Source organism: Symphalangus syndactylus, chromosome 6 (assembly GCF_028878055.3).
Source record: "Symphalangus syndactylus isolate Jambi chromosome 6, NHGRI_mSymSyn1-v2.1_pri, whole genome shotgun sequence".
Lineage (NCBI taxonomy): Eukaryota > Metazoa > Chordata > Mammalia > Primates > Hylobatidae > Symphalangus > Symphalangus syndactylus.
In genome coordinates this window covers 126,771,514-127,059,871 of record NC_072428.2, presented here as the reverse complement: position 1 = coordinate 127,059,871, position 288,358 = coordinate 126,771,514, and the positions used below count along the sequence as shown (strand labels likewise).

General features: G+C 36.7%; 1 protein-coding gene and 1 non-coding gene across 2 annotated transcripts; one reads left to right on the top strand and one right to left on the bottom strand.

Annotated features, from left to right (window-relative positions):
• Positions 1-55,573: 55,573 nt before the first annotated feature.
• CHRM2 (cholinergic receptor muscarinic 2) lies at positions 55,574-211,112 on the bottom strand. The gene is made up of 3 exons (XM_055284141.2): positions 210,784-211,112; positions 210,367-210,524; positions 55,574-61,000 (listed from the first exon to the last, which is right to left on the bottom strand). Exon 3 carries the CDS (start codon positions 60,952-60,954, stop codon positions 59,554-59,556), a length of 1,401 nt encoding a protein of 466 aa, XP_055140116.1. The 5' UTR covers positions 60,955-61,000; positions 210,367-210,524; positions 210,784-211,112; the 3' UTR covers positions 55,574-59,553.
• Positions 211,113-240,187: 29,075 nt separating this feature from the next.
• On the top strand, positions 240,188-240,291 carry LOC129485609 (small nucleolar RNA U13). Its single transcript, XR_008658744.1, has one exon. It is a non-coding gene; the product is annotated as a small nucleolar RNA U13 (small nucleolar RNA).
• The last annotated feature ends 48,067 nt before the right edge of the window (positions 240,292-288,358 follow it).

Here is a 288,358-nt window from a genome sequence, read left to right as displayed (position 1 = left end):
TAAATATTAAAGAATAAAGTTCGATGATTTTACATATTCCCCAAAGTAGTAATTTCCTTTGGACACACTATACCACTTTGCTTCAAAGGGTTGCACAGAAGGATAAAAAACAGAGTATGTGAGTTTGTAGAGCTATAATTTTCCACACTAAGCTAAGTGTGTGAAGCAGGTTCACTGTGCACTAGTTACCAATTTGTCTGAATCTGGTGAGACCGAACACCCATGCCTACAACAAGTTACATGAAGCGGGCATGTTACTTACAGATATGCAGCAAGGAACAACTGAAGCCTAGGATTAACTGCCAGCTAATCCCCTAAGGCTCAGAAAAACTGCCCAGGATGGATGGAGTCACAGCTACCCATGCCTCCCTTGCACCTACTGAGGGACCCACAAAAGCAGCCCATTCTGGGTTTTATATCTCGGGGTCACATGACATGTTGGACTGAAGCCTCAAAGGACATCTTGTTTCCAGAAGGAACTGGAACAGGGCCTAGGCTGTTTCAGCCAACCCCCTCTCCCAATCCCATTTCAGGTTGTTGCATTCCCAGCACATTCTAGAATTATTCTTGAGAACTATAAGCAGGCAAAGGTGAGAGACCTAGGTCGGTGCCAGGCCACCTAGAGAATAGTCTGCAAAATGAAAGTTACTTAGTAGAAAAGCTTAGAGCACCTTTCAATTGTCCTTCAGTGGGAAGCTCATCTTATCTCAGTGGCTACTTTTGCAATCTGAACTCTAAGTCAATTGTGAAATGTTTGACATTATCACAACCAGGCTACTAAATCATCTCTGCCTGGAAACTCCTCCAGAAACACAGCAGGATGGAGCCACTTGGGACCTCAAAACTAATCTAGACCAGATCTGCACTCTACCTGGGCAGGTCAACTTTAACGCTAGTTTGCTCAAGGAGCAACCAAACAACGGGGTTGTTTGCAGCTTTGCCCTTGTGGATCTCCTCTGTTTTTATCACAAATCTGTGTGTGAGGTAAGGTACCGATACAGAAAATGTAATGGAAAACATACCACTTGTCACAGCAAAAAAATTTTATAAAATGCCTGTAAATTAACTTGGCAAAAATTTGAGAATTCATTTATACATCAATACTCAAAATAGTACAAAATACAAAAGATGACTTATTTGCATGTAATAAAATAAATATCTCTGAATGAGAAAACTCAATATTCTAAAGATAAAATTTAGACTCGGATTTATATATACATACATGCAATCCTAATCAAAATATACATAGGCTTTGGGGGAGAGTACCTGTTGCAAAATGATACTAAATATTATGATTAGGTGTAAATAAATAAAAAGAACCAAGAAAAATCTGAACAAGAAGAATGAAGTGGTACGTGCCATGCTAAGCATTAACATATGTTATGTTGGCAGAATAAATAAAATCACATGGTGTAAGAGAGGTTAGGTTAATGGAGCAAATATAGAGGAAAATCAATGTGTATTATTCCAGGTCCTTTTCATCTAGAAATACATTTTTCAACCCAGGGGAATTTTCTCGAATTATTTTGTTAATAATTTTATCTCCTCCATTTTTTTTTCTACTGAGTTTGGAAGCCCGTTTAGTAATGCGTTAGATCTTATGGACTCTTTATTTAACTTTCTTATATTTTCTCTCTTGTTTTCCTACACAGTTGTTTTCTCCTTCTGCTATCTGGGTGATCACCTTAACTTTGTTTTTCACACTTTCTACTGCTATGATGCATTTACATTCAAGAGTTATTATCTACTATTATGCCTTTCATTCAAGAGTAATTATCTAATCTTTTTCAAGAATCCTTAATGTTTATAAAAATATTCTCTCTTTATTTCACAGTTACAAAGTCTTTTCTTATCTCTTTGATGTTGCTAATAATAGCTTCTTTTCTTAATGTTTCCCCTCTTATATCTCATGCATAAAACCTTAACCAAGTGACCAAATTGAGCATCATTAATTATTCTTAAGGGTGGGCCAATCGAAACGTATGTGTCCTTTTAATGTGATATAATAAGAATAAAAATAGCATCATCTATTGAGTAGATCTATGTTGAGAAATATGGAAATAAGTTAAATGACATCACGATCAAACAGTCGGTCAAATCCAGAATGTAGGATGTTATATCTACAAGACAACTTGACTGGGCTCCTTAAAATACAAATGTCATGAAAACAAAACGCAGAAGGACTGCTTTATGTTAAAGGGTCTAAAGAGACAGAGAAACAAAATGCAATTCATAAAATCTAATTGTATTATATAATAAAAATGAAGCATTAATAAAAATCACTTGTGGGAAAATTAAGTATGTAAGGGAAATGATATTATAGAATTATTAATTTTATTAGAAATGAAAATGACATTATATAGAAAAATCCCTTATTAGGAGATAAATGCTGAATTATATAGCAGTGATGTTTCATGATTCAGCACTTCAGAAAGAGAGAACACACAAATGTGGTAGGTAAAATGTTCTCTGCACTATTCATTCATCTTTAAGATTGACACTTTTCAAAATAAAAGTTGAGAAAAGAGGTTCTCTTCCTTAAGAATCTGTTTCTTTTAAGTTACCTCTTTTTTATGTCTTTTTTTTTTTTACGTTCATGTTTACAGGATATCCTCAGATGGCAAGGTAATCTCGGTTGTTATCTGGAGGGTTTAAGGCTGAGTGCTTGGGTGATAGTAGGAAGAGAAAGTCAGGAATTTGGAATTTCAACATTCATTTTATAAACCTACGCTTAGTTCTCCATTTTCACTTTAGCTCGCTCCCCAACTGCAGCTATTCCTCCAGCCCCCTAGTGTAGAGACTCTATAATTTATCCTACTGTAAGCATCAACTTCAAGTAAGAAAGAGACAGTTAAGTAGTTAGGTAATGGAGGATGAAGATCAAGAGGGTATAACAGACTTTGATGTGAGCCTCTGCCTTTTGTTCCACCGTCACTTCTACTCAGAGGTACCTGGCACTGTCAATCCCTGTGGCTATTTGGGATTCCCCACGGCCACCTAGGATTCAGCTTTCTTGTTTTTGCTAAATCAGTTACAACTCATCCACTTGCTTTCATCTTCTGAAAGTCTGCTATATTTGTCTCTTTCTCAGCTATTTTAGTTCTTATAGATTTCTGACTGCTGCTTTTAAAAAATCCCTTCACTCTTAACTTAGTAGAATTTCAGAGATAAGCAAGGATATATATCTGTCTATAGTTCATCATATATAACCAACTTTCCCAGGACAATAGATGAATAAAGAAAACATTGAAGATATGTTGCTAAAAAGCACAATATATCTTTTTCTTTTTAAAAGCTAATATTCAATAATCCTAGTTTTATAATTTTATTATTCTGTTATCATGCTGCTAATAAAAACATACCAGAAACTGGGTAATTTACAAAGGAAAGAAGTTTAATGGACTCACAGGTCCACATGGCTGGGGAGGCCTCACAATCATGGTGGAAGGTGAAGGAAGAGCAACGGCACGTCTTACATGGCGGCAGGCAAAAGGGCTTGTGCAGGGGAACTTCCATTTATAAAACCATCAGATCTCGTGAGACTTACCCTCTACCACCACAAGAACAGTATGGGGGAATCTACCCTTATGATTCAGTTATCTCCACCTGGCCTCGACCTTGACACATGGGGATTATTAAAATTCAAGGTGAGATTTGGGTGGGGACACAGCCAAACCGTATCATATAATGTTAACTTATATATGCACAGAAAGGGTATTGAGATGTCATACCTCCAAATTGTATTTATAAAAATTGCTAGGATAAAACTTCAGGTGAATTTTTATTTTCTTCTTTATCTCTAGTGCTAAATTTTTATAGTAACAAATGTTAATTCCATAAAATGAAAAACATGTAAAAGCTGCCCCCCCAACAAAAGCACATAACCTGTACATTTTGTCTGTTTCTTTATAGGAAGAGAATAGCAGAATTTAAAACAATACTAGGGATATGAAGTGGAATTCATATGATTTCAAATAATGTTCCCAGTTTTAACTATTAGCATGCCTTTCTTCAATGGCAAGTCTCTTTCTGCTAAACACTATATGGTATGACTGCAATAGAGAACCATATTGTTCAAAGAATGGATTTTGCTATCTCCCTTCATGATCATATTTTAAAGGCCTAGTCTTAATAGAAAGGTAGACTTACTCTTTTTCTTTAGCTGGCAATAAGGGTTTTTTTCTCCTATGCAAACCAGAGCTTCCAAACTATGGCTTCCAGGTAGATGAGATGAAAGAGTGTCAGCTTAAGTCCGTCAGGCATAGCTAAATCTGATTTTGAATAAGTATCCATCCATAAAGAATTCAGTAACACACTTGGAAGAAGGAAAACAATCATAAGATCTTTATATAAAAGCTTTCAGAGGAAATGATGGCACCCAGTTCTGCTCTCTGATTGTCTTTCACAAAGAAGCCAGTCCCAGGACGCCATGGATTCACGTTCGTTTGCCTTCTTGCCTCTTCTTTTTCCAGTAAGCTGAGCAGAAGTAGACAGATAGGGCACACACTTTCAAGAATTCGTTTTCACATTTTATTATTTCAAGTCTAAATCAAAATTGGAGAATGATACATTACTTGATGAAATGCAAATTTCTAAGAGGAAAGGGTGCTAGTAAATTGATCTTTCAGATAGCCAGGAAACATAGATCAATAGACCAGTGTCATGAATTTCCTTGCTTTCTATTCTGCTGCCCTTAACATTTAAGTCCATATATCTCTCTGTATCTCCACCTTTAGACAATATGATCTTGGAATCAAGAGGAGAGCTCTAATTCACAGACTTTGTGGCTTAGCATCAATTTCCGTTTTTTCCTATTGATGCCCTGCATTTAACACTGAAGTCTCTTAACTAGCAGCTGACCTGTTCTTGCACCAGATTTTTTTTTCTAGGTTACTTTTAGTTTCCATTCTCCTACTGTGGTTCCCATTCCAGGCTACCAAATTCTTGTACTCTGAAACTCTGGCAGACTTAAATCTATTGCTTCTACCTGCTACTCTCCCTTAGCTGCTTTCTGCAATTATGATCCCAAAGTGGCTTTGCTTACAGAATCACTGCTAAAAGTGCACTCCCTGTCAACCACTTTCTTTTTTCACTTCTTTTTATTTTAAAAAAATTATTGACAAATAAAAATTGTATATATTAATGATGTGCAATGTAATCATTGAATATATGTATACATTGTAGAATGGCTGAATAAAGCCAATTGACATATGTATAATCACACATACTTATGTTTTAGTAGTAAGAACATTTAAAATTTACTTAGCAATTTTCAAGTATATAATATACATACATTTTTATTAATTATAGTCATAATTATGGACAGTAGATCTATGGATCTTATTCTTCCTGTCTAACTTAATTTTGTATGCTTTGACCAGCATCTCCCGAGTCTCTCCACCCTCTGGCCACTGATAACCACTATTCTACTCTCTGTTTCTATGAGTTTGTCTCGTTTAGAATCTATATGTACATGAGATCATGTGGTATTTGTCTCTCTGTTCCTGGCTTATTTTATGTAACAACCATGTTGTCACAAATGACAGGATTTCCATCTTTTTTAAGGTTGAAGAGTATTTCCTTATATATATGCCACATTTTCTCTGTCCATTCAACTACTGATAAATACTTAGGTTCTTAGAATATCTTGGCTGTTGTGAATAAGCTACAATGAACATTGCAATGCTGTTGTCTCTTGGACACACTGATTTCAATTTTTTAACTTTTATTTTAAGTTCAGGAGTACATGTGCATGTTTTATGTGCATGCAAATTGTGTCATGGTGGTTTGTTGTTCAGATTATTTCATTACCCAGGTATTAAGCTTAGTGCTCATTTATTATTTTTCCTGATCCTCTTTCTCCTCCTACTCTCCACCCGCCTAAAAACCCCAGTGTGTGTTGTTCCCCTCTATGTGTCTATCTGTTCTCATGATTTAGCTCCCACTTATAAGTGAGAACATGTGGTATTTTTTGTTTGTTTCTGCATTAGTTTGCTAAGAATAATGGGCTCCAGCTCCAGGGACATGACCTCATTCTTTTTTATGGCTGCATTGTATTCCGTGGTGTATATGTACCACATTTTCTTTATCCAGTCTATCACTGATGAGCATTTAGGTTGATTCCATGTCTTTGTTATTGTGATTCGTGCTGCAATGAACATACACATGCACGTGTCTTCACAATAGAATGATTTCATTTCTTTAGGATACATACACACAAGTGGGATTGCTGGATCATTTAGTAGTTCTATTTTAACTTTTTGAGAACCCTCCATACGGTTTTCCTTATGGTTGCATAAATTTACATTCTCGCAACAATGTATAAGGGTTCCCTCACCTCCAGTATTTGATAGTAGCAATCCTAACACGTGTGATGTAATATCTCATTGTGGCTTTCATTTGTATTTCCTTCATAACTAATAATATTGAACACCTTTTCATATACCTGTTGGCTACTTATATGTCTTCTTTTGAGAAATGTCTGTTCAAGTCTTTTGCCCATTTTTTGACTGGATTGTTTGTTTCCTTTGCCACTGGGTTAAGCTCCTTATGTATTTTGGATACTAACTCCTTGTCAGTTGTATGGTTTGCAAATATATTCTCTTATTCTCTAGGTTCTCTCTTCACTCTAGCGATTGTTTCCTTTGGTATGCAGAAGCTTTTTAGTTGGATTCAATCCTATTTTTATATTTATGTGTTTGTTATCCATGCTTTCAGAGTCATATAAAAAATCTTTGCCCAAACCAATGTCATAGAACTTTTCCCCTATGTGCTCTTCTAGTAGTTATATATAGTAGCTTCAGGTCTTATATTTGAGTCTTTAATTTTTTTGTGTATGTTGATTTTTGGGTACAGTATGAAATGAGGGTCTCATTTCATTCTTCTATGTGTGGATTTTTAGTTTTTGAAAAATAATTTATTAAAGAAACTGTCTTTTTCCCACTGTGTGATCTTGGCATCTGTGTTGAATAATAATTGACCATAAATGCATAGGTTTATTTCTGGGTTCTCTATTCAGTCCCATTACTCTATGTGTATGTTTCTTTGATTACTATAGCTTTGTAGTAGGTTTTGAAATCAGGTATTGTGATGCCTCCAGCTTTGTTCTTTTTGCCCAAGATTTCTTTTGCTGTTCAGGGTATTTCATGGTTTCAAATAAGTTTTAAGATTTTTTTCTCTTTCTGTAAAAGATGTCATTGGAATTTGGGTAGGAAATTATTGAATTTGTAGATCTCTGCCAACTACTTTCTAATCAAGTCTAGAGTCCTAGTTCTCTTAGTATCTTCCATGTAAGATTCTATATGTATAAAGTCAGAAGGTATAAAGCTGGTATCTCTTTGCTTAGTGAAAATAATCTGGAGCATTTCTTCTTCTTGTATGTGGATTTCACTCGATTATAGGAATCAAGAGTTTTGAATCACTCAGCTCCTAGCTGGTGGTCTTTATAGATTGCATCTAATCTCTTTCGAATTTGGAGCAGGATGAAAACCACTAGCTGTACCTGCTGGAGAAGTATTCTCTGCAGATATCTGGGACTCCAACTCGTATCAAATTTTCAGATGAGCTTTTCCCTGCAGCTTGTCTTATGCAGGCTGTAGCTCAGGGGTCCATGGTCTTAGTTTATCTGGAACAAACCTAGTTTATATCAATATTCCCAATATTCTATTTGGTTAACCATACACCTTACTCCCCTCTCTTGCCTTGACCAGCTACTTTTATTCTCAAAAGTTTCCTGGTTTGAATGGTAAATTATCTGACCACTCTTGTTATACAATCTTATTTTAATTCCTCCATGTAAATATCTAAAGACAATGATCTTTGATCATTAAATTGCAACTCTGTTGTATTAGTATCCTTGCTATGTTCAAGAATAGAGAAATGATCATTATTAAAATAAGTCAGAAGGTAAAATTAGTCTTTATAAACTGGTCTGGAGGATTTTGGTTAATCAACAATTCTAACTGAGAGATAATTATTAATGTATTACTCAAAGATTAATGTTTCTTTCAACATATGTGTGAAGTTCTTCTAATCTCCAAAGTAGATTTTCTACGTGTTGAAGCATGCTATAAATATAACCTGGACACATTAGTAAAGGGCTTATACTCAGAGTATTACTACATATTTATCATACTAAATCTTATCTATTTTGGAACTGTGTATGTGAGTTCACCCATGGTTCTCTCTCATTTAATTCTATACAAATATATCTATACACATACAGTTTTGTTGTTGTTGTTGTTATGTGAAGGCTTATTTAACCAAAATAGACATCACATACTATTTTATGTATCTTGCTTTTCACACTCAAAAAATCTTACATAAATCACTCCAAAGCAAGTTACATTAGAATAATTCACTTTTAATTGCAATATAATATTTTATATATACTATACCAAAATATATCCAACTATTCTTCTGTTGATGGACATTTACATTGTATCTAGTAGTATGAACAATACTGTTATAATCATTCTTAAATAGATGCATTTAAAATTATTACTTTTATTTTTATGAACTAGATTCACAGAAATGAAGTAATTTCCAAGCCCACATACCTGTGTGTTGTTAATTTTCATTGAAGTTTTCAGTTGGTCTACTGTATTAGGCCATTCTCACACTGCTATAAAGATACTATCCGAGACTGGGTAATTTATAAGCAAAGGAGGCTTAGTTGACTCACAGTTCTGCCTGGCCTGGGTGGGGGTCTCAGGAAAGTTAACTATCATGGGGAAAGTGGAAGCAAGGACCTTCTTCACATGGTGGCATGAGAGAGAAGTGCAAGCAGAGAAAATGCCAGATGCTTATAACTCACTCACTGTCATGAGGACAGCAGGGGGAAACCGCCTCCATGATCCAATCACCTCCCACCAGGTCTCTCACTTAACACCTGGGGATTACAATTCAAGGTAAGATTTGGGTGGGGACACAAAGCCTAACCATATCAGTCTTCTACATGGGCAGAGTATTTCTTCTTGGTATTTCTTTCACTAATGAATAAATATCATTCATCATGGCAATAAGTATTAAAGCATTTCATGTATATGTTTTGCTGGAATGGTTAAATGGTAAGTAATGGCATTGCTTCTTTTTTTTTTTTCTTTTTTTTTTTTTATTATACTTTAGGGTTTTAGGGTACATGTGCACAATGTGCAGGTTTGTTACATATGTATCCATGTGCCATGTTGATTTCCTGCACCCATTAACTCGTCATTTAGCATTAGGTGTATCTCCTAATGCTGTCCCTCCCCCCTCCCCCCACCCCACAACAGTCCCCGGAACGTGATGTTCCCCTTCCTGTGTCCATGAGTTCTCATTCTTCAATTCCCACCTATGAGTGAGAACATGCGGTGTTTGGTTTTTTGTCCTTGAGATAGTTTACTGAGAATGATGTTTTCCAGTTTCATCCATGTCCCTACAAAGGACACGAACTCATCATTTTTTATGGCTGCATAGTATTCCATGGTGTATATGTGCCACATTTTCTTAATCCAGTCTATCGTTGTTGGACATTTGGGTTGGTTCCAACTCTTTGCTATTGTGAATAGTGCCGCAATAAACATACGTGTGCATGTGTCTTTATAGCAGCATGATTTATAGTCCTTTGGGTATATACCCAGTAATGGGATGGCTGGGTCAAATGGTATTTCTAGTTCTAGATCCCTGAGGAATCGCCACACTGACTTCCACAATGGTTGAACTAGTTTACAGTCCCACCAACAGTGTAAAAGTGTTCCTATTTCTCCACATCCTCTCCAGCACCTGTTGTTTCCTGATTTTTTAATGATGGCCATTCTAACTGGTGTGAGATGGTATCTCACTGTGGTTTTGATTTGCATTTCTCTGATGGCCAGTGATGAGGAGCATTTCTTCATGTGTTTTTTGGCTGCATAAATGTCTTCTTTTGAGAAGTGTCCGTTCATGTCCTCTGCCCAATTTTTGATGGGGTTCTTTGTTTTTTTCTTGTAAATTTGTTTGAGTTCATTGTAGATTCTGGATATTAGCCCTTTGTCAGATGAGTAGGTTGCAAAAATTTTCTCCCATTCTGTAGGTTGCCTGTTCACTCTGATGATAGTTTCTTTTGCTGTGCAGAAGCTCTTTAGTTTAATGAGATCCCATTTGTCGATTTTGGCTTTTGTTGCCATTGCTTTTGGTGTTTTAGACATGAAGTCCTTGCCCACGCCTATGTCCTGAATGGTATTGCCTAGGTTTTCTTGTAGGATTTTAATGGTTTTAGGTCTAACATATAAGTCTTTAATCCATCTTGAATTAATTTTTGTATAAGGTGTAAGGAAGGGATCCAGTTGCAGCTTTCTACATATGGCTAGCCAGTTTTCCCAGCACCATTTATTAAATAGGGAATCCTTTCCCCATTTCTTGTTTTTGTCAGGTTTGTCAAAGATCAGATAGTTGTAGCTATGCGGCATCATTTCTGAGGGCTCTGTTCTGTTCCATTGATCTATGTCTCTGTTGTGGTACCAGTACCATGCTGTTTTGGTTACTGTAGCCTTGTAGTATAGTTTAAAGTCAGGTAGCGTGATGCCTCCAGCTTTGTTCTTTTGGCTTAGGATTGACTTGGTGATGCGGGTTCTTTTTTGGTTCCATATGAACTTTAAAGTAGTTTTTTCCAATTCTGTGAAGAAAGTCATTGGTAGCTTGATGGGGATGGCATTGAATCTATAAATTACCTTGGGCAGTATGGCCATTTTCACGATATTGATTCTTCCAACCCATGAGCATGGAATGTTCTTCCATTTGTTTGTATCCTCTTTTATTTCATTGAGCAGTGGTTTGTAGTTCTCCTTGAAGAGGTCCTTCACATCCCTTGTAAGTTGGATTCCTAGGTATTTTATTCTCTTTGAAGCAATTGTGAATGGGAGTTCACTCATGATTTGGCTCTCTGTTTGTCTGTTATTGGTGTACAAGAATGCTTGTGATTTTTGTACATTAATTTTGTATCCTGAGACTTTGCTGAAGTTGCTAATCAGCTTAAGGAGATTTTGGGCTGAGACAATGGGGTTTGCTAGATATACAATCATGTCATCTGCAAACAGGGACAATTTGACTTCCTCTTTTCCTAATTGAATACCCTTTATTTCCTTCTCCTGCCTGATTGCTCTGGCCAGAACTTCCAGCACTATGTTGAATAGGAGCGGTGAGAGAGGGCATCCCTGTCTTGTGCCAGTTTTCAGAGGGAATGCTTCCAGTTTTTGCCCATTCAGTATGATATTGGCTGTGGGTTTGTTGTAGATAGCTCTTATTATTTTGAGATACGTCCCATCAATACCTAATTTATTGAGAGTTTTTAGCATGAAGGGTTGTTGAATTTTGTCAAAGGCCTTTTCTGCATCTATTGAGATAATCATGTGGTTTTTGTCTTTGGTTCTGTTTATATGCTGGATTACATTTATTGATTTGCGTATGTTGAACCAGCCTTGCATCCCAGGGATGAAGCCCACTTGATCGTGGTGGATAAGCTTTTTGATGTGCTGCTGGATTCGGTTTGCCAGTATTTTATTGAGGATTTTTGCATCAATGTTCATCAAGGATATTGGTCTGAAATTCTCTTTTTTGGTTATGTCTCTGCCAGGTTTTGGTATCAGGACGATGCTGGCTTCGTAAAATGTGTTAGGGAGGATTCCCTCTTTTTCTATCAATTGGAATAGTTTCAGAAGGAATGGTACCAGTTCCTCCTTGTACCTCTGGTAGAATTCAGCTGTGAATCCATCAGGTCCTGGACTCTTTTTGGTTGGTAAGCTATTGATTATTGCCACAATTTCAGAACCTGTTATTGGTCTATTCAGAGATTCAACTTCTTCCTGGTTTAGTCTTGGGAGGGTGTATTTGTCCAGGAATTTATCCATTTCTTCTAGATTTTCTAGTTTATTTGCATAGGGGTGTTTGTAGTATTCTCTGATGGTAGATTGTATTTCTGTGGGATCGGTGGTGATATCCCCTTTTTCGTTTTTTATTGCATCTATTTGATTCTTCTCTTTTTTCTTCTTTATTAGTCTTGCTAGCGGTCCATCAATTTTGTTGATCTTTTCAAAAAACCAGCTCCTGGATTCATTAATTTTTTGAAGGGTTTTTTGTGTCTCTATTTCCTTCAGTTCTGCTCTGATTTTAGTTATTTCTAGCCTTCTGCTAGCTTTTGAATGTGTTTGCTCTTGCTTTTCTAGTTCTTTTAATTGTGATGTTAGGGTGTCAATTTTGGATCTTTCCTGCTTTCTCTTGTGAGCTTTTAGTGCTATAAATTTCCCTCTACACACTGCTTTGAGCGTGTCCCAGAGATTCTGGTATGTTGTGTCTTTGTTCTCGTTGGTTTCAAAGAACATCTTTATTTCTGCCTTCATTTCATTATGTACCCAATAGTCATTCAGGAGTAGGTTGTTCAGTTTCCATGTAGTTGAGCGGTTTTGACTGAGTTTCTTAATCCTGAGTTCTAGTTTGATTGCACTGTGGTCTGAGAGACAGTTTGTTATAATCTCTGTTCTTTTACATTTGCTGAGAAGAGCTTTACTTCCAACTATGTGGTCAATTTTGGAATAGGTGTGGTGTGGTGCTGAAAAAAATGTATATTCTGTTGATTTGGGGTGGAGAGTTCTGTAGATGTCTATTAGGTCCACTTTATGTAGAGCTGAGTTCAATTCCTGGATATCCTTTTTAACTTTCTGTCTCGTTGATCTGTCTAATGCTGACAGTGGGGTGTTAAAATCTCCCATTATTATTGTGTGGGAGTTTAAGTCCCTTTGTAGGTCACTGAGGACTTGCTTTATGAATCTGGGTGCTCCTGTGTTGGGTGCATATATATTTAGGATAGTTAGCTCTTCTTGTTGAATTGATCCCTTTACCATTATGTAATGGCCTTCTTTGTCTCTTTTGATCTTTGTTGGTTTAAAGTCTATTTTATCAGAGACTAGGATTGCAACCCCTGCCTTTTTTTGTTTTCTAGTTGCTTGATAGATCTTCCTCCATCCCTTTATTTTGAGTCTATGTGTGTCTCTGCACGTGAGATGGGTTTCCTGAATACAGCACACTGATGGGTCCTGACTCCTTATCCAGTTTGCCAGTCTGTGTCTTTTGATTGGAGCATTTAGCCCATTTACATTTAACGTGAATATTGTTATGTGTGAATCTGATCCTGTCATTATGATGTTAGTTGGTTATTTTGCTCGTTAGTTGCTATAGTTTCTTCCTAGCCTCGATGGTCTTTACAATTTGGCATGTTTTTGCAGGGGCTGGTACCGGTTGTTCCTTTCCATGTTTAGTGCTTCCTTCAGGAGCTCTTTTAGGGCAGGCCTGGTGGTGACAAAATCACTCAGCGTTTGCTTGTCTGTAAAGTATTTTATTTCTCCTTCACTTATGAAGCTTAGTTTGGCGGGATAGGAAATTCTGGGTTGAAAATTCTTTTCTTTAAGAATGTTGAATATCGGCCCCCACTCTCTTCTGGCTTGTAGAGTTTCTGCTGAGAGATCAGCTGTTAGTCTGATGGGCTTCCCTTTGTGGGTAACCCGACCTTTCTCTCTGGCTGCCCTTAACATTTTTTCCTTCATTTCAACTTTGGTGAATCTGACAATTATGTGTCTTGGAGTTGCCCTTCTCGAGGAGTATCTTTGTGGCGTTCTCTGTATTTCCTGAATCTGAATGCTGGCCTGCCTTGCTAGATTGGGGAAGTTCTCCTGGATAATATCTTGCAGAGTGTTTTCCAACTTGGTTCCATTCTCCCCATCATTTTCAGGTACACCAATCAGACGTAGGTTTGGTCTTTTCACATAGTCCCAAATTTCTTGATGGGGAAAAAACAGACCAAAAAAACTGGAAACTCTAAAAAACAGAGCACCTCTCCTCCTCCAAAGGAACGCAGTTCCTCACCAGCAACGGAACAAAGCTGGATGGAGGATGACTTTGATGAGTTGAGAGAAGAAGGCTTCAGACGATCAAACTACTCTGAGCTACGAGAGGAAATTCAAAACAATAGCAAAGAAGTTAAAAACTTTGAAAAAAAATTAGAAGAATGGATAACTAGAATAACCAATGGAGAGAAGGGCTTAAAGGAGATGATGGAGCTGAAAGCCAAGTTTCGAGAACTATGCGAAGAATGCAGAAGCCTCAGTAGCAGATGCAATCAACTGGAAGAAAGGGTATCGCTGATAGAAGATGAAATGAATGAAATGAAGAGAGAAGGGAAGTTTAGAGAAAAAAGGCATTGCTTCTTATATTTCTTTTTATATTTTAGAGTTTTATTTTTATATAAGTTAAACGACAAAACCACTCATTTTAAGACTACAGTTTGATGAGTTTGCTAAGTTAAAACAGCCATGAAATCACCACAAAAATGAAGTCTGGGACTGACTACCTAACATGCAGAGCACAGTGCAAAGTGAATGTGTGTCTCTTTGTTCAAATATTGTTAAGAATTTCAATACTAACTACCCTGATTTGATTGTTATACAATGTCTACATGTATGGAAACATCAAATTGTACCACATAAATAGGTACAATTATAATGTGCCAGTATAAAAAAGAAATGAAAAATAGTGACAGCAGAGCATTAAATAAAATGCAGAGTTCTGAGGACTTGTGTGACCGCACATGTCAAACACCCATGAAGCTGGCCTTGCTTCCATCAGCTCCCAAAAGTTCTCATTCCTTTTCAGATAGTCTTTTGCATTGGGTAGCCATTGCTCTAAATGTTGTCCGTCAAGTTTTGCCTTTTCTAGAATTTCTTAAAAATTGAGTCACATACTATATTGTCTTTTATGTGCAGCTTTAAGTTTCATTGTTTTTCACTAGTATTTATTCATTTTCTCTTGCGTAAATTTCCTTTATGGTATTTATTTCTCGTCTACTTACTCTACTAAACTATTTTCAGGTTTAATTTTTTATAGCTTCTTAAGGTTGACACTTAGATCTTTGTTTTTTTCTTTCTTCCCTTGTAGTATAAGTATTTATTATTCTAAATGTCCTTATAAACACTACTTTAGTTGCATTTCATAAACTATGATATGCCATATTTTCATTTTCACTCAGTTCAAAATATTTTCTAATTTCCACTGTGATTTCTTCTTTGACCTCTGGGCTATTTAGAAAATGTGCATGTTAAATAAACAAAACAAACAAAACCAAAACTACGTATTTGTAAATTTTCCAGACCTCTTTTGTTATTGATTTTGTTGTTGTTTGTTTGTTTGAGATGGAGTCTCACTCTGTCACCCAGGCTAGAGTTTAGTGGCACCATCTTGGGTCGCTGCAACTTTCACCTCCCGGGTTTAAGCAATTTTCCTGCCTCAGCTTCCTGAGTAGCTAGGACTACAAGTACACGCCACCACCCCCAGCTAATTTTTGTAGTTTTAGTAGAGGCAGGATTTCACCATGTTGGCAAGGCTGGTCTCAAACTCCTGACCTCAAGTAATTTTCCCCCCTCAGCCTCCCTAGTGCTGGGATTATAGGCATAAGCCACCACGCCTGGCTTTGTTATTGATTTCTAATTTAATTCTGTTGATTTTCAGAACATGCTTCATATGAATTAAATCTGTTTTAATTTATTGGGACTCTTTTTCTGGTATAGTATGTTGTCCATACTGAATATTCTGAGTGCACTTGAAAATAAATTTATTTCCTTGTTATTGAGCGTTTAGTAGATATCAATTAAAACAATTTGATTGATTGTGCTGTTCAAGTCATCTATGACTTTACTGCTTTTCTGTATACTGGATATGTTTGCTAGAGAGAAATATTGCAATCTCCAGTGATATTTGTCCGTTTACAGTTTTATTTTTTCAATTATGTTAGGTTTTTTTTCAAGTATTTGTTAAATATACATAGATTTGTAATTGTTATATGATCCTGCTATAGTGACTCTTGTATCGTTATGGAATAATATTTTTCTTTGTCCCTAGTAATATGAATTTTGTTAAAGTCTATTTTTCTCTATATTAATATAGTCACTCCAGGTCTCTTATGTTTACTGTTACTATGGTATATTTTTCCATTATTTTGTTTTCAACCTATATTCTCTTTGATTTTAAGTACATCTCTTATAAACAGCATATAGTTGACTTTGCCTTTTTTATTCAAATGAATGATCTCTCTTTTCATTAGAATGCTTAGACCCTTTACATTAATATTAGTTGAAGTATGATGCCTCTATTATTATTTTGGCCTGCCGTTTTACTATTTGTGTTTGATTTAACATATTTCTTGTTGCTCCTTCCTTGCCTTGCTTTGTGTTAAACAAATATATATATTTAAATGCTTTATTGATGTTTCAGCTACATATCTTTGTGTGATTTTAAGGGTTGCTTTTGTGATTATAGTTCTTTAACTCTTTAAAATTTACTTCATTTTATTCTCATTTACTTCTGTTAAAGTATAGAAAATTTATACCAACAGAGATCCATTTCCCTGCTTTGTCATATATTAATATCTAAAGGCATTATTAACCTAACAATACATGGTTAATGCTTTTGCTTTAAAAAGGCATGTCTTTTAAATACATTGTTTAAGTTTTTGCAAGGCACATCTTTAAAATAAATTAATAAAATAAGATAAAATGTATATAATCTTTTTTCTACTTACCAACGGTCACCAGCTCCTATGCTCTTCATTTCTTCTTTTGGATCTGAGTTACCATTTGATGTCATTTCCCCTCAGTCTTCGTTTAACATTTTTTGCAGCACACAAGTCATAGAACACAAGTTTGCTAGCAGTTGCATCTCATACTATTTGCTTGTGTAGAAATGTCTTTAATTTGCCTTTATTTTTGAAGGGTACTCTTACTAGATATATAATTCTAAGTTAACAGGTATTTTTTTCTCTCAGGTCTTTGTATTATTTCAGTGCTTTCTGGTCTCCATTAAATCTATTAAACATATCATTCTGTCATTGGAGGTGATTGGTTACTGCTCCCTCTTGTTGCTTCCAAAATTTTCTCTTTATTCTTTGCGAAGCATTTTTAATGTTGTATTTGCAGAATGTTTTTCTTTGTGTTTATCTCACTTGTGGTTTGGTGTGTATTTTTATTCTGTAAATTAATGTTTTTCACCGTATTTGGAAAGTTTTGAGCTATTACTTCTAAAAGGTTTTTCTATCCTTTCTTGTTTCCCTTTGGGATACCAACTACATATATTGAAACACTTAATATTGATCCACAAATCTCTGAGTTTCTGTTCTTTTTTCCTCAAATTTTTTCCCTCTCCTATTAGGACTGAATCATCTGCATTGATTTGTCCTTAAATTCACTTATTCCTTCTTCTAACATCTTGAATCTGCTGTTGAGTCCTTTTAGCACAGTGTTCATTTTGGTTATTACAATTTTAAGGTCTAGAAATAATTTCTATTTGTTTCTTTTTTATATTGTTAATTTATTTGTGAAGATATCCCTGAGTGCTCTCTCATTATTAGTATTTTTTTCTAAATTATTTGACTTTTCTTCCATATGAGCCAAATTCTCTGTTTCTTTGGATGTCTAGTAAGCTTTGGTTGAAAACAAGTTAATATATATAATATATTGTACTGGCTCTAGGTATAGTTTTGTTTCCTGAGGGTTACTTTTTGTGTTGTGATAATGAACAATTAACTAACAACTCAATCTGTGAAATTTGTCTACTGCTCACTGTGCAACTGAAATCTGTCTTCTTTTTTTCCCTTGTTCCCTGTGACTTTGTAACTCAGACAACTAAAGCCAGTAAAATTTCCATCTTCTCCTGTCGAAATAAGGAATAGATTCAAATAAATGAAAAGTTTGTAAGATTCCCTAGACTCTCAGTTTCTTTTTCTGGCTGCATGGTATCTACTGCGTGTACCTGTAGTTTATCAGTTGGCCAGAAACGTGTAGTGTCTGTTATCCCAGCTTCCAAATCTCTCCCTTGAATTACTAGCTTCAGTGACATCTGCCTTAAACTGTCTGACAACTTCAGCTCAAGGAAGAGTGAAGGGAGTATCCCTATGCAAAGAAGTCACAAAATCAAATTTTTACCAGATAACAGAAGTTCACTAATTTTTATAAATGAATAAACACTTCTCCTAGAGTTGTCTATAGTTAATGATTTCCAGTATCCTTTAATAGTTGTTTTTAATGATTTTGTTTGGTTTGTGCTTTTTATTTGCGGAAAGGAATTATACAACTTTGTCAAGCTACCAAAAGTCTTCACTTACATTTATATCTTCCTCACTACTATAGATTTAAATGGCTCTACGTAATTGTGATCATTTCCTTTGGCTCTTCCGTAAATTATCTTTTCATAATCTTGTAATTTTTTCTATTGAGCTACTTGCTTTTTTCTTGAAAATATTTAAAAACTTTTAAGATACTTTAGAAATTAACAATTTGCCATCTCCATTACAAATTTGTGTTTAGATTTATCATTTGTCTATGAACTTTGCTTCTGCATTGTTTTGCTAAAGGGAAAATTAAAAATCATTGATTTTTACCTGTGTGAATATGCTGTTTCTTTTATGGTCTGGCTTTCTAGTCTTGTTTATGTTTAAAAAATTCTCCCAATGCAATGATAGTACTGTTAGTTTTTGATATTTTCCCTAAAATATGAATTTTTAATTTTTTTAGAGGATTTTTTGTTTTATTTTATTGTGGTTCAGAGAAGATAGAGGTTCACAATGTTTCACAGGAATACACGAGAGAGAAAATTAATAGCACCGACCATTACTCTATATTTGTATCTCTAGAGAAGGCTGCATATCTGATCATCAAATTCATTAGCGTATCTGTTGTGGAAAATGGTGATTAATCTGACTAAAGGCATTTTTGTTTTCTTTTTTTTTTTCTTTTTTATTATTATTATTATACTTTAAGTTTTAGGGTACATGTGTACAATGTGCAGGTTTGTTACATATGTATCCATGTGCCATGTTGGTGTGCTGCACCCATTAACTCGTCATTTAGCATTAGGTATATCTCCTAATGCTGTCCTTCCCCCCTCCCCCCACCCCACAACAGTCCCCGGAGTGTGATGTTCCTCTTCCTGTGTCCATGTGTTCTCATTGTTCAATTCCCACCTATGAGTGAGAACATGCGGTGTTTGGTTTTTTTGTCCTTGCGGTAGTTTACTGAGAATGATGGTTTCCGGTTTCATCCATGTGCCTACAAAGGACATGAACTCATCATTTTTTATGGCTGCATAGTATTCCATGGTGTATATGTGCCACATTTTCTTAATCCAGTCTATCATTGTTGGACATTTGGGTTGGTTCCAAGTCTTTGCTATTGTGAATAGTGCCACAACAAACATATGTGCGCATGTGTCTTTATAGCAGCATGATTTATAGTCCTTTGGGTATATACCCAGTAATGGGATGGCTGGGTCAAATGGTATTTCTACTTCTAGATCCCAGAGGAATCGCCACACTGACTTCCACAATGGTTGAACTAGTTTACAGTCCCACCAACAGTGTAAAAGTGTTCCTATTTCTCCACATCCTCTCCAGCACCTGTTGTTTCCTGACTTTTTAATGATGGCCATTCTAACTGGTGTGAGATGGTATCTCATTGTGGTTTTGATTTGCATTTCTCTGATGGCCAGTGATGATGAGCATTTTTTCATGTGTTTTTTGGCTGCATAAATGTCTTCTTTTGAGAAGTGTCTGTTCATGTTCTTTGCCCACTTTTTGATGGGGTTGTTTCTTTTTTTCTTGTAAATTTGTTTGAGTTCATTGTAGATTCTGGATATTAGCCCTTTGTCAGATGAGTAGGTTGCGAAAATTTTCTCCCATTTTTGTAAGTTGCTTGTTCACTCTGATGGTAGTTTCTTTTGCTGTGCAGAAGCTCTTTAGTTTAATTAGATCCCATTTGTCAGTTTTGGCTTTTGTTGCCATTGCTTTTGGTGTTTTAGACATGAAGTCCTTGCCCATGCCTCTGTCCTGAATGGTATTGCCTAGGTTTTCTTCTAGGGTTTTTATGGTTTTAGGTCTAACATGTAAGTCTTTAATCCATCTTGAATTAAGTTTTGTATAAGGTGTAAGGAAGGGATCCAGTTTCAGCTTTCTACATATGGCTAGCCAGTTTTCCCAGCACCATTTATTAAATAGGGAATCCTTTCCCCATTGCTTGTTTTTGTCAGGTTTGTCAAAGATCAGATAGTTGTAGCTATGTGGCATTATTTCTGAGGGCTCTGTTCTGTTCCATTGATCTATGTCTCTGTTGTGGTACCAGTACCATGCTGTTTCGGTTACTGTAGCCTTGTAGTATAGTTTGAAGTCAGGTAGCGTGATGCCTCCAGCTTTGTTCGTTTGGCTTATGATTGACTTGGTGATGCGGGCTCTTTTTTGGTTCCATATGAACTTTAAAGTAGTTTTTTCCAATTCTGTGAAAATTAAATTTGTTAATGCATTTATTTCTTTAAATAGGCATAAGTTAGTGGTCCATTTAATGTTTTTAAATGGTTAGCTATTATATTAGCTCAATTTATATAACATCAGTGCTTTCCCTACTGAACTACATTTAACATATATTAACTTTTCATATACATCAAGATGTAATTGTCGATCTGCTATTCTGTTCTATTAATATTTTGTTTTTTTTATTTTTCTAGTAAGAAGTGAAGCAAATCTCCTTACTGCTTTTTATTGTTTCATTGGATATTCTCAGCCTTTTGGATAAATAAAAACCATAGGTACATACTAACTGATTAGTATTCCAATTTATATTACATTAAATACGTTTAAATAAAATTAACATTTTAAGATTTTAATATTTCTAATAACAAATTATGCATTGGCATTAATTCAAATTTTAGTTTATGTTTTGTATTCATGTTTGGCTTATTCTTTTCTTAATTTGGTTCTTCATCATGCATATTCACTTTATTCCTACATAATGTACAGATTTTTTTGTGAAAATAAAGTTGGTGTTGTCCTGTCCATTTTAAGTGCTTACTGTTTTGTAATACAAAGATGTTAATTTTCTACATTTGTGTTGCTACCAGACTCCTTAACAGATCATTTAATTCTAACAGATGTTGTATTAGAGCTTTTGAATTGGCTGGAATTTCAATCTCATCAATCAGAAGGAATTTTATCACTCAGAAGTATTTTTGACATTTATTCTTACTTATAAGTTTTCTTACTTTAATGCATTTTATTTGCAAAAGCACCCAAAATAATATGAAGTGATAATGATGACAGTAAGGATCCCTGTGTAGTCACTAATCTTATTTGAAATGTGCTTCAAATAAGTATTTTTAAAAGTATTAAAATATTATTTACTTTAGGTGTCAGATAAACTTTATAATATTTAATTAATTTTCTTTCATTGATTCTTTAGAGTGTTTATTCAGAACTAATATAGAAATTTATTAAATGTTTTTAAAGCATTGATTAATGTAATCATATTTATTTTTCTACTTAAGTATATTGATATAAAAGATTATGGTGAATGCCTCCTGATGATGAATTATTTTTACAATGCTTGAATAAACCTTACCGGATCATACTGCATTACTCTTCTGACACCCGATTAAATTCTATATGCTAAGGCTTTATTTAAGCCTCTTGAATTATTATACATAAATAAAGAAGATCTGAATAAATGGAAACAGTTCATCCACATAGATTAAAACACTCAATACTTTATACATGACAATCTTTGCAAAATGGGCCTCTATATTCAATGCACTCCCTATCTAAATTTTAGCAGATTTTTATTGTTGTTGTTGCAGAAATTGATAAAGAAGTCCTAAAATGTATATGAGAAGGCAACACACAAAGCAGCTAGAAAAAAATGTGAAAAGGAATAACAAAGTTTCAAGACTTTCACTTCTTTATTTCAAAATTTATTTAAAGCTACAGTTATTAAGACAGAATGCTACTGGCATAAGGATACTCATATGAATCAACATAACAATATTGAAAGTCCAGAAATAAATCCTTATATTTGTAGCAAATTGACTTTTGACAAATGTCCCAAGGCAATTCATAGATATTTTGTTAAGTAAGTTGTTCTGGAACCACAGTATGTCCACAAGCCAATATATGCACTTCAACTTGTACCATACACAGACATGAACTCAAAATGGATCATAGACTTAAATTTAAGAATGAAAACAATGAAACTTTTAGAAGAAAACAAGAAAAATCTTTGAGACCTAGAATTAGGCAAAGATTTCTTATATATGACATCAAAGCATGGTCCATGAAAGAGAAAATTGTTACATTTTATCTCATCAACATTAAAAACTTTTGTACTTTAAAAGAAACCACTAAGAGAATGAAAAGACAAACCACAGACTGGGATAAAATATTTATAAAACATATAAATGTAAAAAGACATTATTTTGTACAAAATAGAATACTTAATGTAAGAGAACAATAAATGTTGGTGAGGATGTAGACAAAATAGAAACCCTCATACATTAATGATGATAATGTAAAATGGTGCAATACTTTGGAAGACAGTTTGGTAGTTTCTTAAAAAATTAAACATAAAACTACCATAAGCCCTGACAATTTGATTCTAGGTACTTACCTAAGATAAATAAACCCCTATGTCTACACAAAGCTTTGCATATAAGGCAACACACTGTGATTATTACATGCATATAGTAATAATATTTATAATAGAATTTAGAAACAAATGTCCATCAACTTGTGAATGGATAAACAACATGGGGTATTCCATGCAGTAAAATATTATACAGCAATTAAAGAGGAAATAACTATTGATACCTTCTCCATCATAGATGAACCATGAAAAAATTTTGCTAAGTGAAAGAAGTCAGACACAAGAGACTGGATATTATATTAGTACATTTATAGGGAATGTCCAGAAAAGTTTAATTTATAAAGAGAGAAAGTAGGCCAGGCATGGTGGCTCATGCCTATAATCCCAGCGCTTTGGGAGGCCAAGGTGGGCAGATCACTTGAGGTCAGGAGTTTGAGATCAGCCTGGTTAACATGGCAAAACCCCATTTCTACTAAAAATACAAAAAAAAAAAAAAAAAAAAAAGAAATTAGCTGGGCGTCATGGTACCTGCCTGTAATTACAGCTACTCAGGAGGCTGAGGCAGAATCACTGGAACCCAGGAAGTGAAGGTTGTGATGAGCTGAGATCCCACCACTGCACTCCAGCCTGGGTAACATAGACTCCATCCCAAAAAAACAAAAAAACAAAAAACAAAAGATAGAAAGTTAATTCATGGCTTACTGTGCAGTGGGAGTGGGAACAAGAATTAACTGTAAATGAAAATGAACTATCTTTTTTTCTCTCTCTCTGTTTGGTGGAATGGGGAATGAAAATGTTCTAAAACTGATTTGTGGTGGTGGTTACATCTTTTAGTACACTTAAAATGGGTAAATATTATGATATATAAAATATGACACAACAAAGTTGTTCTAAATCTATTGGTAAGACATTGGTGCCAATTTCTGAATTCTCTGTTCTTTCCCATAAATCCAAATGTCTATCTTACTCCAATTTTGTTTTAGTTGTTTAACATTGCTTTGCTATTCTAGGTCATTTGCCAGTATATATTAAATTTAGAATCAGTTTGACAATTTCTAAAAAAGAATGCCTACTGGGATTTTGATTTGGCTTGCATTAAATCTATAATATTAATTAGGAAGGAAGGGACAATTCAACAATATTGAGTACAGGTTGAGTATCCCTAATCCAAAAATCTGAAATCCAAAAGGCTGCAAAATTAAAAACTTTTGAATATCAACACGACACAAGTGAAAACACATATGACACATCACAGTCAAAACTTTGTTTTATGGACAAAATTATTTAAATACCTTTAATACTTAAAATAATAATTAATTATTTAAAATACTGTATAAAATTACCTTTGGTCTATGTGTATGAGGTATTCATAAAACAATCATAAATTTTGTGGTTAAGCTTGGCTCCCATCTTTGAGATATATCACTATGTATATGAAAATAGTCCAAAATCTGAACAAATCTGAAAACTGAAATACTTCTGGTCCCAAGCATTTGAATAAGAGATGGTCAACCTGTGTTCCCAAATAATTCTATGAGGCAGTTACTCTGACATCCAAACTGTATTAATTTGTTCTCATACTGCTAATAAAGACATACCCAAGACTGGATAATTTATCAAAGGAAAGACGTTTAATTGACTCACAGTCCCACATGGCTAGGGAGGCCTCACAATCATGGCTGAAGGCGAATGAGGAGCAAAGTCACGTCTTACATGGTGGCAGGCAAGAGAGTCTGTGCAAGTGAACTGCACTTTTATAAAACCATCAGATCTTATGAGACTTATTCACTATCACAAGAACAACATGGAAAAAAACCCGCCCCCATGATTCACTTACCTCCCATCAGGTCCCTCCCACAATGCAGGGGGATTATGGGAGCTATAACTGCAGATGAGATTCGGGTGGAGACATAGCCAAACCATATCACAAACCAAACAAAGATATCCCAAAATAAACTATAGAGGAATACCCTTTATGACCATAATAGATGCAACAATTTTGTTTAAATTCAGTAAATTAATTAACATGAAAAAAATATAGCACATCTTGTTCAACTGGAGTATATTCAAGGAATACTAGGTTAGCTTAATATTTCAATATCAATGTGTAATTTATCATATTAACTGGTTAAAAATATCTCATTAAATATCTCTACATATGATATTTATTTTAAAAAAATGCCCATTTTCCGTTTGCTGTAGTATATAGAAATACAATTAATTTTTTAAATATTGATTTTGTGTCTTGTGACTATTATGTAACTGATTTAGGATTTTCTACATAAACACCATGTTGTCTGTCAAGAAAGACAGTTTTACTTCTTCCTTTTCAATGTCTGCCTTTTCTTTCTCCCTTTCTATAATGCACTGACTGGCACCCGCAACACAGTGTTGATTGAGGAGATGACAGGAGACATACTTGCCTTGAACATCTTAGGGGGAAAAGCACACTTACTCTTTCATCTTAACTATGATGTTTACCAAGAGATTTTCTACCTATCCTTCATCACTTTGAGGAAGTTTCCTTCTAGTCCAGGTTTGCTGAGAGCTATTACTGTGACAAGTGTTGAATTTTGTCAACTATTTTTCTGAATATTTTGAGTCATTTGAGTCATTCTCACCCAACCAGGTCTAGGAAAGTCCTTGGTAATACTGGCTGGCCTAATAGCCCTAACTATTGTACACTAGACCTCCCAGAAATTCTGTGAGCCATCTTGTATCTCTATAATAAATTAATTGACTTCTTCAAGCAGAGTTTGTTTTTCTTATGAGAATTATAAAACCTCACAGACACAATCGTCTATATTTTATATAAAATCTCAGCCATTTTGTTGTAATTCCTAAAACATTTTCTGATTTTTAGCTTCCAGTTATTTATCTATTTATTTATTCATTGGAAGAGTGTAATTATATTTTGGGTTTTCAGACTTCTTCCCTCTCCTCCACATACAATTGTTCTTTTTTCCTTCTTAATAGCATTTGTTTTCTCTTATGGGCATAGGAATTTCTTCTAAGGAAAATATTAAGTAGCAATGTTCTTCTTACCTGGGTTCTGAGCAAATGGAAATTAAAACGACAAAACAGAAGTAAATGACAGTCCACATATCATGTATATTAATGATAGAGTGAAGTTGGGGACATGATGTGTGTATGAGGAAGTGCACTTCCTAACACAGGGCACCAGAGGCTGAGACCATAATGCACCAGAATAAAATGCAAAATGGAATATACAATACATCATTATTAACTGTGGTCACCATGCAGTGCCATAGATTACTAAAACTTACTCCTCCCATCTAACTGAGACTTCACACCTTTTCATTAGCATCTTCCCTTTCCCCATCTCTTCCTTCCTCCCTAGCCTCTAATAGTCACCTTTCTACTCTGTTTCTATGATATTGACTTTTTTAGATTCCACGTATCTAAGATCATACAGTGTTTGTCTCTTTGTGCCTGCTTATTTCACTTAACATAATGTCTTCCAGTTCTATCCACGTTGTTGCTAATGATGGAATCTCCTTATTTTTAATTCTGTACAGTATTTTACTGCATATATGCTATATACCACAATTCCTTTATCCATTCTCCTGCTGATGGACACTTAGGTTGCTTCCGTATTTTGGTTATTGTGAATAATGCTGAAATAAACATGGGAGTGCTGACATCTCTTTGACATATTGATTCCTTTGGCTATACACCCATAAGTAGGATTGCTGGATCATATGGTATTATATTTTTCAAAACTGCTAAAAGAATTAATTTTTAACATTCTCACCATGGAAAAAGATAAGTTGGTGAGGTGATGTATATTTTAATTCGTTTCAATTTTTTACAATGTAGACATAGGTCAAGACATTGCATTATACCTTCTGAATATGCACAATTAGTATTTGTCAATTAAAAATAAATAAATACATATTTTTTAAAAAACAGTGAAAGAAAAACCTTTCAAGTGAAGAAACAGCAGGTGACACTTGCAGGTAGCTAGCTCTTGCAGAGAAGGGTTAAGGTGAGCTGAGCAAGGCCCTACTCCCTTCACTCACAGAATGAGACGGGGCCAGGGCCAAGTGTGTCATTTGCATCCTTTGGAAGGAAAAATCAGATTCAAAGACACACTATTTCTCCTAACATAGGAAGCAATATCTTTTTTAATTACTTGAAAGGAAATAATTAATTGTGTATTTTTGAGTTCTCCTTTGTTCCCTAATTATCTCTGATTCCTCTAAGTAATTTTGTGAGGTTTCTTGCGTGCTTTGCTCAATCTTGCTATTCCATGTTTCTGGCTTTACTCCAGCATTGGACTTGCTGTGATCATCAATTCATGTTAAAAAATGAGTCAATGAAACACTGAGCATGGGCTCTTGAATGAAGATGTCCTTCTTTCCACTGTACCTCTCTGATCTTTATTTATTTATTGACAAATAAGTCCATAAGAGTCTTCCTGGGCTTTAGGCTGAGGATTATAACAGTCAGGTTATACTCAAATGGTGAGCAGAGCTGGGAATTATTTTTCTCAGACTCAGATAACAGAGAGATTGCAGTGTTAAAGACCGTGGACTCTGAAGCCTAAAATAGATCATCAGAGACAATTTTGTAATCATCCTAAAACTTCCAGGCAGATTCATAGTTTTACAGTTTTAGGAAGATAAAAATCTATTGTCTTTTGAAAGATACTCAATTGAAGAATTACTGGGGATAAATAGATATTGCCTATAAGAGTTTACTTTTTAAATGGCCAAACTAAAACAATATGAGGTATTTAGACAATTTAGAGCTTATTAATATTGAAAAATAATTCTATTTTTCACTAAATAAATGGGCAAAATTTTTTGAATGTATCCAATCAACCTTTCCTGTGGGGCATTCATATGCATTTAATATAGTAACACTTTCAAAATGGAGTAAATATCTAGGCAAGTGATTCTCTAAAGTCTTTGTAGAATAGTAATCCCAGAAGATAACCCTTAAAATCCCTAAGCAATTTACTTAGTTTTCCTTTTGGGACTCACACTGCATGCTAACACATTCTTAGAAGCCATCAGTAAACAAACTTGTATCACTTTTTCCCAAATAGTTTGCCCTAATCATCATTTTCACATTAAAACTCATGAATATATCTTAGGACTTCAAGGCTAAACAGAGCATACTTTAGAAAATGCGGATCTAAGTTCATACTCTGTCCTAGTAAGCTAAAATGTATGGAAAGATAATAAAAAGCACAGTTATTATAGTACATTTTTGCCAAAGAGAAATATGCAAAGTTTGTGCTGTTTTAGTCAAATCATGTGGGAAACAACTATCAAATGCTTCAGCCAAAGATTTTTGCACTCAGGCACTTAATGACTGAGGTCCCTACTTGCATCATTGATGATAATAAGAACTTTTTAAGGAATATTTGAGAATCTTCAAAAGAAAACAATTTCTTGGAGAAAAATATGAGCAGGTGAACCTTGATTTAGGAGATAAATGTTTGGCTGTCAAAATATTTGTCTAAAATTCTGCTGTCTTTTAGGTTATAGACACTTTTTGTTAAAACACGTATCTAGGTAAACATGACTAAAAATGATAGAAGCATAAAATGCTAAATGTGCTGGTAAAGCCAATGACATTCAAAAGACAGTTTGAAGAACTTCTTATCAAAATGGATTCTAGCAATTCTAGTTTTAGAATATGAAGATAGCATCTAGAATGGAATGGAATTAAAATCATCATGTCCACTGATGGTCACACTTATTTTTAAGCAGCAACACCATTATTTTAAAAAGAAATCTTACTCCGAATTATAATATTAAAAACTGATCAAAGTTGTGTTGAACTGATCAGAATCAAGTGGCCACCAGGTTCTCTCATTGCCTGACATCATCTGCTTTACCCTAAGTAATGATTCAATAAACAGCATCATCTAAACGACCTTTTGACGAAGAGATTCCTATACCTCTACCTCCTGGGAGACAGCTCTGTGGGTCTCAGGGAAAACACTGATTTGGTGTAACATGATCACATTTCAGAAGTCCCCTTGTGTTCAAATGTTTCAGTATTTGGAAACCTACCTCCTTAAATAGTAAAATTCTAAGGTGTGGCTTCTAGTGCTTTCTTCTAACTTGCATAGTTGTGGATTTCACTGTTAATTTTCCTTGCAGTATCTTCTGGGAGGTTCTGTGACTTCATGGTGTCATTATGGATTTCATTTGCAATTCACTAAAAAAAAAAGTGGATAATGACTGTACTCAGCACTACTGGATTATAGCCATCACCTTAAAGAAGTCTTTTGTGAGTCTCTCTGCCAGAGTAAAGTTTAATCTTTCCTCTTTATTTTTCCTGTTACAACTTATGAGCTCCATTTTTTTAATGCTAATGTGTATGAAAGGCTTGGTATTCCCATTGGTCTGGGGTAATCTTGAATATGGAACATGACTCTCCATTTCTTCTACGTCTTTCATAGCACAGAATAGAAAAATAACAGCAATGCTGACTAACTCATGGAGTCACTGTAATTAATTCACTATTGTAAGTGGTTCCATAAAAAGAAAGAGGATCACATAATGGGAACCAAAGGAGTAAAATGGCTTAAGATCCAAGGCAATCATGTTTTAAATTGAAATGATCTTGAAAAGGTTACTGTTGATTAATTTTGAACGTCAAATTCTATTTGAAGAGCACTGGGAAATTCAACTCAACAAAGGAGGCTCCTAGAGAATCCTTGGGAAAAGTAACAAGCTCCTTCGTTTTATCTTGATGGTTTTCTGTTTTTACTTATCAGGTTTTTGTAAGACAAAGCTCTTCTCATCATGGCAATGTGGAGAGAAACAGAAAAAGAAAGCACTAGGAAGTGTTCTTTCTGATAATAGTATAATGAGGTTACAGGTGTCTCCTTCATCCTCTTCTCTTTCTCTTGCTTTTTCTTCCCCTTCTTCTCTTCCTCCTTTCCCCTCCTCCTTCTTCTGTGTTTAATGAGGTCATTCTTATCTAGGCTAAAAGATTGTTCATGTTACTCATTATCAACTCAGCAGGAGAAGATGAATCACTTTCATAACAAGGTCTGTGTGTGTGTGTGTGTGTGTGTGTAAACTGTTCCTGGTCGTCATGCCATAGTAAAGACTTTAAACCACAGACAAAAACCTGTAAGCAATTCCATTAAAGAGTTAGAAAGTGCTCATGTTTACCATTCATGGAACAGGTATATCTAGGGGACCTGCCAGACCCAAGTTGAATTGAAATTGGAAACGAAAACAAAAACAAAAACAAAACAAAAAACACCTTTGTTGTTTGTTTGTTTGTTTTTGGAGACAGAGTCTTGCTGTGGCATGATCTCAGGTCACTGCAACTTCTGCCTCCAGGTTCAAGTGATTCTCCTGCCTCAGCCTCCCAAGTAGATGGGATTAAAGGCACTCATCACTAGCCCTGATAATTTTTGTATTTTTCGTGGAGACAGTGTTTTACCATATTGGCCAGGCTGGTCTCGAACTCCTGGTCTCAAGTAATCTGCCTGCCTTAGCCTCCCAATTGGAAAAAAAAAAAAAATGAATTAAATAAAACCTGAAAACAAAACAAAATGTTTTATCACTTTCAGAGTTTATACCCCAGAATAAAGTTATTTCCTTTTGGGAAATAAGTAAGCACTTATGTTCTCTCCAATTTGTTTTGTTTTCTTTGAATTGTTCGTTCACTTTTTAAAATTCAGGTTTGTTGCTTACAGTCTTCTGTGAGTTTTCTAGGTAGACTTACACATCCCCACCTCCCAGCTTTGAAGATCTGTGTAAGTGATTTTAATAGATCATTTCACATCATATCGTAGTAATTTGGTTTTCTCTGAATAACTGAAATGACCAAAAACAAAGATCCCTGATTAACTTATAAGCTGTTCGTGGCAGATGCTATTTATCATACAAGGAAAATGGTATTTTTTTTTTTAATATCTTGCCCTCCTAAGAGATTTTACTTCACATTCCTACTTAACTCGTTTTCCAAATGATGTCATCTGGAGAGGGAAAGTGGGCATAGGGGATCCAGAGCAAAGGTTATTCGCCCCTGCTTTGTGTGATTCTTATCTTTGAATTGCTACAGAAATTTAATGAAATTCTCTTACGGCACAATTGCACTGGACCATGATGCTTCATTCATAAGGCTTTAGTTTTCTTTTTCCACAAAGTACATACTATTACTATGTTATAATGTAATGGTCAGGATTGAATTCTTATATTGAATCCTACTCACTGTTTACATGACAACTCCAAATGCTACTATAATTAAATCAGCCCATATTCAAACCCATCAAGGCTCTTCTGAAAGCCTTAAGTAGAAACAACTACCATTTGTTGAATAGCTTTAGGCTTTTGAAACCAGAAGAGAAATAAATGATTTAAAAAACAAAAAACAAATCACCAAAATGTGGTGCTTTTGAGAGTAAATGTCAGCGTTGGGATAACTCAGCTAAACTGTGAGCTCTTAGCTGCTCCAGATATTTGACTATGTCCTTCAATTTTAAAAACTACTAAAGAGCTAAAAAAAGGCACTCATATATAGAATATTTTTCTGGGAATATATGGTTGACTATCATTTTCAAGCAAAGATTGTAAATGCATTATATGTCTGGCAAGAATCTTGGATTTAAGAAAACCACAGAGGTCACAATATCTTCATTAAACCATAGTAAAAATATCTGGAAAAAGAAAGCCAGGATCTTAAAAATGCCTAAGGACCTAATACCAGTTCAAGAAACAAAATTTATGTCACTCAATTATAGTGGATCTTAGTTTTACCTTAATATTTAGATTCTGATGATTTCTATAGTTCTTTAAGAAGCATGATTTGGATATGAATGCTGAGTATAAAAGAAAACAATTTTTGAAACCTTACCGCAGTGACACCCTAGTAGTAATGAACGCACTCAATGTCCAGATCTTGGCTTCTCTTTCCCATTCTCCAATAAATGAACTCAGGGATCCCTGGAGAAATGGCTGATTCTGGGGCGGGGATGGTGTAAGTACAAGTTGAACCTGGAACTACTTGTGGTCTCAAAAGTTAAAAACATGTTCAAACAAAACAAAACAAACAACAAAACAAAGGGTGGGACAAGTCAAATTGACACAGGAACCAACTTCAAAGAGCTTCCAATTATCAAAGCTAAAACAATTTTTACAGTAAAATAATGATAGTATTGGATTATATCACAATGAATAAACAAATATCGATGAGTGCTGACTGATGTGAATAAATAATTGAGTAAATGAATAAAAGGTGGAGAAAGAGCAAATCATTGTTAGAGAAGAATTCCAAATAATTGTCAATTTTCCTCCCCTTAAGTATGGATTGGACTTAGTGATTCACTTATAAGGAACAGAATATGAAAAGGCGGAAAATAGTAACTCTGTAGCAGAGAAACCTGCTAGATACACCTTAACCAAGTGATCAAGGTTAACATCGTCAGTGATCAGTCATGTTGATATCATATAACCTTTGATTTGATGCAATGAAAGGACACTTCACCTCTGTGGTATAATTCTCCAAAACTCAGAACCCTAATTACTATGATCTGAACGTGTGTGTCCCCCTCAAATCCCTATGTTCAAACCTTAACCCCTAAGGTGATGGTTTTAGGAGGTGGTCTTTGGGAGTAGAGCCTTCATGGATGGGATTAGCTCTTTTATAAAAGAGACCCCCGGAGATCTGCTTAAGCCCTTCCACCATGCAAGGACTGCAAAAGATGCCATCTGTAAACCAGTTAAGGGGCCCTCACCAGACAGCAGATCTGATGGTGCCTAGATCTTGGACTTTTCAGCCTCTAGCACTGCAAGAAATAAACTTATAGGGCTTGTAAGCACTAGGCTTATGATATTTTGCCATGTCAGCCCAAGACACTTGTCTAATCACAAGAAAACATCAAGCAAAGCCAAATTGAGGACTATCCTACAAAAAACCTTCTTTATGAGTAATATTCAAAAGTGTCAAAGTCATGAAAAACAAGACAGAAATTGTCACAGACTAAAAGAGACGAAGGAGACATGATGACTAAATGTGGCATGTAATCTTGGATTTGATCCTGGAATAGAAAAAGTATACTAGTAGAAAAATTGGAGAAGTCTAAATTAAGTCTGTAGTTTAGTTAATAGTATTGTTAACAAAGTTAAGATTTTAGTTTTGACAAATGTATTATAGTTAAATAAAATGCTAACATTAGGGAAAGCTGGTTGAAGGGCATATGGGAGCTCTGAATTATCTTTAAAACTTTCTTTTAATCTAAAATTATTTCAGAGTAAAAAGTTAAGATAGGATCTTTACACAAAATTGATACTTTTAGAATAAGTGCTTTCCATGTATAATGGGAAACATTTACTTCATCCAGGAACTTTTATTCCTATTCTCCCCATGTGCTAGAAAACACATATTTCAAGGACAAGACTGATATTTATGATCCTTAAAAAGTTCACTAAAATACATGGGTCTACAAGGACTGAACCTGTAACCAGAGCCAGTGGTTCTCAGTTCTCACTGTGCATCAAGCATGTAGGGTGCTTAATAAAATACAGAGGCTAGGGCCATTATCCCGAGGCTCAGGTTTCATTGATCTTAGGTAAAGCCAAGACATAAGTATTACTTTAAGATTGTTACAGTTGATTCTATTATGTAGCTAGGCTTGAGACCTACTGTATTAAATCTATTGAGACATGTAGGAACTGAGATTCCAAAAAAAGGATGAAAAAATAAAAAGAGGCAGGAACTAAATGTTATCATAAATCCCCAACAGAGCCATTAGTTAATTTTCAAGGGGGAAAAAGCCAAATATGATTGTTCTAGTAATAGACTAATTATTCATATATCACAATTATAGGACAGATATGGGAAGTGTCAGGAATACCAGAATTGAATATAGAATTGTCTTCATAAATAAGTGTTGATTTTTCTACATTGAATGGAATGTAAAGAAAGGGAGAGTCAAAGCAGTGTGGGAGAAATGCATGAAAATGAGGATCTGTCACTTATTTTGCCCAAGGCTGTCTTATTAGCCTTACCCAATCAGAGTGGCAGTTTTTCTTTATGGCTGGTATCCCTTCAGATTAGTATTCATAGATTGCATTGTTATTGGTAAGTGACTTTCATAACATATTAGCTACTATGCATACTAATTCAGAATGATAGAAGAGTACTAATATGAGAATAAATTTGTACTTGATTTCCATCTGACTTCATGGTGCCTCTGAATGTCAAGAACTGAAAAGAGAGAGAGAAAGAGAGAGCGAAAACAAGTTAGAGCAATTGGGAATGAGAGAGGGAAGAGGGAAGAGAGAAATGGTGGTTGGAGGTTGGGGCAGAGCTGAATTCTTATCTCCAATAACCCCTAATCCTACACACATCTAAATCAGCCTTAATGGGCTTTTTAAATAACAAGGACGGCTTTGCTGCCCCTGTATTTTACAGTTTAGAATTTACTCATTTTTTTTTCAAGAAGGATTAGGAATCCTCACAGCTCAAAAAGTGCCCTGAAAAAAGAATGAAATCATGTTTTTTGCAGCAACATGATTGGAAGTGGAAGCCATTACTTAAATGAAATAACTCAGAAAAAGAAAGTCAAATACCACATGTTCTCCTTTATAGGAGGGAGCTTAAAAATGCTTACACATGGACATATGGAGTGGAATAATAGACATTGGAGACTCCAAAAGATGGGAGGTGGGAACAGGGCGAGGGATGAGAAATTACCTATCGGGTATAATTTACATATTTGAGTGAAGGTTACCCTGAAAGTCCAGACTTCATTATGCAATATATGCATGTAACAAAACTGTACATGTACCCCACAAATCTATATTTTTTTGTAAAAATAAAAGTAACTTGGATTATACCACTGATTTTGATGACTTGACCTTAGAGCTTGATGTTAGGGTATTTTTAAAAAATATACTTTGGTTTAATTTTTTCACGTGTATTTTACCACTATTTGCTATAGATTGGCTGTTTGGGCCCTGCAAAATTCCTGTGTTTAAATTCCAATCCCCAATGTGATGGCATTAGGTGGAGAGCCTTTGGTAGGTGTTTAGATCATGAGGATGGACTCCTCATAAGTGGAATTAGGGACCTTATAAGAAAAGACCCCAGAGAGCTCCCTCTCCACCCCTTCTGCCACATGAAGAAGCAGCAAGAAAATGGCAGTCTATGAAGCAGGAAGTAGACCCTCAACAGACACAGAATCTGCTGGTCCTTTGGTCTGGGATTTCCCAGCCTCCAGAACCGTGAGAAATAAACTTCTCTTGTATATAAGCCCTCCAGTCTGTGGTAGTTTGTTTTATCAGCCCAAACAGGCTAAGACACTATTGAAAACACATTTATTGAACATTTGCTATGTGGCAAGTTTTATTCTGAGTTTAAGGAGTCCTACTACGTGCTGCATAGACAAATTGTTATTGTCACAGGAAAGGGGTCCCAATCCAGACACCAAGAGAGGGTTCTTGGATCTTGTGCAAGAAAGAATTCAGGGCGAGTCCACAGTGCAAAGTGAAAGCAAGTTTATTAAGAAAGTAAAGGAATAAACAAAATGGCTACTCCATAGATAGAGCAGCCCCGAGGGCTGCTGGTTGCCCATTTTTATTTCTTGATGATATGCTAAACAAGGGGTAGATTATTTGTGCCTCCCCGTTTTAGACCATATAGGGTAACTTCCTGACATTACCATGGCATTTGTAAGCTGTCATGGCACTGGTGGGAGTGTAGCAGTGAGGACAACCAGAGGTCACTCTCGTTGTCATTTTGGTTTTGGTGGATTTCGGCTGGCTCATTTACTGCAACATGTTTTATCAGCAAGGTCTTTATGACGTGTATTTTGTGCTGATATCTTATCTCATACTGTGACGTAGAATGCCTTAACCATCTGGGAAGGCAGCCCAGTAGGTTTCAGCTTCATTTTACCCAGCTCCTGTTTAAGTTAGAGTTGCTCTGGTTTACACACCTCTGACATTATCACTGATTCTGATAACCACTAGCTATTTACATTTATAACCCAAATCAAGTAACACTGAGACATTCTACTCATATACTGGTTATCAGTAATCTCAAAGTACTGCCTAATTTTTTTCTTGAAGATGACGGTTTCAGTCATCACTTTCAGTAAACGATTTCTAGTCATCAACTTACTCATTCACTTATTCATTCATTCCTTCATGTATAACTTCTGTGCATCAAATATTTATGGAGCATCTACCAGAAGAATGAGAGTTTTGTGGGAGTGTGCAGTATGCTATATTTTTCTTTCCATCCCAGTGCCTGGCACAATCCCCTGTATATTACTAGATGCTAAATAAATAGAAAGAGTTTGAACATTTGCTATATACAGCATTAATAAGTATTAAGGCAGGATCTTAGTCTTCTCTATCAGCAGTTGGGGCTTCTTGTCTTAGCTAATATTTTTGTTTTTTTTTTTTTTTTGAGCCACATCCCCTATGGGTATCTTTATTACCCCCTGACAATTCCAAATATATATATATGTTTCTGCAGAAGTAGCTCCAAGTTCTCCTCCAGGGAATTGTTTCAAGTCCTGTGAATGACAAACATCATTGTCATTGCCTTAGGGGAAATTTTAAAAACAAATTATTTAGTCTTATGAGTCTGATAAACTTTAATTTTAATTTTGATTTATTTAACATTGTGGTTATTTTTTCTCTGAGATTTTATTTAAAAAATTCTGTCATCTGCATTGAAATGAACAATTCTCATATATGCTTTCAGAAAGAAAATATGAAAAGTCCTGTGCTATAAGAAGCTACCATTTCAATGACTGTCTTTTTCCAGAATTTAAAAATATGAAACAATGTCGTTGGCCCTTGATGATGAGGTAAAGGGAAGCAGACATTTAACCAAATTTTAAATTATAATCTTATTGTCTGGTTTTGTTTCTTAAAGAGTAAAGCCATTCATAAATTTCATAATTAACTTTTAGCTGTAGCTGAGAAGTTTCATCAGACTCTAAATAAAATGCTAAAAATGCAGAGATTTCCCTGTTATTTCTGGGGGCATTTATTTGAAACTGTGAGCTGAGTTGTCATCCAGAGAACACTGAAATCTATAGAAAAAGGAGCTTTCTTTCATAGATTGTACAAACCCATGTCTACATTTTGTCTATGTTTTTAGAATGTGGAGGACATAGAAAATTTGATATTTTTTAGATTCTTACCACATCTCATAGTAAAATTCTGAAAGGGGCATTTAACTGTACTTTTCACTTTTCTATTTGAAGTAAATGTCTTCTGATTAAAGTCACAGTGTCTTTGAGGAGCAAACCTACTCAATAAAGTTGTTGAGGGATATTTATAGTTAAACCCAAATATAACTGAAATTTTCATGTTAAATTATTTGATTCTTTTTCCAGAGGAGTATGCTTATGAATTATTGTAAAGACTGAGCATTTGAGATTATTTGAATAAAATTATATTCTGTATTTCTTACCAAAGTGGTAGAGAGGATTTTAACATGAATGATGCATCTCAAACTCTGCAGTATCACTGAAAATGGTGGGTTCTAACTAGCTAAAGTTATAAAATTAACTTATGGAACAACATGCCTTGAGAGTTATGAAGTAGTGAAATACAGGGAAAGATAGCACTTGAAAATGCCATTGAACATCTCTCCAGGTAGACATTGCATCCCTTTTGTGTTTCCTAAATGTTTTTGATCTGGTACATTTGACCAATCCCCACTTAATAGTCATAAAAGGAAGAAGTCCAAGAGTAAGGCAACTAGGTACATCCCTGGATTCAGAGCTTAAATTCTAGGGTGCCATTTCTGTGGAGTAGTTTATGTAGTGAATAACTTTGAGGGAAACTATGGTTCATGAGAAACAGATACAAGCCCTGAGGCTATCTCATAAAACCCCTTCCTCCCTCCCAGGAATGCAATTAATACAGAACAGTGATCGTGTTTTCTGAAGGAAGCAAGGAAAATGACAACATCATATTTTTATTCCAGGATCTTATGGTCTTGAAATAACTTAGGAATATTTCTTTTTAATTTTGTAAGGAGAAATAACCAATAATTAACCGTGATATTTAATCTGTGTTCCTTCCGTCTTTGCTTCTATCCTTTTTTTCTTTCTCTAGATCACTTTTTGCATAAATGGCTATATGAATAATATATAAATTTTAACAAAGGAATAATTGACAAAAACATTTACCAATCTTTCCTTTCTCCTATTTCTGTGTTATTTCTTTTTTCTCTATTTTTATGTGAATGAAATAAAGAGAGACAGAAAGGCAATGGCTGCTTTGATTGCTCCTAAGCTTCATGATGCTCTTCTCTGTCTCCCACAAGGCTTGCATTGGCTTCTTGACTATGTCTATAACATTTGAGTTCTTATAATAAATTCTCTATCACTTAAGCTAGCTTGAGGGGGTGTCTGTTGCTTGAAAATAAGTAATACCCTATAACTAAGATAATATTCTATTCTGTAACCTGTAATACTCTATAACTAAGATAATGTGTGACCTTCTTTCCATGTCAAAGAAAACCATATGGACTTCGATGGGATAGTATCCTCTTTCATGCAGCACCATGATTTATTTTCATTAAAAAGTTTTGTATGATTTAAATTTTTAAATATGAAAATGTGTGTATGAATCCATTTCCACAGTCCTATAAAGAACTGCTTGAGACTGGGTCATTTATAAAGAAAAGAGTTTTAATGTACTCACAGTTCTGCATGGCTGGGGAGGCCTCAGGAAACTTACAATTTTGGTCGAAGGTGAAGGAAAAGCGAGTACCTTCTTCACAAAGCGGCAGGAAAAAGAGAGAAAGAGAACAGGGTAAACTGTCCCTTTTGAACTGTCAGATCTGATGAGAACTCCCTTACTATCACAAGAACAGCATGGGGGAAACCACCCCCGTGATCCAGTCACCTCCCACCAGGTCCCTCCCTCGGCACATGGGGATTAAAATGCAAGATGAAATTTGAGTAGGACACAAAGCCAAACCATATCAATGTGTTTCTGAGAAACCCAAGAGAAATACCATTTGGAGCAAATAAAATAAAATGCAGCTACAATTCAACCACCCAGTGTCCATTATTAATATGTTAATGCATTTCCACTCCAGTTGTTATTGTTGTTAATATTTGCTTCATTTGTTAAATCCCCACAGGTAATATTTTTTTCTTTGCCTAAAAATTAAAACGTTACTCAAAATATTAGCCTCCTGTGACAACCACTCCCACTTCTAATTTTCCAGTCATTGGAAAAAGACTGTTTAATTTGTTCTATAACTTTCTAAAATGTTTCCCATGCATTTACATATACATAAATGAAACTGTAAGATATCATTTGTCTGTGTGACTGCAAACTTATATTTATAAATATGCTTTATTATGTGTATATTATTCTACAACTTGCTTTTCCCTGCTATATTTATTAAGTTCATTTCTGTAAAATACTTTCACAGTATTGTTTACTTACATAGTAAATTAGGCCTTTGCTCTTATTAGATATGTAGGTTTTTTTTAACAGTTTTTACAGTTACAAACAACACAGTAATGACATTTATTGTATGTTCCTCTCTATGTGCATATACAAATGTTTGTCCTGATATGCAAGGTAAACATGATTTTACTTTTAGTAACCACTCTGATTGTATAATAAACCTTGATATTAGCTAGAGCAGGTGTGAATGGGAATGGCCAGCTGCACATCAATCTGAATCCTGTTCCTCGAAACACTGAAAGCTAAATTTTCAAGTTCCTCTTGGAGTGAGATGAAGGCCATGTAATGGAATGTAGGGATTTTCCCTTAGAGTAGAATCTAGGAACTTTCCTCCCTCCAGAACGGGAAGACTTTATGCTGCCCAAGAGGACGGCAGCATTGCTCTGGACCAGTGACTGTGAGCATTTCATTCTCCTCCATTTTTGCTCAGAAGGTTTATTATGGTTATCCTGTCCCTGTTCCTCCATTGCACATGTGGTGCATGTGGCAGATATGGCAAGTAAATTAGTGTAGATGCAGGTAATTTACTTTTTATTTCAAAGGTTGCCAGACAAAGAAGGAAGGACTGTCTGTCACATTGAGATCTTTGTCAATGAACTGGTCCCATTGAAGGGATGGTTGTTCTGGAAGCTGGCAGATTTTAAGGAAGAAAAGGAAAGTTAAATGGATATTTGGTAATAAAATGGTCAGAATGATGGACTGTGGGGGAAACGTCTAGATACCTACTACCAACTCCCCTCTTACTGAGAGAAAACTGGAGTTTTATCTGCTTACATTTGTGGAATTACAGATATATTTGTATGTATGTGTGTATCTCTCTGTGTATAATATCGTATATATTAAATTAACCTTTTAATTTTGAAAGATTTTAGATTGTTATTCTGTTTTGGGAGATAATACAGAAAGACTCCATGTATCTTTTACCTAGTTTCCCTCAATGATGATATCTTATAAAACTATAGCACAATATAACAACCACACTATTGACATTGATACAGTGACAGTGAAACATTTACAGGTTCACAAGGATCCCTCATGTTGTTCCAGTTTAAATGTAGTCATTTCTTTCCCTCTTTCATCTCCTTAATCCCTGACAGCACTAATCTTGTCTCCATTTCTATAATTTTAGCAATGTTATGTATATAACCTTTTGGGATTGAATTTTTTTCATTCACTATAATTCCCTGGGGAATCATCCAAGCTGTTGTATGTTTCAGTAGTTTATTATTTTTACTGCTAAATAGTACACCATGATATGACATACCAGAGTTTGTTCAACCGTTCACTTGTTCATCTGAGTTGTTTCCAATTTGGGGCTATTACAAACAAAACTGGTATAAACATTCATGGATGAGATTTTGTGTGAACATAAGTCTTCATTTCCCTGGGATAAACTCAGGAGTACAAATTGCTGGATTGGATAGTAAATACATGGTTGGTTTTTAAGGCACTGCTGATCTGTTTTCCAGAGTGACTGTACTGTTTTGCATTCCTGTTAATAATGTATGAGTGATCTAATTTCTCCACATCCTGGCCAGCATTTGATGTTGTTTATGTATGTATTAGCCATTGTTATTAGTGTGTTGTGATATTTCACCGTGGTTCTCATTTTTATTTCCCTGATGGCTAATACTTATTTGATGTCAGTGTATCTTCTCTTGTGAAATGTCTGTTCATGTCTTAGGCTCATTTTCTAATTAGATTGCTTGTTTTTTTTTTTTTTTATTGTGGACGTTTGAAAGTTCTTCAAATATTCTGTATACTATTTTTGCAAATATTTTCTCACTGTCCATATCTTGTCTTTTCATCTTGTCCATGGTCTTGTGGAGAGCAACGGTTTTTAATTTTTATGAAATCTCATTTATCAGTTTTACCTTTTATGGCTTATGCTTCTGATGTCAAATCTAAGGACACTTTTTCTAGCCTTAGAAATCAAGTATTTTTTCGTGTGCTTTTTTTTTCCCTAAAAGTTTTGTAACTTTATACTTGGTTTTAACTTTATAATGCATTTGAATTATATTTTGTATAAGGTATGAGGCTTAGGTTGAAGTTCACATTTTTGTTGTAGATGTCTAATTGCTCTAGCATCATTTGGTGAAAAGGCTATTTTCCTTCTTTTTTAAATGTTTGGTAGAATTTTCCAGTGAAACCATCTGGCCTGGTGACTTTTAGGGGGGCTATTAGTTTTAAATTATAAATTCAATTTTCTTAATTGTTATGGAGCTATTCAAATTATTTACTTCACATTGGATGAGTTGTGGTTATTTGTGTTTTCAAGGAGGTGACCCGTTTTATCAAAGTTGTCCATTTTACACATGTATAATTTTTTGTAGCATTCTGTAATCATCCTTTGGGTTATTTGCAGTATAGTGATATATGCTGTTTAACTTCTGAGATTAGTAATGAGTATCTTTGTTCTTTATATTCCTTTGTTCATCTTTCTAAAGGTTTGCCAATTTTATTGGTGTTTTCATGCAAGCAGCTCTGTTTCATGGTTTTTTTGAGAGTAATTTTCGCTTTTATCATTTTATTGCAAATTTTCAAATTTCTCATGAAAACAGAAATACAAACAAGTTCATCAGCAGTCTGGAAATAACTCATACTTGTAGTGAAATTACAAATTGTCCTTTTAAAGAAATGTAATAATTATCCATATAAAATGGAATATCTTTATTGCCTTAAATTGCATTTTATTAATAATAAGAATATAAATTTTTCTATATCAAATAGTCTTTAATTTATATTTTTGTTTTTGGAGGGCCACCATTTCATATATTCTGCCAATTTTTTATGAAGTTTATCTCTTTGCTATTGATCTGCAAAAGCTGTTTATATATTAAGGACACTAATATTTTTCATTGTGTACATTGCAAATAATTTCTAGTTTGGCTTTATCATTTTTGAAGGAAGTTTTGTAACAAATTTTTTAAAAAGTTTTCAAAAACAAACTTGAAAATCTTTTTTTTTTTTTCTTTATGATTTCTGCTTTGGATATCAAGGCTTTTTTTTTTTTTTTTTTTTTTTTTTTTTTTTTTTTTTATGACTGAGTCTTGCTCTGTCACCCAGGCTGGATGCAGTGGCACAATCTTGGCTCACTGCAACCTCCGCCTCCCAGGTTCAAGTGATTCTCCTGCCTCAGCTTCCCAAGTAGCTGGGACTACAGGCATTCACTGCCACACCTGGCTAATTTTTATATTTTTAGTAGAGACAGGGTTTCACCATGTTGGCCAGGATGATCTTGATCTCTTGACCTCATGATCCTCCTGCCTTTGCCTCCCACAGTGCTGGGATTACAGGCATGAGCCACTGCATCCGGCCATTTTTTTTTTTTAAATAACCTCATCTCTTTAAAAAGCAATTTCCCTTTTTATGTGATCTATCATTTGTGTCTGACCCTTTCCCAAAGAATAACTTTCTTTTTTGTTTTTAACTTTTATTTTAGGCTCAGGGGTACATGTGCAGGTTTGCTATATAGGTAAATTGTGAGTCATGGGGGTTTGGTGAACAGATATTTCATCACCCAGGTAATAAGCATAGTACCTGATAGGTAGTTTTTTGATCCTCACATTCCTCCCACACTCTACCCTCAAGTAGGCCCTAGTGTCTATTTTTCCCTTCTTTGTGTCCATGTTTCCTTAATGTTTGTCTCCCACTTATAAGTGAAAACATTCAGTATTTGATTTTCTCTTCCTGCATCAGTTTGCCTAGGATAATGGCCTCCAGCCGCATTCATGTTGCTGCAAAGGATATGATGTCATTCTTTTTTATGACCACATAGTGTTGCAAGGTGTATACATTGTACCTCATTTTCTTTATCCAATCCACCATTGATGGGCATCTAAGTTGATTCCATGTCTGTGCTATCGTGAATAGTGCTGCAATGAACATACAAGTACACGTGACTTTTTGGTAGAACAATTTACTTTCCTCTGTGTGCTTACCCAGTAATGGGATTGCTGAGTTGAATGGTAGCTCTATTTTAAGTTCTTTTTTTTTTTTTTTTTGACAGAGTGTTGGTGTCCCTCTGTTGCCCAGGCTGGAGTGCAAGTGGCAAGATTGGCTCACTGCAACCTCCACCTCCTGAGCTCAAGCGATCCTCCCACCTCATCCTCCAGGAGCTGGGACTACAGGTACATGCCACCATGCCCCACTGATTCTTTGAGAAATCTCCATACTGCTTTCCACAGTAGCTGAACTAATTTATATTCACACGAGCAGTGTATAAACATTCTTTATTCTCTGCAACCCCACGAGCATCTGTATTTTTTGACTTTTTAATAGCCATTCTGACTGGTGTGAGATGGTATTTCATTGTGGTTTTGATTTGGATGTCTCCAGTGATTAGTGATGTTGAGCATTTTTCATGTGCTTGCTGGCTGCGCGTATGTCTTCTTTAAAAACTATCTATTTGTGTCCTTTGCCCACCTTTTAATGAGGTTATTTTTTGCTTGCTGATGTGTTTAAGTTCCTTATAGATTCTAGCTATTAGACCTTTGTCAAATGCATGGTTTGCAAATATTTTCTCCCATTCTGATGGTTGTCTGTTTACTCTGTTGATAGTTTATTTTGCAGTTCAGAAACTCTTTAGTTTAATTAGGTCCCATTTGTGAATTTTTGTTGCAGTGGTTTTTGGGGTCTTCTTCATGAAATCTTTGCCATGGCCTATGCCCAGAATGGTATTTCCAAGATTATCTTCCAGAGTTTCTATACATTTAGATTTTACATGTAAAAGGCTTAAGTTTCTAAAGTGTTTTTCTCAGATGTATGATATTAAAAAGGGAGGCAGATAATAATAGTCACTCAATTAGTGAGATATTCTGTAATTGGTAGTATCTGTAAAGATCTTTGTCTCTTCTTGATTTAAGTGGACATTTTAATGTGTTTTTAAGCCTCTAAACTTTGAGCATTTCTGACCAAATGAAATAACATACAAAATGAAACACATTATTATATTTGATTCAGAAAGAAACTTATAATTCACACTTTTGTTGATGAGGAGGCCAGAACAGAAGAAGCAAGAGGTAGGGATGATCAAAATATCAGAATACTTAAGTTTGTTTCACAGATAACTGGCATCTAAATAATGTAAGAGTCTTCCCCAAACTTATGAAATATTTCCAAATGTTCCAAAAGAGTAAGATGATCTTACTTGCCTTCAGATAAAGAGAATAAATATGCCCCTTCCTAGTACAAGAACTAGTTCTGTTGCTTATGTAATGCAATAACTTCAAATTCTCAAAATCTGAATTTCTTAGTGATTCTAATGATTTTGATAGTTATGTTTATCTTTCCAATCAAAAGAGCTCAATTTTAGAACAGTGGTAAATATTTTAGAGAATTGGAGTGTTGATTCATGTTTTCTTTCATTTTGTTCATTGCTACTTATTATTTATGTAGAGCAAATGTGTTCTTTGTCTTCTGTTTTGAGAAGATACGTTAATCTTGATTCATATTATAATAATGAGTAAATATTTCAAATCCGTCTTCTAAATAACCACTATGACACTTTGTTTAAAATCATCTTTATGTATATCCACTTGGCTTCAGCTACACAGGCTATGTGATGGAAAGAACTTTTGGATCTTCCCTGTGCGGTACTGGATCTCAAAACCCCAGAATAGAGCCAGATAAATCACTTTCACTCCATAAATATTTTTTGAATAAATGATTTTATGAACAAATGCAAGAATTTGTAGTAACTGGCTCCTGGTTGGTTTGGTCAAACCATCAAATTAAGTCATAACTCTAAAATAGATGTCTAATTTTCTATCGTCCTCTGAATTCTTAGTCCTTGTGCTCATCCTGATAGTCTGGCTTTTGAATCCATCGCTTCAGAATTGGAGTCCTAAATTACCTTTTAAACATTTCATGGAAATTAAAGAATCTTATGCTTTCTACTTTCATAAACAATACTTGTTTATTACCTAAGGACATAGTAGGTAACTATCCATTCAGAATCGATGCATTGAGGAAAGTTTAATAAAGGCACTATGTACAGAGGAGTGGATGGTGTTTAGGAAATCCATACAAAAGAGAACAATGCAAGATGCTGGGGCTAGTAACAGAGAAGTGCCATTACCACCCTTCAGCCTGAAAGGCCAAGGGAGGGGGAAGTTACTGGACCCAGATTGCAGGCCACTTGGTTGGCCTCTTGTAGGAGGACACAGCCAAGTTGTGGTGGGTGACCTCAACTAAAAACTAGAAGGTAAGTTTTAGTTATGGCTAAGAAGTACATTAATGCAATGCATACAGGTCAGCTTCCCAGAATCCACAGAGCAGGATGGAGAATGTAGTGGACCAGGAAGGGCTGGAGAAAGATACTCAGCATGCCTTGATACATAATGTTGGAATCCAGGTGTAAGGACTCTGCCTAATGACTGATGATTAAATATTTTATTGTGCTTCCTACACTAAGCCAACTGCTTACCTGAACAGATCTCTCTCTATTGCTCCCTTCAACTGTCTGTTTTAGCTCTGTGTCATTCATTAATGGGAACTCTGTAATTTGCTACAGTCCTTAGTTCTAGCCTATCTCTTCAATCTGACTTTTTCTTGCAGGTCTGATTTTCCTTTGAATCAAAAAATTGTTACTGACTCTTGAGACAGTTCGTGTAAGAAATATGATTAGAGCTCTTGGGAGTGAATAAGGAAAATGGAAAACACTGCTTTTTTATAGGAAACATCAGCTTTCATATTCAGTAATTTAATTTGAAAACCTCAAGCAGCTTCATCAGAATTTATCCTCAAATATTTCTAAAGATGACTTTGATGTGCTCAGCCTCCTCCCTCCACCACATACACAAAATAGAAGGAAAGAATTTAATTTGGAAAGAGTTCAAGTTGGATTCTATCTAACATATCAGATCTTGATGAGTCATAAATTATTTTGAAAAGTGAATATAGTAGCCATTTGAATGGGCATGCTATTTTGAAGTAAATAAAAAAACTAAAACCACTGGATCTCATGGCTGGCCTCAACCAACCCCATGGGAAAAATGTAGCCAACTAGTCTGGACTGACATGACCCCAAGTAGCATTTGTTTACCTTGGAACAATATTCTGAAATTATCTGAGAGTAACCCTGGAAAGACTTGCCTTATAAACTCCACCTCATTAGGGTTGGAAGATACAATAACCTCTACTATAAGCACATATCAACTCTATTTTTGGTCCTTTAATTTTCTACTGCCTGAGTGTGTGCTTTTAAATATGAGAGAACAAGCCAGGCATAGTGGCATATGCCTATAGTCTCAGCTACTTGGGAGGCTGAGGCAGGAGGATAACTTGAGCCCAAGAGTTTGAGACCAGTCTGGGCAACATAGTGAGACAATGTCTCTAAAATTAAAATTAAAAAAAATACGAGAGAACAATTTGTTTCCTTATGTGCAGGAAATCAAAGTGATATAGGCCAAGGCATTTAACTTCTAAATCAAATATCCCTTATCTGAAAAAGGTGATAATAGTGTCCACCTTATAGGGTAGGTGTAAGGATTAGCTTGGGTGAAATGTGTGATGTTCACTGTATAAATTGATAGGCACTTTATGAAGGGGCATTTTGTTCCACTAACAATGGTTTCTATGGTTTTGCTTGAGATTAATAAGAATAGTTCTGTTTAAAGACTAATGTCAAAGTATCTGACAATCTAATAGAAATTTCAAAAACTCTATAACCGTAAGAGGCTCAGGAGGGTTTAAAGAGGGGGGAAACTCAGGCCTAGACTTAAGTTGCCTCTGTGTGCCCAAGAAGCAGAGCTCCCTGGTCATGTCTCCAAAGTGGAAGTTTCCTTTAATGTAGAATTGAGAGCTGGGCAAACACTTCTCACTGGGGACTGCAGGTCTTGGGGATAAAGGACAAGGCATTGGTGGAAAAGAAAGGGCTGGGAGAAGAGATCCTTTTTGCTGTGTCCCGAAGCTGGCCTTGCCCTCGAATTCTGCAGGCCCCGAGCTCTCTCAGACACCTGTTATATTTATGGACCAGACACTGGGGAAGCGTCAAGCATAGCCTGTCTGGCTGCACCATAGAAACTATTTGTTCACCAAAGTCCCAGGCATTTCAGGAGGCATCACTTGGGTCACCCTGAAAAGCCCCTGGGGCGTTGCAATCCTGGAAAATATTTCAACTAGCTCCTTGAGCTGGATGTACAAATAAATTAGCAATAAAATAATGCTGTAATGTTGTATGATACTTCAACCGTACAATGATATTGTCACTTATCGTAAATGTACCATGGTTTTATTAACAGTAATGCCATAAATAGAAATAACAATGAAAAGAAATCTATTAATGAGGTATTAATATAGGAATATATACTGTACATATATATTGCATTATGTAAGTATATTATAGATTATATATGTAAATATACATTACATATACATATATATTATACGTATATAGATATATACATATTCCCCAGAGGTTTAGACCGAGGAAACCAGGTCAAGCTGCTCCTCAGGTGCTTCCTGTATAATTAACTACTGTTAGATTTGAGTCTTGGCTATTCCACATGCATCTGTGACCTTGGACAATTACTTGATCTCAGAGAGCTTCCAGTTCCTCATCTATAAAATGAGTAGAAAAATTTCTCATATGGTTAACACCAGATCTAAAAAAATACCTGGAATGTAAAATGAGCTAGAACTGTTTAAAATATCAATAACCTTATTACTGTAATTTACGTGACTATTTAAGCAAAACGCTAAAATGATTTGAACAATGTCTCAAAAGAAAAGAATAATTATATTCTATCTAGAGTGTTTCATAGTTAATTCCCTTTACTGAGGAAATGGTCTCAAGTTTCCAGAAGTGTCACTTATTTCAGAAAAGCACCGGCTGGGTTTATAGGACACTTAGGACTCTGCAAAGTGAAGGCTAAAAGCTCTGGAATCTTTAGTCTCTATTACAGTTTTCCACGACAGTAAGTGTTATACATATACAACCTTGAGTACTCCTCTTTGTCAGGCACTGTGCTAGGAGCTTTTCAAACTCTAATTACTTCTAATCCTCCAATTAGTGCTTGTATATATATATATATATAATTTATAGCAATGCTATGTATATATAAATATGGACTATCTTTACATATGAAGAAATTAAATAACTTTCTCAAATTTAGATATCTAGAAAGTAAAGAAAAAATGTTAGTGAGAGAAGAGTGATCATGTATAAAGCACTGTCTTAGGTGAACAAATGTAGATGTGGTCTTTGTACTTTCAAAGTGTATATTCTATAGGTGGAGACAAAAATTTAGTCAAATAATCTCTCATGCATAAATAAAATTTTGGCTATGAAAATTGCTATGGGAGCTATAGTGGGGGATTTGATGTAGTTAGAACACTCAGGGAGATGCACCAGAAAGTCTTATCCTGGATCTGAGATACAAAGGGTACTTAGGAGTTATCCAGGTAATGATGGGTGAGGAGAGCTTTCCGGGCAAAGTATGATTAAGTGCATGTGCAAAGGTCCTTTAGCAGGGGGTGCCTGACGAGGACAGGTGTGGCTTGTGCCAATGTGGCAAGCGCTATGCAATCACATGGGAGTGTGGTGAGAGGTGAGGATGGAGAGGAAGGAGGGGCTATGCCATGAAGTGCTCCTAGGCCAGATAAAGGATTCTGGACTTTGGCAAAGGAGGGAATCACCCACAGATTTGAAGCAGATTTGCCTTCTGAAAAGACTGCTCTGGTTTCAGTATAGAAGACCTATGGGATGGGGTCAGAGCTGATGTGGTAAAATCAGTTAGGCTATCTGTGCTGTGTAGAGGTATTAGTGGAAATGGGAGAAGTTCATAGATTTGACAGATGTGATATTTGTGAGGTAAAATTGGGAGGACTGGAGGTATAATTAGAGGTGAAAGTCAAAGGTAGTGCTTTGGTTCCCATTTTGTGCAACTGAGTAGAAGATGGGTTAGGAAATAGCAGAATGGGGCCAATTTTGAGGGTGAAACCAGGAAGGTAGCCTTGAACATGTGGAGGTTGGGAAAGGTGTGAGAAATCCACAAGGGGTGCTCAGGTGGGTAGACAGTAGTCTATGCAGTGCTGGTGTTCAGTGGAGAAGCCTGGGATGGAGGTAAGATTTATGTTCTCTCACATTTAAAATGATAATAAAAGCTGAGGTTATAGATAAGATCACATCAGGAGAGAATAATGAAATGAGACAGAGGCCAGCATGAAGCATCAAGGAAGTTGAACTGCTGATTTCCAGGGAGGCTGAAGCAAAGTCTTTATGACCATCACAGAGTCTACAGAGAGCATCTGCTCTTGAAAGTGGGGATAAGTGATAAATAGGGTTGTAACCAACCTCAAGACTCAAAGAATCTAAGTTTATATCATAAACTTGAGTGCATGAATACTTCTGAATGAATTCTTCCTAGGGCTGGAATTGCTACCACCTCATTGACAAGAACACAGTCAGTTCCAAGCCAAGTCACCATGGTACTTCTTGACCTGCGTACAGTTGAGAACATTTGATATGAGTTTTTGTGGGTGTTGACTTGCTTCTTGTTTGGAGAGAGTAAAACAATATTGGATAGATGTCTTAAAATCAATTCTTTGTGGAAAGTATACAAAAACAGGAATGCTTCCTGACACATCTAGTCCACTACTGATATAGAAACCAGGCAAACCTGGAGTACATCTATCCAACACTTTAGGAATGCCAGAAATGTAGAACACTTGGTAGAAAGAGTACTCCTGAGCAATTTTCATCTGGTAGATAGTGAAAGCAAAATGAAAAGTCTCTAAGGGCAGAGCCAGAGCTCCCGGTAATTTGCACTGAAATTAGTACTTAAGTGAGGAATTTGCACTAATTGGCATTCTTTCTTAAAGAGTAGTCAGGAGTACAGAGTCTGGTTTCCAAGATACTCACACAGATATTCTAAACATGACGAATCATTTGATAAGGGGAGTTAACAGTGGTTTTTTGTTTGTCTTTTTTTTCTTTTTTGTGGAGAACAGGGTCTCACCATGTTGCCCAGGCAGGTCTCCATCTCCTGGGTTCAAGCTATCTTCTCGCCTCTGCCTCCCTAAGTGGTGGGCTTACAGGCGTGAGCCACAGCGTCTGGTCATGATGAATCACTGTCCTTTTTAAAAAAGCAAAATATTTCATTGTTGTATTTGTTGTATTTTCTGACTGGCGCAAGGATTCATTTAGGGATATAGTTTGGCAAAAACACATCCAAGGACACGGCATGTAAATATTATTCTTCAACTCTTTCTGAGACTTGGCATCACTGTTTCCTCAGCACTGAATTTGGAAGTTGAAATGTCTTTGTATATATGCATCATCAACACTTGAGCCAATACTCCTTTGGTATGCTGAGTATTTTCCATTGGTACATACCTCATTCCCTGCATTTGCAAGTCATTTTCCATTAAATTCCTAGTACTGTTTCTTTAAACATGTTCTTTCTCTTTTATAAATAAAGCGTATAATATGTATATAATTATACACACTTGTATAAATACAGGAACTTGATAGTAAAACTAACTATATGTATATAGTTATATATAATCTCTAATCCAACTTATATATAAATTTGGATTATCTTTAAAGATCCTGTCAAAAATTATCCTTATGCCATTTGTAGAATATAAAACATATCTTTTTTAAAGAATACTAACATTCTTCAATTTTTCTAGTATATAAATTTTCAATCTTAAATAACCTGTGTGATTTGGAATTCACATACATTTAAATAGTTGTCTTTTATTACAGAATTTTTTAAGACTAGGGTTCTATACTACGTGTGTATTTCTCTCAAGTGAATGCTATATATCTTACTCATAAAAAAGTAAAGCAGTGGAAACAAACAAGAAAGAGATCACGTTCCTTTGTCATTCAAATTTTTAGAAATCATTATAGCTAACAGTATAATCCTAATTTGTCATTTACATAAAGTATTTCACCTGCACATGGCCAGGAAATACTGTTTGTTAAAATTTGCTTCCAAATAGGTATGCATACATGAAACAAACTTTAGATCCCATTTTCATCATGTCTGAAATTTTAATAACTTTATTTTCATTCATTTCTCCCAAGTTTGTGATAGTGTAGACTTCCTCATACACTCTGTACCCAACGGGGGCTCGATAGACTTTAATTTCCTGATTTAGGACTAATAACTAATGCTGACTCATTCCCAGCTGCTGATTGTGCATGCTGAGATCTGCATTAAAATAGCACAGTCTAGATTACTTCACAGGGTGGCCATGGGACAGTGTCCACCACTTTGTGAACAAACTTTTAGAGCCCATGAGACCACAGTGGCAATTGCTGCATATTGTTCAGAAATAATTACAAATGGCAGTCATTAAGTACATAGAATTGCTTTTTCATTGTATGCTATATTTTTGCACTTTGCCCATATTTTTCTGGTTTTTTTTTTTGGTATTTAGTGTATGTGTCATTATTAGCAGTTTTCTTATACAGCCATGTACCACTTAACAATATTTGGTCAAGGACAAACTGCATCTAAGATGGTGTCCACATATGAGTAGTCCATTCCATAAGATTATAATACTGTAATTTTACTGTACTTTTTGTATGTTTTTATGTATTTAGATACACAAATGCCACTGTTTTTGCAACTACCTACAGTATTCAGTACAGTTACTTGCTGTACAGCTTTGTAGTCCAGGCTACAATATACAATAGGCTATACCATATAGCCTAGGTGTGTAGTAGGCTATGATGGTTAATCTTGCGTGTCAACTTGACTGGATTGAAGAATTCAAAATATTAATTCTGGGCATGTCTGTGAGGGTGTTGCCAAAAGAGATTAACATTGAGTCAGTGGGCTGGGAAAGACAGATCCACCCTTAATCTGGTGAGTACAATCTAATCAGCTGCCAGTGAATATAAAGCAGGCAGAAAAATGTGAAAAAGTGAGGTGGGCCTAGCCTCCCAGCCTACATGTTTCTCCCCTGCCGGGTGCTTACTGCCCTCAAACATCGGACTCCAAGTTCTTCAGTTTTGGGACTTAGACTGGCTCTCCTTGCTGCTTAGCTTGCAGACAGCTTACTGTAAGACCTTATAATCAGTATAAGTTAAGACTTAATAAACTCCCATTTTTATATATATATAAATACCTATATATATATCTTTATATATGTATGTATGTATGTATGTATCTATCATCCATCTATCTATCTATCTATCTATCTATCTATCTATCTATCTATCTATCTAGTTCTGTCCCTATAAGAGAACACTGACTAATACGTAGACTATACCGTATAGATTTGTGTATGTACACCCTAGGATGCTCACACAACAACAAAATTGCCTAGAGAAACATTTCTCAGCATGCATCCCTGTTGTTAAAATATGCATGACTATATTTTTTAAAAATTGGTTTTGCTTTCTGAAGTAGCAGTGTCAACTACAACACAAATTAAAAGCAATCCTCAGAAAAATAGCAATTTTTGTGTTTGCCTCTCAAAACATTTATAAAAATTACCTTTAAAACATTTTAAAAGATAAAAAAATACTAAAAAGAGATGAAGTATGTAGACATAAGAAAAAACATAATGGACATAAGAAAACATTACAAAAATTTATTTTTCCAAAATAATAAATAATAATAATGGCTTAATAAAAGAAATTCTGTTAAACTTTTATTATTCATTTGAGAGAGTTGAGGGATAATTTATTTTCTTTTCTCACTGGGACTTCATATTTTATCATTCCTGTTTCATTCTAAATTTCATTCCTTATGGATTTTTTTCTGCTTAAACACAAACTTGTTCAGATTATATTTTCCATGCAGGTTAAGTTATCCAGTAGGACTGAGAAAAGTGGAAATTATATTGTTCAACCACTTAATATTTGATGTTTAAATTACTTTCATTTACTTCTTTATTAATAATTTTTAAATGTGAGATACCAAGAAAATAAAAATAATGAGATTGTTAATCTTACTTTTCCTGCAAGATGGAAGATGCATACATGGCTTTCTTGTTTATTAACTCAGGACACAAGACATTTTGACCATTTGATCATCCGTTGCATATTAACTGTAAGCTTCATTTCTAAATTTCTATACGTTCCATAAGTACAAAGAGCTATATGCCTAAAAAAAAGTCTGAGAGGGATTTTTGGAAGAAATGTGCAGAGAAGGTATCACTGTTTCCTCAGCACTCTAGATAGTTATGCTGACATTTAAAGCACCATCTTATATAGTAGCGTAGTGCTTGAGGACACCCATTGTGAAGATATGAATTTATAGATATGTTTTGTATGTGTTATGACATATTTCTCTGATATAAACATGTTTTCTCACCATGACCCCATGTAATCACTGGTATGTGATGAAGAGATGGCCTGCAGACAACTGGAAGGCTGTTGGTGGCAGATAGAGAGCTAAAACTCACTCATGTGATTCTAACAGATTTAGAAAACTGTGCAGGGAACTGACCATCGAGCAAAGAGGAGCAAATAGAATTTTTTCTTCAACACCACTCAGCTGAACTCTAGAAGTCAATGGCCTACTCTAGTAACATTCCAAATGCTTTTAGAAGTAGTAGAAAGGTTATGCATCTGGGCACTGTCAAGATAGACAGGATGAGACCTGTGTGTGTTTGTATGCATGTATGTGTGTGTATTTGTATGGGCATATGTGTGTTTCTGTACCTGAGTATGTATGGTTGTGTATGTTTCTTTGTGTGTGTATGTGTGTGTTAAGGAGGGAGAGGTTGATGGATTACTTCTTAAATGCAAATTTTTTTACTTGCCGTTAATTCTAAACAACATTATAGCAGAATGATTCTTTCTTAATACTCATATGAAAGGAAAAAGAATGTGTTTAAATGCAGTCTCTGGAAAAATACATGATGTAGGCGATGATAGAAAAATATATGCTTAAAACATATATTTTAGTGGAGATATCACAGACAGAAGTTAAGCATCTATTGTATTTGTCTTTAAACTTTGATATGTGCTATGGCTTGAGTATGGTTTGTCTCCACCAAAACTGATATTGAGACTTGGTCCCAAGTGTAACAGTGTTGAGAGGTGGTGGGACCTTTAAGAGATATTTATGTCATCAGGGGTGCCCCTTTCTGAAGGAATTAATGCCCTTTTGCTAGAGAGAGTGCATTCTTGCTGGTCTAGGTTAGTTACCACAAAAGTAGGTCATTATAAAGTGAGATTGTCCCTTGTATTTTGCCTCTTTTGCACAGGCTTCCACCATGTAATTGCATCCACCATGTTAGAGTGCAGCATGAGGCCCTAACCAGGTACAGCAGCCCTATTTTGAACTTTCCAGCCTCCAGAACCATGAGCCAAATAAACCTCTTTTCCTTATAAATTGCCCAGTCTCAAGTATTCTGTTATATCAACAGAAAACAAATTGAGACATTATTCTAATGATGCTTCAAGTAAATTTATCATTATGGTTAGTTTTAATCCCTGGTGTTAAGAGCATGGCACTAAAAGCTTCCCAAGAGAGAAAATATTGGAAACATGTTATGAGGTGGAAAATTCTTCCTTAATGATGGCAAGATGTTTTTGCTGTTTCAATATTTGCAATCATCTAGTCAGGAATAGCATTTGGCATTTCATCGATACAGAATTCAATTCAGTTCTCAAAAATGAAATGAGAACACTTCACTGGAACAATATAAAACTAATAGGAATTGATAAAAAACTCAAATATTTTCTTTTTCTAGAAATGGCTTTGGTATAGACAAAGACAACAATTCACAGTGTGAATTGTCATAGGTAAAATTTAGAAAGTAAATAGACATAGAATTATGCCTTAAAATTTGAAGAGAACTCAAATTAATTAAAAAATGACTACCACTGCATGACTTGGTATCTAAAAGCTGTAATAGTAATCCTTTAAATGTTCAGTATTTACACTTTTTATATTAAAATGTAAACATCTCCTGGAATTGCACGTCCAATGTCAACTAATATTATAACTGTATTAGCTAACTACAGATTTGTGCTAATGGATCAATGCAAATGTTCTCAGAAATGTGGGTAGTTGAGAGGAAAACAAGGAAAGGAAGAGGATTGCTATTGAGAAAATACAGGCCACTTAGAAAAAAAACAACCCACTTAAAATTTCATGGGGAAACTTCTAATATTATACTATACCTCATTAAACATTTCTGGAATTTAATGTATGGGATGTTGTATTGGACCCAAATTGAAAAGAGTGGTTTATTAAAATATGATGCTTATACAAATTTTACCTTGTCAGAATGAAAAACATTCTGAAGGTCATCCTTTTCTCCCAGTATGATTATTTTTTATTCCACTAAAATCAGTTAATTTGGAAGAGAGTGAAACTGTATGAGAAAGGGTTGGTTGCAACCTCATCAAGTAATCAGACACTAGATCAACACAGCTGTTGGAACAGTACCAGCTGGGAAGATTCTAGTCAGAAGAGGCATGTCAGGGGCACAGGCGAATAAAGCATTGTTGTCACATAGAGTGATACCAGAACAAATTATTAATTCATTCCTATAAGAGATATTTAAAATCTGCCCTGCTCGTGAAGATCATAAAATAGTTTAATCTTAATATGGGATTTTGACTGTTCTTAAATCTCTTCTTTCAAATGCAAATGCTATTTTCTTTGAAAATTGGGCATATAAAATCAACTTTTTTACTCAGAAGCAACATATACCATATTGCATATTAAGAGTTTGTGTATAATATATTTATTTGCATACAGAAATATGTATTTCTATTGTACATTTTATTTTATTTATAGAATATATATATATATATTTAGCACATAGCATATTCCAGGAAGATACATTAAATATGCACACATTTCATGCTACAGCGTGCACCCTTTAAGAGAAGCATTTTTAAGAGGCATGATATTGAATATACATGCTGAGAATACACTTTGCACAATTTCATCCAGCTTTGGGTGCTTTCCTAAACTATTTGCAACACCGGTACTATGGTTGTTGAAAGGGATATTATCAAACTGGGGCGAGGGAGGAAACCATCAATGAACTAAGTAGGAGAAAATAAAAACAGACTGCATTGTGGCGTAATTGTTGCCATCATTTTGAATTCCCATCTCTCCCAATGTCAGATCTTCAGGATCAAAAAAAGCAGTGGATGAACAAAGAGCAGGAGTATGTTGGACATCCAGCTTGTACATTTCAAATCAGAAAGCTTACCCCTTGTGGCTTGTCATATTGATTACTCTGCCCTAATACTTGGGAGCTGGCATTAAATTAATGATGAACTGGTAAAAGGAAAATCATTTCTTGTTTCGAAGAAATGAACAGACTTTTTCCATATTCTTAATCTCCTCTTCTTATAAGATCACTCTGGGATAGCTACATTATTGCTATGAGGAGAGAAAAAATAAAGATCTTACAGATTCACCTTTCCAGTAAATGCAAAGAAGATAAATGATATTGTTCCTGAAAGAGGCTCTTAATATTTTTTGAAAGGAAAAATTGCAGCTCCAGTAGAAACTGATCATATCAACTGCCAATATTTTGATGGCCAACTACTGCAACCTCAATTGACTAGATTTGTGGCAATCATAATTGAACATTAAGATGCTGGAAAAAAGATGTGCGATATGCATAGTCTGGTGATTTTTGATATGTAGATGTGGCCTGAGTTCCCAATCTGTGACTGACACATACACCAGACTCAAGAGAAAGTGTTTCTGATACATGATTGGTGAGTATTACCTTTTTCTAACAGGTGAGCAATTTGCATTGATATTCTAAAAATAATGCAGGATTATTTTCCCACTAATAAGAGGCAAGCTTTAGAAATCCCTTAAAGTAGACAAGAATTTCTCAACCTTGGCACTATTGACATTTTTAGCCAAATAATATTTGTTTAAAGGGGTTGGGGGAAAATGTCCTGAGCATTATAGGCTATTTAGCAGCATTCCCAGCCTCTATGCACTAGATACCAATAGCATTCCTCCCAGTGTGGCAACCAAAAATATCTTTACACATTGCTACGTGTCCCCTATCAGGGAGAGGGGAATTGTCTCTGTTTGAGAGCCTCTGAAATAGACAAATCCAGCAGTGGTTAATAAAAATCCTTGAATATAATCTCCATATCTCTCCAATCATCTATCATTTTCAGTATTCCTTCCATTTTTCTGATCTGTCTGACAAAGTTTCCGTGGTGTCAGTCTATCTTCGATTTCTTTCTTTAACGTGACAGTTTCTCTTTCAATGAGGTTGCGGTGGCTGTGGCAAGGATCAATAACAGAGGGAGGAAAAGGAAGGATACAATGGCAGCAGAGACTAAAAGACAGCTTGACTCATGGTGCGTTGGATTGTTAGAGCAAACAAAAAAAGACCCTGAATCCTGAATCCTTGACGCCAAAGGGTTCTTCCCAACTGAAGCCAAATCTACATCATAATAATACAATTAATTAAAAGGGAAATACTTGGCTAGTCAATTCCCTGGTTTTCAGAAACTCGAGGAGCCCACTGGCTTGATGTTATTTCCATTCAATTGATTCCTTCATTTGAATAAACAATATGAAAATAAATATGAATTTAAAATGTAAAAGTGCATGTTGAAGTAACTGTAGGTAAGCGAATCTCTATAAATGAATGCTTTAAATATGGAAGATTACTTTGGGGGGAGTGTAATGACTGAAGTTATTTAAACAGGAAATTGTTTTTACGAAGGATAAGTCAAATATAAATACTGCTGGCAATTTGCTTCTTACTAACTTACAACTTTTTTGGTTTTTTTTTGTTCCTCATGCTTTTTTTCCTCCTTAACTTTCCAAATTGTTGAGGTGGCATCAATGAGGCTAATCATACAAAATCACTCTTTTAAGTGCTGGGGTCTAATATTGACAAATTTACCATGTAACTAACATTATTATTACTGGACAAGATATCATAAATCTAAAATCCAAAATATGAAATTTGCAAATGCATTTATAATTTGATTTCCATTGATTGAGCCATTTTTAGAAAATCTCATTGGAAAACTACAGCAAATAGTGTAAGAAAAATATAAAGGATAAAAATAACTAGTTATATGTGAATCCGTATAATCCTAATCCTAAATTTATTTAGACGACCAAATAAAAAATCTCTATGTGGCAAGATTCTATATAATGCCACCACTTAGATAATAGTTCCTGACATGATTATTATGGTCTGGAATTAGATGGTGAGATGTGGCATGGCAACAGCCACCTACATCCTTCTGTCAGATTCTGTGAGCTCGTTTGGCCTCTATTTAGTTAGCCACTACATTTCTGTCACAAGGATTACTATAATTCTATTGATAAGAGAATTTTGAAGTTAAATAATGTTAGGGAGAATTGACAATTTGAGGAATATGGAATATGTAATTTTTTCAGTAATAGTTTTAAAAATATCGTTTTTCCCCTTTCACTGGGTCATAGGATAATTGCAGACAACCTCACTTGATTATAATTTGAATATCATCCTTTAGCAGGCATTGGATAAAAGGTCCTATCCTCTAGGGACTGGCCCAGAAATCACTGGTGCTACGTGAGTATGTTAATCCTGTTTAGGATTCTAAATAAGTAAAACAGCATTCCTTTCTGCTGACAAAGTCAGGAGTTCATTTTCTATAAGTTAACATTTCATACATGGGTCAGGCAAATTCAGGTTGAAATAGAATGTCCTAAACTTCTATTTTTTAATCTTAAAATTCACCTGACTTTAATAAACTTGGTCCAACTAGATCGTCCATTATTTAATTTGATGAAACCTCAACTTTACAATGACATTGGTTTCTTAAACAGGTTTATGTTTTAGGTAGGATATTCTGTTGAAATAAAAGGCTATTTAGGAGAAAATCAGATTGGTTTAAACATTTCGCATATAGGATCATAAGTGCACTAAATCCTTATAGGCCTTGATATCCCCAACGAATGCAAAGGACACAATGAGGAGGGGTGAAACGTCCATTTTCATGGCTGTCTCTGGCTAGATTTAGTGCAAGTCCTGTAGATTTTGCTTATAAGCAATATAGAACAGGGATGTACAAAATAATGGCATAAAAAGAAGAAAAATGGTGTGACTTAGTTGGGATTTTTGTTTACTCGCTTTCTCTTCATGGTGGGAAAAAGAAAGGCAAAAAATAAGCATTTATTACATTGCAATCCTCTAAATAGGACTGTAACAAAAGAATAAAATATGCTTAACACTCGGGAGGCGATTTCTGCATCCTTCTTTGATTTTCTTTCTTTACGTCCCCATTGTATAGTGCCTATTTCTTTATGTTTAAGTCTCCATGTTTACCTTGTAACTGTGGCATTTCCTTCTCTTAAGGACACATGAGAACAATAACAACAAAAGTAACAAAAAAGGAACAAGGTTATTCCTCTTGTGCAGAGACTGATAAAATTGTAGATTCAGAAGCCCTTCTTCAAGAGAGTATGAGAAAGAGTATATCGTTTCTTAAATCCACAATCCCAACATGTTTCTTTCATTGTCTCATTGCTCCTAATACTGACAGTTTATAAGGTGCAATTTTTGCAAACTGGAGCCTAGTCATGATAAGTGTGTCACTGCTGGGCTCCTGAATTGCACATTTTGTAATCAGACTATAAAGTGCAATGGCAGAGATTTTAAAACTAGGAGCTCGTTTATCCCTTTTATTCTTCTCAAGCTCCCCTTGCCCTCCTTCTATCTTTTTCAAAGATGTTTTACCTTGTAGCGCCTATGTTCTTATAATGACACATGAGAAGGTGTTTAAAGGTCTTCTTGAAGGTGGCATTACAAAGTGCATAGCAGGCAGGGTTGATAGTGCTGTTGATGTAACAAAGCCAGTAACCAATTGTCCACACAGTGTTGGGGATGCAAGGTGCACAAAAGGTGTTAATGAGCACCATGACATTGTATGGGGCCCAAGTGATGATGAAAGCCAACAGAATAGCCAAGATTGTCCTGGTGACTTTCTTTTCCCGGGAAGGAGGAGGCTTCTTTTTTGCAGGCTGCTTAGTCATCTTCACAATCTTGCGGGCTACAATGTTCTGCTTTTCATCACCATTCTGACCTGAAGACCCCACTACCTCTACGGTGGTATTAGTTGGGGTACATGAGTCATTTTTTGGGGTCTTGGTGCCAATTCTGATGCATGTTTGCTTAGAGTTCTCATCTTTGGAATGCCCCAGGGAAGTGGAAACTGTGTTTTCATCCTGGGTTATTTCGTCATCTCTCATATTAGAGGCAACAGCACTGACTGAGGTGGAGTCATTGGAGCTCTCCTTCTCCTCTCCCTGAACACAGTTTTCAGTCACAGGATCTCTGGGGGCTTTGCCATTCTGGATTTTGTTGTGCTCCAGGCCATCGTCACTGCTGGGCATGTTGTTATTGTTTGGCTTCACTATCCTTCCTTGTACCAGACTTGGAGAAACGGGGTCTTGGTTGGCAACAGGCTCCTTCTTGTCCTTCTTTATCCTGCTCTTGCTGGCTCGGGATATGTGCCAATATAGCACAGTCATGATGATCACTGGCAAATAGAAGGCTGCAATGGCTGTACCAAAGGTGACAGCAGCATTGGAAAAAAACTGAATGTAGCACTCCCCATCCTCCACAGTTCTCACCCCTACAATGAACTGCCAGAAGAGAATGGCTGGAGCCCAGAGGATGAAAGAGAGGACCCAGGCAGCTGCAATCATCATACCTGCCATTTTTGTGGTCCGCTTGACTGGGTAGGTCAGAGGTTTTGTGACACAGAAATACCTGTCAAAGCTGATGATGAGCAGATTCATAACTGAGGCATTGCTGACCACATAGTCCAGGGCTAGCCAAAGGTCACACACCACAGGCCCCAAAGGCCAGTAGCCAATCACAGTGTAGAGGGTGTACAAGTTCATGGAGAAAACACCTATGATAAGGTCAGCACAGGCCAAGCTGAACAAAAAGTAATTGTTGACGGTCTGGAGGTGGCGGTTGACTTTAATGGAAACCATGACTAGGATGTTCCCGATAATGGTCACCAAACTGAGGGATCCAGCCACCAGGACAATAAACACCACTTCAAATGTCTTATAAGGACTGGTAAGAGCCAGGCTATTGTTAGAGGAGTTTGTTGAGTTATTCATTTTGTGTTCTCTAATCAGTAGCCAAGTAGCAAATAAACATTTAAACCTGCAAAGAAATAGAATAAAATTAACAAACATAATATAAACATTGCTTTAAAATACATAATGTTTTTTCCTTTTAAACCACATTATTTTCTCCCAAATCTCCCTTCCCCTGCATGATTACTGTGTCTACCTGCCTCAATTCCCCATATAAAAAGCAAGACCTTTAAATGGAGGATTCAGAAGGACCTTTCAGGCTAGCAATGAACTTGAAGTCCAGGAATGTTTTGAATATGTCCTTATCCAGATATGAGTATCTATCTACTTACCTATCTACCTATATGTCTCATCAGTCAATGAAACTTAGCATAATACTGATAAATTGAATTAAATTAACCAAAATTACAAACAACACTTTCTAAAACATAAAGAGATTCCTGGAATAGACATAAAAATTAGTAAACTAGTGAGAGGACACAATTATAGAAGAAAGCATAGAATGTATAATATTGAATGTGTGACTTTTATAGTTAACAGTGCCTTTCCTCATGGAAGCTCTAAGCCTTTTTCACAATAATACTGAGGATGGTGAAAATAAAGATAATATAATAATATTTTATTAGCCAATATACTCTCCCTAGATGAGAATTATTTTCCTCTGGCCTCTATTTTATTTCATACTTGTAATCAGTATTACATAGTCAGCATTTCTAATATTCCATATCTTACAAAAGAATATTTGCTTATTAAATGCATATTGAACTGAATAAGCCAAAATTATGCATAAGACTTTCCAAAGCATAAAGAGATTTCTGGAATAGACATACAAATTAATACATCAATAAGAAGACAAAATTATGGGAGAAAATACCACTTTTCTGAATGTTTTATTTTTCAAACCACTATCAAATCTATTATCTTACTATTCTTTCTGCCAACCTTTTTGTTTTGTAGAAGGAACTAAGTCTCAGAAAGATGAAATCCCAGTTTGTTCGATCATTCATTCTTTCACTTTGTGCTCACATATCTATTGAGCAGCTTCTCTTAGTTAGGGGTTCTGGACGTTCAATGATGATTAAAACAAGGTCTCTGCCTGGTGGCAGACATGGGTTGATGAAGAAGCAATTATTAAACCTGAATGCACTTCTTATTTCCCTATCCTGTTGTGTGTAAGTAAACACATAATCATCATTTTTGAGATAATATCATCGAAGTCTGATGACAATTGAGTGATCTTTCATAAGGGAAAATGTATATTGGGGATTTAGAGAAGAAAGTTAAGGATTCACCAAAGAGATATGACACATTTCTGGAGAAACAGCATCTGAAGGAGAAACTAGCCCAAGTTCCACCTCTTTTTGAAAAAATTGCTGCGAGCTGTCAGAAAATAAGCATTGTTGAGAAATTAAAATTTGGGAATATTGATTAGTTTGGATGCTATTAATTACAAAGAAATGGGCAGTGGTTTGCCCTTGAAATCCATGTAGAAAATAATTTGGTAAGCAACTTCATAACACAAATAACATTTAAACAAATAATTTATTCTGCTTTGGAAAGTCAATTGTTTTCCAGTATTTTATTTGACAAAACCCAATTAATGGGATTTGGCCTTAATATAATAAGACCCAAAATTCAGAAGCCAGAAAGGAAAATATATGTAACTATTGCATATTCCTTTAAAATTTTTGCATAGAGCAAAAAAGTCAAAATAACAATTGAGAAACAATATTTGTAAATTGCATGATAGAAAATTATCCAATGTCTTTAATATAATAGAGTTTTGGCAAAAAAGGAAAGATGAAAGATGAATAATCTAAAACATTGATGTAGTAGTTCAATCAAAGAAAAATTAAACATTAATGGCTTTTAAACATATGAAATGATACTCAACCCCACAGTTTAAAGATGCAAATCCAAACAGTGTAAAACATTTTTCCATCCATAGTATTAATGATAGTGTTGAATACTTTTGGTAGGACTAGTGGGGTAACCACCACGAAGGACTGGAAGTACTATGGAAACTTACAAGACAATGTTTCTGCCCTCAGTTTCTTCACTACTTGACTTCCCATACATGGCAGGGAAGACAGAACCACAGTTTAACATCTTCCTTGAAAAGGTGTGGGTGCTAATCTTTGTTCTTAATTATTAGCTGTGTTATCTATAGAACTTTAAATCTATATCTATAAAAATTTATTATCTATAGATAATAATCTATAGATAAAAAATTTATTATCTATAGAACTTTAAATCTATATCTATAAAAATTTATTAAGAAACACTTGTCTCAGGAATGCCACATCTAGGAATGTGTCTTTCAGATATAGTCATAAAAATGTACAAAGAGGTCTACTCAAGTATGTTCACTCAGAAATGTTGTTATAGCAAAAAATCCCTAGAAATATTAAAACTATTCATTGACAAGGGATTGGTTAAATATATTATGGAATACTTTTACAATGGAATATTATGCAGCTATTAAAACAGGTAGATATTTGTGTCCTGGCATTGCTGTGGAAAGTTATATAGTTAGAAGACGACATAATCATAGTGAGACATAGATTATTACAGAATATAATTTTATTTAAGCAAAAAGGTGATTATATGTAATATTACATGTGCATGCCTGCAGCTCATTGGGAAATATTGAAGAGTTTAATCAGGGAAAGGATGTTAATGGAATGCAACTTAGATCAGTTGAATTATTTTAATCAGATTTCTCTTTGACAATCCTTTTTTGCAATTAATCATACAATTGAGTATTCATGGTAATTTATTTGAACAAAAACATTTTATTATCCCAGTTCTTATTTCAACAATTTCTTAATAGCTCAGCTAACTATAAGATCAGAATTGTGACTTGCTTATAAGCAGCATTTTCTCTGTTTATTAGATAAATTCATGGACAGTTTGGAGTTGAGCTATATGTGTATCTGTTTCATGAAATGTTAATATTAATTCACTTAGTTTGAAAAATACAAAAAATGAATGTATTGGCTCTGCATTTTAATTATTCATAATTTTGATAAAGTATAGGACTTATATTCTAGTTTTTAGTGCACATGTACCCTAAAACCTAAAGTATAATAACAAAAAAAGAAGATTTTTGATAATTTCCTCTGGAGAATAATGAATAACACTTATGTTGAAAAGTAGGGATTCAAAATCAACTAGTTTGATGATCTAAATTGCTAAGGTCCAAAATCCCCAAAATTACAATCCTGAAAGATTAAAATTCTGAATGTTGAAATCCTGAAAGCTGAATTCTGGAAGAGGGATTGGCATTTCACTTGTATGCAGGATAGTCTCATCACGTTGCCTGCATCATGTTAGGTGGAACCATCACCTTGTTACTGTTTTTATTTGGAAATAACATATAGTTTGAGGAGATGTATATGAGCACTAGGCTGACAAGTGGTGGACTTGCGAACTTAATTTTAGGTGTCAACTTGGCAGAATTAAGGAATACCTAGAAACCTGATAAAATAGTAATTCAGATGTGTCTGTGAGGGTGTTTCCAGAGGGAATTCATGTTTGAGTGTGAGTGGACTAGATGGGGAATTTTGCCCTCAGTGTTGGAGTGCACCATCCAATTGGCCAGAGCCCAGTGAGAACAATTTCAGAAGGTGACTTGATCTCTCTCGGAAACTGTGATGGACTTTTCTTCTGCGGTCTCGGACATCAGAATTCCAGGCAGACCGGGCTTTGAACTCCAGGACTTACACCAGGAGCCCTAGGGTGCTGAGGGTTTCGGCCCCATTCTAAGAGTTATACCATCCACTTCCCTAGTTCCGAGGCCTTTGGACTTAGTTAGCCTAAGCCATGCATCCTGGGGTCTCAGGCTTGTGGATGGCTTGTCATGGGACTTCTCAGCCACCATAAACACGTGAACCAATTCTCCTAATAAATCCATATATATATATATACACGTGTACATACATATCCTATTGGTTCTGTCTTTCTGGAGATTCCTAACTAATACAGATTTGGTATTAGAGAAGCTGAATATCATGCCTCAAATATATATTATCTCACTTAACATTAACAACTATGTAAAATTTGTGGAACAGGTTCTATCATCCCCTTTACGTGATAAAGAAAATTGAGGTTGCACAAGTGGTTAAAGCAAATTATTCTTGATCACAATCACAAAGCTAATGAGTAAATAATCTACAACTAAAACCAACATCCTTACCTTGCAGTTATATACACTTGCTCTGTTTCCCTTGCCCTTTGAAGAATTATACTCTATCCAGTAATGTGTGGAATTGTTAGGCAGCAGGACAGTGATGAACTACACTCAGGGGTTGCTAGTTTAAGACATTTGGTTTCCGGTAAACTGGAATTCTTACTCAGGTAGAACATAATACATTTATGTAATATTAACAAACTTAGTTGCAATTATAGTCTCTGAATTTTTAGAGTTATAATATTTGCTTGATTATACTAATACTGTATGTAAAAGCAGAAAACATTTTTCTTAGAAGCAATCGCAAGCAGTGGAAGGCTGTCATTTCTTTCTCTCAGCATGATGCACAGGCCACGTAGAATTGTTCCTCTTCCTCTAAAGAAAGCAGTTTCCTCCTGCAAACTGCATGCCGATTCTGCTCTTTAAATTTCTGTAAAAGTTTTTAGTTCTGGTGTGGCATCGTAGGGTGGTGTTAAAGCAATAAAAGTTGATGAAATAACATAATCACAAGAGACTACACAATGAAGATGACCTTCAAGAACTCAGCATCTTAAGACAGCAAGTGTATAGCAATAGCCCATTTGGTATTTTACTGCCTAGTTTATGACTAAGGCCTGGAAGTACTATGGAAACTTACAAGACAATGTTTCTGCCCTCAGTTTCTTCACTACTTGACTTCCCATACATGGCAGGGAAGACAGAACCACAGTTTAACATCTTCCTTGAAAAGGTGTGGGTGCTAATCTTTGTTCTTAATTATTAGCTGTGTGACTCTGAGCATGTCATTTAAATTTCATGAACCTCGATTTTCTTTTTTCTCAAACAGGAATAATAATAACCCTCTTTTCTTTCAGAGTTGTAGTAAGGATGAAAGTGAGATAATGTCTCTGGACTATAACCTGTTAGTATTAAGTATTAAGTGCTGTTAATGTTAAAATTTGACAAGTGAGTATAGAATTATCACCTTTCTTAAGAGTGAACAGAAAATTATGTGTATGTGTATGTGTGTGTATCAGCTATCTTAAGAGTGGGAAGGTGTGAGGCGCAGGGTTAGAGGTAACACTAAATTGTCATTATCAATGATATTAAATTATCGATAATATTAAATTATCAATACTACTACTGATAATGATAATTAACATGTCTTGAGCATAATTACTCTCCAAAACAACTCCTGAAGTGTTAGGATGTTTATGATACTCCTTTTATAAATGTTGAACTAAATATCAAATAATTAAGCTACTTGAGATTCAAACCGAGGGCACCCAACTCCAGACTCTACTATGAATACTCAGTCTTTGGCAGAGGAACAGTCTCATGTAGCTGCTACTGCTCACTCACACATTTCTCCTTCTGACTTGATATGACTAAGTCCTACACCCTGACATCAAGTTAGGACCTCGGTTTAGATAACAGAGTGAGAATCATTGTGTCCAGGACAATACCGGGGCTTTGGGCAGGAGACATTCACAATAAGCTAGGGAGTCAGTAAGTAGGGTTCTGCACATGAAAATATGTGACATTTAAGATTCAAAAAATTGTCTTAAAATTAATCATCATAAAAATCTATCGCCATGTGAATTAATGAATAGATTCCCATATAAGTATTCACATCAATGGACAAAAAAAGTTCTAAATATTGACAATGACAGATTTTTTTGAATTGTTACAGAGAGAATTAATATAATTAAAAAATAAACTGATATACATTTAGATACAAGTGGAGAATTAAATAAAAAACAAATGGAATTTTCTTCACACACTGCTAAGTCAGGCAGGATGCCTGATGTATGATGAATGCTTTTGTAGGTGAATTTCTAATGTAATAAGCTAATAATGAATTATCAATACATAAGTAATCTGAGTTTTGGGATTTTTGCATGTTATTTTATTTAATTCTCACAATAGCCCTGAAAAGAATGACTATTATCTTTTCCAATTGTACAGATGATAATGATAACAGACCTAGCAAGTGCTGTGATTCAAATTTAGGTCTATCTGACTCCTGGACCATGTTATTTCCACTATATTACACAATGGCACAAAACCTGCCCCATTAAAAACGTTTTCTAGAAGAAATAGAAAAGTCAAGAAAAAAATGAATCCATGGTTGATAACAGCCGAAATCCAGTGACAGAGAAGACATGTAATTGTATAAAAAAATTTCAGAACAAGAAGGAAGTTTGGAAATGAAGAAGAGTTCAAGTAATGTCTAATTTATAATTGTTTCTATTTCTTTAATTTTTGTTTTAAAAATGTAATCTTAGTATACATGCTTCCTATAGATTTTTTAATTCTGCTGCTATTTGAACACCTTATCAAAAAATGGCAGAGTTCTTTGGGCATTTCTTGCCCATCCTTCAACCATTAAGATCTTAAAAGTAGCATATTCACTTAGTAAGTAACAGTGACAAGATAATGAGCCTTATCAATGTTGGCTCAAATGACCAAAACTGATAGAATAGTGATAAGGCCCATGTTAACCTTCAAATTTTGTATATGAGGGCTAAACACCATAGAATGTCTTTAGAGAATTACAAGTTTACTTCAACAATATTATGTTTAGATACATAGCTTTCAGTACAAATTATTACTAAAGAAAACATAAAAAATATAATGATCATGCAAATATGGCAGCAATTCTGGGAAATATCAGAGTATCATTGGAAGCAAGGGTTCACCTACTGAAGAGCCAGCGGATGGTAGTAAAGGATACTTAAGTATTATCTCTTCCCCACCTTAAGAAGGAGATGTGGTTATCATTGATGAGAAAGCAAATGAAGCTTATTCATTTTTAATTTTATATATTTGCAAATAAATATGTTGTATAATAATCCAATGAATGACATTCCAGCTATATTTTTTTTCTGACATAGGAGAGATGACAATTCAGGTATATAATCCATATCCTATTGTAGGTCTTTTAATATTCAGTTAATCCCACTAATTTATAAACTGCTTTGGTGAATGTGTTAAATAGGCTTTGAGATTATGTTATCAATAATCAATTACTCCTTCCATTAATGATGCCAGAGAGAAAGACAAGAAAAAGAAAAAGAGAGAACTGGGGAGAGACTTATTTAAGGATGGTCTTGGGGAGCAAAGTCCCCTTTCTCTAAAGAAAGGTTTGATGGTATACAGTTTTGATATTGATGCAGGTGATGATAACATAGTTTGCTTACATTATAATGACCCTTACCAATCTTGAACGTCCTTAAATTTTGCTTACAGATGGAAGAGAGTCCTGGCCTGGGGCTTGGGAGATAGTCCAGCCCTGCTAGCTAGCAATATTGACATTCCACAGTCTGAGTGCTTTGACAACATCACACAAAATGAAGTAAATTTCCACTTTTTGTTTTTTCTTTTAATCTGGTTTTCCTTTGAGCCATGCAACACATTATGAGTCATTGTACATATTTAGAGCTTTTTTATGAGCTCCTGAATCTCACTACAACAGCAGTTATGGTGGGGGTGGTGGCCGCAAGGAGTAGTGGGGGCCCTGCTAAGAAATCATGGCTCGCTTGCTTTCTTTATTTCAAAATATCTTACTGAATTACTCTTCTGAGGAGATCCACACATGCCCTCAAGCGCTGTGGGGGATAGAAGTGAAGTAGGAATGGGTGACCAACAAAACAGAACACATTCTTGTCAACAAGGAATTTGCAGTCTAGAGGAGATAGAAATTGCTGGTGAAATTTCCAATTTTCTGAAACAACAATGGCCCAATATCATGCTAAGAAACAAGGCTGAGAAACCATGGAGCAAGGCTGGTCAGATGTGGTGAAATAAATACAGAAAGCTCCCTGGAATCCTTTCCTAAATCTGTATCTCCCTTTCCCTTTCTCTTTTTCTCCTTTCCCGTGCCACTGGCTTGTGTCTGACATTTTTGGTTTTTGTTTGTTTGATTGATTTTTTACTATTCTCAAGATTCTGCATTATAGCTTCTTCTAAAGAAAGTACAAAATACTGATGGTGGGTTTCTGCTTCAGTACATTGAGCCTAACAACCTGTGGGTTCAAAAACACACAGAATAAGACAGCCATGTCCTCACCTACACTGAGTTTTTATATTTTATCTGAAAAGATGTGTTGAAAGTATTCTAGAGGGATGTATAAGTTGTCCTTCTTTAGGAAATTACAGCATAGGACGGCAGATTTTACCAGATATGCATTATGTACAGTGTTTGGGGGGAAAAAAAGCCACGCCAAACACATACTGCATTTTATCAAGCTGTACCCTTAAGGTTTGTGTGCAGTGCTAGATGTGAGTTGCACTTTTGTGAAAAAGAAAAAAAATGTAAAAGAAAATTATAGAACAGAATGAAAGTAGCTGATAAAGCAAACTGATCCTCACATCAGTACAAATAGAAGAGAATTCATGACTTTTTCCAATGTAAAAAAGATCAGGATTATGCAAGGCCTTATTACAGTGTAAACATGCTTGCCGTTTTGGCTGCCTCTCAAACATAACACTATTCTTAGTGATGCTGGGACAAACTTCCACTCCATGTCAGCCAAGCTATCTTTTCTCTTCTTCAAAACACATCCTAAACACCACTTACCCGAAAACAGTGTCATGACTAAGGGGGAAACAGGTGTAAAAGCGACTTAACTGGGACCTTTGTCCTTGTCACTACATCCATGGCACCTTTTCGTTAATTCGTTCACAAATATACACCTCCTGCCAAAAAGGAAGAGGTCTGGACAATTCTAAATAGAATGAAACCTGAAAATACCCAACCCTTAGACTTTTGAAAATGAAATTCCATCTGAGAGAGGACTTCAGCATCCACCTTTTTCTGTACCAAGGATTTGACAGAACTCAAATATTGATGATGAATGTAATCTAGTAAATGGTGCTGAATAAACAATGTGCTCTAAAGCAAACAGCAGTAAAAGTGGAGAAAGCCCTCTGTCTAAAGGTTGTTTTGTTCCTGCAAGTAAGAAGAGTGAAAGGAAAATGGAAGCAATTCTTGGAGAGCTACAGACTGTCTATGATTAAGCAGCTGTATTTGAATCAATCCGTCTCTCTTATCGTCTTGAGAAACTGGAAATTTGTATAGTCGGCTTTTAGAATTTTGTTTTGTTTTTTCCTAAAGTCTGCAGGCTGCTGGTTTAATAACACTAAATTAGTTAATTCATTGCTTTGAATTAAAAATGTGAATCAAATTTGCAGAGAATTGAGGCTTTTTAGGACTATGATAGAAAATTCTAGAATAAAAGCAGTTGTTCTAGAGAAGCTGAGCAGCTCCAAACAAAACATCCTTTTAGGGATCCTTTTCAATGGTCTGTGTGCCCATTGGAAGCTGAGACAGAGCACATGGCAATGTGGAGCTTTGGATAGTAGGTCAAGGACAACTTTAAAGAGAGGAACGAAAGTCAGTTTGGGAGAAGAGAGAAGATAAAGAGGAAGTTAGTACTTTTCCTCTGAAGAATAGACCAGGATAGTTGGGATAAGAATAAGTTAGATTAGAGGCTGTGAAAATATTAGGAGGTGCACATAGGAGTGAAATTTTTTTCTGAGTATATAGAAAACAAATATTCAGATAGCATATCTTATAACAGTTAAGTAGAGATAAGGACACTTAGTTATACTTAGGAATATATATTTATTTTAAGCATGTCTCTACTTAAGGCTGCATTACTTATGGAGAGAAAGAGAAAGTTGTTCTTTTCATTAAAATGTCTATTTATATGAAAAGTAAAGCAAGTGGATTGTGTTTTATAGACATGCTATTATTGGTCATCACCTCTTAAAACACATGCACCGATAAGTATGAGCTTAATGGACACCATAACTCTTCTAGTAGCCATCCTAGAATGTAGGTATAGGGTACAGAGAAACCAGTTCACCCCCATATAGCTAAATCTTGGTTCTTCTAACTTTTCAATGACAGTAATGACACAGGCCTCATATAATTAAGATTCATACCAGATTCAACGAAGCTGTAAAAATAAAATAGTAATGAAGTGTAGAAAGTAATGGGAAGCAACTATTTTTATTGTTTCCAGTCGAAAGACAAAATGATTGTTTCCCCAGAGTTTGATTGCAGACTATTTCTAGAACTGAGCCAAATGACCGCAGTGTTATCCCATGAAAACTTGAAAAAATGAGAGCAAGGAGAAGATTAAAGTCTTTACTAAATGATCTAATGGCAATTGAGATGAAGAAACATAAAAAGCTGCATCAACTCAGCAAAGATTTTTGTATCTAAAGCACTAATTTAGAATTAAAATAAAGCCAGTTGGTCAGAGAGAATGAAGAGGTTTATGTGGTAAATCAGGGCAGTCAACTCTCCAGACTGCTTGAAATGAAGCCACTTTTTGGTTTATGACCTCAGGGGAATCACAACATAATTGAATATATGTAAGATAAGTCATCACATGCTATGCCCACCCTCTCTTCCAAAGACCTCGGCCCCTTCCCTCTTCCAACACCCTTAGTGTGAGACTATATCACTATTTAAATACCCTGACTCCTCTTTACCTCCAGACTCTCCAAATACCTGTCTCCCTGAGATATAATTACCAAACCATAATCTTTACCTCTATCAGGGAGTAGGTTCCATGTGGAATATGCCCAGTGTGAAAGCTAGGATAAAAAAGTGACATTTCCCTTCTTGAATAAACCATCTTGACTTGGAAATGTCCCCAGTACATTTTTTCTGCCCCCATCTGTACCGTGTCATCTGATAAAAAGTAGCTAAATTGTGAGTAGTTCACATACAGAAGTATTTAAATACAATTTCCGTTCCTAAGTAATGCCTGAGAATGGAAGATCTTCCAGTAGACAGCAAATGGTTTGGGACTTGTTCATAAATCTTCTAGGCAGTGTGGTTTCTCCTTGAAGGACAATTGTGTTAGTCCATTCTCACAGTGCTATGAAGAAATACCCAAGACTGCGTAATTTATAAAGGAATGAGGTTTAATTGACCCACAGTTTCGCAGGACTGGAAAGACCTCAGGAAACTTACAAGCATGGCAGAAGGGGAAGCAAAGGCGGCAGGCGAGAGAAGTGCCAAGCAAAAGGGGAAAAGCCCCTTATCAAATCATCAGATCTCATGAGAACTCACTGGCTATCACAAGAACAGCACGAGGGTAACCACCCCAGGATTGTTACCTCCCACTGGGTTCCTCCCACAACATGAGAGGATTATGGGAACTACAATTCAAAATGAGATTTGGGTGGGGACACAGCCAAACCATATCAACAATTATACTACCATCAGCAAAGTTGGTTTAGCATGCATTGTCTGCTGGGTTAGGAGTATACACACCTGGACTTCTAACATAACGTGTTAGAGCAGGATTCTGTGAGTAGTCACTAACCCCAGAATACCCCAAGATGGAAGGAAATAGGAAGCTGAGAGGTTTTGGCCTGGGCCTGGATTTCTTCACCCTAACTAGTGTGTGTGTGTGTGTGTGTGTGTGTGTGTGTGTGTGTGCATGCATGCATGCATATGCATACACACCAAGTATGTTAGTTGAGGAGGAAAGGGTAATAACATATAAGAAGAAAAAAAGAAAGACTGTCTCTGTTCTTCTAAAGGTTAAAGAAAATTTCTCATAAAGCATCAGTGGAATGTGACAACATGCTGTACAAGAAGAACTTGCAATTCACAAAACAAGACTCTTGTAAGCAATTATGGAAGTTTGAAGAATGGCATTTGATTCTCAGATTCCTCCTTTTGAGGGAGACAGCAGCAAGCCCTACCAGGCTGCATATCTTTCTAAGAGATTTGCTGGCAGAAATGCTGGCTTCATGCTTTATGGGGGATGCAACTGTTCCTTCCGTAACTTCGTACCCAGATAACTGTGATGCATCCGTGAACACAGTAGACAAGACTTTGGAGTTAAACCTGAAACGGAAGCCTATCTCTGTTATTTTCTCATTGTGTGAGCTTAAATTTTTTGACCCCCTTTCCACATCTAGAAGATCTAGAATATGTGGAAAATAAAATCTACCATTCACAATATTTTTAAAAAGGCACATAATATAACAGCCTCTTAGCATAATACACCATGATAATAGTGACTGTTAAATAGTCACTATTACTAAGTTCATTATAATTTAACAGTTGATTGTAATCAACAAGTAGAGCATTTAAAAAGGAACAAAAACAGAAACAAAGCATGTGCGCTCTATTTCTCTCAAGAAAGTAAGTAATGTGAAATAATTTTTATATTATAGGAGTCTATTCTATGTCAATTTTATTATTTACTTTCACTTATTTTAAGGATTCCAGAAATCTCACTATTGTTCTATGGTATCCTGATTCTTATGCTGAAATGATATCTTCAATCTAAACTTCAAGAAATGTCAATTTAAAACTTAGTAAACTAATCCTCTTCCAAACCCAACGGTCAAAATGTCACAGACAAGTGAACCTCTATTTAAAATTCTTGCTGTCGATCTATGAAAGATTACTTAGTAAATCTAAACTTACTTTTGCTGAAAACAGTTTATTTTGGAGAAAAAGATGATCTTTCTGAGGGACTAAAGAAAAATTTCTGGTCCTCCACAAATTTAGAACAAATCATAAAACTAAGACAGAGATGTATTGCTGAAAAATATAAAAATAACAAAATTTCATTATGTCAAATTTGAGTGCTTAGAGCATGATCTATGAATATGCATAAAGTTAATTTGTAAATTGCATTTACCATATCACTCTAAATGCTATTTTCAAGTAAATAGCTTTTTAAAAAATTTCGTTTAAACTTTTTTGCTAATTGAAATAAAACACCTTGTGATTAAAAAAAAAAAGCATTCTTTCTTCTAAATGCATCTTCTTGACCGGCTTTTCTCATATTTTTTCTTTCTTACTCTTAATTATTTATCTTGATAACTTCATTCTTTTTAGCAAGATTCTTCTCTTCTACATATGTATTCATTCTTTCCTTCAACCATTCTATGTTCAGCGCGTGTAGGATGTAGGAGATGGCATAGGTTGTCTGAAGAACCCCACAGAAGGACAGTTTCCCAATCTCTCATGTCATGTTACTCTTCTGCTGAGACTGGCTAGGATAAAAGACTTAACTTTGTTTATGATATGGTGACTACTACAAAACACTTATCTGGAAATATTATTCCACAGATGAGACACAGCCTTGTCATCCTAGAATTCAGGGGCCTAACCAGGTTAGAGCTGACCTCCCATAGCAAGAGAAGGGATACAGACCTTTTGAATTGCTAGTCCTTTGGTGATGAGATAGCCCGCCACAACTTGCTGAGAAGGCCCTCTCCAGTGTGCCACGGCCAAATCTCATCCTAGCCCTAAATGAAAGGTCTGTGCATCCCCCAACCAGACTTCTCTCTGGTTCATATTTGGCTGTTGGGAAGGAAATACTTGGCTCAGGTGTCCCAAGGACAGAATCATTCTCATTCATAGGCCGCCTCTTAGTCCCTGTTCTTCATGAAAAAGCATCCTCAGCTCTGTGTCTGCATTTAGGAATGTAACTTATGAACAGCCTGCCTCTGGCTCTTCCTTGTTTGGTTGCTTTCAAAGCCCACTGTAAAGCTCAAAGGTGACAGCTTGACCCGTTTTGCTCAATATATATTTTTTCTTTTTTGTATTGTTATTAAAATAACAAATGACTGTGCATAAAGCCGACCTCTTTAAACAAGTGCTAAACTAGTAAGTCACAGTGGGAACAACCCTGTCTGAGGGGGGAGGAGGAAGTAGCTAGACTACAGAAAGACCAAAAACAAGCACTGAAGGGGGCAGGGATGAAGATGTGGGGTGGGGAGTTTTCATTATGTTTGGCACAATGCCCAGTACATCCTCAGACTTCCAAGCTGTGCTTTAAAATGTAGATTGGAAGCCTCTTGAATAAAGTTTAATTTCTGTTTATATATGATCTCAAGTTTTATAACCAAGTTTTTAACACTCACCCTATAGCTGGCTTCTTTATTCTAAGTATGAACCACACATTCCTTCTCAAGCAAAACAAACCCTTAAATGGTTAAAGGCTCAATGGAGTTATAGAACTCAAACAATAATTTCATATGTTGGGGTTAAGCGAATTGGAAAAGTATGAATCACTCAATAAAGTACACAAGGATATAAAAGTCAAAGGATAAGAAATCGTGACAGGTGGTTTTGATTACATGCATTGTAGTGCTTGTGTTGGGATGGATAAAAAACAAAAAGGTGGACAGACAGACCCCTATTTTATAATCTGATGGTAAAGCAAAATAGAAAAAAAGAAGTGATTTAAAGGAAAGGTAGGTTAAGGAAAGCCTTTAAAAATATTTGGTTTACTTGCTATTTTCCCTCCCTCCCTTCCTTCCTTTCCTTCCTTCCTTCCTTCCTTCCTTCCTTCCTTCCTTCCTTCCTTCCTTCCTTCCTTCCCTCCCTCCCTCCCTCCCTCCCTCCCTCCCTCCCTCCCTCCCTCCCTCCTTCCTTCCTTCCTTCCTTCCTTCCTTCCTTCCTTCCTTCCTTCCTTCCTTCTTTCTTTTCTTTCTTTTTTTTTATAATAATGAATTATGAGACTAGGTGCGGTGGCTCACACCTGTAATCCCAGCACTTTGGGAGACCGAGGTGGGCAGATCACCTGAGGTCAGGAGTTTGAGACCAGCCTGGCCAACATGGCAAAACCTCATCTCTACTAAAAAAAAAACCAAAAAATAGCTGGGCATAGTGGCGGGCACCTATAATCCCAGCTACTCTGGTGGGTGAGGCAGGAGAATCACTTGAACTCAGGAGGCAGAGGTTGCAGTGAGCCGAGATTACACCACCGCACTCCAGCCTGGGTGACAGAGTGAGACTCTGTCTGAAAAAAAAAAAAAAAAAAAAAAGAAAAAGAATTATGAAAGACAAGCTGAACAAAAGAAAATACTGATGAGTGCGGGTCTAAAGGTTTAAAAGCAATAGTTGACTCTGGCTAGGTTGGGAGTAGTAGAAAAATAATTACCTTTACAGTTTGTAAAATTGTCATCTGTTCAATAGGTCTGTTTGAGATGTTGTTTTAGTGCTTTCTGTTATTTAGAAAACATATTCATGAATTTCTTAAGCTCAGGTGAATTGCATAGCTTTGGTCTACTTATTCCATATAATAACAATTTTCATGAAATCATATCCTCTTACATTCATCACCATTTATTACTGGACTCTATAAGTTTGTAATACATAAATTTGCTAAGAGTTGTTTCCTGTTCACCAACATTTCCAGGAATTGAACCTTGGTTGCAGACTGTGGCAGCATTTATGTAGTATCGGGAAGCAATTGGGAACAGAAGTATCTGTTCTATTTACTTATCCTGTATGTAGAACAAACCGCAGCAGATTATGGATATCCAGAGCAAGAATGTGTCATGTGTGACTTCTGTTTAACTATTAGTAGTTTTAAAAATATTTTATTTTATTTAAAGTTCCAGGATACATGTGGAGGATGTGCAAGCTTGTTACATAAATAAACGTGTGCTATGGTGGTTTGCTGCACCTGTCAACCCATCACCTAGGTATTAAGCCCCATGTGCATTAGCTATTTATCCTGATGCTCTCCCTCCCCCTCCCCGATGGTACATTTTTGAAGGATAATGAACAATAATAAACATTGTTAATCATGACTCAACTGATTTCCATTTTTAGGCTAAATAAACAGGGTGGGGAAAGAAGTACACGAATTAGCAATAGTGTTCATGAGCGAATTTCATGACTAAATTAAATAAACCTACTATGTGAAATAAGCCCCAATCCCAAATTATCAATGTATCTAAGTGAAGGCTTTTTCTATAATTTTAAAATTTGATACTGCCTTTACTTTCCTGCAAACTACCTGTTTGGCATGATTAACTAACTGGTAGCTACTTCTATTGTTTTCTCCTCCTGAGTCACTATGTGCACGTTTTCTTTTTTAATTTACTACTTTGGGGTGTAATCTGAGAGGCATTCTTATTTAGAATATGTTTCATCTCAAAAATAAAATAATTATGCAAGATGATGCCTTTTTCAAGAACTCAAGCAGATTGACAGTAGACACATTGTCCACCCAAACCACCTCTCCATTTCTCACATTGATCTGTTTGTTTTTAAACAGCAATGTTGATCTAAACTCATGGAAAGGGCAGGGGTCTGTGATATTAAAATATGTGCATTGTCATTCCAGAGATGCTATTTCATTTCTCTGAGTTTGATTTTTGTCCCCATGGCAATGAGGACATTTGACTCTAACATCTCTTTCAGCTCTAAAAGAGTTTTAGGATTCTAATTTTACTCGAATTCTCTTAGGATCCATATGATGCTGACTGAGAGGTCAGAGATGATGTCACTCACTTCTCCCTTAGATCTGCATTTTCCTAAAAACTGTATCCTGTGTATCTACAAAAAGAAAACAGCTCAATCTCTCTTGAATTTATGCTAATTCAGCCTTGTTGGCCTTATGGAAGAGGTCTCAGCTTTGTGTCAGCTGGTACATCTCAGCTTCCTTCTGTGACCCTTCATCCATGCAGGCTTGAAAATTAGATTCAAATTGCTATCTGTATCTTCATTTCACTCTCAATATTGAAACGTCTGAGCATGAACTAATTCTCTCAATCTAGCTCCATATGTACCTACTAACTCATTAAAAGCTAGCTGTAGCACTGTAGCAAGAGATCATATATTAGAGAAGGAAAGCAATTTACTTGGCAGGTTCATTTGTGTATTCTCTTCAATGTCATAGCAAAGGTTTGTCCTTGGGATAAGGGTGTTTTCTCACCCAGTCTCTCTCTCCAGCTGTCTGATTCCTCAATTAACTGACACCTCTATGGCAGTGATTTCATCCTGGACTTATTTAGTGGACAAACGAAATAGTAATCCAATGACTTACATGCTTATTTCACAGCATTACTGTAATTGCTGCCTATGTAGCCCTGCGAGAAGGGAGGGAAATTAAGGAAAGTCTTCTGGAGAGGGCGTGTTTCAAGACATGCTACAACTATTTGCCAAGGGTAAGGAAGAGTATTCTGACAATTTCCATTGGCAACCTGAAATCTAAACAAAATTCCAAAGATCAGACAAGAATAAATTCTTTCTTGTACCGTATTATGTTTTGTGTTGCAGAGCAGAATTCATTGCCAATGACAGGTGCATTGAGTCCCAAAGGTGCTGTACCTTTCTTTTTAATTTAAAAAACACATGAGATTGATCTTCCATATGTATTTGCTCTGCTTTGAAACCTTCATCTGCGTTTGGACATTAAAAAGTAAAAATTATTTCTTTTTCTGATTTTCAAATTAGAACATTTAGAGAAGTAAACCAAAGAAAAAATACTCTCGATCATTTATATTTGACTCACAAGGGCCATCCACTTTACTTGATTATTCAAGAGATAAGTTTCTTCTAGCCAACTTCAGGGGATAAAACAGTCAACAGTATCAATATGTTTTCCATTGTCAAAGACCGTATAGCATGGTTGGAAGCAACTGTGAACTTTTACTGCTTTTGAAATCTTGTTTATCTTCCTACACACATACATGAGCATGCAATACACTCATACACATACATATGTACTATTTAAAAGTTTTAGATTACATTGTATATATCAATGCATTATTTCACCGGGGCCAGGCAAGGGATTGAAGAGCAAAGGAAGGAAGCTGGCATAAGTTAACATATGCACACTGTACAGCTGGTAGGCCTTGGAGGGGGAAGAATCAGAAAAGCTGTCAACTACTCCACTGTTGAGATACAGCTGGGTGAGAATGTGGACACAGAGTTGTCACATATTTAGAATTATAAAGAAACACTGAAAATCTGGATTTTTATACTTACTCTTTGAATTTTTAAATCTTGGCTCAAAGTCATAAAATACTGAGAAGCCAGCAAAACATGTTTGTGGACAGCTTTGGCCTGTAGGTTCACACTCTATGACCTTTGGTGTTAGTACTGGGTAATAACGTTTTCAAATAAAGATAATCACAGACATTTTTCTATGACATTTGAAAACATCTAATGCATCATTTTTATGGGTACATGATATTTAGTTTTGTGGCATACTATAATTTCATTAAATAATTCTCTATTGGTACATTTATTTCTAATTTTTTACTCTAGCATATAATAGTGTAGCAAACTTCCTTGTACCTGATTTTTTTTAAATAGATCTATGATTGCTTTCTTAGGATAAATTTCTATAAATGAGATCATTGGCCAAAGTTATATACATTTGCTACTTTGGATAGCAAAATCCCAATCGTAATTCATGAGAATGATATTTTCCTATAGCTAGTAACAAAAATAAGAATAATTACTAAAAAGCTTTGTGAATCAGATAAATAAAATATTCTGTTTGAAGTTTTAGCTATCATTTTATTGATCTGTGAAGTTTTACACTGTTCATGTGTTTGACAATTGGCGTTTAAATTTACCCTTTGTCTTTTTATAGAAGATGTTTTTACGTGTGTTATATCTATTGATACTTACTTTTATGATATCATTTAAAAAGACTTTCTCCATCCCAAAGAAGTTAATATTTAATGATAATTTCCTTTAGCTAATTTATATATTTTATACTTTAAACTGTAATTTATATAACCTATATTTAGAATAAGGTATAAAAAGAACTAATATTTATTTTAAAAAATAATTTAAAAATCACTCCAGAAGCATTTATCAGGCAGTTTACACTTTCTCCACAAATTTGAAAGCTGGTTCTACCATTTATTAAATAATTCCATGCACTGAGTTCTATTTCTGGGCTTTCCATTCTATTCCATTGCTTTGTCTGTCTATTCTTACACCCTTAGCAATATTTTTTATTGTAAATTTTATATTATATTAAAAAGCTCTAATTATAAGTACAACTTATTAGTGTTTTATTTATAATTATTTTTATTATATTTTCATGCTATTTTATATGACTTTAGAATAATCTGTGAATCCCTTTATCCTTATGAAATTATTATTTTTTAAAATTTTATTTATTTATTTAGAGATAGGTTCTTGCTGTGTTGCAAAGGCTGGAGTGTGCAGCAGTGCAATCTTGGCTTATTGCAACCTCTGCCTTCCAGGACCGTGAAATCCTCCCACCTCAGCCTCCAGAGTAACTGGGACCACAGGTGTGCACCACCACACCTGGGTAATGTTTTTTAATTTTTGTAGAGACAGGGTCTTCCTATATTGTCCAGGCGGGTCCTGAACTCCTGGGCTCAAGTGATTCTCTCACTTTGGCCTCCTAAAGTGCTGGAATTATGGGCATGAGCCACCACACCCAGCCCATTGTGGAATTGTTATTGGTCTGTTATAAATGATTAATTTTTATAATGTTGAGTATTCATATCAAGAAATATTTTTTACTTATTCAAGTTTTTTCTCTTGTCCCTTTCTGATGTGTTGTAATTTTTCAGTATACAAATATTGAACATAAAATTTTTATAGACCTGTGTTTGTGTATGTATATTTGTGTATATCTTGCTAAGGTCGACCTTGCTTATTTTTAGTTGCACAGTGAATGGAATCTTTTTGCCACTGTATTTCTAATTGTGATGTATGTGTATGTAGACAATTCACATAGACTATAGGGAATATGTTAATAAGATAAAATTATTAATTTTGTACTTGACTACTTCTACACAATGTGTATAGGCTATATTAATATATAAAAGCTATTATTTTACATTTGGCCACTTTCTCCGTATAAATAATTGATATGTTAATAAGAAATTATGCTTATACAAAATTATGCTTCTGTATTTGTTAAAGTTAATTGTATTCCACAGCCTTCTCACCTCTGAATAAGGATTGTTGTAATAACCTGGTGGCTATTGCAACAAAGTTATGGATAAGAACAGAGAGTTTTCCAAAACAATGAATACAGTATATAAATCTGCTTATCCCCTCTTCCCTTTAAACCACGCTGAGATCATATAGGATCTAGTCCTACTCATAAGTTAGGATTTACCAAATAATTTAAGATACTTTTAAATTAAAAAATAAATATCTAAAAAATTTAATATGTTTGATTTTATTGTGTATAACTTGAAAAATAACCTCATGGTTATGACAATTATTTGAATAAAGACAATAGTGCTAAACGTCTTTCTTTGTTGAAAAAGGGAGAATCGCTTGGACCCAGGAGGCGGAGGTTGCGGTGAGCTGAGATTGCGCCATTGCACTTCAGCCTAGGCAACAAAAGCGAAACTCCGTCTCAAAAAAAAAAAAAAAAAAAAAAAAAAAGCAGAAAGCACTATAGAAAATGAATATTATATAACCAAATAAGTACCTCTCTATCAAATAAGAAATTGATGTGGCTTATGTAGTGTGGCTCAGCAAATAAAATACGAGTTTATTTTTTAAGGCAAAGACATAATATTGATGATTATATTACAATGCAAGAGCAACTCAAAAATAACTTTCATATGGAATAACCACTAATGATGACATCTGCAGTAAGCATGGATACAAAATACATTACCGACTTTTCTGAAACACCATTGATGTTTGAGCTCTGACACTTTTGACTATAAAAATGACAGATTTATTTTTGCTTTAAAATGTCCCCTCATTTTCCCCAAGTTCTGTCAATTTGTGATGTGGAGGTCAGGAAAGGGGTTGGAGCATGAGAGCAGGTACTATCAGAGAGCTAGAGAGAGCATTTGGAGCGGCAAGGTCTTGATTTCACCTTTCACAATTAGTATTCTGCGTTTATGTGGCTTTGCAACCATCATGCGCAAGCAAGCAACCTTTAAACAAAACAGTGGAAACATAGTCACATCAGTTTATTTATTTTCTTATTTATTTATCATTGTATGTACGAGGTAATTGGCTGGATTTTTTTTAAGACTTTTAAGTTGATGGTTATGACCTCTATGCAGGCTGAATTTGTGAGTGCTTTTTTTCTTTTGAAACAAAAATTATCAGGTATGGAAAGCATTTAGGATCTGTATTTTTCCTCATTTTACTTTTTCACTTTGGGGCTGGATTTCTTTGATCATAGAACTTTGGAATGGGTTCTGAGGCTAATGTATGTAAAAGCTTTTCTTTACTAAAGAGATAGGGTCAGAAATATGCACCTAACCCCATTATCGTGTTCTTCCTAGCTTGAGCTTGTTTTAGTGACAGGCAGAAAGCCACTGGGCTAGAGTTGTTTGCTTTCCCATCTATGGCCGTCTCTGGCATTTCTCCGTATGCCTGTCAAAGGGCTGTGGCTTCATTTTCAAGGGAATGTGTGAACATGAACTGCACTATATCTCTCTCCCCTGACCTCAGGGAGCTAATACTGAGAAAAACTAACAATTTTTGATTATCTAAAAACAATTGGCCTAATGTCAAAGGTGGTACTATTTTTATAGATAAGAAAACTAAGGCACATTAAATGAGTAAGTTATGTGCCAGCTAGTAAGAGATGGTGCCCAGACTTGAAATCAAAGGAGTCTCATAGCTAAGCTTTTGCTCCTGATCTTGCAAATGTCTCACTTGCTGAAGCAAGAGCATGTTATATCTGTGCTCTCTTCCTCTCTTTCTCTCTCTCTCTCTCTCTCTCTCACTGTATGTGTCTGTGTGAAGATACAGCCATAACTCACTTCTATGAATAAAAATACCACTCAGTGAACCAGGCTTACTACAAGCTCATCAATATCTATCATGACCGTATGACTGTGAAAGTTAATTTTATGTGTCAATTTGATTGTGACATAGTACCTAGTTATTTAATCAAGCACAAATCTAGGTGTTGCTGTGAAGGTATTTTGTATATATTGTTAACATGTACAATCAGTTGAATTTAAGTAAATGAGATTTTTCTTAATAATGCAGGGCCTCATCCATCAGTTGAAACCTTGAGAGTAAAAACTAAGGTTTCTTGGAGAATAAATTCTACCTCAAGATTGCAACACTAACTCCTGTGTGAGTTTCTAGCCTGCTGGCCTGCCTTAATGATTTCAGAATTGCCAGTTCTCGTAGTTTCATGATTCAATTCCTTAAAACAAATCTCTTTAGATAGAGAGAAAGACAGAGGGAGAGAGAGTGTCAGTCAATCCTTGTTATTGATGGTAGTTACGTTCTATAAAATCAATGTGAACACTGAATTTGCAAATACTAAAATATTGCTTCCAGAGGAAATTCATCGTTAAGGTCAGAAGATTTTGAAAACTAAAAAAACTCAGGAAATTTTGACGTATTAAGTCATTGCTTATGGTAGGGTGTAGAACCTTTTTCCTGACAAATTGAATCAACTTATTTGGAATAACAAATAGTTCTTAGTGAATAGTTTGTCCCTGGTCTATGGGTTGTTCTGTTTAAGTGGAAGTTAATAGAAATATCCTAACACAACAACCCAGATTATCTCATAAGAGTAACTGATGTTTAATTTTACTTGACATATTTACCTTTCCAAAGGATTATTGTGACTTCACAACAACTTAATGTTTTGTCTATAAATGTATTAATTTATTCATTAAAAATTTATTGAGCACTTACTATATGCCAGGCATTGGGTGCTGGGAATACACTCTTGAATGGGTAAGATCCAGACCCTGTACTCATGTTGCTAACAACCTTGTAGAAAAGAGAAACTAAACATGTGTGGGAAACAGTAAAAATAATTACAACAAACAGAAAAGTGGAGTATATTAGTCTTTATAAGGACAGATCCTAAACTGGAATTCTTGAGAGAAAAGTCTGTTGTGACTCAAGTTAGACACCAACATCTGAAGTACATGCACCTGTCAGGACAAAGGTTTACTCCTCCAGGAACATGGAAGACTGGCATCTCACTTAGGCCTGAGAATAGAATAACATGTACTCAAAGAGAAGTGACTCTGAGAAACATGGTCTGAGTAAAGGCCTGCAGCTTAAAATAAGTGTGATAATAGTAAGTATTGTAACCCTAACTCTCATTAAAAAATGGTAATCAGCTACCATGGTTTGCCTCTATGACAAAGAGTATATTTGCTAAGTTTGGTCATACAGAATCATTGAAAATTGATTATGCATATAATTTTATCAGACAGACATGGCAGAGGAATTATTTTCATCAAAGAAAAATAAAATCAAGAGAAGATTGTCAATCTGTTTAAATATCTATGAAAAAGTGCACCTCCCTCCTCACCTCCAGTGGTAGCTAAGTTAATCCAAGCCTGGCAGTGTTCTCCAATGGAACAATATGGTACCTATCTCAACAATGTATTGTAAAAATATGTGTAAAGCTGTAGTAATCAAAACAGTGTGGTATTGGCAAAATAATAGACAAATATATCAAGGGAACATAATAGAGAGCTCAGAAATAGACCCACATGAATATAGTCAACTCATTTTTGACAAAGGAACATAGGCAATACAATGGAGCTAAGATCGTCTTTTCAACAAATTGTGCTGAAATACCTGGACATCTACATGCAAAAAAAAACAATGAATCTAGGCACAGACCTTACTCCCTTCACAAAAATTAACTCAAAGTGGATCAAAGACCTAACTGTAAAATGCAAAGCTATAAAAATCCTAGAAGGTAACATATGAGAAAAACCTACATGACTTTGGGTATGGTGATGACTTTTAAAATACAACACCAAAGGCAATCCATGAAATAAATAATTGATAAACTGAACTTCATTAATATTGTAAACATCTCTGTGAATGACAATGTGAAGACAATGAGCAAAGAAGCCACAGACTGAGAGAAATGAAAAGACAAACCCACCGTTATTTTAATGGATAACTCACCAAAAAACATATACAGATGGTAAATTAGCATATGGAAAGACACTTTATATCATATGCCATCAGGGAAATGCAAATAAAAACAATGAGATAACTACTACACATTTATTAGAATGGCCATAATCTGGATCACTGACAACACTAAATCCTGGAGAGGATGTGGGGCAAGAGAAGCATTCATCTACTGCTGGTGGAATTGAAAAATGGCACAGCCACTTTGGAAGATAATTCAGTGGTTTCTTACAAAACTCAACATACTCTTACCATAAGATCCAGCAAATAATTATATGCTTCTTGATATTTACCCAAATAAGTTAAAAACATATCCACACAAAAACCTGCACATAGCCGTTTATAGCAGCTTTATTTATAATTGCCATAATGTGGAAGCAACAAAGGTATCCTTCAGTAGGTGAATGAATAAACTGTGGTACACCCAGACAATGGAGTATTACATAGTGCTAAAAACAAGTAAGTTATCAAGCCATGAAAAGACGTAAGGGAACATTAAATGCATATTGTTACGTGAGAGACAGCAATATGAAAAGACCGCATACTGTGTGAATCCAACTATGTGACATCCTGGAAAAGGCAAAAACTGTGAAGACAGTAAAAAGATCAATGGTTGGCAGAAATGGCCAGGGGTGGAGTTCTGAATAGGTGGAGCACTGAGGACTTTTATGGCAGTGAAAAAAACACCATATAATATAATGATGGGTACATGTCATTATACATTTGTCTAAGCTCATAGAAAGTACAACACCAAGAGTGAACCCCAATATAAACTATGGACTTTGGGTGATAATGATGTGTTCAATGTATATTCATTGCAACAAATATACCACTCTGATAGGGGATGTTGAAAATGACAGAGGCTTAGCATGTGTGAGGGTAGGAGTTATATGAGAAATCTCTGCAGTTTTGCTATGAACCTAAAACTGCTTTAAAAAATAAAGTCTTAAGAAATAAATATGATCATGATGATGCAGTAGAGAATAATCTGAGTAAATGTAACAAAGCCAGAAACTGCAGTACATGTAAGTTCAGTGGTGCTGGAAATGCAAAATTGAGTCTGGGAGAGGTGAAGGGAGGTGGCTGAGAGTCAGAAAGAAGTTGAACTGTTGATAACATATGCACTCTACTTAAGAAACTCAGACTTCATGCTATAGTGGATGGGGATCTGATGAAGGTTCTAAAAAAGGAAGTACTGTGCATAAATTGTGTATTTTAAGTAAATTTCTGAAATAGTTGTGAAGGGGATGGATTTTGCAGGACAAAACCAGGAGCAGAGAGATTAATACCTAAGTTACAGCAATGATCCATGGCAAACAAAGGACCTAGGGCAAAAATAAGTGAAAGGCATAGAGAAGACATGCTGGGTTTTAAAATGTGAAATCGAATTTCGGGAATGAGGGAGGGGAAGAAGTCAATAATGACATACATATTCTTATCACTAGTGGGAGCTCCAAAAAGCAGAGGGATTTGAACTTCCTACAGAAGGCTAATGAGTCTACAGTGGGTATCACTGATGCACATCTTTAGCAATTAGCTTTCAAGACAAGATAGGTTTTATTCTCTTTATATAAACTACTTCTCAATTAAACATCTGAATTTCCATAAGTTTGGGTTTATCATGCAACATACTAAGATAAATTTGGGTCCTACTCTAGTCATTAATCACTGTGTGACTTTGAGTTAGTTACTTAACTATTTTAACTTTCATCCCTTTAAATATCAAATAAAAATAAGGAAGATCTATTAAATGGAAGGAGATATATGAAGGAGAGATGCAAAAAGCTAAAACTATAAAAACAAAAATCTTTACCTTAGCATGGATTTTTCCCAAACATATAGAAATGCATATATTAAATATGGATCAATATATCATTGTGGTCAAGAGAATTAGTACTAAAATCAGACTAATAAGGAACAGACCCTGGTTCTGTAACTTTTGATGTGACTTTTAGCAAGTTATAAAACCTCTAAAGCTTTAATTTCCTCTTTTATAAAATGAAGAAAATAATGGCACCAACCTCATAGGTTTGGTGGGAAGACTGTAAAATTCTAAAAGTATTTAAAATATTTTCTTAAATTTGAATATACTAAATAAGCATTGATTATCATTATGAATTCATAAATTTATGTGTATAAATATATAAAATATATGTATACATATAGGTATACTTATTAGACTCAATTGTATAAAATTGCCAATATTCAACCATTTTGACTCACAAAAATGGCAACAGCCTATAATCAGGACAAAAACACAAGATAATCAGATCACCATCTAGATGCACTTGGTGACTTTATTATCTCATTTTTGCTGATTTTCTTAGGCAAGCATTGGCTGCAGGACACAGTTGAACATATTATCCAGTAAATTATTATTTGTCCACTCTATTTGTTAACAGTCATGAGAGAAGAAATAAAGAGTACAGATTGAAGCTGACAGTACCATTGGATCCCAGTGCAGAGCTGTGTAACCTTGGACAAGTTACTTAACCTTTCTAAGCCTCAGTCACCTTCTCTCTACAATGAAAAAAAAATCCATAAAATTGTTATAAGTATTAAATGAGATAATGTATGTACAGCACATAACATATAGGCCAGCAGATAATGAGCACTCAATAATGTTACCTATTAGTGTACAAATTAGTAATTACTCACTCAAATTTGATTTTCTACAGATTACATTGTATTTTCTGTCCTGCAGCTTTTTCCCTTCCCTCTCCTTCCCTCACCTCCTCTTCCCACTCCTTTTTTCCTCTTCTCTTCCCTGACCTCCTTTCTCTTTCCTTTTGTCTTCCCTTTCTTTTCCTTTCCTTTTTAATGAGGAACCACTGGGACTAATTATGATCTGTATCTGAATTATTCTGGATATATGTATCTATTAAAGAACCCTTCCTGGAAAATGATACGTTGTTTTCTATATACCTAAATATACATATATTTACATACATAAATTTTTATATATTTATATATAAATAAATATATATTATACATAAAATTCTACTGTTTTTAGGGATGAAATATCTGTGAATTTATTTTTGTAAGTATGATTTACATGCACTATGTTCCTTCTCATTTTAGAAAGGGAAAATACTAATATTATACTAATCTGCACCCTATTTGCTTATAAAAATATGTAATAAAATAAGAAAATTTGGAACTGTTGGGATCAATAAAGATTGTTATACACAATCCCTGAAGAGAGATGGACTTAATTGAAGTCTGCATGTGTTTAAGAGAATATGTAAGTGGCCCCAGAGAGGGCAATATGATTGAATAAGGAGGGATGCATATTTAAAAGGCTAATCTTTTGGAAATAGTCCCTGGTAGCTCCGACTGATGCATCCTTGCCTCTGTATAGTTCACCCATCTGTCATTTGCCCTACCCTGATCCATTGGCACAGCTATGGCCAGTGTGAAGCACAGTGGCAGATGAACTCACTTGAGCGGCTTTGAGGGTTTGTATCTGCAACTGTGAGGACCACGTTAAGTAAACACTGGGTGTACAATACGTGACGTTAAGTTAATCAAATGACTAGCAGGGAGACTGGGCATAGCTTTGACAGAAATTTTCTCTAGATCTGTCTTTTGACCTCTGATTTTAATGGTGAGAGGATGTTCATGGTTTCAGAATGTGCAAATGTAGAAAACAGTGGATAAGCCCCAAGGGCAGTCCCCACATGTGGAGAAGGAAGCCCAGTGACATAGAGTTGGGATGTGTCTGAAGCAACAGAGGGTGCCTCTAAATGATTGTCTGCAACAAAAGAAGGAACTTTTGACTGTGGGCTGCTGCTCCTGTGCTATGCGCTGGAGCAGGGCCGCAGAGGAAAGGGACCTGTGAACCTGAAGTTTAAGGAAAGGAAAAATAGAGAAAGAAGGAAGAGAAAAAGAAAGAGAAATAAAAAAGACAGGATACCTGGAGGCAGTAAGAAACTGTTGAGGACATTAGAGTTGCATTTTCCCAAGCAGAAGACAAAATCAGTTTTTGTTTGGTTCGTTCAGGTTTTGCCTGTTTGTTTCTGTTTTGCCTGGTACAAAAAGGTGAGATGTTTTGCATCAGATGCAGGTAGAAAAATAAGTTAATAAGTGAATGAATGAATGCATGTACTAATAAATAAATTGAGTCCATTATAAAAAGAGTGTTTTTCATATACAATAAGAAGGAGTTTGAGCAAACCTAAAACTTCTGTTCAATCTGGAACAAAACAGGGTCCCTATAGACAAGGAAGCCTGGGTAACTTATATGTTTTGCAGGTGCTCCTGATTGAATCTGCTTAGGAATACGGCTTGCCCCAGGGTTGAACAAACCATTGTTTGACATTTCTTAGCTCGTTGTAAGAGACATTTAGATCAAATTTTTAACAAGATAAATATTATCAAATTATGATCAGGCAAATTATAGAAGAACAAAAATGGTTGATGCTAATTGCCCAAATATATCTTAATGGATGAACCCAAGATGTGAGAAATAAGGAGGCCAGTGTTTGGAAAGCTATTGAGTGGTCTACAATAAATTTAACTAACTGTGATCAGGACCATGCAGATTCAGTTTACACACCCTGCTTTCCTTTGCTCTTATATTGAAATGAGAGCTTGTAGCTCAGAATATATTGTTAATGAGATTGGGCCTATAAGCATATTACTTGGATTTTTAAAATAATTAATTAGGGTATAGGAAAATACTAATATAGATAATTTAATCTTTGAGGGGGAAAATTCTGTATCTAAAGAAGGAAAGGGAGTAAGATGATTAATACTTATTTAAAAAAAATAAACTGCCAAAATAAGGAAATGCTTTGGTGCTTCCTCAGTCATGGGTTCAACTTCAAAGATAGTTATGGGGTGGGTTCAGGGCCTGCTGAAAAGAACGATCCTCTCCATTTCCATCACTGTCCAAATGAGTCATAAATCAGCTGATTGTGTTCTCATCTATTTCTAGGATGAGAGAGGGATGATGATAGGTTGGGTCACTTGGTGTAGTTATTGAGAATCCATTCACTTATATAAAAAAGAACAACGAAGAGCTGTCATTATCCTTAAGATCCCCCTCTTCTCTGTTTTTAACATTTTAAGTAATGGAAAGCTATTAGTAGATTTTATTTGCCTCATCCACTGGTTGAAAAATCACCTCAAGGTGGAAGCTGATCTTTGCCAAATGAATATGGAAAATACCAAAGTTATTATAAATTCTGTTTACTTAGAGGTCTTACCAGTGAGTGAACTCCATATAACCCGGAAAATATGCCTTAATATTGGTCCTCTGTAGTGGAATACTACCTAGGGAACTTAAGGAAATGCTCAAGTAACATTATGTTCTAAATAAAAGACACGTAGATTTAGGCTATGCTGGAATTGATTGTAAGATGCTAATCAAGGTCCTTTCTTATAAACAATCTTGGAGGATTGAAATGTAATCCTGTCTTAGATTGATACCAACTCCATTGCTTTCTTCAATGCCATGACCCAGGATATTTCAGATATTAGAGGTGTTTTTTTTTTTTCCTGGAGTCTCACTCTGTCACCCAGGCTGGAGTGCAGTGGCATGATCTCAGCTCACTGCAACCTTTGCCTGCCGGGTTCAAGTGATTCCCCTACCGCAGCCTCCTGAGTAGCTGGGATTACAGGCATGCACCACCACACCCAGCTAATTTTTGTATTTTTAGTAGAGATGGGGTTTCACCATGTTGGTGAGGCTGGTCTTGAACTCCTGGCCTCATGATCTACCCACCTTGGCCTCACAAAGTGCTGGGATTACAGGTGTAAGCCAAGGTGGTTTTTAAAATTAACTCGAGTAATCTTTAAAATCCTAGTAGCTGGTCAAAAATAATATGGCTGGAATGCATATGTGCTCACATGTGTAGCTTTTACCTCAGGGCTGCTCACATGTGTAGCTTTTACCTCAGGGCTGCTCACATGTGTAGCTTTTACCTCAGGGCTGCTCACATGTGTAGCTTTTACCTCAGGGCTGCTCACATGTGTAGCTTTTACCTCAGGGCTGTGTGTTGCAGCATTGGCATTAGGGTTTCCAAAACCTTACCATGATACTAGAACAGCAATGACAAAGTTTATTCTATAGAACACTAACTAGTTCCACAAATTGTTAAACAGACTTTCTGTAGAATAAACCACTCTACTGTCAAATAAGTCTGGGAGAACGCTAACCCTCAATTCTTCATTTGTTGTGCCATAATGCACACTGCTGTATTAAAGATGCTCTAGGATTCCTGAGCAAGATAGCTGAATAGGAACAGCTCTGGTCTGCAGCTCCCAACGAGACCAACGCAGAAGGCAGGTGATTTCTGCCTGTCCAACTGAGGTACCAGGTTCATTTCATTGAGATTGTTAGACAGCCGATGAAGCCCATGGAGGGCAAGCAGAAGCAGGGTGGGGCATTGCCTCACCCAGGAAGTGCAAGGGGGTCAGGGAACTCCCTCCTCTAGCCAAGGGAAGCCGTGAAGGACTGTGCTGTGAGGAACAGTGCTCTCTGACCTATATACTACATTTTTTTATGGTCTTCACAACCCACAGACCAGGGGGGGAGATTCCCTTGGGTGCTTACACCACAAGAGCTCTGGGTTTCAAGCACAAAACTGGGCAGCCCTTTGGGCAGACACTGGGCTGGTTTCAGAAGTTTTTTTTTCTTACCCCAGTGGTGCCTGGAATGCCAGTGAGACAGGACTGTTCACTTCCCTGGAATGGGGGCTGAAGCCAGGGAGCCAAGTGGTCTTGCTTAGCAAATCCCACCCCCATGGAGCCCAGCAAGCTAAGATCCACTGGCTTGAAATTCTCATTGCTGGCACAGCAGTCTGAAGTCCACCTGGGATGCTCCAGCTTGGTGGGGGGAGGGGCATCCACCATTACTGAGGCTTGAGTAGGTGGCTTTTCCCTCATAGTGCAAATAAAGCCTCTGGGAAGTTTGGACTGGGCGGAGCCCACTGCATCACTACCAAACCATGTAGCCAGACTGCCTCTCTAGATTCCTCCTCTCTGGACATGGCATCTCTAAAAGAAAGGCAGCAGCCCCAGTCAGGGGGTTATAGATAAAATTCCCATCTCCCTGGGACAGAGCACCTGGGGGGAGGGGCAGCTGTGAGTGCAGCTTCAGCAAACTTAAACATTTCTGCCTGCCAGCTCTGAAGAGAGCAGCAGATCTCCCAGCACAGTGCCCAAGCTCTGCCAAGGGACAGACTGCCTCCTCAAGGGTCAAGTCCCTGACCCCTGGGCCTCCTGATGGGGAGACACCTCCCAGCAGGGATTGACAAACACCTCATACAGAAGAGCTCTGACTGGCATCTGGCAGGTGCTCCTCTGGGACGAAGCTTCCAGAGGAAGGAGCAGGCAGCAATCTTTGCTGTTTTGCAGCCTCTGCTGGTGATACTCAGGCAAACAGGGTCTGGAGTGGACCCCCAGCAAACTCCAGCAGACATGCAGAAGAGGGACTTGACTGTTAGAAGGAAAACTCACAAAGAGAAAGCAATAGCATCAACATAAACAAAAAGTACGTCCACGCAAAACCTCCATCTGAAGGTAACCAACAGCAAAAGCCAAAGGTAGATAAATCCATGAAGATGAGGAAAAACCAGTGCAAAAAGGCTGAAAATTCCAAAAACCAGAACACCTCTTCTCCTCCAAAGGATCACAACTCCTCACCAGCAAGGGAACAAAACTGGACAGAGAATGAGTTTGATTAATAGACAGAAGTAGACTTCAGAAGGTGGGTAATAACAAAGTCCTCCAAGCTAAAGAAGCATGTTCCAACCCCATGCAATGAAGCTAAGAAACTTGATAAAATTGCTAACTGGAATAACCAGTTTCTGATGGAGATGAAAAACACAGCATGAGAACTTCGTGAAGCATACACAAGTATCAATAGCTGAATTGATCAAGTGGAAGAAAGAATAACAGAGATTGAAGATCAACTTAATAAAATTAAGCATGAAGACAAGATTAGAGTAAAAAGAATGAAAAGGAATGAATAAAGCCTCCAAGAAATATGAGACTATGTGAAAAGACCAAACCTACGTTTGATTGGTGTACCTAAAAGTGATGGGGAGAATGGAACCAAGTTGGAAAACACTCTTCAGGATATTATCCAAGAGAATTTCCCCAACCTAGTAAGACAGGCCATCATTCAAATTCAGAAAATACAGAGAATATCACAAAGATACTCCTCAAGAAGAGCAATCTCAAGATACATAATTGTCAGATTCACCAAGGTTGAAATGAAGGAAAAAATGTTAAGGGCAGCAGAGAGAAAGGTCACATTACCCACAAAGGGAAGCCCATCAGACTAACAACAGCTCTCTCTGCAGAAACCCTACAAGCCAGAAGAGAGTGGGGGCCAATATTCAATATTCTTAAAGAAAAGAATTTTCAACCCAGAATTTCATATCCAGCCAAAATAAGCTTCATAAGTGAAGGAGAAATAAAATCCTTTACATACAAGCAAATGCAAAGGGACTTTGTCACCCCCAGGCCTGCCTTACAAGAGCTCCTGAAGGAAGCATTAAATATGGAAAGGAAAAACCGGTACCAGCCACTGCAAAAACAAACCAAGATGTAAAGACCATTGACTATGAACAAACAGCACCAACTAATGGGCAAAATAACCAGCTAGCATCATAATGACAGGATCGAATTTATACATAACAATATTAACCTTAAATGTAAATGGGATAAATGCCCCAATTATAATGCACATACTGGCAAATTGGATAAAAAGTCAACATCTGTTGATGTGCTGTATTCAGGAGACCCATCTCACAGGCAAAGACACACATAGGCTCAAAATAAAAGGATGGAGGAAGATTTACCAAGCAAATGAAAAGCAAAATAAGTAGGGGTTGCAATCCTAGTCTCTGATAAAACAGACTTTAAACCAACAAAGATCAAAAAAGACAGAAGTGTATTACATAATGGTAAAGCGATCAATGCAAGAAGAAGAACTAACTATCCTAAATATATATACACCCAATACAGGAGCACCAGGATTCAAAAAGCAAGTTCTTAGAGACCTACAAAGAGACTTAGACTCCCAAACAATAATAGTGGGATACTTTAACACCCCACTGTCAATATTAGATCAATGCGACAGAAAATTAACAAGGATATTCAAGACTTGAACTCAGCTCTGGACCAAGTCGACTTAATAGACATCTACAGAACTCTCCACCCCAAATCAACAGAATATACATTCTTCTCCGCACCACATCACACCTATTTTGAAATTGACCACATAACTGAAAGTAAAACACTCCTCAGCAAATGCAAAAGAATGGAAATCATAACAAACTCTCTCAGACCACAGTGCAATCAAATTAGAACTCAGGATTAAGAAACTCACTCAAAACCATACTACTATATGGAAACTGAGCAACCTGCTCCTGAAAAACTACTGGGTAAATAGCGAAACTAAGATAGAAATAAATAAGTTCTTTGAAACCAATGAGAACAAAGACACAACATACCAGAATCTCTGGGACACACCAAAGCCATGTTTAGAGGGAAATTTATAGCACTAAATGCCCACAGGAGAAAGCAGGAAAGATCTAAAATTGACACCCTAACATCACAATTAAAAGAAGTAGAGAAACAAGAGCAAGCAAATTCAAAAGCTAGCAGAAGACAAGAAATAACTAAGATCAGAGCAGATCTCCTTCAGTGAAGGAGATAGAGACATGAAAAACCCTTCAAAAATTCATTGAATCCAGGAGCTGGTTTTTGAAAAGATTAACAAAATAGATAAACTGCTAGCCAGACTAATAAAGAAGAATCAGATAGACACAATGAAAAATGATAAGTGGGATATTACCACTGATCCCACAGCAATACAAACTACCATCAGAGAATCCTATAAACACCTCTGTGCAAATAAATTAAAAAATCTAGAAGAAATGGATAAATTCCTGGACAGATACAACCTCCCAAGACTAAACCAGGAAGAAGTTGAATCCCTGAATAGACCAGTAACAAGTTCTGAAATTGAGGAAGTAATTAATACCCTACCAACCAAAGAAAGCCTAGGAACAGACGGATTCACAGCTGAATTCTACCAGAGTTACAAAGAGGAGCTGATACCATTCCTCCTGAAACTATTCCAAACAACATTAAAAAAGGAAGTCCTCCGTAACTCATTTTATGAGGCCAGCATCATCCTGATACCAAAAGCTGGCAGACACACAAAAGAAAGAAAATTTCAAGCCAACATCCCTGATGAACATCGATGCGAAAATCCTCAATAAAATACTGGCAAATTGAATCCAACAGCACATTAAAGGGCTTATCCACTATGAACAAGTCAGCTTCATCCCTGGGATGCAAGGCTGGTTCAACACATACAAATCAATAAACGTAATCCATCACATAAACAGAACCAATGACAAAACCACATTATTATCTCAATAGATGCAGAAAAGGCATTCCATAAAATTCAACACCCCTTCTTGCTAAAAATACTCATAAACTAGGTATTGATGGAATGTATCTCAAAATAATAAGAGCTATTTATGACAAACCCACAGCTAATATCATACTGAATGGGAAAATGCTGGAAGCATTTCCTTTGAAAACTGGCACAAGACAAGGATTCCCTCTCTCACCACTCCTATTTAACAAAGTATTAGAAGTTCTGACCAGGGCAATCAGGCAAGAGAAAGAAATAAAGGATATTCAAATAGGAAGAGAGGAAGTCAAATTATATTTGTTTGCAGATGACATGATTGTATATTTAGAAAACCCCATTGTCTCAACCCAAATCTCCTTAAGCTGATAAGCAACTTCAGCAAAGTCTCAGGATACAAAATCAATGTGCAAAAATCACAAGGATTTCTATACACAAATAATAGACAAACAGAGAGCCAAATCATGAGTGAACTCCCATTCACAACTGCTACAAAGAGAATAAAATACCTGGGAATACAACTTACAAAGGATGTGAAGAACCTTTTCAAGGAGAACTACAAACCACTGCTCAAGTAGATAAGAGAGGACACAAACAAATGGAAAAACATTTCATGCGCATGGATAGGAAGAATCAATATCATGAAAATGGCCATACTGACCAAAGAAATTTATAGATTCAATGCTATTCCCCTCAAGCTACCATTGACTTTCTTCACAGAATTAGAAAAAAACTACTTTAAATTTTATGTGGAACCAAAAAAGAGCCCATATAGCCAAGACAATCCTAAACAAAAAGAACAAATCTGGAGGCATCATGCTACTTGACTTCAAACTATACTACAAGGCCACAGTAGCCAAACAGCATGGTACTGGTACAAAAACAGATATGTAGACCAATGGAACAGAACAGAGGCCTCAGAAATAACACTACACATCTATAGTCATCTGACCTTTGACAAATCTGACAAAAACAAGCAATGGGGAAAAGGATTCCCTATTTAATAAATGGTGTTGGGAAAACTGACTAGCCATATGCAGAAAACTGGAACTGGACCCCTTCTTTACACCTTACACAAAAATTAACTCAAGATGGATTAAAGATTTAAATGTAAGACATAAAACCATAAAAACTCTAGAAGAAAACCTAGGCAATACCATTATGGACATAGGCATGGGCAAAGACTTCATGACTGAAACACTAAAAGCAATTGCAACAAAAGCCAAAATTGACAAATGGGATCTAATTAAACTGAAGAGCTTCTACACAGCAAAAGAAACTATCATCAGAGTGAGCAGGCAAACTACAGAATAGGAGAAAATTTTTGCAATCTATCCATCTGACAAAGCACTAATATCCAGAATCTCCACGGAACTTAAACAGATTTACAAGAAATAAACAATTCCATCAGAAAGTGGGCAAAGGATATCAACAGACACTTTTCAAAAGAAGACACTTATGCAGCCAACAAACATGAAAAACAGCTCATCATCACATGTCATTAGAGAAATGCAAATCAAAACCACAATGAGATACCCTCTCATGCCAGTTAGAATGGTGATCATTAAAAAGTCAGGAAACAACAGGTGCTGGAGAGGATGTGGAGAAATAGGAACGCTTTTACACTGTTTGTGGGAGTATAAATTAGTTCAACCATTGTGGAGGACAGTGTGGCAATTCCTCAAGCATCTAGAACTGGAAATACCATTTGACCCAGCAATCCCATTATTGGGTATATACCCAAAAGATTATAAATCATTCTACTATACAGACACATGCACACATATGTTTATTGCAGCACTATTCACAATAGCAAAGACTTGAAACCAACCCAAATGCCCATCAATGCTAGACTGGATAAAGAAAATGTGGCACATATACACCATGGAATACTATGTGGCCATAAAAAATAATAAGTTCATGTCCTTTGCAGGGACGTGGATGAAGCTGGAAACCATCATTCTCAGCAAACTAACACAGAAACAGAAAACCAAACACTGCATGTTCTCACTCATAAGTGGGAGTTGAACAATGAGAACACACAGACACAGGGAGGGGACCATCACATACTGGGGCATGTCAGGGGGTGTGGGTCAAGGGAAGGGATAGCATTAGGAGAAATACTTCATGTAGATAATTGGTTGATGGGTGCAGCAAACCACCATGGCACATGTATACCTATGTAACAAACCTGCACGTTCTACCCATGTATCCCAAAACTTAAAGTATAGTAAAAAAAGATGCTCTAATAAATCTCCTGTTTAAAATTCAGCCTTTTCAGTGTTTCTCAAAATTATTTGAGCGGAGAACATTTCCTCACAAAGCATATGTATTAACATCTTGTAGAAAAAATACACTATAGAACACAGTTTGTGAATGCCATGCTAAACGAATCAAGTAATTGATTAGGCATGTGAATGGAAATAAAGTTTCTTAAACATTCCAATAATTCTTTTTAAAAATAATTGTAAGTTTGATTTTAGATTCAGGGGTTACAAGGAGAGATTTATTACGTGGGTATATTGTATGGCTCTATGGTTTGGCATACAGATGATCCCACCACCCAAGTAGTGAACCTATAGTACCCAATGGGTAGTTTTCCAGCCCGTGTTCCCCCTCCTCTGCCCTCTCTCTAGTAGTTCCCAGTGTCTGTTTATCTTATATTAAGTTTCAACAAAAATAAATAATGGGTAAAGGGCTCCCTAGGCAGCAAATGGTACTGCAATACCATAACTGATTAGCCATATGGAGAAGAATGAAACCAGACCCCTACCTTTCACAGTATATGAAAATTAACTCGAGATGGATTAAAGATTTAAATGCAAGTCCTCAAGCTATACAAATTCTGGAAGAAAACCTAGGAAATACTATTCTGGACATTGGCTTTGGTAAAAAATTTATGGCTAGGTCCCCAAAAGCAATTGCAACAAGAAAAAAGATTGACAAGTGGAACAAATTAAACCAATGATTCTTTTACCTCCTTGCATTTGTGCATGCCATTTCTTCTCCCTGAAATGATAGCCTACCGTTCGCAACCCACCCTTGGCCTTGCCTCATCCTTATGTTGGATAAGACTATTCAAGTCATAGCTTAAAAGTAATTTCTGTGAGAAACCTTTTCTGATACCTCAAGACTGCATTGAGTGTCCCTCCTCTGATCTTTTCTAAAACTGTGTACTAGCTTTCTATCAGCACTTGCAACTTACTCATTTCTTTTTACTTGAAGAAATTACAGTTCCCATTGTAAACCCACTGTCTATTATAAGACCTTGTAAATGGATGAGAGGGAAAAGAAAAAAGAAAAAAAAAGATTCAGGGAAGCATATCCTAAGGTAAGCTCTGCTGATCAGCAAAGGACATAAAATCCTAAGAAGAGAAGTTAGGAGAAATCAGAGAAACCCACAGCTTCCTGTGCCATTAGAAATCTGTCCCACAGAGAATAGATATCATGAAACCATTAAAATGACAGAATCAGTTGCAGGGGACATTAAAATATTAATCATGTGGGCAAGGAAGCTCTTGGGATAATTTATCCACAAGTTGCTTACTAATCTGCTTTAGAGGGAAGCCATGTGGAGAGCTTCTCTTGGATTCCAAAGCAAACAGATGTTCTTTCTTTCACAGTGGTGCCAAGTCACTTATATTTTCTTTCTTCTAAAATCCAATAGTAGTACACACAGTACAATAGGAATGTTATGTGTTTTCATGGAAAAGCAACTACAATGTTTACATAGTCGATAGACTGCAACATTTCCAGAAACAAAACTCAGTGAGTAGAATTAAGAAAATGACTGTCCCTCAGGGATAGCAAATATCACCAGAGAATTAGAGCACTGGGGACATTGTTCCATGGACCAAGTTGACTAAGGACTAGTGGTGAGATTAATCCCTGCAGCAGGGAGTAAGAGTTTCTCTCTTTAAATGTTTAAATTTGACCCAAATAGACATCTTGCTTTGAGTAAAAGTAAAACCAAAGGGTCACCTATAGACCTTTCCTGTTGTCACTAATGTCTAGTCCCTCAAAAGCTCGGACCTGATGCACGAGAATAGGCTCCTGTGTGGTTTCTCAGCAGGTTTTCCCTTTATTTTGTCCTACAAATAACAAACTCAATGCAGAACTTAAGAACCTAGGCTGTGCCCGGTTCAGAAGCCTGCTCTTTCATGTTCTACTTCTGTTACTTGTACAAGTACCTTAGCCACTTTATTTCTCGGTTTGCAAATCTGGAAAATTGGGATAATAATAATATTACATACATCATAGAGTATTGTCAGGACTGAATTAGTTATTAAGTGTCTAGCACTTACAATAAGTACCAACTTTTAGCTAATATTAATTTCATTAGTATTAATAATGTTATTTTATCACTACAAATCAGTAATGCCACTAACTCCATCTCCTACTCAATATTTCTTAAGATTGTTTCATGTCTAAATTTCTGATTTGGAAGTCTTCTATCTCATGCAATACTTCATAGGCCACAATTCTTTAATATTCAGTTTAAAATCCAGCCTGGAGATCCCCTAAATATACCCCAGGCTTAGCCCTTAGCCCAACCTTGAGGCTTTGTATACATGGCTCATTTTTTATAATATACCATTTCTTCTTTCTAACTAGCCAATTTCTATCCATTCTTCAAGATCTAGTTATAATTTAACTTCTTTGGAAGTATCCCTCTCCTGTCTCTGTAATCATAATACCTTATCTGAACTTAGCACTGTGTCACCCACTGACATTGATGTATATTTCACATAGACATATCTGACTACATTCTCCTTGAAAATATGAACAAGAACACCACCATCCTTGAGAGTATTGGAATTATCCTGATGTAGCCACAGTATGGGTGGAGAAGGTGGTAAATTGCCCTACTTTATTTTCTTGTTCGGTTTACGTCAGTTGGCTGTTTTATAATGGGCACAATCTTACTGGCTTTGTTCCAAATACTGCACCAACTTGCAAAAGTGAAGGCAATAGGAAGAGATAAAATAGATGGAAATCTTATAGCACTCTTTAATAAAGTGACAAATATCTGTCCCTTGATATTATAAACTTTGTTTGAAAGCAGTAAAACATGTTTGAATATTTAAGAATGGCAATGTGATGATTTTATCATTGGGCTTTGTTATGTTTTATTGGGGAAATTGCAGGTTAGTATTTCCAACCTAAAAAGTAAAATCTTATTCTATGAATTCTTCCCCATTTTCTGTGAAAATAATTACCAATTAATTCGTTTTCTTTCTTCTTTTTCCCTTCCCCTGTCCTTCTCTACTGGGGCCTGTGATAGAAAATTTATGTATTTCTCCAATTAGAAATATAACTTTATTTGGGAAAGGCTATGGACCATGTTTAAACCCATTTACCCCATTTTTTTAGAGTTGATGATGGGAGAAAAATGTCTTCCCTGTGTGTCAGTTGACTCCAGAACACAAATAGGAAACAAGAAAGTGAATTCTAAGACACTTAGGAAAAAATTGCTTTTTCTTGTAGACTGACGTATACCGTTTCTGTGATATCCCAGCTTACATCCTGACACTTTCTGCAAAGAGTTATCTTCAATTATTGTCCACTCCTATGAGCTTTAAATTGCTTATTATTGAAATTGCATTACTTAGCAACTAATTATATACTGTCTTGCACTGTTCCATTCCATGTGGTAAGCCAGTAGCCTGGAAATCCTTGTTAAATCTTCCTATAATTTTTAAACTTTTTTATCCCATAACATATTATTTCTTTTATATTCTATATATTAGTTGCCACCATTGCATTACTACCATCACTATATTAGTTATGAGTTCTCATCATTTCTCACTTTCAAAGGCCACCCAACAGGGCTCCCTGGCTTTAGTCACATTCGCTCACATTTATCTTGTACTCTGACCTGTCAGTGATGTTTGTAACTTACGGATTTAAATATACAATTCTTCTCTTGAAAATTACTTAACAGAGAATAAAATCCCAATGTAGAATGGCCTACAAGAACTTTCATGCAATGGCATCTTTCCAGCTGCCAAGCCTAGTCTCAAATCAGTACTGTATTCTCCCACACTACATTATTCCTTAAATAATATAATACAGCCCCACTGAACTAGCTGCAGCTATTGTAATGAGGTATATGCACTCGAGCCTCTGTGTTTTTGTGTATTCTGTTTCTTCTACTTGGAAAGCCTCACTACTTAAATTTTCCCTCCAAATCTTTGCTAAAATGCCCTCTTCCCAAGTAAAGCGTCCCCTGGCGACCCTGGAACTTAGATGCTATTTCCTCCAATTTTCATATATTTTATGTATTTCCATTGTAACAAATTTCTTCTGTGCAATTGAGTTTGCAGTTCTGTGTTCTCAGTTAGCACCTGGGATAAGCACTGTGTCTCCTCTGCTTAGCACAGCATCTAGCACATAGAAGGCATTCAGTAAATATTTATAGGATAAATGAATATCAGATCTTCTCACTTAAACTGTACCAACCTGGAAACAATGGTCATGATATCCCTGTCTGTGCCCAAATCAGTATTGAGTACTTGGTAGAAGCATCGTAAGTACTTTCTGATAAAATTAATTAATTCAGGTGACATAAATCATAAGATACTCTCTAATTTTATTTCTTTCATTTATGATTGCTTCTCACATACAAGAAATACACAAAAAATATGAGACCACAGCCAAGGCAAAAAGTGTAAGTGACAATATTACAAAATGTTTTATTCTCAAGAAAGGCAATTTCACTGTTATCCATTCTTAAGAATCAAGTAGTATAATTCTGGCTGTAAATTACTTGCCGTTATTTTAGACTATTAAATAATCGTTACATTTTTCTTTATTATTCTGCAGTGGGATAAAATCATCCCAAGAACCATTTGGCTCCTTAAAAGAAAATGCATTCTGACCAACAAGTAGACACCCCTACCATCCCCACCACCATCAACTCCATTACCATCTTCACCACCATCACCATCATTACCGACAACAATTCCTACCATCATCCCTGCCATCATCATCATCATTACCTGCCACCATCCCTAACACCATCACCATCATTACCTACCACCATCCCTAACACCATCACCATCATTACCTACCACCATCCCTAACACCATCACCATCATTACCTACCACCATCCCTAACACCATCACCATCATTACCTACCACCATCCCTAACACCATCACCATCATTACCTACCACCATCCCTAACACCATCACCATCATTACCTACCACCATCCATAACACCATCATCATCATTACTTACCACCATCCCTAACACCATCACCATCATTACCTACCACCATCCCTAACACCATCACCATCATTACCTACCACCATCCCTAACACCATCACCATCATTACCTACCACCATCCCTAACACCATCACCATCATTACCTACCACCATCCCTAACACCATCACCATCATTACCTACCACCATCCCTAACACCATCACCATCATTACCTACCACCATCCATAACACCATCACCATCATTACCTACCACCATCCCTAACACCATCACCATCATTACCTACCACCATCCCTAACACCATCACCATCATTACCTACCACCATCCCTAACACCATCACCATCATTACCTACCACCATCCCTAACACCATCACCATCATTACCTACCATCATCCCTAACACCATCACCATGATTACCTACCACCATCCCTAACACCATCACCATCATTACCTACCACCATCCCTAACACCATCACCATCATTACCTACCACCATCCCTAACACCATCACCATCATTACCTACCACCATCCCTAACACCATCACCATCATTACCTACCACCATCCCTAACACCATCATCATCATTACTTACCACCATCCCTAACACCATCACCATCATTACCTACCACCATCCCTAACACCATCACCATCATTACCTACCACCATCCCTAACACCATCACCATCATTACCTACCACCATCCCTAACACCATCACCATCATTACCTACCACCATCCCTAACACCATCACCATCATTACCTACCATCATCCCTAACACCATCACCATCATTACCTACCACCATCCCTAACACCATCACCATCATTACCTACCACCATCCCTAACACCATCACCATCATTACCTGCCACCATCCCTAACACCATCACCATCATTACCTGCCACCATCCCTAACACCATCACCATCATTACCTACCATCATCCCTAACACCATCACCATCATTACTTACCATCATCCATAACACCATCACCATCATTACTTACCACTGCCATGACCACTATTACCACCTTCATCAACAATGCAGACATTGGTCACAAGCATATTCCAAAATCCAGCCTAATTTATTCAAACCTGAGTTCTCATTTGACAGAACTATCAACCGTATTTTTTTTCTTTCACAAGAAATTAAATCTGAGAAAATGCTAGAGGGAATGGAATCACTGGCCTGAAAAGTAGAGTTCTTGGCAAGCAGCAGACTATTGTGTTACTGACAGGAGGAGAGAATAAATAATGGAAGCATGACAGGCGATTGTTTCTGGAAACAAGATATATAAAGTAATATATGCTGCTGTCCTCTAGGTTGGACAAAACAAGACAGAGATTCAAGCAAGGACAGATCAAACAGCCTTAAAATGAACCAAGATACCAGAAATTTCCCTCAAGGTAGAAGGTCAAAGAGACTTTTAAGAAATAAATAAGGATTTTACTCTCAAATAAAGAAAAGAAATCCTTTAGTTTTTGTCTGTTGGTAGATTTATGTTATTCTGAAAGATGGCCTTTACTGAACTTTAGGAGAAAATCCAGGAAAAAAAAAAAAGGCATGCTGACATTCCCCAAAACAGCTGCTTTTCTATTCCTCCAAGGCTCAGTATACGTAATGTCCAAATATCAGATCAATCAGTAATAAGACAGTCAGACAGTGAAACCATTTTGCCCTTTTTGGAATCAGGTAAACAAAGCAGTAGTTTTCAAATAGTTATTTCAGTTCAACCACAGAGAGTTCTGAGATTTTACTGCTGCCTACTGCCTTTAGAGATTAGCACCAAAAATACAAATGAGAGTAGTGAAGGTGAAAGAATAAAAATCAAAAGATTCTGTAACCTGGAAGGAACACAAGATGCTTTTTAATTTGTCTTTTAGTTCTCATGCAGATTTTTACCAAACTCTTGAAAGAAAGATCAGAATCACCATGTGCTTTTATTATTTTTTAAGTAAATCTATCATCTTTTCCTTAATGTATTTTTCTCCCCGACTGTTTTTATAACTATATTTTTCTGTTACATTTTCACTAAACTCCTCTAGCAAGTCTTTTTATTTTTTATTTTGATTTTTTATTTTTGTGAGACAGAGTCTTACTCTGTCACCCAGGCTGGAGTGCAGTGGCGCGATCTCGGCTCACTGCAACCTCTGCCTCCTGGGTTCAAGCCATTCTGCCACCTCAGTCTCCCAAGTAGCTTGGATTACAGGCGCCCGCCACCACACCTGGCTAATTTTTTGTATTTTTAGTAGAGACAGGGTTTCACCATGTTGGTCAGGCTGGTCTCAAACTCCTTGACCTCAGGTGATCCCCCTGCCTCAGCCTCCCAAAGTGCTGGGATTGCAGGCCAGCAAGTCTTTAAACTTACTGAACTAGTGTGGTCTAAACTGTAGGATGGAGTTAAAAGACTGCAGAAATGGGGTACAGTGAAGCTGAGTTCTAGTCCAGGCTGACTGCTTTCTGTGTTACTTGAGGACAACTATTTTAGCTTCTACATGCTTTCATTCCATCATCTAGAAAATGAACAAAGTGATCTAGATGATCTCTGAGATCTGAATTCTGGTTCTAATTCTAATGTTTCCAAGTTTCTATGCTGCCAGATTTCAGCAATTGGCTTGAGAATTATTTCACTCAATGTTCAAACTATTTATTCAGTGTTTATTATTGCCAGACAATGGACTAAGAGGATGGAGAAGAGGAGTAATTAATTTATTTTGTTCAATTGTGTCAAGTATTTTCTTCAGATGTTTTGAAATTTGGAAAAGTTAAAAAGGACATTGATTCACTCCATCTCACTGTTTCTCAATGAAACTGAAGGAAAAATGGTGATCTTAGATTTGGGACCCAAGCAAAATCTCTGAGCCACTAGTGAGCCAGGTGAGTGAGACAGAGTTTAACTGTGTAAAGATACAAAAAGAAAGGTGAAAAGAGAAATGGCCTTTTTTCTCTAAGGTATTGACATATAAGTTTTAGGAAGAGTAAATAATTTTCAAAAACATTCTTTTCCAGAAGTGTTATATTTAACCTGCTAGCACAAAGTAATTGCTCATTAAATGTTGTTGCATGAATGAACTGAAGATGACTCAAGCAAGCAATTATCTTTTATAGACCTACATGCTCAGTATAAAGAAGTCCAAGACATGGTCCCTACATTCAGAAAAATTACAATGTGGTTGTAAAAGAATTAACACAGCCACCACCACTTCATGCACTCCTGTGAAAAATTAAGTAAAATATGGGATTACAACAGTTTCAAAGAATAATAGAAGAAATGTAATAAGCTAAAGATGGGTAGTATTTGAATAAATTGGACAGGTGTATCTTGGAAGGGAGTCATGAAAGCAAAAAGACTATCATGAATAAAGTGTGAATAAACAGATTTTGTTGAAGAAGAAGGATTAGGTAAGGGAGATAAAAGATAAAGAGATAGAGACAAAAAGAGATAAAGAGATAAAGACCAAGATATAAAGCTAGAAATACAGGTGGAACTAGATCATTATAAAGGCACATTTTCTTATGGACTGAATGTTTACATCCACCTCCCAAAGTTTTATGTTGAAGCCCTCACACATAAGAGATGATGTTTGAGATGGGGCATTTGGAAGGTAATTAGGGTTAGATGAGATCATGAGAGGGAAGCTTCATGATGGGATTAGTGCCCTTATAAGGAGAGACACCAAAGAACTCTTCCATGCAAGGATACAGTGAGAAGCCAGCCTTCTACAAGCCAGGAAGAGCCCTCACCAGCAACTGAATTGGCCTAAACCATGATCTTGGACTTCCCAGCTACCGGAGTGTGAGAAAGTAAATATATGTTATGGAAACCACCCAGTCTATAGTATTTTGTTATGGCAGTCCCAGCTGACTAATCTGCACTTCATCCCATAGCTAGTGGGAAATATTGGTTTTGAAACAATGATGTTAAAATGATAAGCAATAATGAAAGCAGCATTTTTGGCAGACTAATATGCCGAGAGGGTATATGTTAACCTATGAAAAATGAGGAAGCCTAAAACAGAGGGACGTTGGAAAGGTGGCAGAACCCAGTTAGAAGGACCTTAGAATAAGGGAGTGTGATAATGAAACACTTGTTGGAATCAAGCATTGATCAGAAGACAAGAATGTGTGCAAGGCCCAGCCACAACAATACAGAACTTGGAAGGAGATTTGGAGGTGAAGTTTGGGAATTAGGTGGAAAATCCTGGGATGCTTTCAGGATCTAGAGGTAAGCAAGGTACAGGTGAGATTTGAATAAGCAGTCAAGAATTTGGAGACATAAAAATCGGAGATTAAGGCAAAGTAGTGGGTCAGATCAGGAAGATAACCGGGAATCAGGTGAATCCAAATTTTAAAAAGAGAAAACTTTAATCTAATGCCAGCTAGAATATATGGAACCCAAAGAAACAGAAAACTTGGGGTTGGAAATTTATTGGTACCATTATCATTCTAACTTTGTATAAGTCTAATTATTAAGAAGTTTTTTTTTCCAATATAATTTCACCATATTGTCTTTTAAAAACATTAATCCTAGCTGTGTGTCCTGCAGCTATTTTTTTTTTTTTTTTTTTTGAGATGGAGTCTCGCTCTGTCGCCCAGGCTGGAGTGCAGTGGCGCAATCTCGGCTCACTGCAAGCTCCGCCTCCCGGGTTCACGCCATTCTCCTCCCTCAGCCTCCCGAGTAGCTGGGACTACAGGCGCCCACCACCACGCCCGGCTAATTTTTTTTTTTTGTATTTTTAGTAGAGACGGGGTTTCACCTGGTCTCGATCTCCTGACCTCGTGATCCACCCACCTCGGCCTCCCAAAGTGCTGGGATTACAAGCCTGCAGCTATTTAAGATATGTTTAACTTCTACATAATGCCCCTCAAGTAATTGAAGATGACTATCCTTGCCTCTTTCCAAGTAAAATATCTCTACTTCCTTAAAGGATTCCTCATGTGATTTAGTTTCTATATTATTATGCATAGAACTGAATACAGTATTCACACAGGCTCTGATGAGTGAAACTATTACTGCTCTTTCCCTGAGCATACTCTTTCTTTTAATGCTCATATGATCACATCACACATTTGGTGTGAACTGATTTATGTTCATGGATATTGGGACAAGATAGTGCAGTGTTTGTGTTTTTGTGCCTGGCTTATTTCACTCTGCATAATGTCCTCCAGTTTCATCCATATTGTAGCACATGACAAAATGTATTTCTTTTTTAAGGCTAGATAGTGATTTATTGTCTGTATATATATGTATATTTATGATAATACAATATATACAAGGTATATCACATTTTATTTATCCATTCATCTGCCAATAGACATTTGAGTTGTTACCATATCTTGGCTATTGTGAATAGTACTAAAATGAACATTGCAGTGCAGATATCTCCTCAACATACTGATATTAGTTCCTTTGGATATACACCCAGAAGTGGGATTGCTGGATCATATGGTAATTGCATTTTTAGTTTTTTGAGGAACCTCCATACTGTTTTCTTGAGTGACTGTAATTATTTACATTCCCACCAACAGCATACAAGGGTTCCCTTTGTTCTACACCCTCAGCAATACTTGTTATCTTTTTTATTTTATAACAGACATTCTAGCAGATGTCAGGTGATATCTTATTGGGGTTTTAATTTGCATTTCCCTGCTGATTAACAATGTTGAGCATTTTTTCACATACTTATTAGCCATTTGAGAGGCTGTGGCAGTGGGATGGGGAACAGAGAGATGTTGGTCAAGGGTACAAATTTCCAGTTAGGAGGAATAGTTTTGTAGATCTATTGCAGAAAAAATAAGTATGTGAGGTGGTGAATACGCTAAGCATTTCACCATGTATACATACATCAAAACAACCCATTGTATATGCCATAAATACATACAATCATTGTTTTTCAATTAAAATTTAAGTGTTAAAAGATAAAGCAGTGAACACAATGTCCACTTTCTTATTCTCAAATTCCCATGATTTGACCTAATTGTGTGGTTTTGTGTATGAAGTGTGAATGAGTAAAAAGAAAAAAATCAACACCGGAACTAGAAACCTAACAGTACTTCCAGAATTTTACAGAAATTCTAAAAAGATAGAAATATATGGAATCATATTATAAGATAAAGAATATTACAGAAGATTACTCAGACCCTAATCGTAGTTTCAGTGGAGATGAGAACTCATACCATGGACACAGGAATGAAAAGGTGCAAAGTCACAGAAACGTAGAGGGCTAGAGCAAAAAGTCTAATAGTAATTACAGAAAGAGAGAACAGAAATAATATAAGGAAGGAAATAATAAAAGAAAAAAATGAAAACATTTCTAGATCCAAATAAAATTACAGTCCTCAAGTTGGAAGGGCCTAATGTGTGTTAAGAAGAGTGTATTTGCAATCAACTTAACAAAATACTCAACTTTTCTTTATGAGAATTGTTAAGTCAGATCTACTTTCCTCTACTTGGTTAGTCAATATTTTGGACTTCTTTAAGGCTAAATTTTGTTTTAATTTGTTTATTTTTCCATAATGTTAAGAACTTTTTGAATTTTGACTCAAATACCGTAACATTCATTTTCTCCCCCCTATGTAGATTATTCACACATTTGAAAATCACACCCACTTTATCATCAATGTATTGATAAAATACTAATTGATAAGCCCTTGCAGCACTCTAATTGGATAGGGCAGCTTTTGAAGTTCCTCTGAGAAGTAACTAACTAATCTTCTCTGGATAAAATTGCTCAATCAGGTTTGAGCTGCCGTTTATCCCCCCTTTCTTCCGCAGTGCTGTCCATGCAGGAATCCTGAAACACATTATCAGATGGCTAGTTACAATCAAAATGTACAAGATCCATGACATCCTTTTATTATATTAGTTCAGAGAGCTTGATGAGGTTTGCATTGATTTTTTTTCTTATGAATCATTATTGTTCCTAGATCATCACAGCCTATTTTTCAATGTTCCTAAACGATCATTGTAAACAGTTTGCTTGGAATGACACCACCTCACCAGTATGCAAGTTTTAAAGCATTCTTTTCCTGCCTTGTAAATATAGTGTCAACATTTTCACCTTTCCCGTATTATGACACCATTTTTATCCTACAGAATTTCTCAAGAATTTTTGACACTGATTCCATAGGCACATCAATACATTATTTTAATATCTAGATTTAATTTCAACTAAAAAGAAAGTTAAAATAATGGTCCCCATGTCCTGGGATATATATAGTATCATGTAAAAAAAAAAAGGCAAGTTATAGACTCACTGTGTATTACCATTTATATTAAAAACACAGATATTTTTAAGTAAATTTCAGAATTTTTATAGAATATTGTAAAAAATCATTTACAATGGTTGCCTTTCTGGAGAGAAACGGAGAGGACAAGAGGCTAGGAGACAAGGACAGGCAAAATACTGTGTGACTTTATGTACCTTTTCTATTTAGTATCATGTTCACCTACTCCTTATTCAAAGGAATCTTAAAAACGGAAAAAGAAAACCTTAGTGACCCTCAGGATTTGGATTTTGTGAATCAATAAAACTTAAAAGTGGGAACTAACATAACATCGTTGACTTTTAAGTTCACCATATAAAGATATTACAATTAATTTACATCTGCCATCACCACAATTTTATTAAAAATGAAGCAAATAAGACAAAGAATATGTGAAACCTATACAAACAAATGAATAAAACAATATCAGAATAAAAGGCATTCTTTTAAATTGAAAAGAGTTTTATAAAGTAAACTCACTAATTAAAATAAAAATTTTGCAGAAGACAAACATTTAGGAGCCAGTGACTGAAATCACCAAGACTCTTTTATGCTAGCTTTCCCTTTTTGGGCGTCAATTATTACTCTGCCTTTTCTAGTTTACAGTATTCTTCTTCCCAGAAAAATGTAGAAGAAAAAAATATTATCAGAGTTCTGTCTCCCTCTGGTACTTGGTTAATATTATTGCATATTCTAAAGGGAAGGGCTCTAGATTTTCCTTGTGCTCTTTCTTCAAATAAAGGCTTAAGGTTATTTCTGCCACACTCTTGGCTTTTTTTTTTTTTCGTCAACACATCATGGCTCATTTAGGTGTGTTCCCTTCCAAATATTATTCTAATTATTCCAACATTCCATTCTTTTGTATTATTTTTGTCTGTGTTCTTCCCATCTTGATTTTTATGTGTATCTCTTTAATACATGAATGCATCATAATAATGGTTTTTGCAGCCAACCACTGGGAGGCTGATTTTAGAGGACTACACTGTGATATCAACTCAGATGAAGCTCTTTTCAAATTAATTTTTGTGTCTGTAGGAGCTTCTTTCTCTTCTTCGTCAAGATCGTTTTTAATTACAGTGTCATTTATTTCTAGACCATTCCATTTATTTTGAGTTATTTTCTCTCTTAGAGTATCTGGACCTGAAATTTTATGTGTGCCTTTTCTGTTTCAAAATTCCTTTGGCAAACTGTAATAATTAATGTGCAAAATAAAACAGGCTGCTCATTCTCTCTGACAATTTCTTTTGGCTTTAATTTCACCAATTAATTTGCTCTTGTCAATGAGAAATAAATCCATAATAGCAATTCCATTCATTACTTCCTCAAATACTGAACTATGGAAATCACAGTAAAACAAGACATTTCTTTCAGATTTTAGATTGTCTCTATTTTGGGAAAAAAAATGGACTCCTAACCAATATGCAGATGTTTTAATCCCCTCACCATTAATATATGTTGTTTCTGCATCAGCTTGTATACCTGAATTAAGAGAGCATTTTGACAAGAAGGCTGTAAAAGTTACCATAAACACCATAATCTCTGTTATTTTATCATAATTTTAAAGCTCACCACAATATACATGTCTGCATTAATTCATAGATATCTAGAATTTTACATAATTCTTGACATAGAAATTTCACTATTTATACCTGTTTTATTTAATGAAGTATAATGTCCATGCCTTTATGTCAGTGATGAGTTCTCAACAAGATTTCCAATATTTGTAAGACTTTATAATACCTAGAAGGTCCTTTGTTCAAATTATACTAAAAAGGTTCAGAAAGGAAGGGAAGGAAGCTTAATAACTTTTAAGGCAACTAGAGAGTTGTTAGTTTTGGACACTTAAACTGCTAGCAATTATTTTATTAGATGTAGTTGTTGGACTGGTCACAAAGAATAGGTAAGAAGACTGAACAGATGTCACAGAGAGAAGAGAGAGTGAGTACTTTGCTTCCTCTGTTACATACTTTCATGGACTTAATACTCTGATGAGCAGACTACATAGGCAGACTACATAGGCAGGGAAATTCTGTCTTGAACTTTGCAGCTTCAGTTTTCCTGTGTGCAAAGGAAAAAGAAGGAAGGAACCCAATATTTCCTTTGGGAGACTAGACAAAGAAAGAAGAAAGAATTTGGCAACGCTGACTGGTCTCGTAATATTTTCTGATATTTTGCAGGCAGGCAATTGAGGAATGTTTTTCTCCCAGCCCTTATACTGCCAAGGCCAACTGAGGACCAAAGACAAAAGTTCCAGGCAGCACTCAAAAGGCTTCCAGAGGTCATAGAAGTTTAAAATTTCAGCTGTATTTTTTATTGCCTACAAAATCTGCAGGAAGCTAAAAGTTATCTGCATGAGAACAAGCTGAAATAGTGATCCCCTAAATAGCAATAATATATGGATGTGTTGTATATAAAAGTTATTAATTTTCATTTAAAAACATACAGATATATTTAACTGTTTCTCAGGGCAAATAACTAATAACGAATTTTTTTGAAAATTGTATTCTAATGAAAATTTTCTACTGTCAGAATTTACTTTTCTTTCACTAGATACACCTGGGAAAGAATTATTTGGCTGGAAACTTTTTGGTGAATTTATATGGACCAGCAGCAAATAGACAAATTTTCAAAACAGGAATGTTCTCCAAATAAATACAATTGATTTCATCAGTGACTAAATATCACAAGAACTCAGCCGAACAGTGCAGTATGCAAATGAGAAGTATAAAGAGAGGACATCAGTGCCACCAAAAGTGAAGGATGTCTCAAACCTGTGAGAAACCTTTGCTACAGCAGTATTCAGTGGATCTCAACACTGGAAACACATTTGAATTGTCTAGAGAAATTTTTTTTAATTAATGCAATTGCCCAGGTTTCACATAAGTGATTTTGATGTAATTGCTCCACAGTGGGACCTGGGCATCATTTTTTTTAAAGTGATTCCAGTGTGAACCCAGGACTGAGACCCCTGGTTGGCTAACCCATGTCTCTAGATGGAAGCAGATGAACTGAAATGTACTGGACTAAATTATGCGGAAGTGCGCCTTGAATAGAGAATAATTAATTTCCAACATTAATTTCAGCATATTCTTCCTTCCGTTTTCATCCTTGAAAACAAATCATCTGAAACCCTAGAGCCCTTAAGTCTTGTCAGTGAATTACCTTCTTCCTGAACTCCTATGAACATCTTTTCTGGCAAAGCATCCTTGACCCACTGCAGTGCAATCAGTGCTTTACTGCTTTGATTTTCTTGAATTGTTAAGTTCCTCAAGGGCAGAGATCATGTCTTCTTTAACTCTGTTTCTCCATTGCTCAGCACCATGTCTCGTGCTTATGAGGTAAATGCTTTTAAAACAAATGTATTAATTAACAGAAAATAGAAAAGGAATGGACAAGCATTCAGGCACCCTGTTCTTATCTTTTATTTCTTTTTCTTTTCTAGTGTCTGCTTCCTGCTGTCTTACCTTCTGTTTCCTTTTTGTTTTGTTTCTCTTGAACTCTGGGACAATGTTTTGTTTCAAAAGTAATTTTCTCTCTCTTTTTTTCTTCTCTCAGTTCTCCTCTCACTCTTCCATGTAACATCACACATCCAGTTCATTAAATTTTATTTGTATTCTTTTTTGTAAAAACTAATGGAAGCACTTAACCCTAACTGTATCAAACCTGTATTGCAATTTCATTTATTAATTTACCTACAAGTGGGTAAGTTCTTTGAAAGCAAGACTGTATCCACCATAATTCCTACTACAGTGTAGAACATATTTTAAGCTCTTAATAAATACTTGTTGACTTTCAGGGCCTTAATTATTTTTCTGCGAGTGAACTCTGAGTCACACTCAGGCGGTTTTTCAGTAGTACAGAGGGTACTTTGCATATTAGACCTTTTCTGGCTCTTTTAACAAGGACGTTGTTGCTTATTCCCAATACAATGTCATTCTCTGGCAGTTGAAGCTTATCTTGCAAGTTTGTACTGGGTTTTTGTTTTTTAAACTGATGCCAAGTAAATGAAACTTACTCCTTCAAAAAATTACATTTCTCCACTAACTTTCGATTAAGTGGACAGTTTCATATTTCAATATGGAAAGCTTAACAAATGCCTTCAGAGAACAGGGCATGACTACATGTTCTTATTTAGAGTCTACTTAATTCTCCCCTGCCACTGCTACCACTCACCCTCTACTATCCTTTCTGACCTCGGAAGCCACCAGTTGTGGCCGGGTGCGGTGGCTCACGCCTGCAATCCCAACACATTGGGAGGCTGAGGCAGGCTGATCACTTGAGGCCAGGAGTTCGAGACCAGCCTGGCCAACACGGCAAAACCCTGTCTCTACTAAAAATACAAAAAATTAGCCCAGCATGGTGGCACATGCCTGTAATCCCAGCTACTCGGGAGGCTGAGGCATGAGAATCACTTGAACCTCAGAGGCAGAGGTTACAGTGAGCCGAGATTGCACTACTGCACTCGTTTAGACAAAAGAGCAAGACTCCGTCTAAAAAAAAAAAAAAAAAAAAAAATTACCAGTTACCTATTCAGTTGACAGTCGTTACCGCAGAGTTATGAAAATGTGGTCATATCCCCCTCAGTATAGTCTGTCTGAGGCCCTCCAGTCGTTCCTTTTTCCTTTACAGATTCTAGAAGCTATTTTTATGTTTGTGCCCTCAAAACACTAAACTCCTTCTGGAACCTGTGCTGGTGTCATGTGAACCAAGCAATCCAAGCCATCCTGTCTTCCCTAGGATCCATGCCCCTGTCCTCCCCATGTCTCCTTCTCCTCTACTTTCTTCTCCACATATCCATGACCAGCTCTTCTCCTTTGAGTTCTTGTTTTCTTCCTTCTCTTTCCTTTCCTTCTCCCTTTCTCTCACCTTCCTTTTTTGGACCCCTTTTCCTACCTCTTTTCTCTAATAAAGTGTATCTAGATACATCTTCCAGTTTAAAAAATGTTTGAGAATTTACCTACCAGTAAACCTATATAACTCATATATAAATAAATATATACACCGACAATTGTCCTAATTTTTAGATTAAAATGTACCCCAAAGTCTACAGTTTAAAGAATGAAAAAAAAATTAGAAATTTTTTATTTATTAATTGAACAGAAACTTTCTGCTTTCACTAAAAATAATTAAGCATATTTTTAGTGGGAGAAAATTAGTTGAGTATGTATCATTTAAAAAGTATCTCAGTATAACATTTTATAATATAGTACAGAGGCTCCTCAACTTATAATTAGATTACTTCCTGATAAACCTATTATCAGTTGAAAATATTGTGAGTCAAAAATGCATTTAGGCAACATACCGAACATCATAGCTTAGCCTAGCCTACCTTAAACTTGCCCAGAACACTTACATTATTAGCTTCCGGTGGCAAAATCACCTAAAACAAGAAATATTTGATAAGAAAGTGCTGAATACCTCATGTAATTTACTGAATACTGTACTGGTAGTAAAAAACAGAATGGTTGTATGGGTCCTTAAAGTATGGTTTCTACTGAATGCATATGGTTTTTTATTATTATTATTATATATTTTTTTTATAAAGTCTAGCTCTGTCACCCAGGCTGGAGTGCAGTGGCGCCATCTTGGCTCACTGCAGTCTCCACCTTCTGGGTTCATGCAGTTCTCCTGTCTCAGCCTCCAAGTAGCTGGGATTACAGGCACCCCCCCACCACACCCGGCTAATTTTTTTGTATTTTTAGTAGAGACGGGGTTTCACCCTGTTGGCCAGGCTGGTTTCAAACTCCTGACCTCAAGTGGTCTGCCCACCTCAGCCTCCCAAAGTGCTAGGATTACAGGCATGAGTTACTGTGCCCTGCCAAATGCATACGGCTTTCATATCCATCACAAAATAATAATATTAAAAATCATTAAGTTGAACCATTGCAAGTGAAAGAGTTTATGTCTGTACTTATGAGATTGGTTTATTGAGTCTCAACACAATGAGCTATAGAATAGACAAAAAAGTGTGAATATTTTATTAACCATTGCCTTCAAGCATGTTTTGTCAAATCTCACATTAGCAGTTACTCTACAAATTACAGTTAAGTTGTTCACTTTAGCAATTACTCTACAACTTATAGTTAAGCAGTTACTCTACAACTTATAGTTAACTTAGTCTACTCCAGTTTACCTCTGGTCTCTGAGTTGGGAGGTATCGTGATCTATTTGACTCCTTCCTTGTCTATTGACTGGAAAACCTGGGAATGAGTGAATAGGATGTTCTGGCTTAGCAACATTTGTTTCTCTCCTTCCCCAGTGTCTAGCTCCTCTGGTGTTAGAAATGGGGAGAAGAAAGAGAGAAGCCAAACATCCTCTTGCAGTTTTTCACATCTATACTATGTGAGGGTAGTACTAGGTCCAAGCCCATTCGATTGGCTGCTAGCAGCCTCTGTTAATATGGAGGTCTTTGTATAGATGATGTGGATGGTTTTCTAGGGCAGCATGCAGCTTCATTCCAGAATTTCCTATCTCCTAAGACCCAGGTACAGAGAAATACATTTTCCTGCCACTGGCCACTGGTAAAGAGTTAATTCTTTTAGCCCCCTCTTAGGTTGGGGCACAGCTTGCCTGGTGCCCAGTTCTAGGACAGCCACACAGCTACTCCCTCCCTTGCTCTCTGTACTCCCTCCCTTGCTCTCCGTTTTCCCTCACCCAGGGCCCCAGGAACCACAGGGATAGTACTTGCACTGTATGAGGCTGTACTATTTAGAATCAGGGATAGAGTAGCCCCCTACCCTTCACTTTTCCTTCTTTTTTTTTTTTTTTTTTTTTTGAAGGAGTTTTGCTCTTGCTGCCCAGGCTGGAGTGCAATGGCACGATCTCAGCTCACTGCAAACTCTGCCTCCCAGGTTCGAGCAACTCTCCTGCCTTAGCCTCCCGAGTAGCTGGGATTACAGGCATGCGCTACCAGGCCCAGCTAATTTTGTATTTTTAGTAGAGATGGTGCTTCTCCATGTTGGTCAGGGTGGTCTCAAACTCCCGACATCAGGTGATCTGCTGCCTCAGCCTCCCAAAGTACTGGGATTACAGGCGTGAGCCACCGCGGCCGCCCCCTTCACTTCGTTCTTAACATATGCTTTGGTCTTCTGTCACCCACTTCAGAAATCACCAGAATGGAAAAATGTAGAGTTTGGTTTCTGTCTTCACATTCAAGCACATCCTCCACATTCTGTGGCTACTTTTAAACTCTACTAATAATTCTTTACCAACCTCTACATTTACACTCTTATGGAGCCTAGCATGGGCCTAATGGATCTACAATACCAGAACTAGATGTTGGTATCCACGTGTCTCAGGCACTCCTATTTCAATAAACGCATTTCTTGTTAGTCCTCCACTCAAATCACTTTGCTTATCTTGGTCAGAAGGGCATAACCTCCTTTGAAACTCATACTCTGAGTTACATTTTAATGTAAAAATTACTATAGTAGAAGATATACATTCATTTGTAAGTACATAGATTTATTGGTGGGTAAATTCTCAAACTATTTTTAACTGAAGGATGTATCTAGAGAGCACTATTAGAGGACAGAAGCTAAGGAGAGGAAGGAGATAAGAGAAAGGTGAAGATGACTTGGGTCACCATTGTTCACATGATATTGGTGCCTATCCCAGAAGAGATTCAGAGTCTCCAGGGCAGAAACATAAAAACAGCCTCTCAGACATCTTTTCAGACATCTCTAAAAGCTAAGGAAGAGACAAACTGGTGGGCCTCAGAGAGACCACACTGAGGGGCATATGCTCAAATTTTTCAAACTTGGAATAGTAATATTACTGTCAACTGAAGAGGTAATCCATTGTATTGTGGACAGAGCTGGTGACCCATTTACTTCCTACCACCATTTAAAAACTATTTTGTGTAATTTGAAGTCTCATTCAATCTCCAGCACTTCCTTACCCATTCTTACCCTCAACAGATGATGCTGGCTAGACATGGTGGCTCACACCTGTAATCCCAGCACTGTGGGAGGCTGAGGCAGGTGGATGGTTTTAGCTCAGGAATTTGAGACTAGGCTGGGCAACATGGTGAAACTCCATCTCTACAGAAAATACAAAAATTACCTGGGCATGGTAGCACACTCCTCTATTCCCAGTTTCTTGGGGGTCTGAGGTGAGAGGATGGCTTTAGCCCAGAGATGTAGAGGTGGCAGTGAGCTGCAATTGCCCCACTGCACTCCAGCCTGGACAACAGAATGAAACATTGTCTCAGAAAAAAAAAAAAAAAAAAGATGACACTGTTTCTTCATTTTACAATAGATGTAAGAATTACAATAGATGTAAGAAGTACAATAGAAAATAGAGGTGAATAAAATAAAATGTCCACAGGCTCCCATTGTGGTATTCAAAGAGCTGCAAGTACCAGAGCCCAACCACTCTGCCCTCGCTGCTGCTAACATGGATGAAGTCATTGTGTCTAAGCTAAAGACAATGTCTCTTCTTGTTTACTGGATTCCTTCTTCTCTTACCAACTCTAAGATGTTGCCTTCTTATCTATTCCTCCAGCTGTTCTCTTCCCTCTCAACTGGCTCATTTCCATTAGCATAAAAATGTACTGGTAATAATTCGCCAAATTCTCATTAGAAAAATAAAAATTTGAAAAATGGCACCAGTGTAATCAGTTTCAAACTATGTTTCCAAATGGAATAGATTCCATAATATCAAGCAGCCACTATGAGTCATTATTTTTCAAAATCAGATGATCAGATGGTAAATATTTAGTTTTTAAACTTCTAGCTTAATTTATAAAGTGTCAAATTTCAGTTTGATGTTCTTAGTGAATTGATTTAAAAACTTTTGAATTGATAAAATGTTTTGACTAATTATAGATGTGGCTTCAATAAAAATTTTTATATTTTATTCTACATATGAAGATTTTCTATGCAATAGTTACTGAGATGTCATAATATTTAAAATTTGTTTAGAGAACTCTACAGAACATTTAACATGTTCAGGAAAAATAACAACTTTTAAACTGCGGGGTGAATACACAATAGATATGTTTATACAATATAGAGACGCACAGTGCTGGTATGTACCTTGTGGCCTTGTCAGATACATGTCATCCCATAAATACTCTGTTTGTCAGAGATCCCAACTCATCTCTTGGATATCACTGAGTAATAGTCAAAAAGAATAAGCTGGTATTTTTAGAATCTTATGGATGTCATTGCACAGCAAATAAATAGACTGTCATTATCTTTTGTGGGTTTATGTGTTTGTCAGCTTGTTTAACATTTCCAGTTTATTTGCACAAGCTTCAAACCAATAAGTCAACAACTTGAAAATAAGAATGCACTGAATATTTTGCCAGTAGTAAACAGTTCCTTAGTTGGTTCCTAGTTTCTTCATTAATAGAGCTATTCTAGAAAACACACACACGCGTGCACGTGCACAAGCACACACACACACACATATACACTGTGACACCTGTTGTGTTGATAGAAGTGGGCTGCCCCCAAAAGATGTACTGAACAAAGCACAGAAATTGCCATTCAAATCCTTGGCCTCCTGCCGCAGGTTAGTTCCTGACTTACTGTGCTGCCTTTCCAGCACAAAGTGAAGTGGGGTTTTGGCACTTGGTCTGTAGAGTCATCCAAGAGGATTGTCAATCCAGGCCAAAACACCTACTTCTTCCATTAGGCATCTCTGAGGGGCCTTGGAGTAGGGGGAGTCCCGCCAGCTTTCTTGTACAGTGAGTCCCAGGGCTAACCTCACATTATGTCACATGTAGCCTTCAAGTGTGTTTGCTAAGGAGTCAGTGGGAAGAGAGGTCCTCTCCCTATTGCTTTACACTTCCTCTGGTAAATGGGTGTAATAATAAGAGAGAGAGGAAAAAAAAAAACAAACCTTCATATGATCCCATTCCCCCTCCCTATTCCCTGTCTGCATTGATTTGTTGCTTTAGTTGACACTAAACTATCTTCTTGGCAACTGACTATACAACTACAGACAAAGGGATTTGAGTTGAGGCTAATGTGTCAGCAGTCACCATTTATTTATTTAATAATGAAGGATAACATTTGAATGCTCTAACAATAAAAAAGTATGCCAGTAATTTTCAAATCCTCTGGGTAGAGGAAGAGTGGAAATGTGGGTAGAGGCTTCCTGTCTTCTTTTGCAACTGATGCCCCATTTATATCTGTTTTACATGTTGATGTTCAGTAATGGAGGATTCAAAAACCAGGTCCATTTTCAATCCAGGCTTCCTGTTGCTATCTATACCCATTAATCTTAGGTCAGAGTGAAGCATTTCTTCTAGATGACTACGAGTTGACATTTCCCCTTAAACAGTACATTTATATTAAGGCTCATCTAGAAAACAGTTCAAACAGAAAATAAATAGTACATTAAAAAGAATGTATAAAAACCAAGGAGGAATCAAAACAAAAAGACCGCTGACTAACAGTTCTTTCTCGCTCTCTCATAAAGTCCATATTTTATATTCCATGCCATTCCAAAGTCCTGAAATAATTCCATCCTTCCATGAGATCACCTTCTTTGTCTTATTCAAAATTATTTTTAAATTTTATTCTCTATGTTGTAATATGATACAATTATAGTATCTCTCTTTTCCCCCATTAAAAATATACATCAGAGTGAACTGGAATCTAATATTTTTCCTTCTGAGTTACTTCTAACTCTGGGAGTAGTGTAAGGATGAGGGAAGTTACTCAGTAAATATCAGTTGAAGCATTACTACCATTTATTCAAGTAGAATAAAATATATTAAAAAGAAATAAAAAACACTCATTATATGTAGTTAATGAGCATATGGCGATTTATAACACTTTGCATAAATAATGTATGCTTAAGATGCCAAGTTGAAATTCAGGCATCAAGAGAACAGACCTTTATTACTTTTTATCAATTTCACTTTATGATAATATTTTTCAAAAATTAGTACTAAAGGGCATAGAGAATTCTCCAGACTTTAATGTGTGAAGATAGTTATTCCAAAATTCTGCAAAACCAACTGCCTAGACCAATGACCATACATCCTAGTACACTCCAACTGTTTGGAAGGGTAAAGGGTGCCTCCTTAAGCACAGAGAGACAAAGTCCAGGACATTCCTTTTGAAATGAATGGCCAAGCTGGACCATGTTCTGTCATGGCCGTGGATACAGAGCTCATCCAACTCATGGCTGGAATCTGACGAATAATAGGTGACAGTGCATAAGGTTGAATGTATCCCATCTTACTCTACTATTAGAATTGACGCTTTACCATTGGGAAATAATTAAGAGCCAGGTAGAATGTGAAAACCCGAGGACAAGAGTATTCCAAGGAAGTAAACAAATACTAAGTTGAAACCCCAAAGTAATAGTACTAAAGGTGCCATTTTCACTCATAACATTATTATTCAGATCAGCAGCGTACTTCATAAGAATTGAGTTATTTAATGCACTAATATGAATGGATTATAAAATATTTTGGCTACTAAAGGAAGCAGTCAGGTTGTATTTCAGAATCATGAGAAATAAGGAGGAGAGGTGAATGTTTTACTAAAAAGGAATTGCCCAGTGTAAAAGAGAACACGAACTTTTCAAACTCTTTTATGGCTAAATGGAAATTGGAACTTCCAGAGCAATAAAGGAGAATGTGAAAAATGGTTTATCCTGGAGTTCCGCTATCTGTGAAAATAATTAACATCCAACTGAATGAAAATTATTATAGAGATGAAGATCAGCCCCATTTAAATTAATGACTCATCAAGGGGGAAAAACAATTGAAGCAGCCATTGAAAAATGTTATTAGTGAAAAGGGAATCTAGCTGAAATGTTTCTGTCTGCATTCCTTTCTACAGAGCACATTCATAGCACAATTTAAAGAATTTATAATAAATCTTGCTATTATACAAATTCAAACATGCCATAACTTTTTGTTATATACAAAACTTTACAAAAAGAAATTTGTTTGTGTCTATTAATCACTTTTCTCATGGCCATCATTTAATCATTATGTATTCTTGAATGAAGGATATACTCAAAGGCAAAAGAAGAGGATAAAATGGCAAAGAAAGTAAGAGAAAGATTCCTTGGAGTATCCTATTAGTACTCCCTAGGCTTCTCTCTTCAGTCATTTTCTTTTTTTGTTCTGAACACTTCAACTACCAAATGTATACTTCTATTTTAGAACTTCTATTCTAAGCCTCAGGCTCATATATCCTACCATCTACAACACTACTCTATGAGTATGTCCTTAAGAAACCAAGAAAGGAAAGTGCAGTGCTTAGGGTATAGTACTAGTAGGGGTATTAATACCATTAGGCCCAAAGTGGGAAGAGGAGAGGATTCCTGGAACCAGGAATATAGGTCTGTGTTGAGGAATGTCTGCCAAGAGCTGTGGTCTTTAGCAGAGGGAGGCAACAATCTATAGTGATCTCCCAGAAGGGGTGGTGAGGTCATGAGTATCTTAATCCAACTCTCCTCTTGTCTCTTGATCATCTTCTGATGCTTCCCGTTGGTTGAACCCAACTGGCAGCTATTAGGATGGAAGAATCCTTGGGTGTAGTGAAGATCATTCAGCTTCCTGGGCTCCAATCACGGTGAAAGAGTAGAGAATAAAATACATCCAGTGCACCTACCTTTTCAAAAGTCTTTCATATTTTTTCTGTGTTCTGATCTTTCTACGTTGTTTGTAGTTCCATGAACTCACTGTTCATGGGGGAGAAATAAACAGAAAGGGAGTTCAGGTAGAGAATCCATTGAATATGAAGAGGAGACATGCAAGGTTTGTCAACAGAAATAAAATAAACTGTGTTATTAAGTTTAGAAGATAATCTACAATTTAGTGAGATCTTAGAGAAAGACAGGTAATATGGAGGAAGAAATCGACAGAACCTTGAAATAACTTATATTCGTTTGACCCTAAAAATGAGATGAGGATAACATGTAAAAAAGAGAATGGTGGAAGTTTGAGATTTCACACAAAACTAAACACATGTGTGTACCTAGTTTATTTGCTCGGACAACAGACCACCAACTTTTTAAAATAATGGCATTGTGGAGGGGGAAAATATGCACATATATAAATGTATATGTATAGGTATATGCGTATGTATATGATGCATATGTATGTGTATAAAGAATGAGGAGAGAAGAATCTAAATGGCTTTGGATCATTTCCTCTTCCCTTTTGGTGGCTTATCAAGGTGTCAGCTCACTGTCTGTTACCTCAAAGGAAGAACACAAAGTTCTTGACTGGTATAAGCATCAGGGCTTCTCATAATAAACAGGCCATTCCTCTACCTAGATTCATAGTCCACCAGTCCAGCTCTGGCCCAAGATCTCCTCTCACCATGGTAAGAGGATGGATAGGAAAATGTCCCAATGCATGTGCCAGTCAGAGGCAGTGCTGTGCTGCTTGGATTAGTCTTCTTGCCTCCGCGGCCAGTGTTGATGGGCCTTCTCTGAGGACAAGTGAGGTACAACTAGGAGCCAACAGATACTGCCTTTCTGATGCTGCATTGCCTTCTCCTGTTTTGCTTTGTCTGTCTGAAATATATTTGTTTTTTTTCTTCATTAAATTTTAAGGCATAGGATGCCTGCTCTACATAAGAAATTTTTGGTTTGCATGTCTGTTTCAGCCACTGTCTATGAGCTTTCTGAGGAAAAAGTCATATCCATCTTTTTCATTTTCACTGCCTGTCAGTAGAATGCATGTGACAGGCATTAAGTGAATGTTTGTTGAATGAGTAATTGGGCATGTGGCATAACTTAACATCCCATGGATGTGAAATTTTACTAACTATGGGTTTCTAAGGATAGACAAAATAAATTAAAGCACTCGTATAACTTAAGATATTTGTGATTTTGGAAAATTATGGAAAACATAGACCAGAAAAATCTATACACTTAATAGCATTTTGGTAATTTATAGAGGATCAGGACTCTACTGAGGCCTCCATTTGTCACTACCAGAAATTCAGTGCTATTAATATTCACAAGTAACATAGGGATAGTAGGGCACTTAGATGCTCGGTCTCTAAACAGTCAGACTGTATCTTAATTTTACTGACGTGAAACAATACAAAGTGGAACAAAAAACAGGGCCAGTCTACAAGTCTATCAAAAGATGTCTGACAGTGTGGCGATTCCTCAAAGACCTAAAGACAGAAATATGATTCAACCCAACAATACCATTACTGGGTATATACCCAAAGGAATACAAATAGTTCTATTATAAAGACACATGCACATGTATGCTCATTACAAAACTATTCACCATAGTAAAGACATGGAATCAACCTAAATGCCCATAATGGTAGACTGAATAAAGAAAATGCAGTATATATAAACATAGAATACTATGCAGCCATAAAAAAGAATGAGATCATGTCCTTTGCAGGAACATGAATCCAACATGAAACTAGAGGCCATTATCCTTAGCAAACTAACACAGAAACAGAAAACCAAATACCTTGTGTTCTCACTTATAAGTGGGAGCTAAACGTTGGGAACACACGAGCACATAGAGGGAGCAACATATACGGGGGCCTATTGGAGGGTTCTGGGTCAGAGGAAGAAGAAGATCAGGAAAAACAACTAATGGGTATTAGGCTTAATAACTGGGTGATGAAATAATCTGTACAACGAACCCCCATGACACAAGTTTATCTGTGCAAAAAACCTGCACCTGTACCCCTGAACTTAAAAAACAAGTTTTAAAAAAGATGTCTGAGAGGCAGTTTCCTAAAGTAGAAACTCAGTCATCATGCATAGAGAATAGCAGTCTAGAAGTCAGATGACCAGAACTTCATGACTGAAGAACATAAACAATTTGAACAATGCCACTGGTTCTCAATTTCTCTTTTGTGAAACGACAGGGCTGGATAATAAGATCTTCGATATGCTTTAATTAAGTCTATAAATCAATAAAGCAATTAGAAGAATAATAGAAGAAGAAAGGAGAAAAAATGAGGAAATAACAGGGAAATTAAAATACTGCTTTTAACAGAATGTTTTGCACTCTGTAGTGAGAAAACATGTCATAGTTATAAGTATATTTTATGTCATCATATTAGAAATGCATAATTATTTGTCCTGTTCCAAATGTTGGAAAGGTATTGTGGATATCTTCAAAGTTTCACTTATGGGTTGTCTGCTTTTTTCTCTCTCCACATACTCACAAGCCCTCGAATCTACTCCTGCCCTTGTCCAAGTGGGACCAATAAGTTGTGTTCTGCTCCCACCCTAAAGATCTGGAATTTCAGTTTAGCATTTGAGGGTCTAGGGCGACAAATCCTGTACATGTAACAGGGAAGTAATCTAAACCTGCTTGTAAATAAGAGATGCTCCAAAGGTACTATTTTCTCCTCGATCTGAAACTAACTGAAGAAAGAAGAGAGAGAAAAGAGCAGGAAGAAAATATGGGTGCCAGGACCTAGAAAACCTATAGCAGGAGGAAAGGCAAAGAATGCATGTAGATTAAAGGTTGCCACGTCAGTAGAAAAGTAGGTCTCTTCTCACTAGTCAATTCACCATACCATACAAGGAAAGTGATCCAGTGCTTACAATGATGAATGTGGAGGGTGGGAAGGAGCCAATGAAAGAATGAATAAATTTACTAAAATATTGTATTTGTGTAAGTTTCTTCTATCCCAGATCCCAAGTTATTCTTTCCGGATATCATTAGGAAAGGACAGCAAATCATCCCTTTTCATCCTCTTCTCATATGCCAACCCCTCACTCCCTCTTTTCTTATTTGCAATCACAGAGGGAAGAATGCAGATCTGCCAAGTGCGTTATAAATACTGTGAAACAAAAGGGATGTAAGCTGCAGTTATAGAACCTACAGCTGGTCAGCAAAGCCAGGCTCTCTAGCAAGTCATATTTTATTATTTTCTTCACCAAGTGTCATTTCTCTAGTGCCTATTATATATCTTACACAAGGTTTCACAACAAATCTACATTCACCCCCACCTTTCTCCAGACTGGGAGGTGCTGTGCTGGTGGTTGCTTTACAACAAATTCTATGTATCTTCAAAATTGACAGGGTTTCTTTGTCATCCATGTGCCTGGCACCTTTTGCCTCATTTCTATTAGAAGAATGAAGCTGAAGTAACAAGAACGATTCGAGCTGGATATTCCACATGGTCTTATGCAAATAGCTTCACCCAGGCCTCCTCCGTTTGAGAATGAGGAGTCTCAGGGAATGGAGGCCATGTCGGGCTGGCTCACATATGTATTCCCAGTGCTTTTGGAGACTGAGGCAGGAGGATCGCTTGAGGCCAGGAGTGTAAGATCAGCCTGGACAACTTAGGCAATATGCAAAAAAATAAAAAAAAATTAGCCAGACATGGTGGCATGTGCCTGTAGTCCTAGATACTCCAGAGGCTGAGGCAGGAGGATCACATGAGCCCAGGCTGCAGTGAGCCATGTTTTTGCCACTATATTGTAGCCTGAGATACAGAGCAAGATTCTCTTTCTCAAAAAACAAAAACCAAAAAACAAAAACAAAAAAAAAGGTTGGGGTGGTCATGCTATTCTGTAAAAGCACTGGACTTGTTCAGTCCTGGTTCAGAATCTTCTACCAATTTACTATGTTACTTTTTGCAACTTCTTCATCTATTTTTATTTTCTTTTTCTTTTTTTGTTGCTTTTAGCTTACAGACCGAAATCCAACTTTATTTATTCATTTACATTTTTCACCGGAATTTTTATTGCAATTTCAATTCCTACAGTGGATGGTTTTGAGATTGGGGACTTTCCACAGAATGCTAAATTCCTTCACAGATGTGGGAAAGCCTCAGGCACCATCCATTTCCTGGCAAATAACGCCCACTCCTCTGAACTGGTATCATGGAAGGTTCCATGGAAGCCTGTCATTGCCTCAACTACCCTGTTCCCCACCCCCACCGCCATCCCACAGGGACAGGAGTATCCTAGAGGGGGATCCACCCTCATTATGATTTGCATCTCTCTTGTCCTACAGGGACCTTTTGCTTCCCAGAATCCACACTTGTCCTGATGAGGGACGAGGGCGCTTCATCTTCGTGATGCAAACTCTACATTTAATGAGATGATCTTAATAAAACGAACAATCACCCCAATAGAAAAATGAGCAAAAATTCCCACAAACAGGAGAGAAAACATTTATGACCAATAAAAAAGAGATGTTTAGTCTAATTAGTAATCAGATTATTAATCAGAAAAATGCAAGTAAAGACCACCATGAGGTATCATTTTACTCCCACTAGAGAGGCAATAACAACAAAATATTACAATATCAGATGATGGAAAGAATGTGAATAATTGTGATCCTGTCTACATTGCTGGAGAAATTTTCCCCTGTGGAAAACAGTTTGGTCCTATCTCATGAAGGTGAATAGTTATAATTTTGTACCTCTAATTCCTTAGAGCACAGGCTTATGTTTGAATCTAATAAATAAGTAAGGCAGAGCTTGCAGTGAGCCGAGATCACACCACTGCACTCCAGCCTGGGCAACACAGCGAGACTCTGTCTCAAAAAAAAAAAAAAAAAAAAAAGTCAAATAGTGTTTTAAAAAGTTGATGTTATTGCCACTTTTTCAAAATAAAGAAATATCAATTATTTGACTCATATAGAACAAATATACATCCAGAGCCAAATGGGAATTCTTTTCAATTGGTATAAAGAAGGGATATTCAGACAGACCTGGGTTTGGATTTTTTTTTTTTTTATTCAATACAGGATCTTGTTCTGTCACCCAGGCTGGAATGCAGTGGCACAACCATAACTTATTTCATCCTTGAACTCCTAGGCTCCAGCAATCCTCCCACCTCAGCCTCCAAAGTAGCTAGGACTACAAGTGCACACACCATGCCTGGCTGATTTTTTTTTTTTTTAGTTTTGCAGAGACAGGGTCTTGTTATGTTGCCCAATCTGGTCTTGAACTCCTGGCCTCAAGTGATCCTCCCACCTCAGATTCCCAAAGTACTGGGATTACAGGTGTGAACCATGGTGCCCAGCTGGAGTTTTATATTAAGCACTTGCTGGCATTAATAATTATGGAAGAAATATTTTGCCTCTCTGAGTTTCTGTGTCTTCATCTTTTAAAAAATGAAGCTGCTTATCTCTACATTTTGGAGTTACTAATGAAGATTAAATAATTTGTAGTGCATTAAATATTAGTTTCTGATTCCTTTTCCTTCTATATTACAGGCCTCTTTGCAATGATCCACTAAGAAAAAAAGGCCATCTATCCAAGGACACCGCCTAGTGTCTTTGTGTGACTAGCACAGATACATCTTTGGTTTACTGTTCTAGATAGATAATAACGTCTTGCTATTTGTTCTTGATGTCCTTCTATCATGCCCCCTTCATTCCACCTTGATTGCCTTCCATAGCTGCACTCCCTTCCCTTCTTGTTCTGAAACGTCTGTAGATCCACTGTGAACTGACTTGATGCTACTTCCCATTCCCGAGGATGCTTCCCTCTCAGATGATCAACAGGAGATTGCTCACTGCCTCACTCTGTGTTCACCAGAGGAGCTGTGGTGGAAGAAAGGACTCATTTCTTTTTTATTGTTCAAGCTATTTCCTCTTAACCAAATAAAAACAAACTTGACATTCATGCCTATTTAATCCTACCTCCTCTGCCACATAGCCAAATCCGTGGTCACCCTGTCACTTTCACAACATTTTGGCTCTAGTCTCATGATACTCTTCCACACTTCTGATTCTACTAACTGCTTGGTTGACTTAAATGTCCCCATGAAATGTCCTAAACTAAGATTTTCATGACCTCTTCAACTTTGCCCTCACTTCCACTCATTTTCAGTGATCCACTCCCATTGGTACAAGTTTGGCCTACTTCTTATAAATCAGAATTATTCTATCCTTGCAATCTTAAACTTTAATATTCTACTTTATGACTTCAATTTAGTTTTCCAGCTCAGCACCTTTCTTTCTTCCAATATATCAATCACTGTAGAAAGACCCCATAATAGGCCCTCTATCTTCCAGTTGATAATGTTTCTCTTAACTGCACTTTCTCATTTTCATGTCTATCTAGATGATAGTTCCTCCATAGTCCATTACTTTAGGCATTGGTGGATGTGGGCCACTGGCTCTTTGCTGTTGTGTAGAATCTGTCCTGTGAACAGAACCATTCTAGATACTCCAGCAGCACAGTTAACTGTTGCCTACTGCTGCATAAAATCCCCCAGCCATGAGGACTGGAACCACAACGAAGAGAAGATCCAAGCCCCACCAGAAGTCATCTGTCCCTCCAAATTCCCCCAATAGCCATTTCAAACCTTCACTGCCATTCTCAAACTTCCCCAATTCTTGCAGTTGTCTTTTGTTGCCTATATTATTAGGAATTGAGGCTATTAAGAGAGAAAGGCCTAGTTACCCATCCTTGCCAACTATTGACTTCTCTCCAGTTGTACCCAAGATTTTCTCCTGACTCTGTGGAAGCCAGCCTCTCTTACCTGCACTGAATATCACTACCAGGTCCCATCAACACTAGCCTTCTCAAGGTCTTTAATCTCTATTTTTTGATCTGTAAATTATAAACATTAATAATAATAATATTAGGAGTAATCATTGTCTTTAAAGAAGCAGGCTTCTTAGCAGAAATCCAAGACAGGAAGAATTTCTAGCAGGTTAATAGGTCTACAACATAAAGAGGCCTCCTGGGCAGATGGCCAAACCAGCAATGTTGAAAGAGCTCTAATAAGCTTTCCAAGGAAAGATTGTGCTGTTAGTTAGATTGATAAAAATCCATAATAATTACTTTATTACATGTCTACATTAACCTTTGTCATCAAAGTAGAAAAACCTAAATACTTCAATTATCAATTACTGTATTGTTTTCCTTCAATTTAACATTTTATTTGTAACATTATTTCTATCCTTCTAATATTCCCCATCCCTAGATATTAAGAAAATGAGAAAACTTAAGGAAAAAAAGCATACATATTTTTTTCTAGATCAAATATCTGTCTTTTAATGTTTTTCCTTTCTCTGCTACTTTCCTATGTGAAATAAAATGAAAAAAAGAAAAACAAACAAAAAAACCACGACAGCAAACTATTTGCTGGCCTTGGACATAGGACCTGCCAAATCTTTCCTTAATCTGCTGAGATGGTGAAGCTTTGGTTGACGTTATCACTGAAGATGAGAAGTGAAAACTATTTGGCTAACATAAAATGAAGGATTTTATCTGGACAAATATTTCAATAGAATGAATCCAGTGACTAAACCTTTTGCTCCCCTGGGCATACTATCTACCTGGGAAAGTAACTGCAATAATTCTTCTGATTGCCATTTCCCCAGGTCTGTAACTGGAGCCCTAGAAGCTGACAGTGACCCAGAAGGGCCCCACAGAGTCAGAAAGTGGCCTTTGAGATCCTTTTCTTCCTTCTTGGAGAAAAATTCTTCCATCATAAGTATTTCCATACCTCCCTGCCTTTAATTTGGAGACAGATGGTTATGTGAATATTTTTAAATTATGATGCCTCTGTAGATTCAAGTGATTTACAAATGTATTTACAAATGAGTAGCATTATTCTACTTGTAGGAAGTTTAAATAGAAAGAAGCACAGAAAATACAGGTATTAAGCTAAAGTATACATTCTGTATTGGGAGTGTATTAAAAATAGAACAAATAAACCCCCACAAAAACAAAAATATGAATTTTTCCCACTGGACTTTCAGTCACAAGAAATCTATGAAAAGGAGTACAGTTTATTGAGATACAAATGAGCATATGCTGGAAATAAAATTACACTTTTCTGAAGTACAGCAATAGCACCAGTGAAGTCTTTTTAGATTGTAAAAATGTTGAGGGAAAAGCCCTGTCATGTTTTATGTATCATTGTGTCTCCTACTACTCGGCAGAGTGCCTAATTGGTAGGCATTAAATAAATGCTTTGCAAATTAATACACAAATAATTTAATATAATTTTATCAGCTCATATAACCTATTTTGATACTGTTTCCAACATCAAACACCTTGAAGTTAGAATTTCTGATAATATATTCAAATACATTAGGGTAATACAATCCTTTTAATTTTCAGAACATTTTTACATACATTATATAACTTAATTTATAGGAAAATCCTGAGATAGATTGTTATTCCCTTTTGCCAGCTGCAGCAATTGACTCCAAGAATTGAATGATTTTCATGATGTGAATTTAGCTAGGAGCAAAGCTGGGACAAGAATCTCTGCCTGGCAGTTCCTAGTCTGGTTCTCTTTCCATTTCAACATACTGCCATTTTTCAATCTACATAACATAAAAATATTATATAGAATTTGCCTCTCCACTAACAAAGAATAAAAGTGTCTGCCTTATTGAGTGGTGCAGATTAACTGAGATTAAATAAGATAGGAAGTGCTTATTGTTTATCCAGGCACACAGCAAGTGCCCAGTAAATGATTGCTGAAATGTAATATGTCAATATTAGTACAAATAAAGAAACATATCTTAAAAATTGAGGCGAGAATGCCTCCAGGAAGATTTTTCATGCTATATGTGACTGAACCAAAGAAGAGCCCGCATAGCCAAAGCAAGAGTTAGCAAAAAGAACAAATCTGTACACATTACATTACCCAACTTCAAATTATACTACAAGGCTATAGTTACCAAAACAGCATGGAACTAGTATAAAAACAGGCCGATGGAACAGAATAGAGAATGCAGAAATAAAGCCAAATACTACAGAACGCAGAAATAAAGCCAAATACTTACAGTCAACTGATCTTCAAGAAAGCAAACACAAACAAAGTGGGGAAAGGACACCCTACTCAATAAATGGTGCTGGGATAACTGGCAAGCCACATGCAGAAGAATGAAACTGGATCCTCATCTCTCACCTTATACTAAAAGCAACTCAAGATGGATCAAAGACTTAAATCTAAGATCTGAAATCATAAAAATTATAGAAGATAACATTGGAAAAGCCCTTCTACACATTGGCTTAGGCAAAGACTTCAAGAACCCAAGAACCCAAAAGCAAATGCAACAAAAGCAAAGATAAATAGATTGGACTTAATTAAACTAAAAAGCTTCTGCACAGCAAAAGAAATAATCAGCTGAGTAAACAGACAACCCACAGAGGGGGAGAACATCTTTGCAATCTATGCATCTGAAAAAGGACTAACATCCAGAATCTATAAAGAACTCAAATCAACAAGAAAAAAAAAAATCCCATCAAAAAGTGGGCTAAGGACAAGATACACAAATGGCCAACGAACATATGGGAAAATGCTCAACATCACTAATTATCAGGGAAATGCAAATCGAAATGATAATGCAATACCACCTTACTCCTGCAAGAATGGCCATAATCAAAAAATAAAAAAAAAAGATGTTGGTATGGATGTGGTGAAAAGAAAACTTTTACACTGCTGGTGGGAATGTAAACTATTAGGCTGATGCAAAAGCAATTGCGGTTTTTGCCATTAAAAGTCATGGCAAAAACTTCAATTGCTTTTGCACCAACTTAATAGTACAACCACTATGGAAAACAATGTGGTGATTCTTTAAAGAACTAAAAGTAGAACTACCATTTGATCCAGTAATCCCACACCTGGGTGTCAACTAGAGGGAAAAAGTCATTTTATGAAAAAGATGCTTGCACATGAAATGTTTATAGCAGCACAATTTTCAATTGCAAAAATATGGAACCAGCCCAGATGCTCATCAATCAACCAGTGGATAAAGCAACTGTGATATATATATATATATATATATATACACACACACACACACATATATATGTACACACACATATATGTACACATATATATGTACACACACATATATGTACACACACACATACATACATACATAGAATATGACTCAGCCATCAAAAGGAACAAAATAATGGCATTTGCAGCAACCTGGATAGAATTGGAGACCATTATTCTAAGTGAAATAACTCGAGAATGAAAAAACAAACATTGTATGTTCTCACTTATAAGTGGGAGCTAAGCTATGAGGATGCAAAGGCATAAGAATAATACAATGGACTTTGGGGACTTGGGGGAAAGGATGGGAGGGGGTGAGGAATAAAAGACTACACATTGGGTACAGTGTACACTGCTTGGGTGTTGGGTGCATCAAAATCTTAGAAATCACCACTAAAGAAATTATTCATGTAACCGAACATGTTCCCCAAATGATCGGTTCCCCCAAAACCTATTGAAATAAAAAAAAGGAACGTCAACTTGAAAGGTCATTTTGGTCCTATTAGTGCAGCTGTGGTCAATAAGTACACATTCACATATCAGAGAGTCCTATCTGCCACAGAGTTGTGAACAATCTTTCAATTTGTTTCTGCATTAGTGCCTTAATGGGTACAGATATAGCCTGTTGTATACATGGGCAGGAAGTATCTATATGTATTAAACTCTCTGAAAGAAGCCTATTCGCCAGTGTTTTGCTTGTATTTATAAATATGCACGTTCCCTTCTTTTGAGGTATTGATTTTGAGATACTTTGTGTCCTCCATAAGTGAGCTATGGACCATCTCAATCTCTGTTCTATTCTCCTGTTGAATTTCTGAGATAATCATTGATGCTGTATCAATTCGAAACATGATCCTGCCTTGAAAAACTTGTGAGTTCCTGTTCCCATTTTCTGGTCTTTGGAAGAAGTTCTTTTACTCTTTTCCTAAACCATTCCCAGAATATAATACCAAATTAAAGAATCACTGATTGTGGAACAGACTTTTGATCAACAAAATATTAGCTTGGCGACTGTTACAAGCATAATAGGAACACCATGTATCATACATGCATAAATTAACATAATTGTATAACTCATATTATAATGCAAAGGGTCTTAGGCTGCATTAGTAAAAGAAACAAAAATGCTATTCCAGTGACAGAAAGTTATGTCCCTATTATTCTGTTTGTTTCCAACGTTTTGGGGGGAAACAACAGTTGTAAGCTAAGTTGTTTCCACCAGAGATTAAAGGCAAAGCAGGAAGCCATACAATATCAGAAATAGTTAAAGGCACAGAATAAAAAGAGCACATGAGAAGAGCTAACATGTCTAGGAGGTGATAGATTTATTCAGTACGGCTCCAGAGACATTACTGAGACAACCTTTCTAATGATTGGATGTCACCAGGAGGCAGATGACAGCTAAAAATGAGCAAGAATTCTGATGATGGTTGTGCTCCGATAATGCGATGGGCTGCACTGCAAAACGGGGAGCTTTCTGACACTGGAGGTATCCAAAGAAAGGCTAAATGGCTCACTGTTATTTGAGCTGAAGACAGAGCCCCAGTGTGAGCTGGGCTTGTTGACCTCTAAATTCCCTTCCAACCCTCGGAAGCTGTGATTAAAATGGAAATGTGAGTCCATACGCAATTCATAGCACAGAATGAAGACTCTGACAGTAAGGGGTTAGAAAATAATATGAAAGACAAAGAAAAATATTGAAGGGAAAAGAAAAGAGAGAAGAAAAGAACTAAATTAAAAAAAATTCTCTCGCGCATTGTCTGTGGCCACCCCAGTGAGTGTCTAGAAACCAGCAAAGCAAGGGAAAAATCAAAGAGGATACAGAGATTTGGGAAAACTAAATTATTTCTCTGCGTTCCTCTTCGCCACAGAAGATGATGAGAAAGCGGCCTGCCCTGGGGTTATTCTTCCCTGACAGTGAAGGTGAGCCTCTGTCAAGGAGTGATGTGTTAAATGAAAGGGTAAAGGGACAAGAGGAGAACTAAAAATGCCAGACATCACAGAGAAAGGATGCAAGCTCTGAAAGAATAAGGGAACAGCACTCTGGGCCTCCTAACAAAAATGTGTTTTATCTTTCAAAATAGGCACTCTAAAAATTGAGTCCCACAGGGGTGCCCTGCTTGTGATTGGGTTTTAGTAATAGAATGAACACTGGTCCTTGGGAACAGGTGGCCAGAAGCACTTCCTAAGGGAAGGAGGAGGGTGAGCTTCTGGAAGCTGCCAGGACACAGAATCTTGCTTTCTCCAGTACATAAAGAAGTTAAGAAAATATTTGCTGTGGTTTGCTTGACTGGGGGCGTTTTCTTGGAGCTTCACAGCTGCTGCAAAGGTTGGGGACCTTCAGAGAAGTGATAGCGGTTCCCAAGGAAAGAAAAACAACAGACCTAAAATATTGCATTTTTCATGTCTTTATCCTACTCTGTTAATGTGCAAAGGCCTACATTGGGTGTTCGACTGTAAGACTGCTACAAAGAATAGCTGGACTCCTTGTACCCCACTTCCTCTTGAGGTGTGGCTGTAACTCTAAAGGCTGAACAGGTGTTTCCAGTTCATTATTTTCATAAAACCTCACAAGCATCTAAAAGATAGAAAGTTCCTGTTGAGGCCTAGGAAACAGGGACTCACAGAGGTGTACTTACTAGCCCCAGGTCATATAGCTAGAATTGGACAGAGCCAAGGTGTTGAAACTGAACTGTCTAACTCCAGACCCTACAATTGTCCCTCTAAAATATGAACCATGAAGATATCCTGGCAATTAAGCAGAAGCATCCACTACCACAAGGATACCTCTTCTCCCTTACAACAGTCTCAAAGTTAACAACGACAAATCATAAAACAAAAGCAAAAAGCAAAACAAGCTCAGTGACACTGATATTCTCAGTGGCACTTCACTAGACTTTGCCTGTAGTTACATATATGTGTTTCAGAAGATCAGTCCAGACATATTTATAGGTTCAAAGAAAAATATAGCAACACACTAACAACAGGTTGGGAAAAGATAAGCCTCTCTCTCGGCTGCATGAAAGAAACCCATGTGGGGAGAACACTGAGCTGTGCAGGACAACGCACTTTGCTTCGCTTCGGTTGTTGTTGATTTGAATGTCTTGTTTATAATAATGATGTAGAGATCCAGCTATTCACCCATGTTCTTCTCTTAACTAGCTGTAGGTTCTTGATAAATCATGTGACATTTTGGAAATTTATTTTCTCATTTGATATTGATGGGATGGGACAGCATTATGTCTGAGGCACCTTTCGGTTCTAAAAGTAATGACTCTGGATTTGGGTTGCAACCAGATCATGAAAGATTTTGCATGCCAAGTTAAGGTATCTGGACTTTGTCCTGCATACCATGGAAGAAGCACTGAAGAGTTTTAAGCTAGAGGCTGATATAACAGCGGTAGTATTTTTGGAAAATTAATCTCATAACAGGATGCGGGATGAATTGTACTAAGAAAAGCTTAGTGGTATGAAGTTCAGATAAGAGGTTAATGCAGTAAAGCCAGGCCTCAGCAGATAAGGGGATGAACTAGGACCCTGTTCTAGAATCTTTATGTAGGACTATATTATTAGCTGGGCAAGGTCAAACCCCTGTTGTACTTGACAGTCCTTCAAATGTTAGGAGACAGTATGCTTTTACTTGGTCACTGCTCTTCCAAGATAAGTGTCCCCAGTTGTGACAGCTGATCCTCAAATAAGCATTACTTAATAGGTAAAGGTATTTCAAAGCCAAGAAAACACCTATACTTAATTGGTTTTGTTATATAACCTATCTAATTCACAGTTTCTTCATATGCAAAGGGAAAATAATAGTACCTAGCACCCACAATTTTTGAAAGGATTAAATACAAATGCTTTCGTTTGTGGTTTGGAGCTTAATCAATGTTCAATAAACAGCAATATATTATTATTTTTATGCATCCTACTTACCTTGTCTGTTACTATTTCAGGTTGGAAGTACTTTTTCTTAGTTTGTGATTCAGAATTAATATTGACAATTCTACTGGCCACCGACTTTGGGCCATGTCTCATTTTGAGCATTTGGCTATGCTCTTAAGTCTCAATAATATAGTAAGTTATGTACTACCATTGACTCCATTCTACAGTCAAAGACATAAGGTACAAGATGATTGCATAACTTTCCAAAGTCACACAACTAGAAGACAATCACAAAGCCAGCATTTAGCAGGCAAGCAAATTCCAGAGTCTGTGTCTTTAACCACTACAGAAGGTTTCCTCTCTGATCTGCTCAACGCGAGTATACTGTACTGCTTCAAATACAGGTAGCTGTCGAAGATTGTATCCATGGCTTTACAGCATCTGAATCACACCACTGATATATCAATTTTGCTGTAGCATGAAGTGCTTCTTTCACACAAACTGCTATATTCTTTTCTTGTTTAGTTTGTTGTTTGAAACTTAGCAGGTAATGTACTTATTAACTTAAATACCACTTAGTTTTGGCTCATTATTTAAACCTACTGATGTTGCTTACGTTTATGATTCTAAATTTTAAAACTATCCTGTTCAGCTCTTCTTATCTACCACATATATTGCTTTTTTATTAGGATATCATCAGAATCATTAGGAAATGTATTACAAAGCTGAAGAACCCAGTACAGAATAAAATCATAACTAGTAAGCTGTTCCTAGACTAAAATTGTTATACAATCAATATTCACTGGATATAATTGTTTAACTGGCAATGAATTTATATAGATAAATCCTCTTGCATTTCACAATATTTAATTTTCATTACAAGCCTACTTTCTCCTGTAAAGCTTCATCAAATGTCCATTTTTATATACTGAAATGTGTGCTTTATTCTTTCCACTCTATTAGTTATGTGACTTTTCCTTAATTTATTTAATTTTCATAACGCTCTGTCTCTTCACTTGAAAAACAGTAAGTCCTGCTATACTTATTTTAATCATTTTTTGTTAGAGCCAAATTAAATAACATCTAAAATTATTAACTTGACATCGCAACCCAGAATCTTATTTTAAAGAGGAAAGTGTAATAACATTTACATAGAATGCTAACATATAAAAAGTTATTTTGTGTACTTTTGTAAATTCTTTACTCTTTGCAACCACCCATTAGTTGGGCAGAGCAAATAATATTATCCGTACTTTGCAGAAAAAGAAACACTGACGGTTAAGAGGTTGATTTCCCAAATCCCAACAGGGGTATTAGAACTGGAACTTGAGCTCAAGTCTGTTAATCTCAAGTGCATATTACTGCTGTTAAAACCAGTAAAGCCCTGAATGAAATTTCGAGTTAAATAGCTCCACACCTGTGGAAGCCTAGGAAAGGAGACATAAAATAGTAATTATTTCTAAATCAAAACAAAACTACTTCTCTTAGAGGGAAAAGAGGTGATTGATATTATCTTGGAAGGAGCATCTGTGGCAGTTTCTCTTCTGCTACTGCTTCCTCATGGGGACAAGTAGGTTGATGGCTGCATGGCCCAGTGGAACAGAAATTAGCAGATAACTTCTGAATGAAGTTGTGAAAGGAGACTAGCAAAGGTTTCCTACACTAAAGTAATCTCTAGTTATCCTGCCTCTTACAATTGGAATTATATAAATGTTTGATGTCTGCACAAGCACTTTTTCTTTTTTTATTTTTGGCAGAGTTAGCTGAGGTTTTATTTTGGACCAACAAACAAACAAACAAACAAAAAGCAATTGAATTGTTTTGTAGTTAGAGGCATGGGCAAGGGGGGTCCCCAGGTAGTAAACTCCCCCGTGGGTGAGCTGAGGGCTAGGGCTGCGCTTCAGGTGGGTCTCCTGTTCCCAGTGCTACACCGCATAGCAGCCTCCCTCCCAGGCTCTGGAGCAGCGCAGGAGGGGTACAGTCCTACAAGGTGTCCACCTCTGGCCCCTGGGCCTTCAGCAGCCGCTCCTGCATGAGTGGGCCTGGTGCCCACATGAGCTCCTCAAGCTTCTCCCGAGTGGGCAGCAGCAGCTTTCAGGGTGGCCTGGGCGGCAGCTATGGTGGGGCCAGCGGCATGGGAGGCATCACCGCAGTCACGGTCAATCAACCAGAGCCTGCTGAGCCCCCTTATCCTGGAGGTGGACCCCAACATCCAGGCCATGCGCATCCAGGAGAAGGAGCAGATCAAGACCCTCAACAACAAGTTTGCCTCCTTCATAGACAAGGTACAGTTCCTGGAGCAGCAGAACAAGATGCTGGAGACCAAGTGGAGCCTCCTGCAGCAGCAGAAGACGGCTCGGAGCAACATGGAGGACAACATGGTCGAGAGCTACTTCAACAACCTTAGGCGGCGGCTGAAGCACTCTTCTTTTAAAAGTTTCTGAAGCCATTAGCTAAAGATTCAGTAACACAGGTACCCTGAATGAGAAGTAACCTGCTGTGCGATGGATTCTTCCAGAAGAATGGGCAGAGATAGTATTCAGATCCTGACAAGAAGAGGGGACAAGTGCCAGGTCACATAACTTCATCTCCCCTAGCTGACCAATTCCCGACTCCAGAAATGCCTGCCCTCTCTCATACACCATTAAGTTCAGTTACTTTCAGAGTCCTGTCTATACCAGGGTGGTTGTGCTTGCTATCAGCAAAGCCATCAGGCTTCATTGCTTTTTTTTTCTGATACAAACCCTCAATTAGGACCAACCACAGGAGACCCTCTTCCACTAACTCATGCAAAAAATGTCATCATGGACTGTGTGTTTGGTGGTGAAAGAAAATTTGAGTTCTATTTCCCCTTTCTAAGTGATAAGTGATGGTCACATTCGGTGTCAAAAGTGTGGAAATCTCAAGATTTGATTCTCTATTTTTTCAAGTCTATCTCATATATTTATGTCAATCACAAGAAAATTCTTTATATTTCTCCAGTTGGATAAGTGCACAAGGCTTATTTTCTCATCAACTTACTTGAAAACCTAATTATACTGAACCAGATGTTGTGTTTAACACCAGTAGATGTGACAAGCAGTCGGTTTTTTACAGTGACACAAATATCAATTCAAACTGCTCTGACTCTACCGTGGGAGCTGGATTCTAATGTGATTACAGTCATTGCCTCATATCTTATTTTTAGTTTATTAAATAAAAAAGGGTGATCAAGTGTTGAATGTGCTATAATATACTGAATCTACATGCAATATAGATCTGAGAAAAATAATTAATATTCAAAAAAGTATTGAGGAAAAATAATTTGCATATTAGAATCATTAAATTATGAAATTGATTCTTACATTTAGTTTGACTTCTTGTTTAAATATAAGAATTAGAGTGAGAAAAAAGGAATTTTTGTCAGAGCCCAAATTCTAACTTTGGATGTTATTCTAACTCTCCTGACCTGTGTGTTTAAGTCACCAGGAAGGATAACTTAATTTATGTGGCTGTTGAAAGCTATGTCATTCTTCCTGTAGATCCCTGAGTAAATCAGAAAAATTATTGAAAACTACCTATTTTTATTCCAGTCAAAGTCTCTGTCTTTGAGGCTAGAGACACTCAGATACATTAGTATTCAGCATGTAATGAAGTACAATGTACTCCTAGTTTAAATCACTTTGCTTATAAGAAACTCTATTCATGTTGACTAGTTTGATAAAAATGGTTTGATCTTAAGATTTGAAGGCATGGATGACCTTGGTCTGTCCGAAATAGAGCAGATTATAGGAGAACAATAACACAAAGTCTCCAGCTATATCAAGACACCTTAATTTAGAGTCTTTTCAACTAGTGAAGAAAGCAAGTAGAAACATAGAAGGGTAATATAGAAGAAAATTCTAAATGTATTAGAACCTATGAAAATGTTGAAAATATTTGAAAATTATAATTGATTTTGTTTCTGATTACAAAGTAGCACAAGGTAATTATAGAAAATTTAGAAAATTGGGAGAAGCAAAAACAAAGAAAACGATACTTGTACTTAAGGTCTGTATTACTTTAGTTCTTTATTTCTAAGCATATACAAAACTCAGACACAGACATGTACATGCACACAGACTGACACATGGAGTTGGGTCTTAAACAATTTATCTATGACTGATCTGTAATCTGCTGTGATGGATTTATAGTTTGAATCACGTCATTCATTTTAAGACAATTTTTACATTAGTCATTTAAGAGACCAATTAGGTGTCTATTAGTCATCTATTCTACTTAGCTACAGTACAATGTGTTGCGACATGTGTAGTTTTTACCCTTTGTTCCTGAATTTGGGAAATTCAGAGATCAAGGGGAATTTAAAATACTCCTTTTGCTCCACGTGTCTTGATTTGAGTATTTATATATTTTAATCTAAAGTATATCAGAGGCAAAGGCTTTATCCAGACCACTAACATTAGCAGTTAACCACTTGCTTGGTGTTAGGAGAGAACATGGCATTGGAAAACTACATTATTTCATGTATGTTGGTATTTTAGACAATTATTTTGTATCTTGTGCTAGAGCGATGATGAAAAATACCCCCACTATCCAAACATAAACTTGAATCTTAAAAATAAATTTTAACAAGAGTTCCAAATGAGATAATCATTGTGAAGCTGCAATATACATTGAAATTAAACACCACTTTCCCAAAGGTAGAGGAAGGGTTGTATCATTGGTAAGGCAGTGACAATGGGAGGAACTGTAGTGTATTTTTAATGTAAGTATCACTGAGTGTTAATGGTAGAGGTTCTGACTTTGGTGTAAGTTCGTTCTGTTTTCTCAGGAAAGAAAAGATTTCCAGAGGACTAAGGTTTAGGTGAAAAGGAAATGAGTTGTTCCCTGTTCTAAACTAGACAAGTCTCATATTCTCAGAGGATAGGGACACTTCTATGAATACCTGTACCAATCCTAATGGAGTAATGATCCTTTTAAATAAAAATAACAATAGATGTTATGAGTTTAAAGAAGTCTCCCTGTCTCCAATGTAATTTAACTCAATAAAAATAAGAGAGAATTGCAGAGTGGGGCCACTTAATCAAACAGTAAGTTTCAAAACAGCTCCCAATGGAAACAGCTGCTCCCAGAGAGGACAAGTTCGAGTTCAAGACAATTTGTAAATCTCACTTCCTACTGTTAAACGTTTCCTCTTCATTCTTGTTCAAACTTCATCATTAGGTTTTCAGTTGTCTAGTCGTACCTACCATTTTAATGAAATCCAGCTTGATTTCAAATGATTGTCTAATCTACTGTTTTGCCTTGGGGTACTACGTACTCACCCAAATTCTGGTACCTTATCTGACCCCCGCCTTACCTGACTTCTTTCATAATTGATGCTGCATGCTTTATATAAGAAAATAATTTTCCATATACTTACAGGTATGTTTCTGAGGCCTCTATTTTATTCTTTTCACCAATGTGTTTAGCCCTGCGCAGGAGTACTGTGCATTAATTAATGTAACTTCATGATGAGTCTTAATATATGGTAGAGCAGAAACCTGCAATTTCCCTGGCTCTTTATTCTTACATTTAAATTTTAGACTTTGTTTTATTTTAATCAGAATTGCACTGAATCTAAAGTACAACTAAAGGACAATTGATATCTTTAAAATACCATTTCCTTAACCTTGAATGCATCCTCATTTCCATTTACTTAGGTCTTCATTAATACATCTTACAGTTTTATAATTTTTCCTATTTATGTCTTGCATATTTACTATTTATAGTTTATTGATAATCTTTGATAAGATAACAAGTAATATCCTCTTTGCAATTATATTTTTTTGGTTATTTTCAGGGCATAGAATGACAATTTTCTTTTCACATATTAATTTTTTCCTTAGCAAGCTTACAGAATTCTTCTATTATTTTTAATATTTCTTCTTGAGATTGCATTTGGTTTTCCATGTTACAAAATTACATTATTTATAAATAATGACAGTTTAATTTATTCCTTTCCAAACCCTCTCCTTCCGATATCTTTCTTGGGGGCTTTGGGAAAATGGTAGAATTAGATTTTTTGAGTAGGAAATATTTGGACCTATTTGGCCAGAAAGGAATAGTGGTTAAAATAGCTAGCAAAATGTCCAAGAGGGAGTTCTAAAAGGCAAATAAGTGAATTTGGACTTTATTCCAATAAGGAAGTACTAAATAGTTTTGAAAGATGATTAGATGATGGAAGAGTTATTTGGAGTACAGGGCTAATTAAAGAGAGAAAGACTACAGAGCCTGGCTAGAAAATAATTCTAGTCATCAAGGCAATAAGTGATAATGGCATGACATGAAGTATCTCTGCGGACATAAGAATAAAAAATAGAAAATAGATGTTAGGTAGTATCCAAAAAGAGACTGACTTACCGCAGTGTTCAAGAGAAGGAAGAACAAGAGAGGGAAGAATCTAAAAGGACTCCAAATTTAAGCTTTGGTGACTAGAAAAATAATGGTATTGACAGAGAAATATAAAAATCTATAGGAGAAATTGCTTGGGGCTTTGGTTTCCTGACTTATTTGCAGTTTTTAAAAATTAAGACCATCCTATTCACAAACCATCAAAAACCATCCTATTCACTTGCTTAAATATCTACAACTCATTGATTTCTTAGTATAGTCACAGAGCTATACAATTGTCTCCATAATCGATGTCAGAACATTTTTTACCATCTTCTGAAAAAACAAAACCAAACAAAAACAGAACAAAAATCTCACACTCATTAGCAGTTACTTGCAATTTTCACAAACTCACAAACCCTACTCAACCACCACTCTACTTTCCATCTCTGTAGATTTGCCTATTCTGGAATTCAATATAAATAGAACTATAAGGTGTGTTGTCCTTTGTGATGGACTTCTTTCACCTAGACTACTGTTGTCAAGAATTACCTCATATAAAAGTGCTGTATTCTTTTTTATTGGTGAATAATATTCCATTTTATGGAAATATCATATTTTGTTAATCTATTCATCAGTTAATAAAAATCTGAGTTATTTCCACTTTTTGACTATTATAAAGAATATTGCTGTGAACATTCATGTACAAACATTTTATAGATGTATATTTTCATTTTACTAGAAGGGGAATTATTGAGTCATGTTGGTGACTCTATATTTAAATTTTTGAAGAAATACCAAAATGTTTTCCAAAGTGGCTGCAACTTTATTCATTCTTATCAACAATGTAAATAGTTCAATTTTCTCCACATCCTTGACAACATTTGCTATTATCTTTTTGATTATAGCTCTCCTGGTGTGTATGAAATAATACCTCAGTGTGATTTTCATTAATATTTCCCTAATGTCAAATGATGCTGAGCATCACTGTTGCTTATAATTATTCAAATATGCTTAATAACCATTTGTTTATCTCGTTTGGAGAAATGCCTGTTCAGATCATTTGCCCATCTTTTAAATGGATTACTTTTCTTTAGTAAGCTGTAAGAGTTTATTTAGAAATTGTGAGATACAGCTTCCTTGAAAGATATATGATTTGCAAATATTTTTGTCCATTCAGCGACTGTTCAATTTATTTTGAAGTAAAAAATGTTTTTAATTTTGTAGGAGACCAATTTATCTATTTAAAAAAATATATTTATTTATTTATTTATTTATTTATTTATTTATTTATTTATTTTTGAGACAGAGTCTTGCTCTGTCACCCAGGCTGAAGTGCAGTGGCACAATCTGGGCTCACTGCAACCTCTGCCTCCCAGGTTTAAGTGATTCTCATGCCTCGGTCTCCTGAGTAGCTGGGACTACAGGTGCGTGCCACCATGCCCAGCTAATTTTGGTATTTTTAGTATAGACCAGGTTTTGTCGTGTTGGCCAGGCTGGTCTTGAACTCCTGACCTCAAGTGGTCCACCTGGCTTGGCCTCCCAGAGTGCTGGGATTATGGGTGTGAGTCACTATGCCTAGGCTAAAAACCTTTTTAAATGTCATATCCAATAAATCAGACTAACTCAAGGTCAAGAAAATGTACTATCCTGTTTTCCTCTTTTTTAATATAATTTTAACTCCCATATTTATATCTATGATCCATTTTAGTTTGTTTTAATGTATAATGTAAGGTAGTTGTATGAATTTATTATTTTACATGTGAATATCCAGCTGTTGTGGCACATTTGTTGAGAAGATTATTCTTTCCCCAGTGAATTATGATGACATCTTTGTCAAAATCACTTAACCATAAATGTAAGGTTTTACTCTGTCTGACTAGAAAAGATTGGGTAGGGTACGCTCCACCTCTGTTTTGTCAAAGATTTGATACAGGATTGATATAAAGTCTTTTAGGCATTTAGTAGAATTCACCAGTGAAGCCATTTTGGTCCTCATTTGAGCTTTATGAAGGAAGTTTTCAAATTACTAATTCACTCTCTTTACTATGTCTATTTCCATTTTGTTTCCTCCTTAGTCGGTTTCATTAGTTTGTGTGTTTCTAAGATTTTGTCCATTTTATTTATGTAACCTAACTGGCTGACAAACAGTTGTGCACTGTATTCCCTTATAGTCCTTTTTATTTCTGTAATATCCATAATGTAAATTTTGAGTCAGATTATTATTTTTGTTTTTATTATTATCATTATCCCACCAAATACAACCTACACGGATCACTAGTAAATAAAATAGGTACGGAGAGAGTTTTCCAAAAATCTCAGAAGTTTGGCCCCCTTGTCCATTGTGCTGGTTTCTAAGGCAACCTTAATTAAAACCCACGACTACATGGAATATAACTGAAAGTTCCTTGTGTTGCACAAAGCATTATATATCTGTTTATCTCTGATCAATCTACTGAATTTTAGGTGTATTCTAGATATTCTTGTTTGGGAAACTGGATATCTGGATTCAAAGGGTATTTTTCAGTCACCGCTCTGGAAGTAAAAATTGAAGCAATACTTGAAGGAGTTAAGAAGAGAAATGCAGTCTTCAAAGGAACAGATCAGGGAGGCAAGTCTGGACAGTGTATGGCAGGTCAGCAAAGCCAAAGGAGAGTACTATACAGGAGTGTACAGGAGTGGACAACGTCATAGAGATAACAGCTCACAATTTTGAAAGGATCTTTAGATTTCATGATGGGGGAGGTGCTGGTAACTGTTTCAGTACATTACGGTGCTTTGTGTGATCTACAGTCAACTGTCATCAATCGTAAGTACCTGTCCTTTGGAATGTGCATTACTTGGCTTCCTCAGTACCCAAAGGTATCTTCATAGCTGCAGGAAGTTCTTCTCATTTCTATGTGCTGCCTTAAGCTGCTTCTGCCACTTTGAGGCTTGGGGCTCGCCACTTTAGGAATCAAAATCTTTATCACTTAACTGCTATACTTAGGGCATTATCTCTCCCTGGGTTTCAGCTGCTCCTGCTGTGCATTTGCTGGAACACAAATCTCTGTCTGTCTTTGTGCCTAAAGTAGTTTAACCAAATAGAACATTAGAGAAATATTATTTCCCCAACATACCTAAATTATCTTATCAAAAAACGCATAGTTTTGAACATGTCTCTATTTGTTATTTACACTCATTTCCAAAAAGATTCTGAAGATGTTTATAAACAATAACTGTGCACATATCTGAGCCATTGAAAACTAGAGTGAATCAAAATAATCCTAGTAATAAGGAGATAATTGTACCGGAAAACTTAGAATAGAATAATTCCTGTTCCTGTGACTGCCATCCTTTTAAATCCCAAAACTATTACAGATAAAGCAAAGCGGTAATATGTGATAAGGATCTTTCTATCCTTTTTTGGTTTGTTTGTTTGTTTTTGTTTTTTGAGAGTCTGGCTCTGTAGCCTAGGCTGGAGTGCAGTGATGCAATCTCGGCTCACTGCAAGCTCCACCCCCCGGGTTCACGCCATTCTCCTGCTTCAGCCTCCCATGTAGCTGGGACTACAGGCACCCGCCACCACGCCCGGCTAATTTTTTGTATTTTTAGTAGAGATGGGGTTTCACCGTGTTAGCCAGGATGGTCTCAATCTCCTGACCTGGTGATCCACCCACCTCGGCCTCCCAAAGTGCTGGGATTACAGGTGTGAGCCACTGCGCCTGGCATTTTCTATCCATTTTTTTTTTCCTATCATGTAAGCACTGATGATTTTAGCTGCAGAATTAATATATCAGCAAAAAATCTCCTAGAGAAAGGTTTCTCAAATTTTAATTTAATTTTAAACTTAAATTTTAATTTAATGATTGTGCAAGCAAATCAGCTGAGGATTTTATTACACTGAAGATTGTGATTTGGAAGGTCTGGGACTTGAGCATCTGCATTTCCTCCTAGATCCCAGATGAAGTTAAGACATGTAAGATCCTTTTTGAAAGCTTTATTGTTGGCTTCAGACTCCCAAGTAGCTGGGATTACAGGTGTGTGCCACGATGCCTGGCTAATTTGTTTTGTATTTTTAGTAGAGTTGGGGTTTTGCCATGTAGGCCAGGCTGGTCTCGAACTCCTGACCTCAGGTGATCTGCCCCCTTCGGCCTCCCAAAGTGCTGGGATTAATGGCGTGAGCCACCATGCCTGGCCTCTTTCTTTGTTTTAATTGCTTCTCATGCATGCATTTATTGAGCTCCTTCTTTCTTCTTTATGTTTCATTAATTGGCAGAGTTTGCATTTAAGTGCAATCTGGCAATCTCTGCCAATTAATGAAACATTCAATCCATTCATACTTAGTGTGATGACTAACAGACTTGATATTAATCATTTCATTTCATTTGGTTATTATTTATTTTTCCATGTGGTTTCTTCTTTAACTGTTTCCTATTTTTACTGATTGAATTATTTAATTTCATATTTTTCTCTTTGTTAACTTGGAGTTTCATTACCTCTCTCAAACTAGTAACCTTTATTCCTCTTGGATAAATAGGCAAATTTTTCTTTACTACTTGAAAGCGAAATGCCAAATACTCCACTCCTCCTCTATTTTCCTGTGTTCCTCAGTTCCACAATTGTTCACGTTCTTTTTATTTTCTTTTCTGTATGATTCAGGGTTTTCTTGTTTAATTAACCAACAGGTTATTGTCACCCATCCACTAGGTCCTTCTACTTTATGGTGACATCTGATTGATAGCTCTTATGTGGGAAAGATAAGTCTCAGAGTGGCAAGAAGGAGGGAGAAAATTAAAGGGACTAGCAAAAGAAGGAGAGGTGGGGCTGGGCGCGGTGGCTCACGCCTATAATCCCAGCACTTTGGGAGGCCGAGGTGGGCGGATCACGAGGTCAGGAGATCAATACCATCCTGGCTAACAGGGTGAAACTCCAACTCTACTAAAAATACAAAAAAATAGCCGGGCGTGGTGGCGGGCGCCTGTAGTCCCAGCTACTCAGCTACTCGGGAGGCTGAGGCAGGAGAATGGCATGAACCCGGGCGGCGGAGCTTGTAGTGAGCCGAGATTGCGCCACTGCATTCCAGCCTGGGCGACAGAGCGAGACTCCGTCAAGGAGAGGTGAAAAGTAGGACTCTTTTTCCTTCCTGGGCCCTGAACCTCCCTAAGGAGGTATCCCTGGAACCTAGTAGAGGTAGGAGGCAGCAACTGTATATATTTTTATATCCTTCAGCTCCCATGAATTGACAGTGAAAATTTGGGTGGGCCAAGAGTCAGAACATAAAAACTTCTCAGATAAATAGCTGGGTTCACAAAAATTAAAGGAGCAAGACACACACATTTTCTTTGCTCTGTTCATTAAAAAAAAAAAAAAAAAAAAAAAATGTGCTTTTAGAGGCAAGGAGAAGGTTCCAAGAGTTTGAATTTGATCCAAAGTTAAGATGTTTGGCTAATTCAATTAGTAAATTTGAAACTGCTTCCAGAAGATAAGTCAATAGGATAAAAAAATAAAATGACCAAAAGTTCTAGAAATCTATCTATTGATCTTGGAAAATCCTTCACGTGATCCCATATTGTCTGCACACAATAGAACCTGAGGAGGGGAATGGAAGCCCTTTATCCTGTGATCCTGGATCAACAGCAATAACCAACATCGTTTACAGCGCCTTACATCCTCATCAAATGCATCATATACAGCCTCTTATTTCATCCTCACAGCAACCCTGTGAGATAGCTGCTATTTTTGTTTCCATTTCCATCTCAAGTTACATAATCTTATTCTCAGAGGTTAAATAGTGGCCAAAACCGCAATTACTTTTGCAGCAACCTAACACTTTACCCCTGAAAAGAAAGTCAGTAAGTGGTTCCATTGGTATTCAAATGAGGTTCTGATTCCAAATCATGGGCTCTTTCCAGTATTCAGCACTGCCAGGAATGGTATAGCTGCAGCTCCTTTGTGCTATGGTCTTGAAATCATAAGTGAATTCTTCTCTGAAGAATATTTACTAAATAATCTCATTTAGAAAGACATAGCAGCTGGAAGAGTCACACTGCTAACTAAATCAGTTTCATTATTTACAATGAATACAAGTAAAGTGGATGAGTATTAAAAACATTGTTTCCTCTGATGTTTTGAAGGATCATGAAGCATGTGACCATGTTCCAGGATCAACATAGTATACAACGTGCAAACCTCCACCCTTAACATTCAGAAAATAATCACTACAAATTATTGAACATCTACTACTTTCCAGTCTCTATGCTAGATATTTTACATATTGCATTTACTTTAAAACCAATAAAGAAATTATTATTATCTCAACCCACTTAGGGGAATCATGAGGCCCAGAGAAGTTAAGTAAATTGTGCAAGATCACACAGGCAGAATTTTTGGATTTGATACCAGGTTTAACCATTAGAGCAATTTATGGCAACTTTTTTCTTTCTTCTTGTTCTTACTCTTGTGATTCTCCACCAATGCCCCTCCCTCCTTCCTCTGCTTCTTTTTCTTGCTCATATTTTAATATTCTTACACATGTAATTTCCCTTTCCCAATCCACTCTGTGCAAAATTCTCTCCAATAATGCCGTAGAGCAAGAAACAGTTCTGTTTCTGGGAAAAGAGCTGATATATGAAAAGTAAAGACAAATCTTGATTCAGATTAATATCATTTGTTTATTACACACACTATAGCATATAAAAAATACTCCAAATTTCATAATTCTGTCTTCAGGGTCCATATCATGAGTCTGCTTCCTAGGAGTAACTAACTTAAATATCCTTATGACATGGTGAAATTTTCTGCGCAGAATTTTAAAATTCCCTTCAATACCTACATTTAATTTTTTTTTCCTGGTGATGAAAATTATGAAGGTATACCTGATTTTTCTAAGAAATAGAACTCTATTGATCCCATTTCCACACTGACCTCAAACAACTTGTCGTTTGAGTAAAACAATTATTTTGGAAATGTTGCTCATAGGTAGCGTGTTATTAGGTTATTCATTTTATAATTTGTCTATCCTGGCATAAATATGCCCCATGGGCCTTAATGCTTCCTTAAGAGATCTGTAAGAGTATAATTTACTTAATAATATTTCTCTTCTTTTTTTTTCAGTTACATTATCTAGGCTCTAGTCAGCTAGTAGTGATGATGATTACTTTTGTTGCCAAAACAAATGTTAGCATTTAAAACCTTGTCACACACATACACACACATACACACACACACACACACACACAACACCACCACCATTTTACTTACACACAAGGAGTGAGGTTCGGAGAAACTCAACAATTTATCTAAGATCACATAGTCACTTGGTTTGCTCCTAGCACACCAGAGACTGTAATCCAGAAGTTTAGGTTTCTGGGCCCAAGAGCCTTCTGGTGGACCACCCATTCCTCTGTCTGAACTGCAGATAAACTAATAATAATGAGGATAAAAGTAACAACTAGTACATATTGAGTGCTTACTGTGCATGTAGATGCTGTTTTAAGAGCTTTGCATATTATAGCTTATGAAGTAGTTGATAAATTTACTCAAGATCATATTCCTGAAAAGAGTAAAAATGTAAACCCAGGCCATCTGATATCAGGAGCTGACGTCCTAACTGTTACACTATTAGCATATTCCAAGGTATGAAGCAATTGGTGACTTTAAGGCAAATAGAAAATGTGTATTGTAGATGTTGTCACTTGGATGGTAGAGACTGCAACAAGGGGATCCACTGAATATGCTAGTTTAGGCAGCATGGCTTCGTTTTCTAAGTTTATCTTTGGGTATAAATAGAATTTCATCAATTATGTCGCCATACATCTGACAGCTGCAGCAGGAGCACCATCAGGAGGCATTGCAAGCACAATGACTACTTGTTTCCTGGACGCTCACAGCAGAGTATATAGTATGCAGAGGAATTGAGACAGATACAACAAACTCCTGGGTCTCAATTCTCTTCCACAAGTAGCTAATTTCTTCCATATAATTCATTCCTATCACCTCCTTTGCAATGTTTCATGCTACCATTTTCATGAGCAATTTGAACTCTACTGCCTCAGTTATAAGACATGGAATAATAGGGCTCCTTATTTAACTTATTTACCTGAGTACCTAGTTAGAAACAGTCAAATGTGCAAAGTCCAAGATTTGAGAGTAATAAACATAGATTTACGTGATGAAATAGAATGCATGAATTTCCACACTGGGACAGAGATTGGTCAGTTCTTCAACCCAGACAGTGATGCCAAAATGTTTATGATTCTACCTGTCTATGGGCAGCAGTCTATTCCTGCCTGACACATTATAGGTGCTCAAAAATATGTGTCAACTAAATCAATCTGAGTTAGATTTATCTTATGTTTTAATTTTACATTTTTATTTTTATTTTTTTTTTATTTTATTTTTGAGACGGGGTCTTACTCTGTCTTACTCTCAGTCTGGAGTACATGATCAGGGCTCACTGTAGCCTCGACCTCCCAGGTTTAAGCAATCTCCTGCCTCAGCCCCCAAATAGCTGGGACTATAGGCATGCACCACCATCCCTGGCTAATTTTTTGTATTTTTAGTAGACATGGTGTTTCACCATGTTGGCCAGGCTGGTCCCAAACTCCTGGACTCAAGGAATCTGCCCACCTCAGCCTCCCAAAGTGCTGGGATTACAGGCGTAAGCCACCATGCCTGGCTAGCTAGACTATAAGTAGGGGTTAGGGACACCAGATTAAAGCCTGAAACCAGAATCTAATAATTGTAGGCACTTTGCTCCCAGGAGGCAAATAGAAGGTGTATTTACATCTGGCAAGCATTCAGTAAAAGCTTGAAGTCGATGCCAGGAAATATTGAGTGTCAGGCATGAAATCAGCAGAGGAAAAGGAGGTGCAGTGAGCCAAAGATAAGGAGACTTGAAAGTGAGTCAAGAGATGTTTTAGCTAAAAAGCCCTGAATATTTCTGCAGAGACAGGAGGTGGCAAGGATTAGTTTCCCACTACCCAGTCAATAGGGTGGGATCCTGTCTTATGTGATGTTGGAGGGTCATGAACGGCTATCTCAAAACACCCCTTATTTTCTATTGTAAGACTTCCTATTCAGAAAAAAAAAATTACGGCTGTTTATAGTTTTACATTGTTCTTTGTTTTTGGACAAAATGAAAGAATAATCAATTAACATACCCTTTGAGAAGTTAGACCTCCTTTTACTTACCACTTAATCGTTCTGTAGTGTTGAGTATATATTATACAACTTTATTGAGCCCCAAATTTCCCTAAGAAATATGGGGGTTGATAACACCCAAAGGTCTAGACATAAATTTGACCAGTGCCTAGATTAACTAGATAAGATAAAGCAAGATAGAAGTTTCCAGTTGGCCAGCAACTGGATATCTGGTATCCGGTTGGATAGCTATGATAAGGCCAACATAAACATAGCCTTCATTAGTAGAAATGGGGAGTTTGGTTTATGAGAAGTAGCAGTCATTTTACAGTCGGCACTGCTCAGACCACATCTGGAGGGTTATTTTCATTTATTATGTTGCATTTTAAGTGGGACATTAACAGACTACTGCATATTATCTACTTACAGGGAAGGATCATAGCTTACCTTATTTTATCTTCTATGGCACCACACAATACCTTGTATTCAGTAAAAATTTAATAAGTGCTTTCTGAATGGAGGAGTCAACACGTGATTATAAAACTATGGCAGGGTAGATGTGAGTATAAGAGCTGAGTTCAAAGAAGAATAAGTGAAATATTAATACTCCTTATGAAATACTCTGTGTTACACCCAGAAGATAGCACCATGAAAAACGGATGGAAGTTATGAAAAGCAAAATGTGGCTCACCATAAGAAGGAGCTTCACAACAATTGGGGCTGTCTGGAGTAGAGTGTCGGTGAGGGTGAAACTGCACTGGAGGTGTTAAGCAGTGTGTCAATGACCACTGGCAGCAGAGGCGATCACCATGTTGTATGGGGAGTCTGCCTTTGTAGCTGTTTGAATCACTTCCATTGACAAATCTGTGATTTTACATTTACTGATCCCAACATGTGAAAGTAACTATAAACCTACAACCTTTGGACAAAGTATCAGCGGGGTGGAATTTAATAGGAATATTAGAAATAATGTATGTACATACCACATTTGCACACACATGTTGTTTCTTAGGAAACATATGTATTTGGGTGAACAGACAGGAAGTTATTTTTAACATGCTTATTTGCAGGAGATGAGAATTTAAAAGTGCAGTGTATCTCATTTAAGAATAATTTTATTTTATTTACTTATTGTTATTTTCAGAGAAAGAGTGTCACTCTGTCACCCAGGCTAGAGAACAGTGGCATGGTCATAGGTCATTGCAGCCTCAAACTCCTGAACGCAAATGATCCTGCCACCTAAGCCTCCTTGAGTAGCTAGGACTACAGGCACACACCACCACACCTAGCTAATTAAAAAAAAAAAAAAAATTATAGAGACAGGGCTCTTGCCTGGTTGCCCAGGCTGGATTTGAACTCTTGACTTCAAACAGTCCTCCCACCTAGACCTCCCAGTTTGCTGGGATTACAAACATGAGACATCATTTTTGTTTTTTAAATTATGAAAGTCTTTAAAATAAAAACATAAAAAAGCCACTTGCAACACTAATGAAAATATCATTAGGATACATGGTATATGCACATGCAAGTTGAGATTTTAGTGTGTGGATTCTATTCTGTAGCTTTGGGGGTTCCTTAATGCAACGTGAGTCTCTTTGTGTCAAGTGACCAATTCTTTCTAAGGAGCTACTCAACTCTCTGTGCTTAACAATGGCTGAATAAGGGTAAAAAAAAATTGACTGGATTGAAACACCTCATCAGTTGCTTGGCTAACAAGGAAATTTCATACCTGAATCCTCTGATCAGTTTGTGTAGACAGAGCAGGGAGCACATTCCGGGGAGGGTGTGAGGAATGTACACAGTTCATGACATGACTATTATGGTCACCAGAACACAAAATCTGGCTTGGGAATTTCACATCTTTACTGACCATAGTAGGAAAAAAAAAAAAAAAAAGCTAACTTGTTTAAGTATCAGTTGTATTTATTTTTTTAATCATTTATGACCTCGGCTTTTATAAGATGTCGTAGTACTCTCCTTGTGGCTGCCAGATGTGTGGCTAAATGACTTAAAGAAAGTATCTTCCATAAACTCTGGCATGAGACTTATAATAATGATGTAATAGTGCTCTGCCCTATTAAATCTACCAAATGGCATTGTAATTAAGGTTTATTTAAGGGTTGAATTTGCTAAGCATTTAACATGTGATAGTTTATTTAATCATAACAGCACCCCTTTTACACCATTCCTATTATAATCCCCATTTAATAGATAAGTACGTTGAGACTCAGAGGATTCAGCAAGTATATGAGAGAATCACCTTCTACGATCCCTTTGTAAAGTGTATTTTCCTTAGAAAAAACCCAAAATGATCTCTCTCAGGCTAGGTCAGCATAAAAATGTAAGGAAAGAAGAAAAAACAATGCAACATACAGAGCCTTTGGTAATAAGATCAGAGTGTCAGTAAAACTTTCTAATTGCTCCTAGTTGCTCAGCAAAGAGTCCAGGAATGCTTCCCAGAATAATAACCTCCAATTCATGAATTAAAAGATAAGTTGCCATTACCTAGGCCAATTTGAGAGAGTCACAGGCACCAAGATGCAGAGGAAAGCCAGAATGTGATGTGGGGTAGAGCTCAGAAAGGGCAGGAAGGTGAGGGAACTGTAGATAAATGTGTGTAGACACAGAGTATGGAAAGATATAAATGAATAGTAAGCTATGGCAGAAGATCCCAGAGGATGTTGAATGTTATATAAAGGAGCTTTGGCTTTTTTACTAAGAAGTACAAGAAGCTTTAAGCCAGCGAACAGATTTGCATTTCCAAGCAATAACACTAGTTACTTATGTAGAGAAGAGCAGGGCCAGAGAGGTAGCCTACTTAAAAAAAAAATGTTATTACATGAATCTAGGGGAAATATGATGTTGGACCAAACTAAGGTAGTGCCAGAGCAAAAGCAAAGGGATTTGGGAAATGCTTGTACAGTAGAATTGACAGGATTTTTGGGAGATGAGATGTGTTGCAGGAAAGAAGGCAGAGTCAAGGATGACACCAAACTTGCTGCTTGAGCAGATGAGCTTTGGGAGAGAATAGATATCAGTGCTGACTCCTGAGCATCTCCCGGGGCTCAGTTGAGGCTGGAGAGCATGACTTTGCAGTTGTTTTAATTTGCATGAATGGGGTGGGCACCGTGGCTTATGCCTGTAATCCCAGCCACTTTGGGAGAATGAGGCAGGCAGATCACTTGAGGTCAGGAGTTTGAGATGAGTCTGGCCAGTGTGGCAAAACCCTGTCTCTACTAGAAATACAAAAATTAGCCAGGCATGCGCACCTGTAATCCCAGCTACTCAGGAGGCTGAGGCACTTGAACCTGGGAGGGGAAGGTTGCAGTGAGCAGATATGCCACTGTACTTCAGCCCGGGTGTGAGCGTGAGAATCTGTCTCAAAAAAAAAAAAAAAAAAAAAAAAAAAAGAAAGAAAATTGCATGAATGGTATATTTCTATAGTATCAATTTGGGGGCAAAAAGTAGCATCAGAGAAGGCTAACTTTTTATCCAGGAAAGGGGATTTTCTGAGTGGGGGTGACAGGAAGGCAGTGGGGAAAGTAATGTGAAGTAATGGCAAGAGTATTGCAGAGATGTATCTTAGAATCTAAACCAGTGAGAGGGAGAATTGCAGAAAGAAGGGAACTAGCAATACGGGTAAATTAAAGAGGCCACATGCTGAAAGTCCTCATGCACGAGGGACACATTCAATTGGAATAAGAGAGCTATAAGAATGGGAAGTTGCCAACTTGAACTTCAGAGAATGGAATGATTTTTTGGGGTATTTTAAGAGATCATGTAAGCTGTTCCAGATGATGATGGTCTTCCGGGTTTGGATGATTGAAATGGAGTAAAGGCAGACCTCATTGGAGACAATGAGGAGAAGGGATTGAGAGACTAAATTACTATAGGTGTGGACATTTCAGGCACCCAGGATGATGGGAAGACTCAAAGCAGAGTTAAGGAGATTGTGCCAGGTGTCGAAGGAGACAGAACGACCTGGAGGTTAGTAAATGACAGGGGTGAGAAGAGCAAGGTTTGAGCGACAGGAGAGCTGGGTGTTTTCCACCACTGTGTAGAAGGGTCTGGAAGCATTTTCTAGGAAGCTTGGAGGACTCCAATATCCACATTTCATTCCTGAGGTTCTAGGGCATCTTCCATTTGAGATGGCTGCAGAGAAAGTGGTGCCCCTAAGGGAAAGTAAGATCAGAAGTTCGAAGGGATATTTAGGAAAACAGCTAAATATCCTCCCTCTCACACGTCTCCTTGGGAAGGAGAATTTTTCATGATAGTAATGAGAAATGTGAAGGCGATGGTGGAAAGCTTTGGCAGAAGTGAGCTGATGAAGAGTTTGAAGAGGAAACACTGAGTGTCATGAGTTTGAGACCACAGAGGAAACTGAGTCACCAGAGGCAATTTGAGCTTATGCTTTGAGGAACAATGATAGGAATCTAAGGTGCGATGAACTTAAGGTGGCTATAATTGCTTTTCCCAGAATAACTAATATGCAAATATGGTTTACACATGCTTAGGGTAGAGAGAACAAAAGAAGTGTGGCCCAGTCTGTGAGGGCAAAAGGCAGTAGGGCAACAGCCCCCGGGGTCAGTGCCTTCATGATTCCCCCAGAGATGTTCTAAGCTGCAGTTTCAAAATGCCATCTAGAGCCTCAAAAATGTGGTCAGTATAAATTAGCAATGCAGAGCTGATGAGCTTCACTCATCACTGATGATGAACACAGTATGTTCTCAAACTATGTATATGGATGCAAGACCTCATTTAAGTTCAAAATCTCAGTCACTTGCAAACATGAGTGGTCAACTACTTAATCACTTCATTATGCACCCTTGATTTGTTTTACTAATAACTATAAAATAAAGGAGCTGAGGTGCAAAATGTTTCACTATCATAACTAAGAGGACACACAGAGTTCATATGTTGACAGCAACAGCTGACAAGAGCCTGAAAAAACAGGAAGATATGAAAAAACATAAAAATCAGTCATAAAAATGCACAGCCATCAGAATAGCAGGGGTTGTTTCATTAAAATTGAAATGTCACCATATAAGGTTGAAATGTCACCATATTTCTGCATCCCCTGGGAGCTTCACTACATTGCATTTTCTAATCCTATAAGCATTTTTGAAGCAGTATGAAATCCTAGTTACTGAGAAACATTGAGGAATACAGAAAAAAAAAAAAAGACCACGTCACCGTGAGATAAATATCTAGTGAAATAAACAATCCGAAGGTCAATGACCACTTTGACTGAAGTATACATAAGAACCCAATAGAGCTGAAAGGGCCAAAATAATAAAAATTAAGGTGGGTAACAAGTCAGGACAAGCTTAGTGCAGGATGTGAAACAAACAGAATCATGAAAGTTGAGTGGGTGATTGCCCCTAGAAATGGAGAGAAAGGGCTTTCTGGAAAAGTAGAACAACAGAGACATAGACCTGTACAACACCATGGTACATTGGGAGAATTATACATGGGTTTATAGGGTCACAGAATTAAGGGTGGTGGGGAGAGAGAGAATAAACTGGAGTGGTAAGTAGAAACATGATTTTGAAGGACTTATTAGAATATGGACTTATCCTATAGGTAACAGAGATTATTGAAGAATTCTAAACAGAACAACTTGACCAGGTTTGCAAGTTAGAAAGAGCATATTAGCTTCCTTATAATTACGAATGTGAGATTTCAAGTAATTTGAATACTAATTAATATTATAATATTATCAAATTAAGGTAAACCATATTCACTAGAGCTTTAGAATGTATAAGAATATCTAACATTTAAAGAAGTACTTCTATCTGATTGAAAAGTTTAGTAAAAGTATCTTGACCTTAGTATGATTGTATTTAAGAAATTTTAAATTTAAAAGCGCATACCACCACTTTTTGGAAATTCACTTCTATACTGTGAACGTCATTTCTTCCCCAGTAATGCCAGACAAATGATTGTCTTCCTACAGTGTCTTGAACCAAGAACAAGAAAGATAAAATATTATAACATGTCTTAGGGGTCTCCAAAAGTTGTCTATTGAGGATAATATAGAGAAAAATGGCCAATTCTTTTCTGCCACATTGCACTTTAGAAATAGCTAGCTACACAAAAGTTACAAATATTAATTGCCTGGACAAAGTATTTATACCATTAATGATAGCTATTTATCCAGTACACTCAGATTTCTACTTTGTTAAGAAACCTTTCAGCAAGATTTTCTCATCTTTATACTTCCTTATGCAATGGCATAGAGGACCTCAGTTTGCGGTTCTCTCCAAGGAGAGAACAGATGAAACCAAGTCTCTATTAAAATATAGCAGTGGCTGCTGGAAATTTCTCTATAACACCAGCCTGGAGAATCAACAGTCTTACTGACAATATCAAATCTGTCACTTCAAGCCTGGCATGGTGGCATGCACCTGTACTCCTACGACTCAGGAAGCTAACGGGCGAGGATCACTTGAGCCCAGGAGTTTGAGACCAATCTGAGCAACATAGGGACACTGTCTCTAATAAAATAAATAAGTAAATAAATATTTTTTTAAAAAACTGTTACTTGAGGGAAATATTTTCAGCAAATGGTTCTGAGCCACTTTATGAGCATAAAATTCTGAGGGTAACAACAGTGAGATGGGTGAACACAGGAGTATGAATGATAAAAGACTGTATATCTTAGAATTTAAGTATAGTTTTAAGGTAAAATTCAGTCACCTAACTTTTTACTGCTCCTTACTATGAAAAGATGAAACAACATACTAGTTGTTAGTAACTAGTAATTTTAAGTCACAATTTCATCAAATATCCATATGTTAAATAGAGGACCTTAGGTATGAGCTGAAGTAGAGAATTTTAACTTTCTGTCTCTTTTAAATAATGAGATATAAGGACTCATTATGTAATTTATTAGCTTGAGAAACCCTTCCAAGGCACCTGAAACTTTAAAGTGAACAGCACTGAGTTTCAGTGGTTTATGATCTGGTTGAGAAGACAAGGCATTATATTCCACATGGACATGGTGGTTCTTTCTGTTTTCTGTTCCTTCATTCATTTTCCCCATTCCTTAAAAGCTTTCTCTCTTTCTCAGTAGAAATCAGTTATTTGCTAAAAGAAAAATCTTGTGTCATGTATCTACTTTGATTGAGTTTTCAAGTTGATCATGTCTGCTCCATGATGGATTGTTCATTATGTAAATTATGCACATGAGTAACACCTCAGGAAAACAAAACAAAATATTCATATCCTATCTGACTGTACTTAGCTTTTTAGGCTAGATTCCAACTACTCCTTTACCCTAATAAGCCTCATCATATTGGCCAACTCAGTTATGAAGGGAGAAATTTTCTCAATGGGACGATGTGATGGTAATTTTTTAAAAATCCTGTATCATAGCTTTTCCCAGTCCGGTCTTGTATTTTCTGGGGAGATGGTGATATTGATTCACAGTTGGGTTGAAATGCTTAAGATTGTACATTAGCTCTGGTGAAAGCTGGCAGCAATCCAACATCCATCCTTGTTTACCTCATTCTGTCCTTGCAAAAAGTAGTAAATGTGTGCAATATAGTTCTAATGGTTTAGTAATGCAGAGTGGAACCCTGGGAGACATAGCCCGCTGATCTCTCAGGATCCCTTTATGATTCTGGCCCTGCGGACAAGCCAGCAACCATCCTGTCCTTTCAATGGATCAAGCAGTAATATGTTCTCACACTGTTATGAACCAACAGGAGGCAAAGAGATGCACGTAGCTTATTATCCACACATCACTTCCCCACATCAGACGATAGGAAAGGATAAGAAAATTAAGAATATGGTAATTAATGCTGAACAGAGAAAATATTTGAACATCTAAGGACGGAAGAGAGGAGAAAGGGGAGGCAAGGAAAGAGGACGGCGAGCAGGTATTAATAGTAAGTGGACAAGCCTACAAATAAAAGAAAGCAAAAAAAAAAAAAGTGAGAAAGCTAAAAATAGTGAATGTCACTGAGTTGTACGTAAAAAATATCATGTTTTCATTTTAAATTCATAACCATGCTTATTTGCACAAAGGAGTTGGTGAAGCTTTAAAATAAATTAAAGGCATATATTAGAATCATTAATACAAGGTTCAGGAGAGCGAGAGTCAATGAAAAATAGGGAAGAAGTAATAAATAAAAAATATATACACAGAATTTTTCTGAAACTGAATTAAAACACTGAGATCTGAGACTGAGCTTCTTGATAACTAAAGAAAGTATACACATACTCATTCACACACACATAGTGACACAGAGAGAGAGAGAGAGAGGGAGAATGATACAATAAATCGTCAATGTTCCCAATACTAAATTGTAATAAGAATTTACCTTTTGTATTTTTATATGAAGAACCTAATATAACATAGTACATAGCATTTTTCAGTGGCTGTTTATAAAAACAGGTATATTATATGTAATATTAACATATTAATATTAATATATGTAATATTAACATATTAATATTAATATATGTAATATTAAAAATGAGGAAACGTTAATAAACTCAAGGATAAAAGAGATAAGCAAATAAAAGGGAACATGTGAGGAGGACAAGATAAACTTTGAAGCGGAATGTGGATACAGAGGAAAAATTAGAATACAGAAAAAATCTTGCGAGAACAGAAACAGAGTAAGCGTAAAGTAGTTTTCAATTAAATTAAGTAATATGGTCCTCAGAATTCATATTATGAGGGCATCTTATAGATAAAATGAAATTCTTTAAATATGAAAGAAAAATAAAATAGCCTCTTCAATGAAGTCCAAGGCAGACCTGTTATTCTATAATAAATGTTTTTCTGTAGGGAATAGTGTAGTATTTAAAATGAGGATTAAATGTATTCATCCTTATGTTTAGTTTTTCTTATTTCTAAGACAAGATTTGATTTTAGTTATGCTGCTGTTTTCTGCTGCTGTATCCCAAATTGAGATACTAAAGAAATCAGACTACATTTAATTGATACACTTACATCACTCCCAATAATAAGAGTTCTCATATGAAAACCAAAATGGCAATTGTGATGATGGTATATAGGAAAGTTAGAACAATATTCTCCCTATAAACAGTGCATAGTCCAACTGAAATGTGGGGAACTATATAGTAATGGTTCCTGTGAATGGGGCCTGCAACATGGGGTTAGATTATTCTTTTCTCTATGAATTCAACAACAATATATAAGTACCCACAATGGGACAGGCTTGGAAATTGACAGAATTTATACAAAGATGAATAGGATAATATAAGCTCCTAATTTATGTAAGAAAGTGAGATTCTCCAATACACATTTTCACTATTTCAAAGAACCAAAAAAAAAAAAAAAAAATGTTTCTTTTCAAAATGCTTCCTGATTTGGAAAACATAAGTTGTGCTTGACATATTTTTTATTGTTTGGAGTCGTCATGTACTGAATTCACTGAGGTTGGCACATTGGCAGTGTGGACAAGAGTTCTGTCACAAAGAATAATAGCAGACATTTTTCTGTCAGCCTTCCTTTCTCAGTTCTTGGGAATTTTGTATATTGCTACCAACATAACCCTCTCTCTCAATTTAGTAACTGTGAGTAGGCATTGGAACTAGTTGATATATGTAAGTCCAGAGAAGAAATTCTAGTTGAGAGGTTATGAGTCTTCAATCTCCCTATAAACTAGAACACGTTCCAATACTTCAAAATTCTTGATTTCTTAATAATATATATAAAACGTAAAATGGGATTAATATGCCCACATTACTGATCAATTTAAAACCTATCAGTCAATTCAAGGAAGGTAAATTAGTCACATCAATGATTCATTATAGTCTCAGGAATTGAAAATTAAATAGACTTTTCTCAGTGAGTAAATTATGCAGTAACAATCTGATGGTGTGCATGCACAGCCTTAATTAATTAGTTCAGTTGAACCCAAGATTGATAATGTAAGACTGTACTTTGTAACTTTAAGAAAATTATTTGGCCGGGCGCGGTGGCTCACGCCGGTAATCCCAGCACTTTGGGAGGCCGAGGCGGGCGGATCACAAGGTCAGGAGATCGAGACCATCCTGGCTAACACAGTGAAACCCCATCTCTACTAAAAATACAAAAAAAAAAAAAAAAAAAATTTAGCTGGGCGTGGTGGCGGGTGCCTGTAGTCCCAGCTTCTCGGGAGGCTGAGGCAGGAGAATGGCGTGAACCCCAGGGGGCGGAGCCTGCGGTGAGCCAAGATCGTGCCACTGCACTCCAGCCTGGGCAACAGCAAGAATCTGTCTCAAAAAAAAAAAGAAAATTATTTAATTTTACTAAATCATTTCTCCTAATAGTTGCCTTTCCCTTAAGTATCAAAATGAGACTTGCCATATCTACACATTTCTCTTCCTAAATATATCCCTTTAATCCTGAAGTACATTTCTTAACCAGAATGATGTCAGCATTACAGTAGAAGCCTGTAATTCATTAATGATGCTAACTCCTAAAAGTCATACTCTAAAACTCCTACATGTCATACTCTTCATATAGGGCTGACACTTTGGTGAGTGCATTATCCCCTCTTTCTAGTTCACTAGCACTGTAGGATCACAATTCTTTTTGTTAGAAATCAGCAATAATCTAAAAGAACCAATGCCCTTCTTATCAAACTAAAAGTATTCAGGAGTTAATTTGCCATTCACTCAGCAGAGTCTACTTCATTATAATAACAAACATTTGTATGTAATTTACAATTTACCCAAACCTGTCGTTTGCATTATCTCAGCTGTTCCCCTTGAATGGTTCAATATGAGAGATAAGGTAGGTTTGATTAATATTCCTATTTTATAAAGGAGAAAGCTGAGGCTCAAAAAAATTGTATTGCTTTTTAGAACTATCCAACATGTCATCAAGGTGGCACTTGAATCAGAAAATGTAACATTTTTTCTCCGATATAATACTGCCTTATTTTCTCCTACATAATACTGCCTTATTTTAAAGGGACGTGTTCTGACTCCATCATGGGCTGCTCCAGGTGCAGGTCATGATGCTCCTGCATGATTCCACTCACAAGTGAGAAAAGTGAAGCCATTCCCAGGTGGATACCCGATGTGAATGCCTTATAGTACTTTCCAAAGAGCTCTGCTCTGCTTCTCTGAAATAGGCAGGCTGAGAGTGCTTATTATTTTACTAACCACTATCATATGCAATAAAGAACGAAAATTGTAATTGTTTTTCTTTCAAAGATAACCTTTCTTTAGATGCTGTTTTATGAACCATTTGCAATCAGCTGGAGACTAGGTGAGTTTGAGGTTGCCACTTCAGTGATTGCATAATCAATTGAGAAAAATTGCACAGACTGGGAAAGGAGACTAACAATTGGAACAATAATAAAATGAAATAAAAGGAAGCGGAGGTAAGCAATTGCATGTGTATTTTTGGAACCCTGATGCAAGATAGGAGACTGAGTTAGGCAGGAGAGAAAAGAAGTTAAAGTTGGGTTTCACGTGTAGTGTTCATGAATCTTTTGAAATAAGATCAAGATTTTTCATCCGATACATTAAACTGACACTTAATAAATAACCAAATGAGTAAGGCAGTGTTCTTGGCACAATAGATATAGTGCCGCATTTGAAAATGAGTTTTGAGAAATAAGCCAGAAGTGGGGGTAGTAAACTCTAATGGAAAAAGAAGGATGGTTATAGTCAGAATCCCAGATATGTCCATCTACACCTTTGATCGCTTCTCTGGGCTTCAGCTTTATAATTTTTAAAAATAATACCCACTTCACAGCATTGTTTCAAAAAGCAAATGTCATTGAAGTGATAAGCAGTCAGTAGGCACTCAGAAATGGTAGTTCATAAGTTATTAGGGCAACAGAGCGAGACTTCATCTCAAAAAAAGTTACTAGGTTTTGGTTATTTTGGCGATTAGGTATTTGTTATTAGGTCAAAGGTATTGACAAAGTTTCCTTATTACACATCTACAATCTTTGAGAGAAACAGTTCAGATATATTTCCTGTGGATGTAAGCTGAGAAGAAATATCTCCTCAAAACTAGAAAAATGTGCTATAGAGATCTCCTCTAGAAACTGACAGATTACTTCTGTTAGGTTCCCAAGGAATTTTTGTTTCTGAAAATGGATTCTTTTAAATAACTCCTTCCCGTGGAAATAGAAAGCTGGTATTTTGCCACCTTGAATAATAGATAGGCTAATCCATTATTTATCTTATTTTTATTCCAAATCTTTCAATCAGAATAATGCCAGCCACAAAAAAGATGCTCAAAGGCATTTATTATGTAAATTAATGGAATAATCTGTTTTATGTTATGAAAGCATTTGGATAGGTATTTAATACTCAATTGTTAGTTTGTCAGGAGCTTAATATATTATAAATGCAGTAGTTATAAATTTATTTACTATGAAATAACATATAAAAATCAGTTTTCCACTTGTATTCTAGGTTTTCTTTCTGTCTTTTCTACATAATAGTGATGGGCTAAATTAAACAATAATTATACTAACATAATAACACTTACTGAGGGTTATGTGCCAAGCATCACAGTCAGCTCTTCACCAGATTATCTCACTTAGTTGGTATAACAACCCTATGAGATGTGTATCATTATTACCGCATTTCATAGAGGATGAAACTAAGGCTTAGATAAATTAATGCTGTGTATGTTGGTATTTGTTTATTTAAAATCAAATAGCAGCTTTGTGTTAGGAATGGTAAACATTTATCTGTTTCAATTATCTTTTTTATAATTAATATCTATAGGATGCCTTAGGCTCCAGTCTTATCATCAAAAATAATAGCACTTTAGGTGGTAAGGTTTTTACCACCTAAGAAGCAATAGCAAGAGCTGGAAGTTCTGGGTTCAAACGGTGGCTCTGCTACCCATTGATAAGATAAGAAAGAGGAGGCCTGGCCGGGCGCGGTGGCTCACGCCTGTAATCCCAGCACTTTGGGAGGCCGAGGCGGGCGGATCACGAGGTCAGGAGATCGAGACCATCCTGGCTAACACGGTGAAACTCCGTCTCTACCAAAAAGACAAAAAAATTAGCCGGGCGTGGTGGTGGGCGCCTGTAGTCCCAGCTACTCAGAGAGGCTGAGGCAGGAGAATGGCGTGAACCCGGGAGGCGGAGCTTGCAGTGAGCCGAGATCGCGCCACTACACTCCAGCCTGGGTGAGACTCCGTCTCAAAAAAAAAAAAAAAAAAAAAAAGAAAGAGGAGGCCTTTTACATGTCCTGACAATTTGTTCCCACCAAATAGAGTGACGGTACTGTTAAGTGTGATGAAGAGACTGCAGTGAAAGGACACGAAGAGGGCACAGGGTCTGAGTTTTCTCAGGACAGGAAGTGGGATTTATCTTTCTCTCTCTCAAAGAAATATTTTGTTCTTGCTATGATACACATGGATCAGCAAGAGGACATTCTCTTGGGCATTCTGTTGGAACCACAGCAGATAATTTAAGATAACTCATGACAGGTACGCAATAAATATTTGTTAAATTGACTATTTGTAGAAGACTGAAAAAAGTCAAATTCCAATGATTATTTTTTCTTTGACAGCACCCAATATTTAGAAGTAAATATTTAAGCATATCTTGCTCAAAGAGAGCCACAATGCTATTGAAAGAGAAGCGGTTAGAAACTTCCAGTTATCTTTATGTTATTTAAAAAAATCCTATAAAAAGACAACTATAAGAAGATATAAAAATTAAGACCTGTGTTTTAATCACCTTTTTATTGCAAAGACAAAAATTGTAATACAAATTGTTATAAAGAAAATGAGAAATCGCCATTAGCCCATTATTCTTAATTTGTTTTTTAAAAGTATTATCCATAGAAATAACTTTTTAAATATGGTTGTAATATGTAAAAAATGGAAGAATTTTATGGATGATAGCGTGAGAATTCAATGGAATCGATAGAAAAAGCAGATCCTCCTCTACACACAATATCTAATAAGCTGCCTTAAGGCTTGTTGTAATCCACATTTATAAAAATATCATTGTATGAAGGAGAAAAGAAATAAAAAAATCTCAGATTTACCTGAATTACAAATCCTACTTAAAAGAGACAAGAAAATTCAATATGTAAACAGGTTTGAAAAAGGAAAATTGGATTAAGCGGAGACATTTAAAGGACATTTTAATGACCTAGATTGTGACTAGTTGCTAAGTGCTCTCGTCACCAAGTGCAGTCATTGCCACTTGGTGGCTCCTTCTTCCAACCCAGTATGTACGTGAAGCTACAGCCCAAGGTTCCAAATACATTAGTCAGCACAGCATGCTGGTGAGAAGCATGGCTTTGAGTCCCAGCCCTGCCAGAAACTAGTTGTATGACATTGGGCAAGTTACTAAATATGTATTCTGCTCCTTAGTTTCCTCAAATGTAAATTGAGAAACATAATGGCATTTAATTTACAGAGTGCTTAGATTTGTCAAATACTTATCCAAGTACTTAATACACAAAAAACACTATATAAATGTTATCTTTGCATTTTTCTTGTTCTTTTTGGTGCTATGATTAAGATATTATCAATCTAAGATAATATTTTACTGGGTATATTACTAGATATTAATACATGTTCAGTTATGGTATTATTTGTATGAAGTGATAAAACATTATTTTTTATCCATATCATTGCTGAAACCCAACTCTTAGTTTGCTGAATAAAAAAAAAAATTACTCACTAAATGCATAACTTAGGATCATTATACAGTAAGGCTTTTGGTTCTGTTTCTTCTCTTAAACTAAGCCTATTTGAGTGGAAGGGATCAGAAATAGCTAGTTTTCTCTGTAAGTGACAAAAACCATGAAATGTCAGCTCCACTTCTTAGCAATAGAATTTGTATATGGGGACATATAAAATATGAAGCAACAAGGAAATTTAAAATACGCCATTTGGAATGACAACTGAGTGACTATAATTTGAATGATTTCATTTGGCACTCTCTCTCTCTCTCTCTCACACACACACACACACAAACACACACACTTAATTTTAATTAACCACACCAAGCCCCAAGAATGACACAGTCAGGAGTTAGACACTACTCATCACTAACAAAACAAAAGTAGCAACAACGATTTTAAAAAGCCAGATTTCAGTTTTCAAAGACAACATGCTGTTGAAAGGTGGGAGAGGAAAGAATGATGGCAGGTTTAGCTGTGCACAAGTGTGTACACACCTTCAATCATGTTCCTTTTTATGTCCTCCCTTAATAAATATGGAAAGCTTTATTCTGTGAATCTCAGTGATGAAAAGAGATCTGCAGTCTTCACGTCTTACAAAGGTGACAGGTGTAGTAGCTGAGCCAATAAAACATTTGGTGCTTTCATATAAAGGTCTTAAAGTTCTGAAAGATTATTCAAAATCCTGTCAGAGAACCCATCTTATTGCTACAATAATGACTTGGCTTCAATTCAAACTCCCTGAAAATAAGGAAACACTAGGGTCATGTAGACACAGAATGTTACTAAAATAATTAATATATGTACTGTATGTTTACTATGCTAATCAAATAGGTAATTAATATCAGCTGAGAGTTTATCAAGTAATAACACTTTATATATCAGGAACCTGGCAATGCATTAAATATTAAAGATGAGGTGATTAAACAGGCATCTTTTTGTCTGCTTGAATTGCCTAAATTATCCGAATACAATGTTGTCTTTACTCACTTCCCTAATTACCTGCCTCCCTGGCCCTAGCTCCAGCCCAACCCCTCACCTTGGCTAAAAATCACGTTTGCCACTACTCACTCAGTTACTAAATATAAACAGCGTTTGGTATGTATGTTGTGGAAGGGGCTGTATGTGTATGTACAATTTTATCATGGGGGAAAAAGGTATCCAACCAATAACACTTTTTCACCCATTGTTGGTTATACTCTGCAAATGAACTAGTACAAAATGATTTTAGTATCTTAAAGTCAATCCTTCTCTGACAAAAAGTGGTCTGCTACAAATGTATTTTTATGCATATTTATGTAAATTTGTGTTAGTTATATAAGAAGTAAGTATACATGTGCATGTAAATTGAAGAAGGAAGTGCACCTAAAGGTGTATGGTTAGGTAGGTTTGCATATGAGACTCTATATAAACATGCTTGAAGTGCATGACAGTATGCATATGTGTGTGTATGTGTATGCATGTACATATATACATACAGCATGTCTTCTTGGGATATAGTTTGGCATAATTATAAAGCTGACATCTGCAGCTGAATTTTTGCATTAAAATCCTAGGACCAATATTCATATGCTGTGACAACCTGAGATAGTTATCTGAACTCTTTTTGCCTCAGTGTCCTCATCTACAAAGTGAACATAAAATTATTACCTAACTCATGGAGTTGCAATGAAGGTTAAATAAAGTAACCCTTTAAAAGCCTTAGACCTGGCATATGGTAATCAGTAAATACTATCGTCTATTACCATCTCTCCAAAAATGCAAGAGCACATGCTTTGATAAATATAACTCTATGTGCCATGTATGTGTCAGAGAACAGGATTGTCTGTGAGTACAAGATTGTGAGTACGTGTATGGGTTGTTTATCACAAATATTTCTCACAAATATCCATCTTGAGAGCAAAATAATAATATGAGTTGGAAGCAATTATTGAGCCCAGAATAATCCTCATGTCAATGAGATGAAATTCCAGTGGGATTCATGTACGTCCCTGACTGATCAGCATATGAAACATATGATCACATAACTAGCACACAAAAAAAGAAAGCATAAAATCACAGCAAAGACTCGTCAACTCATTGAGAAAAAAAAACAAAAAACTCATAATTCAAAGGAATGTAAAAATCTCCCTGTCACTCAATGCCAATATTAGTGATTGACTAGGCATTTCAAATTCTGTGCATAGTAAGGCAATATCACCTATATTTCAGAGATGTCGATTTAGCTTTGAGTCTACAAGTCTATTCTCTAATACTTATTTCATCTCTTTCTTTCACTGACATGGGGGAAACTTGTAGATCGTGAAAATAGATTTTTTTGCTTTTGCAGGATACTAATCAACAAAATAACTAAAATTTATAGATAAATTAATTCTGTCAGAAATTTGGCTTTGAAAATCAGAATGGACTTATTCATTTTGAATGAGGAGAGTAATACCTGATCATTCAAAACTTAGTCATTGGCTGTCAGAGGGAAGAGAAGAGATAAAATTATTCAGTGAGTATGAGAATGCTTGATTCTACCTAATGTATAAAGAAAAGTGGCCTCACTTGTGTCAGCCAATGGCTTCAATTTTCTACTTTACAGGCTGATAAAATCTTCCCCACAGTCTGTATTTAAAAATCCAATTAACAGAGGTATTGCAATAATGTAATCTAACTATAAATTTGTTTATGAGTAAACAAAATTACTTATGCCCTGTCTTACTGAGTCTTCAGTCCAAACATGCTAATACTAAAGTATTGAGGTGGTATTGCACAGTAGTTAAGAATAAAAGCCTCGTAACTATTCTTTTCATTCCTTAGATGTTTAACCTTGAGCAAATTACTTAAGACTCATTTTACTTAAGAAGGATGACGTAAAACTGTTCTGCTGGATGTACAAGATACAAGGATGATCTAAAACTGTAATCTCATACAGCTCTTTTGAGGTTTAAATAAGTTAGCAACTAAAAAGGGCTTAGAATTTCAGGCATACTAAGTCCTTAAACATGTATTGGGTATGATTTTTATTATTCTCTATGCTTAGAAGGCCCTTTTTTCCACTTCCCATCAATAAATTGATAGTCATACTTCAAGTATAAATTCAACTTATTCCTTTGCAAATCTTTTCTGACATCTCCAAAGAAGTCAAGCCATTATTCCTTAGGGAGGAATGCAGAAGCATCACTTTGGAAAGGCAGAATGATACTGGTAATAGAAACAGGAAAAGCGAGGTAGGAGATGGACTATCCCCTGCTCTGGATCAGAGAGCATGGTGAGTTCTACTCTCCCTTTCTTGAATCTCCGTTGGCACCTTCATAGTCTGGGGAGAGAGAACTTATCGGTTGCAAAGAAAGTTTTGCAAAACTTGAGAAAATACAGGAATAAGATTTTATTTTTGTTGAAACTTCTTTTTATTCTTTGACCTGGTCATGCCTATTTTGTAAGTATGTTTGGCTGGGACAGCGTACAAAACAGAAGCATATTACATAAGCTGCCTCTACGCTCAAGAGAGAGGCACAATGGGGCACTTTCAATTTCATGATTCCTAGATATGAAAAATTTGGAGATTCAAGATGAAATTTAGAAATAAAAAATATCACTTGAACTAACTAGAACATTCCTGACTTGGTGCTTCTTGATAATCTGAGTGACAAAGTGAAGAGCTTAGACTATTTCTCACAAACATCCATTCAGTTGAATGATGAGTTCTCAGATTCCATCAAGACGAACCATCCCAGTTCATGGCCAGAGAGAAGGTCAAGCAACTGTTGTTCGTGCCTTCACTTTTATGAACTGGCTGAGACACACTTACAGTCTTGAAGTACAGAAAGTTTTCAATTCAAGATTTTTTTAGTCATCTAAAGCAGGAGTCTTCAACCCCGGGCCATAGACCAATACTGGTTTATGGCCTGTTAGGAAACAGGCCACAGAGCAGTAGGTGAGTGACAGCAAGCGAAACTTCATCTGTATTTACAGCCACTGCCCATCACTCGCATTACTGCCTGAGCTTCACCTCCTGTTAGATCAGCGGTGGCATTAGATTATCATAGAAGCACAAACCCTATTGTGAGCTGCATATGTGAGAGATCTAGGTTGTGTGCTCCTTATGAAAATCTAATGCCTGATGACCTGTCACTGTCTCCCATCACCCCCAGATGGGGCCATCTAGTTGCAGGAAAAGAAGCTCAGGGCTCCCACTGATTCTACACTATGGTGAGTTGTATAATTATTTCATTATATATTACAATGTAATATAAAAAATAAAGGGCACAATAAATGTAATGCCATTGAATCTTCCCAAAACCATCCATCCCCAACCCCGGTTTCTGGAAAAATTTTCTTCCAGGAAACTGGTCTCTGGTGCCAAAAAGGTTGGGGACCACTGACCTTAAAGTGACCACTGACCTTCCTATGTGAAGGCAACAGAAATATATACATAGATATGCATTGACTCAAAAATATTAAGTTTATTAAAACAAAACTAGTATTAAATAATTGTTCAAGAAACTGAATTAGAAAAAAATTAGAAACATATTCTGCTATATAAGGACTCATATAAACCACTGAAACAAATGTTAGCAAAGTAATAATACTACAGTATAAGGCAAATGATTTAAAATATTGGAATAAAAATCAAATGTGTGTGTGTGTGTGTGTATATATATACACACACACACACACACATTACATATGTATAATACATACATATATAAATATACATACATATATGTATAATATATACATATATATACAAACCATATATATGTGTGCGCACACACACACATTTGTTTTTATTCCAATATTTTTAATTAATCACACATATATAATATGTACATACATACAAACCATGTATATGTGTGTGTATATATATACACACACAAACCATATGTGTGTGTATATATATACATGTATATACATACAAACCATATGTGTATATATGTATATATTTATATATGCATACACATATATACACACAAAACGTGTGTATATATACACGCACATATATACATACATATTGTAAATTTTGTTACATATATAAAAAAAGTATACATAAAAAAATTTTTTAAATGGTAGTAATTTGACACTAAATCTCTACATCATATTACCAAAGATCTGAAACTGAGTGTGAAATAAACAAATGCTAATTTGAAAAAAAATAACATTTTGGTCTTGGCTTTGATAATTTCCAGAAAAACCTGGAATGATAAAATATAGTTTTTCAAAGTAAAATTAAGAAGCAATTAAATTTAAAAATATGTATAGATAGATACTCTCCCAATCAATATTTTGAGAAAGTTGAAAAATATGAGGGAGAAAATATTGAAACATAAGGGTAGTAAAAATAATAAAACCACAAAAAAAGAAGATAAAATATGAGAGAATTAAATTACCAATTTAAAAGCAGACTGGAAGATCAAAATAAATAAATAAATAAATTCTAATTATAAAATACTTAAAGGAGATTGATCTGAATAAAATGGCACAGATAGTTTAAAAATAAAATGATGAAAAATTTTTTTTAGGCAAACTAAAACGGAAGAAATAGGGAGCAGCAATATTAGCTTCAGATAAACTAGAATTACAAGCAAAGTGTATTGAACAGAACAGAGAAAAATAGTTTAATTAGTTATGTATAAAATTCAAAATATGTTTAAAAACCAACAGAATTTGATTCAAACACGATAGGTGCAAAAAATGCAAATACAGCTACAAATCAGGTAGAATTACTTTAAAAAATAAGAACAAAAATAAATGAATAATATAATGAATATGGGAAATAAATACAAATAAAAAATGAGTGCATTTTGTGTGCATGTGTGTGTATATCTTGGCCCTTTTCAACAAAGAAAATGATCTTCAGTTATCTAAACAACTCAAAAACGGAAAAGCTGAGAAAATTCCCAAAATATAGACATTCTAAGACCATATTCTTTGGGCAAAATGCAATAAAGTTAGAAATTTGTAAGACAATTTGAAATAACAACAAAAGCAACAAACATCTAGCACTTCAGATTTTAAAAATTAAAATTATTATACAAAAAAGAACAACCCAAACTATAATTTTCAACCAACATTACTATTTGTGTTGAACATTTGATTTTGCTATCATGGTTATCTCATTTAATCTTACAAAGCACTATAATGTAAATATACTCACTCTAAATTACAAATACAGAAGTGTAGTGAGTTAAAGTCCCTCTCATAACATGTGTGATACCGTCAGAATTCAAACCTAAGCTTCTTGATTCTAAACCCATGCTCTTTTTCACCTGGTTGTAGCCAAAAGACTGAAAAGCAGCAAGCCTGTGCTCCCTTAATGTTAACCAGGCTATATTTTAAACATTTAGATGAGACTAAAGCAGTTGTCAGAAACAAATTCACAGCTATAAAATGTTCCCAACATTAAAGAAGAAGTATCAAAATTTTATAATGTAGAAGAAACTAAGCTTTCAACTCAAGAAATTATTTTAAAAAGGGAAACAAAAACCTCTACAGAATTAAAAAGAAGTAACTACAAAAGTAAGATAAGTAATAAATTATAAAAATCAAAAATAGGGTTAAAAAATTAAAAGCCACAAAACTCTGGCAAAAAAGCATGAGAAAAACATTTAATATTGGGACAAAGAAAAGAAAGATAAATTTGGAGAATAATTATTTTAACAGAATCATATGCACAATTATTTGATAAATACTACAAGCATTTTTCTTAAATAGATAACGATAGCCATCTATAATTTAACAAAATTAATGAGTAGAGATATATAAAATGTGAATAGGCAAATGACTTAGAAAAATGTTATAATAATTTTTAAAACTGTTGTAAAAAATGATATGAGCTTTTTACCAGAAGTTTTCCAGGAAGGGCCATTCAAACATTTAGAGAATTGATCATTGTTCTATGTAAAATTTTCAACAGTATAAGGATAAAGGGGAAACTACCAATTGGTTTTATATAATCAAGTGATTATGAAATAAATTTCAGCCAAAGATAACTCACAAATTAAAAAAACAAACTTTTAACTCAATTTCACTTGCGAATGTAGATGCCAAATGCTTTGGTAAAATGGTAGCAAATGGAATTCAATAGTACATTAAAAGAGTAACATATCATGACAATTAAAGCCATTGGATTTAGAAATGTATTAGTATCAGGAAAGCAAATAATATGTCACTTCACATAGTCTGAATAACAAAATATATATATGGTAATTCCAATACATTAAAAATAAAACATTTGATAAAGGTCATCTCCTTAATATCATGTACAACATCTACTTTAAACCAAACCCCAAGGCCATATTACTGTTAAAACACTAGTAGAGTTATTAAAACATCACAAGAATGACTGTTTCAGCATTATTAACATTATAAAACATTTAGCCAATTAAAGATATAAATAAAAATGAGAAATATTGTAAAACAAAAGGCTTATTATTTAAGAATATGTTGATATACCAACTTTAGAAATCCAATAAATTTAAATTTTAGAAAAATATGCAGTCTTATATGCTAGATTTGCCTATTACTAAAATTCATTCTGTACATAATTAAAATTCACAAATAAATATTTTACTTATACTTCTATCATTTCTAATCAGCTTTTTAAAAGAGAAATCTTTTAATACTTATTTTCATCCTAATAGATTACATTGTGACACCGGCTCTAACAATATCCACAAACATAACAAATATTTGGATGCTGAGGTGTGAATTTTGTTCCCGTTTTTGAAAGCAGGAAGAGTAAGATTTCATTTTGAAGGAGATTTGCACATACACTATAGAAGACACCCATTTAGTTCTTGGGAAGTTGGAGTTGGAAGTGTCCGCTGCTTGTGAACAGCTCAACAGCATGGAGTCCTCCAGGTTGGTGCATCTCTAAACTTGACCCACCTGGAGATCCATGGTGTCGAACAATGAACTTTCCAAACCAGCAAGGCCTCCATAAAGTGAAGGGAGATCCTCTTCACCACCGTTGGTTGCAGAATAAAAAACCTACACCTACACTAGCCCAAATGAGTTTCTGTTCTTTGTCTTCTCTGTCAGAATTTCTTTCATTCATTTCCCAATTTCTGGCCTATTGTTTAAAGTTGCTGGCCATAATGTATACATTCCAGACTCCAGGTTAATCCCAGGCTGAGAAGCTTTGTTTCTTTGATAAAGAAAAACTGAACAAGGAAACAAGCAAAAACTTGCAAATAACGTGTACCTTATCATAAACATCCAAAGAGTACCAAATTCTGTGCTCTGCAGTTGCTGTGTAACAAACATATTAAATTGTACTTGATTGAGCAAATATTTACATCTTACTGTGGAATTTCAAAGTTTAATGTCTACACGTCTTATTAAGGTTGTTATCTATTATTGTGTGGTGGAGAAAGGATACCTGGCTGATAGTCATGTTTAAAAACTGACCTGGGTTTGGGACTGCAACCAAATTCTAAGGGCCTAGCTGTTTATGATTTGCCCATTCCATTCAGGGTCGTCCTAATCCCTTCTCAATCTAAGATGCTTCATTCTCACTATAGTTTGCTCGAGAAAGAAAGTGGCTGCTTATGGTATGAGTTTATAAGAGCCATCAAGGATTGTGTTTAATACCCTATCCCACCAACTTCCAATTTTTAGATGCATTTAATTGGAGCTATATTTGTTAGTTTTCAATTAGAAAGAGACAGATAAAAAGTAAACTGCACACATTATCAGAGGATGCTATAGCTTACCTTCTCACTTATTATGAATTTGCCACCTAAATTCAAACTCTTCTGAAATTTATACCAATTATTAATTCTGAAAGCAATTCTGATTATCTTAATAACTGGCAACTAACTACAAAAATAGAAGGATAGCTAGGTGGATAGATGGATGAATGGATGGATGGATGGATGGATGGATGGATGGATGGATGGATGGACAGATAGATGAGTTTAAAAGGAAGATCACAGAATCAATGTTAGTAGTTAACAATTATTTTTATATTTTGTTTTGAGGGTAGGCTTTGATGGAGCCTAATGAAAGCCCTGGAAGAAGCTAAGGGGAAGCTGAAGTGTTATAAACAACCCTTCACTTATCTAATACAATTTAACTAAGCTTATCATTTTTTTCATAGAAAGAGAAATTGATCAGAATCTACTGACAGTTCTTCCTGTCTGGCTGTGTAATGGATTAGCATAGAGATGAGCAACACACTTCTGTCAGAAAACCTAAATTTAAGTCACATCTCGGGGCTCTAACCATTTACCACCAGCAGCATCTTTGGAGGTCAGCCCCTGAGTCCATGATTCCCCTGTATTATTGGGAAATAAGAGGTTTTGTGAGTTACGCATGAGATGTGTGTGCAAGTTCTTTGTAAGCTGTAAATCTTACACATTTATGAAATTATCCATATTGTTATTTTGTAAATGCAACTGTTCAAGAGGCTAGGTTCTTACAACAAATGGGTCAAAAAGCATCTGTATGTTCTCAAAAAATAACAATGGAAATGGGAGGAAAATGACATCAGGGAATGGGTTGCTTAGGATCCAAAGATCATTGCTATTCAAATCACTGCACTACAAGATCGGATGAGATCTGCTAATCTGTTTGGGTCACTATAGGTCAGGGCACAGTACATTATAGATGCTAAATAAATGTGTGTTGGATGAATAAATACACATTTTTCTTTTCTTGTAGTAAATATTTAGTGTGTCTGTTTTCAAATTTGCCTACATGGTAAAGCCACAGTGACATTGAAAACTTCCCCTGCAAGTGCCTGTGAATCTGAACTGTCTCAATCTGTTTCTAGCTGGAATGCAGCTAAAACTGCAACCAGCCCACTATACCTTTCTATTTTTCCAAGAACCAAAAGTCGCAAGTCTACATATTTAATTTCATGTAATTCTTACATGCCTGGATCTTGGAAATGGAATTTTTGCTTTCCCAGGGCACTCGTTTCCACTTTGGGGATGCCCACACTCCAGGGGCTGTACAGGACAATCTACTGGCTTGCAGGAAGAAAGTATTAGAAACTCTGTTCTCAATTACTTTTATATCATTCTCTAAAATAATTTTTTGTGTATGTACTATAATATACATAATCATGGAAAAATTATCTCTTTATGTAATTTATAGGTAAGTATATATCCATGCCTTGATTGGAGCTCAAAATTCTGTTATGAATAGAGGTGTGTAGCTCACATTCCTGGTACCCCCCCCCATGTCATTCAGATCTTTCAGTGCTCCCCTGCTGACGTCTATGTGCCACTGTCTGCTTCTCTGTGTCTGGGAGCTTTTTCAGAAACCTAGGAAGGCCACTCTGCTCACCCTGCACATACGGAAAACCAAAAATGCCTCGGGTGTTTACAGCCCCTTGGAGCAGCCTTTTAATAACAATTCTTTTTTTAAAAAATGATTGTTTAGCAGTTGGCAAGATAATTATGAGACGAGCGATTCTATACCATTTCTTAGAATGCCTCGTGTGTAAGCTCCAGTCTCCTCTGAGATGCCCAGCTTAATAGAAACCTTTTTACTGGCAGCCTCTTCTTCCCTTTTCACATCCCCTCCTTCCTAGATGGCTCCTCGCACTTCACAAGTAGAAGTGAGCCTTGTTTCTGGGAGAACCAAACTGAAGTAAGCCTGTGATCAAATACATCAGATGCCACTGCTCCAAGCTAAGGCTCCATTCTGTTAGTTTTCAACGCAGCCCCCTGCTCAAAATTACTAACAGGGCAAAATCAGTCTGGTTTTACTTCTCCCTATGGCTAAGTCTAGTAATGTAGTATAATATTAAAAAAAAAAAATAGTTAACTTGGCTGCAAAACATTTAGGTTACTCCTAGGAACTGTTTGTTTAAGGGTCTTTGTCTCCTTTCACTAGTATCTTCAATGACCACATTGGGCTGCTCTCTGACTCAGAGCCAAGGGATGGGGAACGTATCACCCGCTGTTGGTGGTGATGATAGTATCAGAAATAAGCCTGTCTTTTGTTCTGATGGAATTGCATTTCTCCTTTTAATTCATGCAAACAAAATCATGGCTCACTAGGTGTCTGAGTTTGTTTTTACTTATTTATACAGTCTTCAATGCCTCCCGGTAAATTAAAAAGAAAAAATAATAGCAATGATAAAAACTAAGAACTCTTGTTTAGAAAAGATTATTCTTCTAGATAAGATAATTTTCAATATTGATTTTTCCCCAGGGATTTGCTAGAGGTATTTGCATGAAACAAGCTTTTTAAACTATGAAGTGTATTCATATCTATGGTTTGTCACCTAGCCCATAACTCCTGTTTGTATCTTTCCTCCCAAATATTAGCTCTGAAGAAGATCCTGATTTTCTCAAAAACAAGTCATTGAGTTCAACACTGTAAAGCAAGACATGGATTACTACATCCTATATTTTATAATACATATAAACACATTAGGAAGGAGTATGCAGGATTTAATATTCGCTGTATATTTCTGCTACATTGTTTCTAAAGAGAGTAGTGGAATATTCCTCCTGTATCTTCTATTAATGCCTCCTTACTTTCTTAATTTTGATTGAATGACATATTTTCTGACTCTATGTGACATGAATTACACTTAAACATCATACTTCTTAACCAACAGATGTGCAAAGATGTGACATACCTTAGAAAATTTTTCATATTGTTTCTCTCATTTGGCTAATAGATGGAAATCATGCAAACTAGTAAGAATTATCTGATAGCTCCTGTATAAAAACTCAAATTTTTCTTAGGAGAAAAACCAATTATTCACATTTTTACTTGGATGAGTATTTACTTGTGGTCAGTGCTATAACAGGAAGATCTCTCAGGGTACCCAATGTGGGATCATTTTTAGTTTGCCAAATGATGAAATTTCCAGACAGAAAGAGCCCTTTTTGAATAATAAATTACTGCAACATATGTACAAGAACACTTCCAAAATAAAAGTGTTCATTTTATTTTAGAGCAAGGGACTTTCCCACTAGCTTAGTATTAAAATTACACGGTTGTAAAGTATGGGAGATTACTGGGAACATAATCAATATTTTGAAATTTAAAAGTATGTAATATGTCTTTGGGGTAAGTTTCCTAAGAATAACTGTAACACTTTGAATTTGTCTACCACTACAAAGTCATCATAAACCATAAATCAACCAACTCAATTTATAGCACCAAAATTTGCTTCCTATATAAATTAACAGGTTAATTCTTTAGTATAGTCTATTCTTTGGTCAGTGTTGTAAGTATGATCTTATGTTAGAAACCAGATTTAAAACTCCTTGAAATCTCTCACTATTTCATCCACCTTAATAGTGCTTGGTTTCTTCAACAAATAAAAAATAGTGTTTATTTTACTCTTTTGATATACTACCTTGTGCGGCCATTATAGCATCATTTGTTTACTTTCATGATCAACTTCACTCAGTGTATATTGAGTAAATCTTTTACCCTACTTTCTATTTACTATATACTAGAATATGGCTTGTCCCTTCTGCTCAGCAACTTCTTTCTCTAACCTTGAAAGTAAATTCATCACTAGAACTATTAGTGTCATTCTCTCTCACAGAGCCAAATCAGGTCTCTGCATAATCTGTTAAACACACACAGACACACACACACGCGCAAACACACATACACACAGGCATGCAATTGAATAGTCAATTCACAGTCTTAGAGACTTAAGAATGTGCAGTAATTACCTGTATGAATGATAAATTCCATGTGCCAAAAAATGGGTTATTGCTACAGCCTAAACAATTTCTTCTGCTGGTTGTATTTAGTGCTTGTCATTGGGCATAGCCTGTGATCAGATTAAGAGTATTTTCTAGATTTAACCCTACAATAAGATTGTTTAACAACTGATAAGTTTTTGTTTTTCATTCCCAAAGTATATAAGGCTAACATGAGCTTATCAGATAAGCATTTCAAAAACCATTTATATGGACTATGGGAAATACATAAAACTATTTTATAATTTCCAATGTTAATTATAAACAAACCCTCTGTTTTTCTGTTAAATTCATTTTCAACTCTTCGGCTAAAGTTTCTAATAACCAGAAGTGAGATTACTTGGGATGTACATATTGCCATCACTGTGTGGCCATTACTGATATCAGGAGCAATCTCAAAGTGTTTAACAGAGCAATGTATATCTCAGTATAAGCTGATCCTTGTGATTACACTACAGAAATGGGCATAGAGATTAGATGTTGATTTGGATAGAGATGACATTTAGAATTTTATTTTCTTTCAGTCAGCATTTTTGTTTTTTTAGGAAACGGCTAAAAATCACATTGAGAGACGTAAGTTATGAACAAAAAATGAAAAGAAATAACGATTAGACTTAAATAAAAGCAAAAATGAAGATATGCAGATATGCAAATATGAGCTCTCCCTATGAAATACCACAAAATCCATGTCTGTCTTTTTATTTCCCCATGACTGTTGTTAATGCTTGCTAAAAATGGCTCGGATAATGGTGCAATCCACCACCCTTTAATTATACTTTGAGTTACACCTATGGTATTCAAAAAGCAAAGGCAGAAAACAAGAAGCAGGGAAATCAATAAAAGATAAACTATTTTCAATTAAGAAAAATGATTAATGCTGCTTTCAGGAGCTCATATATTGCAAATCTGCATCTGTTTGTCACTAGGAACTTTTAGTTTCCAAAAGGATACAGCATGAGAACTATTGTGATGGGAACAAGTATGAGTTGAAAATAAACTGTTTATTTTTAAATGTATATATGCAATAGCAAGTTGTAATTAATATACTGATAACTTCTAAATGAATATTTTTTAGTGCAGATTTCTCTAATAAGACTTGCATCTCCAGTAGCTCACCCTGATTCTCCTCTTAGATATGCATTGGCTTCCTCAAACACAAATGTTCACGATAAAACTAATCATCCCTCTCATGACACCTGTACCATTTCCATCTGCCTAAGTGCCTACCCTAGAAACCTAACTTCTCTCCATGTCTTCTTTTGTTTTTTGGCCAACCTACCACCACCACCACCACACATATTCAACCAACCAGACCAATACATTCTGCTCTTTAATATTTATCTACTCCATCCCCTCCTTGCCTACCACACTGACATTAACTTTGGAAGCCATCACCTTGTTGTACCTCAGTTACTCATCGTGACTCCTTCTTTTCAGTCTTCCCTCTTCCCAGATAATTTTAAATACCTCAAGCAGCGTCATTTTAAAGAAAAACAAATCAATCATATCTCTGTTTTGATGAGCTCTTTAATGACGTTTCACTTTCCTAACCTCAACTTTGTTAAAGTAGTGTCCAAGGCTTTCAAGAATATGTCATTGCCAATGCATGCAGCCACATCTCCACCACCCTTCCCCTATCTTTCTCTAGTTGAGTCATGATCAACTACTTTAATTTGGCAAACACATCATATTCTCCCTTCTTGTGATTCTTTAGCCTCAGCTGAGATTGCATGACCCTAAAGGTGTTATTTAGGGTCATGAAAGATGTTTCATTTTTAGTTAGACTCACTCTGAATACACAAATATGAGTGCACATATGAAAACACACACACACAATGCAAGGTAGGATTACTATATCCAAAAGCACTGGAGGCTTATTTCTCTCTGGGTTGAATGGGCTTACAATTTAGTCAATGATCATCCAGCTGGAGATTACTACATTCCACCTAGGAAAAAATCCTTCAGAGCGAGGAAAGCAATGTTGCCCGTAGATACACTGGAAGATTTCGTTTAATGCTGTTCTAGACCCCTGGGAATTCAGGAAAACAGTATTTACTCTAACCTTTCACAGTCCATTGAGAAATCAGAAATTTGTGGGACAGGGCTTTTCTTTGTAACAGAAAACAACTGATACTGACTTTCCAAATGCCTCTGATGAATTTCATCTCAAAGATTTTTCAAAGGTTATCTACTCCTACCCCCTCGTTTTCAGATGAGGAGACTGAAGCCCAGATGAACGCGATGCTCTCTCTGAACAAGTCTACTATTATTATTACTTTCTTTTAGAAAAAAAAAGTAAAGGCAATATTTCACTTTGTTCAAATGCTTTCATTTCCTTTTTGCATTATATGCAAATAAAATTTAAAAACAAGTTTGTATAACACTATTGAAGCCCTTGACTATAAGAAGCATAAAATATTTAACGTAAATAGTATATTCAAAAACATGAACACAGAAATGTGTTTAGAAGGGCTCCCCAATCCAGCACACACCAAATATATCCCAAGCTCCCTGGCAGAGGAGATGATCAATGTATCAAATTCATTGATCTCGCTGATGGTCTGAAGCATCAAATTTTACATACCTAGAAGCAGGGCTTTGTATTTCTAAACTTTCTGAAATCAAATCCTTATTTTCTGTGATGGTAACTATACTGACAACAAAGTGATTGGCCAAAAGAAGATCATTTTAGAAGTGAGGAGTAGGGTGAGGAGGGTATAGTAGCAAGAAAGTTTAAGTGCTGTAAATCTTGCCATTGCAACCAAAAAAGAGAGAGGAGATGGACAAGCTAAGACCAAAATCCCAATTGTTACTACTAATGAATTAATACGTTTAGTTTCGGATAAACCATGCTAAGAAATATAAACTGAGTCATAGAAACAGCATGGCCAAAAGAGCAGAAACACCCAAAAAGGTTCATAGAACTTGCCTATCAATCCTCCCTATTAAATATAACTTCTGGGCTAATGGAGAGGTGGGAATGAAATGAAGGAAAACTGCTATAGCCCCAAGCATATTTTGAGAAGAAAAATTGGGTAACTGAATTGCTAAAACCTGAGGATTTCAAATTACATTTTATTTTAAGAGGGTTCTACAAAGTTGTTAGGACGTAGATTCTCGTTATACGTACTCAAATTATACATTATAGGACACACATAAATGTTATCAAATTGGAAATGAGACTTATCTGAAGCACACAGTTTTGTATTTCTACACAGATTAAAGAAAGACTAATATTATGAAAATACTTTGTGTAACTATAAAGCATTAAAAATATTTTATTATTTTAAAGAATATTTGAATTCATACAGATAAAATATTCTGCCACATTTTCTTTGCTATCCCTAGAAAAATTTTCTAACTCCAGCATGCAAAGAGATGCATAGGTACTCCAAAATACTCTGAGCTGTAGAATGCTGACTCGGGGGAAAGAAACAAGAAACAAACAAAAAAACCTCTTAAGCAAGCTGAAGTGCAAACATAAGGCCTATTCAGTGATAGCCTCGGTTTGTTAATTTTATGTCTCTACTTGACAACAATGGCAATCAGGACCTGCTGAAGAAATACTATTTTTTGTGAATTCCTGGGGATGGATGGATGGCCGTAGCTAAGTGTTGGACACTTACAAAATTTAATAGTATACATATTATTTATATTTTTAAAAACCATTAAGAACATTTTTTTCTGATTGAAAAATAAATGTACATAGATTTAAAAAATTTTTAAAATAGAGGCTGGGCGTGGTGGCTCACACCTGTAATCCCAGCACTTTGGGAGGCTGAGGCCGGTGGATCACCTGAGGTCAGGGGTTCGAGACCAGCCTGGCCAACATGGTGAAACCCCGTCTCCACTAAAAATACAAAAAAATTAGGCATGGTGGCATGTGCCTGTAATTTCACCTACTTGGGAGGCTGAGGCAGGAGAATTGCTTGAACCTGGGAGGCAGAGGTTACAGTGAGCTGAGATCGCACCACTGCAGTCCAGCCTGGGTGACAAAGCGAGACTCCTGTCTCAAAAAACAAAATGAAACAAAAACAAAACCAAAAAAAAATCACCTAAAAAATAGATCTAGCATTCTAGAAATTATAAACTGACAATTTGCCATATTTTCTTCAAAATGATAACGAAGATTATATTTTCTACGTAGAATTTGGGGTTGATTTTGTTCATATGTCACCCTTTATATATCCATTATGATAGTGATGATTTCTCATTTGTGCATAGAGTGGTCTGAGAGGACCTTTTGAGATCAGACGCTTTTGTTTTTATCATTCTAAAGTACTTTACACTCTCCTATGATTTTATACGATGATTAATATGCAGTGATGTCACCTCCAAGCTGAGGATAGTCTGATGATGATAGGATTAAGAAGAATCAAAAAGGATTTTGGTAAATAATACTAGGATTTTAGGGTGAGAAAACATGCATAATGTTTTGAGCAAAAGCCAAGAGAAGAGGAAGCATAAAGCTAGAAAAAGAAATTGAAGACATAGAACAAAGGGCAAAATAAAATATGAGGATTATTTGTGGAGATGAATGTTTCAGGCCCGGTATTCATTTACAATCATTTTATGTATTCCTTAGCTCCCTATCTATCATCTTTTTTTCAGAGAGGATAGAGCTTCCATGTCTTCACAGCCCCTCAACACATCTCCTGTTTTGCTCATGTAAGAAGGTGGTATATCAGAATAATAACACTTAGAAATTAAGCTGAGCTGTTTACAGACTCAGGTAAAAGTCTTCCTTGAAATGTCTGCACCTTCTTCTATGGAAGACTGAAGGACGGCAGAGGTCGACCAACCTGGCTTCAAGGTTGAAGCCAGGAACCATGATCTTCAGTGGCCATGGAGATTTGGGCTATGAGGTACAACGTCTTAATGAAGTCAAAATCCTATCAGAGGGCAATCTAATGAGGAGGAAGTTATCTTAGACAACCATAAGAGGCTGATTCAGTGGCCTCAGTGGTGTGCCAATGGTAAAAGGAAAGAAAGAATTTGTACCGTTTATCTTCACTATGTCATTATTATCAACCACTGCAAGATTATTTTAATTTAGGCTATTGACTATTCCGGTGAGTCTTTCCAGATGTGCTGGGGCATAATGGAAGGGTGACACTTCCTGCCCTCTCAGATAAATCTTGCTGTTCCCCTCCCCAAACTAAAAGGAAGCAGGCCCACAAAGACCACCGGATTAGGGAAAATTTGGGTACCACGGCCGGTAGAGTAGGCAAGGATAGAGCTAAGACAGGAAGCGGCTAGTGAGCAAAGGAGCAGTCTATTCCCAGAAGTCTCCTGGCAACTTCAAATCAGTTAGTGAAATGGCAGCTTTAAGAAGCGAGAAAAACAAGAGAGAAACATTTCTCTTAGGAAGAGAGAACAAGAGAGAGAAGAATAAGAGAGAGAGAACAAGAGAAGAGAGGATACAGAGAAGAAGAGACACACACTCTTAATCTAACCTCACTGTAAAGAACTTTAGTAGGGCTGGATGTGGTGGCTCATGCCTGTAGTCCAGCACTTTGGGAGACCTGAGGTCAGGAGTTCGAGACCAGGTTGGCCAACATGGTGAAATCCTGTCTCTACTAAAAATACAAAAATTAGCTGGGCGTAGTGGCATGCGCCTGTAATCCCAGCTGCCCAGGAGGCTGTGGCAGGAGAATCAATGGAACCCAGGGGGCAGAGGTTGCAGTGAGCCGAGATTGTGCCACTGCACTCCAGTCTGGGCAACAGAGCAAGACTCAGTATCAAAAAAAAAAAAAAAAAAAGAACTTAAATAAGAGCACTTTATCATTTTTTCTTCCTTGGTATCATTTTTAGATATCTTTCAATATGTGTAATCTTTCTTTGTCTTGGTACTTAGGCCTTTATCATACTTGGGCCCAAATGAACTCATTAACACCTGTTTGTTTGTTTTGGTTGTTTTTAGACTTAGACTCAACATCATTCTGCTCATCCCATGAATCACTTTTTTCTTGTCCTTGAGCTTTGTATACTGGTTTGCACTATCTAGATGTTCAGAGACCACCAAGTATGATAACCCAGAGAAGGTAACTTGGGACCAATGCAATCTCATTGAAGAATTATAGAATGGCTTTCCTTTGTGTGTTACAGAAATTAAATTTCATTCTTTCTATCTTCTTAAAGTTTATTCTCAATTCATGTATCAACCAAAGCAAGAAAAATAACTATATTAAATAAATTAAAGGAAGCACAATTCATCAACTGTCAATAATTTTGGCAAACAGGATTTCCCTAAATAGAAATTATCATCATAAGTATCGAGTGCAGGCACCTCTTTCTTTGTTTTTCAAACTCGAGCTTGCTTTGTATCTGAGACACTGTGATTGGTCCATCCACTCAACCAGTGTTAATACCTACTATGTAACAGATACTATTCTAGGCCTCAGGGGTAAATTAGACAGCTGTTGTTTCTGCCTTCTCCTGAGTTATCAAAAACATAAAGTAAAAGTTAGATAAATTACTGCATTAAATTCTAGGAAGGAAACAGACAAGGTGCTGAGATGGCTCCTAAATCAAAGCCACTATTTCAGACTGGATTCACAGGGAAAGGACTTCTGAGGAGTGGCAGATAATCAGACTGAATAATAATAACATGCTGGCTATGCTTAGCATGGGGAAGTGACTGGATTAAATGCTAATATAAAAGGAAAAATATAGGGCATATACTCTAAGCAGAAGCCTTAAGGCAGAAAAGGGCATGTTATGTCCAAGAAACAAAAAGGCAAACAAGTGTAGCTAAACGCTGATTGAAGCAGACAGCAGTTCAAGATGAGACTGGGGAGGTGAGTAGTTCCAGATTATGCATTGAAGGCCATGAAAATGGTGTGATAAAGAAAGAGAGGGACAAATCAAATGTGAGTCACAGCAAATGCTATCTCGGCCAGGTGATCAAGCTTAACATCATCAGTAATAAGTCATGTTGATAGCATGTACCTTTGATCTTCTGTGGTCCTCATCCCCCAAACCCCGTCACCCCATTCTTTTTTTTATTTATTTTTATTTTTTATTTTTTATTTTTATTTTTTTAATTTTTAATTTTTAATTTTTTTATTTTTTTATTATTATGCTTTAAGTTTTAGGGTACATGTGCAGAATGTGCAGGTTTGTTACATATGTATACATGTGCCATGTTGCTGTGCTGCACCCATTAACTCCTCATTTAGCATTAGGTATATCTCCTAATGCTATCCCTCCCCCCTCTCCCCACCCCACAACAGTCCCCGGAGTGTGATGTTCCCCTTCCTGTGTCCATGTGTTCTCATTGTTCAATTCCCATCTATGAGTGAGAACATGAGGTGTTTGGTTTTTTGTCCTTGCGATAGTTTACTGAGAATGATGATTTCCAGTTTCATCCATGTCCCTACAAAGGACATGAACTCATCATTTTTTATGGCTGCATAGTATTCCATGGTGTATATGTGCCACATTTTCTTAATCCAGTCTATCGATGTTGGACATTTGGGTTGGTTCCAAGTCTGCTATTGTGAATAGTGCTGCAGTAAACATACTTGTGCATGTGTCTTTATAGCAGCATGATTTATAGTCCTTTGGGTATATACCCAGTAATGGGATGGCTGGGTCAAATGGTATTTCTAGTTCTAGATCCCTGAGGAATCGCCACACTGACTTCCACAATGGTTGAACTAGTTTACAGTCCCACCAACAGTGTAAAAGTGTTTCTATTTCTCCACATCCTCTCCAGCACCTGTTGTTTCCTGACTTTTTAATGATCGCCATTCTAACTAGTGTGAGATGATATCTCATTGTGGTTTTGATTTGCATTTCTCTGATGCCAGTGATGATGAGCATTTTTTCATGTGTTTTTTGGCTGCATAAATGTCGTCTTTTGAGAAGCGTCTGTTCATATCCTTCATCCACTTTTTGATGGGATTGTTTGGTTTTTTTCTTGTAAATTTGTTTGAGTTCATTGTAGATTCTGGATATTAGCCCTTTGTCAGATGAGTAGGTTGCAAAAATGTTCTCCCATTTTGTAGGTTGCCTGTTCACTCTGATGGTAGTTTCTTTTGCTGTGCAGAAGCTCTTTAGTTTAATTAGATCCCATTTGTCAATTTTGGCTTTTGTTGTCATTGCTTTTGTTGTTTTAGGCAAGAAGTCCTTGCCCATGCCTATGTCCTGAATGGTATTGCCTAGGTTTTCTTCTAGGGTTTTTATGGTTTTAGGTGATGCAGAAAAGGCGTTTGACAAAATTCAACAACCTTCATGCTAAAAACTCTCAATAAATTAGGTATTGATGGGACGTAGCTCAAAATAATAAGAGCTATCTATGACAAACCCACAGCCAATATCATGCTGAATGGGCAAAAACTGGAAGCATTCCCTTTGAAAACTGGCACAAGACAGGGCTGCCCTCTCTCACCACTCCTATTCAACATATTGTTGGAAGTTCTGGCCAGGGCAATTAGGCAGGAGAAGGAAATAAAGGGTATTCAATTAGGAAAAGAGGAAGTAAAATTGTCCCTGTTTGCAGATGACATGATTGTATATCTAGAAAACCCCATCGTCTCAGCCCAAAATCTCCTTAAGCTGATAAGCACCTTCAGCAAAGTCTCAGGATACAAAATCAATGTACAAAAATCACAAGCATTCTTATACACCAATAACAGACAAACAGAGAGCCAAATCATGAGTGAACTCCCATTCACAATTGCTTCAAGGAGAATAAAATACCTAGGAATCCAACTTACAAAGGACATGAAGGACCTCTTCAAGGAGAACTACAAACCACTGCTCAATGAAATAAAAGAGGATACAAACAAATAGAAGAACATTCCATGCTCATGGGTTGGAAGAATCAATATTGTGAAAATGGCCATACTGCCCAAGGTAATTTATAGATTCAATGCCACCCCCATCAAACTACCAATGACTTTCTTCACAGAATTGGAAAAAACTACTTTAAAGTTCATATGGAACCAAAAAAGAGCCCACATCGCCAAGTCAATCCTAAGCCAAAAGAACAAAGCTGGAGGCATCACGCTACCTGACTTCAAACTATACTACAAGGCTACAGTAACCAAAACAGCATGGTACTGGTACCAAAACAGAGATATAGATCAATGGAACAGAACAGAGCCCTCAGAAATAATGCCGCATATCTACAACTATCTGATCTTTGACAAACCTGACAAAAACAAGCAATGGGGAAGGGATTCCCTATTTAATAAATGGTGCTGGGAAAACTGGCTAGCCATATGTAGAAAGCTGAAACAGGATCCCTTCCTTACGCCATATACAAAAATTAATTCAAGATGGATTAAAGACTTGCATGTTAGACCCCATCACCCCTTTCTAACCAGAAAAAAACATCAGACAAACCAAAATTTAAGAATATTCTTCAAAACCTCTGGCCAGAACTCTTCAAAGCTGTCAAAGTCACTGAAAACAAGGAAAGCCTGAGAAATTGTCACAGTACCCAGGAGCCTCAAGAAAGAGACATGGTGACTAAATTCACTGTGGCATCTGGATGGGACACCAATCAGAAAGAGGACATTGGGTAGAAACTAAGGAAATCTGATTAAAGTTTGAACTTTACTTAATAACAGTGTTTCAATATTGGTTTATTGTGTCAAATATATCATATGAATGCAAGATCTTAGTAACAGAGAAAACTAGGTGATGGGTATATGGGAATTCTCTGAAACATCTCTGCAATATTTCTGTAACTCTAAAACTATGTTAAGATTAAAAGTGTATTTTGAAAGAAATAAATGCTAAGTTTCTGAACTTAGCAATTAGTGGATCGTTGTGCCATTTTATAACGTGAGAAAGAAAGGAAGGAAACAGAGTGGGGATGAATGTAACAGAAGGAAGCAACAAATTTAAGAATTCCCTCCCCGCCACACACATATACACACACATACACATATATACAAACATACACATACACATATCCACACATATATAAACACATACACACACATACACAAATTCACACATACACATACACAAACACTTGGACTTTAATATGTATTTAATAAAGTCAGTTTTAATCACTAGCAACAGTCTTTGGATAGAACCATCAATCATAGCCTCCCTCACTTGGGCAAACCACACTGCATCCTCTTCAGGATAGAAGCCTCCACGATAGGGTTTTAGTACTCACTGGAGCTCAACAGGTGGTTTCTGGCTGTCAGGATAAAGGCAGTCTTTTGGGGCTTCTCCCTAGAACACTCCTGATGGACTGTTTCTGCTCATATTTCTGCTTCTGAGTCACAAGGTTCGCTACTGCAGAACATGGCAATTTTCTTTTGAGTACTAAATATTCTTTTGAAATTCGGCAAAGGAAAACTACTTAATTTGAAAGGTAGCCAGTGGTCACAGAACCCTCTCTATTCAGATAGCTTTTCCCTCAGAATATACGATCAATATATCAGTTATTCTTAGCAGTACACACACAGCGGTGCAATGCTTTGTGTTAGTGACATGAAAAAGTGTTAATGGTGACGTTATAGTTCGGAGTCCATGTGCCCACGCCTTTCCTTAGATTACATTTTAGTTACCTTCCCAATCTATCTGAGCAGGATACAAGTCACAACTGTCAGAAATCATATTTAAGTGCAAACTACTAGACATTTCTTAACTCTTCCCAAGATTAGAAATGTATTGTCTCAGTTTTGAAGCAGCTGCCTTGATAATTTGGCAATAACCTTGACATAGGATCCCAGGTTAGAAAAAAATATATACAGGATAATTAATTGTAAAGTTCATGCTGGAGATGGGCAGAAAATAATAACAGCTGAATGTGGTAAGGTGTGCTATAGCAGGGAGAAGTCTATTCCTCCCTGGAAAATCCTAGTCAACGGAGGAGACAGCCGAGGTCTCCTGTCTGTGCTTTATATTTGTGAAATATCTCTGAGTCCAACAGGAATAACTAAGTCTAACAAATTTAAACATAATTTTAAAATATACTCAACATGGAGAAAAAAACAACATTCCTGCAGCAGTCTGCAATAGCTCAACAAACCAAATGAATAGAGTTGGAGGTTCTATCTGAATCTAAATCATTGCAAATAGTGATTATCATTTTACTACACCTCATATGTATAGCATTTATGTGTTTACAAAATGTTTCCAAATTTATTTCTTGTTATTCCTGAGTAATTTTTCAAAGTAAGTGCAGGCATTGGTATTACACATTTTAGAAATGAAGAAACCTCAGGATTGGGTTATGTCCTGAGAATCACCCTTTGTGGAAAGGTGTGGTGCATCTGAGTTGGAAAGGTTGATTTATGTCCTGGTTCTGTCTTATACTTTCAGTTAAGATTGGGAAACCCTTAAATACTTTTGTTCCTCATTTGGATATCAGTAATAATGCCCACCTCACCCAGATTGTAAAGGGATCAGTAGATGAAAAAAATGTGAAAGCAGTAGATGTTAACCAGTATAAAGGGATTGTTCTCTTCCTTAGCTCAAGAGGAGCTCAAAGTCGAATGACCCTTACATAAGAAGTGGTTCCCCCAGTGCTCTTAGAGCCACTCACCAAGCACCAGCCATCCAGTGAAGGCTGAGCAAGCAACCTCACAATGCCAGCCCTTCTCTCAGAAATCACCTATCCACCAATACTGAATTTTGCACCAACACTCAAGAACAATAATTCTGGAAGAAATGGGGACAGTACAAATTGTGCTACATGATAGAAAAGTTCTTTTTTGAAAAGGTAATTACTTTTTTTTTTTTTTTTGAGACGTAGTCTCGCTCTGTCGCCCAGGCTGGAGTGCAGTGGCGTGATCTCGGCTCACTGCAAGCTCCGCCTCCTGGGTTCACGCCATTCTCCTGCCTCAGCCTCCCGAGAAGCTGGGACTACAGGCGCCCACCACCACTCCCAGCTATTTTTTTTTTTTTTTTGTATTTTTTAGTAGAGACGGGGTTTCACCATGTTAGCCAGGATGGTCTCGATCTCCTGACCTCGTGATCCGCCTGCCTTGGCCTCCCAAAGTACTGGGATTACAGGCGTGATTGAATTGGTAATTACTTTTAATTGGAACAAGCACGCCAATATTCTTTTGGCAGTTCCTGACTCTTTTGATTAACAAGAATAACTCTTCTTAGGATTTCCCACTGAAAGACATAAAATAGATCATCCTCCATGTTAAATTAAGGGAAATTGTGAGGCACGGGGCTCATCAACACACAGCCTGAGCTGAAAATGCTAATCCCTCATTTCTTAAACTCATTCCCCACCACAGAGACCTTTTGCCCAACAGGGTGAGTGCTGATGATTGGTATGACTTGAAAAATGTTATTCCTATTCACATATGTGATTCCTTTCTGAAAACCTGCTAAAATATTTCTCACTGAATTCTCACAGCTTCCAACAACAACAGGTCAACTGCTTCCCATAGGCTGAAGCAAGGATTAAATCAGAAAGGTGCTTAGAAGTATGGTATCTCTCCTTTCCCCAGTGCAGCAATGGGCAGGGACAAGTACGTTTAGCAGACATCACAGGGAAGAGGGGAATTTGGCTCCTGTCTATTTTAAGACAATAAGGCCTTTCTTAGGTTTCATGATAGGGGCCCATGGACTAAGCTATGACTCAATGGGCATGGCAGCTCCCAGGTAAAATCCTCCTGTTTAAATATTGCAGGGCAAAGCGGCACATCTGGCAGAGCCAGGGGAAGGAAGCAAAAAGAATGGGAATTGTTAATTCAGTCCTGAGGAAAGTGGAGTCTATTAGGATGTCCCAGAGAGCTCCCCTCAGGGCTCATAGGAGAAAGCTGATGTTCAACCCTGAGGATTTGAAAATCCTAGAGAGAGTTTTCCTCCAGCTCTGCCTTCCCAAAGATTCCCCAGCTGAGGTTTTCTCGGTAATCAAAGGTAGCCATCAAAGTGCCTCCCAGGAGAGAGAACTTTTTCTCTTCACATCTGTTTCTTCAAATGTAAAATGGGGACACATTTGATCACAAGACATTTTCAAGTAAAATTTAAAAAATATATAAAATCCTAAGTTTCCCAGAAGGGTGAACTGCTTCACAGAGATCCAGCAGCAGAGATTTCTTTATCTCCTTTTCTGAGAGAACACTTGGTTTCCTCAGGAGGGAGATGGAATAATTCTTCTGAGGCATGGTCAGTGAGGTTTTGAGTTTCACAATGAATTATCTGTTCTTTGAGGGTGAGTTGATTCAAGAGACAAGTTTAGACTCATCACTCTTAACTCACTTCTCTGGAGAATTAATTACGGGTGAGGTGCCAGTTAACTTTTGTCAGACACTCAGGGTATTTCTGCCAATGGCACAGTGAAATTTCATCCTTATCCCTGTAAGGAAGGATGAAAAACCCAAGAGTATAAGAGTTGGGCCATGTGGATTCTCATTCAAGCTGTGTCACCTTGGACAAGTCACCAGAGATTGACAATTCTAAATTGCCTCAATGTGTTGCTACTATCCTGTGGGATTTTTTTTTTTGTGAAAAGTGAATGAGGTGATGGATACATTAATCCTTTGCAAATTGTAAAGGTTTTTTAAGCAAAGCATTTTTAAAATACATTTTATTGTGTATATTTAAGATCTACAACATGATGTTACAAGATATATACATATAATAAAATGATGAGTATAGTAGAATACATTAACATAGCCATCATCTCACAGAGTTATGCAGTCTCACTGCCCCTATGGCAAGAGCAGCTATAATCGACTCATAAAAACCCTGAATACAATACACTGTTAATAACCATAGTCCTCATGCTGCACATTAGATCTTTTGACTTGTTCAACTACATATTTGCTGCATCGTATCCTTTGGCCTACATCTTACAGAAAGATGAAGTAGTGGACATACGTTCTGAAACCCCAACTGAGACACCGAATCCACTAGGTATGTTTGAGGCATGATGGGCTATAGAATTATTCTTTTTTTTTTCTTTTTGAGACAGGGTCTCACTCTGTTGTCCAGGCTAGTGTGCAGTGGTGCAATCACAGCTCACTGCAACCTCGACCTGCCGGGAGCTCAAATGATCCTCCCCTTCAGCCTTCTGGGTAGCTAGGATTACAAGTTTGCACCACCACACCTGGCTAGATTTTTTTTTTTTTTGTATTTTTTGTAGAGAAGGGTTTTCCTATGTTGCCCAGACTGGTCTTGAACTCCTGGGCTTAAATACTCCACCTGCCTTGGCCTCCCAAAGTGCTGGGATTACAGACATGAGCCACTGTGCCTGGCTCAGAATTTTTCAATTAGAACCACTACATAAAATCAAGTTTCCTAAATCCGTACCAGATGATGTCCGGGTACTGTGTTTCACACACCTTGCCTTAGATCAACAAGAAATTACACTTTGAAGTATACTAGTGGCAAGAATCTGTGAGTCTTCTTCTCAAAGAGGAGTCAGAAAGCAATGGGGTAAATTTTTGGCTTCTTTCAGTGCTTTGGGTACTTCCTTTACTGTACACATATGAATGAGCCTACTGTTTACCCAAAGCCCTGATCATTTGAAGTGATGAATGGGGAGAAGTCACATAAAAGTAGAGAAATATCACTCGGTGTTTTCATGGACCCGTTTCCTTAACACAGGGTACTATGATTTTGGCAGACATCATAAGCTAGATGTTGCCATTTGACCAATCTAACAATCTACCCATGATTCTACCCAGATTTTTAATTATCTTTTTAGGTAAATGTCAAATGAAATAGGATGGTGTAGGGCATATGATTTAAACATAAAATGTTTCCCTTCGATGACAGATTTTGCTCATGGTAGCCAACAGGATAGGTATAGACCTTTGGATGCCATACTGACTCTTTCATAGTTTGGCCTAACCTATGTTTCAGCCTTCCTTTCCATTTCCCCAAAACCACCCTAGGCTGTAGCTACTGAGAATAACGTACGGGACTCTGAATGTTCCATTCCTATGTGTTGGTACATGCTTTACCCTCTTCTGCTAAGTTCTTCCTCTTCCCCCCTCAATCCAGTAAGACCCCACTGACTCTCTAGTACTTTGTTAAACCAAGATCCAGCTGGGTTAGTCTAATTTTTCCCTGTGATTTGAGGAGTCTTAATGTCTCTGATTTACCACCTGTGTATTGTGTATCGTTGTTTTTTCCTCATCTAATCTCTCAGGACAGACTGTAAAGGCTAGAATTATGATGAATCACCTTTGTATCCTAGATGTCTAGTATAGTACCTGTATGTAACTAAGTCTGCAGAAATAAATGTTGAAGAATAAATAAATAACCATTTCTAGTGCATTAATATCTGTCGCTTATAAAGCACTTATATGTTCTTTGTATACAACTGACTGAATACTGCAGGGGGACAGAAATGTAAGTTTAAAATGCAGAATAATAAGATGAAAATGTTACATGAATGATGGATCTTTCTCAGTTTTAAATATGGACAATGTCCTCTTTATGTGGCTATACAGATGATACCCCTGAAATTTAAATTATTTTTTAGGAGATGGAGTTGAAGGGAGTATGTGAGACCTGCTCACTTTTGCAAGCAAGCCCTTCTCCAACTCTCCTTGGAATCTTTGGAGTTGTCACAGACCAGAAAAGGAGGAAATTTTTGAGGTCCTATTTGTTTCTCTCTTTGGTCCATTGCTAAGGAGGGATGATAAACTGTCACAGAATTGCCATCCTGTCCAAATTATTTTTACTTTGGGTCTCTATGAAGATGAACAAAACATTTTCTAAAAAGATTGAAGCAAATTAGCTTTCAGCTTTATCAAATACAGTTTCTCTGACAAAGTTTCATCTGTCTTCTGATGGATTACTGGTACCAACTAATAGCATCAGCTCATCTGTAAGCTTGGGGAGTTCACACCAGGAAAAACACAAAACCAACAACCAAACAAACAGAAAAACTGATTTTCTGTGATTCATTAAAATGTTTTCATTTTAAGTTTTGATCTTCACTGAGTGTGGAATTCTCTTAGGAAGTAAAGATGAGCTGCTTTATTGTCTGGCAATACATCTTTTTGATTTTGCCACTGAGTAGCCCCTAAAGAGAATACAGTATTTACAAACAAGGCTTCTGGCATGTTCTCCTATACTTCCCTGTCCTCTCACAGTTCCAAACGCCTCTTAAAATAGCATTGCAAGTGCCTTCCCAACATTCCCCAGGAGGACATCACGTTCCCAGTGTAAGTGACAGTGGTCTGGGAGCACATTCTATCACCTAATTGTGAATTTCTCTGGACTATGAAATGCTCAGTGTCTCAGAAAACACCAGTTTCTCAACTCACCACCAATTGCTTCTCCTCTCCACTTTCCCCTGATAAAAAACAAAGCAAAAAAGACAACCAAAAAAAAAAGGCATTTCATTTTGAAAACATTTGTGGCAAAGCTGATTACATTTATGGTTGTCAAGACTTTAGGATGAAGTAATCTGCTATTTGGAAGAAAAACACTTTGACAGAATTAGGAGAGATGACATCAAAATACAGCTTCTAATTTGTCTTTTTTTCTTACTCTAAAGACATTGCACAGACAATTTTTGCAAATTTGGCACTCAACGTGACAACAGTTTCCTAATGACCTTATGAATTGGGGAAGCAAAAGAAAGAAGCAGATTTTGATGCCATTTTATAAAAGAGTTCATCCATCATACTTTCTTCAGCTTTTGAAGTTGTCATACATCTCCAGGGAACAAACTCACTGTGTAATTAGTTTTCAATTATTCTCAATCATGTAAAGTTACAAGATTAAGTTGATGTATTTTTATGAGCATCCACATTATTTTTTAAAAATACATGACTCCAAGTAGACACTGCAATGATTAATGAAAACCCTAATCATTTACAGGCAATTCAGTAGGAAAAATGACTAGATTATATTTCCAAAATATCTGGAAAGCAAGAAAGTAGATGCTTTCAAGATTAGAGTAGCTCATTGAGCCAGGATTGATTCTCAGCAGGGACTCAAAGAACAATACAATGGCCAACACATGTTCTGATAGGTTGGCGTCATTTCATACCTGTCATTAAAGTTTTGACAGTCGCTCATGTTTGAATCCAGCCCTTCCAACAAAATCTTACCACTAAATTGTAAGATCCCTTTGTAAAACATCAGGGCAACAGAAGAGGAGAGGTGAAAAACAGAATCAAAAGTCCCACACAAACCAGAAAGAATAACAGAGTTTTTATAGCCTCATATCTTTCTTAGAAGGAATAAAAGTCTAAGATTGAAAATAATCATGTGGAACTTTCCATAGGAGTATTCATTGTAGGGTGATGAAACTGATAATGGGTTATCAAGGTGTTCAGACTCAAAATCTTGTTTCTATCACCTCTGATCACTGTCACCCACATAATAAGCTACGACTGTTTTTACCCTTAGTAAGTCTCCTTACTATAAAATAAAGGCATCAGACTAGATGATGTTGGACACCCCACTAAATCTTTAAATCCATGAAGGTGAAGATATTAAAAGTAAACTAACAATGACACAACTGTCTCCAAACTGAATATACTTATCTACTACTTTGTACTGCCTGAAACTGTAGTACCCTTTGGGAGATACCAGAGGCTCAAGACAGGGAAAGATGCCAAAACCTTCTCTTTCTAAGCTCCCTAGAAGGTGGTAAAGACAAGTGGAAGATCCCCACTGCTAAGGAGCTTAGGTCCACTGTAACTGTTAAGGCGGAAGTAGTGCTGTTAGGAGGGAATGCTAAGCCCTATGTAAGAGAGCAGATGAAAGTGGGCACCTAAGTGTGGTGCTTCTCCTTCCTCTTTTGAGTGAGGCTAAGGCTATTGCATGGCAAATTATCCAGAATGTTACTTAGTTTCATGAGGTATATTATTCTTCATCTTTGTTCATTTATCTTTTACATAGGGTCAAGTAAAAAGAGAAAACTGTACTAAATCCATCCCTAATATGGAAAAAAATATACTGTTTACGTCATATGCAATGTTTAGCTGGCTAAAATTTCTTTTAACATATATAATATGCATAAACAAAAAAGTCTGGTCTCTTTAAAAGTTCGTGTGTTTCAGATTAATTAGATTCAGCTTAAACAAAATAATATTACTATATACCTATAAGCATGGCCTAGAGGAAATTTTGCTCAGGCTTAGATAAAATATTGGTTTCGAAAGTGGAAACATTTATCAGAAAGGAAGTTTTATTTTCAAAGAAAAATTTTACCTAGAAAGAGTTTCTTTGAGCTATTTCAGAAAAGAATAACTTGGTATTATGAGACCAACAGAAGAAGCAGATTGGGGTAGTAGGAAACTTGGAACTTTTAGCAGACTACTAGCATAAAATATCATTAAATAAATATTTATTGAGCTCTGCTATGTGCCAAGAATAGAGGCAGGCATCAAATTAAATGCTGAGAAGAAGGAGGGGGGAGGAGGAGGAGAAAGGAAGAGGAAAAGGAGGGTGAAGAGGGGGAGGAGGAGAAGGGGGAGAAGAAAGGGGAGGAGAAGGGGGAGAAGAAGGGGGAGAAGAAAGGGGAGGAGAAGGGGGAGAAGAAAGGGGAGGAGAAGGGGGAGAAGAAAGGGGAGGAGAAGGGGGAGAAGAAGGGGGAGAAGAAAGGGGAGGAGAAGGGGGAGAAGAAAGGGGAGGAGAAGGGGGAGAAGAAAGGGGAGGAGAAGGGGGAGAAGAAAGGGGAGGAGGAGGAAAGGAGGGAATACAAGTCCCATCCTTATGGAGCAGGTTTCTTTTAATGAAACCAGAGAATATCAGAAGAATTTTGTTGTATAAAGGAGTTGAATATAAGGTATGAATGTAAGAAAAAGAGTAGGTCCACGTGAAGAGGTTAAATTGTCAAGTTAAATAAGTGGGTTCCATTAGCTTCCGTGTGTAAAGCCGGTGTCTAAATAGCTGGAGGGACTAGAACAATATTCAAACAGTATCAATTTCCTAAAGGCAGAGGATAGAGAAAACACCTCAGAGGAGTACTAAATAACCTCTTAGGACTTCCCTTACTTCTCAAATAGGAACAAGAATACTCTGTCTGCTATTGGTAAAACAGATTTATGGTGTTTCACTTAAAGGTTATTTAGGGGTCAGTATGGTCTTGCATAAAATGGTCTTTCAACTAGGTTTTCAGTTTTTTAACTTAGCTTTGTCATGGCCATGGCTGCTGAAGATTGGAAGATGATGTGACAAAGAGAAGAGGAAAGTAAACAGCCCTGTGATACTTTTTCCTCTCCTCTTCTTGAATTTACACACTCAGAGAAATAGAAGAGTTGTCCAAACTTGGGAAACAAATCACTTAAATCTTTCAACAGAGAGAAGTGAAAGACTTTTGTTGTCTGAATTAAAAAAATCGTGTAAAAGATATAATCACAGGAAAGTAAAAACAGTTAAAAACTATAAGATGCTAAGAAACAATGCTCTTTTCTATGTACTGAAATTGGGATATGGTGGGTTAAAGGAAGATGAAAAAGAGAATTAAAATATTCAGAGCACGAGTTCTGTGACCAGTTTTAGAAAGTTCTAGAGCTTAAGAATATGGAAATGTAAGATTAGAGGAAATACAAAACAAGAATAAAATAATATAATGGCAAAAAGAAAAAAATATTTCTCTAACGCCTGGCTAAAATTTATCTTCAAGAAGCATGGCAAAACATTTACTGATTTAATGAAAATCCCAAAGAAAAATGAATGCAATGGACTATCATTCAGTGCTAAAAAGAAAGGAACTATCAAGTCATGAAAAGACATGCAGGAACCTTAAATGATTTGAATTTACATACCAAGTGAAAGAAAGTTGTTACTAAGTGAAAGAAGTCATTCTAAAAAACTACATACTGTATGATTTCCATTACTTGACAGTCCGTAAAGGCAAACTATAGTGACAGTAAAAAAATCAGTGGTTGTCAGGAGTTAAGGTAAAGAGGGGACTAGATGGAAGGGGCACAGAGGATTTTTAGGGCAGTGGAAATACTTTGTATGATGCTACATGCATACAGTGGCGTCTACATACCATTATACACTTGTCCAAATTCAGGGAATGCACAACACCAAGCAGGAATCCTAATGTAAACTATGGGCTCTGGTGATACTGATGTGTCAATGTAGTTCATCAATCGAAACAAATGTATCACTCTGGTGGCGGAGGTTGATAGTGGAAGGGAGTAGGTGTGTGTGGGGCCAAAAGGTTTGTGGAAAGTGTTCTTCTCAATTTTTCTGTGAAATTAAAACTGGCCTAATAAATAAAATCTATTAAAAAAACTATTGCAGCAAGAAAAAAATTCTTTCCATAATTATATGTAGTAACAGAAAAAAAGCTAATTGAATTTTAGATAACTGACCTCCTGGTATCAAATTTCTCACATGTATTAGAAAAGTAAAGTAAGAACACTCAGGAGTTTGGGAGAAATAATACTTTTAAAATGTAGCCAAATGTTTACTGCAAGTGAAATGAGTAAGTCACACTAATTTAATTAAAATATGCAAACCAAACAGGAATGACCTTTAGCAAATCTGACCAATATTTGGTGCAGGGATTTCAATGATCTGGAGTCCCAAGTCTTAGGGGATAAACTGAATGAATTTAGAGTCACCATCACCATCAATTATTTCTGAAAGCGCATCTCAGAGACCAAGAGATGCCGAAATATAGGAACAGGGGCAATAGCTATTAAAGGAGAAGAGAGCAAGGCTGCCGATAATTGCCAATACTCTAGATCCCATGTCTACTAAAATAACGGAATTAAACTGGACCAGAAAATGTAACAAACCTTACACACTAAGATAAACTACAGAGAGGCAAGAGCAATTGTAGCTGAGGAATGGAAGTGAAAAAAAAAAAAAAAGATCCAAGAGGAATGGACCACGGGAACTTGCATTCTGATGAAGAAGCTAGAATAAGCTGGTGAATAGCAAAGGGGAGTCATCTGACAATCTCGGTTTTTTTCCATGAAAATGACCCCTGCGATTCAAACTGAACATTTCAATGATAGGAAAATCTCATTTTATTTGGTTTGAATAGGAAAACTTGCTAAAAAAATAAAGATGGCTGCCTTTCTTTCCTAATGCTAGATGATAAATTTATTTGAGTTTTCAGTAAATTCTTACAGAGAGAGAAGCCAAGGTATCTCCTTATAAATGAGAGAAATTTAAAGAGGAATGCTAAGGATGTGAATTTCCTGGAGAACGTGTTATGTAACTAACAAACTGCGAGGGAGAGGAGTAATTATCGCTTTAATTAATTAGGGCCCTGTTACAGCTCCCTTGTGAAAGATAATCCTTGATTAAAAGTGTCAGTATGTAAAAATATTGATGGATATTGAAATGTAAGAGTGTAAAATTTCAATTAATTGTGAAAAAGAAATTAGCTGGTATTACCATTTACCAATAGACAGTCATGATTTCCAGAAGATATGGGGGCATACAAATACATGGTTAGTTAACAATGGACATGTAAACAGGAACAGAATTATTCCAAGCAGGTTTATCCCTTAGGACATCTAGCCTCTTTGGCCTTTTGTTTGTGCATCTGCAATGCAGAAGTTAAGGTTAAGTAATGGCAATTGTTTTGCAGAGGAAGGAAATAGATATAACAGTATGAAATAGAAAGAGATCAAATAATGACATTTTACTGATACTTAATGTTCTCCTAATCAACAGAAATGTTGCAACATATGTATGTTATATAAACATCAATAAATATTGTATGCCTTGGAAATTTCATACCTGACAGCCTTGCTGAGACTTTTTCCATCTCTGTGCCTAGAAAGAGCTCCCAGGGAACTATGAAGGCTCAAGCACTTTTAAATTCAAGTTATGCTAAGCCAGGAGGTTAGTTGCCAGGAGACAGATTCCAAACTTCACCTAAGACTGATTCCTTTACCGTGAAGTCTGTTTTCATGACTTCATTTTCTGAATACTGACTAGAAGTGAGACTTGCTTCTTTTTCTTTTTCTTCTCTCTCTCTTTTTCCTTAGCCTTATCAGAATTAGATGCCAAATAAAATAATGAGATATACTCTGAAAGAACTTCTTGTGGTTTAGTAAACCAAAACAAAAAACATTAAAAACTGATCTTTGACCTTAGATGTGGAAATAATGCCGAGCCACATACTCACTCTTAGGCCTAGAATAAGTTGTTTAGTGTCAGCAAGCCAAGGTTTCAAGATTTAGAAAGAAAAAGAAATAAATTTACCACATCGGGTGGGCATGAGGTATAGAAACAATACATGTAAAGAAATGGCATAGGTTCTAAAATTTGGTAAACACTCAAAAAACAGCTGCTGTCATTTCATGGTTTTGTTGCCATTATTATTGTCACAGAAGAGTATCTCACCCCAAATTCTGAAATTTCCCCTAATAAGGATATAACCAGTCATGGAAAATATCCAGTCAGGCTTATTTTAAAATAAAGCAAAACTGAGATTGCTTGTTTACTGTTGAATGATACCCAGTTGCCAGAGAGAATAGAAATTAAACCTATATCATCTACCCCTCCTCCTGCCTTCAGTACCTCCATCCAGCATAGCACAAAGAAAAATAAAGTCTTTATTATTTAGGCTTACATGTGAAGACATAACTGCCTACTCCACTGATAAAATCTGATAGAAAAGTAATTTTGAGGATAAAGCAAGAAAACAGTGGGCATATCTGGGAAACATGCTTTGGCCCTGGGGCTGCTCTTTATCTTCTCCCTAAAATGAAACCAAATGCCCTGATGCTCTCCAAAGAACACAACTAAGTAGAATTTTCTTATCACTTTCTATTTTCATGCTGGTTATGGTAGAAGCTCTTCCCCTTGTAACAGTGCCAAGGAAGGCAGAATATTAGAAAATCTTCATCGTGTTCAACAATGTAAAACTGGGTGTGAAATGTATTTTTTTCCCCTACCAATCAAATTATTCTGTGCTTATCTTTTATAGAAAGGAAGAAAAATTAGGCTTCAGGTAATTATTTAGCTCACGGTCACATTTCTCCTAAAGAGTTCCTCGGTAGTTAATTAAATAAGAAATAAGAAGCTTGTTTTCCAACATGATTCTGTCTTGTTTATTGGCTTGGCATGAATGAGGAGGTGAAGAACGGCTTATTTGCTTTATTCAAACAGAAGAATCATCAGCATGACTAAGGGTGAACAATAACATCAAGAAAAGTCATTATAACTTTCTTATTCCTAGAGGAGGTATGGTACCCGCCTGTTACTTGGGATCATCAGAGTGCAACAACATTTTGCAACAATGACAGTGAAATGTATCAGCATTAACATTTAAGACAATTCTCTCACTTTCTCTAACTCCTCCACAAGAGTTGGGAGAGAAGAAGAGGAAGAAGTCCAGGTGCTTGATCCAGCTACATTAGTAATAAGAATCTACAGAGAACACCAGATAGAAGAATGCAGAGAGGAGCTCTGGAATCGTGAAGATATATATGATCTGTGAAGATATTAAATGAATGAAAGGAATTTAAGAGGGAAAAAGATAAAACAAGAAATAGAAAAGAAATCAAGTACTTATTTCTTAAACAGCCGAGACTGATTTAACTCCAAGGACATACTGTATGCAAATGGGACTGTGCCACATCTAAACACACAGGTATCTAGGTTTCCTCTACATTGAAAGATGTGCTTCTTAATCTATAGCTGTCTTCCTGAATTGTTATTCATTGTTCACACTAGAATTTGCCAAACAAATCAAAAAGTCTCTGGCTACAACAAAGCTCTCTGTCGGGGCCCTAATGGAAAATACACATAGTACTATTGGCAGTGACATTTTGAGTTGTACATCCTATCTTCTTTCCTCCTTGATGCTCTTATGTTCCAGTTCATCAGTCTGTTATTTAAAATGTAGTCCTGTGATTTCCCACCTCAGTATCATGGAAGGGGCTTGTTAAAAATCTAGATTCCTGTCCCTAATTCCCAGCCTGACTCTATATCTTTACAAGAGGAATAACGTATCTCAGATACTCAACCTGGGAATTAATCTCTTTTAAATGACTTCTTAGAAGATAGTAGTTATTTAAGTGATTCAGAATCTTATCATTTAAAGCACTATACCTGGTGACTATGAATATTGACTTTTGAAAAAGTGGCCCCAGTTCTGCCAAGAGGTCAACATTCAAGGATATTTAGGATTCTCAGCCTCAGAAAAGAGAGGTCCTGCTTTTCTGAGCCCAATAAATACAGATAGCTTCAAAAGACTGCCTTGCTACCACAGTTTTTGTTATGTATTTGCACTAATCTTAAAAATGTAGATCCTCAGTTTTATTGTTGCTGTTACTCATTGTCCATGTGCTGGAAATTTGAACTTAAACTAGCCCTTAGCCTGTGAAGTTGCTTACAGCTTCTTTGATACAATAAAATGGAGGGGTACTATGCATATCTATGCGGTTACACACTATGCAATAAAATAGTAAAATTATTTTGAAAATAGAAAGTGATTTTAAAAATTCCACTTAATTGTGTTATTTGGAAACATCAGGGCATTTGGTTTCGTTTTAAAGAGAAGACAAAAATACAAATGTAAGTGTATATTGCCATCATTTATAAAATATGGCCTCTATTCTCACCTCATCTGTATCTCTACAACTTCTAGCTGTGACTCTACTACCAGCACCAGATAAAACCATCCAAGTTGCCTAGCATTTTCGTAAGTTAGCTCCTTTGTAAATAATTTGTTTTTTAAAATAAAAACACCCATGGCTTCACCTTCCAAAACATGTTGCTATGAATAATAAGGGCTAAAAATGTCATTATTATTACATTGATTAGGCATATAAAAATAACAGGAATATACTGAGCACCTAGTGGGCGCCAGGTGATACACGTGGCTGTGAGAGATTAAATGAGATAGAGGATGCAAAATATTCGTTAAATTCATCATATTACATCATACCTTTTCATGAGTATTATTATTAGTTTGAGGAATGGCTAGAGTGTAAGTGTGAAGCTTATCATTGCCTGTTAGTATTATAATAATAATAAATTCCACGAAGAGGAGGAAGAAGAGGAGGAGAATAAAGGGGAAATAAATATATTGGCTAGTATTTATTTAGCATGTACACTGTACCAGTCATTACACTAAGCTATGTGCGTGGATTCTCTCCTTGTGGAGTTGGAGGATGAAGAAATGCCTGTGAGCAAGATGGCTGGCAAAAGGGCTCTATGAGCTATGGAAGCTCTCACATGGGTTTGATCTCAGGGTTTATCCTAGACAGATGAGAAACACTGAAGAATTTTAAACAGGAGAATGACATGTTCAGATTTGCATTTTAGAAAGGTCACGCTGGCAATGTGAGGAGTAACTTGTACTAGAGAAAGACTGGAGAGTGGGAGACCAGTTAGAAGCATATGGCTCTGGTGATAGTTCATGTGAGAGGTGCGAAAGGTCTGAAAAGATGCCTGGATGGAAAGAGGGGGATGGATTCCAGGGAAGCCTCTGAGGGAACAGATTTAACCTGGGGACAGATCAGAGGGCAGCAGTGGAATTTGGAGTGAGAAAGAAAGAAGATATGTTTATAGCATATCAACCTCACTTCTAGTTTGCCATGTATTTAGGGATTAATAAAAATGTGCAGCTTGGTATTATTATTCACACCATCACGTAAGTAAGAGTAAAACTTTATGTTTCTCACCTAACAAATATCTCCACTCTGTCTTTCTCACGCGTGTGTGTATGTGTGTATGTGTGTGTATATATGTATACATATTCTTTTCTTGCTGGATATATATATATATATAATTCATGTGTGTGTATATGTTTGTGTATATATGTGTATGTGTGTATATATATGTATATATGTGCATATATATACACACATACACACACATGCATTTTTTACAAATATATATGTATATATATGTATATATCCAGCAAGAAAAATGTTTCCATTCTAAAGATAGAAGACTTCCATTTAGAAGTCTTAAAGACTTAAATGTACAGAATATTCTATCAGACTGTCCTCCCAGGGATGTCTCAGTGGCGTCTCTTTTTCTTCCATAAGAACATTTTCATAACAATGTTAAATATGTAAGGATATAAATATCCTTCCCACACCTTTGCCGTAACTGTATACATAGTAAACAACATTTGACATGCCCAGACAACAAATGTATTCTACTAATCTCTTTGCTTAAAAACATATTAATTCAAAGCCCTTCTTGCTTAGGTCCAGTTGAATTTTTGTTTGAAATTGAAATTCTCCCTAAGCTTTAAAAAGGATGTCCTTGTCCTATCCAGTCCAATGTGCTTCCAGTTATTGAACACCAGAGGGCATCATTCAGTGAAAGCTTGGATTTGGGAGGGAAGAGGGGAGAGAGGGGGGGCAGAGAGAGAGGGAGGGGGCATGGGGGAAGACAGAGAAAAAAAAGAGAGACAGAAGGGATTCCATTACTAATGAAAAAAATGAGAAAACTGAGTTTTTAGTGTGTACCCTTATCTACCATGAAACATTACCATGGTAACAGCACCAGTTAAGATGATTGTATATTTAGGTCATAGTATAAAAGAAGGAGCTAGAACATGTGAAGAAAAAAAAAGAGAAATAAATAAAGTAAGACAAAGATATAAAGAGTGGAAAGAGGCAAACCAACTGGAACCTACCTCATTCTTTGCTAATAGCAGTTTACAAAGTAAGATTATACTTTTCAAAGCACATGTGGATAATAAATACTAATTAAAAGTAAATGGAGCCACTGAAATTCAGAATCTTAAGTGCCAACAACCTTATAGAAAAAGAGAACTCATTTAGCATGAAAAAATGAAGAGACAACTAGACTGGGATTGGGATGTGTGTGTTCTTATGCAGTTCTTGGTTAGCTGTGTCACCTTGAAAAAGTCTCTTGATCTGCTTCCTATCATGAACTCAGCTGTATGATATCAAAATTATCTTTTATTACTATGCATCAGACAAAAGAACTTCTGTTTAATAATGTCTTAGTATTGCTGAGAGGTGAAAATGGCATCGGCCAAAATTTTGGTGCCCTTGTTTACCTCTGCCAGAGGCAATCACTGACTAAACAAAACAAGCACGTGCCAACTAAGAACGTACTCAGCACTGCATCTTCTTTGCTTAAGGTTTGGAGGATCTAACAAAAACATGCAAAGTTGTATTAACAGATGGGGAGAACAACACTGAACTTCTGAATGCCACAGTTTTGTTTTCCCCAAACACAGGGAAAACAAGTGCCACAACTATTTATAGAGAGCCAATCGACACACTAGAAGAACTAAGACTGTGGAGTCCCACAGCTTGTGTTTGAATCCAGGGGCTGCAACTTACTAGCTGTATGATCTCGGGTCATTATCAGACCCCTCTGAATGCTGATTTCTTCCTGTAGAAAATAACATCTACTACATAGGATTGTTGCAATGATAAAATGAGAAAATTGATTGCCGTAATAACTCATTCAACAAAGATTTAATACGTTTCTTAGGTATGCCTGGCTGTATTTTAAGCAGTGAGGCTAAAGCAACTGACAAAACAGAAAATATCATACGGGAAGATGCTTAGAATAATGCCAAGGACTTAGAACACACTCAGCAAAAGATACCTGCCTAAGGAAAGGTGACTTGCATCTCTTTCCCCACATACCACCTCCACCACATAGGCCAGGTGAGCTGTGGGATATGCAATCAGTACACTTATGCCATTTATCTTAAATGAGAGAAGTCCTGATGCCTGCTCAATGAACCAAAGGTGGACAGAGTGGGTACAGGAAACAAAAGTCAGTTTTTAATAGTCACAAGGTGGACATTGGTGGCATTCAATACATAGGAGTCTATTGAGAACTATGCCACAGAGAGTCCATGTCATAAAATCTCAAGCAAGTCAAATATAAGTTTAAATAAAGAAAACCAATTCTTCAAGAGAACTGTGTGGCAAAATGTTTCTGTCAGTCTCTATCCTATTGAGTAAAGTGGGAAAAGTTTAAGACAGGATTGAGAATGGTGTCTGGGTGGTCATGTGAAGATAATAGAAGGGGTTCGCTCACATGCATATTCTAAACAAAGGCTGACATCAGTTATGGAGGTTGAATCCAGCACGATTATTGATATACCTATAGATTCTTGCCCTCATTTTTCTCTCTCCCATTCCCTCTTCATTTCCCTTTTATTCTAATTTCTTCTCTTCTCCCTCTTTTCTACTTGTTTTAATTTTACTCATTGTTGTGGGTCAGAGAAACATATGACTCCTAATTAGCCAGCCTAACTTCCATTGAAGACAGTGTCATTCATGCTTTTTGTGCCTTCCCTACCTGCCAGCAGTCCTGGACTGTTGTTTTCTTTGGACCTCTGAAACCACCCATTCCTATTGGCCCTGGGGAATGGCTGCTCTGGAATTGGAACTGGAAAATTGTTCAGTAAAGACACATCTGGATGCTTGACTATCTGGACTTTCTGGGCAATGAAGGGGATAGGGTCAAATTTAGAGCAATATGTGTGTGTGTGTGTGTTTTTTTTTTAAACATGAAGGCAACAGTCTCAGCCTCCCAGAATTGAAGGACTGTGGGAACTCACTCCAAAGGGACTTTTACCAGCATTTGACCTGCTAGTTCTTTCCACATCTGACTCTGAAGTTAGTTGAGAGCTGAAAACATGCTCTTTGGATTCCCTTTTACTGGAACTATGACAGTATTCAAATCCATCTATTTGCTCACTCCAGTTCGCCTCCAGGCACCCTCAAGCACCCTTCTACAAACAAACATGCCTCTTTATTTTATAGGAAAACGAAGCATCTTTCAGGCAGTCTAGCCCTGGGAATTTGAAGTCCCAAGACTTTCCCCCATTCCCACCCCACCTCATTCACAGAGCTTTATTTTAAAATGGTAAACAGATTTGGCTGGAGTTCTCACCTCTTTTTAGGGTCAGGTTAAATTTTTTACGTTTTAATTGGCATTGTTGTCTAGCCCAGGAAAGCAAATAGAGTCAATAGGAAGTTGCTTATCCATTGTATTGCTGCAACTGGAACACATTATTGATAATAGTAGTAACAATAATAATTCACCTGGCATTAATTTATTACTTCTGAGTCCTCAGCTGCCAAGCCTGCAAAGCTGGGACATTGTTGGCACAAAATTCTTCCATTCGTTTGACAAGTCTCAAAAGTCCACTTTCTGAACTGCAGCCGAATACAGTTCCCAGCTTAAAATTGTCTCTTGGCCAAGTCAATTGTTCTTACTTCTGTAATCATCAGTGCCTTTATTATTACCTCCCCAACAATGGCACAGGTATGCCTGTTTGTGGCTTCTGTTTAAAGATACCATCATTTCTATTTTTTTCTTATCAATGAAAATGCATATATTTCCTATCATATGGTTGCACATATTTACCGATTGCTCACAAAGTGCAATGCGCTGCCTTTGCCGCACAATCCCGAGTTCCCTACTCTGGAGTTTATTAAAAGCTTCATTTTGAGAGCCCTCTCATTGGGAGACGCCAGGATTGTCAGAAGCGAACAGAAGCGCTGGCGCATCCCAGCACCAGGCATCGAACTTCCCTGGGCAGCATGGAGAAAAGCTGCCGCCCGCCGGTGGGCTCCTGGCGGGGACGCCCAGCGGCGGGGCGGGGCGAGACGGGGGCGGCCTGCAGCGCTGCAGTCGCAGGCTCCGCACAGCCCGGCCCGTTTTCCCCAGAGGCTCCCTCCCCTCATGCCTAACCCCAGTTCCAGTTTTCCGCAGGCCTTTCGGGTTGCCCCAGGGTTTCTCTCTGGAGTCTAGGCTGGCTCCCCTCTCCACCCGCAGAGCCCTGCGTGGGCCATGGCCATGACCCTGGCGGTGGCTGCAGGCGTCCCGGACTGTGGAGCAGGGGCTACGCGCCGGAGCGCTGGAGGGTGTGTGGCAGAGCGTGAGGACTGGTCGCTGTGTGCTTGTGTCGCTGGCTGCGTGTACTAGCGGATGGGCAAATCACACGGCTGCCACATACCCACTGCCACCCAGCGCTAAGAAAAGAGCAGGAAAAGCAAAACAAAAAAGAAAAGAAGAAAGGGAAATAGAAAGTCAATGTGGGGGATTCCGGAGCTTGAGGAGTGGGAGGCGCCGCGCTCTTCTTGGCTCGCAGCGCCTGGGCTGGCAGACTTGGAGCCCTGGGTGGCCGCAGTCACAGACGTGCTGTGGCGGTGAACTGACCTAAAGACGCGGGAGGGCGGCCTGGGTGAAATGTCCACCGACAGTTCTGCTGGCTTTACGCGTTTACCTCCAATTCTCTGTTCTCCTCCAGCCTCTCTGCCTCTGGCGACCCTCCCTGCTGGTATTTCCGTACATGCAAGAGCCTTGGCATCATCGCCAGGGACTGGCGGGTCGGCGGACTCTGCCTGGGACAATTCTGTGTCTCGGCAGCCTCGAGGACGGCGATGGGCAGGAAGATAGAGAAAGGGATGCGGGTGCTGGAGGCGGACGGAGGCAAAGGGTGTGCCGCCGTGTGTGTCAATAATTCTGGGGAATTTTCACCTCTCCCAGACGAATCTCTACTTACCCCGTGAGGGGCCCCAGGGGCGCCTGGCAGCGCGCACAGGTGGAATTTCTGCGCGTCTACCGGCACCAGGCATGGACCGCACCTGTCCGGGTCCGAGAGCTACAAGTTAGCGGCGATTGCCCGGGACCTCAGGTGCGGACTCCAGGGGACATTGCGGGGAGGGGGAGGGGTGCAGCGGTCCCCAGTCTACGACCCCGGGGACTGCCGGGGCGGTTCAGGACCCACTGTGAGTTAGATGGCGAAGCCCAGGCACTGTCTGGTACCTCATGAGCTTCGGGCTGAGACCTTGTCCCCCAGCCACGGCGGACAGTCCAGCTTCTGCGCGGGGCTAAAATAGGATGGGATTGCAGAATGCTTCCCTCTCCTTTGTCTTGGGACCCTTTCCCCCATTCTTATTGCTTCTCCTCCTTGGCCATGACCCGGAGACCGCAATGGGAAACCTCTCCAGCGCCCGAGGGCTGCTCCGAAAGCGGAGCCGGGGGACAGCTCGGAGCCCGGGCGAGCCGGGCCTCCATCCCACACGCACAGAAGACGCGGTCAGACCCCAGCAGGAAGGAACCCGTGGGGCGGGAGGGAAGAAGCTCTCCTTGTCTTGTCCATGGCCGCATCTGGATTGGGTGGCGGGAGGGGGGTCGGCAACAGTAGAGGGAATTGGGGGCTGGAATAGGGAGCGATGCCGGGACAGCGCAGCTCCCAGGCTGCTTTCGCCACATTCGGCTGGACTCAGTGACCCTCGAAATCTTAGGGGTACCTCGCCTCGCGCTGTGCCTCATTTGCCCCTTCCTTCCAGACCCGCCATCACTGCCCCCAACCCTCCAAGCCCCAGGATCCAAAGTTTCCGTTTGAGAATCTGCACGTGGGGAAGACCTCCCTCCAATTCCCCCAAGCCCCGACCCCTGAGCCTCCAGTTTGGGGGGATATGAAGGGAGAGACCTCCTGGTGTCAGGGCCCCTGGAGTGGGTAAGCGGAGAGCTGCACAGCGCGGGGTCCTTACCTGTCGCTGATTTCGCTCCAGTTGCCTCCCTGGCTGCTAGGTGGTGGAGGCTTGAAGGAGCGAGGAGTCCTTTGTGGGTTCAGGGCCGATCCGCCCAGGCTGGAGCTGCGCACCGCTTAGAGTCTGAGGCCAGCCGCCGGTTCTCTTTCTCCCTTGATCTTGCAAAAGAAAAGGAAAAGATTAGTTGATGCTGAGACACTGTAGGGGTGGGGCGGGAGAGGCGGGAGAGAACCGACCCAAAGGCTCTGGCGAGAGCTGCGGGGCTGGCGCGCGCGCAGGCAGAGTCACGCACCCCACACTCGTCTCAGCCACTTGGCTAGTCTGTGACCTGTTCGTGGTTTACACTGGAGTTAAATTGACGCTGCCCCCGCCCTCCACGCCAAACCACTAAGGGAGAAGCAAACAAGACTTTCAAACCTGGCTTTCACGAAGAGCCTGGAGACCAAAATAGAACGGAGACCTGGATGCCTCGGCGAGCTGGGCTGGATTCATTTCTTCACCAAAGTGCTTGGGGAAGTAGGAATTAGTTTTGGGAGGCAACACCTATTCCGGTACCTCGGCAATTTACTGGTGAAATCTACGATTTCCAGGCTCTGGCCAACCCGCAGTCTGGAGTGTGTGAGAGAGAGAGAGTGTGTGTGTGTGTGTGTGCCCGCGCGCGCTCCCTAGGTCTTTGCGCCTGGGCGCCTTTAGTACAGCAGGAGAGCGTGTCTGTATTCGTGCGTGTGTGTTCGATTAGCTGCAATGGGCGGACAATTTCTGGAGAGAACATTTACAATTTTCTTTCAGTATGACAGGATTAGTTGCTGTTGAAGGCGCTCCTCCAATGAAATCTTCTGTGCTCTCTGATTTGGCGGTTCTTCTGAGCAAATATGACAGCCTTTTCTCCAGGCTCTTTTTCGCTCCTCTCCATTTCCATCCCCAGAGCCCAGCTCTCCATCTGCAATTTCTACATCAGAACCACCCCCAACCCCGAGTCCCTTCCCTGCAAGTGTGTGAGTGCTACAAAGGTGACATGGCATATTGGGAAGAACGCAGTATTGCTTTTTGTTTGTTGGAGATACTTAAGCCCAGTTTTTCCAGGTGGGAAAATGTTAGACTAAATCCACTATGCTTTATAAATATGTAATTGTGCTGAACTATTCACAGATTGTTTATTTCTTTGGAGCTTTGACAAATGTATTCGAAGGAGAAGTAATTTTTTTCTCTAATTTTAAATATGAGCCAGTGACCATGTTTTCTTCAGCTAATGGGCAGTAGACTGCAGAATATATGTATATCTATATCTATATCTGTATATATCCAGAATATATATATCCAGAATATATATATATCCAGAATATATATATATATCCAGAATATATATATCCAGAATATATATATGTTTGATGCTTCAGGGAATTTGTGATCTCCATGAAAAAAAAATTAGGATGCAAACTTTCTGTGTTCAGACCTGCCTTTGGTGTTTATTTCTTTATTTTAATGAGAAATTTCTTCCAATAATTGTATCTATTATTTTTAGATACTAACCTCATTTGATAAAAGTACAATGATAGGATTCTAAAGTGTAGCTGAGGCCAAAACTTGCTTTTGTAAAAGCATATGTGTATGTGAATATAACATTGATATATTATATATTACATGGGTTTTATTTTCTCTCATCCAACTTCAATCAAATAAAGAGCAAGAAGTGGAAACCTTAAATTGAATAGTCCAGAATTGGACACATCACTTTTTGGGTCACAGGGATAGACAAAGAGCAAGTTAAAGATACATTGATATAATATAATATAGTCAATTAAATTCAGTTCATTTCTTGACGTCCAGGGCTTTGCTAGGTATTAAAGGCCATCCAGAAGAGCAAAAACCACTGTCCCTGTGTTTTTATAAGCTTCTACTCCTATTGACAAGAAAAGACACTTCATATGAAACATCTATATAACAGTTGACAATCCAGTGATTAATTTTATAGCAGTGTAAATTTATTGATAAATGGAAATTTTGTAGCTGAAAGTTTCTGCCCTTTTTGTTAACTCTTAGCTATCACCAAGCAGGACCTGACACAAAGTTGATTTTGCTTGATTGAAGTCATCCTAAAATACAGCATTACAATACTGTATCTCTGCCTTCAACCTCCATACATACATCCCACCATCACTGGGTGATTATAAGATACCTGTGAGAAAATCAAAACAGCCCTGCTAATTCTTGTTCTCAGCCTCTCCCAGCATTTGTTCCACGACATTAAACATCTGATTTTGTCATCTCTCCTCTCTTAGACACTCTTTTCAGAATGAATTCACATTTTCCTTTTTTACTCCATTATTTCTGTCTACTGAGCCTCCATAAGCCCATGAAGCTGCTTGAGTCTTTTGGAACACACACAGACACACACCCATCAAAGCAAAAAAGTGAGGAGAAATAGATCCCTGGCCAGCAATAGACAGGAAAACCCAGTGATTCATTACTCTTTTGTTCCTTTACATCATTAAGAACACTAAGCCCCCTTTTACTAATAAAGCTACACATTCCAAAATGAGCAACAAAATAAATAACCAATGAAGGCAAATGAATATTTTTCTTAAACCTCAATAAAACAGAGTCTGTGGGTGACTGAAGTGCTGTTTAATAGAAGTCAGTATACTTAAGGCCTTTTGGAGAGGAGTTGCACAGGGAAGCATCATTTTTAGCAAAGAGTCATCAATTATGTCCATTTTCTTTTTCTAGGTCATCACTTAGAACACATCTTCATATAGACTTGTATATCTTCATATAGACTTGTAACTCTGCCATTCACTGTGATTTTAGAGAAATTGTTTAACTTTTCTTTGCCTCAGCTTCTTAAACCATAAAATGGGTATAGCATACATGTTGGGGTTGGTAGGAGGGATATTGGAAGTAATTCATGTGAAATTCTTAAAAGAGCACGTGGCACATACCAAATTGCTATAAATATAACATTGTCGGTCAAGACTGAAAAATATAGGTTCTTGGGTCACACCTGTGACCTCTGAAACAGAGTATTAAGGAGTGATTCTTGACAATGCAAACCATAATGCTCATCACCATCATATAATTAACAAGATAAACATAATCCATCAGCACTCTGACCCCACGGAACTTAATTCTTTTCTTCTTCTAGTTTCTATTTCAATACAAGAAATGATCATGTGTATTCTGAGTGTTTTATTTTCATCTCTTAAGCCAGTTCGTTTTCTGAGGAAAAAAAAAAAGAACACTCCCCACCCAAGGAATATAGCATTTATATGATTAGTAACTCTTGGTGTGGAGTTACATTTTCGCTTGTCTGTTTTTCGTGAGATGGAGTCTCACTCCGTTGCCCAGGCTGGAGTGCAGTAGCATGATCTTGGGCTCACTGCAACCTCTGACTCCCAGATTCAAGCAATTCTACTGCCTCAGCCTCCCAAGTAGCTGGGAATACAGGCACCCGCCACTGCGTCCGGCTATTTTTGTGTGTTTTGTAGATAATGGGGTTTCACTGTGTTGGCCAGGCTGGTCTCGAACTCCTGACCTCAAGTGATCAAACTGCCCTGGCCTCCGAAAGTGCTGGGATTACAGGCGTGAGACACCATGCTGGCTGGTGTGGAACATTTTCAAAACTGCTTTTTAAATACTTCTTTGTAAAATGCATCTACGAGATTTTCTTTTAATCTGCATTCCTATTTTCCACCTCAAGGAACTCTAATAAATTAGTAATTTCTACTTATTAAGCCAAACTTCATTACATATAACCTCATGATGCTAGTTTTAGACACACACTGAAGAGCTCTCAATGCCTGTGAAGGGTGACTTTGAATCTTTGAAAAAGCTTTTGTTTGAATAAGATTATAAATAAGGTCACCACTAACATGAGAAGAAGGGGAACCACAGGTCTCATTCCTGGGAGTGTGGCACATATTTAACATGCCACATTGATTTCACTGCAGCAATAATTAGGCTTCAGTAATTAGATGCACAAATCAGCACTCTGTCATCATAAGTGGATTAAGAGGGTGACAAGTTCAACTCCAGTGATTTCCCACCAGGGATGGCAGTCATAACATTTTTTAAAATTTTTTCTATTTTCAAGGAACCAAGAAAATGAAGGTGAGGGCTTTGCCTATATTGGGAAAATGAGCCAAGAGCAGATCTTGCCTTGTCCTTCATCTTCTACTCACACAGACTGTTTAAGAGTTAAATCAGGGAAGCACCGTATTTATCAGCAGGAGCTTTGGAAAAGGTGGGCTGATTTATCTGATGGATGCCAAAGAAACCTTTCTTTTCCTTGACTTCAGTTTGAAATATAACAATCCTGGGTTGAAAGTAGATCTCCACTAAGCGACAATCACTACTTACAATGGGTTCTTCAGTTGTCTCTTACTGTTTTGAAATCTTAATAATAGTTTCATAATACACACATTATTCTTCCTAGAATTATTTATTTTTTCCTACAGACCTTCCCAGAGAGTAATTTAAAAGCTTCTATTCTTTAGCTTAAAAAGATGATCTCTTTTTATTCTAGAAAATCCTGAGCTTTTCTTTTTCAGACCCTGCAATTGAAGTTTTCATATACAAATAGGACTGATTCTGAGGGATAATGTTTAGTGACAGTGTGACAAACAATGCTTTGTTATTTTTCTTTTTCATGAAGTTTGGCATCACAGATGTTTTCAACTCTTTTCTCTCATAGAAGTGATAGTATTACCCAATGCCTGAAAACATTTACTGCTGCTGAGTATAAAATATTTAAAATACAGGGCTCTTTTGCAGACAGGGACTATGAAGAAGGGAGAAAAAGCAGAGATGGGAGGGGCACCACTCTGCAAAATGCTAAACAGCTGCAATGGTGATAAATCAGTGTTAAGAATACAGAAGGAAAAGATCACATGGGATGCTTGTCTCCTTAGAGAAGCATTTAGTGTATGTGTGTTCCTCCTACCAGGAGGTAAGCTGAGCCCTGCTTCAGAAGCGAACCTCTAAGACAGGGTGAACTTGAAAGTTTCAACAACAACTACCTCAGTGTATATTTTAACAAACAGCCTAAATTTCCCCTTTTTACAGGCAAAGTTAAATGCTGGAATCTCAGATGAAGATAAGATTCTAGCAAATTCAAAGTGAAAGTCTTATGATACTCTTCTATATGCATGAGGTCTCAGATTATTTGAATCAGTAACTCTTTGTGCAGGAAAGAGTCATGTAGGAATATTTAAAATCTTTTGAGTCTGTAGAGAAACCTGTGCTTACTCATGGGAATTCACATAATTGCTCAGATCATACAACATACCAATTTCTTAAGCCAACTAAACGGAAAAGCTGGAAATGCTAACACATTCTAAAGAAATAAATCCTGGGTGCCATCACAACATTGGACCACTTCCTGATTAAATTTGACCTACCTCTATTTCTTGAGAGTGACTGGAATAATTGTGATGCAAACGCTGCATGTTGCTAAGTAAGACTTAACTGAGTGTGTCTGATACTGTAATATCACTTCATATAGATCTTTTCATGTTAAAAACACATTCCCCTAGCAGTATGTCCAAGGCAGCATACTCTAAACCATTCTGTGATTTACTGTGCCTAAGACAAATCCTATCTTTTCATTATTTAGCCAGCAAAGTGATGGCATGTTAGGCGTAAGGACCTCATTTACAAAATCTCATGGGCAATATTTCATAAATCCCTGCAGAAAGGAATGAGGCAAGGCCCTAGGCATAGTTATCGTGTGTGTTCCATTCCTACAAGGCTTTCATTGGCAAATGGTTTTCTAGAAATTGAATTGGTTTTGAAAGGATGCCCAATAAGCATGTATTATTTGCAATCATTGAATGTCTTCAATAACAAGCACTCTAAATCTACCTTGAGAGGTCCAGAGGTGACACAAGGTACTCCCCTTTTATTATGCCAGAATATGGAGTAGACAGTTTCTCTCACTTGATAGCAAATCCTGGACAAATTTCTTTCTTAAGCAAGTCTCACATAAAGAAACTGCCCGTGCTTTGCTTTCCTTCTACTATATTGTAAGTTTCACTGGGTCCTCGTGAGAACGCCAGATTGCATCTCTGAGAATTATGTTTCTCAGCAGCCCGCCACAGACCAGACTTGAAGCATCAGGATTTGTTCAGCAAATATTTATATATCATTCAATACTCTCTTAGATATTAGGATTAAGTTTGCAAAAACAAGGAAGCTTTCCTGCCCTCTGGAAGCTAAGTTGGAGAGAACAAACAAATAATATATATATATATATATATATTATTAGGCACCTCCAATAAAATCTGTGCTGTCATAACCCATGGGGGATTCAGGAAAGAGCCTTGACTCTTCATCAGGGAACTAATTCCAGAGGTGGATTATAGCTGAGTTACACTCTACCTAGAATTTGGAAGCTATGCTAAGTTAAATCTGTGGGTAAAATACTCTGGACGATGATGCAATACGTAAAATATTTAAGGCAATCACCAGGAAATTACTGCTAAAATGAAGACATCTATAATGACCAGCTAGCAAAACCTTGGGCCCATGCTTTATAATATCCAGGGTGGGAAAAAGTATCCAAAAATTATTGAATATTACGCCTCATTTCTGAAGTTAATTAATGGAGAAGCCTAAGACAGGCAATAACACTCCCACACACTCTTTGTCCAGAGTGCTATGTTCTAGGATGTACTTTTAATCTCCCAGTTTCTCTGTAGCTATTTATTTATTTATTTTTTCTTTTTTGCTTTTGTGTTTTGGAAGCAATTAAGCTGACTGCAAACTTACTTAGCAATGTGTGTCTCTGGCACATGGTCATTTCTGTAATTTCTTGAGAAGAAAACTCTTGGCTATGGCTGTTACAGCTTATTCTAATTACATAATGGCATTGGGACAGGGATAATGTAACTAAGAACTGGAATGCAGTTGCTGTTCACAGAATTGACTGAAAGGAATAAAAACCCATTTTGAGCTGTAGTATATACCTTCAGCTTGCAGAATAATACTAGGCTTATCTCTGGAAATGTTCTCTCGGGTTTCTTTGCATCGTGCCCCAGAGCTGGTCCATAGTGATAAGTGAGAGAATGGGAAATGGGCAGAGATGCAAACTTTCAAGGTGAAAGTGGAAAAATAAGCCACCCAGTTTCTAAGAAGAGCTGTGCTGCATAGAAAGCCTCTATGCTGTTATCTCTAAATTAGGGTCACCTATGCAATACTGGGAGAGGTGAAGAAGATGGACAAATGGTAAGGTGTAAATGATAGAATTGCTTTTAGGGCCAAAACTTTGGATAGATGGGATCATCTATCAAAGTAAAGAAAAGGAAACACCAGTGATTCCTTCATCTGTGTGGTAAGGATATACCTATATTATTTTCTGGTGTCATTTGAGGGAACAAGATTAACTCTTGCCTAAAACTTACCTTATCTCCAGATACATATTGCCTTATATTGTTCTAAGTAGATTCTCTCATCAGCTCCTGGTATGAAATATCATATCCAGGTACCCCTTGTCCTTATACAACTTTCAATGTAGAAAGATGAAAATTCTACTCTAAAGCAAAGATTCCTGTTCTGCCTGAAGTCAAGTGCAGAGCTCCAGCAGTTGCTTAATTCCGGCTTCCAAAGCCAAGAGCAGTGGTATCTGTAACTATAAAAACTAGCTTCTCAAGCTCAAGACCATGAGTGTGTACCGATAACGAGATGAGATAGACTGACTCCCTATAAGTCTATGCATTTATAGAAGAAACTCTGATTTTTCTTCTTGACCACCTAATTCAGAACCATTTTCTCATTCTAAGCCTTTTTGTCTTTAAATATTCTTTTTGGCTCACTTGCTACTCTGTTCTTATGCATCGCAACTACCGGCTGGAGATTTACCAAATAATCTTGACCTCAACTCTGTGTACTAGTGTTTCTGTGTAAGTTTAGACCTAGACTCTTCCTTCTTAAATTAAAAAAACAATAATTCTGATCTGCACTGTGATCTCATTGTTTTTAAACTTGATAATACTTCTTATAAATTGGGGTGTGGCCAATGCAGCAGGCCTGCAAGCATAATGGAGCTTTCCGCCCGATGGCTGAGTCAGTTTTAAGTATATTCAATTTCAACTGTAGTTTGATGTGGTTAATTGCTTACAACTTGTTATAACAGTTACAGGGAACATTTCTTAGTATATCACTATATGAATATGATGATGATTCTCATGGAAGATTTTTCAAACTTAAATTATGAGTTGTCTTTGTCATTGAGCTTATTATTTTTGGCCAGAATACTAATATACATATTAAGGTAAATACAATATTTATACATAATTAAAAATAATCCCATAACTTTAAAAGCATTTTTTTTTTTTATTATACTTTAGGGTTTTAGGGTACATGTGCACAATGTGCAGGTTTGTTACATATGTATCCATGTGCCATGTTGATTTCCTGCACCCATTAACTCGTCATTTAGCATTAGGTGTATCTCCTAATGCTGTCCCTCCCCCCTCCCCCAACCCCACAACAGTCCCCGGAGCATGATGTTCCCCTTCCTGTGTCCATGAGTTCTCATTGTTCAATTCCCACCTATGAGTGAGAACATGCGGTGTTTGTTTTTTTGTCCTCGCGATAGTTTACTGAGAATGATGTTTTCCAGTTTCATCCATGTCCCTACAAAGGACACGAACTCATCATTTTTTATGGCTGCATAGTATTCCATGGTGTATATGTGCCACATTTTCTTAATCCAGTCTATCGTTGTTGGACATTTGGGTTGGTTCCAACTCTTTGCTATTGTGAATAGTGCCGCAATAAACATACGTGTGCATGTGTCTTTATAGCAGCATGATTTATAGTCCTTTGGGTATATACTCGGTAATGGGATGGCTGGGTCAAATGGTATTTCTAGTTCTAGATCCCTGAGGAATCGCCACACTGACTTCCACAATGGTTGAACTAGTTTACAGTCCCACCAACAGTGTAAAAGTGTTCCTATTTCTCCACATCCTCTCCAGCACCTGTTGTTTCCTGATTTTTTAATGATGGCCATTCTAACTGGTGTGAGATGGTATCTCACTGTGGTTTTGATTTGCATTTCTCTGATGGCCAGTGATGAGGAGCATTTCTTCATGTGTTTTTTGGCTGCATAAATGTCTTCTTTTGAGAAGTGTCTGTTCATGTCCTCTGCCCACTTTTTGATGGGGTTGTTTGTTTTTTTCTTGTAAATTTGTTTGAGTTCATTGTAGATTCTGGATATTAGCCCTTTGTCAGATGAGTAGGTTGCAAAAATTTTCTCCCATTCTGTAGGTTGCCTGTTCACTCTGATGATAGTTTCTTTTGCTGTGCAGAAGCTCTTTAGTTTAATGAGATCCCATTTGTCGATTTTGGCTTTTGTTGCCATTGCTTTTGGTGTTTTAGACATGAAGTCCTTGCCCACGCCTATGTCCTGAATGGTATTGCCTAGGTTTTCTTGTAGGATTTTAATGGTTTTAGGTCTAACATATAAGTCTTTAATCCATCTTGAATTAATTTTTGTATAAGGTGTAAGGAAGGGATCCAGTTGCAGCTTTCTACATATGGCTAGCCAGTTTTCCCAGCACCATTTATTAAATAGGGAATCCTTTCCTCATTTCTTGTTTTTGTCAGGTTTGTCAAAGATCAGATAGTTGTAGCTATGCGGCATCATTTCTGAGGGCTCTGTTCTGTTCCATTGATCTATGTCTCTGTTGTGGTACCAGTACCATGCTGTTTTGGTTACTGTAGCCTTGTAGTATAGTTTAAAGTCAGGTAGCGTGATGCCTCCAGCTTTGTTCTTTTGGCTTAGGATTGACTTGGCGATGCGGGCTCTTTTTTGGTTCCATATGAACTTTAAAGTAGTTTTTTCCAATTCTGTGAAGAAAGTCATTGGTAGCTTGATGGGGATGGCATTGAATCTATAAATTACCTTGGGCAGTATGGCCATTTTCACGATATTGATTCTTCCAACCCATGAGCATGGAATGTTCTTCCATTTGTTTGTATCCTCTTTTATTTCATTGAGCAGTGGTTTGTAGTTCTCCTTGAAGAGGTCCTTCACATCCCTTGTAAGTTGGATTCCTAGGTATTTTATTCTCTTTGAAGCAATTGTGAATGGGAGTTCACTCATGATTTGGCTCTCTGTTTGTCTGTTATTGGTATACAAGAATGCTTGTGATTTTTGTACATTAATTTTGTATCCTGAGACTTTGCTGAAGTTGCTAATCAGCTTAAGGAGATTTTGGGCTGAGACAATGGGGTTTTCTAGATATACAATCATGTCATCTGCAAACAGGGACAATTTGACTTCCTCTTTTCCTAATTGAATACCCTTTATTTCCTTCTCCTGCCTGATTGCTCTGGCCAGAACTTCCAGCACTATGTTGAATAGGAGCGGTGAGAGAGGGCATCCCTGTCTTGTGCCAGTTTTCAGAGGGAATGCTTCCAGTTTTTGCCCATTCAGTATGATATTGGCTGTGGGTTTGTTGTAGATAGCTCTTATTATTTTGAGATACGTCCCATCATTTTGTACTATGACTGCTTAGTGATGATAACTTTTCCTGGAAAATGAGGTAATTTTTTTTTTTTTTGAGACGGACTTTCGCTCTGTCGCTCAGGCTGGAGTGCAGTGCCATGATCTTGGCTCACTGCAACCTCTGCCTCTTGGGTTCAAGTGACTCTCCCGCCGCCTCAGCCTCCCGAGTAGCTGGAATTACAGGCGCCTGCCACCACACCTGGATAATTTTTGTATTTTTAGCAGAGATGGAGTTTCACCACTCTGGCCAGGCTGGTCTTGAACTCCTGACCTCAGGTGATCCACCCACCTTGTCCTCCCAAGGTAAATTTTCTTATTGTATTCTCTCTTCTGTACAGAATTTCTGATTGTTATTTTTGTTTCTAATCTGGATCTATCTTTCCTGCAGGTAATTTAGGAACTAAGCATAAAGCATTGAATTCAAAGACTAATAAAGATGGTAAAATAAAAGTAAATTATAAAAATGATTGCATCACTTACTTAGTGAAATTAGAAGTCCTAATGGAGTCAACACTCATGATCTAAAAAAAAAAAAAAAAAAAAAAAAAAAAAAGAGACTAAGAATGAGATTCCTATGCTCACCCCAAAGTACATCCATGGAAGCATGGGAAACCAAGATAAGAGCTGTCAGGAAAAGGAAATGAGACACTGCTGTTTTGTAACTCCTTCATTAAACTACTAGAAACTACAGCATGGCTCTCATACTAAGCTGAAAGTTCTCAGCTCCTCATATGCAGCTTATAAACCTGTTCTATTTAGCTTTTAAGGAAACTAAGTATTGAAAACAAAAATAGTTCTGACAAGGCTTCTATTTCTTTCTTTTTGCTTGCTTTCTCCTTTGTGTGGTGACAGTTCTCTCTGTGAGCCTCTTTAGAAACCTGATGGCACAGACAAAAAGAGTTTACTCAAAATAGTCTGGGGGTGTTGTGATGGAGTGGAGGGAATTGAAATGTATAGCAGTCTAGTTGCTAAGGATAAGGGTCAGAGTCTAATACCCAAACCGGCGTGCCACAGTGTCTCTCAAAATGAATCTGTGGCGAACCATAAAAATTAATCTAAATGCCCTATTACAAATATAAATAGCACTGTCTGTGCCTGTTTTACAAAGCACAGAAGTGCAAGGGGGACAGCATTTTTAAAGCATTTCTATGTGACTGTGTATAAACATGCAGAGTGTTTGTTCAGCTTTCAGTTATCCCTGAAGAATAAAAGCTACTCTCTAGTACAAATAAAACTTCAAAACACAGTTTCAAACCACATAAATTTGAAGGCAAATGGTTATTTAGGGGCAAATCTTAAGTCTGTATTCACCTTTTCCTAAGTCTATACCATCATCACAAATGTTTATATTTTTCCTCAGTATTGACCATCTTGACTCATTTAAAAATAACTTCCGAAATATTTGTTCATTTAAGTTCACAATTCTGTGTAATGAGATCAGCAAATGGTGAACTTTAGCTTCTCACAAAAGAATGTACTTTGTACACGTTACACAGTATTGCCCTATTACAATGGAATGAACTGGGTGAATATGCACCTGGTCACATCTGAATTAGGTCACCTGGAGCATCAAAATACCCCTTGCATCACATACTTATAGGAATGTTCATTTGGCCAACATCAAGCAATAAACTTACTTAATATTTTCAAATTACCCTGGTAACGTAAATTTGTCACCTCAAGCTTTATGAATTAAAAAAAAGTTAACCACGTGATAGATTTTTCTAACTGTATTACAATATGGCCTATCTTCCCAAATGGAATGCAATAGTGAAGTCAAGTAGAAAGTGCCCTGTATCTTCATGTCATTTATTCTATATTATATGACCTTGACTAAGTAATTTAACCCATCCATGCCTCACTTTATTTATCTGTAAAAAGATATTGCATCCATCCTGAATCCAAGATGATTTAAAAATATTTTAATATCCCAAGATTTATTATTATATATATTTATAGATGTGTATATATATATATATATATGTACACACACACACATATAAACCACTTGTTCATCAGGTTTTGATTAATTTTATGATAACTTTTGTAACCTGAAATGTTTATCTTTACTGAGTTTGGTAGGCAAATAATGTCCCCTTCCCCAAGATGTCCACATTTAAATCTTTAGAAACTATGAATGTGTGACTGTATATGGCAAAAAAAGAATTTACATGAAAAATAGACATAAGGCTGCAAATCAGCTAACCTTAAGATAGACAGATTATCTTGTCTTATTCAGGTAGGCCCAATGTAATCAGAAGTGACCATAAAAGTGGGTGACCAAGGCAGAAGACTCTGTATCAGAGTGAGGGGATATGAGAATAATATGACCAGCCATTGCTGGCTTTGCAGATTGAAGGAGCCATGAGCTAAATAATGTATGCAGCTTCTAAAAGCTGAAAATATCACGAAACTGATTTTCTCCTAGAGCCTCCAGAATGAATGCAGGCCTACTGGCACAGATTTTGGCCTAGTGAGATCTGTGTGAAACTTCTGAACTATAAGATAATAAATGTGGATTTTTAAGCAAATGGCATTATGGTGGCCACAGCCATAGGAAACAAATATGCCAAGTTTCTCCCATGATCATAGTAAATAATTTAGTTACTGCATGCTATTTATCCAAATTTCCACGTGGGTACCTTACGTTAGTGATAATATAATTGTGCCAAGTATTTTGCGCAAATGTCTCAGTCAAGTATAGTTGTTACAATAACCATCCTAGGATGGGGCAGGAGGAATGCAAAAGTTTTGAGGAAGCAGTTTATTGATACTAAAAATTCAGCACTTGGGACAGTTCAGCCATTATTTCTAGTTTTGAGTCAGTACCTTGGAGAGTGGACAGGACACATTCTTTCATAGATTATCAGAATAGGCCCAGATGGTCACTTATTCTGTGGACTAAACTTCTGCCAAGATCACTGAGATGTGGAGAGTGATTATGCTGATTGTAACCTGAGAAAAAAATATAAACTTGCCTCCACTTTAAAGTAGTTCTTGCCTCAAAATCAAGTCCCTTCATCTGAGCTTTGCCAAAGCCAGTTGGAGTCAAAATGTTAGATGATTTTTGACCCAATGCTGCACTTCACATGCAGGTTCTGTGAAATTTCCAAGTTGGAGTTGCCTTTTCTGTGTCTCCGCATGTGCTAGTCTCAGTCCCTGCCTTTGCTTATAATCTATCTTTACAGTTTAGTAAGGATCTTGACTTAGAATAAAGCAAACTGAGCTCACTACTAGAAGGGTTGGATAGATGAAGGTATGAGCCAAAATAGGCCATCACGGTTTATTCACTCATTCACTTACTAAACAATATTGACTTACTGCTTAATGGATACCATGTGTGATTCTACATGCTAGAGATAAAGGCTGACTAAGACAAAGTCTTGCTTACATGGGCCTCTTGTGGGCAGAGGCAGAAGGTGAATAACATCAAAAATGTATAATGTAATATGATGTAATAATGTCAAAAAATAATATTTACTATAAAATGTAAAAGTAAATAAACTATTCTAAGTTATATATTATGCTTTTTTCCAAATATTCATAGTTCTCCCTCTTTGCAGGTACAAGGTAAGATTGCAGATTGCAGTTGTGGTGAGATAGGGCCGTGTGAATAGTTTTCCTTGTGAGGTGTGAGTGGCATTGATGTGACTCCAAGTTGAGCATCTAATTACCAGCATGAGAGCTTCTCAAGCTCTCTTTATTCTTCGGTACAGCAACGGCAATATTTAAGATGGTAGCTTGAATCCCTGAATTATTCCTGCAACCACCATGGAAACGCAGTGGAAATGTGAATAAAATTTTGTTGTTTTCTGACACAGGTATTTGCTTCTCCTATCACAGAATAATGTATTCTATTCTGACTTATAAAGACAGTTAAGGGAGGTATGATACTAGGATCTGAAATTGTAGCAGAGACCTGAATGATGGTAATAAGTGAGTTTTTAAATTCCTGGGGGAAAATATTTCAGGCAGAAGAAAAGAGATAGTGTAAAAAATTACAGATAGGTATAATACAGATCACAAGACGGTGATGCACCACCCTGAACCAAATGCAGATATGGATCCTAGCTCTAAAAAATGCCAGTGCTTTCCTTGCCCTATTTCTTGTCTAATCATTTCCATTTCTTTATATGTTAATATTTCTTTTGAAAAACATGGCAGACAGACATTGCAACCAGTATTAAAATTTTTATAAACCCAACTCTAGACTTCCAGCTAAGGATCTAACTTATTTCTTACCTATAAAATTATTCTATTCATGTTTTTGCCACTCTCTTTACACCCTAACCAAAATTATTCTCATAATTTTCATTGTAACCCTGGGGACAATGCTTAGGAGCCCAGGTAGTCTGTGAATCACTGCAGTCTCAGTATTTTCATTTATTCCTTTAGCAACTATAATATCCTTGATTCTGAACAAAACACTTGGGATAAAATAGCAAACAAAGATAGAACTTACAGTATAGTGGAGGAGACAAATATTCAGCCAATAATCATACAAATTCAAAGGAAAATTACAACTATAAAAACATAATGGAAGGAAGTCACATTGTTTTGAGTATACAGTAGGGAGATCTGAGTCTCCTCTGTAAGAGAAGGCTTGCCTGGGGAAGTGAAGCCTAAATGAACATCTCAAAGATGAGAAGGAATTAATCAGGTGAAGATTGGAAAGAAATGTTTGCTACAAAAAGGGAACAGCAGGTCAAGTGTTCTGTGGCAGTAGGAGGATGGAAAGTAGAAAAAAACTATGAAGGACCCAGAAAGACGAAGGAAGAAGATTTGTGGAATGTTTTTCATGAAAAGGAATGGATCAGACAGGTATGGAAGAGGGAGGCCATGCAAAGCTCTCTAGCTATGTTTAGGAATACTATCTTTTATTGAAATTGGTGGGAACCTATAGGAGGGTTTACACGGGCATAGGAGTGAATAACTATAATCAAATGAGCTTCGAAAACATGTTCTGACTACAGCAGGGAAAATGGGTTGGAGGAATGCAAGAGCAAATATAAATAGATCAACATGTAGATTCGATAAAGAAAATGTGGTACATATACAGCATGGAATACTATGCAGTTATAAAAAGGAGTGAGATCATGTTCTTTGCATGGACATGGATGAAGCTGGAAGCCATCGTCTTCAGCAAATTAACACAGGAACAGAAAACCAAACACCGCATGTTCTCACTCATAAGTGGGAGTTGAACAATGAGAATACATGGACACGGGGTGGGGAACAACACATACCGGGGCCTGTTGGGGGTGGGGGTGAGAAGAGGGAGAGCGTTAGGACACAAAGCTAATGTATGCAGGGCTTAAAACCAAGATGACTGGTTAATAGGTGCAGCAAACCACCATGGCACACATATACCTATGTAACAAACCTACACATTCTGTACTTGTATCCTGGAACTTAAAAAAAAATAGATCCACATGGCCATAGTGTAAGTTCGATTAACAGATAATGGTAACTTTGCTGGCATAATGGTAGGAATAAAGGGGTGAATTCCGAAGTATTTTATGAGTTGAATTTTATGAAATCTGGTGTAGATTTGTTATGGTTGGAGGAAGAGAGATTTTGAGGATAACACCCTGCAACCTGAGGTGGTCATACCGTTCACTAAGAATCCTGGAAGAGAACAAAGTTCTCAGAGGAGGTTTCATGTGGGACACATTGAATTTGAAAGACTTTTGGGAACATTAAGAAGGAGTGTCAACTACAGAGTTGCAAATACAGACCCGGAGCTCAAAATAGAGGTCTAAGCTAGATGTATACTCCTGTGATTCATTTGCTCCTAGGTGGTAACTAAAGTTGTGGGCAAGGCTGACTGCCTAGGGGGAGATCATAGAAGGGACAGGAAGGTAGGGAGACAAAAGGAAGATCAGCAGAGCAAACAGAGAAGGGTCAGCAGGTGCACGGGTGGAACTCGAGCTGGATCAAGACAAATATCAGAAAATCAGGGTTCTGCCCACCATTGTCTCAGGATAAGGTTTTAAAGAATTTGTACCACAGCACACAAGTTCTTCATGAGAGAATTTACATCAATAAATCTTTCAGATGATCTGATTAGAGAATAAAGGATGGCGGTCTTCAAATTTGGCTACTGTTCTTTTCCTCACAATTTGTCCCAAAGTTGAGTGATTATAAGTCAGAGTTTTATTCTATGAACAAGATCATCCCAAACCTTCAGTGTACTGAGACATGCAGTCTGATGATTAGCATACTTGTGGGAACAGGAGACGGGCTGATCTTTTGTTTCAGTACCAAAATAAAGCAATATCCCGCTTAGTCAGAAGACAGACTTCCAGCAAATGCAACACTCAGAACATATCTGTAAACCCAGAAAAGCAAACAGACATCTCCTGAGCTTTAAAAATAGATATTAAGAAATACCATAAAATGTTTTGTGAGGGAATTCCTCAGACAGGTACACACATTCATTTTTTTTTTCTTATTTTACATGAAACTCTTACAGACTCTATTATCTGATTTCTCAACCAGTAGACAATTAACTGCATCCAATTATAAGGCGTAAGGAACTGTTGGAAGCAGACATACAGACAATAAGGAGAATGGACAATTAGAATCCTGAAAAGAGTTAAAAAAAAAAAAAGAATAAAAATATCAATAACAAAAAGTCCTCCCAACAACTCAGGAAGCAGAGCGCTCTGGGGCCGCAGCCAGAGCACATTATTGTTCTTGCCCTGGTGGCCTTTTAATCGTTCATATATATTACAAGTTGGCAAAATACTTTGAGTCATCCTGATAATCCCAAGGCTAATTATGCTAAGTACACTCTTTAAGAGGGCAAAAAAGCTCATATACATTTAATATTAATATCCTTAGTTAAGAAAAGGACAGTACTTGAAGAGATAAACTTTAGTTATCTTTAAAATTAACCTTTTTGAATCTCTCATTTCCATGTGAGCTAGATAGATATATATATAAGCCTGGATTAATCGCTGCATTAGCTAATAGTCCTTCTTGCCTTTAGATAGTAGCTGGGAGCATATTTAAATAGTGCGTTTGTTTGCTAGAGCTGCAGGAACAGAGAATCACAAACTAGGTGGCTTAAACAGCAGAAAAATGTGATCTCATAGCTCTGAAGGCCAGAAGCTCAAAATCAAGGTGTTGCCAGGATTAGTTCCTTCTGAGAGCTATGAGAGAAGGATCTGTCCTGGGCTTCTCTCTTTGGCTTGTAGATAGCGGTGTGGATGTTCATGTGGTGTTCTTCCTGTATGACAGTCTGTCTCCAAATTTGCCCTTTACATAAGGACACCAGTCATATTGGTTTAGGTCCCATTCCAATGACCTCATTTTAACTTGGTAAAGATCCTATGTCTAGAAAAGGACAGATTCTGTGGCACTAGGGTTTAGGACTTCAACATTTAAATTTTAGTGGGGAGGCAAAATTTAACCCATAACACTTGATATCTGTGCACAAAATAAAAAGTAATTAAATTATATTTTAATAATATAATTTTAAAAAAGTAAAAAATTCTATTTGCTACCTGCTGTTAATGTTGGTTAAAGGTATGCTCTTTAAAGTTTACTTTAGTATTGCTGATGGATTGCCTTAAATTCACTTGCCTCATCTTCTTCATGATCAAAGGCATAATAGTCAATGATTTAATAGTCAATGATTAGCCACTGTGCTTCCATAATATTTAATAATCAATGTTTAGCCACTGTGTTTCCATGATATTTATCAAAGTCAGCCTCGTGCTCTATTCTTTCTAAAACATCACCTCCTCTAATTCTCTTGTAATGTTCTTGGAGACATAAACCATATATTGATCATCTTAGTAAACCTGTTGCATAGGACTGTACTTTGTACATGATCAGTCATTAGTAAGTTTTTTTGAAGTGAATGTAATTGAAATGTTAGTTGAGATTATAAATTTGCTCAGTGACTATGGAGCTGTGTGAAGTTAATTGACTCACATAGAAGATTGCTTTCGTCTCATTTGCCAAGTTCTAATTAAATAAACTAATGAAAAATTGACAAATGGTGGCTCAATTAGACTAATTCCATCTATCTTGTTCTGTGCACATTTACTGGCCTTGTATTTCTGGCATAATTTTAAGGAACTGAGACAGGTGTGGACTCTGGTCAAAAATGAACCCAAGTAATTGGTGGTCCAGTTCTCTTCAAGAGTCAGTCCAGTAGCATCTTGTATCCACCTAATGAGATTGGCAAAATTAAAGTTTATTATCCCAGATTGAATTTTCCAAAAGATCACATGCTATTAACTGAAATGAGAGAAAAAAGGTAAATTTATGTAAATTGTATATTGTTTCTACATTGTTCACTAATTTACATATAGACTCTGATGTCACCCTTATGGGACTCAGGTCTCAGTTCTAATATTGCCTTTCCAAAGATACCTTCTGGAGCATTCAACCTAAAGGTACTTCTCTACCTCATTCATTTCTAACACATTTTAAAATAAATGCCCTTTTTAGTGTGGACCACCACTGAAAATAACCTTTCACATTTTTGTTTACTATCAACTGCCTCATGTCCCCACCCCTGCTAGAATTAAACTCCAGGAGATCAGGAGCCTGGTTACTCTGGCTTACCAACATTTTGTTCTTCAGGGCCTGGCCATACTAGGAACCCGGTTAATATTTGGTAGGTATATGCCTCTACCTGACACCCCTCTCCCTCCATACCAGCTCTCTGACCTCACCTCTTACAAATCTTCCCTCTGTTCATACCACTGAAGTCTTGATGATCCCGTGCTGTTCTTCAAACACACAAAGGAACCACATTCTGCCTCAAGGCCTTCACGGATCCTTCCCTTCTCCCTCTGCGTGCGTCACTCCTTCAGTTATCTCAGGTCTCTGCTCAGTATGGTTCTCCGTGGCACCAGTCACCATCTGGCACAGCATATGTTTATTCGTCATACTATTATGCCCCACACAGCCCTTCATGACCTAGACACTCATTCCCTGAGCTGTGGGAGCATTCCTGCTCACAGATCACATCTTATAAACCCACTCCACTTGAAATAGCCCTTGGCTGATGGAAGCTGCAGTCTACATTGAATATCAGGTCAGTGTGGAGGCCTGTCCTGGCTCCAGTGCTGCCTCTGGGGCTTACTGAGGCCCTCATTGCAGTTAAATCTCAGCTTAATCTTTTCCTCTGCCCAAACTTGTTTCCCTCACTCCGTCCCTCCCTCCCTCCAATGTACTGATCATTAATAAATCTTCCTGTACACAAATCCTCATCTCAGAGTGTGTTTTCCTGGGAATACAATCTAAGACATGAGCTAAGACTTACATGGAATGTAAACTTCATGAGAACAGGGCCTTCATCTAACTGATCCAGTCTCATTCACTGTTGCATACCCAAGTGTCTAAGAGACGCTTAGACAAAATTTGTTGAACAAATAATTGAATAAGAAGTTGGGCATCTCTTCTCCCAGAGGTGAAAGTATGGACATGGATGAATTCTATATGTTTTCACTGTAAGACAATACAGAACAGCTTTCAGGAGATTTGTTGAACTTCTCTGAAGAAAGAATACTGCCACACCATGAATAATCTGTATGGATAATTTATCTTGCATAGCATAATTTTCATTTTTTAGTGTTTTCATATAGACATCCAGAGTCACTCCAGTTTGATCTCACAGCTCATTTGACCCTTCTGAAAAAAATATAAAGAAGGTATGTGAGCAATTATCTCTATTTTCTAAATGAAGAAATTGAAGATTGGAAAGGTTGAAATGGCACACCTAAGGGCACATGTAATGACAGAACTATCAAATTCAGGTCTTCCTCTGCATTTATGTGCTGCATTCATTTGCATTCTTTTATTAAGAAGAAACCCAGGTACTAATGACTAAATTTTAATATAAGTATGAATATTTACAGATACACACTTAAGTATTTACACATACCACTTGCTCAAGCTTTACTTAAAGCTAGATTTGCTTGTGTAAGTGACCAGGCAACCCTTTTGAGTATGACTCAGAAATTTCTCTGTAGTTTTGAAACAAGTAGAAAATTAAATAAAAAGAATCGATTGCTTTTAAATTCATTGGTAAAGTTCTTAACAAACACTACAGGAAATAGTAATCATTATGCTATTGATCTCAGGAAGTCTTCCCTCCCTCTATGAGCCACCAATTAGTCCTGCTTCTATAGAGATGTCAATATGGCTTGTTAGTAGAATGTTCTTATACCAAGTCTGAATTTTAATAGAGCATATGCAGTAAATATTTAAATATAAGGATATGTTTTATATTTATTTAGAGATCTATCTTTATGTATACATGTACAAACACACACACACAAAAACAAAAAGTAAATTTAACCAAGACGTGCACAATAATTCTAGTTAAATTGTTAACAATAAAGCACAGTAAAGGGTTCACTTCAATCTCATGGCCGGTCAGACTGAGAACAACTAATGATATTAAGACACCAAATATTTTTTAGAACAATATTTTTCAGGGAAATGAATAACACCAATTTTCAGTAGCCATAAAAATGCACTTCTCAGGTTCCTTTCTGTGGTGCACACAGTTGACTGGTGACCCTGGCTACTATCCCCCGCATCCACAAAGTCTATTTTTTTTCAGTAAGACTGCTCCTGATGAATGGCAGAGGTACCAAGACAGGCCCATGCTAGTGAAATGTGGGACTGCTCCAGCTAGTGGCATTGGCTAAAAGACTCTGTACTAACCTGGCAAAACCTTTCTTGGAATTGTGATACAGCCAAGATATTTTTTACCCAATCCCCTTGCTTCTTACCTTCCAAAAATGTTACATCCATATGCCTGTCTAAAGGATTGCCCTGTCTTCTCCTCCTTCCCCTGGTAAATCTAGGATGGTCATTTAAACCTACATCAGTGTTTACTTCTTAGAAGATCCAAACCAATGCACATGATAAAGAGTATATGTACTGCAGGATGTTCCACCTACACCTCATCACTCCCTACACTCAAATACAAGATGCAGTATCATTTTCAAAGGGACTATTCCTCTTGAAGTGTTCAAGAAACATCCAGAGATCCCTCCAGTGGAATCTCAACTGTCACATAGGCTACATCCAAACTCAGGATGTGCAAAGAGAATGCTCCTAATGTGGCAAGGCTTCATAGTTAATTTTGGAGATAATAACAATAGGAAAAACAGCCATGGTTGAGATTTCCAGATATTGTTGCATGATATACATCCAAATAGAGAAAAGTAACACTCTTTCTTGGAGGAAAAAAATGATATTGGGCTATAGATAAATGAAAGAAGATATGGGAGAATGATGAGACTTATGCCCGCTATTACAGACTAGGAGAGCAGTCATAACTACTAGACACCATCCTTGCTGGGCACACTAGAGAGAGAAATAGATCTTCCAGGTGATCATCTGAATCTGCAGAGATGGACATATGCAATAGCTAGGCTACTGATATATAGCTAGTTACATTATAGACCTTATAATACAATCATAAAAAAATAAATTTTTTCCACAAAACATTTACATTTATCTTGATGTTTATGAAAGGATCTATGAGGGACTACTCTTTGGTAATCATTGCATCTCAGGGCCTATTGCTATCAGTGTAAGTACATTGAAAGAGACCTGGGCACTTAATCCAGCTCTACCACTAACCAGCTACATGGCTTTGGGTAAATACGCCATAGGCTCTCTCAGTTAAAGTCCCCTTATCGGAAACAATATTGTGATACCCAGCATCCTAACTCAGAAAGAGTTGGGTATATTCAAGGGGGTCGATGTGTTTAGAAGGGTTTTGTAAATTAGAAAGCATATACAAGAATAAAACTTTTTTTAACAAAGGAAGTCTATATCGTAAAATAGGCAACATTTAAACCTCCAGTATTGTTTTACTTTTAGAACAAAACTTGTACAATGGAAACATGGAGAATAAAGAGAGCTTCTTTTAATTCTTCCCATATGGTACATGCATACTCTGTGGTTCTCATCTTCATGAAGTGTATTTGTGTTGGCTAATGTTGGGCAGATCATTCTATTTCAATGTATAGGCAAGAATATAGATTTTAAAATGTGTTTCCTATAGTTTAAAAATCAGCAACCAAGACACAAATAAACATTACCCAGAACTTAAATTTAAACCCCCTTTTTTCCACAACAGGGTTCTAAAGTAACATTCACATTTCTGTTTAACATTTTTTATTCCCCAAACTGAAATATCAGGAACAAAATTACATCATTTAATTCCAGGACTCCATTTTCTATTCTAACACCAGGTCCTAGATTTCTCTTTTTCTCTAAATCCATGGCCAATAGCCAATGAAAGTTATTTTTATCTAACATTTATCTATTGACAAGACCTCCAAATAGACCCTCCCTTCTTTTAGTCCTCTCTTCCTCCATATCACTTCCATATTATATTTTTAAAGCATCAGGTAGGCAATGCAAGTCTACTATCCTGAAGTCGTCAGTGATTCCCCATCAGACGAAGCCTGACATTCAAAGCCAACAATACATAAAAGGATTTATTTTGCCTTATCCTCGCCAATTTGGATGTTTTCAATTTTTTACCTATCTGATAGATGCAAATGCTAAGTTATTATAATGTGTGCCTGTATATGTACATAAATTGAATTTATTTATTTACCTCTTGGCTGTTTCTAGGTTGTACATTTTCCTTTTTTCCATTTTCAACACCGCTTTGACTCCCTTTCTGAGTTTTCTTTATATATTTTGCTGTGAATTAGGTTTGGTAGATGTTTGCCTTTATTTAAAGTTAGAATGAGAGATTAGATCCAAGGTTTTCCAGCTTCCTTTCCTCAGAATTTTTTTACACAGATCTTGCAGAAAGTAGGAATTTAATAAGTGTATGCAGCTTGGCTTTCTGTGAGACTGTCTAGCTGTCAATTCTGAAAAGTTAAACAGAAGTGAGGGATAATTATAAGTGGAGATACATTTGAATTATGGGGTTGAGAGGACTGGCTTGGCTTTGGGACAGTCTTTCTCCAATCTGACATGGTGTTCGTCAAGGCAGGAGTGGAGAGTCTATTGACTGGACACTATGTCTGTTCACATGATGGGCTATGGAAGGAGGTAAACTGCAAAAAGTTCATGGAGTTAGGAGTATTCATCTCCTATATTCTGATTTGTGAGACAGAACTGCTTAGAAAACAGTGACCTTCTTCATTATTTTATTGCACTGCCTGTATTATTCTCCACTCTTTAATCATCCACTTCCTTAGGCTCCTATTTTGTGTCTACATATTTTAAATTCACAACATGTTTTCTTACTCTCAGGAGAATAAAAAATAAAACAAATAGACTTACTGGGTAGCAAGAGAAGGAGGGAAAACACAATCTGTATCCTTCTTATGACCAGACGAAGCTTGCATCTCTCTCAAGAAAGGACTTTGTATCATGGTGTTAGCTGTCTCTGCAACTCAGACTAAAGCTATTTCTCTATACAGCTTGAAGAAGCAGCTACCTATTAGCTGTCCAATAGAAAAAGAAATCTATGAAATCTAACAGAAATGTCTTTTAAGTTGGATATTCTTTCTGTTCTTTCAATGGAAAGTATGAAAATAACTCAGAAAGATTTCCTTGTTTCAAGTGTTCAACATCCTGAGCTCTCTCCAACACTGTCAAGAGTTCCTGAGTAGGTTGCCATTTCTCAGTCTTCCCAGGGAATAAAGACACACATCACCGCTCTTCTTCCCCATCGTTTCCTCTGCATCCCGACTCCCACATGACTAATTTCTTCCATTCCATAATATGAACCACTGCCCAATTACTCCTCCCCACTCATTACCTTGCCTTCCTGACCCTTTTCTGTCATATAGACCGACAACCCAAGGATGGAAATTGGTAGTTGTGTATGTGGCTGTATCTGCTTTACTTATTGCTAAGTAATATTTAGAGAAAGTATATAGCCCTTCTGTTCACCAGAAGAGTGAATGCTTGAACTTATTTCTTCCTGTGGGTGCAATCTCTTCCACTCTTTTCCTGAAACATCTTTAGCCCTCTTTGAAAACAGTGTCTTGTTCTAACCCTGTCCTGATATAACGCTCCTCTATATTTTTCTCATACTCATCCTTTTAAAAAATTATCTAAATATTTCCCTCTGATATGTTTCCTCTTTCTTTCTTTTTTCCCTTATTCTTCAGTACTTTGATGGTTGTTTTTATTTTTGTCTTTTAAGAATTATACATCCATACCTTACTTCCCAGAAGCCTTTGAAGGCAGCAGTCCTTGATATTTCTTAGGCTGACTTGTTTCATAAAGATTTCTAAAAGAGTTGTTAGAGAGCCACTGAGCCCCGTGATTTATGATGATTGCTCAAGCAGTGGCAGAGCTGGAAGAATTGAACAAAACACAAGAATCCTGAGGGAAACCAAAGCTAATGTAAAATGCCATAGACTTCTAGTTTCAAAAAGATCTGTACAATAATGTAGTCAAATCTCAGTACTTTAAGGAAGAAGACACTGCAGTTCCAAGATGATAATTAATTTACCAAAGGCCACACCCTAGTGTGTAGCAAGATTGAAAAAAGGGAACCAGACCCAAGTCTCCTGCTGCCACTTAAGTCCCTTCCTTTATTCTTTCCATTACAATCACTTCACTCTTTTTAAAGTTCCAGAACTAAGCACAAGTTATGTGAGCCCTCTCTCATTAATCTGGGACTACAGATCTCTGGCATACATCAAGGGAGTTACTTTCCATGGAAAACAAGTCAGTCTGACAATGGCTCAGGAGCTCACAATTGCATTGTTTTAAGAGCAAACTGCCTCTCTGTTCTGCCTTCTAAATTATAGGGAAGGGAAAATCCAAGCTCCTAAAAACGTTTTAAATAGACTGCATCGAGTGGCATGCCAACACTGAATAACTGTGCCATCCAGCAGAGCATTATCATCATTCTGAAGGGCAAGGGTTCGGTGTTAGTGTCAGAAAAGAGCTAACCACTCTTCGTGTCCTTGTCTAACATTTAGCTGAAGGGGAAGACGGTCTCAAATTGCTTTCTTTTAACATCTTTACTAGTTTTATGCTTACAAAAAGAAAGAACTCTTTATTCTGGGTAGTTCATGATAGCCACTTGCAAGTAATTCTATTGGTTTTTCATAGCTACTGTCTCCAGATTTATTTCAAGATTTCAATATGGTGGAAAAAGGCAAGTGGGACAGAGGTGGCAGAAGAGGGGTTCTTCTTAACTATTTTTAAGTTTGGCCCATGTTTATAGAGTCCTTACTTCCATGAGGGCACCCTTTCTTGGAGGAAATATGGACCCTGCTTACTTTAGGGTACCTTATGCATTCTATGATTGGTGCTTTATTTTTTTGTTTTGTTTTTTAGTTTGTTTTCTCTTCTCGACGTATTTGGAAGGATTAATAAGAACGATTTCTGGAGGATGGAAGTAAACATTTTTAATTGTACATTTTAGATGTTCTTTTTATACAAACAAACTCAGTAAGCAACATTTGAGATAATTTCTTATGTTTTTATTTGCTTGAGACACACAAGATTATCTTTCATCGGGGGAGAGTCTCTAAAACTATATTGCTTTAGTTTAGATTAGGCTTGCCAAATAAAATACAGGACACTCAATTAATTTGAATTTAAGATGGAAAGCAAATAATACTTCTAGTATTTGTTTTCCCAACTGTTTCATGAGGAATACACATCCTAAAAAATTCTTTGTTGTTTATCTAAAAATCAAATTTAACTGAACATCCTTCTATTTTTATTTACTAAATCTGGCAACCCTAGTTTAGATATCAGTATTGAACTAACTGTGGAGTCTCCTGCCTCTGGAATTTTAAAGAAGAATAAACTTGTAGAAATTGTTTAATACCCTAAAGAAAATAAAAACAGAATAAAGGAAAAAGACTAAAGTACTACAGAAATTGTATTCTCAAAATGGAGCTTCACTGTACAGATTGGAATTATGATTTTTGCTATCAATGTAAGGTTTGATTTTGCAAACCTGGTGGTTGGAAATTTTATCATTTATTACTGCAGTGGTGGTCAGTGTAGAAGCAAACAATTTCACACACTTTTGAAGATGACTAAGGAGGGAATATTTTTTGGTTGTCACGCTTTGGGACACTGAACTAATACAGTATCTGTTTATAACCAGGATAAGTCACTTTTAGCAATATAATGTTGTACCAATCTTTTATGTGTTCTGTGCCTCAGTTACTTCATTTTAAAATATGGGCTAACAATAGGGTCTCTTTCGTAGGTGCCTTGTGGGGAGAACTGAATAATGCATATAAACTGCTAAGCACAATGTTTGGCAAACAAGTGCACAATAGGTAGTAAAGACTCTTCTTCCACCTTCCTCTTCATCCTTCAGAAATAGTTATCAAAATATTAAATGTTGAATAAAAATGTGGTTGATTCAACAATGAACTCCTACTTAACAATAGAATGAAATGGCACATACAACACCAGCATTATAGGATATTATGAATATAATTTTGAGCAGAAGTAGCCAGACCAATGAGAATACATTGTATATTAATGGCATATTTAATATCAGGAGTGGGCCATTTTTAATGTACTTGCTCTACACAATAAAAGTATCCTCAGTAATAATCATGAAGTGAAAAATAATAATTGACCCAGGATAAACAAGGCAAACAGTAAAAATAAACAAATTAAAAATGTTATAAAATATTTTAAAATAAATATTACTGCACAAAAAAGGGGAAAATAAATAATAGGTATACTTGCCTGTATTTTTTTAATCTACTCCATACGCATTTTCAAAATAACATGGAAAAATGTCTGAAAAAATATATTTACCAAAATGGTGACTGAGACTATCATTTTGTAGTGGCATGGTGGCGAATTCTTTCTTTCTTTTTTTATTATACTTACTTTCAGGAAAGTATAATAATGAAAGTTACAGCAATTATAAGAAATCAATAACTATTTGCTGTATTTATTCCAGTGAATATATGTTTTTATTTATGATAATGAAAGATAAAACTACTTTTAAAAAGATAGCATTGTCTTCTCTTATTCACCTGGCTGATATCACTTATTCACCTGGCTGAAATCACTTATTCAATATCAACAGGTAAACTCTGATGCTTTTGATTGACCTCATGGATCATGTGACCACACTTTCTGTTGATGTGTTTCATTGAGAAACAAGAGTGTGGAAAATGGGGTAAAGAAGTGATGAGAGAGAGAAGGTCAGAGAGAGAGAGAGAGATAGAGATCATTCTACTTGGTTATTTCAAAAATATCTTTAATATCTTTAATAAACATCAAAGCATAAACATTGTGATGAAATAATTACATAAAAATTGAAATACATAAGTATGTCAAAGTAAAATACATCACCATTTTCCCAGTCTTTAAATGTTAGCTTTTATTTTTATATCCCAAGTTCTCCATCCAGATTTGAGTAGCTTGTATCCCTTCAGGTAGAGTCAAAACTTTTCTAGGGTGCCTTGAAGACTCCAATATGGATGGCTATCTTTGGATGACAATCACATGCTAACTTGACTTTGGATCCTTGCTCTTTCAAGGACAATGGTTGTCAACCATGATGGGGCATTATCATCTTGAAGAGAGTACTTTAAACCTCCAGATATCTGAGCTGGATGCCAGTCCTACTAATTCAGAACCTCTGTAGGTGCACCTTTGAAATTTTTATTTTTAAAAGTATCATTGTCTGTGCTGATGTATAGCCAGGGCTAAACACTATTGCTCCAGGCAGAGGGAACTACACTGTAAAATAAAGAAAATCAAAGAGAAGTGCCTTTCTATATTTCTAAATCAGCTACAACTGAGTATTAGGTTTTTGGCAAATTTAGTTTACAAGCACAAACTAGAAGACCTATTATTCTCATAGCATCTTTACATCAGCAAAATAATGTCCCATACCTTTTCTCAAATCACATTTTTTCATTTAATTACATCTTTCATTCATAGGTATTTGACTTTTGAATTTTGCATACAGTAGGATCAAAATTTTTTCATAAATTTGAATGTTTGTTGCTGAATTTTTGTTCCTTTAATTCTGCATTTCAAAGTTCACTAACAAATATAACATTTGTAAGAGTTTCTGGCTAAGAAACAACCAATATCGTTTTTATTTACAAATTGACCTATATAGAAACACAGCTTTTCTTTTTTCATGAGTTATAGAAGGATAATTGATATATAATGAACTACATTGTACATAGTCAAAGTATACACTTTATTTAATTTTGACATCTGCTTACACTTATGACACCACCATCACAATCAAAATAATGTTTTCATTACTCCCTAAAGTTTCCTTCCACCTTCCTTAATCTATCCTAATCTTTAACTCCATTCCTAGGCAATCATTGGTCTGCTTTCTGTGACTGAAAAATAGTTTCACTCTCTAGAATTTACAAAATGTGGAATTATGGAGAAATAGTCTTGGTTTGACTTTTTTCTTTCACCATTTACTTAAGTGTCTTTTGAGTTTTTTAATCAGTAATATTTAGTTTTCCATATACAGATCATACAGATTTTTTTAGATTTGTAACTGCTTTTTCTTTTTTACTATTGTTTAAAACTGTTTTATTTCTATTTTAATTTCTAATAATAGTATACATAAATAAAACAGATTATTTTGCATACTTATCTTGTATCCCATGACCTTGAACTCATTAGTTCCAGTAGTGTTTTAATACAGAATATTAGGGAGTTTCTACATGAACAATCATTGATCTTCAAGTGAAAGTTTATTTTTTCATTTTAAATATGCAAGTTTTTAATTTATTTCTCTTCTCTGATTGCATTGGCTAGAGTTTTTAGTATGATAGTGAGTAAAAGTGGTCAGAGCAGACATGCATGCTTCGTTCTTGATTTTGGGGGAAATTCGTTCAGTCTTCACTGTTTATATAATTTTACTTGCTTTTTGTTGTTGTTATTGTTGTTGTTTTTGGTGTATACATTTCACAAGTTGAGAAAGTTCTCTTCCAGCTTTGCTGACATTTTAACTTTGATGAATGTTGAAAGCTGTTAAATGTTTTCCTTCCATCTATTGAGATGATCAAACTTTTCTTTCTATTTATGTTGATTTGGTAAATTACACTGAATAATTTTCAAATGTTCGAACCAATCTTAGATTCCCATAAACATACTATATGTTCTGTTTCTTGTTGCTTTATTTCTCTTTCTTCCTGATAGCATTTGGAGCAATTTTGTATCATAAGAGTTTATTTAATCTCCATTTCTAGGTTATTATTCATACCTCTTTAAAATTTTAATTTGTACCCTAAAGTTTACAATATGCATCTTTAATTAATTATAATATTGATTTGAATATTATATGGTTTTGCATGTAGTATAAGATTCTTACACATCATTTTGCAGCTTATACATGCGATGACTGGATTTTTTAACTCATATGTGAGATGTGCCTTTCTTACATCTTATTATGACATTAGTACATTACCCATTTGATATGAAAAAATTTTTAAAAAGAGAAAAGAAAAAACCCAGAATTTTACAAATCACAGTAGATTTATCTCTCCTATTTTTTGTGCTATTTTTGTCATCTATGCTATTTTTACATACTTATAAACTTAAAATACATTTAAGTAACTTTTTTACATGTTAGGCAGTAAAATTTCTTTTATAGGCCAGGCATGGGGGCTCACACCTGTAATGCCAGCACTTTTGGAGGCCAAGGCAGGAGGCTCATTTGAGCCCAGGAGTTTGACACCAGACTGGCCAACAAAGCAATATTCTGTCTCTAAAAAGAGAAAAAAAATTAAAAAAAAAATTAGGTATTGTGGTGCATTCCTGTAGACTCAGCTACTTGGGAGGCAGGAAGATTGCTTGAGACTGGGAGTTCAAAGCTGCAGTGAGCTATGATCATGCCACTGCACTTCAGCCTGGACACCAGAGTAAGATACTGTCTCTAAAAACAATTAAAATATATATTATATATAAAATAATAAAATAAAATATCTTTTATAGCAATTAATGCATTTTAGAATATCTTTTATATTTACATTGATGATTAATCATTTCCAGAAATTTTTATTTCTTTGTACAGAGCTACATTTTTTTGATCATCTTGATTTTTTTTCTTTATTTCTTCTAAAAAAGAAAAAAACAGGATACATGTACAGAACGTCCAGGTTTTTTACATAGGTATACGTGTGCCATGGTGGTTTGCTGCACCTATTGACCCTCCTTTTTAAGTTCCCTCTCCTCACTTTGTCACCCCCTACCAGGATCTGGTGTATGTTGTTCCCCTTTCTGTGTCCATGTGTTCTCGTTGCTCAACTCCCACTTATGAAAGAGAACATGTGGTGTTTGGTTTTCTGTTCCTCTGTTAGTTTGCTGACAGATCTAAATTTTTTCTGATATATTCTGGTCTTCCTGAGGCCATTTTAAAAAATGTTTCTTGTAGTGCAGGTCTGCTGGCAATGAATGATCAATTTTTGTTTGTCTAAAGTTATCCCAATTTCTTTTGCATTTAGTAAAGGTAGTTTCACTATGCATAAAATTTGAGGTGCACAGTATTTTACTTTCGGTGCTTTAGTCATGGTGATCATTTTACTTAAGGCTTGTATAATTTTTGACAAGAAGTCTGCTGGATTTCTCCCTTTTCTTCCTGTGTATATCTTCTACTTTTACCCTCTGAATGCCTTCAACATATTCCCTTTATCTTTTGGTTTTGAGCTACTGGAATACGATATGTTTAAGTGTGTATGTGTGTTTTATTTCATTCGTTATTTATCCTGCTTGGAGTTCCCAAAATCTCTTGTATCTGTAGTTTGATGTATTTTGTAATTTTTAAAATAATTCTCAACCATTATCCCTTCAGATATTTTTCTACCTCACTCTTTTTCCTTTTATTTTGGGATGGATTACATGTGTGTTAAACATTTTGATATTGTCCAACAACACGGGATGCTCTGTTTTTGTTTTTTACTTTTTTTTTCCTTGGCTTAAGTTTGAGTAATTTCTGTTAACAAATCTGCAAATTCCCAGATTCTTTCCTGAGTTGCTTTGAATTAGCTACCAAGTCTGTCAAAGTGAGTCTTCATCTCTGCTAACATGTTTTTTATTTACAGTATTTTAAAATTATTTTTATGGTTTCCATTTTTGTTGTAATTTCCCACATAATATTACATGTTATCAGTTTCTTCTACTAGAGACTTGAACACATTACTCATAGTTATTTTTAAATCCCTCTCTGAAATTCCAACATCTCAATTACCTCTGAGTCTGGCTGTGCTGATTATTTTGCCCCTTGACTATGTATTGTTTTCTATCTGCATTTTGGGTGTCTCATAACTTTTGATTGAGTATTGAGCATACAGTAGAACTGAGAACTAAAATAATGAGTATTTATGCCTGAGATGTGCATGCTGCTTCTTCTGATAGACTTTCAGTGTGGCAAGTTAAGTTAATCTAGGCAAGTGTTGAGCTGTTTTCGGGTTTCATTGTCAGTGAACCACTGCTTTCAATTTCTTTGGCGTTATTTTGTGCTTAATGTGAAGATTAGAGTGCTTGTGAACATTTCTTACTGTTTTACTGGATAGAAGCATTATTTTAACTGCATCCAACATGTTTTTTGATGTTATGTTGTCATTTTTATTCCATTCAACATATTTTTAATTTAACTTTTGATACCTTCTTTTACCCATAAATTATATAAAAATATGTTGTTTAGTTTCTATATATCTGGGATAGTCCATATATCCTACTGCTATTGATTTATAATTTATTATTTTCCAGTCAGATAACACACTTCACATGATTTCAATCACTTCAAATATATTGAGCCTTGTTTTTTGGCCAATATCATGATCTGTTTTAGTTAATGTTCCAAAAAGAATATGAGTTTAATATTCTAAACTCTATTAAGTCAATTTTCTTAATAATATATTATTGTTCTTTATATTTTTATTTTTACTAATTGTCTGTTTTTGTGATGCGTCAGTTAAAAGAGAGCTGTTGAAATCTCCAAATGTAGTTTGGCATATGTCTATAGCTCCTTTTACATCTATTTTTATTAGTTTTAAAGGTTTATTGTTAGGCACATAAACATTGAATTATTATTTCCTCCTGATGAATTATGAAATGACCTCCTTTACCACTGGTAATATTCCTTGTTCTGAGTTATACATTGATTTTAACAAAATTATACTGCCTTTTTGAAATGTATTTAAGCATAGAATTTATTTTATAATTTTACTTACTATAAAGTTATGTTTATGTTTAAAGTGAATTTATATATACACATAAATATTAACCAATTTATACTTGAGTTGAGTTTTATAAATAGATTATGGTGAAGTCTAGATTATTTATCCAGCCTTTGATTGGTGAATTTAGACCATTTGCATTAATACATTGTTACTCTAAGTGTTAGTTGTACCAGCATAATTGTTTTTTTTTCTATCTATTCCTTGTTCGTTTTTTTGTTTTTATGCTTTGTCATTGGTTATCTTTTATGATTTCATTTCATATTCCGTACTAAATTATTATATATACCCCATTGTTTAATTTTCTTAATAGGCCCTTTAAGGTTTGCAGTGTACTTCACTAATGCATACCTCCTCAGGTATTATACAGAGATCCTACAACAAAATATTTCTCTTGTTCTTCCAACTGTCATTGTAGAATTGTCATATTTTTTAAAAAATATTTTTTACTTTAAGATGAATGTATATATACATACATTTATAAGAAACATTACAGAGAGATTCTGTGTAACATAAACCCAGTTGCCCCCAATTGCAACATATTGAAAACTGTACTGCAATATTACAACCAAGACATTAACACTGGCACAGTCAAGACACAGAACAGTTTATCATTACTATTACCTCATTTTTCCCTCTTCTCACTTCCCTCTCACACTTGACATTTTTTTAAACCCTGTCAATCACTAATCTATTCTCCATTTTTATAATTTTGACATTTCAATAATGTTGTATAAATGGAATTATACAACACATATGTGACCATTTGGGATTAGACTTTTATCCCCTCTCTGTGGTTTTCTGGAGAGTTATCCAGGTGGTTGTTTGAATAATTCATACCCTTGTATTGCTGAATAGTATTTCATAATATGATATACCATGGTTTATTTAACCATTAACCTATTAAAGGACATTGGAGTTGTTTTCAGTTTTTGGTTATTACAAATAAAGCTGCTATATACATTTGTTTACAGGTTTATATGTAAAGATAATTCTATTTCCCTGGGATAAAATATCCAGGATTGCAATTTCCAGGTCATATGGTAGTTGTATGTTTATTTTTTAAGGAAATTGCCAAAGTGTTTTTCAGCAGTTTCCAAAAGACTATACCATTGTATATTTCCACCGGCAGTGTATTAATGATCTAATTTCTCTCCATCCTCATCAACATTTAAAAGTATGTTCTCACTTTTTAAAAAACTTTCGCTGTTCTGATTGGTATGTAGAGATTTCTCATTGCGTACCCCTACTGGATAAGGATGCCGAACATATGTTCATGAGTTTATTTGCCATCTGTACAACCATGTTGGTGAAATGTCTGTGTATGTACTTTGATAATTTTCTAACTGGACTGTATGTTTTTTATAACAGCTGAGTTTTGAGAGTTTTGAGGGGACTTCAAACAATTTTTGGAAACATGGAAATAAAAGATAAAATATAATAAAATACACAAACTTTATTCCTCATCATAACCTCCATTAAATTCAAGACACTTTTGTAAGTGATAATATTAGTTCATTCCTAAAGAACTGAGGATTCTGGGGATCTAACCATGTTGAAGCAGACCTTTTCGACACTATTAGCTGAAGAAAAATGGATTTTCTTTAAAGATTTTTTTAAAGATTAGGAAAGAAGAAGAAGTTATAAGGAGCCAAATCAGGACTGGAAGGTGATAGCTAATGATTTCCCCTCAAAACTTTCACAAAATTGCCTTATTTTATGAAAAGAATCAGCAGGAACATTGTCATTGTAGGGAAAGACTCTGGTGAAGCATTCCCAGACATTTTTCAGCTAAAGCTTTGCCTTTCTCAAAATACTCTTATAATCAGCAGATGCTATTGTTCTTTGGCTTTTCAGAAAGTCAACAAGCAGAATGCCTTGAGCATCCCCCAAACTGTTGCTGTGACCTTTGCTCTTGAACAGTCTGCTGTTGCTGTGACTGGACCACTTCCACCTCTTGGTTGCTGTTACTTTGATTGTGCTTTGTCTTTAGGATTGTATTGGTAAAGCCATGTTTTTTTTTTTTTCTTCTGTTACAGTTATTCGAATAAATGCTTCGGGATCTTAATCCCATATGTTTAAAATTTTTATTGAAAGCACTGCTTTTGGCTGCAGCTGACTGGGACACAATGGTTTTGGCACTCATTGAATGGAAAGTTTGCTCAACTTTAACTTTTCAGTCAAATTAGTGTAAGCTGAACCCGTTGAGATGTCAGTGGTGTTGGCTCTTGTTTGTGCTGTTCTTTGCCAGTCCTCTTCAATTAGGGTATAGCAAGATTAACAATCTTTTTAACAATATTTTCTACCGGTGTCTCCTGTCTATTTCAGGACCAGAATAACTGTTAAAATCTGAATAAACTCTCTACTTTAGTTATAATATCATGCAAATAGTAATTTCTTAGTTTTGGTAAAGGTACCATAGTGATATAATTTGTCGACATTAGAGAAGCTCAAGTAAAGGGAATATGGGAACTCTTTGTAGTATCTTTAAAACTCTTCTATAAGCCTAAAATTATCTCTAAATAAAAATTACAAAAGCAAAACCCTTTAACATTTGTCTACATGACAAAATTGACCTCCATCACTATCACTCTTTGTGCTCCGTCCAGCATGGTTATCCTCTCGTTTCCAGTACTTGGGGTGCTCCCTCCTACGGAAGGGTTTTTGCACAAGGTACAGAGGTTTCTCTTCTAGCTTAAATCTTACTTCCCTTTTTTGGAGTAATAATCCCCTACTTACCCTTCAGATCTTGGATTAAGGATCTCTCTCTCTTTTTTTTTTTTTTTTTTGCTTTCACATCACTTGATAGAACAAATCCTTCACTTACAGGCTCTTCAATATCATAGATCACTCCTTCATAACTCTAGTCACAGTTGCAGTTGTGCATTTCTTTGTATGGTTATTTGTTAATATTTGTCTCTTCTACCAAACAGTAAGATCTGTTGTTTGGTACTACACTTTAACTTAACCAGCGCCCAGCACAGGCTGTGATGCAGAGTAGGCACTCGATAAATAATTGTTCAATAAATGATAAGTCTCTTATGTATCTGAAGCATCTGAATTGTCCTACCACTTGCTCACAGAAGGGGGAAGGAGCACTTCCCTTTCCATCAAATGTGTTGGCAGGCAAAACATTCTAATTATAAACACTTTATGGGAAAATGCTTTAAAGGAGGAACTCTGAGATCTCACAATAAGCGGCAGAAATGTGGCTGTTCCCGTAGGTGCCCCCGCTATGTAACCCCCACCACAGGAGCATCTCAAGCTACCATGCCATGCAGTGTGAAGTCTTGTGGCTCCCTCAACAGGTACTTTTACTCAGTGGATAAAGAAAGAGGGAATTCAGACATGCCTATTGTGTGAGCTAAGCAAGACTTTGTCTCTCTTTATTTATTTATTTTTGGTTATTAATTTAAAGAAGTTAAAACCCATTTTGTGATTTGCTGTTTATCAGGCAAATGATTATTTAAGGCAATTCCCAGTGGGACTTGCTTTACATTTTAAGGACATTCCAGTTCAGTGATGGCAGATGGAACGCATAGTTAAAATTTTTAAAAGAGAGACAATGAAATGGGTTCCAGAGAGATAATAAGGCTGCAGTTTCACAGGCAGAAAAAAAAAAACCAGAAAATTGGTATTTGGAACTAAAACCTGTACTCAGGGAATTGAGAGAGGGGAGACTGCAAGAAGGATGTTAACTCTTTGTTAGTCTGAGTTATGAAGTATGACTTATGATGGACCTAACTCACTGAGAATGGGAATCCTGTATGTTGATTTAATTTCTTGCAGCATCCAATATTGTCTTTAGTGAGTTGGGGAAGAAAGAGAGAAAACCCAATTCCTTCTTGCACTCAGAACAGACCTTCAGTGTGGATATGACATTTATTATTTGCCTCTCTGTGATACTGTGACTGGACATTAGTTGCCCTAAATACAGAAAAACTAACTGGTCCTTCATTAAAAGAATGTCAGATATGAATGAGTTTATGGAAAAAGTTTTAGGCAACAAGTGTTCCCCTAAGTTCATAAACAACACACCACAGATATGTATAGCTCAGCTCATTATGCATGAGTCATGTTGACTAATTTATATCAGGCTTGATAGTTAAATGGATTATAAAGAGCCCATGATTGAGAATTTATCTTAAATAAACTTTTCTTTTAAAATAAAAATGATATTTATGCACACATCCCATATTCATGTTTAAAAAGAAGGTAGAATAAACATTACAAACCTATAATCACACCATCAAGAGGTAATGCCTACCCCTCCCTCTTTTAGTAGTTATGATCCAAAATAACAATTATGAACATTGGCTTTTTTTATTTATTATATCTTAAAAATTTCCTCATATCATTAATGATTCTTCCTAAATAAAAATAGGATTGGGTGTACAATATACATAACTGGGTGTTCGATATAAGAAATAGGATTTGAATATCTAAGAGATTTCTAGTTATAGTCCAATGTATATGCTGGGTGGGAACTGGGTGAGGTGACCTAACAAGACCTTGTAGTTCCTCTATTCTATCATATGCCAGGCTCAAAAGCTGAATATATGAATATACGGTCACAGAAGCAGTTTAAATAAAGTGACAAACATATTAAATGGTAAGAATTCATCTTACCAAAGACCCTATCCTCTACTGGAATGTTTACCAAGGATTCCCTTTAGAGAAATGTGAAGTGAACTTCCTCCACTTTGGATGTGATTTTAATGGATGCTACCAAATGACCATTGCCACCATATTGCTCCAACATTCTTCTATAGGATTTTATTTGAAATTCTCAGCCTTTACATAGATGTATTGAATTAATCATTGCCTATTCCAGGAAGTCCTCTGTTACAAATGCAAGTATTAATACCACATTATACAGATGAAGCATTGAACTTATGTTTTGGTTAATGACCATATTGTCACATAAGTACTTGAAGGGATGGGAATCACAGGAATGATAAATTTTAATTGGGTCCAGAGGGTAGGATAAAAGATACGGAGGCACAATTCATAACCAAGAGTATTAGGCTGTTCTTGCATTGCTATTTTAGGTGTTCTAAAATACCTGGGGCCAGGTAATTTATAAGAAAAAAGGTTTAATTGGATCATGATTCTGCAGGCTGTACAGGAAGCATGGCACCAGCATCTGCTCAGTTTTGAGTGAGGGCTTCAGGAAGCTTATAATCATGGTGAAAGGTTAGGGAGGAGTAAGCATCTCACATGGCAGGAGTGGGAACTAGAGAGAAAGCGAGTGGGGTACGGGGATGCCACACACTTTTAAGCAACCAGATCTTTTGAGTACTCACCCACTATCATAAAGACAGCACCAAGCCATGAGGGAGCCACCCCCATGATCCAAACACCTCCCACCAGGCCCTACCTCCAGCATTGAGGATTACAATTCAACATAAGATTTGGGTGGGGACAAATATCCAAACTAAACCACCAAGTTATGAATCATGGAACACTCACCGAAAAGACTGGGCCAGTGAAGTGGGGATCATTTGGTTGTCCTTTAAGGACTGACATGTGGGATTTGTAGAGCCAGAGGAGCAGGTACAGTGTGAAGAGAAGGCATAGGCAGGAGGACATGGGCATAGCAGCTGCTTGATGTTTGCTGGAAGTGGGGAACTGTAGGAATTATGAAGTATTCAAGTATAATAAACTCAAGGCCAAGACATTTTTTAATTTTATTTATTTTTAATCTGCTAGCAAGATGGATAACAGTTATGATTACTGGCATGTTAAACAGCTGACACTACCTGGCTCTTTGGTCTTGTTGAGTATTTGTATTATCTAAGCTAACTTCATGTTGTTAGTTTATTCAATGGAAGAAAAAATGCTGAAAGAAATGATAGATAAACAATCAACTACTTCAGGATGCTTCCACACAGCCCCCATTATGTGTCATCTTGTTTGTGAGAGCAGACACGTTCTTACAAAGTATTACAATTCTGCATAATATATTCTCCTCTTAACATAAATCTTTACGGAGAAGGATAAATGCTGTTTAACCATCATTTACTAAAACAGTTTTAAAAATTAGCTAAGCATATTCCCACACCAACAACTTAAGGAGTAAACATGGCATTTACAAAACAAAACAAAACAACAAAAACACAGCTTTCTCATGCACAGATTGGGAAAATGTAGAAGATGGATACTGAATAGTGAAGCAAAATTGTTGCAAGGGCACTGATTAATGTTAATAAGTTGAGAAACACCTATAGTAGTTTTCTATATTATGATAAATACACGTTAGTAGATCTACATGTGTGAGCACATAGTTTATTAGAATAAACATTGGTTTATGTTTCCCTCTTTTCCAGTCCTATAAAAATCTTATCCAGGAGGTAACTTCTATCAGATTTGTTAAGGAAAGGGAACCAGCCAGCTGCAAAGCCTCCTATGGCTTGCCTTAAGCTTTAAAACTAAGGACAGTCTGATAATTATCTTTCAATACTTACATCCAGTGCTTTGCTGGTAAATGTTTCACAGTTAGTTCTCTCAGGAGGGAGAAGGGAGCCCTGATTTGTAGCATTTACTAATTTCTATGGTGTAAATAATCCCAATATGGCCAATTTCAAGCTACCAACATAATAACAATTGGCTTTCAAAATTCCTGAAAATTTAACAGTTGTCCCTCCTGAGCTATTATGACCTCGTTCCAGGATACACCTGCTTTTTGCAGCTCGTATATGAGAGGTATTTATACCCTGTTAGCAAATATTCAGAAATATAAATCTATTTTGCCATCTCCCTTCGGCCACCACATGAGTCAAAAGCCAATCTCCCAGTGCAGTGGCAGAATAAGCACCAGTGGGCAGGTAGCTTGTCACCTTCCTTCTTTATCCCTGTATGCTTCGAATTTTTCTGAATTATGATTCCACCTGGGTTGAGGAGGTCAAGAACCAGAATCACTTAAGAAAAATGTAGCTTATGCTTTCTAACATGTATAGATGAAAAGATTGAATGTAGATAAGCTTTAAGTTGCATCCCAGCATTGAGTTCTTGTAACAGCAATTCTCAACTTTAGACGTATATTGAAATCAGGTGGGAAATTTTTAAAAAATATCCAAGACCATTTTCAATCTCCAGAGATTCTGATTTCACTGAGCTGGGGTGGGGACTGGGCATCAGTATACTTTAACAGCTCCCTAGGTAATGCATCCAGTTTATAGGTAATGATAGTTATGCTTCTAGATAGATGTCAATGAGCAGAAGCAAATGTGTGGAGAGGCATTTGAGGGTGCAGGGTTAAAGGTGTATATGTATGTTTTCAAAATATATTTATGTTATTATATGGAAACACCTAATAAAATTAAATGGTGATATTTTGACAAATTGATATAAAAGAAACCAGGTTAAAATAAGGTTTTTTTTTTCTATTTTTTTTATTTTTTTATTTTATTTATTTTTTTATTATTATTTTATTTATTTTATTTTTTTTTGAGACGGAGTCTCACTCTGTCACCCAGGCTGGAGTGCAGTGGCGCAATCTCGGCTCACTGTAAGCTCCGCCTCCTGGGTTCACGCCATTCTCCTGCCTCAGCCTCTCTGAGTAGCTGGGACTACAGGCGCCCGCCACCACGCCCGGCCAATTTTTTGTGTTTTTAGTAGAGACGGGGTTTCACCGTGGTCTCGATCTCCTGACCTCGTGATCCGCCCGCCTCGGCCTCCCAAAGTGCTGGGATTACAAGCGTGAGCCACCGCGCCCAGCCTTTTTTTCTAAAATCTGTATTCATTTGGAAATGGGAAAGGGGGATTGTAATTCAGTATGCACAGAGTGGCACACCACAAGTGCACCTGGAGAGGGCAAGGTAAAGGAATGCTTTTATTAGCAAAAACAAGAAGTTCACACAAGCTCCTCAGAACAGAGTTTATTGATTCTAGAGGCTCAAAGCCAGAATTATCATCAGTTCATTGGTAGAGATGCTGTTACTGGGCAAGTGTTTCTTTGAGAGCATCTTATCTGAATTATTGCAATTCTAAAGAATGTCTGGTGATAAGCCTTCTCACTTGTGCAGTGTGCCAGCCATGCAAAGTAGATGATGTGTGAAGGACATGAAGAGTCTTGTGGGGTTTTTAGAAAGTCCTTGGAAATAGTTCTTATTTCAAATATACAAGTATGAGTAACCCTTCCCTTTGTTCCTTTTCTGGCCTCATTTTGTCAGGGTCTGACAAAAGTTATTTCATGCTGGCATCTACAACATTCATACCTCTCTAGTGCTGTCTTTCTTGAATGACAATGACTCTCTTTCATCATAACATAGATTAATCATATTTCATTTTTGTCTAGAGCTGTCTTTGTATTCACTGCTTTTCCAGGGACAGTTTCTAAAAAATCTGGTTTCTAACCCACAGGTTTCATATACCTTCAAGTTTTCAGGTGGATTCCTAATATAAGAAGAAAAACAAAAGAGGCTTTTTTTTTTAGTCTAGGTTTTATAATGTCCCAAAAGTCAAAAAGAAAACAATAAAGGTCAACTAATTACACCGTTCCAAAGAAGCGTTAGACCACCCATGCAGAATTTGAAAGGGAAATAGGTGACACCTACTGCCTTCTTCCAGGCTGTAGAAAAGAAGTTATGATTCTTCTCAGAAAGGGTTTTTTAGGGTCAAAGTTTACAATGGTTGTGATATTTTCTCTCCCCCCGATAAAGAAAGGAAAAAGAGTATTTTATTCTCACTTCCAAACAAGGGAGAGAGATTTGATTTTCAGTCAAAGAGCTTGAGATATGTCCCTTGCAATTTGGGGGACACAAGAAATAAATTTTCATCCTGGGTCCCAGCAGTTTATATGCAAAAATTGAGGCTGGAGGAGATTGCTTGATGGGAGGGGAAAAGAGAAGTCTGCATGGAAAGTCAGCTAAGCTGCCACCAGCAGCAAGTTGATGGGGTGTCTCTGCTTTAGATAGGGTGAGTGCTACGCGGGAAGGAGTTGGTCTGCCCATCATTTTAGAATAAAATTCCTCCAAGAGAGCTATTTTTCAGAGAGAAGCTATCTCAGCAGAGGGAAGCTGAAGGTGGTACCCTCAGATACAGAGAAGAGGGGATTGTCCTCAGTGGCTGGCTGGAGGAGGGGCTGTTGCTCACATTGAGGGAGGTTGAACCTGATATTTCCAGTGGGGAATTTTGGGGGTAACAATAAAGCACCAAGCAGGGAAGTCAGCTTTGAACACTTGCTAAACCCAGAGAGACATTAAATAAACTCCTTTCTCCCCCCATTTTACTCCATACTTCCCCACTTATACTTCCAGACAGGAGCCATCGAGAACCCCCTATGTGGGGATAGAGGGTGGGTAAGAAGCAAAAAGCAATCAGAGATTTTGCAGTACGCATCTTCTGTCTTCACTGAAGGTTGCCTAGCTTGAAGCAATATCAGACTAAGGAAGGACAAATATTTAACCTAAATCAAGTTTAGAGTTAGCATTTAAACTGGACCGGGCATTTTAATTACGAAAATGAAAAAACTTTGCATGTGATTAATGAGACTTGAGGAATTTTTTTTTAATATCCAGGAGAAGTAAAAAAGTTATTAGATTCACTCAAGAGCAGTGACATTTGAAAAAATAATAGTGGATTTAGAGGAACAATGACAGAAAAGAATAAAGTTATATTAATAGTTTGCTGCACCCTGCACAAACCTGCCCCTTTCAATGTACTGAGTGTTTTATTCTACCAAAGCTCAGTGATCCCAAGAGACTTTCTGAGGTCTAAAAACTCATTGGAAAATAATTCTTAGCACTGTAACTATATGTTTCCCTGCAATTTGTGTTGCAAAGTTGCATAATGAAGATGAATGATAAGAAAGGCCAGTCACACTACAAGGTGCACACGGTGTGGTAGAAAGAGAATTATGGGAAGTCAGGGAACGAAGACTAGTCTGGGTTGTGTCATTTTTAAAGTGCGAAGCTGGAAGAAAGCAACTTAACCTCTCTTGATCTATGATGTCTCTGCAAACTAGAAATAATGATTTTTGCCCTTCCTGCTTCCCAGAGTTGTGGGGAAGATGATAGAAGAAAATGCCTTGAAAAACAGCAATTTTCTACAAATGCATGGTGTTCTTGTTGACCATATTAGGCCCCAGCATATAGTGTACAGGTGAGACACCCATGCCTTTGCTGCTATTCTTAAACTATGTCCATTGCCATTTTGCATCCGAGGAATAATGCCTTTTTTTCACAGGATGCTACTCTGTTGATTCCAGCCAGAGAAAAATGAAACAAAACATTAGTTCTCTGGCTTTTGTTTGCTCTAGTGTATTTCCCTTGAGAGGCAGAAGTCAGAAACAAATTTTAGGCAAGACATATTTCTTATGTTTTAAACTAACATTGATTTATGTTAAACATACATATGTATTGTAGAAAATTTGGAATTTTATGAAACGTATAAAAGTCTTCCATCACCCCAACATTCTAAGAAAAATTACTGTTTGAATCTCACCTTAATTCATGCTTGAGGAAAGCAGCTGTGTGTCCGGTTCACACTCCTATATTCTCACCTTGGAATTGTGTGAAATACATATTAATAACAAGCACTCAATACATATTTGAATACTGTGTGTTAAGATTTGGAATAGCCATTTTAGTTCATCTGTGGGATCAGTCAATATTAGACAGATCAATGAGACAGAAAATTAACAAGGATATTCAGAACTTGAACTCAGCTCTGGAGTAAGCAGACCTAATAGACATCTGCAGAACTCTCCACCCCAAATCAACAGAATATACATTCTTCTCAGCACCACATCTCACTTATTCTAAAATTGACCACATGGTTGGAAATAAAACACCCTTCAGCAAATGCAAAAGAATGGAAATCGTAACGAACAGTCTTTCAGACCACAGTGCAATCAAATTAGAACTCTGGATTAAGAAACTCATTCAAAACTGCACAACTACATGGAAACTGACAAACTGCTCCTGAATGACTACTGGGTAAATAACGAAATTAAGGCAGAAATAAATAAGTTCTTTGAAACCAATGAGAACAAAGACACAACATACCAGAATTTCTAGGACATGGCTAAAGCAGTGTTTAGGGAGAAATTTATAGCACTAAATACCCACAGGAGAAAGTGGGAAAGATCTAAAGTCAACACCCTAACATCAAAATTAAAAGAACTAGAGAAGCAAGAGGAAACAAATTCAAAAGTCAGAAGAAGAGAAGAAATAACTAAGAGAAGAGCAGAACTGAAGGAGATAGAGACATGAAAAACCCTTCAAAAAAAATCAATGAATCCAGGAGTTGGTTTTTTAAAAAGATTAACAAAATAGATAGACCGCTAGCCAGACTAGTAAAGAAGAAATGAGAAGAATCAGATAGACGCAATAAAAAATGATAAAGGGGATATCACCACTTTTCCCACAGAATTTTAAAGATAATTTCCTTAGTGTTAAATATTTAGATTGATTTGCATTCTCACTATTATGAATAGTATTAAAAGAATTGTGTTTGAAATTTTTAAAAAAAACTATTGCTTGGGATTAAGTTTCCTCTTGGCTGTAACAATTCCTCAGATTTTCCTGGCTATGATGACCTTAACAGTTTTGAGGAGTATTCTTCAGGTTGCAATCTTATTTTTAAGAGATAGATAATAATCCTGTTTTGAATTTAACAGGATATCAAATTTACCAATTCTCTTATTATGGCCATTCGGATTGTTTCTGCTTTTTACCTACTAAAAAAAAATTCAATTTTTTTTAAAGTTGTTTCATTATCTTCCTAGGTTTATTACTGCAGAGGATGAATCTGAAGTCAGATTGCTCTTTCTTTACTTCTAATTAACCTGTTGGACTCGTCACTTGTTCATCTTTCTGCCTTCGGGTACGAGGCTAGACATGTTTACTCCCTCTCCTTCACTGTACATGAATACAGCAATAAATAAAAATCATGTTCTTTCCAGAATCTATTCTTCTTGCTTTGTAAATAGCTAGCTATTTTTGTTTTATTTTACATTTTTTATCATGTTACTTCTGTAATTGTGTACTGTGATTTTTACTTAGATTTTAAGAAAAATACTACATTTTCAATAATTTTAACTTACATGCATTTTCTTCATCTTTAGAATTCTTCTCCTTTTCACCATGTAGTTCCTGCTTCATTTTCATTTATTATTTTATCTATTTTTTCAGGGAGTCAAACTATCAATAATTTATTTATACCCAATATGAAACAGATTTGTCAATTGTTCTTTTTTTTATTTTACTTTAAGTTCTAGGGTACATGTGCACAATGTGCAGGTTTGTTACATATGTATACATGTGCCATGTTGGTGTGCTGCACCCATTAACTCGTCATTTACATTAGGTATATCTCCTCACCATGTTTTGAAACTTGTGATTTTTTTCTGGTAGTATGCTTTACTTCCTTCCCTTTTCTTTTTTTGTATACCTGTGGCATGTTTTGTTTTGTTTTGTTTTTTAACTTGAGGTTTCCATGAGTCTTGCAAAAACTTTAAATTTTTATACTTACTCCTGAAATTATTGTTTTCTAATTTTTTAATATTTAATTTTTAAGATTTGTGGCCACATAGTAGGTATTCCTATACGGAGTATATGAGATCTTTTGATACAGACATACACTGCATATTAATCACATCAGCGTAAATGGGGTATTCATCACCTGAAGCACTAATGATTTCTTTGTGTTACAAAATATCCAATTATATTATTTTAGTGATTTTGAGATGTAAAACAAATTATTGTTGACTTTAGTCACCCTGTTGTGCTATCAAATGCAAGATCTTTTTCATTCTAATAATATTCTTGTACCCATTAACCATTTCCCTTTTCCCCTGACCCCATGATCTTTCCCAGTCTCTGGTAATAATCATTCCACTCTGTCCCCATGCGTTCAATTATTTTAAAGTTTTTAGTTACTATAAATAAATGAGAACATGCAAAGTTTGTCTTTCTGTGCCTGGCTTATTTCACTTAACATAATGCCCTCCAGTTCCGTCCATGTTGTTACAAATGACAATATTTTATTATCTCATTCCTTTTCAATGACTGAATATTAAATAGCACTCAATTATGTGCACATACCACACTTTATTTATCCCTTCCTCTGTTGATGGACACTTTGGTTGCTTCCACATCTTGGTTATTGTAAATAGTGCTGCAATATACATGGGAGTGTAGATAAATCTCTAATATCCTGATTTCCTTAATCTTGGGTATATACCTAGGAGTGGGATTGCTGAATTGTATGACAGCTCTATGTTTAGTTTTTTGAAGAACCTCCAAACTCTTTTCCAGAGTGGTTGTGGTAATTTACATTCCCAACGACAGTGTATGAGAGTTCCCTTTCTCCACATCCTCACCAGCATTTGTTATTGCCTAATATTTGAATAAAAGCCATTTTAACTAGGGTGAGATGATGTATCTTATTTTTTGTGAATGCTTTCCTTTAATTTCTCTCAATTGTTTTCATTTGCATTTCTTTTATGATCAATGATGTTGAGCACTTTTCCATATATGCCTGCTTGCCATTTGTGTGTCTTCTTTTAAGAAATGCCTATTCAGATCTTTTGCCCCTTTTTAAATCAGAATTTTAGATTTTTATGCAATAGAGTTGTTTGAGCTCCTTATATATTCTGGTTCTTAATCTGTTGTTATATGGGTAGTTTTCAAATACTTTTTCCTATTCTGTGGGTTGTCTGTTCACTTTGTTGATGGTTTCCTTTGTTGTGCAGAAGCTTTTCAAGGTGAGGTGATTTTGTCTGTCCATTTTTCCTTTGGTTTCCTGTGCTTGTGGGATATTACTCAAGAAATCTATGCCAAGTCCAATGTCCTGGAGAGCTTCTCCAATGTTTTCTTGTAGTAGTTTCATAGTTTGAGATCTTAGATTTAAGTCTTTAATCCATTTTGATTTGATTTTTGTGTATGGTGAGAGATAGAAGTCTGGCTTCATTATCTTGCATATGGATATCCAGTTTCCCAGCATTTATTGGAGAGACTGTCTATTCTTAAGTGTATGTTCTTAGAACCTTTGTCAACAATGAGTTCACTGTAAATGTACAGATTTGTTTCTGGGTTCTTTGCTTTTTCCATTGACCCATGTGTCTGTTTTTATGCTAGTGCCATGTTGCTTTGGTTACTATTGCTCTGTAGTATAATTTGATATAAGTTCATGTGATTTTTCCAGTTTTTTTTTCTTCTTGTTCAAGATAGCTGTTGCTATTCTGGGTCTTTTGTGGTTCCATATAAATTTTAGAATTTTCTTTTCTTTTCTTTTTTTTGAGATGGATTTTCGCTGTTGTTGCCCAAGCTAGAGTGCAATGGCGCAATCGCTGCTTACTGCAACCTCCCCCTCCTGGGTTCAAGTAATTCTCCTGCCTCAGCCTCTCGAGTAGCTGGAATTACAGGCATTACAGGCACTTGCCACCACGCCCAGCTAATTTTTTCTATTTTTAGTAGAAATGGGGTTTCACCATGTTAGCCAGACTGGTCTCAAACTCCTGACCTCAGGTGATTCACCTGCCTTGGCTTCCCAAAGTGCTGAGATTACTGGCGTGAGCCACTGTGCCCAGCCAAATTTTAGAATTTTTTTTTCCAACTATAAGATCATATCATCTGCAAACAAGTATAATTTGGCTTTTTTCCTTTCTTGTGTTGATGCCATTTATTTCTTTCTCTTGTCTGATTTATCTATCTAGGACTCCAGGACTATGTTTAATAACAGTGGTGAAAGTGGGTATCCTTATTGTGTTCCAGAGGTTGTAGGAAAGACTTTCAGTTTTTCCCATTCACTATAATACTTGCTGTGGGTCTGTGATAAATGGCTTTTATTGTGTTTTGGTAGGTTCCTTCTAGACCCAGGGTTTTTTTTTTTTATTATTATTCTTAAGGCTTTTTATCATGAAAGTATGTTGAATAGTCTCAAAGGCTTTTTCAGCACCAGTTGAAATGATCAGATCAACGAGAGAGAAAATTAATAAAGATATCCAGGACTTGAACTCAGCTCTGGACTAAGTGGATCTAATAGACATCTACAGAACTCTCTACCACAAAGCAACAGAATATACATTCTTCTCAGCACCACATCGCACTTATTCTAAAATTGACCACATAATTGGAAGTAAAACACTACTCAGCAAATGCAAAAGAACGGAAATCATAACAGTCTCTCAGACCACAGTGCAATCAAATTAGAACTCAGGATTAAGAAACTCACTCAAGGCCAGGCGTGGTGGCTCACGCTTGTAATCCCAGCACTTTGGGAGGCCGAGGCAGGCGAATCACGAGGTCAGGAGATCGAGACCACGGTGAAACCCCATCTCTACTAAAAATACAAAAAATTAGCTGGGCATGGTGGGGGGCGCCTGTAGTCCCAGCTACTCGGAGAGGCTGAGGCAGGAGAATGGCGTGAACCCGGGAGGCGGAGCTTACAGTGAGCCGAGATTGCGCCACTGCACTCCAGCCTGGGCGACAGAACGAGACTCCGTCTCAAAAAAAAAAAAAAAAAAAAAAAAGAAACTCACTCAAAACCACATAACTACATGGAAACTGAACAACCTGCTCCTGAATGACTACTGGGTAAATAACGAAAGGAAGGTAGAAGTAAAGATATTCTTTGAAACCAAGAAGAACAAAAGCACAATGTACCAGAATCTCTGGGACACATTTAAAGCAGTGTGTAGAGGGAAATTTATAGCACTAACTGCCCACAAGAGAAAGCAGGAAAGATCTAAAATTGACACCCTAACATCAAAATTAAAAGAACTAGAGAAACAAGAGCAAACAAATTCAAAAGCTAGCAGAAGACAAGAAATAACTAAGATCAGAGCAGAACTGATGGAGATAGAGACATGAAAAACCTTTCAAAAATCAATGAATCCAGGAGCTGGTTTTTTAAAAAGATAAACAAAATAGACCACTAGCCAGACTAATAAGAAAAGATCACACCTGTAATTCCAGCACGTTGGGAGGCCGAGGTGGGCGGATCACAAGGTCAGAAGATCAAGACCATCCTGGCTAACACGGTGAAACCCCGTCTCTACTAAAAATACAAAAAATTAGCCGGGCATGGTGTGGGCACCTGTAGTCCCAGCTACTCCGGAGGCTGAGTGAGTCAGGAGAATGACGTGAACCCGGAAGGTGGAGTTTGCAGTGAGCTGAGATAGCGCCACTGCACTCCAGCCTGGGTGACAGAGAGAAACTCCATCTCAAAAAAAAAGAAGAAGAAGAAAAGAGAGAAGAATCAAATAGATGCAATAAAAATGATAAAGGGGTTATCACATAAATCCCACAGAAATATTAACTACCATCAGAGAATACTATAAACACCTCTACACAAATAAACTAAAAAATATAGAAGAAAGGGATAAATTCCTGGACACATGCACCCTCCCAAGACTAAACCAGGAAGAAGTTGAATCCCTGAGTAGACCAATAACAAGTTCTGAATTTGTGGCTGTAATTAATAGCCTACCAACCAAAAAAAGTCCAGGACCAGATGGACTCACAGCCGAATTCTACCAGAGTTACAAACAGGAGCTGGTACCATTCCTTCTGAAATGATTCCAAACAACAGAAAAAGAGGAAATCCTCCCTAACTCATTTTATAAGGCCAGCATCATCCTGAAACCAAAACCTTGCAGAGACACAACAAAAAAAGAAAATTTCAGGCCAATATCCCTGATGAACATCGATGTGAAAATCCTCAATAAATACTGGCAAACCAAATCCAGCAGCACATCAAAAAGCTTATCCACCATGATCAAGTTGGCATCATCCCTGGCAGGCAAGGCTGATTCAACATGTGCAAATCAATAAATGTAATCCGTCACATAAGCAGAACCAATGACAAAAACCACATGATTATCTCAATAGATGCAGAAAAGGTCTTTGACAAAATTCAACAGCGCTTCATGCTAAAAACTCTCAATAAACTGGCATTGATAGAACGTATCTCAATATAATAAGAGCTATTTAGGACAAACCCACAGCCAATATCATACCGAATGGGAAGAAACTGGAAGCATTTCCTTTGAAAACCAGCACAAGACAAGGATGCCCTCTTTCACCACTCCTATTCAACAAAGCATTGGAAGTTCTGGCCAAGGAAATCAGGCAAGAGAAAGAAATAAAGGGTATTCAAGTAGGAAAAGAGGAAGTCAAATTGTCTCTGTTTGCAGATGACATGATTGTACATCTAGAAAACCCCATTGCCTCAGCCCAAAATCTCCTTAAGCTGATAAGCAACTTCAGCAAAGTCTCAGGATACAAAATCAATGTGCGAAAATCACAAGCATTCCTATACACCAATAATAGACAGCCAAATCATGAGTGAGCTCCCATTCAAAATTGCTACAAAGAAAATAAAATACCTAGGAATACAACTTACAATGGAAGTGAAGGACCTCTTCAAGGGGAACTACAAATCACTGCTCAGGGAAATAAGAGATAACAGAAACAAATGGAAAAACATGCCATGCTCATGGATAGGAAGAATCAATATCATCAAAATGGCCATACTGCCCAAAGTAATTTATAGATTCAATGCTATGCCGATCAAGCTACCATCAAATTCCTTTAGAAAATTGGAAAGAAACTACTTTAAATTTCATATGGAACCAAAAAAGATCCTGTATTGCCAAGACAATCCTTAGCAGAAAGAACGAAGCTGGAGGCATCACGCTACCTGACTTCAAATTATACTACAAGGACACGGTAACCAAACAGCATGGTACTGGTACCAAAAACAGATATATAGACCAATGGAATAGAACAGAGGCCTCAGAAATAACACCACACAGCTACAACCATCTGATCTTTGACAAACCTGACAAAAACAAGCAATGGGGAAAGGATTCCCTATTTAATAAATGGTGTTGGGAAAACCAGGTAGCCATATGCAGAAAGCTGAAACTGGACCCCTTCCTTACATCTTATACAAAAATTAACTCAACATGGATTAAAGACTTAAATGTAAGACCTACAACCATGAAAACTCTAGAATAAAACCCAGGCAATACCATTCAGGACATAGGCATGTGCAAAGACTTTATGACTAAAACACTGAAAGCAATGGCAACGAAAGTCAAAACAGACGCTATTCACAATAGCAAAATAGGCACTTACTCACAATAGCAAAGAGTTGGAACCAACCCAACTGCCCATCAGTGATAGACTGGATAAAGAAAGTGTGGCACATATACACCATGGAATACTATGCATCCATAAAAAGAATGAGTTCATGTCCTTTGCAGGGACATGGATGAAGCTGGAAACCATCATTCTCAGCAAACTAACACAAGAACAGAAAACCAAACACTGCATGTTATCACTCATAAGTGGGAGTTAAACAATGAGAACACATGGACACAGGGAAGGGAACATCACACAACTGGGCCTGTCAGGGGGTGGGGGTTTGGGGGAGGGATAGCATTAGGAGAAATACCTAATGTAGATGACGGGCTGATGGGTGCAGCAAACCACCAAGGCATGTGTATACCTGTCTGACAAACCTGCACGTTCTGCACATGTACCCCAGAACTTAAAGTATAATAAAAAAAAATGCTAAATGAAAAGAAAAAAGTGATCATACGGTTTTTGTCTTTCATTCTGTTGATATAATGTGTCATTGTGATTGATTTGCATATGTTGAACTAGCCTTGTATTACTGGGCTAAATCCTAGTTGGTCATGATTAATGACTTTTTCAATGTGTTGTTGAATTCAGCTTACTAGCATCTTGTTAAGGATTTTTGCATCAATGTTCACCAGAGATTTTGGCCTGTAGTTTTCTTTTTTTTTAATGTGTCTTTTTCTGGTGTTAGTATCAGGGTAATACACACCTCATATAGTGAATTTGGAAGTATTTCCTCCTCCTCTATTTTTCAGAATAGTTTGAGTAGAATTGGTGTTAGTTCTTTAAATATTTGGTAAAATTCAGCAGTGAAGCCATCAGGTCCCTCGCTTTTCTTTGCTGGGAGATTTTTTTATTACAGCTTCAATCACATTACTTGTTATTGATCTGTTCAGTTTTGGGGTTTTTTTCCTGTTTCAATCTTTGTAGGTTGTATGTGTTTAGGAATTTATCCATTTCTTCTAGAGTTTTCAATTTATTGGCATATAGTATATGTACTGTCTGTGTCTTGAAAACTTATTATTTTTGATGAGTTAATCTTTTAGTCTTTCTATTCAATATATGAGTAGTTTGCATATCACAATTACAATGTTATAATGTAATGTGTTTTTCTTTATATTTACTATTACCAGTGAGTTTTGTGCCTTCACGTTATTTCTTATTGCTCATTAGCATCCTTTTCTCTCATACTGAAGAATTCATTTTAGCATTGCTTTGTAGGACTTTTCTTTTTTTCTGGGAAGCTTTCTTTCTCCTTCAAGTTTGAAGGATATTTTTCCTGGATATGCTATTTTAGGAGACTTATTTTTTCTTTTAGTATTTTAAATATGTCATACCACTGTCTCCTGGCCTGTAAGGCATTCACTGAAAAGTCTGCTGCCAGACTCCATTTATGTCGTTTGTTTTTTCTCCCTTGCTGCTGTCAGGATCCTCTCTTTATCCTTGACCTTTGTGAGTTTGATTATTAAATGTCTTGAAGTATTCTTATTTGGGTTAAATCTGCTCTGTGTTTTATAGCCTTCTTGTACTCAAGCAATGATATGTTTCTCTAGGTTTGGGAAGTTTACTGACATTATCTCTTCAAATAAACTTTCTACCTCTATCTCTCTCTCTACCTCCTCTTTAAGGGTAAAAATCTTAGATTTTCCTTTTGAGGCTATATTCTAGATCTTGTAGGCATGCTTCATTCTTTTTTCTTTTGTCTTATTGGACTGTATTTTTAAAAGCCTCTCCTCAAGCTAATTCTTTCTTTGGCTTGATCAATTCTGTTACTAAGACACTCTGATGCATTCTACAGTTTATTAAATGCATTTTTCAGCTCCAGAATTTCTGCTTGGTTCTTTTTAATTATTTCAATCTCTTTGTTAAATTTATCTGATATGATTTTGAATTCCTTGTCTCTTTTATCTTGAATTTTGTTGCGTTTCCTCAAAACAGCTGTTACGAATCTTCTGCCTGAAATGTCACATAAGTCTACCTCTGCATGATTGGTCACTGGTGCCTTACTGAGTTGATTTCATGACATGGTGTTTTCCTGGATGGTCTTGATGCTTGTGATATTTGTCAGTGTTTATGCATTGTAGAGTTAGGTATTTATGTAAGTCTTCACAGTCTAGGCTTGTTTGTATGATTTTGTTTTGGGAAGGCTTTCCAGGTATTTGAAGGAACTTGGGTGTTGTGATCTAAGTTTTGGTCACTTTAGTCATATCTGAATTAGGGTGCACCAAAGCAGAATAATGCTATGGCTCTTGCAGACTCACAGGGGCACTGCCTTGGTAGTCTTAGACAAGATCCAGAAGAATTATCTGGATTACCAAGCAGACCCTTGTTCTCTTCCCTTACTTTCTCCCAAACAAATGAGGTCTCTCTCTCTCTGTGCTAAGCTGCCGGGGGCTGGGAGAGGTGGTGGAGGTGATTGACATGAGCAGCCCTGTCGCCAGTGGGACTGTGCTGGGCCAAAACTTAAGCCAGTACAGCACTCAGTCTCATCCAAGGCCCACTGTAACCACTGCATGGCTTCTGTCTGTTTTCACTCAAGACTCTAGGGCTCTACAATCAGCAGGTAGTGAAGCTAGCCAGGCTTGTATTTTTCCCCTTCAGGAAGCCACTTCCGAGACAGGCCCAGAGATATCATCTGGGAGTCAGGGCCTAGAGTAAAAAAAAAAAAAATTGGGGAGTATACCTGATGCTCTATTCCATTGTGGCTGAACTGGCACCCAAGCCACAAGACAGAGTCCTTCATGTTCTTCCCTCTCCTTTCCACAACCAGAAAAGTATCCCTCTATGGCCACCACCACCCCAGGCCCACTGTGAGTACTGCCTGGCTACTGCTGATGTTCGCTCAAGGCCAAAGGGCTCTTCAGTGGGCTGTGATAAATGCTACCTTGCCTGGGACTCTCTCTTCCAGGAAGTGGAATCTCCTGTGGCCGAAGGGAGGTCCAGAAATACTGCTCAAGAGCCACGGCTTAGAATTGGGGATACCAAGAGCCTGGCTGGTGGTCTACCCCACTGTGGCTGAGCTGGTACCTAAGCTGCAAGACAAAGTTCCCTTCGCTCTTCTCTCTCTTTTTCTCTAGCAGAAGTCTCTCCCCTTTGTTACCCCAGTTGGGAATATGCTGGTTCACACCTGAAATGAGCATGTCTCTGAGTCTCACCCAAGGCCCATGGAAAGTACTACATGGGTACCACTGCTGATTATTCAGAGCCCAAGGGCTCCTTTAGTCAGCAGGTGATGAATCTTGCCAGGACTGTGTCCTTCTTTTCAAGGGGGTGGGTTCCCTTCTGGCCCAGGGTGTGTCTAGAAATGCCATTTGGAAGATATATCCTGGAGGATCTAAAGGCTCTGTCTGGTGCCCTATTCACAATGGAGTATAGCACCAGGTAGACTGTGGCTGAGCTGGCATTCAAGTTGCAAGACAGTCTTCTTTGCTCTTCCCTGTCATCTATTCAAGTGGAAGGAAGGAGTCTCTTTAGGATTTGTGAGCCGTGTTGCCTGAGTTTGAGGGAGAGGTGGTATAAGCACTCTCTTGGATGCTCTGGTTGATGTCTTACTAGGTTGCATGTCTCCCAAGTCCACTGGCTGTGAGCTCAACACAGCACTAGGACCTGCTCAGGAATTTCAGTCCTTGTGTCCTAGACTTCTTTTCAAGTTTATTTAGGACCCCAGCGCACTTTAGACTGTGGTGGCAGAGCTTGGCAGAACTCAGGTTCTGGTTACTAGGATGGGCAATTCCCCTCTGGCCAGGGCTAGTCTAAATGCTCCATCTGTGTGTGTCAGCTGAGCTCTTCCTTGTTTTGCATTCCACTGTGACAGAGCAGCACTGAGTTCCAGTGCAAAGAACCATAGTTATTTAGCCGTCACTCCCCCAAGTGCACAGATTCTCTCTCTGCACCATGTGGCAGCTGCCAAGGAATGGGGAAGGGGTGGTGTCAGAAACTGAAGGCTTTCTTTCCTATCCTTTTCAGTGCCTCTTTCAGTGATATGAAGTTACAACCAGGTACTGTGATTGCTCACCTGATTTTTGTTCTTATGAAGGTGCTTTATTGTGTGGATAATTTTTCAATTCGATGTTCCTCTGGGGAGGATGATCAGTGGTGGCTTCTATTTGGCCATGTTGTTCGACCTTTTTCTTTGTGTTTTAATAAAATAATTGTCATGTACAAATCTATTGATAACGTAAATATGTTATAAAGCATAATACATAATTCTAGCACTCATACTATGCTGGTCTACAACTAAAGCATTGTCAGTGCTATAATCCCATTGTATTTCTCTGTGTTTCCTTACTTTATTCTGTCCATATCTCTTTCCAGCAGGAGCCAGTCTCACTCTGTTCTCATCATCTCTTTACATTTTAAAATAATTCTTAAAAATTATACATATCCGTATATAGATTCCTATTCATAATGGCTTTTGCTTAATTTCATTTAATTTTAAAATTTATAAAACCTCTTTTATAAGGTATCAAGCTGCTTATAGATTTCTGGGACCTGTATTTTCCCCCAACCATCTACTATAAAATTCTAAAATTTTTCAAGTTACTGGTAGCTCTAGTTTATTATTGTCATTGCCTAACCATAACTCATTGTATAATATACTATTTGTGTTTATCCTTATCCCTGACAATGTGCAATTGTGTTGCTTCCAGTTTTTGTTTTTAAGACTAGGACCATAATGAACATTTTGTATATATGTTCTGGTATACTTTCACGTGTTTCTCTGGAGTTTCACCAAGGAGTATAATTTCTATGTCATACTTAATATGAATATTCATCTTTAAAATGTAATACTAACTTGTTTTTATTTCAGTTATATGAACTTACACTCCCACGCTCAGTTTATAAAAATGTAACCTAATCTACAACCCATTTTGATGTTTTCAGAAGTTGTAATTTTTGCCAATTTAATTGGTTTAAAATTATATATCATTGTGGTCATAGTTTACATATCTCTTATTGCAATTTTTGTATCTTTTTTATGTTTGTACATAATTTTTATGTCCTAATCTGTAAAAAATCTATTCATGTTTTAGCAAATATTTTTCTGTTGGATTGTTTTCTTATTCATACGTAGAAGTTTCTTTATTTGAGAATCTTATCAATATCTATTACTTGATAAACTCACTCATTTTTTATTCACTTAGAATTCTATCTTTAGTTCTCTCTTGTTTGCAAAAGATTATTTGGTAGGTATGCAATTGCAGTTGGCAGTCTTTTGCTTTAAACATCATAAGCCTATTAACTCACTGTCATCTGGCTTCCATTGTTCCTTTTGGGTCTGCTGTCTACCTAAATGGCTTCCTTTTAAGCTATTATTTCTCTTTACCTGCTTTTAAGACCTTCTTTCCATTTTTATTGTGATTTTATCATGATATAAATAAATGTTTTTATTTTTAAAATTTTAACATGTTAGGAGTGTGTGTGTGTGTGTATATCTGATGTTTAAGCCATTGATCGTTTTGGATTTCACAATTATGTTTCATTTAAAAAATAATCTTGTTACTTAGTTGTTACTGGTACCTTTTTGTTTCTGTCCTTTATTTTTCTAAATGTTTCATGGATTGCTAATGTATAGTTTATATCTGAAAGTTATGGTATCTTCAGATTCAAGAATCTATATCTGTTTTTTCTTGTTTGTTTTGGCTGATTCTGACTTATGATGTTCTGTCTGGTTGTGTGTTTTAGATCTTGATTGGATATCATAGTTTGATCTTAATCTATGGAACTCCCATGAGCCTAATTCAGGATTTCCAGATGTCTTTTCTCCAGGGATAGTTTGTTTCTGTTTCTGCCTCTTCTTTTTTTTTTTTTTTTTTTTTTTGAGACGTAGTCTCGCTCTGTCGCCCAGGCTGGAGTGCAGTGGCACAATCTCGGCTCACTGCAAGCTCCGCCTCCCGGGTTCACGCCATTCTCCTGCCTCAGGCTCTCCGAGTAGCTGGGACTACAGGCGCCCGCCACTACGCCTGGCTAATTTTTAAGTAGAGACGGGGTTTCACCGTGGTCTCGATCTCCTGACCTCGTGATCCGCCCGCCTCGGCCTCCCAAAGTGCTGGGATTACAAACGTGAGCCACCGCGCCCGGCCTCTTTCTGCTTCTTCTTTTGCCAGGAGTCAGAAACTCACATGTGGAAGGTCTGGGCTCCACAAGGGGTCACTAGGCTCAATCCTTCATCTTTTATCTGGCTCAAGGTTCAAGATCCTGGTGATGAGCTGCTATAGGCCATTATCCTCAGCACAAACTGGCTCCTGAAATTTCTCTTTCTAACCATTTCTGACAAAATCCCCCTACTCTTGGAGGGGTTGAATAGAATTGTGAACCCAGATATAAATTAATAAAATTTTAAAATATATCATATATATATATATATATATACACACACACACATTATATATTGTGGGTGGGTTGAGTGGGGAGTGAGGGAAGGTTCTCAGTGCACCTGTTTGGTCATACTGACAAAGATGGAAGTATTGCAAATTTCTTGTATGTTTCAACTTCTCCATTTCCTCTGACTTTCCTTGAGAAGTATCTCAAATTAATCTTGCTCAACACTTTAATTTTCTGTAGTGCCTCTTTTGTCTTTATTTATTCTCGTACATATATTACTTCTTCTCTTTTATTTTTAAATTTATTACAAGTCAGCTGTATCATTTTCATCAACCTTTTATAGCTCTTTCTCATCTCAAACTGTGACTTTATCAATTCATTGTTCATTTCTCCTTTCTTACAGATCGTATTTTCTTAAATTGTATTGATAAAATAAAACCCAAGGCACTGTGAATTTTATGTCTGTTTTTTGCAATATTTTCTCAAAAGTGTATGTTAATTCTGGATACTATTTTCCTCTTACACTGCAGATATTCTTATAGTTATCTATTTTTATTAGTCATCCTTGAAATAAGAGCTGCTTTCTATTAAAGCATAATATTTATTGAGAAAGAGAGAGAGAGGATGATGGGAGGATGTAAGGTGGTGGACAAAAGAAACTCTGTAAGCTACTGAGGCAGCTGGTTTCAGTCCACTTGGATTTTTGGTTCATATAGCTCCTGAAACTTCAAATGTACATGGAAGGGCTCAAAGATGGGAAAAGGTATCTCCATGCAGTCCTTCATGACAGTCAGAAGGTTTTCTCGTGAGCAGCATTGCTCTTAATGTAAACTGTGGACTAACGTTTTCTTATTGGTGTTTGTAGGTCTTAAGTTAGTGGAAATACATATCGGACTCTGTCAGTGACCTATTTTTTATTTCATTTTTTTATGATATATGTTTCTTTTTTATTTTCAGTCCTCATAGGTATTTTATTGAAAGCTCAGGGAGACCAAGTCATGGAATGCTAATCAGATACCATCCTATTCCACAAGTTAGCCTCCAGATTTTATAAGATACACTTCATCTGCACTCACATGTTGTAACTTATTCATTATTTGCCAAAAAGAAGAAAAATCAGTCTTATTTCCACCCTTCAGTGATTGCTTTTCTGTGATGTCTGCTCGTTCTCACAACTTCAGCTGAATAAGACATGTGTCTTGTGCAAAATGTATTTGTGTTGTACTGAAAAGATCTTGAAGCTGGGAGTAAAAACACATAAATTACAGCCATGTCAATAATCAGGGTATGTAATCTTGGACAAGACACTTCAACTTTACAGCTACCAACTTTTTTTTTCTTATTTCTTAAATGAGAAAAACATTTGCTGTTTCTGTTTCAAATGAGTGTAATTAAGTGCACATAGACGTCACTGGTGAAGAGCATCTGGTGTTGCATTTCAAGCAAATGAGGTAAGATGTGGTAGAGTGAAAGTAAGAAATAGCACAAAAACATGGCAGAGAATGTGGAGGAAAGAATAGAAGGAGTATCACAGCAGGAGCAACTTCTTGCTGTTTTAGTAGAGCAGTGGCTTTCAAAATGTGGTTCCTACAAACAGCAGCAGACTAGCACTGGAGAACACGTTAGAAATGCAAATTCTTGGGCTCTACCCTAGACCAAGTGAATCAGCAACTCAGGGCGAGGCCCAGCTATTTGTGCTTTAACAAGCCTATGAGGTAATTTCCTAATACTCATTACATTGTGATAATCATTGGTGCAGAGAAATCCCTGAGGATATTTACTCACCTCCTTTCATCTGGAAAGTGAAGACTATATTATACAACATTGAATACCAAGCACCTAATTTCTTGGTAAACAGCAGGTTTCAAAGCATTTTTAAAAAATTAATTTATCAATTAGATTTGGGGCAAAAGTCATATTATCTAACTTTAACTGAACTCTTGATGCTTCTTTTAATTCTGTATATCATTTGTTAACTTCCTATTGTTTCAAACGTTTCCACACAATTCAATCACCAACTCACACCTTCATTCTTAGAAGACTTTGGTTTGTACTTTTCTTAGTATATCATGGAATTCCAGTCAACTTTTCTTTTCTTACTTTGGTAATGATTGTATTATTTTCAAATACTATTCTATTTCTATTATAATTATATATATTAAATTAATATATTTCTGTTATTCTTCCAAGCACCTTGATTTTTATCTAAATATGCTTATTTATTACAAAAAGTGCTCACGTCTGTCTTGATAAATTGATAAGAGGAATTAATTATTGCTACCTTTTTGAAAAAGGAAATTACACTAACTGTATTCCACACAAATTTTTAACCTTTTATTTTATTATAAAAAATATACATTTATAAAAGTATCTGCCTATTTTAGGTCATTCATGTAATTGGAACCATACAGTATTTGCTCTTTTGTGATTTTTTCACTTAGCATAATGTTGTCAAGGTTCATCCATGTTGTAACATCTATCAGAACTTCATTCGCTTTATCGTTTAAACCCGGGAGGCAGAGGTTGCAGTGAGCTGAGATCGTACCACTGCACTCCAGCCTGGGCAACACAGTGAGACTCAATCTCAACAACAACAACAATAACAACAACAACAACAACAACAAAAACACTTTATTCCCTTTTATAGCTGAATACTATTTGATCGTATTTATAAACCATTATTTTGTTTATCCATTCATCTGTTCACTTAGATCATTTGCACGTTTTGTCTATTGTGAATAATGCTTCAATATACAGTTTTGTACAAATATGTGTTCAAATCCTCTATTTATTCATTTATCTATTTATTTATTATGGCAAGAACACTTAACATGAGCTCCGTCCTCAATGAAATTTTAAATGCACAATACAGTATCGTTAACTACAGGCACAATGTTGTACAACAAATCTTTAGAAAGTATTTATCTTGCTTGGGCTTCCCTTTTCAATTCTTTTGGGCATATGTTGAAGAGCACAATCTTACTGGGTCGTATTGTAATTGTTAAGTTTAGCTTTCTGAGGAACTGCCAAACTGTTGTTCATAGTAGCTGTACCATATTACATTCCCACCAGCAATGAACGAGGTTCCAGTTTTTCCATATCCTTTTTAGCATTAGTTATTTTCTGTTTTTTAAATTCTAACTATCCTCAAAGATATAAAGTGGTAGGACAGGCGCTGTGGCTCATGCCTGTAATCCCAGCACTTAGGGAGGCTGAGGTGGGTGGATCACGAGGTCAGGAGTTCAAGACCAGCCTGGCCAACATAGTAAAACCCTATCTCTACTAAAAATACAAAAATTAGCCAGGTGTGCTGGCACCCTCCTATAATCCCAGCTACTCAGGAGGCTGAGGCGGGAGAATTGCTTGAACCCTGGAGGTTACAGTGAGTCAAGACCACACCATTGCACTCCAGCCTGGCTGACAGAGTGAGACTCCATCTCAAAAAAAAAAAAAAAAAAAAAAAAAAAAAAATGAAACTCTGTGTCAAAAAAAAGAAAGAAAAAAAGATTGTAGGAAATAAAAGATGTAAAGTGGTACATCATTGTGAAGTGTAAATAATTTGATTTGTACTTCCTTAATAGCTAATGATGTTGAGTATCTTTTAATTATTAACCATTTGTATATCTTCTTTATTTATTTTTTTTGAGACAGAGTCTTGCTCTTTTGCCCAGGCTGGAGTGGAGTGCAGTGGCGCTATCTCAGCTCCCTGCAAGCTCTGCCTCCCGGGTTCACGCCATTCTCTTGCCTCAGCCTCCCAAGTAGCTGGGACTATAGGAGCCCACCACCACGCCCGGCTAATTTTTTGTATTTTCAGTAGAGACGGGTTTTCACCGTGTTAGGATGGCCTCGATCTACTGACCTCATGATCCGCCCGCCTCAGCCTCCCAAAGTGCTGGGATTACAGGCATGAGCCACCATGCCCGGCCTGTATAGCTTCTTTGGAGATATTTGTATTAAAGTTGTTTGCCCATTTTTTAATTGGGCTGTTGGTCTTTTGTTGCTGAGTTGTAGTAATTCTTATATATTCAGAATATTAAATTTTTATCAGATATATGATTTACAAATATATTCGTCCATTCCATAGGTTGTCTTTTCACTTTTTTGATAATGTTCTTTGATGCACAAGAGTTTTTAATTTTGATTTTCCCTTATGATTTCTTCCTTAGCCTATTGGTTTAAGTGTGTTTTCTTTTTGTTGTTTGTTTGTTTTAATTTTGACAGACAGTTACTGGGGCTGAGGTTATTTGAAGCATTATTCTGTCATATGGCTGATGCATGAGCTGAAAAAAATGCAAAAGCCAGAACAGTAGCTAGGGATCTTTATCTGTTTGTTTGTAATCTCTCCAAATATTCTCTCCAGCATGGCAGCTTCAGGTGAGCCAGACTTGTTTGGAGCCTCAGGGCTCCAAAAGCAAATAATAAGAGATAGTTATGAGGAAACTATATATAATGAGAGGTACCTAGGAGGAAACTATACCCTTTTGATATTCTAGCTTCAGCGGTCATGTTGCATCCTTTCTTCACTCTATTGGTCAAAGAGTAACAGGCTCTAACCAAATTCAAGGGAAGGGAGCAGAGTCTCCACGTCTTAGAGGGAAGATTGTCATTGTCCTACTTAAGATGATATAAGTAACCACCAAGAAATGGAATATTTTTGGTGGTTATTTATATCAATGTACTTTGACACAGTGTGGAAACAGTAATACCATTCTGAATTACAAATCCAAAGAGTTTATATAATGGTAGAATTTTTGAATCCAAAGAGTTTATATAATGGTAGAATTTTTGATGTGTACAATAGTAAATGTGTGGTGGTTAAATAATATAACCAATAGTTTCTGGTGCATTATTAATCCTCTTTCCATGACTGTCTACATTCTTGCATTTGAATTAATTATATTTGTGTTTGCTAGATTGCAAGAATCACAAAATGGCCCTAGTATTGTCACTCATGTAAATATAAACAAAGTGATTACTTTTAGAGTCCTCATCTACAATGTTATTTTCTTCAGTCAGATTTTCTGGGGACAGATGTAGCTACACAGGGTTAAACAAACAGAATTGATAATGAGACACAGAAACTCAAATATATAATTGTATTTATTTATGTAGTAATTTATATTTTACCTTGTTTTATAGAACTCATTCAGGCCTTTCTTCACAGAGTGTTTACTAAGTGTGGACATTGAGCAATAAATAGAGAAAGGAAGAGACATAGAAACACAGAAATGTCAAATAAAATGTAGAATCATATATCCTATATATGGATGTATACTCTTTCTCATTACAAAAAAATAATTTGAATTATCAAAAAGATATGAATTTTGAGTAATATAAGAGCATTATCTTTTTCATTTATGAAATACAAACAATGTAAAAAGCACCGCTATTTTTGTGCACTGATTTCTGAACTTGTGCAAGTTGGAATAAGGTGTAGACTGGCTGGACTGATTTACACTGGGAAGGACACAGTAACTATAGAAGAAATGACCTTAAGGGGAGAAGGGAGTGATGAGGGAAACCAAAGTCTGTGTGATGGACTTGAAATTGAGGGATCATTTGAGAAAGAGATGAAGTGCTTTCTAGGGCAGGTGATAATTGAGCTCTAATGAGGTAAACTTTGGGGAGATAGATGAGTAAAAAGAGAAGTTAGGAAGTATTGGCCTGTGTATGAATGAACTGAAACTCTGGAAAGGATGAATGAAACTCTGGAGAGGACTTTCATTTAAACTCCAATTAAAATTTAAATAGCTGTTCAATAATTTTTGAATATTAGACTGTCATTTCTTTTAAATTGAATGTCAAGTTGAGACAGGTCAGTGGATTAAAGACATCATTTCTTTCTTTTCTGATCAATGAAAATATTTATAAAAGAGAACAAACAATTTGTAAAAATCTAGTAGAAAGAACGCTTAGTTGGGAATTACAAGATATGAGTTCTAGCATGGGTTCAGAAGGAACAATTTTTTTTCTACCTCTAACCTGCTAAGATTCCATTTTATTTTAGTTGTAAAACAAAAATAAAAGCATACAAAATTATCTATCATCAGGTTGGCCTGATGCTCTTACCACGCCCAAACTCAAATTGTTCACAAGGGAATACTGGGTGAGGAAATGTGCAAGATACTTCTAAATAAGTAGTGGGTCTTGATTTCAGCAAGTTTCTGGGAATGTAGAACAAAATTTTAAAAGCTCTTGCCTTTTGTCATGACCACCTCTACAAGTGAACTCATTTTCCAGGCAAATTACCTGGCTCTCTTTGGCAATTCATCTTCGCTCAACTGATAAGGCAGACTGAACACGTGCTGTCCTTGAAGTTATCTCAGAGATCAGTTCTACTGGATTTCAATTTGATGGATTTTAGCTCAATAGACAGTTTGAGAGATCTGGGAGGTGTACAAGGCAATTATCTCGAGATATTGAAAATTACAAGTCTTATTAGGCATGAATTATTTCTCATTAGAGGAAATCTACCTGGAGATAATTTCTTCAATACTCTACTCACTGTGACCTATAGACTGTTTTAAAACAATCTTTGGAACTATTCCTATTGTGGCCAACCTACAGAAACATGATGTGGCAGAAAGATCAAAGACTTAGGAATCAAATAAATGAGGTTATAGTCTTGCCTAATATACCAACTTCAAGCAAATATCAAAATTTCTAATTTCCTTATCAGTGAAATGAAAGGATTGAGCAAGAAGACAACTACACTTATTTTCACCTACAGTCATTTCTGACTGTGCCATCTTTGAATATGCTTATTCTGAAAGACATAATAAGTTGAATATGGAGATTAAAAAGGTGCTGAAGTTGATACTGCTGTCTACCTGTTCTGTTCTTACATTCTCCCAAACTCAGATTAGGAAATAGCACCATATTTGCCATATTAATTTCATTTTATGTAGTCCATTTTCATTATATAGCACAAACACAAATAGTTGAAGATTAAACCAACAAAAGTTTGGATCTTCTATCATCCACATGTTTTTGATATCCCACTAGCCCAAAGATAATGTGAGACACACGGAGAAAACCTATATTCAACCTACACAGCTTGGAGCCAAATTAAGTGAAGACCAAACAATACTAGCCTCACCCAACAGATCCATAAATCCATAGATTTATGACCTGAGAACAAAAGTCCTTTTCTTGTATGCCACTGAGTTTTTTGGTGGTTTGTTAAACATTAATAATTAATACACATGGGTAATTACGCTTTCTGGTGAGAATTGTGCTGAAGTATCTGAATACTGGTATTTTGCAGTACATTCTAACGGCACGTATTTTTGTCCAGCTGGCTTTCTAACAAATGTGGGTATTACTTATGTAGCCACAGAGGTCTCTGACAATGCCCTTGTTCTGTACACCATAGGACTAGCTTGGCCTCAGAAGGGATGTGGTCTCAATTATAGACAGTTGAAGAAATGCTAGAGTTTCAAAGTATAGACTATTAAGTCATCAGTTGAAAGACAATTTCCTTCATTGTTTTCCACAGGTAGGACTATAATCCCTGAAGTTTTTGATCTATGGATTATAAGTACAAAGCATTAGATGGATCAAATTATCCTTTGGAAATGATGTTCCTCTTACATTCCTCTGAACTTCATTCCTGAGATGCCGTCCTGTAGCACATGTAACTATAAATATAAATTTGGGGACCATTATTGCAACTCTATCCAAATGTGTGATTGAGTTTATTAATTTTAGGATTATTTACTAAAAAATGTATATAAATAAATGAAAGGGGAACCATAGCTTCCTGTTGTGTTGAGAATAATAAATTATTAAATTATTACAAATCTAAGTCTAAAATATCACTAAAGAAACTTCTACTGGAACATCCAACTTTCGAAAATCAGTTTGGTATAAAAACAATGCAAAGATCTGGGTTTGCAGATAGAGAATTTTCATGATGCCCTAGATTAGTAGAGAGTATAATTTAGGAAATAATTTTACCTTAGCAGAGAGAAGCTTGTGAAATGAATGAAGAAGCAATTTGATATCTTGGAGATAAAACTGGAACCATATGAGAAAAGAGCATATAACTCAAAAAATGTGCATACCAAGGTCCATAATTACAATAAAAGTAAGGAAGATGTTTTTGTCGTTATTTCATCAGGAAAGGTATCTGTGGGTTATGGATATTTAACAGAAGAGAGAAAATAACTGATGGAGCCAATTTATTGATCCCCTAAAGAAACCCAGAAACAGTCATTGATTTAGAGATGTCTCATTAAAGCCACAGATAGAATACTTAGTAAAGACAATTTCAGAAACAAATTGCTCTTATTTAATACTTACATTAAACAGAGGTATAGAAGATAGACAACCAGGACATTTATATAGCTAAGTTTTCATGCTTAAGTTAAACACCAGCCTCCTAATAGCGTGATTCAAATTTCAGTTACCACAATATATTCACTGAGTAATTTCATAATGAACAAACCTTCCTGTTAGCTCCTGAGTCTAGAAATCACAATGTAAATAACAGGTGCATGTCATGATCACTGACTAGCCACATCATTCTTCCCAAAGTCTGTTGGTAACTGGTCACTACAGATCTGTTATTCAGTGGGTCCACAGACAACAAAGCGTGTAGTTGTGTTGTCTTCTTGTCTCCCAGTGATAAATCCATATAAAATTTTACAAAAATGAGTAACAAAAAGAGAGAATTGGCTAACAAAGGTGAAAGTCAGCACAGGAATGAAAAAGGATTGCGCTAGAAGTGAAACTCAAATCCAACGTTAGTGGAGCTACAGAAGAAATTGTTGATGTTGGGAATGTGGATGCTGCCACCATTCAGGAGACACAAGATAGGCAGTAGAGGAACTTAGTCAAGGTGAACTGAGCAACATCAATGAGGAAAGTGTTGTGACGAAAAGCATGCAGTCATCCCAGGGAAAGTGACATCAGCAAAAACCTTCACATTAAAGGAATTCTTAAACATATTTTTAACTTGAAAACATAAAGGATAAAATGTTGGAAGTTGATCCAAACTTAGAAGATTGACTATTTTCCATGGCATAGAAAAGATGCTTGCTCTATATCGTAAGTTATAGCACGAGAAGAAAAAAGGCAAGCACTGTTCAAATTACTTTTGATAAGGTTTTCACAAAGAAATAAAACACTTTAATTTTTAAGGTTTCTACTATTTTAAGTCATGGTGTGCTTCCTAAATACATTTTATCATAATATTTAAGTAAATAATGATTATTTTAAATTTATTATTTATCAATTAATTTTATGAAATTTTATATTTAAAATTATATTTCTATAGTAATATAATTATTAACTATAATATAATATCATTATCATAGAGAATAAAGATTATGTTTTAACATTTTAATAAAAATGAAAAATTGTATAAATTTATAAAGCATTAATAAATATTTAATCCATTGTTTCAATATTTCTCATTTTACTATACATTTATAACAGAGTTTTTCATGTTTCAACAATAATTTTTTAAGGATAAATGGCAATTGTGACTGTTCGCATCAGTTATTAAGATACTTTCTACAATTTTGGCTTGCATAGTCATTTTTATGGTCTTGTGCTACTGTGCAAAGTGAGAATTGCCTGTATTTAAAATTGTAATTAGCTGCCCCATCCCTACCTATCTCTTGGTACTGATTCCTTTGGCATCTACATTTATCTCTTCTGTATCTGTGGTATTAATCTTCCTATTTCTAATTAATACACAATAATTGCCTTTTCTTGACTAATGAAGTAACTTTTCTTATTTTGACTACCTATTCTCAAATTTTTAATTTTAGGAATGATCCACTGACTTCTTATTGTGGTAGGATTTAGCTTTCTTTATCACGAATCTCATCCCTTGTTTGCCCTTGTACCATCCTCCCCAAAATATTTATAATTCAATTTTTGTTTCAGTCAATAGCTGGTGTTTACATGATGGCTCTAGGAATTTTGCTTACTGTTTAGTCAAATAGTGTATTTTGAATATATGTTCTCTTTCAATTTTTTTGTGTGTTCCTGGGTTAAAAATGGCTTTATTCTTTTTAATTTGCTTACTTTTTGATAATCCTATCATAACAGTTTCTTTCCAGTGTTCCAATAGATTTCTCCAAAGCCTATGAAAAATTTTCCAAAATTTCAAACTGATGAAGTAATCAACTGGATTATGGTTTTGTATTTTAAAGACTTCATTTTCCACAGCCCTCCTTCATGTACCTCTTTCTCATTCTATTTTCTTATTATTTTTTTCCTCTTTCATTGTCTGTTTGTTTTATATTTTGAGGTAAATCATAAAGTGCACTAGACTTTAAGTATATTTTAAGTGTACAACATGTGTGTATGTGTGTGTGTGTAAAAACACTTGTGACCATCACCCAGGTTAAGATAAAAACGACTTCCACCAGCAGAGCCTCATGTTCCCCATTCCTGGTCAATAACCACAACCCTCCCAAGTTTCCTTGCCCTAGGATCCCTCTTCCCTCTCCACTAGGTAACTTCTATTTTGATCTCTATCACTTGAAATTTATTTAAATAAAATAATTGATGTCTGGATTTTTTTGATCAATTATATGTGAGATTCATCTCTGTTATTGTATGCAAGAATACTTTGTTCTTTGTATTGCTGTATAGTATTTTATTGATGGTATAGAAAATAATTTGTTTATTCATTCTACTATTGACGGATAATTAGGCAGTTTCCTGATTTTGCCAATATAAATGAAGTTGCTAAGAGCAATGTCTGTGACTTTTGGTTGACATTGGCACTGGAAGTGTCACTGTTTTATCCATGCAACCATTGTAATTTAATGGATGATTTATTTTTTAATATATTTAGTTTAGAATTCATACACACAATTTTCTACTGCATCTGCAATTAAATGCATGTGGTTAAGTCCACCATACGTATCAGTTTTGTATAACACATTCAGGCATATTAACCACTGTGTTCCTCAGAGTTTATGTATTTCTCTAATGTTATATAAAAGAGTGGTGTGTATCTTCACTACTGCTTTCTGTTGTATCATATCAATGAACTATCCTTTTTCTTTTCTGGCTCTGCCTTACAAAGTGACAACAGAAAGTTGATCTGAGAAGTTAGTGATATGGTTTGACTCTGTGTCCCCACCCAAACCTCATCTCAAATTGTAATCCCCACATGTCAGGGGAGTGACCTGGTGGGAGGTTATTGGATCTTGGGGCAGTTCCCCATGCTGTTCTCATCATAGTGAGTGAGTTGTCATGAGATCTGATGGTTTATAAGTGTTTGGCAATTCCCCCCTTGCTCACTCTCTCTCCTGCTGCCATGTAAGATGCGCCTTGCTTTCCCTTTGCCTTCCACCATGATTGTAAATTTCCTGAGGCCTTCACAGCATTGTGGAACTAGGAGGCAATTATACCTCTTCTCTTTATAAATTACCCAGTCTCAGGCAGTTTTTCCTTTTTTTTTTTTCAGCTGGAGTCTCACTGTGTTGCCCAGGCTGAGGACTTGGTTCACTGAAACCTCCACCTCCTGGGTGCAAGCAATTCTTGTGCCTCAGCCTCCCAAGTAGCTGGGATTATAGGCACATGCCACGACGCCTGGCTAACTTTTGTATCTTTTAGTAGAGATGGGGTTTCATCATGTTGGCCAAGCTGGTCTTGAACTCCAGACCTCAAGCTATTCACCTGTCAGGCAGTTCTTTATAGCAGTGTGAAAATGAACTAGCACAGTCAATGTTTGGTTTTTGCTGTCATAATGCTCAGAGTTATATTTTAATACTGAATTGATCTAGATTTTCATTGCTTTTTATTATCTTTTACTATTAAATATAAATTTATGTATATATTAATGATTCTATTAAGTATGTTTTTCCATGTAGGCTCTCTTTCATGGAATATAAAAAGATTACAAATAGAATAATAAATGAACACTTTTTTGAAGATTGAAGCGTGCTGACTAATCACGCTCATTTTCTATTTCACTCTACCAACAAGAACAGAATCAGTTGAGACATACAGATATCAAATAGAGGAACGATCAAAGTATGTAACTTATTAGTAAAACAGAATTGGAAAATATGGCTTGTTCTGTGGTCAGCTATTATTTCCCCTGGAATTAAACTTATTCTCCCAAGACTGCATTTTCCCCCAAATCCAGGGTACCGTCTGCCACAGGAAGTGATATGGAATTCTTGCATCTTAAGGCCAGGTTGCTGTAAGGGAGAGGTGAAATGCTAGCTAGGTTATCTATTCGTAGAGCTTTCTCTAAGGATGTCTGCCAGAGAGATTGCTTCAGAGCAAGGCTGCAGGGCCAAAATCACCTACAGGACCATAGTAAAAATGTGGAGAGGAAAACTGTAATGTAGGTAATATTTACCTATGTTTACCATGTGCTAAGCACTATTCTAAGAACATTTACTTTTACTAAAATATTTAATCTTTATAAAAAGATATTTAAATACCTTTACTAAAATATTTAATCTTTACAAAAACTCTACTTGATATCTCTATTTAACAGGTGCATGAATGGAGGCATAATAGGAGTATGTAACATATCCAAGTTCATGCTGCTAGTAAATGGCTGAGCTGAGATTTAAACCCATGCAGTCTATGACCAAAATCTATAACGCTTCCACAGTCTTCAATGTATTTCTTTCTATAATTTGTTGAGTTTAATACATGGAAGTTGAGGTTGCAGCAGTGTCTGTCAAAGAAGACCAGTTTCCACCTTTGTGGGCCATTATTTCAATATACAACATTGCTTCTATGTCTATATTTCTGTTAGAAGTTCATCTTTTGGCCCTCTCCATCTCACACCCAGGATTCTGAAATGGGTCTGGATGATACATTAATTACCTCAAAAATTGTCCTATATTCCAAAGCTGATGTTTCATCACTATTCTAATTCCCACTTCAAATATTTCCCTATCATTCTGCTGATCATAGCCCACTAGAGGTTATCCAATAAACAAAAGTGACTCCATAAAATTACTTTAAATTTTTTCATAAACATAAAAAATTCCCATATTATACAGTGTGAATCCTCTTCCATTATTAAATTATCACGGAAGCATTAGAGGCCAAAAATTTAATCTTGCTCTTGCAATTTAAAGTTTTAAGTAAAAATTATTAAATCCTTTTATTTAATTCATTCTTCAGGCCAGTTTCAGTCTTAGGAGAGGTTTCCCAGGTCCTGGTTGAGTTTGGGACCCTTATTAATATAGCCTTGGCTTCTATGTGAAAAGATGGGGGTTTCTTCCATACATAAATCATTCAAACATGTGTCTCTCATGGCCTCAGGTTTTTAAGTATTCCAATGAATTAAGATCTCAAATATTAATTTTCTTTCCTTGCCAAATTTCATGATTACAGAATTACAAAATAAATTGTATATTTATACATATGCACACACATATGTGTATGTATACATATGTATGTATGTATAAACACAGGTGGGGATAGAGCGAAAGAGCAAGAGGATAGCTTCTGCAGATGAAAGGCTTCATTACATTTTAGGGGGACAAACAGCAGGTGAAGGAGTGGTTACTGACTCGCCTGAATATGAGTGACCTTGTAAGAAGCGAGTAGCTAGTTCTCCCTGCCCATCTCTAGAAGGTTTAGATGTTGGAAGCATTGGTACCAAAAAAAGTTACAAGAAAGAAACTGGGCTAAAAGCAAAGCAATTTGGGAGAAACTTTAGAGTAAAAAGTTTGTAACCTCTGCTCAGGTATCCTCTTCTGCCACCCTCCAATACTGCTAGACAATCTTTAGGAAAACAGATTTAGTCTCTGGAATAATGAAATCAGAAAGCCAGAGGACCAAGGGACATAGAAGAGACACAGGAATGCGAATGTTTGATCTGAGAAATCATGTCATTCTACTTAATGGGGTATAACATACATAAGTACACCAATTTTAACTTATATGTTTATATATTTTATATAAAAAATCCACGTTACACCATCCAGATCTAACTTACATAATATTTCCAACACCCTTCAGAAGACCTTTCATGCCCGGTCAATAGCTACCTCCTGTATTAACCACTAATCTGATTTCTGCTATCATATAATTATATTTCCATTTGTGAATGAGATCTATGAACTTCTATGCATGGCTTCTTTTACTCTTTTATATCTATAGGAGTCTTCTACCTTGTTGCATGGAGCAGTAGTTACATCTTTTATATTGCTGTGTAGTGTTCCATTATGAACATAGCTCCCTTTAATTTCACATACTGCTGATGGATATTTACATGGATTGTATCCAATTTTTAGCTATTATTAATATAACTACTATGAAAATTATTCCACATGTCTTTTTTGTGAGCATATGTACACATTTCTTTTAAGTATTTCCCTGGAAGAGGAATTGCTGGCTGTGGTATTGTGAAATATATATTTTGTCTTCTACTTGTTTCCTGGTATGCAAATTCTAAAATCCTTAGAAACTCCAAAATGATATATTTTTGTATACAAATGAGTTGACTGATGGCTGGCAGCCCCTAGATAGCTTCAGAATGTGAGCTGGTCACCACAAAGACCCAGACAGGATTTGAAGTTTGGTACTTTCAGCCCTGCCTCCAACATCCAGAGAGGAGAGAAGGGCTAAAAGTTAAATTGATCACATATAGCCAATGGTTTAATCAATCATGCCTATGTAATGAAGCCTCCATAAAAACCCAAAAGACAGAGTTTGAAGAGCTTCCAGATAGCTGAACATGTGTAGGTTCCTGGAAGGCAGTGCCCCCAGAGAGGGCATGGAAGCTCCGTTCTCTGTTCCCCATACCTCACCCTGTGTATCTCTTCATCTGTGTTCTTTGTAATATCCTTTATAGTAAACCAGTAAATGTAAGTTTCCCTGAATTCTGTGAGCTGCTTTGGCAAATCAGTTGAATCCAAAGAAGGGGTCATGGGAAGCCCAAGTTGCAGTCAAACAATTAGAAGTTCCAGAGGCCTGAACTTGCTACTAGGACACTTTGTCGGTCTCTGCTACAGAACTCATTGCTTGCTCTGTGGTGGGGAGAAATTTCACCCCCAACTTTGGTCACAGAAGTCTTCTGTGTTAATTGCTGTGTGGTGTGAGAGCAGAGGAAAAAACTCACTGTGTGTTTTTTCTAGTCACACTGGCTCACAGAGTAGGCATATGTCTAATTTTAGTAGATACCACAAACATTTTTCAAATTGTTTTATCTATGCTCCCACTATACATGGATTAAAAAATTAGAAAAATTATTTGATCATTATTTCTTCAGATAGTGCCTGTATTCAATTTCCTCTATTAACTCATCCGAGAATTCTTGTTAGATTTGTTTGTGATTTCTCAGGCTATCCATATTTTATATATTTTTAAATATATTCAATCCTTTCACCTTTCTGAACAGTATCCTGAGTAAGTTCCTTAATACTGTTCTCCAGTTATGGACACAATAATTGTAATAAACTATTTCATTTAAAAATGATAAAAATGGGAGGTACATAGGGTGACTGGCTCATAGCAATTCTGAAACCCTGCTGAGCAAATGTTGGCCGAATTTTTCTCTTCTAAGTAGCTTCCTATTCAATTGTCCTTCATGACCCATCTCCACTGCCTGCGGGTGAGGGGTCATATCTTTCCATCCTCCCTTTTATGCCTTTCTCAAGAAGGCACTGAAGAATATGCCCTTCCGCTGAACTGAGGCTTCCTTAGCTTATTTTCTGTCAGTAAAATCTTGAGAACCTAAATGTATTTTTACACATCAAAGAGTAGTTAGGTTAACATCACTTTTGCTAATAAAGCTTGCTCAGAAATTCTGTACATTTTCTATGTAGCAACTGGTTTCAGTCAGATGTCTGGCAAAAACTACACCTACAATTGTTTAGATATGACTCTTTCTTTACACTTAATTATGGGTAATTTGGATTTATCAGGCATCTATGGGATCATGCTCTTAACCTTTTTAAGGGCATTTTTTTCCCATTGAAAAGACATTTAGAGGCCATTTCAAAAATATTTAAAGTAGTTATTACAACCACATGATTAATTTGGTACTTCTTCCAATGCCAAGTCTTCATAATTTGGTGAGAAACAGTTTCATTTTTTTCTGAAGTCTTTACATGCTGAATTCTACTTTAAAGCTAGCCAGTTCTTTTTCTTTGCTCATTTCTTTCTTGTAGTAACTTAACAAATCCACTAGACGAAAACAGCTTGTGCTTTCAAACTTTTGCCTTAAAACTCTGAAATGGAATAGTTCAAGTTCAATACCAAAGTTTTTTGGCTTTCATGTTAACTCAAATTAATACTTCTGCCAAATATTTGCTATTACATAACTCAGGTGACCATTTATGAGCCTCCTAAAATAGTTAATTATAGCCTACCACCTGTACCCAGAAATGATGCCGCATATTTTAGGGTTTTTAATTTACCCTACTTACAGTACCAAATTTGTATCAGTCAGCTACTTTGCTGTAACAAACATCCAGAAAACTAAGTGGCATATAACAATAAATAGCTATTTCTTTTTAAATTTTTTTAATTTAAAATTTTCTGGGTACATAATAGGCATATGTATTTATGGAGTACAAGAAATGTTTTGATACATGTGTGCAATGCAAAATCATCACATCAGAGTAAATGGGATATCCATCCCCTCAAGCGTTAGTTATTTTAAAATGTGCAATTAAATTATTTTTGACTATAGTCACCCTATTGTGCTAGAAAATACTAGTTCTTATTCATTTTCTAAATATTTTTGTGCCCGTTATGGATCCTCAATCCCCCACCAACTACCCTTCCCAGCCTCTGATAACCATCCTTCTACTCTGTATCTCTATGAGCTCAACTGTTTTAATCTTTAGCTCCCATGAATAAGTGAGAAGGCATAAAGTTTGTCTTCCTGTACCTGGCTTATTTCACTTAATATGATGACTTCAAGCCAACTGTGTTATGCAAATAAAAGAATCTCACTCTTTTTAATGGCTGAATAGTAGCCCATTTTTGAAGGTGTTTGCTCTTGCTTTTCTAGTTCTTTTAATTGTGATGTTAGGGTGTCAATTTTGAATCTTTCCTGCATTCTCTTGTGGGCATTTAGTGCTATAAATTTCCCTCTACACACTGCTTTGAATGTGTCCCAGAGATTCTGGTATGCTGTGTCTTTCTTCTCGTTGGTTTCAAAGAACATCTTTATTTCTGCCTTCATTTCGTTATGTAACCAGGAGCAGGTTGTTCAGTTTCCATGTAGTTGAGTGGTTTTGAGTGAGTTTCTCAATCCTGAGTTCTAGTTTGATTGCACTGTGGTCTGAGAGACAGTTTGATATAATTTCTGTTCTTTTACATTTGCTGAGGAGAGCTTTACTTCCAACTATGTGGTCAATTTTGGAATAGGTGTGGTGTGGTGCTGAAAAAAATGTATGTTCTGTTGATTTGGGGTGGAGAGTTCTGTAGATGTCTATTAGGTCCGCTTGGTGCAGAGCTGAGTTCAATTCCTGGGTATCCTTGTTAACTTTCTGTCTTGTTGATCTGTCTAATGTTGACAGTGGGGTGTTAAAATCTCCCATTATTATTGTGTGGGAGTCTAAGTCTCTTTGTAGGTCACTCAGGACTTGCTTTATGAATCTGGGTGCTCCTGTATTGGGTGCATATATATTTAGGATAGTTAGCTCTTCTTGTTGAATTGATCCCTTTACCATTATGTAATGGCCTTCTTTGTCTCTTTTGATCTTTGTTGGTTTAAAGTCTATTTTATCAGAGACTAGGATTGCAACCCCTGCCTTTTTTTGTTTTCCATTTGCTTGGTAGATCTTCCTCCATCCCTTCATTTTGAGTCTATGTGTGTCTCTGCACGTGAGATGGGTTTCCTGAATACAGCACACTGATGGGTCTTGACTCCTTATCCAATTTGCCAGTCTGTGTCTTTTAATTGGAGCATTTAGTCCATTTACATTTAAAGTTAATATTGCTATGTGTGAATTTGATCCTGTCATTATGATGTTAGCTGGTTACTTTGCTCATTAGTTGATGCAGTTTCTTCCTAGCCTCGATGGTCTTTACAATTTGGCATGTTTTTGCAGTGGCTGGTACCAGTTGTTCCTTTCCATGTTTAGTGCTTCCTTCAGGAGCTCTTTTAGGGCAGGCCTGGTGGTGACAAAATCACTCAGCATTTGCTTGTCTGTAAAGTATCTTATTTCTCCTTCACTTATGAAGCTTAGTTAGGCTGGATATGAAATTCTGGGTTGAAAATTCTTTTAAGAATGTTGAATACTGGCCCCCAATCTCTTCTGGCTTGTAGAGTTTCTGCTGAGAGATCAGCTGTTAGTCTGATGGGCTTCCCTTTGTGGGTAACCCGACCTTTCTCTCTGGCCGCCCTTAACATTTTTTCCTTCATTTCAACTTTGGTGAATCTGACAATTATGTCTTGGAGTTGCTCTTCTCGAGGAGTATCTTTGTGGCGTTCTCTGTATTTCCTGAATCTGAATGTTGGCCTGCCTTGCTAGATTGGGGAAGTTCTCCTGGATGATCTCTTGCAGAGTGTTTTCCAGCCTGGTTCCATTCTCCTGGTCGCTTTCAGGTACACCAATCAGACGTAGGTTTGGTCTTTTCACATAGTCCCATATTTCTTGGAGGCTTTGTTTGTTTCTTTTTATTATTTTTTCTCTAAACCTCCCTTCTCATTTCATTTCATTCATTTAATCTTCCATCACTGATACCCTTTCTTCCAGTTGATTGCATCGGCTACTGAGGCTTCTGCAGTCTTCACGTAGTTCTCGAAACTTGGCTTTCAGCTCCATCAGCTCCTTTAAGCACTTCTCTGCATTGGCTATTTTAGTTAAACATTCGTCTAATTTTTTTTTCAAAGTTTTTAACTTGTTTGCCATTGGTTTGAATTTCCTCCTGTAGCTTGGAGTAGTTTGATCGTCTGAAGCCTTCTTCTCTCAACTCATCAAAGTCATTCTCTGTCCAGCTTTGTTCCGTTGCTGGTGAGGAACTGTGTTCCTTTGGAGGAGGAGAAGCGCTCTGCTTTTTAGAGTTTCCAGTTTTTCTGCTCTGTTTTCTCCCCATCTTTGTAGTTTTTTCTACTTTTGGTCTTTGATGATGGTGATGTACAGATGGGTTTTTGGTGTGGGTGTCCTTTCTGTTTTGTCCTTTCTGTCCTGTCTTGTACCAGACAGGACCCTCAGCTGCAGGTCTGTTGGAGTTTGTTAGAGGTCCACTCCAGACCCTGTTTGGCTGGGTGTCAGCAGCGGTGGCTGCAGAACAGCGGATTTTCATGAACCGCAAATTCAGCTGTCTGATCATTCCTCTGGAAGTTTTGTCTCAGAGGAGTACCCGGCCGAGTGAGGTGTCAGTCTGTCCCTACTGGGGGGTGCCTCCCAGTTAGGCTGCTTGGGGGGTCAGGGTCCCACTTTAGGAGGCAGTCTGCCTGTTCTCAGATCTCCAGCTGTGTGCTGGGAGAACCACTACTGTCTTCAAAGCTGTCAGACAGGGACATTTAAGTCTGCAGAGATTACTGCTGACTTTTTGTTTGTCTGTGCCCTGCCCCCAGAGGTGGAGCCTACAGAGGCAGGCAGGCCCCCTTGAGCTGTGGTGGGCTCCACCCAGTTCGAGCTTCCTGGCTGCTTTGTTTACCTAAGCAAGCCTGGGCAATGGCGGGCACCCCTCCCCCAGCCTGGCTGCTGCCTTGCAGTTTGATCTCAGACTGCTGTGCTAGCAATCAGCAAGACTCCGTGGGTGTAGGACCCTCCGAGCCAGGTGCGGGACACAATCTCCTGGTGTGCCATTTTCCAAGACCGTTGGAAAAGCGCAGTATTAGGGTGGGAGTGACCTGATTTTCCAGGTGCCATCTGTCATCCCTTTCTTTGACTAGGAAAGGGAACTCCCTGACCCCTTGTGCTTCCCGAGTGAGGCAATGCCTCGCCCTGCTTCAGCTCGTGCATGGTGCACTGCACCAACTGTCCTGCACCCGCTGTTTGGCACTCCCGAGTGAGATGAACCCGGTACCTCAAATGGAAATGGGGAAATCACCCGTCTTCTGTGTCACTCATGCTGGGAACTGTAGACCGGAGCTGTTCCTATTCGGCCATCCTGTGTATTTGTACCACGTTTTCTCAACCCATTCGTCTGTTGATAGACACTTAGATTGTTTCCATATCCTAGGTATTGTGAACAGTACTGCAATAAACATAGGAGTGCAGATATCTCCTTGGTACCCTGATTTGCTTTCTTTTGGGTAGATACCTACAAGTGGGATTGCTAAATCATATGGTATCTCTATTTCTAGTTCTTTGAGGAAACTTTAAGCTACTCTCTGTAGTGGTTGTACTAATTTACATTTCCACCAACAGTGTATGAGGGTTCCCTTTTCTCCACATCCTCACAGCATTTGTGATTGCCTGATTTTGGATAAAAGCCATTTTAATTGAGGTGAGATAATATCTCATTGCAGTTTTGATTTGCATTTCTCTGGTGATCAATGATTTTGAACACGTTTTCATATACCTGTTTGCCATTTGTATCTCTTCTTTTGAGAAATGCCTTATTCAAATCTTTTACCCATTTTTAAATCAGATTATTAGATTTTTTCCTATAGAGTTGTTTTAGCTCCTTTTATATTCTGGTTATTAATCCCTCATCTGATTAGGAGTTTGAAAATATTTTCTCCTATTCTGTAAGTTGTCTCCTCATTTTGTTGATTGTTTCCATGGCCTTGTAGAGGCTTTTTTACTTGATATGATTCTATTTGTCCATTTTTTGCTTTGGTTGTCTGTGCTTGTGGGGTATTACTCAAGAAATCTTTGCCAAGAGCAATGTCCTGGAAAATTTCTCCAATGTTTTCTTTTGGTAGTTTCTTAATTTGAAGTCTTAGATTTAAGTCTTTAATTCATTTCAATTTGATTTCTGTATATTGTGAGAGATAGGAGTCTAGCTTCATTCTTCTGCATATGGATATCCAG

Coding starts and splice junctions, on each gene's coding strand:
- CHRM2 (XM_055284141.2), bottom strand. CDS start 60,954: ATGAATAACTCAACAAACTCCTCTAACAATAGCCTGGCTCTTACCAGT.